The sequence below is a fragment of the Podarcis raffonei genome, chromosome 4, assembly GCF_027172205.1.
Source record: "Podarcis raffonei isolate rPodRaf1 chromosome 4, rPodRaf1.pri, whole genome shotgun sequence".
Lineage (NCBI taxonomy): Eukaryota > Metazoa > Chordata > Lepidosauria > Squamata > Lacertidae > Podarcis > Podarcis raffonei.
This window is the reverse complement of record NC_070605.1, coordinates 101321571-101609928: the sequence shown is the minus strand read 5'-3', so window position 1 is coordinate 101609928 and position 288358 is coordinate 101321571. Positions and strand designations below refer to the sequence as shown.

Genomic DNA, 288358 nt, shown 5'->3' with positions numbered 1-288358 from the left:
CAGGAGTGGGAAGGTGGGCTTGGGAGAGCACAATTTTGTTTGGAATTCTGTCCTACCATTTGATACCCAAAATCCTCCTAATGCAGCGCATGTGGAAGGTGTTGAGTTATCCATGCAGTATTTACTGGTGGGGTAGCTATATAATAACTAAAGCAGGCGTATGTGATATAAGTTACTATGAAACAACTGGGTAAACAAATATCATAGACTTGTGGTAGTTGGAAGGGTCATCAAGCCCAAGAAACTGCCCTACAGGATTCCCAACTAAAGCACCCATATTTAAGGCTGCTACCTTAAATGCATTTTAACAAGCCCCACTAAACAGGTGGAGTTTATTTCTGAGTAAGTAAGCGTAGGATTGCACTGTAAATTCAATATATTGAATTCATTAATTTTTAATCAAACGTGTAATTTTAATTCATGTCAACACAGTGGCTTGGCTCCTAACAGCCCCATAGCCAGGCTGTGGCACAAGCATATACTTTGCCTCCACAGCTGTTGCCCTCCCCCATGGGATTCCCCCCCCCTTTCTGGAAATTTGGGGAAATTTGAGCATAAATTGTGTCTTGACCGACAATGGCAACTTCCGTTTCAAGAATGACAGCTTGTTTTCATAACAGGAGCAACTTGTATTCTTAAGTGCCTCCAAAAAAATTGAGCGAAAAAAGGCAAAAGTCTCATCTGGTAGAATTCCCATGAAGTCTGCTTACTGAAGACTTTCCTGACCAAGGGTTGGTTTTCATGATCACAAACACCCTGTAGTTACATATGTGACCCTGAAAAGAATCACTTGCTTAGCAGCATGACTATTGAAGAGTTACCTATTAGAACTTTGTATCCATGGAAAACCTGTTTGCTCCTTGTTCTGATTCAGTGCTAAACAGTGGGTTTTCCCAGGGGAAAATGGTGGAGTGGCTGGAGGTGTAGGTGAGCCCTCAGACTCCATTTCTTGGCATTTCCTTGGCTCTTCCTTTTTGTGTCTGTTGTGTTCTCTACACAACCAACAATAAATAAGCCTATTTGTTTGCCCTGCTGTAAGAGGTAAGAGTTTGTTTATCCTGCAGTCATTACAATTAGTAGATAAGTACTGGGTGCTTATTGTTGAAAAGGTATTTTGTGAGCCTACCATTCAGAACGCTTTCTTGTATGTTTATCAAACATTTCATAAGTTTAAGAAAAGTCTATTGTGCAGTAAATGTTTCACAAATTTAATAACACAATTTCATTGATTTCAACAAGATAGTTGTTTTTCTCCGCTCCTGAAATGCTTGACTGTTGTTGTACTGTAATGTGCTTTGACACTGTTTCTAAACCTGTTTTTGTTTTGTTTTTTTCTACAGTGGTACCTCGGGTTACATATGTTTCAGGTTACAGACTCCGCTAACCCAGAAATAGTGCTATAGTTAAGAACAGAAATCGGGCTCCAGCAGTGCAGCAGCAGCAGGAGGCCCCATTAGCTAAAGTTAAGAACAGTTTCTTCAGGTTAAGAACAGTTTCAGGTTAAGAACGGACCTCCAGAACGAATTAAGTACTTAACCTGAGGTACCACTGTACAGTGGTGCCTCGCAAGACGAAATTAATTCGTTCTGCGAGTTTCTTCGTCATGCGGATTTTTCGTCTTGCGAAGCACGGCTATTAACGGTACTTAGCGGCTTTAAGAAAAAGGAAACAAACTCGCAAGAACTCGCAAGAAGTTTTCATCTTGTGAAGCAAGCCCATAGGGAAATTCGTCTTGCAAAGCGACTCAAAAAATGGAAAACTCTTTCGTCTTGTGAGTTTTTCGTCTTGCGAGGCATTCGTCTTGCGAGGTACCACTGTACTGTTCTCGCAATACAAGAGTAAAATGGAATTTTTGAGAAAAGAATCTCAAATTTTAATTTCTTCGTTACAGCATAAACTATTTTGTTTGCTTTAAATCTTTTTGTATTCCATGGTTCACTGTATGCTTAATACCATTTTTTCCCTTATGGGAAAAAGCCCCAGTTTCCACTCACTCAGTTCCTGGTGTTCTTATTAATTTTTCTGTTAACTTGACCTTTACACAACCTGTAAGTTAGCACACGCTGTGAATGGAAGAGTGAGCGGGGATGTCACTGTATTCTCCTTTTTAAAGGTAAAGGTAAAGGGACCCCTGGCCATTAGGTCCAGTTGTGACTGACTCTGGGGTTGCGGCACTCATCTTGCTTTATTGGCCAAAGGAGCTGGCGTATAGCTTCTGGGTCATGTGGTCAGCATGACTAAGCCGCTTCTGGCGAACCAGAGCAGCGCACGGAAACGCCGTTTACCTTCCCGCTGGAGCGGTACCTATTTATCTACTTGCACTTTGACATGCTTTCGTTTTTTTTTTAATTAAATATTTATTAGCATTTTCAAAAAACAAACAAGAACAAAAAATAAACAGAACAAAAGAAAAATACAAAAATACATAACAAAAATAAACAACAAAAGAAAAATAGAAAAAACACATAAAGTTACTAATACTTATTGTTCTTAACCTTATTTCTCAGACCTCCTCACGCCTCCCCTTCTTGTATTCCAATTTAAATTGTCAGTTCAGCAAATCCTTAACTTATTTCTTTACCTTAACTTATACCTTTATTCTAACATACCATTTTTTACTTTGCTTCTTTTTTCCATTTCCTCCATTTATTTTTAACAATCTTATTTTCAATTAATTTAAAAAAGAAGAAACCAATTTTACCTTATTAAAAACACACATCAATACTTATACCTCATTAATTGTTCTTAAACCTTTTTCCTAAAGTCGACCAAAATTTCCCTTCCACGATTTACCCAATTTCCTTACCACTAATTAAAAATAAAAAAAAGAAAACAAATTATCCTTATGTGCCCTTTGGATTCCCAACCTCCACCCACCCTTTTCCCGGTTCCAGTCCCCAACCAATGTCCATCAGTCTTTATATTATTTATTTAGCCTGGAGACCTCACATCTGAGGCCCTTTTATCTCTCTCAGTTCCTTGCTGCCGGTCTCTTTGATGGTCCTTAATGTTAAACCCCAAATCTCGGAGGGGCTCCGGCCCAGCAGAATCCTTATTGCTTCCAGCCAGTCTTCCATACTTAAAAGCAAAGCCTATGGGGGGCTCCAACTCTTGTTTCAAATTTCTTACAGATCCAGATATCCCCAAGGCTCCAGCTTTCACCTTCCGCAAATTTGTAATCCTCAGGTCTTCAGATCTCCTCCAAGGGAGATCTCTCCATTTTCCAGGCTCCCATTCAGACCAGGCTTTCCACATCCAATTTTTATTGTCCTTTTTTATCATCATGTCAGGCCTCATATTGTAACTCTCCTTTAACTCCTGCACATCTCCTGCTTCTCCTTCATTTTCTTCAAGGACTGCACCTTGCTCCATCATTTCTGCACTTTCAGTTTCATTTATTTGTTCTGTTAAGCAGGCTTCCTGTTTCAAGTCCTTATCAGGCTCAAAACTGTTGTTTACTGACCAGTGTAGTAGTGATACCTTTGTAGACATAACATTGTATTCATCTTTCAAGTTTCCCAAGAGAACGAGTGCTCTGTCCAATTCTGCTTGGATTTTACATACTCCAGTCATTTTTGTAATGTAGTATCCCTATTACCCCTCTAGGGGGATTTTAGTTCCTTAATGTTCCTTTCAGCTCAAAGCCAAAAGTCCAGTTATATTGTATCAGCCCTCGTTGTTTTCAACAAAGTTGTACCAAGTGAACCAGCAAAAACAGCAGAAACAATGTTCTCTTTTTCCAGCTGGCAACTAGCTGACTAGCAGCTCTCTTGACAGCTGTCAAAATCTTCCATGCAACAGACTTTCTCTTGGGGCGTTCCCGGGTCTCGGGGGGGGGGTGAAATTCCAATCCCCAGATTCTTTTTATCCTCCAGTAAATCCTTATAATGTCAAAACCGTGAAATCAAGATCTTTTCACTAAAAAACAGGTTCTCTCGACCTTAGTTGCCCAGTCCTTTGCTTTAAATTGTTTACAAAGAGGGGGGGGTGACTTCCTTTTTAGCCCCTTCCCGCTCGTTCCAGATCCAAAATTAAAATTTTTTAACGTTCCAATCTCCGTATTACTCACGGGTTTATATTTTAGAGTCCAGTCGGTCTTGAAAGAAGTTGGCGCTCTCTGTCAATGGCTTGCGGCTTCACTCCGTAGGCGAGGGAGTACTCTCAGCACCACGCCTCACCCTGCCTCCGTTCCGAAGCCTTTAAAAAGGCTCCGTTGCGGATTGGGGGGGCGCAAATGGTGCCCGCCGAGTCTCTGTGTTCACAGGCATCCGCGCCTGTGATTTTAAGGGTCTCCGCTTCGCCGCAGCGGCCAGACCCAGACGCTACGGAGCCGATTCCCTCCGGAGCTCGGAGGGAATCCGCCATTAAACAATGGCGCCAACCCGGAAGTCCCACTTTGACATGCTTTCGAACTGCTAGGTTGGCGGAAGCAGGGACCGAGCAATGGGAGCTCACCCCGTCGCGGGGATTCGAACCGCTGACCTTCTGATCGGCAAGACCTAGGCTCTGTGGTTTAACCCACAGCACCACCCGCGTCCCATTCTCCTTTTTAGGCCCCACCTAACAAGGAAAGATTAGTGCTGTGCCTCTGTCAATGGAAGGGCTTCTCTCATTTGCAGATGGACCAGGTTTTGGCAGAGGATCCTGCTGGCAGGATTCCTGCTTAGGTAAGAAATTGGATTAAGAGGTACAGGAGAGGAGAGTGGACTGCCTCACCTTTTCTGTCTATTTCTTGTGTAGAAAACTTGAATTGGGATTTCTGTTTGTGGGAAATTTCCTTACACCATATTATATCACATCCTTCATCCCAATACAGTGGATTGAGACACACATTGATCTTCCAAGGGCCATTGTCGCTTGTCTATGGAGTGTAACACGAAGTGTCTATGAGGCATCATACAAAAAAAAAGGTAAATTTGATTCCCTCCCTTCCCCATAATAATAATAATAATAATGATAATAATGATGATAATAATAATAATAATAATAATAATAATAATAATAATAATAATAATAAATTTATTACTTATACCCCGCCCATCTGACCGGGCCTCCCCAGCCACTCTGGGCGGCTTCCAAGAAAATATTAAAATACAGTAGTGCATCAAACATTAAAAGCTTCCCTAAAAATTTCTCATGAGATCTTTCCTTTATTTCTGCCTTAGTTTATTACTGGAGATTTTTTTGTGATGTTAGCATATTCATTTTCTTCATGGGAATAATTTTCTGTTTATTTATTTATTTTTAATGTGGGAGGAAAGAGGAAAATAAAAATCCAAATGGGGAAGACACACTGTTTTTCCTATGACTTCGACCACCTTTCAAAAATTTATCAGTGATTTTCTGGGAATTTTTCAGGGGTAACTATTTGGTTGGTAAAGCCAGTAAATGTCCAACTTTCAATACATATGGGGAAAGAAAGCCCACTTGAAATGGATCCAATCCTTTGTGACATGCCCCAGAACTGGCCGTCCTCAAGCCTGCTTTCTCTTACACAGTGAGCTGCCGTAGAAGACATCTGAGCAAACTTAGGAATCCTGCAATGTTTTAAAAGTCGTTTCCCGTGCCCTTTCATCAGCTGATAGCCTTAAACGCTCTGCGGCATCCCTCAGACACTTGCTCCCACTGATTTTCAACAGTACATTTGATCGGACATTTCATTCTGTAACAGGTCACCTGCAGAGCACCTCCTTCCTTAGAGAAAGGACAGGGGGAAAATCTGTTCCTAAGGTGCGCACTTAAGAGCTTACACCAAATGTCTGCTGTGTGTTCTCAGTATGTGTTCCTTAATGGCTCTCAACACTTCAAAGCTATTCGTGCCAGGAAGGGCATCGTTTGTCAGGGAGGGTCATTTTCTTGCCACATTTCTCCACTGCTTTAGCAGACTTCCACAGGCTGTTGTAATTTAATGAAATAGTATATCCTGTGTCTTTGTCTTGCTAATGTAAAAACCCCAATAACGAGATTGTGTTTTTCTCAGACTTTTCTCCCCCGAGGTATCAGCCAATCCTGAGGAAATAAACTGTTAAATAAATAAATAAAAATCTTGGAAGCAGCGAAGAGCTATAAAAAGGATGGATAATCTAAAACAAACAAATGTAATCACAATATAACTCTGAAGTGTAATAGGATATTGTGATTGCCACGGTCTACCAGAGAACAGTTCATTGCTTCTTGATGGTATCTGTTTTTTGCTAAGTATGATGAAACAGACACACAGACTACAGCGCAGAGTTAAACGGAATTAACAATTATTGTTCCCAGCAAGGAACATGCAATTCTATGATGCTGGCTTAGGGGCAATACAACAAATAATTTTCAACACCTTCTCCAAACGACAATTCCCCAAATTGGGGGGGGGGGGCATTGCACTTAAACTGGTACATTCCACATGGGTCTTCAAAAACTTTTGTTTAGATTCAAGAAAACACTGAAAGTTTTGTTAAGCTGAAGCCTTAATTAGAGTTTAAAAACCTTGCATTGGGTAAAAATTCTTAAGTTAATACCTAGTGCTTTTGGGGGAGGGGGAAGGTTGAGGTGCCCGTAGTCATATATAAAGTACCATGGGTGCCAGCACAAAAAATAGGTGCTGATAATCTGTACTAGTAGGCACTGCCACAAACACACAAAAAGCCTGCACTTTTTTTTTTTAAGTAGTCTGCACTACTTTTCATTAGAAATCAGAATGTTTCATTTAGGGGTGCAGTGAAATAACTGTGCACTGCTCCCTTAAGGACAATCCAGAATTATCTCCTTCCTCTTCCTTTAAGACTAGCAGGGCTAGGGAAGGCGACTTTCAGGGAGCTGTATATAATATAGTGTTGCCCCCCGCCCTTGCCGCTCCAATCTGCTCTCTGGAGAATCCCTCAACCCACTGGGGCAGACAGTGGCGTAGCGTGGGTTGTCAGCACCCGGGGCAAGGCAAGTAATTTGCGCCCCCTAACCCGTGGATTTGTGCCCCCTAACCCGTGGATTTGCATCCCCTAACCCTAACCTCCAGATGTTGCACCCCGTGTGGCCGGGCCCCCCTGCACCCCCCATGCTACGCCACTGGGGGCAGATTTTGAGGGTGTGGTGGAAGTTGTCAGGGAGAGGGAAAATGGAAGTTCTGTAGACTGAGTGGAAGACTGTTGTGTGAGCAGAACAGTAGTAGTAAGAGTAGTAGTAGTAGTAGTAGTAGTAGTAGTAGTAGTAACTTTTATTTATACCCCGCCCTCCCCAGCCAAAACTGGGCTCAGAGCGGCTAACATCAATTATATAAAGCATTAATTATATAACACATCAAGATAAAATCAAGCAATCAATTAAAATACATCCTAATGGCACCTGTGCAAAATATGAGAGTGCAAAATATGGCCTGAAGCTCAACATCAAAAAAACAAAGATCATGGCCACTGGTCCCATCACCTCCTGGCAAATAGAAGGGGAAGAAATGGAGGCAGTGAGAGATTTTACTTTCTTGGGCTCCATGATCACCGCAGATGGTGACAGCAGTCACAATATTAAAAGATTCCTGCTTCTTGGGAGAAAAGCGATGACAAACCTAGGCAGCATCTTAAAAAACAGAGACATCACCTTGCCGACAATGGTCCGTATAGTTAAAGCTATGGTTTTCCCAGTAGTGATGTATGGAAGTGAGAGCTGGACCATAAAGAAGGCTGGTCACCGAAGAATTGATGCTTTTGAATTATGGTGCTGGAGGAGACTCTTGAGAGTCCCATGGACTGCAAGAAGATCAAACGTATCCATTCTGAAGGAAATCAGCCCTGAGTGCTCACTGCAAGGACAGATCCTGAAGCTGAGGCTCCAAGACTTTGGCCACCTCATGAGAAGAGAAGACTCCCCGGAAAAGACCCTGATGTTGGGAAAGATGGAGGGCACAAGGAGAAGGGGACAACGGAGGACAAGATGGTTGGATAGTGTTCTCGAAGCTACCAGCATGAGTTTAACCAAGCTGCGGGAGGCAGTGGAAGACAGGAGTGCCTGGCGTGCTCTGGTCCAGGGGGTCACGAAGAGTCGGACACGACTAAACGACTAAACAACAACAACAAGTGGCACCTGCCCTGTGGAATGCCCTCCCACCAGATGTCAAAGAGAACAAGAACTACCAGACTTTTAGAAAACATCTGAAGGCAGCCCTGTTTAGGGAAGCTTTTAATGTTTGATGGACTACTATATTTTAATATTTTGTTGGAAGCTGCCCACAGTGGCTGGGGAAACCCAGCCCGATGGGCAGGGTATAAATTATTATTACCGTATTTTTCGCCCTATAGGGCACATCGGCCCATAGGGCGCACTTATTACTTTTTGGGGGGGTGGATAAAGAAAACAAATTTCCCTGACCCCAGCCCCCAGAACAGGTCCGGGAGCGATGGCGAGGTTGCGCTCAACCTCGCCATCGCTCCCGGAGCTTGCGGGGCTGGGGGCGGGGAAAGCCCGAGCTTCCCCAGCCCTCAGAACGGGTCCGGGAGCGATGGCAAGGTTGCGCTCAACCTCGCCATCGCTCCTGGAGCTTGCAGGCTGCTATCCGCAAGCACCGACCCCTCTCACACTCCAGGCTTCAGCGAAAGCCTGCATTTGCCCCATAGGACGCACACACATTTCCGCTTCATTTTTGGAGGGGGGAAAGTGTGTCCTATAGGGCAAAAAATATGGTATTCTTCTTCTTATTATTATTATTTTAGAACCAAATCAGAATCAGAGTAAAATCTAATCAGATGGCAACCCGCAGATTAGGATTGGGGACCTTAAATGCTCACCAGGCCCAACTGTTTATGCTGATCTTATATGAGCCTGTGAGAACAAGTTGGGAGACCACTTTCATACAAGTTCTTATGGGGGAAAGGGGAGTCAGACTGAACCCCGACCAAAGGCCTGGCGGAACAGCTCCGTCTTGCAGGCACTGTGGAAAGATGTCAAATCCCGCAGGGCCCTGATCACTTGTGACAGTACTGGATGTAACCCACAGCATTCCTGTTTTGGGAAGACCACTGATTGGGCTGTAGTTTCTGACCACTTTTAAACAACAACAAGGACTTTCACACTAGGTTTCCACTTTGTCCTGTAAAAAAGGTGTCGGAAGACTGATGAAGCAATGATAAGGGGTGCGACTGTTGAAGTGTTATAGCTTACAGTGGGTGGCTATTGCATGAAAATTCTCAGTCTGGAAGCATTCAAATGTGTGGAGGAAAGCTGAGCTTGGTTCTCATTTGGAATCATGTATGACATGCAAGGGCTGTAAAGAGTATGAACCACCAGGCCAGAATGGATCCCTAAACATGGGGCACACAGTTTGCCAATGGATCTTCAAATATCTTAAGGGCTGCCACATCGAAGAGGGAACATGCTTGTTTTCCCCTGCTCTGGAGGGTAGGACTCGAACCAATGGTTTCAAGTTACAAGAAAGAAGATTCCAACTAAACATTTGGAAAAACTTTCTGACAGAAAGAGCTGTTTGGCAGTGGAACAGTCTCCCTTGGGACTCTCCTTCATTGGAGATTTTTAAGCAGAAGTTGGAAGGCCATCTGTCATGGATGTTTTAGCTGAGATTCCTGCATTGCATGGGGTTGGAATAGATGAGTCTTGGGCTCCCTTCCAACTCTAAGTTTCTATGAATCTTCTGTTTTTGCTGTCTGCTTCTGGAACTGTAGGTTGCTTCTAACTGGCGAGCTACAATATATGGCTGATGTGTTGCATTGCACTGTGTGTGTCACAAGTTGTACAGAGCTGAAATTTGAAGAAATGTGTTGGCAGATCCATGCTGAAGGTGTGTTTCTCTAGGCTGGAGTCAACCACTGCCACCTGTTCCTTCCACCCGAAGAATGACCAGACTTCCCCATGACCAGACTTTCCTTGCTTTAACATTTGGACAGGCATATAGAGATATATTTTTTTTAATTGCAGTTTAAAGTTTGAAACCCTGTAGAATTACAAAATGGATAACAGGTTAGAATATAATACTGAGGATGGCAAGAGTGAAAAAGGCAGGAGGAAATAGCAAGAACATCCAAAAGCACGCAGGCTAAGTTCAGTAAGTGGAGGGGGGGAGAAGAGACAATATGCTCTTGCAGACAGTAAAGAAGTACTTAGGATCAATAGACTCAAATAGTGCAAATAGATCAAGTAAACTTTAAACCATCGGAGAACCAAAGGCAGCAAGGAGGAATAACTCATTACAAGCCCTATTTAGCACAGTCTTGGTGCAGTGACCACGCACACAAAAACAGACTGGAAATTTTCATCTAGCTAGTTATGGCAGTAGTGGGACAGCAGCTGTACGCTAATGATCCTTTATGGATTCACTGCCAGGGAAAAAAAGGCTCACTATAAAATGCTAATTGGAAAAGGCTTTGATGGTTTATTATTTAAATAATATAGTAATCACTGCAAGGCCGCATAAAGTATCCTAGATCTTTAGACGCTGGTAGGAATACGTGCCAGAAAGGGCCTGCTAGGTAGATTTCTCCCCAGGGATTTTGTGGGCCTTGGATCATTGTACCTGATAGTTGCCAGCTTCTGAAAATCCACAAGACATTTAGCTCCTGCCTGTCACTTGAAGTTATGGCCCCACACCTCCCACCTATTTCAGACGTATTAATTCAAATAAATTCACTTGAGCTTTATTCAGACATTAAAATCTGCCTACAAATGTAATAATTAATGTGCAGCAATGATCAGTGTCACATTCAATGGCACCCCACACAACTGTAATGTGCAGAAGTCCACCCATGTTGTTCTAACAGTTTTAACATACCAGAACCTAGAGCAGCTCTAACTGAGGCTTTACTTAGGACTCACTTTTTCTCTGTGGACAAATGAGACCGGGTCAGACATCTATGAAATATTCTGGCAGCCTCACTCTAAGTACTTGTTGATACCAAAGTTGTTTTAGTAAAACCATACCCTATCTGGATCTGTTCTCTGCATTTTCTGGGGTCCACAAGGAATCCTATAACAGCCCCATCACATTTCCAAGGGCATCATAGTGAAAGTAAAAAGGTAAAGGTACCCCTGCCCGTACGGGCCAGTCTTGCCAGACTCTAGGGTTGTGCGCTCATCTCACTCTATAGGCCGGGAGCCAGCGCTGTCCGCAGACACTTCCGGGTCACATGGCCAGCGTGATGAAGCTGCTCCGGCGAACCGGCACCAGAGCAGCACACGGAAACGCCGTTTACCTTCCCGCTGGTAAGCGATCCCTATTTATCTACTTGCATCCGGGGTGCTTTCGAACTGCTAGGTTGGCAGGCGCTGGGACCAAACGACGGGAGCGCACCCTGCTGCGAGGATTCGAACCGCCGACCATGCGATCAGCAAGTCCTAGGCGCTGAGGTTTTACCCACAGCGCCACCCACGTCCCTCATAGTGAAAGTTGACATGATGTTAAGCGCGTGAATGCAAAGGAAAATAAACAGCAGCTGCAGGGGTGGTGAAAAGGGTTAAACTCTTCAATAATCTTAAATTCTGCAGCTGTTCAGCCCTTTTTCACAGCTACAGTTATTATTTTTAAACAAACTTGCATGTTAATTACATTTACATTGTTATTTAACATCATACCTAGTTTGGTCCTCATTTGCATTGAACATATGTGCATATGCACAATCTGGATTTCCTCCCTGCAAAAGTGCACCACTTTTTCTCATAGGAACGAATTACAACCCTTCCTCTATACAAGTCCAGTGTTGAAGTTGCTGGCCATATTTGCTTCAGGCCTCTAGTGACCCCAGTCACTGAGAATTAATCATGTTCCTGATTTCTAGATTTTTGCCATGTGAGGAGAGGAGGATCTCAGTCCCAAGGGCTGAATGTTCCCCTCCAGACCACCCAATCTGGCCCCCAGACCAAGTCCTCCATCCTCAGGCCTCCTCACCAACCCCACTCTGTGCAGCCTTCTTGAGTGCTTCTGCCTGGAGTGCTGGAATAGCTCAGTTGGTAGAGCAGGAGACTCTTAATCTCAGGGTCATGGATTCAGGCCCTGTGTTGAGCCAAGGATTCCTGCATTGCATGGGGTTGGCCTAGATGACCCTTGTGCTCCCTTCCAACTCAACACTTCTCTGGTTCTATGTATCCTTCAACTGTGATGTTGACTTGCTTGCCTGGATGAGGGATGGAGAGATGTGCAGTGAGGGTGTAGAAAGCTCTGGTTTTTACCTGTTTCAAATGTATCCTACTGTGCATGTATACAGATGTGAGTCCCACATCTGTTGCCCTGCCCATTTGTGCTTCTGCCCCCTCCCCACAGCAGACAAACCCCAGAAGCTTGCATATAAATGGAGATATCTATCTGCTTATTTTTTCTCACACTTTGGTGTTGTGCTGAGTTACTTCCTGGTGGTTCATCTATCAAGCAGTGTATCTCTGTAAGAGACACCCCCCAAAAGATGCCTCTGGAAAGCAAACAAAATTCCTATACAGTGGTACCTCAGGTTACAAACGCTTCGGGTTACAGATGCTTCAGGTTACAGACTCCGCTAACCCGGAAGTAGTACCTCAGGTTAAGAACTTCAGGATGAGAACAGAAATCGCACGGCGGCAATGGGAGGCCCCATTAGATAAAGTGGTACCTCAGGTTAAGAACAGTTTCAGGTTAAGAACGGACCTCCGGAATGAATTAACCAGAGGTACCACTGTACTGGAATACAGTTAGATGGCAACTCTTGAGGTCTATTTTTAAAGAATTGGCAAGTTCTCCCAGCTTGAGCTCCCAGTCTATGCTCCTTAACTCTTAGGATCTAAATCTTAAGTAAAAAAGTGAAAGATTTATATGTTCTGAAGAGAAACCACAGTCTGCGGTGGGTTTTTGAGACCCACTGAAACATTTCAAGAGTAGGGAAGGGACGTCATCTTGTGAACTGAGGTATCATTGATTTCTGCTGGGTACAAGAACTGATAAAATGGTATTTGGGTAGAGTGGTTTTGAGGAAGGTTTAGAATTTGATTGCTGAGAGCAATTTTTATTTTATTTTTTGGCAAGTGTCTCCACACTCTCAAGGTATCTCTTATTATGGAGCTCTGCTTTCCTGTGTATGCAGCTGCAATATTCTCATTCACACAGTTGAGCAGTAGAGCAAGTTACAGTAAATGCTATATCGAACCTCAGACAGAGAAAGCTCCTCTCATTCTTTCACACAGTGATGCCTCTTGTACTCTTTCTCCCTGTCAGAAGAGCTTTATACCTGAAACATACTCCATATTATTTCAAAAAACTGTGTCCTAGCCCCCAAACTGCACCATACTTTCTGTCTCTGTATAGCAGAAACAGTTCCTATATTGTGGTACCTAGTCCTAGTAAATTACTGCTTCAGCTTTGTCAGTCTTTTGCCTCTCTTGGAGATTTGGCGAATGACTTTTAAAAAATGTTGTTCGTATACCTAATTCCCTTTCCAGAAAATATGGCTCAGAATGTATACAATTTGCTGATTTTCTGCAATAAGGGCAACCACAACCAATGTGTGTTTGAACACTGCAGTAAAAATGTGATTGTCAATTTTAACAGGCCAGTGCAAGGACAAAGGACAAAGAGGAACACTGAGCAAAATTAGCAGCAGTGCTGGGCACAGTGACTACCGTCAGTCTAGAGCTGTGGGCAAATGGCCTCTCTAGCATCACCAACCTCTTTGTGGGAGGAGAAATTCCACATGGATGTGAAACTAGTGTCTTCCTTGTGTTGTTGCTGTTGTTGTTCAGTCGTTTAGTCGTGTCCGACTCTTCGTTACCCCATGGACCAAAGCACGCCAGGCACTCCTGTCTTCCAATGCCTCCCGCAGTTTGGTCAAACTCATTTTAGTAGCTTCCTTGTGTGGCTATTACTAAAGAAAAGAAAATAAGGTGACTTATTATTTGTGCTTTTGGTGGTGGAATTATGGTTGACTTGGAAGAGGACCTTCTTAGTGGGGGCATCCCACCTTTTGGGAACTCCCCCCCCCAACCTTGAGATCTGGCAAGCTGCTACTCTGAGTAGGTTCCAGCAGGCCTTTAGATGGAGCAAGAGGAACACAGGTTGTTTACTTTCAGATATGTGAGGTATTTTGAAATGGGTGAAGCGTTGATTATACAAAGATTTATTTTCGCATTGTGTACTTTGTATTGTGTTATAAGCTGCCTGTGGCCTTGTGAGGAAGAGCAGAATACAAAAGGTTGCATCCAGTGTTGTCGTCCTGCTTCCACAACAGACTCTCCGTTGCACAATGAAACTTCTCCCTCTTCTTCTCTTCCTTGTGTGGGGAACCTCCAGAGGACATTCGGGGGGCATGTGAAGAAAGCTGAGGAAGGGGAAGTCATATTGCATGAGTGGAACTATGTCCACACATGGGGTACAACCTCAATGCAATGAATAAGTTCACTCATTTTCTAGCAGGGTGAGAAAAAAGAAAATAAAAATGAGAATTTTTTTTTTTTTTAGAAGAATGACATGTGAATTTTTGAACCAAGACTGTTTATTACGGTGTGAGGAAATAAATAGCCCTGTTTTCTTCAGTGTTAGGAGGCATGTAACACTAGCACTGTTTTGAAATCTCTTTCGATGCTGTGATGTGGAGAAGGGAGAAAAAGGCTGGAAAGAGTAAACACCATTTTGCCTCACTCTGAGGAAGGCCTGAAGAGGTCCTTCTTCTGGACCAGGCATTCTTGGGCACTGGACGCTTCCACATATTGAGTCCATCTAGCTCCCCATAGTCTACATTGACAGGCAGAGACTCTCCAAGATTGTAGACAGGAGTCTCTCCCATCCCGACTAAGAAGATGTCGGGGACTGAACCCAAGACTTTCTGCATGAAAATCACCTGCTCTACAACAGAGCCAGAGCTGTTCCCCAGGATAATGCCTAAACACCAACTGCAAGTTGCTGGAAAGGTTTTTAAAACTTATATTTTTTTTAAAATCTGATTTCTAAAAGCCTTTCTACCTGCCGCAGCAAGATAGGACAGCAGGAGTGGGATTTTACTGGCCATTTGTCCAGAATGCCTAGATCTGCAGGACTACTAGGGCTCTTTCACAGTGCAAGGCAGAGAGGAGGAGGAGGAGGAGGTGAAGCTATAGCACTGCCACCACCAATGCAGCAGCAAATATTTTTTTGATTTTTTAGAAAGGGCAGGGGGGTGGCAGAGCTGCCACAGATTTCTGGTAGCACAATATTCTGAACTGGACCTGGTGCCCTGCCTCCTCTGCCTGTCATCTTGAGTGGACCCTTCCTTGCCCAATGGACCTCTTTCTTTTTCCTGTTTCCCAGCACCAAGCATGGGGTGGTTGGTTCTCATCTCCAAATTCTGCACCTTCATTTAGCAGCGTATCTAAAGCAGAGGAAAGCAATCTCCGCCCCATCCCCCACCCCCTTGTCCAGGGCTGCATTCTCTCAAGGAAAATCTGGCAGAGGAGACGTGCTGGAGTTAGGTGAGGCCAGAAATAGTAATAATAAAGGTAAGTGAGGTCACACGCCCTTTTGCCACCCAGTTGAAATGTGGGGAAGGACCTTGTTAAATTAATTGGGGGGGGGCTGCAGGTGATCTACCCATTTCCCAGCATCATACACTGTTTTCAGACTACAGGAGACCTGTGGAAATGAGTCACTGTTGTGCCCTACAAGGACCTAGCACCAGCTGATTTCCTGCATAGTTTCTAGCCAAAGTAAATCTTTCTTTTAAAAAAATTGAATTCTAGAAACAGAAGGCTTTGAAAAATATATGTGTGGACGATTGGTTCTTTGAGAAATTACAGATTTTCTGACAGGGTGCTGGAGACTTGTTACTTCACAAATTCATAAAGTAAAGAAGGGAACCTACTGTGGAGAGAAAAGAAAAAAAAATTTATTGTTCATCTGAAAGTCTCAGATTACTCTGAAAGCATTAGTTAATTAAACTTAAAAAAAGACCCCTATAAAATAAATACAGTCCTTTCCAGGTAGATTGAGGCAAATTGCAGTACTTAAACTACATGTGCATTTTAATTTGCTGAAAGGCTTGCCAGAGGTCAGAAAGCAAATTGACCTAGAAACAGAATCCAGGAGCCAGCCTGTATCAGTATAATGCCATTAACTTCCAACAGAGATTTCTTAACTTAAGACATCTGATGATATGGCCCCAGGAGTCCAGACTCATATTTCTAGCCACTGTTAGAAGCTTCTGCATTTAATTCTGCATTACGAAAGAGGATCCAATCGGTAGTTAATATAAACTAAACAAATTCCATGGCAATTGATGAGTGCGAATGGCCTCCACCACCCCAGTTTAGTATTGGAGAACACATCTGCAATGTAGATGTAAACAAGTGGACCCCATTGCATTGCAATGTTGACACTGCCATGCCAGCCAGCCCTGCTTTCTTCCAGGATATTCCATTCCCTTCCACTCCCCACTGGTTTTCCGCTCCTTTCCAGCAGATACTTGACATTCTGTGCCTACTGGGCATGCTCAGTCCTCTTTGTGCTCTTGTTGTTCCCCTCCTTTGTCCTTCCTGAATATTTTTCTATATCTGCAAACTTGGAATTCTCCCAGGGAAGCTAAAAACTCTTGTTTCTCAGTAGCCCCCATTTCATCTGCATAGCCATCACCGGAGTGCAAGTATATGTCTGTATGTGTGCACACACAAACACACTGCTATTTTTCTAGAAAAGGATGTGCTGGAACTCAACATGAAATAATAATAATAATAATAATAATAATAATAATAATAATAATAATAATAAATTTTATTTACCGTATATCCCACCCTCCCCAGCCAAGACCAGGCTCAGGGCGGCTAACAACCAATAATAAAAACAAGTTGATTGAAATACAACTTAAAAAACAAGATTAAAATACAACATTAAAACAATTAAAACATTAAAATGCAGCCTCGTCAAAGGAGGAGAAAGGAAAAAAGAAAGGGGGGAGGGATTCAAATTGACTCCAAGCCAAAGGCCAGGTGGAACAACTCTGTCTTGCAGGCCCTGCGGAAAGAGATCAGATCCCGCAGGGCCCTGGTCTCATGAGACAGAGCATTCCATCAGGCCGGGGGCCAGTGTTGAGAAGGCCCTGGCTCTGGTTGAGGCTAATCTAACTTTCTAAGGGCCCGGGACCTCTTTGAAGGCCTCCTTTGTTCTGTTCTCTTCCAATGGCAATGTTGCCTACCTGAGAGGTGCCAGAACTGAGTTCCAGCGAGTTCCAGCTGAAAAAAGCACACACACACACACACAGTTATTTTTTTCTAAAAAATGTTTAGGGGTAAAGAAAGAGAGGGAGGGAGGGAGGGAGCCTTCCTCAGAATTGAGAATTCTGCTATTGTAATGTTTGAGAAGTTCCTGATTTGGGATTCGTCCAAACCTTTTACACAGTCCTAATTGTTGCTCTAAGGATTTAACCAGATGTCTAGTGTCTGCCCTGGTGTCCTATTACAGCCATACCTCATGTTACGTTTGCTTAAGGTTGTGCATTTTCAGGTTACAAAAACGATGATAGCAATAAAAGGCCCTGTTGTCATATACCAGTTTTGAGTGGCTAGCATACAGCTAGTTGAAAAAGGGACAAGAGAATTTGCATGCAACTCTTTGATAAACTTACCTGTGCTTGTGAAATGTGCTACTTTTCCTGGGTGACCTGCTATGTAGTAATTGCCCCTTCCCAAAAAGGAGGGGAAATTGTTATTGTATTCCACTCTTTCCATGCAAAGAAGGTGTAGCTGTAGCAACAGACAGGGGACTTGTAACTCTTGTAACCAATATAATTTCAGGGTCACCGGGGCAAGTAGTGCCTGGTGCTGAATATTTATTTCTGATAGTTATATGTCAGCCAATATTGAAACTTTTCTAGGTGACTTACAACTAAAAATATGACAATTTTCAAAAGTATTCAATTAAAATTATAGTGCCAGGAGTGTGCTTCTTAAATATATTTATCCCAATACATAAAAGGTTAGTCAAGCTTATGCCCCAATGAACTCAATGGGACAAGTTACCCATGACAAACTGAGGTCCATGGGAAGGTGACTGAGTGGCCCCTGGATACAGAGGAAGTGGCCCCCCATCAGCAAAGTGGTGCTCCAATGTTGTGACAGAAAGCTCTTCTGCTGTTGTTCTCCTACTGCCTGTATCCCACTCATTTTGTTGTTTAGTCATTTAGTCGTGTCTGACTCTTTGTGACCCCATGGACCAGAGCACGCCAGGCACTCCTGTCTTCCACTGTCTCCCGCAGTTTGGTCAAACTCATGCTGGTAGCTTTGAGAACACTGTCCAACCACCTCGTCCTCTGTCGTCCCCTTCTCCTTGTGCCCTCCATCTTCCCCAACATCAGGGTCTTTTCCAGGGAGTCTTCTCTTCTCATGAGGTGGCCAAAGTATTGGAGCCTCAGCTTCACGATCTGTCCTTCCAGTGAGCACTCAGGGCTGATTTCCTTCAGAATGGAGAGGTTTGATCTTCTTGCAGTCCATGGGACTCTCAAGAGTCTCCTCCACCACCATCATTCAAAAGCATCAATTCTTTGGCGATCGGCCTTCTTTATGGTCCAGCTCTCACTTCCATACACAGGGACTTTCTGAGACATGTCAGGAGAGGCTGTGAATCTGCAAGATCTATATGCCCTCATTAACTCATAACACCCCCCCCCAAAAAAAACAGGCTAGGAATTATCTAGAGCAGGAGGGGAAGGGAGAAAAGGCCCCCCAAGATATACACACCAGCCACATCGAGCTGATAGACTGACGTAGGGGTGGGAGCTCAATCATGCATTCTTTCCCCACACTTCGCACACACCTCCAAAAGACTGGAGTGACGGGCATGAAGAACCTGCCCTGTATTTTGGTCAATAGCTATGCACGGCTCAGAAAATAAGTATACTTTCTTTTTGTAAACCAGACCAATCTGCCAACTGGAAATTTGAGGCTTTGAGAATCCTCCTAAAACAAATTCATGCGTGCAGCTGGCATAACAGGTCATTAATCAGGGGGAATGGATTTTTTTTTAAAAAAAAGATAATTAAAGACACTCAAGAATTATATTGGGCTTTTGATTTGACCTAAAAATATCTAGTTTTCTGGGTCATGTTATTCTGTATTGCAAATGAACCTGACCTTCTTGAAACTCACCAAATGACAGTGGAAAGTACGTTTTCAGATACACTAATTACATGGAAAGAAAGGTTTGCCATATGATGGTATGCAGGGCGGCTGTTAAATGTGAAAGTGCCAGGCATAAACCTGACACTATCACTTCCTAAATCCAATTTTTACATTATCAGAATGGCGTTGGTGACCCATTTAGAGCACAACACACTGGAAAATAGTCTAGAGCCACTTCCATTCGCTTCCAGTGAGCTTCTTAGTTCAGGCAGCCCTTCGTTTACTTCTCATTTTTCTCATTTAAAAAATTCCTACAACATACCCTCCAACATTCCTCAGATGAAAATAGGGACATTTCTTACACACACTCACCCAACTCACCCTCCTCCACCCACCATTTTGTGTGTGTCCCACCCTGAGCATTTCCTGTCTGAAGAAAGTTGACTGCCACCACCACCACAACAAGAATGGGACACAGCATGAACACCCTCCACTCTTCTGAGAAAACCCCTTAATCCCAATTTTATTTTATTCTTTGGTAAATTCATCAGATCCAGAAAAAGAAAAACACACATAAAGAAACAAATTTTAGAAAGGGGCAAGCGATGGATGCCCAGATCAAGACTCCTTGTGCTCTGCTCCGCTCCTCCCACCCAGATTGGCCCCACCCTCAGAGCTGGCGCGTCACATGGGGCTGGGCTTTGGGGGCAGCAGTCTTTTCTCTTTGCCCACTCTCCAGCAGTTGCTATGAACTGCCCAAGGGAGAAGGCTGGTACTGGTGGCCATGGAGAGGCTGCGAGATGCTCCCCTGCAGCTGCCTGTTGTGGAAACGTGGAAGATGGTCAAGGAGGCGTAGATGGCCTTGCACAATTAACCCTTCATTTAAGGTCTCCTTAAGTCAGGCTTCCTCAGCCTCGGCCCTCCAGATGTTTTTGGCCTACAACTCCCGTGATCCCTAGCTAGCAGGACCAGTGGTCAGGGATGATGGGAATTGTAGTCTCAAAACATCTGGAGGGCCAAGGTTGAGGAAGCCTGCCTTCAGTCCTCGCAGGAGCACTTTTACCCCTGGGGATGGCCCAGCCGGGGCTTGATTACCCAGATCATGGGACTGGGAGGAGGTAAAAGTGACACGTATCCCTACAGGGTGAGGCATTAAGCCTTGCCCACCTGGGCTGTGTATGAATAGCAGGGCTGGAGCCTAAATACACAGAGCATGGATGTGGGTGATGTTGCCGCATTGCAAACCAGACAGAAGGTCCACTCCGTTGCTGTTTCTTAGGCTCCTTGCAGCTGTGAGGAGGGATTTAGGTTAGTGATCTGGTATTATATGTTTGTTATTTGGGCAAATGTTTGTGGGGGCTTGTCTGTTTGTGTGCGTGTGTGTTAAATGAGAGGGAGGTTCATTGATTGTGTCATTTGGGGGAGGTTTTGCACTGTCTTTTTTTTTTTTTTTACAAATCGTTCACCTGGTGGTATTGCAACCAACCAGTGAGTAAGTTTTTTATTTCTTCATACGGTCTAAGTTTAATACCTTGTTCTGTTTTACTTATAAGGTCTTCATAGGTGGTATTTTTCTCTTCCATATTAGTTTTCTTGATAGTTAACACCTCTATTGGTGAGATCCACCAGGGGGTCTTCCTTTCCAATAAATTTTTATTTCTCTCCCATACCTGAAATATTGGTCCCCTGAAAATGTGATTTAGAAAGCCCCTGTGCACCTTCACCTTTTCATACCATAGGTACGAGTGCCACCCTCCAAATCAAAGCCCTCCAAATCCAATATATCTCTATTTTCCAATCTAATCCAATCTCTTAGCCACAGTAAACATGCCGCTTCATAATATATGCTCAAATCCGGTAGGGAAAAGCCCCCTCTTTCCTTTCTATCTACCAATATTTTCATTTTTATTCGCGGTCTTTTTCCCTGCCAAACATATTTCCCCAGGGCTCTCTGCCATTCTTTACATTGTCTTAAACCTTTGAGTACAGGTATAGTTTGAAATAAAAACAGCATTCTGGGCAGAACATTCATTTTCACCACCGCTATCCTCCCCAAGAAGGATAGTCTCATTCTCCCCCAGATTTCCAGATCTTTCTTAATATTCCTCCAAGTGACCTCGTAATTATCTTTGTATAGATTAATATTCTTTGCCGTAATCCACACTCCAAGGTATTTCACTTTCTTAGCTGTCATAAGTCCCGCCCTTTGCTCTAAATCTAACGTTTCTTCCTTTGTCAAATTTTTAACCAGCATTTTAGTTTTGTTCTTATTGATCTTGAGTCCTGACACTGCACCAAACTCTTCAAATTTTTTTAAAGCTTCTTTTACACTATGTTTTGGATCTTCTAGTGTTAGTACAATATCATCGGCAAAAGCTTTAATTTTATGTTCCTTCTTTCCTACTCTGACTCCTTTAACCTCTGTTGTTTCCCTCAATCTCTTATTAAATATTTCCAATACTGTTATAAATAGTAAGGGAGACAGAGGACAGCCTTGCCTAGTCCCTTTAAATATATCAAAGGATTCTGATGTAGTGTTATTTATTATGAGTTTTGCCTTTTGTTCATGGTAGAGTGCTTCAATACCTTTTCTAAATTTTTCTCCCATCCCCATCATTTTCAAACTTTTCATCATGAACCCCCATGCACTGTCGTATGAAAGTATAGAAGCCCATTTTGTTCAATAAAGTTCAGTCTTCTCCCTTGCTAAGTGGTTTGATGTTTATCAAAGATCAATTGAAAAGAGAACCTGTTTGCATTTGGCAAAACACTGCCTCAGCCATCACCGTTGTCACTCGGGACAAGCGCTGGCTCATTCTCCTCCCTGAGCTCAGCGGTGCTGGTGAGGGAAATAGGGACATTCCAGGATCAAATCAGAAGCCCAGAAAATCGGGACACTTGGAGGGTATGTGTGATGTTAACATATGAGAGTGCTGGAGGTGAAATAGTTAAACAGGTTACCCAATCAGAACCCGGGGGGTGGAGTCAGAGGGATTATAAAACCAGCTCTGGGAGGGGCGAAGGGGAAGAAGTTTGTTGGGAGTTGGGTGGTTGGTTGGAATGGGAGTGAATTGGGATAGAGTCTGTGGGGAGGTTGAGTTAGTGTAGAGAAATAAGTTGAGTCAGAAACAGTTAGGAGCTAGGAAGACGAGTAAATATCTGCGAGATGGTTTAGTGAGTGAGAGCAGGTAGCGGAAGTTATAGGTCTGTATAGGCACCCTATGATTGTAATTGACCGATACCGTTTATGAAACCACACACTTGTTAAACTGCAATAAATAAACAGAAGTTTATGATCCAATTTAACCCTGACTGGACTCAGTATTGTACCAGGTAGGGCCTGGGTGGTGGCAGCGAGAAATAAAGTGGTGGCACAGGGTTCAATAGATGGTGAAACGCCTGGGGACCCTGTGTGATCGCCACAGTATGCTACAATGGTTTATATGTTGGTGTCTGCAATCCACAACAATTCTAGTATGTGCTGGAATGGGCATATGGGCAACCTTTTTATTGAGCGTTCATCCTGATTTGCTTGCACAAACTTTGTGTGCAGATGATGAGACCTTCATGCTCATTTGTTTGCAGGGTGTTTATGTATGTGATGCTGTGCCAAGGAATTCCCACACTTTACAACACATTTCTTGTCACTTTGCTTAAGAAACGAAAAAAATAAAAATCAGGGGGCTTTGTGTTTGGGGCAGAGGGGTCTGGTTTGTTGTGCAAGTTTAATTTGCCATAATGTATCAAATCACACCCATTAAATAGTAACAGTCTGGAAGTTGCCATAGTTTAAAATCTCCATAGAACTCTGCATCTAAAAGTCCTGTGTTGGTTGAAATGGGCTTTCTATGGTACTGAAAAGACATAACGCTTGCTATCAGGTGATGTATTCTAAAAATAAAATAAAATACTGTCCTAACATGAGTTTATGTGCATGTGGAGGGGGAGAAGTATGTGAAAGAATTAGCAACTTAAGTAAGTGGGACTTGGGTTTGATTCTTAAGATAAGCAGAGATGTATTTATTGTAGGGGGAAGTTGAGCACTCCGGGGAAGGAGAAGAGAGTGATATTTTAGAAAGGTATGAGGCGAGTGCCACTGGCTTAAGAGATTTTTCTGCTTCTCTCAAAGCAGCCTATATAGCCCAGGAAGGTTAACATGGGTTAGGTGTAATGTTCCTTGTTCTTTATAGAACAATATTTATGAGCACAGGTATGAGTCATTTCCTGCTCTTATTGCAGATTTTTATTTGTCAGGAGAAATGGAGAGTATTTGTCAAGTGAGTTCTTGCCTATAAAAAGATCAAGAGAGTCAGAGGTACCATTGCTAGGAGGAAACCTGAGGTGAGTGAGTTTCAGTAATTCTTCGCTATTGCCAGAATCTCTTTTACAATGTCATTAATATTTGTGTGCCCTTTAGAAAGACCAGGCTTGGAAGAGAAGCAAGAGGGGATTTCAGAACATTGCCATGTAATCGATTTTTGAACAGAAATACAAAGGTTTTTTATTATTATTGGAAAGGGTTTCAACATTCTCAGGGACAGTATAATAGTGACAAAAACAAAAACAACCACAATGTATTTTCTGTGCTGCAAATTAGGCCTGTCACTCACTGATATAGGTTTAGCAGTGCATTTCTCCATTTAAGGCCAGGATGGTAGAGAGTGACAGCTGTGAACGAAATGCTTTTATTAATTCTTCTTAATATGCAGTTATTCAAGACAAGAGAGGTACATCTTAAACACATTGTGAAGGAATCCAAAAGGATATTGGCAAATTAAATTCAGAATGTTCAAAGGTATATAGAAATGATTATCTCAGATTTGCATTTAGAATTAGTTAAATCTACTAGCAGTTCTGTTCATGGGATTTTATTGTATTATATTTTATTTTATTTGTGGTACTTATAACAGACAGGCAATAGTAAAAGGGGTTGCACCGGCTGGTGTACACTATAAGCATGAGGAAGTTTCTCTGTTATAGAGATAAAATGAAGATAATGAACTTTTTGCATCTATATGTGTATGCATATAAATCCTGGTCATGTGATCTGTCCATAGCAAAATATATTAAAGGCGTGAATCAGTCACACAATGAGGGTGTAGTATTATTACACTGTGTAATGCTTTGTGGTGTATTCTCTGTTTTGTTGAATTTCTAAGTGGTCATATTACTGCATTTTCAATAGTATTTTTTATATTAAAACAACAACAACCAATGAGAGTGTTGTAGAAGCCAGCATATTTAAGGACAGCCACACTCTAATCCAGTCCTCAAGGATCATCAGAATCAACAATGAGGTGGATGTTGAGAGATTGTGCTTTAAAAAAAAACCTCAAAAGGTTAGGGATGCTGTGGAATAGAGTCAGAGGTGTTTTCAGGTTTCCAGAAAGAACAGACACTGCCATTTAGTAATGGAACGTCATTGTTTATTTTAATAAAAAGCACAGTTGAGTCTTACAGCCTCTAAGAAGAGCCAGCCATTGAATCAGTAAAATAAACAACCACCACTGGGCCTTCCTTCCATGATGCCAAACCATCAGTGATTAACTGTTCACATTCACGGTGTTATAAGAATTTTAAGTTCATATATAAAATAAATGTATAAACCACATGCCTGAAACCCCACAGAAAAAAGTCTTGAAACAATTTGTCTCTTCCAAATTGAACTCAAATATTTCTCTGTAAGGTCAAAGGAAATGGGGAGCCTCCCCATTTTCTCTTTGCTCACAAATCCTGTCTCGAGGGACATTTAAGCTATGAATAGGGTGCGCCTGTGACCTGTGACCTGGACTCAGAGACTGAGTAGTTATCATAACAAAAGAGTGCCCAGGTAATCCAATCAGGTAACCTGGCAGACAGGATAAAAACAACGCACTCAGATTTCTGTTGTAGTCCGCCCCTTCTCTGGTGTATGTATGATGTATTGGGGAGGGTCTTGGGCTACACCCCTTCTGTGATGTATGTATGAAGTATGGAGAGGCAGTCTTAGGCTCCAGGGTGGCAGTTCAAAAGTCTATATAAGGGCTTGCACACCTTTGTCCTGGGTCCTCCTCTTCTCTCCTGCGTGTGGGGGAGCACCCTGTTGCAACAGCTTTAAGAAAGATCAGGCTTACTAGCTGCTTTGCTTCTCAATATTCTCTGGTTTGCCTCTGTTATTCTCTCCTACCAATAGAGCAGGGGTCAGCAACCTTTTTCACCTGTGGGCCGGTCCACCGTCCCTCAGACCTTGTGGTGGGCCAGACTATATTTTGAAAAAAAACAACCGAACGAATTCCTATGCCCCACAAATAACCCAGAGATGCATTTTAAATGAAAGCACACATTCTACTCATGTAAAAACATGCTGATTCCCGGACCATCCGCGGGCCAGATTGAGAGGGTGATTGGGCCGCATCTGGCCCCCAGGCAAAATGCAAATTGCAGAAAACATGGTAATTGTTTTTAAATTAATACAGTGGCGTTGTGAGTGCCCACAGTGTCTGGGGTGGGTGCGTTCAAACGCTGGGGGGGGGGGCATGGAGGGAGAAGGAGCTCACTGCTGCAGCCCCATGCTCCCAACACGCTGAGGGACAAGCAAACTCCATTGAACCTGCATGGCACTGATGGGCGGTCACAGGGGATCACAGCATTGGGCGGGGGCAGCGCTGCTGCGTCTCCGATTCTTCCACCCCTGCATCAGCCTGACCGCAGCTACCCGTGTCTCAGCCCTGAAGGCCAGCCCAGGAACAGCTTCCCTCAATGAGGGGACTATAGTGGGAGGCGCTTGGTTGTGCCCCTTCAAAAAATGTGCCCGGGGCAATGCCCTCTCCATGCTATGCCACTGAATTAATAGTGTGCCAGTAATTTGAGGATCATGCATACTTCTGGGCCAGTTGAAGGGCCAGTTCACAGTCTGATAATTCATGGTTGTGGTTTTGTAACTTCTTCAGGGTAGGGGACTGATAAGAATGACCTGGAGCCAGGAAGCTGGCAGCTGATAGAGCCAGGCCAGAAACAGCAACTTCATGGGATCAGATGAAGCCACGTGTCACCTGCCTCCTCCTGATACCCTCTGGCCATCTGCAGTAGTGTAGTAGTTAACATCTTTTCTGGCAAACGGACACAGTGACTCACCGTAAAATGCCTTGTTTTTCTGTTGCTCGGATCCACAATATGATCCCACTGGTGCTTTATAAGAGGTGGAGAAAGAGAATTGTGAGGGAATTATTCTTTGGTGCAGAACAATGTCCTGACATTGCTACACAGGTTGTTGCATTTGCTGCCCAGCCTAATGTGACTTCCAAAGATTACTTATTTACACAATTGAAACTGGCCCAGACATGGCCCCATAAGGACAATCCCAGCTGAGGGACTGATTTTATCATGGTATACCTATTTAGCAATGCCTAAGAAAATCAATACACCCAATACAATTTTATACAACAGCACACCCACCAGCAAGTTGAATGAACCACAGAGTCTGGCTTTGAGATTCATTAGCAAGCATCAGAAATTTTAACCTCCCTCCCCCTTACAAGTAAAGCAAGGTTTCCTAAATATCACAAATGCTGACACTTAGCAGCAAGGATGAAAATGCTTTTGGGCTTTTACTGGTTGCAACGTTCTTTAGCAAAATTTCAGGGCTGGGTTTTTTGTTTTGTTTTTTGCTGAGAGGAATAATTATCACTGTACAGTAAACTGGGGGTGGGGAGGAATCACGCTTAGAAATAAAAAATGCAAATTGCTGGAATTTGTTTGTTGAAATGTGATTAAAAATACAGTATCTGAAAGTCTGCATTTTCAGCCTGTGAGCTGGGAACAATTAATCTTATTTGTGAACATTTTTTTATAGCGAAAACAGACGTGTTTGGGCTTCTAATTTTTCTTCTCTAAAAGAGCGTGAAAAGGAATGCAGCAGAGCAATGGAACATCCTCCTGACAAACACAAAGAATGTGATCCACAGACTTCGGAATACAGCACATTTGCCATTAAATTGCCTTAGAACCAGTTCTAAAGTAACACCATCCACTGCTTTATATTCCAGATGTGAGAATTTACATGTGCATGCACACTCTAATTGCCTGGATTATTTGGATTTTTTATCAGGCATGGCCCATGGCTTCAGTTGTGCGCAGAGTGGCTTCCATTATAGATTGTTTCCATACGCTACTGGGAGGGCACTTGGAATTCCAAATTCACATCAATGTCAGTTGACGTCAGAGAACTAACTCAGACATTTGATCTGCACCTCAAATGGGTAATGTTTTCCACTGGAAGTTAGGGATGCGTCTGAGTGTTTTGCAAATTCCACTGGCAGGATCCTATACAGTACAAACAACAATAGCAAGGCTGGCATTGTTGTGTGGCAGCTTCCCTAGAAATAAAAGAAGATACATTTAGGAGTGCATCCTGGCTTTGAAATAGCACACCTGTATATTGAATTTTCTAGGTGGTTCTACTTTGGATGCCGTCGCACAAATAGTATCCAGCTGGCATAGACTGATGAGCATCAAGAACAAGGCAAATTCATTGTGTTGAGATCATCCAAAAATGCTCTTTTGCAAGTGCTCCTATCACGAAATACAGTGAAGGCACCCTAGGTATAGAAACCTCTGCCTGCTGGTTTTCTAGTGGCAAGTGGATGTATGTTTATTTCGAAGGGCTTTTAATCAATTGAGGTGTTCTAACTTGAAGTCTTCTGTCATTTATTCCTTGCCTTTGAGTTTAATTTTAATTTTATATAAGCTGTTTTATCATTAAATGTTCAGAGAGCATTGCAGTCCCGTACAAGACTTCTCAGAAATATAATGCATTGAGCCACCTTGGCTGCCATTGAGCCAAGCTGCCCACGTCAGGATCCTGACATCACATGACAAAAGATGATTCACTTTTGAACCTCTGACATGCAAATAATAATAATAATAATAATAATAATAATAATAATAATAATAACAATATAAATAAATAAATAAATAAATAAATAAATAAATATTATTATTATTTATATCCCGCCCATCTGGCTGTTTCCCCAGCCACTCTGGGTGGGTCCCAATTGATTGTTAAAAACAATACAGCATTAAATATTAAAAACTTCCCAGCATTAAATATTAAAAACAGGGCTGCCTTCAGGTGTCTTTTAAAAATAAGATAGCTGCTTATTTCCTTGACATCTGATGGGAGGACGTTCCACAGGGCGGGTGCCACTAAGGAGAAGGCCCTCTGTCTGGTTCCCTGTAACCTCACTTCTCACAATGAGGGAACCGCCAGAAGGCCCTCAGCGCTGGATCTCAGTGTCCGGGCTGAACAATGGGGGTGGAGATGCTCCTTCAGGTATACAGGACCGAGGCTATTTAGGGCTTTGAAGGTCAGCACCAACACTTTGAATTGTGCTCGGAAATGTACTGGGAGCCAGTGTAGGTCTTTCAAGACCGGTGTTATGTGGTCTCGGCGGCCGCCCCCAGTCACCAGTCTAGCTGCCGCATTCTGGATTAGTTGTCGTTTCCGGGTCACCTTCAAAGGTAGCCCCACGTAGAGTGCATTGCAGTAGTCTAAGCGGGAGATAACTAGAGCATGCACCACTCTGGCGAGACAGTCTGAGGGCAGGTAGGGTCTCAGCCTGCATACCAGATGGAGCTGGTAGACAGCTGCCCTGGATACAGAATTAACCTGGGCCTCCATGGACAGCTGTGAGTCCAGAATGACTCCCAGGCTGCACACCTGGTCCTTCAGGGGCACAGTTACCCCATTCAGGACCAGGGAGTCCTCCACACCTGTCCCCCCAAAACAGTACTTCTGTCTTGTCAGGATTCAACCTCAATCTGTTAGCCACCATCTATCCTCTAACTGCCTCCAGGCACTCACACAGGACCTTCACTGCCTTCACTGGTTCTGATTTAAAAAAGAGGTAGAGCTGGGTGCCATCTGCATACTGATGAACACCCAGCCCAAACCTCCTGATGATCTCTCCCAGCGGCTTCATATAGATATTAAAAAGCATGGGGGAGAGGACGGAACCCTGAGGCACCCCACAAATGAGAGCCCAGGGGTCTGAACACTCATCCCCCAACACGACTTTCTGGACATGGCCCAGGTGAAAGGAGCGGAACTACTGTATAACAGTGCCCCCAGCTCCCAGCCCCTCTAGACGGTCCAAGAGGATGTTATGGTCAATGGTGTCAAAGGAAGAATCTCTGGAGCATACTCTTTCTTCCTTGAAGACACAGCTTTAATTCAAGCCACACGTGCACAGGAATATTCTTGAATTGAAGCCATGTGTGAATAGAAGGACTTCTCATCTCCTGTTATGAGTTGTATTCAAGTTGCACCTGCAAAGGAAGAACCTTCCTTTGCTGCCATGGCTTGAATTCAAGAGCCCTTCAAAACAGAGGACTGATTTCTGATAAATAGGATTATGTAAGCACTAGTCGGTCAACTCTGTTTTCGTTTCTTTTCAAAAGCAAACCTAATTGCCATCTTCTTACAGCTTAATAAATATATATGTAATTGGATCTGTGCCTTGAGTGTTTTAACAGAGATTCTGTGTCCCCCACTCCCATTTGCTTGATCCTGCCAGTTATGTCGTAACTCATGTGAGAGGAAATGTATGTATGTGGATCACAGGATTAGGTCTAGCTGGCAGAGTCCAGCCCTACTTGCAATGCATTTTCAAAGCTCTGCAAAGATAATCTGACCTGGTGGCAGATGCTTCTCTTAGCCTGTTCTTCCCCCTGGGAAGGTGCATGTCTGATCCATCACAAGTAACTGGAGATATGCTGGAAATCTTCCTCTTCACTTCTATATAGACTTTACTCATGTGCTCAGTGTTTCTGTCCAGATAAAATTGTGAGTGTTTATCTACATTTAACCCAATCAACTGGATGTGCAAGTATGTGCAGAAGATCTCACTGGCTTCGTGCTATAACATATTCACCATTAGAAAGATGTATATAGTGACATGATTGGATATGATCATCTGAAATTGATTTAAAGCTTTATAAGCAAGTTCAGTATTTGAAGCACATTCCTAAGAAATGTAAGATTAACTTCATTCTGGGTCATGGGTTTGTGTGTGTCCTGAAAATGACAAAGTTGCATTGCATTCCCCATTGGGAGGCAAACAGTTTATGATAGGAAGCACAGAGTAACCTTCTCAGAGTAACAGTTTCGCACTGTTATGCAAGTGTTTACACATCCACGTACCCTTCAATTGTCCCAATTTCCACCGCAAGTGCTGCCGCTGCTGTAGAAGCGGCAGTTGCGAAGAAGCACCCCATTGCCTCTCCACGGCCTCTCTATGATGGCTGCTGCCACCAGCCTCCCCCCTTGGGCAGTTCATAGCGGCTGCTAGACAGCAGGTGAGGAGGAGGAGGAGGAGAGGCTGTGGCCACCGAGGCCCCGCTCCACCCCATGTGACGCGTTGGCTCAGGAGCAGCCAGAGGGCAGGGCTACCCTAGGTGGGAAGAAAGGAGAAGCAGAGCAGAGCACAGAGTCTTGCCTTTTTTATTTTAAAAAATGCTTTGCGTATCCACGTCTAATCTTTCTAAAATTTATTGATTGATGTGTTTTTCTTTTTGTAGATCTACCAAAGACTACACTAAAATAAAATCTGAACTAATAGGTTTTCTCAGGATGGTGGAAGGTGTGTGTGTTGTGTCCCTTTGTTGCACTGGTGGTGCCATTTGCCCTTCTTCTAATAGGCAAAACTCTGCAGGGGGCGGGGAAATGAAAAGGGGGTTGAGGAGGGTCTGTTGTGGGATGGGGTGTGAGAAATGTCCCTATTTTCATCCAAGGAATGTTGGAAGGTATGTATCCAGTTTCCACCAGAAATCGTGTCCTCCCTCAAAGAGGGAGTTGTGGTGAGACCTGGAGACTGACTTCCTGGTTGGGGGTGGGTATATTGGATAGCCACAACACCCGATTGGTAGGTCCCTCGTTGCTGGGTGTAATCTGGCCAATGGGTGCAGTGTAAAAAGATCGTGGGACCTATATAAACCCATGCATGTGTCCCAGAACTTCCTCTTTTGGCTCATGCATCAGAACACTCGCCCACCTCTCCCTAACTTTAGGGCATTTTGCAATTGACCTTGATATGCCGTCGTGTGTCGTCTGTTGTTGGGACAGGGGCATGGCAGGAATTTCCCCCACTTGCCTGATTGGCTGGTGCCATTTGGGTTTTGCCTGCCACCTAGCAAATCATCACAACTTGTAAGGTTCGAGATAGGCACTGGTTCATGTGATAGGGATGGGAGAACGGTCTTGCCATCCCTATGTGAAGGGTATTCCGTTAAAGGAATCCAGGGACTCAACTTGGTTTGGTCAACCCTTGAGAGGGGGTTGTGCCCGTCCCTGAGTCCCAGGGAGCATATGGGTAGTGAACGTAGTCTGTTCCCAGGCTTTTCACCTGCCTCAGGTGTTCACCCTTGGCTGAGCTCTGGGTCAGCGCTACCTGCAAGGGTGTAGGGAGCTAGTTGAACCAGAGCCTGCGCAACCACTCACTTTTCTGTAATCAATAAAGTTGTGGCCTAAATTCTACCAAAAACCAAAACTAAAATTTGAGTCGAATGTATCTTTATTTAAGGGGGAGGTCTCTGGGTCTGAACACACAAATAAAAACTTCTAATATTCCTTAACCTGCCACTTATGTGAAATACTTTTCTGTAAAAGTGAGTGTGAGATTCACCTGGAATCTTCCTTTGATGGGGATTTATTTATAGGCAGTTCTATAAACCACATAGATTTTGGAGGGCAGGTGTTTTGCCTTTGAAGGGTTAAGAGCAGTACTGAAATCAAGGCCATCTCAGTCTGTCCCTTAGTAGAAGAGATGATCAGATACTGAGTCATTTATTGCTTTGAAAGCACTCTGCAAAGAGCAGACAATGTCTTTAATTATTTACTTCACTGTTGATTAGAGAATGTGGAGTAAAAACTTGTAATTGAGGCACTTAAGTCTTTTCAGCTCCCCCCCCCCCACATTGTATCACAGTGATTTGTACTGTTAAAACATCATCTATGGAAAGAAGAAATGGTTTGGTACAGAGAAATATTTTGAATGCAAAATGCTTGTATATTGAATGTGAATATCAGAGTGAGAAACACTTTGACTAATATTAATGCACTATCCTTTGTTCCGTAACAGTAATTACCAAAGAGTGTTGTCCCTTTTTATTGAAACTAGCCAATTCAATTGTAGAATTTAGTTGTTATATATTAATAGACATTGCTCGGGCTGGCTAGGAATTGCAAAACAAAACAAAACAAAACAAAAAAACAGGAAACAACCTTGAATAGAATGCACAACTCCTGTGGAATAAACTCATTAACTGCATTAATTGGAGAGCAAAGGCAACACAATGCATTTGTCATTAGGGGGAAGTCAGAACAATTGTATTGTGCTGAGGGCCTGCTGTCTGTTGTATAATTGGCAAACGAAGCTTGCATTGTATCTGAACGCATAGATACATCTCTCTGGCTGCTGTTGGGATTCCCCTCTCTCCAAATCTAACCTGATTCACATGTTTGAAGAAACAAGAGGACTCCTACAGGTTAATAGTTCATCGGTGTGGTAAAATGTTGTCTTCTGTGTAATTCTGTGTCTTCAGTTTGTTTCATAAGAGACTGCTGGATCAGGCCAATGGCCCATCTAGTCCAGCATCCTGTTTTCACAATGACCAGCTAGATTCCTGTGCGAAACCAGTGAGCAGAACATGAGCACCAGAGCCCTCTCCCCTCCTCTGGTTTCCAGCACTGCTGCCTCTAACTGCAATTTGTGGTACATTTTACATTTCTGTAATTGTGTAAATGTAACCAGGCTAGCTAGAGCTGGTATGTGTACCAAATTTCAAGTTTCTACGTGGACGTGTCTCATTTTGTATACTTTTTTATGAGAGAGATGGCATTTTTTAAAAGGGCATTTATAGAATCATAGTATTGTAGGGTTGGAAAGGACCCCAAGGCTCATTGAGTCCAACCCCCTGTAATGCAGGAATCCAAGAATTTCAGAAGGTGTGGTTTGTCACGGCTAGAGTGTTGAATTGGGAGCATTGAAATAGGGTTCAAATCCCCACTCAGCCATGAAGTTCACTGGGTGACTGGGAGAACATAGCATTCCACGTTATAGGAAGCCAGCATAATCTACACTGGTGTGATTTCCCCCTATTCCAGGAGCAAGGCTGCTGCCGGCTGAGCTGGCACCAGGCTGGGTAGAGGAAAAACAAGCCTTTAAAATAATTTATCTACAAATTTCTATATTTATTACATTTATATCCCATCATTCCTCTCAACGGAGCCTGGGGTGGATAAAACAGAGTTTGACATATACTACTCCTTTTGTCAGTGTGACTTCCACTGGATGGCTAGGTCATGTGATTCCTAGATTATGTTTTATGTAATCTTTCACAGGACGCAAAAGCTAGTGGAATCCGATGGATGCTTAGCACTCATTTCTATGCTAATAGTTTCCAGAAGAAAACCGTTTGTAACCCTGGTAATGCGCAAAAACATTGGAGTTTTGTGTTGTCATTCCATATTATGATATTTGGGGCGGTATCCTAGCATGTCGTTCTTTCCTGCTGCTGAAAATTTCCTGAGACCTGAAAGTATATCGATCAAAACGCCACCATTTTGTAATGCAGCAGGTAATGCCGTGTAAAAGGAATGTCAAAATCCAGGATAGGAGCAGTCACACATTAATGTAACAAAACCGTGGTTAAATGCTGCCTTTATTTTGCTCCCACCCAATGCCTGAATCATTGAATGGTACCAGGGTGAACCATTTAAATAACTGTCATTCCCAGTTTTGAAAAAATAATGAACTGTGGATACTTTTCCTCCTCATGACCAAGAAAGAAGGAGAGAACAGGTTTGTGCATGTAATGAACATGGGTCCTAAACAATTTTTTTATGTGTTTATTTAAATATAGCAGATTAAATTAGGCTTTTTCAGAGTCATACATGAAACAATGACACTGCAAGAAGTGAGGTTACAGGGAACCAGGCAGAAGGCCTTCTCGGTAGTGGCGCCTGCCCTGTGGAACGCCCTCCCATCAGATGTCAAGGAAATAAACAACCATCTGACTTTTAGAAGACATCTGAAGGCAGCCCTGTTTAGGGAAGTTTTTAATGTTTGATGTTTTATTGTGTTTTTAATATCCTATTGTTGGAAGCCACCCTGAGTGGCTGGGGAGGCCCAGCCAGATGGGCGGGTTATAAGTAATAAATAATAATAATTACTCTTAAAAAGAAAATTTACCTGTCCCATGTGAAAAAGCACCTTGCTAGCTAGATGCTGCTTGGAAGATATCTATGAGCAAAGGACCACCAACCCTAAAACTCCTTCTGTTCCATTAATTGGTATAATTTATGTAATTTGATAAACATTGAAAAATTATGTCACACATTTTGGACACATTCCCACTTTTTCACACACCACATGTGTGAACTAGCTAAGTGAAAATTAAGTGGGAGAAAAAAGCTATAGAAAAATATGTGATGATAAACTGGAGTTGGATTAATCTTAATTTTTTTAACAACCAAACAAAACACCTGTTAATATTCCCAGTCTCATATTTAAAATATAAATAAAGTAATCACAGAGATGGAACAAGAAATATTCATTCTCAGCAAGACCCAATACTCTTCAGATAGATACATGATTTTAAAAGAATTACATGCATACTGTATTGTTGTAATTACAACATTTCTGAAAACTGTTCAACAAGATTTTATGGAGAGCAGACACCAAGTAGACACAGATGAATGTGTGTGTGTGTGTGTGTGTGTGTGTGTGTGTAATGATGTTGATCCAAAGTTGAAAAAGATTAAGTTGAAAATGTGTTGGAATGATGGATGGACTCAGAATGATTGACAGGTGGAGTATTATGGTTGAGAAGCAGAAGAATTAGAAGAGATAGCTGAGGGGAGTCATGGAGACTGGGTGAGGGGCTGGGATTAAGACAGCTCTTAAAGGCTGGAAACAATTGTTTAGGTTTGTATATTAAGCAGAACCATTATTTATTATTATTTATTAAAATTAGGTACTTGTTCTGGTGGTTATTTTCCATAGATAAATGTACATACTGATTTTAAGTCATGAATATGTTCTGAATTACTCCTATCCTGCAAATTTGTAGAAAACAACTTATTCAACAGTGGGCAACACTAGGGCTATGCAACCCTTTCATTACAATCTTGAACTGAATTGGGATGATTTGTACCAATTTGTGCCGAATCTGGATTGGATTAAGGCAGCCCAAGTTGAGCAAAAGATTCCTGCATTACAGGGGGTTGGACTAAATGACCCTCATGGTCCCTTCCAACTGTACAATTTTATGAGTCTATGAGCTATAAATAGCTACAGAGCAAAGCAGGTGGACCCAAATTGATTTGTAGGAATTTGTGCTGATCCAAAACTAACAAACAGTCTGTCTGTCTATCTATCTATATCTATCTATCTATCTATCTATCTATCTATATCTATCTATCTATCTATCTATCTATCTATCTATCTATCTATCTATCATCTATCCATCTATCTATCTATCTAAAGCCAGACAGACTGTCTACAAAGTGTTGCAATTATTAATTACAACACCCTCTAAGGAGAACACTAGGAGGGGGAAGAGGGGAGTTGGACTTTACTCACTGAAAGCTCTAGCTTCCAATCCAAGACTAGAAACTTACTCAACCCTCTCCAATCACAGCACTTGTTGGTGGTGGGTCTGTCTGATCTGTTCATCCCCAACTTGATGCACCAGAAACAGTTGCACATTTGGGCTTTAAAATTTCAGCAGTGCAATGCCAAAATTCAGCACCACCCTGTCTCTTGCCTTCTGCTGTTGGTCATTGTTGCAGCATCTCTGCTGTGGCCCCTCGGCTGGATGTCCAGTGCAGGTGAATTGGTCATGCTTCCCTAAATCTGCCTCTGCTGGAAATTTGGGCTATACTGGGAGGATGAGTCTAGAGCAACCTTGGGACACCCCCAATACTGTCTAAATCATGGCCCACAAGATTCTAGGATTGGTGTGGGTAGCCTCTGACCCTCCCAATGTTGCTGAACTACCACTCCCATAACCTCTGTCCATTGACCACACTTGCTGGGACTGATGGGAGTTGTAGTTCAGCAACATGAACAGGCAGAGGTTCGCTAAGAGCACTATTGAAGCTGGAATCTATTCTGGCAATTTGGAAGAGTGAATAGATCCATTTGGCTATGTGCTGCCCCCCTCCCAAGTTGGAAACAAGTGGTTTCACCCATCCTTCTGGTGCACATATGACAGTTAAGCTGTTTAAACCTCACCCAAGCCTTTGGTGTTGAAGAAGCCTGATTTGTGCTCAGAATTTCAGCCCTAGAACAGTTCCACATAAGTTTCACAAAGCACCAAGGATGCAGGTGAATTCCAGTTTCATATGATAGACATTTTTTTAGATTCATGATAGCATCTTCATATTCATATTATAAAGAGCATAATCTGCATATGATTATATTACTCTAAAAAAGAAAGTAAAGGTACATAAAATTCCCACTGAGAGTTTAAACACAAATGCAGAAAACTAGAAGTATTTTGCAATGTTGGCAAGGTGATCACTCCCCACTCCTCACCATCTCAGAATCTGCCGTCTGAATCAACACTAAAGGAATTTTTAAAATGTGATTTTCCTATCTGGGGTCTGAAATTATATGGCCAGTTCTTCCGCCTCATTCTGCTGCGCATGTAGATAAGGCTTGTTTTGTTTTAAAAACACACAACTCACCCAGCCTTCCTCAGACTAAGACATCGCATTTCATACTGGGACAGAGAGGGCTGAGGTGGTGGGAAGTTTGCCATGCTGCGGATTTGCCAGCAGAGTCAGTCCAGGACTTCTGCAAGTACGACTGCAGCACACCAGCCTTGCTGCTACTTCGCCCTGCTCCATTCCAGTAGTCACTCAGCCATCATGGGGGACAGTCAGGTGAGCAGCACAGTCTCACTGCGCCATCTGCAACTGCACTAAACCAGCTGTGGGGAGGAACAGCAAACTGGAATGAAAAGGCTAAGCATTTGGGGAATGATGAAGAAACATTTTGGACCCTCACCAGCCCCCTTTATATGCCAAAAACGTATGCCTGTGAAATTCTGCCCTCATTAGAATCTGGTTTCACAATTAAAAGCAGCTCAATTAATTTCCCTCTCATTCCCTTTTTTTGAGCTGGGAAAGGAGAATCTCACTCTCAGATTTGTTTTCAAGACACCGAGCTGTATGATTCACCATCATGCGCCTTTAGTGCCCATATGGTTCTATGTAGCCCCTTCTTTTCCAGCATAAATAAGATATCACACAAAGTGCTTCTGGCACCAAAGGACTGGTTTGCCTTGAGGGGCAGAGTGGCAATTTACAGAAAAACCAAAGGGCAAACTTAATGCTCTCTGTTACATCTGTATTTTTGCCCAGATCGAAGGAGATGTCGTCGTTTGATGCTCCCACGCATTCTGTCTCTCTAATTTGTTTTGCTGCATGGGATGACTGCCACTTCCTAATGAACCTGTTTATATTTTAAAACTGTTTTAAACCATTACCCGCATTCTTCTCAGGTCTGAAGAGTCTTCTTGGCATGTTGCTGTGCAGAAGTTTCCTTTGAAAGCCTTTTTCAAAATGCAGTGTGTATTTACATGCCTAGGTTGCTTCAAAACTGCCATGTATCTGAGATTAAGGCTCTGATTTACAATGTGCTCCGACAATGCAAAACCCAAACACTGGGCTATAAAATATTGTTTGTAGTCAGGAACTCATGCTGGATGACATCCTGATTCCTCTGATGTCTTTAAAAATCTGTGAGAGCTTCCCATAACTTGAGTAGATAAGATAGGGCTAGAAAATGAATGAACCTATTTATATATATATATAAACCCAACCTATTTATGCAAAAATTGAACTAGAAAATGAGAGGTTGCTTTTGGGCAGATACAGTTTAGGGAGGCTGGGGTTTCATCCCAATGTTTCAGACTGCAAGACAATATTCCTTAGGAGCTCCTATATGTCTTTCTTTTTTCTTTGTAAAAAATTCCCGTATTTCTGATCAACTTATTGACCCTATTGTGTCTAAGGGCCCTCTTCCTGACAGGTTTGCTGCCAGTCAGAACAGACAATACCAGGTAGATAGACAAATAAGGTTTATTCACAAAGCTGGTCTCCTCTTCTACAGCTACCTGAGCGTCTTCTCTTTCAGCCAACTAGATTATCATGTTGTCAATATTATATTGCACTCTTGCCAAGTATCAGCCACAGCTAGCTTGACAAGTAGAGATCTTAAACAGCAATTTCTCCAAGCCAGGACACAGCCCAAATGGTGAAATGGCAAAGAAAACATCAAAGCAGGCCCAATGGTGTTCACTTTTTGACACCTTTTAATTCAGACAGCTTGATATATTTTCTTTTTAGGAGGTGGGTGAAAGGATGATGGTCAGGTCAGGTGCCAAGACCAGTGTCAAGCATCATAATTTTTTAGACAGAAAGATAGTAGTTCATAGCTTCAACCGGAGTCTGAAGCTGTTATTAATGGCAAAATTGTCCAGCATCTCGTCAAAGAAAGCATATATTTTACAGTTAAATGGTGTATGTGGGGCATTTCTAGAAAAGCAAACAAGGGGGTTTGGCTTGTCAAGATGAAAGAGTATACTATCTTCTGGAAGACAAAATATAAACATATATTCCTGAAAAGGTCGACCACTGTGAACTTCTTCATTTCCACAGATTTAGGATATTTCCTTAGTCTTAAAGGTGTTGCTTTCCCATCCTCACCACCCATAATTAGAGCACCGACAACTTGTTGGATATCTGTTATCTGGGAGAGTCATGTCCTTCCTCAAAACAAAAGGTTGGTTCACATAGCAGCATTGCATCTTAATGGAATCATAGGTATTTTCAGCCTGCAAATTTCCCAGAACTCATCAGGGCTGATCTTGTTCATGACCAGGAGAGAGTAGGCAAAATAGCTGCCACCACACAGGGGGGGGAAAGATGTTTGCCCATTTTCTCCCTCTTACCCACACACATGGAAAAACTGAGTCTCAACTAGTGGAAAAGTGAAGCAAGGAGTTGGCTGGAAGAGGCTTAGCAATACTTCTAGTGGCATTTTGGGGTTGAGATGGGGAGCATGTGTACATAGGATGTTTCATTAAGACTCCCCTATGCACACTTACCTTGGAGTAGTTCCACTGAGCTCAACTATAAATACATGTGGTTTTCTTTGTTGTTGTTGTTTAGTCATTGAGTCGTGTCCGACTCTTCATGAACCCATGGACCAGAGCACGCCAGGCACTCCTGTCTTCCACTGCCTCCCGCAGCTTGGTCAAACTCATGTTAGTAGCTTTGAGAACACTGTCCAGCCATCTTGTCCTCTGTCATCCCCTTCTCCTTGTGCCCTCGATCTTTCCCAACATCAGGGTCTTTTCCAGGGAGTCTTCTCTTCTCATGAGGTGGCCAAAGTATTGGAGCCTCAGCTTCAGGATCTGTCCTTCCAGTGAGCACTCATTCCTTCAGAATGGATAGGTTTGATCTTCTTGCAGTCCATGGGACTCTCAAGAGTCTCCTCCAGCACCATAATTCAAAAGCATCAATTCTTCGGCGATCAGCCTTCTTTATGGTCCAGCTCTCACTTCCATACATCACTACTGGGAAAACCATAGCTTTAACTATACGGACCTTTGTCGGCAAGGTGATGTCTAAACTTTTTAAGATGATGTCTAGGTTTGTCATCGCTTTTCTCCCAAGAAGAAGGTGTCTTTTAATTTCATGACCGCTGTCTGCCTCCATTTCTTCCCCTTCTGTTTGCCAGGAAGTGATGGGACCAGTGGCCATGATCTTACTTTTTTTTGATGTTGAGCTTCAGACCATATTTTGTGCTCTCCTCTTTCACTCTCATTAAGAGGTTCTTTAATTCCTCTTCACTTTCTGCCATCAAAGTTGTGTCATCTGCATATTTTCTTATAGGATGCAATTTGAATTGCCAGAAAAAGTTGTTAACCTAGAATAGAGTTTTGAAAGAAATGTGTATATCCTATTGTAGAAACAAAAAGGTGACTTTTAAACAAGAACGGTACAACATGGAGCAGGCAACACTGAATCCACAACTGAAAATAAAGTGATAAGTGTAAAAATAATACCATAAAACAGTAGAAACTAGATTTTTTTCAGGGAAAAGTGTGATTTTTCAGGGGAAGTATATGATTTTTTTATAATAATGATGGCATTAGGTATCTGACTGCTTGTGTTTATTTCAGGCACACATATTTGGACACAGTCAATTGAGTGTTCAGCATTTTTTAAATCTTAATGATTTCAGTGGAAAAGTTCGGCACATGTGTAAACCTTTTCCATTGAAATCCGTGGTTTGGTCAGATAATGCTTTGGGGCTATTTTACAGGTGGACAGTATGCCATAATCATGGAATGGCTCTTTTAATTGGCTCTATCCCCTTTGTTTAATGGTGACCCCTTTGTTGCTAATGAATGGTGAACATTCTTTGGATCTGCGTTGGTTTTCTATAGCTGTGCTGATTTCCCTTGAACTTGTATTTGAACCATACTGTCCTGAGCAAAACCACCCCGAGGAAGACAAATGGCTGGTAGTTTAATTCTTTATTGACAAAGTATGAACTTAGAGTAGCTGCTAAGATGCACTAAACATGTGTGCACGCACACACACACACTTCTGGTGGCTAGGTCATTAGTACCCTTCCCCAGCTTGTGCTCTGGGCTGGATTGTTGGATCAACTATCTGGCCACTCAAACTTAAGTACCCTTGAACCTGCAACTTCTACACTGAAGTTGTTGCTGTTGTCGACTCTTTAAGCAGATCCTGGTCCTGGAGGTCAGCAAGGAGGACGGTAGGGATTCTGCCGACCCCCCTCCCCATCCTTTCAGGAACTACTTCTCCCTCAGTTCCTGGCACGTCCTTCTCCATCTCTTGACTGCTCAGACCCCTCTCCATCCTCCAGATCTGGGTTTTGCATCACAAGAGGCATAAAACACCATAAATCACTACCCCCCCATCAGCCTCTGGCCCTGCTACCTCTTCCAACTACTCTGCTGAGCCCTGCCTGTCCTTGACAGATACCCTTTGTTTTGTTTTTGAAATAAGGCTTTGCAATGCAGTGTCAGTTGGACAATGCGGTCACTCCTATAAGAGTGCTGAGAGGGGAAATTAGTTCATGAGAAGTGGGAAAGGCTGAGCTGGGTTAATGGAAGTGGGGTGCTTAGAAGTGTGCACAAAACAACCGCCTAACAGCAAGAAAAGGTGACTAATGGATGGCAACTCCACGGCTCCTCTACTACAGGAGACGCTAACCTGAAATAGTAACAAGGCAATTGCATTATTATTTTTTAAGGCTTCAAAGAATCATAGCCACAGGTTTCCATATACGCAGTGATTGCCCATCCTTAAAAAATAACTTGAACAAATTATGGGACAGGTATTTCTGTAAAATGAACAGGGGTGGGGAAGAAAAAAAGAGGCAATTCCTTGAAGCCTCACCCTCCCCTATTCCAGATTTATGATCACACAGCAGAATCTCAGCTGCAAATGAGTTAGTGGTACAATGCACTCCACTTACGTTAAATGTGCTTACCACTGTGTGCGCATGATGTTTGCGAAGAAGGCTTCAACTTGAGGCTACTGTGCAGCAGGCAGCAAGAGGAATTTACATAGGGGCCTTTCGCCTAAATATGAATGCAAAGCAATGTAAAAGGGATTCGAGCTGATTTTCAATGGTACAATTGTTTGGGTAGTGAAAGGAAAAGTTTTACCATTGAGGAGGAGAATGAATGAAACAGAGTTGTCACCAGGCATAGCAACACCATGGTGAGTGTTCAGGGCCTAAGAACCTGGACAGTTTCAATGCCTGCTCTGAGCCCATGTTACTTTTTAAAAATCTCTCCCTGCCCCCATACTCTGGTGCTGAGTGGGTTCTGACCAACACCTTCGATTTGCCCTTTCCTCATGCCCTGGAAGTTAAGCTACTCTAGAGGATTGTGAAAGCAAACAAATGAACAAGCACTGGCAGAGGAAGAGGGGGCGGGGGAGCGCACTGCCCCTGGCACCACAATCCCAGTGGGGACCATCGCGGCTGCCCCCCCCATCCGGGGCCCCACGGTCCCACAGGCGGCACGCCCCCAGGACATGCATCGCACCCCTGTGGGTAGCGCACCACGCCCCCAGGACGCGCACCACGCCCCTGCGGGTGGCGCGCCACGCCCCCAGGGTGTGCGCCCACCACACCTCTGCCTGCTCTCCGCCCCCGGTGGTGGAGCATGAAGCTTCGCCACTGTGAAAAAGCAGATCGCATGATTCTTTTTAGCGTTGTGCCATGACTGCTTAAAATGGTACAACACTCTTTGAAATGTATACTGCAGATGGGGCCATAACAAGAATGACATATAATATGAAAAAGTCTTTCTCTTGCATTCTGAAAAGAGAAAATAACTGTTTGTGAAGCTTCAAATGAACTCAGCTGTAATTCATTTACAATAAGATAAATGTAGAAACATAAATTCAAATGTAATTTACTTAACCACTTTTCTAAAACTTATTGTGACGACAATCATAGCCTTTTGTTAAATATTTACACAGGAACTCTTCTTCAAAGGGGTTGCATCCTGATCTTCGAAATGTCCAGAACGATACATACATTTTTTTGAAGCTATGGTGCCTTGTCATTTGGCTTCTCTGTTATGTTGCAAATAACTTGGTTTGGTAAGTTGTTGTTTTGGATCAGAGAAGAAAAGATGAAAGATTGGTGAGGTCATACATTGTGGCCACGCTAGTCAAGACAATTTAGAATGCACATTTGGCATATTAAAAGCTTGTGAATAAACTACAGTTTAATAATTCAGAACATTAATACAAGGGCTTTGAAATCAGTTCTGTAGCAGATGCTGTGTTCAAGAGTGAGCTTGAGGGCAGTTGCTACACCTCAGACTACCAACCAAGAGGGATCTTGTGGGGAGCAAACGCACACAATCTAAGTTCTTAAGGAGAATGGCAGGATACAAATAAGATAAATAAATGCATTTGTTCCATTAATTTCAGGGAGCAAGATCTAGGAGATCTAAGGAATCTGATCCCACTTGAATGGATGATTCTATCTTTTTGGACATAGAATTTTGATTTTTAATAATCTTTGTTATGATCTGAATATGTGCAAGTATGTCCCGCTTTAACAAAATTCACTATGGGAAAATTCACTTATCCAAACAAGAGGATTTAGCAACCAAACCTCGTTATACACACCACAGATATCTGAACAGATAGTTTTTGTTTTTTACTTTTTTTGCTTTTCTTTGGGTGGTTGACTGAGGAACAGAACTCAGCTGTAATAATCTGTACTTTAGTAATGTTTCAGAGAGTTTTTGTTTTTTGCTTTTGGAAGTCAAAATTACATGGTTGGGAACACAGTAGAATTTTCCCCATAGGAATCAATGGAAATTGCTGGCTTGTTATGCGAACACTTGTCTAATGGATGATTTCCAGCGAATGCTATTTCAGATAGCAGGACCTAAACATAAACAAAACATAATTATTATTTTTTTTAAAAAAAATCTTGTTAAGAAGAAGAAGAAGAAGAGTTTGGATTTGATATACCGCCTTTCATTCCCTTTAAGGAGTCTCAAAGCGGCTAACATTCTCCTTTCCCTTCCTCCCCCACAACAAACACTCTGTGAGGTGAGTGGAGCTGAGAGACTTCAAAGAAGTGTGACTAGCCCAAGATCACCCAACAGCTGCATGTGGAGGAGCGGGGAAGCGAACCCGGTTCCCCAGATTACGAGACTACCGCTCTTAACCACTACACCACACTGGCTCTCTTGTTGAAGTTCTTTTAATAAGTTCCTTTAACGGTCAGTTTGAAACTTTGCTACATACTATGATATCAACAACCTCAGATATGCAGATGACACAATGAGATGGTTGGACAGTGTTCTCGAAGCTACTAACATGAGTTTGACCAAACTGTGGGAGGCAGTGGAAGACAGGAGTGCCTGGCGTGCTCTGGTCCATGGGGTCATGAAGAGTCGGACACGAGTAAACGACTAAACAACAACATGGTTTCGTCCAGGACTGCACTGAATGTTATGCATTTCAGCTTTCAGGTCAAAGTAATGCTTTTGGGGAGGGGTAGAAACATTTTCTAATGAAACTCTTAAATGTCCAGGTGTTGGTTTCCACACACACGCTCCGCCGCCATCATTGTTTAAATGGCTCAGCACCTCTCACCCAGGGTAGGGTCCTAGAGATATCCCAACCTATCACATAGTGTGCATGATGTCACAACACCATGTGCTCTATTGAGCTGTGACCTGAGGTCACTGGGGATAAATTAAGACTAGTCAGTGGTGAGATAATGCTTCCTAAGCACATTGGCCCCCTATCTCTGCAATGCTGAAATAAGGAGTCCATTTAGTGATGACAAATATGTTAATGGATTCAGCAAGTCCTAGTTTCTATAATCACAACAGGTTTATCAAACGTCTTGACATGTGCTAGTCTTTGACAGTGCTCTAATCTATTTCTCTAAAACCATATTTGAAATATTAAAAAGTTTCACATTCCACCAGGAGTGTTATTTCTTCAGGATTCTCAGCATTCTGCCACATGCATGTTAAGATGCTGCTAAAAGATCTACCACTTTACAAACATTTTGATTTCAAATGTTTCTTTCTGTCACTTGCTTGATTTGCACAGTTGGCACCAAGAACTGAAGGAAAAGCAATCATACTTTTTTAGAATGTGTTTACTCTATTTTTTGTTGTTTTATTATTTTCTGTACCTATACCACAACCCAATCGTTTTAAACCAGTACCTTGCCCCCCTCTTTTCAAAGTTATCATCTTCCTCTGATGGTGTGGCATGATCTGAAGATACAGTATGTAAATTTTATGAATTAGGCCACACCATTGCCAATTTCATTAATTAGCTAAAAGAACTACTTAATTTATATAATTTCCCGAGCAGAGTTTGGACTGGTTCAAGCAGTTCTTAATTAGTACAAGAGCTGGTATTAAAGTTATATCCATGTTGACAAATGGATGTTGGTAGTGTGTCTCATTAACACATGTAAGTTAATTATAGAGTGACTTCTTAATGAGTGCCTGGTCTTCAGCTACTGCACAACAGGAAATTTGACTTAGCCTTTTTGTAAAGTTTTCACATTCTGCATTTGCCATTTGTTGTGTGGTAGTATTTGCAGAAAATAACTTCCAGGGAGTACCTGATCTCAGATGAACCCACCACAGGAATGATGCGTCTTGGTTGCTAGGGGACAAGGAAGAGAAACTATGGAGATTCAAAGGACTAGAAAAGGAGATAGAAGGCAAAGAATGCAATGGAGGGGAGGGGGAAGCAGCAGTTCTTTAGAACCCCAAGGACTCCATTAGCCTGGTGCCCAGATCCCTCATTCACCAACCACAGCTCTGACAATCACAGCTAAAATGTGGGAGCAGCCACTGAATGATTTCACAGAAATCAATTTAGAATGTTGCCTGCACAGTTTGCTTCATAACTTTCCTTCCAGAGGGGCTAAAGTCTTCTTCTTCTTCTTCTTCTTCTTCTTCTTCTTCTTCTTCTTCCTCTTCCTCTTCCTCTTCCTCTTCCTCTTCCTCTTCCTCTCCCTCTTCTTCTTTGTATTATTTTAAAATGAAAACTCTGAGTTTTGGCTCCCTTACAGCCATGGACCCAGGTGCATTTGCTCCCACTGCACCAATATAATCCCTGAAATGAAGGGGGTTGCTGTGCACATTGCAAGCACATTGTTGAAAAGAACAGATCTAAACATTGCTCCCCATTGTATATCATGTTCACCCATTCAAAAACACAAACAAAATATATATTATTGCAAGCCTGAAACTTTGTTTAGCACTGCATGGGCAATTGGCGCAGTTTGTTCGTCAGCTGCACAGTTATGACAGCACCACATCCAATAATATTATGCAAATATCTGCTACCTGTTAGGGATATTTATTTGCTGCAGCAATTGCACTTTTTTTAAAAAAAAAAAGCTTTGAGAGTAGGAAGTCACTAATAATCACTGCATCCTCTGACAAAACATATTTGAATAGATGAGCAGTGAAAGTAAACTCATTCCCTTCCCTGACCACCTCCATCTTACTGCACTCAGTCAGGGGCCAGCCACAGTCTGTCCTTTAATTAGATTTGAAATGTTCAAAGCAATCAGTTCGGCTGCAGTTCTCCCTGAAGTTACTGAATGTAAAACAATTACTTCTCTTTGTCATTGCCAGCATGCCACTCTAGCCTCCTCGGGTCCCCTGATAGCTAATTGTTAAATTGTGCATGAACAAACTAAGTTGCTTCCGTAGCTAGTGCTTCAAGCGCCTGGCTCAATAACTTATGTGCAATGCACATTAGACTTTGGCATAAACAGATGGATCACACCCTTGCTTTTCTCCCACCCACCCACCCCGCCTCCATGCAACTCACCAGCAGTAAAACAAAGAAGTGTAAATTTCTATAGCGTATTACATATGCAGTGCAAGGCAGTTAGCTAGCTCAGTAGCCATCCATTTTTAGCATTGCTCTGCCCTCTAGATGTTTATGGAATAGTCTCCTGAATCTGCTGAAATTGCTCAATGTGGTTTGAAGAAAAACAAAAGCTCCCAGTTGTGCACAATCACAGACCTCATAAAGATAATATTTTACCCATCTTAGCATAGCAGACAGGCGTGGGTTAAGTGTAAATTTCCCTAGAGAGATATAATGATTTGTAGGTGACCCAAGATACCTTCTTGAGATGCACTAACAGTGTGGGTTAAATCATGGCAGAGGATTTTTATCTTGCTAGGTGTGTTAATTAGCTCTCCAATGCTAAGCTAAGTGTGTTGTAGATGACTGCTTCTGGTGATTGGTTTCCTGCCTCACTACAGTTGTTAATGTAATCATCTCACCAATGTAGAGTAAATTATCACCAATCTGGTCGTGTAAAACGTGTGCACCTCTTTAGAGTACATTTGAGCTTTAATTACCACTGAATGTAGCTTTTGCATCTCATTGCCATTCAACTCCCCTTGTATAATTTTCTCTATTATGCCTGTCAACTGAGATCATGTGCCTATCAAATGATGATAATAATAATAATAATAATAATAATAATAATAATAATAATAATAAACAACTTATGCTGTAATGCATGCATGTATTCATCTCTAAGGTGCCACAAGAAGCTTTGCCATTTTTACACACGATTCATTATACTTGAAACATCCTGGAATTCTCTTTTTGGCCTTGACAATCAGGATAGAAAATCCACAAGACTAATTCACAGTATTTATATAAGTAAACCCTGTTGTGCAAGCAACCCCTGTTTTAGGCACAACCAATATGGGTGCGATTGTGCACATGTACACAACACTGAACCCAAAAGAGACCTGGAAATGTCTTAAAATATGTCACTAAAAGTGTGGACCCCTTCATGGATCACTGCCTTGCCGTGGCGAAGGGGCTTGAATAACTCAGAGAAGCTATGAACTATGCCGAGGAGGGCATCCAAGATGAACAGGTCATAGTGGAGAGTTTTGACCAAACGTGATCCACCTGGAGGAGGAACCGGCAAACCACTCCAGTATCCCTGCCAAGAAAACTCCATGGACAAAGGCAACAGGCATATAAAAGTTATGACACTGGAAAATGAGCCCCTCAGGTCGGAAGGTGTCCAACATGCTGCTGGGGAAGAGCGGAGGACAAGTACAAGTAGATCCAGAGCTGATGAAGCGGCTGGGCCAAAGCCGAAAGGACGCTCAGTTGCGGATATGCATGGAAGCGAAAGGAAAGTCCAATGCTGTAAAGAAAAATATTGCATAGGAACCTGGAATGTAAGAACCATGAACCTGGGTAAGTTGGTTGTGGTCAAAAATGAGATGGCAAGAATAAATATTGACATCCTGGGCATCAGTGAACTAAAATGGACGGGAATGGGTGAATTCAGTTCGGATGACCATCATATCTACTACTGTGGGCAAGAAACCTGTAAAAGAAATGGAGTGGCCCTCATAGTCAACAAAAGAGTGGCGAAAGCTGTACTGGGATACAATCTCAAAAATGATAGAATGATCTTGATACGAATCCAAGGCAGACCTTTTAACATCACAGTAATCCAAGTTTATGCACCAACTACTGGTGCTGAAGAAACTGAAATTGACTAATTCTATGAAGACTTACAAGACCTTATAGAAGTGACACCAAAGAAGGATGTTCTTCTCATTATAGGGGATTGGAATGCTAAAGTAGGGAATCAAGAGATAAAAGGAACAACTGGCAAGTTTGGCCTTGGAGATCAAAACGAAGCAGGGCAAAGGCTAATAGAGTTCTGTCAAGAGAACAAGCTGGTCATCACAAACACGCTTTTCCAACAACACAAGAGACGACTCTATATATGGACATCACCAGATGGGCAACATCGAAATCAGATTGATTATATTCTCTGCAGCCAAAGATGGAGAAGCTCTATACAGTCAGCAAAAACAAGACCTGGAGCTGACTGTGGCTCAGATCATCAGCTTCTTATAGCAAAATTCAAGCTTAAACTGAAGAAAGTAGGAAAAACCACTGGGCCGGTAAGATACAATCTAAACCAAATCCCTTATGAATACACAGTGGAAGTGAGGAACAGGTTTAAGGATTTAGATTTGCTGGACAGAGTGCCTGAAGAACTATGGGTGGAGGCTCGCAACATTATACAGAAGTCAGCAACTAAAACCATCCCAATGAAAAAGAAATGCAAGAAAGCAAAGTGGCTGTCCAATGAGGCCTTACAAATAGCGGGGGAGAGTAGGCAAGCAAAATGCGAGGGAGATAGTGAAAGATACAGGAAATTGCAGATTTCCAAAGAATAGCAAGGAGAGACAAGAAGGCCTTCTTAAACGAGCAATGCAAAGAAATAGAGGAAAACAACAGAATGGGAAGAACCAGAGATCTGTTCAAGAAAATCAGAAATATGAAAGGAACATTTCGTACAAAGATCTCCATAATAAAAGACAAAAGTGGAAAGGACCTAACGGAAGCAGAAGACATCAAAAAGAGATGGCAAGAATACACAGAGGAACTATACCAGAAAGAAATGGATGTCTCGTACACCCCAGGTAGTGTGGTTGCTGACCTTGAGCCAGACATCCTGGAGAGTGAAGTCAAATGGGCCTTAGAAAGCACTGCAAATAACAAGGCCAGTGGAAGTGATGGTATTCCAGCTGAACTATTAAAAATTTTAAAAGATGATGCTGTTAAGGTGCTACACTCAATATGCCAGCAAGTTTGGAAAACTCAGCAGTGGCCAGAGGATTGGAGAAGATCAGTCTACATCCCAATCCCAAAGAAGGGCAGTGCCAAAGAATGCTCCAACTACCGCACAATTTCACTCATTTCACACGCTAGCAAGGTTATGCTTAAAATTCTACAAGGAAGGCTCAAGCAGTATGTGGACCGAGAACTCCCAGAAGTGCAAGCTGGATTTAGAAGAGGCAGAGGAACCAGAGACCAAATTGCAAACATGCGCTGGATTATGGAGAAAGCTAGAGAGTTCCAGAAAGACATCTACTTCTGCTTCATTGACTATGCAAAAGCCTTTGACTGTGTCGACCACAGCAAACTATGGCAAGTTCTTAAAGAAATGGGAGTACCTGATCACCTCATCTGTCTCCTGAGAAATCTCTATGTGTGACAAGAAGCTACAGTTAGAACTGGATATGGAACAACTGATTGGTTCAAAATTGGGAAAGGAGTATACGACAAGGCTGTATATTGTCTCCCTGCTTATTTAACTTATATGCAGAATTCATCATGCCAAAGGCTGGGCTGGATGAATCTGAAGCCGGAATTAAGATTGCCGGAAGAAATATCAACAACCTCAGATATGCAGATGACACAACCTTGATGGCAGAAAGTGACTAGGAATAAAAGAACCTTTTATTGAGGGTGAAAGAGGAGAGTGCAAAATATGGTCTGAAGTTCAACATCAAAAAAACGAAGATCATGGCCACTGGTCCCATCACCTCCTGGCAAATAGAAGGGGAAGAAATGGAGGCAGTAAGAGATTTTACTTTCTTGGGCTCCATGATCACTGCAGATGGTGACAGCAGTCACGAAATTAAAAGACGCCTGCTTCTTGGGAGAAAAGCAATGACAAACCTAGACAGCATCTTAAAAAGTAGAGACATCACCTTGCTAACAAAGGTCCGTATAGTAAAAGCTATGGTTTTCCCAGTAGTGATGTATGGAAGTGAGAGCTGGGCCATAAAGAAGGCTGATCGCCGAAGAATTGATGCTTTTGAATTATGGTGCTGGAGGAGACTCTTGAGAGTCTCATGGACTGCAAGAAGATCAAATGTATCCATTCTTAAGGAAATCAGACCTGAGTGCTCACTGGAAGGACAGATTGTGAAGCTGAGGCTCCAGTACTTTGGCCACCTCATGAGAAGAGAAGACTCCTTGGGAAAGACCCTGATGTTGGGAAAGATGGAGGGCACAAGGAGAAGGGGACGACAGAGGATGAGATGGTTGGATGGTGTTCTTGAAGCTACCAGCATGAGTTTGATCAAACTGCAGGAGGCAGTGGAGGACAGAAGTGCCTGGCGTGCTCTGGTCCATGGGGTCACAAAGAGTCAGACACGACTAAACGACTAAACAACAACAACAAAGTGTGGAACAATGGGGGTGGGGTAGGGCAGGGTGGAATGTGGTATTTCAGTTGCACACAATTCACACAAGCAATGCCTGGGATGCAATGCCTGCACAAATTGTGGGTTGCTTGTAATTCTCCTGCTGCCCCAAATTTGTTCTAAATCTATGCTCGCTCTCTGGGCCCTCAATGAGCAGATTATATAATGAAGAAAGAAAAAAAAAAGGAGTCTCCAAAATGACATCTCCATTAATTCCCTTATTTTATTAGTGTTGGGGACCAAGTCTCTTTTGCCAGTGAAAGGGCCTTGGAAATTGGTTCTGCATAAATGAAGCAATCCGCTCCCTAAAACTCATTTCAATGGTGAAAGGCTCAAAAAATAAATAAGGCGGGGGGACTGGGGCAGTCAGGGAGTATATCCCTGAAAGCCTGTTCTTCTACCTTCCATGATACCTTTGGAGTTCAAGAGGCTATCGTGCAAGAGTCATACATGCTTGCAGTATTGAATCTTTGCAAATCTTGTCCAAACTGAATGAGAACTTCACCATCAGCTTTCACACTTTCTGAATGTTATGTGGCAGCTTCATCTTAAAAAAATAGTATCAAAATCCATTATACACCCACACACACCCACATGCGAAAACTCATACCAAGAACAAACTTAGTTGTTCTCTAAGGTGCCACTGGACAATTTTTAAATTTATATATATATATATTTCTACGCACATGCATGCATGCATGGAGAAAATAGATTTTTTAAAAATATGTATTTTAATGTGGATTAAACAAAATGGTAGAAAACGGGGCAGAATGCATTTGCGTGTGAAGACCCCCAAACCCCCTCCAAAATAAATCACACAGGACACAGAATATTTAAGATTTTTGGCATTAATTTGGCCACAACTTTATTGATTACAGCATGTGAGTGGTTGCTTAGGCATTGGTTCGGACTACCTGAACCTGCACCGGCAGGAAGAGGACTGACAACTGGAATCTCCAGAGGTCAGTAAGGGAAAACATACTGGGGGAGCACAGAGGCAGATTTCCACCTCTTAGTTCACCCCAGATGCTCCCAGGAACTCTGGCATGGCCCTACCCTTGAGAGGGGATCGGACAGAGCAAATCGAGCCCCTGGATTCCTTTAACGGAATTCCCTAGCAGTAGCAATGGAGGGGCAGGCACAGCCAACCACGTCCCCTCCCCAAAACATTGAACCAAATGCCTAACTGCCAACCTTACAAAGTTGTGACGATTTGCTACACGGTAGGCAGAAACCAAGTGGCACCAGCCAATCAGCCAAATGGCTAGGGGCTCCATGTTGCCTTTGTAGAACCCACATGGGAGGATGATGGTGACAAAACTAGAATCAATGGACTCGGCCTGTCACTGGCTCTGGCTACACCTGCTGTTGGTTGCCTTGCCTTCTGCCTAAGTTTCAATATGCACCTGATGATGTGCCCAGGATGGCCTGCGTGCCCTGCACAACATGACCTTGCATCTACCCACCACCAGAAGTTTCACATTCACATAATAGATGTTGAGGGTTGCCTGTTAGTTATCTGCAAAGAAAAGATTGTAGTTTTTTTCCAGGAAAATAAATATAACAACCAGGGTGCTGATCTATTTTGAAACCAGCCCTCTTCCCTTTGTAAATTCTTCAGCTGAGGAAAGGAGGAATGTTATTAACCTTTGCACTTTTGAGGCAATTTAGTCAAGCCCTTGGGTCCACCACTTTCTAATGAGAGCAGCCGCCTTTTCCTTAACTACTGACCTTGTTTAGAATAGGAGGGTCCGATTTCCCTTCTAAAGATGACATATGCTGCAGTGAAATTATATCCTGCGTATGCTCTAATGCAAACAGCTGAGATAAGAGGGCAGGTTAATTTAAACCAGTCTTGGGTATATTTTATGCTTTAACCTTGTGTTTGGCATTTCTTGCCATGCTACACGCCCTCCCTTTCCTTTACCAATGTGTTTAACCCAGCGGCCTTTAGGTAAAACAATGGCAGGGGAGGGAGTGGAGGTATATAAATTCATGACCATTTCGAAAACCTCAATTTGAGTCCTTTGCCAAAGTACCAGAAAGTGGATAATAATCAGCTCAGATAATAATGCATAATAATTATGCATTCAGTAATAATGCCTGCAATTCAAATTCTTATTAATGACACTGTTGCCAATACTTTTTTCTGTGTGTCTTCAGCTGCTTAGGGTGAAACCCACTGATTAATGGGAGCTATTCAAGTTAATTAAATGGACAGGTCAGTAAGGCAAGGGACTTTCCAAATCTGTTTGACTGACTAGCAACAGGGTTATACATGTTAAAATCCAACTTACAGACCACAGCTGTTAGCCTGACCTGGAGAAGTTGAGGTTGGCAAGCACTAAAGCAAAGATTCATCCATCAATATTGGGGTAGTGGAGCCAACAAAATAAATAAATAAGCACCTAATATTCGAACTGACAAATAAAAATTAGTTAGATGCATAAGGAATTTATAACAGCAATAATACAATTAACCATGAAGATTGGAACAGATTGAGGCAGCCCTTATATGTAAATATAACTGTTCTATTAAGTTAGTAGAACATGCACACGTCTTCTCTAAATCAAGGAAATGGGAGCAACAGACACCTTTGCTAAATTTCTTTTATTTACAGAAGCAGAGCATTTATCTCCTGTCTGGATGGTTGGTAAGTGGAGATCTTTGAAGGTGGTGGAGGTTTACTTTATTTTTATGTAATCACATGTCATACCGCTGGGCTAGTGCACTGAATTTGGCTGAAGCAAAGTCAGACCTCTTTGGAAGGATCTGGGCTTCAAAAGAATAAGGTTGAAAGAGGCACCAATCACTGTGGGCCGTGTTGGATGACCAAAAGGGATACAGGGCTCTCATGGGAGCAGGGCCTCAGGCAGGAAGGAGAGGCGTGCACTGGGCTTCCCATGAAAAGGCTGAGATCTCCCTGACTGCCAGCTGTGTCTTCTCAGGAGAGGGTGGAGCCCACTATGACCTGACTCTTCTTCCTGTCTGAGACCATGAAAAAGAGATGATCTTGATCCTGAAAGGTGCAAGGTGCTCCTTTGCAAATGGAAGCTGGTTGTGAAGGAGCAATATGCAGAATTAGTCCCCCTGCTCTCCGTCAGAAGGGGGAAAGAAGATGCAACATCTCCTTCCCCTGCCCCTCTTTTAAAAGCCATATTTTAATTAAGGTTTCCAAAAAATCCCTTCCTTTTGTTCTGCTTTTCTAGGCACAGATCCTGGATTTCCAGCTCCATGTTCGAGGATTTATTTATTTATTGGTCCTAGCACTTTCCCCAGGAAAACCTATGCTTTGTTGCTGAATGGGAGCAAATGGCAACTGGATTTTCTGTGGATTGAAATTTGCTCTATTTCAACAGTGAAACATAGGTTTTCCCGGTCAGACACAACCCACAGACACAGACCTGGAAATCCAGGATCCGTGCCTAGAAATGGAGAACCAAAAGGAAGTGTGGATGAACCCTGATAGACCTTGATGTTTGCTGCCTTCATGCTAGCTCTGCAGTCATCATCATTATATTTAAAAGAGAGAGGGAGAAAGGGAAACAGCTCTTCTTTTTTTGATGAAGGTATTCAACCTTGGATCAGGGAAAGAGCTCCCAAATGGCAATGTTTTAATATGCAAGAGTAAATACATAATTTACTCATGCTGCTGTTTGAAGAAAAATATGTAATGCACAAATGACCCCAAGGAGGCAATATCTTGATTAATTTGGGGTTCAATATATGTTAGAAGATGTGATTGGCTCCTCCTTGATTTGCATATGGGTATTGTATACAAAACCGTATACTTTCGGAAATGCCATCAGTTCATATCTTTTTCCAAAAAAAAGTTCTAAGAATCACCAAGCAGTGTGTGTCTCAGGGGGAAAGCGTGTACAAGTTAATCAAGTTGTCAGATGTTTATTTCATGGAACCAAAGATGAAATATACCAGATATCTGCTGAAACCTTCAACCAATGAGCAGTGGGTAGAATGCTTGAAAAAACAAATTGATTTTGAAAATATTTTGCTCCTTATATATCACAACTATGGGTTTCTAGTTAAGAAAGAGGGCATTTTAAATGAATGATGTCTCTTCTGGAAAGTCACCTTCAAGTTAGTCTTAAATGTAGGGAGTAATATTTAACAGTATAGCGGAGGAATCTAGCTTCCCCTTTTCACTGGCTGGGGTGGGGGTGGGGATTGGACAGAACAGAGGTATCCCTCCACCCAGCCAGCCTTTGCTGCTACCCTACTAGCCATCAGTCATGGAGTGATGCAGAATTCCCCTTCCACATGCTCAGTGTGGAGTCAGCCAGCGAAATGCCCCCCAATGTGGCATTCTGTGGACAGAGAGGGAGAGGGGATGAACTGGCCTGGGATCTATCGGATCGTGAGGTACCCAAGTGGTCCAAGCTGGTATAGAGGTCTAAAGGTAAAGGTACCCCTGCCTGTACGGGCCTGTCGTGTCCAACTCTAGGGTTGTGCGCCCATCTCACTTAAGAGGCCGGGAGCCAGCGCTGTCCAGAGACACTTCCGGGTCACGTGGCTAGCGTGACAAAGCTGCTCTGGCGAACCGGCACCAGAGCAGCACACGGAAACGCCGTTTACCTTCCCGCTATAAAGCGGTACCTATTTATCTACTTGCACTTAGGGGTGCTTTCAAACTGCTAGGTGGGCAGGAGCTGGGACCGAACGACGGGAGCTCACCCCGCCACGGGGATTCGAACTGCCGACCATACTTTCAGCAAGTCCTAGGCGCTGAGGTTTTACCCACAGCGCCACCCGCGTCCCAAGAGGTCTACCTTTCCCCAATTCTGCCCAAGCTACTTTGTCTGACAATGCAGATGTGATGTAGCGGCTAGGGTTGCCATATGCCCTCTTTTCCCAGGACATGTCCTCTTTTTCATGGGTATGTAAAATGAGAGTCGTCACAGCAATCCATAGTTAAAATGTGTCCTCTTTTCCCCCACTTCAAAATACGGCAAAATACGGCAAAATTCCCCCCTAAGGAAAGGCTGTAGCTGAATGTGAAAACGTCAACATTATTGCTATTATTATTTACTAACACAATTTCTATACAGTGGTACCTCGGGTTAAGTACTTAATTCGTTCCGGAGGTCCGTTCTTAACCTGAAACTGTTCTTAACCTGAAGCACCACTTTAGCTAATGGGGCCTCCCGCTGCCGCCACACGATTTCTGTTCTCATCCTGAAGCAAAGTTCTTAACCCGAGGTACTATTTCTGGGTTAGCGGAGTCTGTAACCTGAAGCGTCTGTAACTGGAAGCGTATGTAACCTGAAGCGTATGTAACCCGAGGTACCACTGTACTGCCCTTAATTTTGAGGAGAAATAGCAAGGCAGTTCACAAACATGTAAAAGCAAGCAGCAAAATAACACGTATAAAATCAAATTATATAAATATAGTTACCTAGAATTAGAACAAAAAAACAACAACCTAGTAAAATGATTTCATCAATATAATGGTCAAGAAGTGCCCCTAAACTCAGATCTGTCTTTAAAAGTACTTTTGCCTACCCTCTCTTGTTCATCGTTTAACAGTGTATTCAAAAGTATGAGAGATATCCATGCCTTAATGTTTTGTTTTGTGCACAGTAGCTTGGACGATGCCACCACGGCCCACCCCTCACATATTGCACTGCTGCAAAGCCCATCCTGGTGTTCAGTGGCAATTTTGTAACAGAAGCTGACAGACCGCAATAGTTCATTCTGAGTTGCAGGACCTCCAGCTTTGGTTATCTTCACCCAAGATTACAAAAACTAACATCCCCTGGTACTATATTGTTTGAGGTAGATCATTTTGCATCTATAGTTTACTTGTGACTTGTGTGGTGTCATTAAGTGTGGCTTTGCCTACAGGAGACCAGATTCTCATTCGTGAATGGAAGTACGAATTTTCAAGAAATACATTTATTGAAACATCAAATGGCCTTGCTGGGAACAAACACACAGCCATTAATGTTACAAAAAGACTACTGAACATGGTGTTGCATTTAGTATACAAGTGGGTCAACTTAAGACAGAGAAGCACACAGAGAAGTGATATATTACACAAACCAAAGGCTAATTCAGGCAAAATTATTACTTCCTGTAGAGGCATGGGAGGGGGGAAAGGGAGGGAGGGGAGGGGAGGGGAGGGGAGGGAATGGCTGGAAGTTACATGGTGACAAGTGCTGAATCAAGCAAATTCAGGTGCACATACTTAAATGTTATTTCATTTGGAGATGTGGACTTCAGCAATTCAGCCAAAGCATTCACAGAAGAAAGAGGTGGTTTGGGGACTAGGATTTGTGGAAGAAAGAGGTGGTTCATCATTAGATGAATTTTGATGATTTGCAATGTCATACAAGGGCAGTTGTGAAAATGACCTGGCGATAGTTCCTTCTGTTGGACAGCCTATTTGTATTCCAGCCAAAGCTCTTCCCATGATAGCGGTCTGGGAGGGCTGTTGAATCAGCACCAACATTGGCATGCCTGCTTTTGTTATTTCTGGAACAGTTCTGGCTGGCTCAATGCATGCCGGAGGAAGCCAACAATTTAAGTAGTTTGTCCTCTTGCCATCTCTGCTCCAACCACAGTAGAGCTCAGGTCTTCTTGAACAGAACCTTGGTTACTTCACTATGGTGGGCTCAATTCACCCCTTATGAATGGGTGATCCACAGCTTGGGCTATGGATCTGGCTGAATTGGGTCCGATAGATCGCAGGCCAGTTCATCCCCTCTCCCTCTCTGCCCACAGAATGCCACATTGGGGACATTCAGCCAGATCCATTATGGTCCTTTATTATGGTCAGTGGTCTTAGCAAAGAGGAGATTCAAGTGATGGTTCTTTGAGAAGCTAGCCTAGAGCCCAGTTCTTGAGCCACTGCAGGTTTTTAGGCCTCCTTGAAGCCATGTAGCTTTCAGATCTTTGCCTTGTTCTACCCATATGGTTATCCCTCTGTTTTCCTCGATTCCTAAAAAGTTTCTCCTTTCTGTTACACATTTTATGAATAATAAATGAATAGGTCACATTTCTGAGCAATGAATAAGAATTCAAAGCAAGTAGTAGCAGGCAATATCTGTGTAAGACTGCATCTACTACGTGCATCTCACAGACTCTGCTTCTTGCTCTGTCATAGACTGTTCCCACACTCCTTCCTGACCCTACAAACATTTCTTGTTTCCTTGGTCTTGGCAGCCCCTCTGCTTCTTTCTTCTCTGTACCCACTGGCTGCTTTTGGAAAACAAACCTCAGCTTACCTTTCCAGCCTATGAGCTTGCCCTGCCCTTTCTTGAGACATCCACCTAGGACCATTCATGAAGAGAATAGAAATGGGTGGACCTGTCAGCTTCTCTCAGTTTCTATTTTTTCCACTCTTAATTTCAGGACTCCACATTTCCACATCAGTGAGCATTTTATTGTGAGTTTCTTCTAATTACACATTTTGGTGTACAGCTTTGCCTAATACATTTTCTCAATGCATTTCCCCCTAATCTAATGCATTTTTGTATGTTATTTTAATCAATATATGCATTTTAATGCACATTTTGCCCTAGTAAAGAATTTTTCTTCACATTACTTGCCTGGAGAACCACAGTACAAAATTCAAAGAAGTGTGGATTTCGAAAGATGGCTGTGTTTCAGTTTGGGAAATGTGAATCATGTAGATTTGCCTTTAAACATGAATTGAATCAAATTTCTCCTCACCTCCAGCAGACGTCTTTCTTTTCTCTCTCTTTCTCCCCACCCCAGACTTTGACCCTGCAGGAAGAACAGGGCTCCACCAGGGCATGACATCTCATCTCTAGTTGAGAGCAGTACAAACTGTTTGTTTTCTGCAACCAGAACAGCTCATACCTGCAATAACCTCTGCAGATGGTGGTAATATGTGTAAACATGTGATGATTTACTTGGGTTGCTTTTTCTTTCTTCCTCTTGAAATCCCATGAAGGGTGGTTTAGAGAGGAGCTAGAACTTGAGCTGGTGCTGGATGAAGCTACACCACTTTGTAACTAGTAGGAATCATAGAAGCATAGAATTGTAGAGTTGGGAGGGACCCTGAGGATCATCTAGTCCAAGCTTCCTCAAACTCGGCCCTCCAGATGTTTTTGGCCTACAACTCCCATGATCCCTAGCCAGCAGGACCAGTGGTCAGGGATGATGGGAATTGTAGTCTCAAAACATCTGGAGGGCCAAGTTTGGGGAAGCCTGATCTAGTCCAACCCCATGCAGTACAGGAATTTACATCAGTGCAGGAATATGCAGCTGTCCCATATGGGGATCAGACCTGCAACCTTGGTTTTATCAGAACCACACTCTAACCAACTGAATTATCCAGGCTTTCACATTTAGGAGGATTGCAATAAATTGCCATGGTTTATTTCTGGTGTGGATCCTGTTGTTCCATTGGTGTGGGCAATTATCGTGAAGCTTCTGAACAGTTCAACTCTGGTTTTTATTTTCCACAGGGGGATCGGTGTAGAGGTACAAACTCTTCTACAATCATGTTGCGGAACAGAGGAAAATAGAGGCAGAATAAAATGCAGATGTGTGTAGGTGCCTACCAGTAATGCCTTGCTGTATGTTGGATAAGCCTTTCAACGGTCCTTTGAACACATATTCCATAAGCATAACTGGCAGACATGCATGAGCCTATCCACTGTTCTAATGTGTGTGAGTTGATGCAAGAGCTTTTTCAAGGCACGTGTGTAAAAACTCCACAGACACAGGTTATTTGAACACATGTAGCTTTCAAAGGCACTCCATTGACTTCCTGTGATTTTCTGAAAGCATGGAGAGATGGAATACTGCACAAAAAGAGAAGGAATGTTTTCACATATTCCTAAAGTAGCCCTACTCAGAAACCTTTGATGGTGCTTCACTTTGCAGGGTTTCAATTGTGAGATCCAGAAACATTCTACTTTTTCAGTTTAGACTCAGGGCAGTTTCGCACATTTTAGAAAGAGGAGGTTCATGACTTTGATATTACATTAAACTGCTGTGGGATTAACATGTTTCTTCTTCTCTGTATATTTAAACAACAGGTCTAGCCATTGATGCTCACAGCATTAAGCCCCAGGATGCATATATATGTTTGCTTTTTCTGCTCCAAAACCAAAACACTTTCACACTATTATGGGTATTTGTCTCAAACAGACACTGGCTTTCTAAATAATGTCACATCATTCATTGCTGGGAGTGGGAGAAACAGTGTGTCCCTTTGCCTAAATATAAGTTAATATTGTGTCACTTGGGGCTACAATCTCACCCACGTTCCCTTGCAGTTGATTGTCAGAAAAATCATCGGTCACAAATGGAGAGTTTAGGATCCATTTAGAGAAGGGGCGGGCATTATTTTGCATTTGGTTATTGGGAAACTAATGTCTCAAAGGCTTCTTTTACAACTAAAAATATCTCAAATCGTTATTATTTGGATACTGTGATGCTATTAGTCTGGTTGGCAGCCAAGTGCTGGTCTGAGGCACTACTCATATACAAACACAAAGTTTAATAATTGATTCTATCGAGGTTTCCATTTTTGGATAGCAATGAATGGAAGAAGAAAAAATAAGCCAAGGGGCAAATTCAATGACTTCAAACAAATACCCCATGAAAGAAAGAAATTACCACAATTTAGAAATGATTCTAAAATAATTGGTCAAAGGTTATTTTCCTTGAGGACAAAGTACTTGATGTGCTAGTCTTGTGTGGTTCTACTTATTCATTTATTTTTCCCAGAAGGACTGCTGTGGCTGCTTCGAAAAGACATGTGTTTTATTATTCTAAACTGGGGATTATGAGATGTTCAATATATTATGGATTACGTACTGAGGGAAGGGGCTTCCTTGTGCAAACAACTTCTCATTTTCTTCTCCCCGGGTTGATCGAAAACATGAGTGTGCAGGAATGTGGGTTTTTTTTAAAAAAAAAACAACACAAAAAACCTTGAATGTGAGACGGTCGTCTGTGAAGATCTAACCATTCCGGGGAACATGTTCGCATGTTACACTACTAGAAAATAGCCTGTTATGGCATTTCAACCTTTACTGTGAATATAACTGTGTAGACCCCATTTACTATAACAGTGGGATCAATAGGGTTGAACAAATACAGCTTGGAGCTTGGAGAGGACTAATTCTGCTGGCTGCTGGTTTTCACTAGGCACTTCAACCTCTTGATTTACTCGAAACTAATGCACACATTTCTTGGCCAAATTATGCTACAAAAATTAAGGTGTGCGTTAGATTCGATGGAACATTTACATTCACCAGTAAATACCCTTTTTGGTTTCAAGGTTCTGAAAATTGAGGTGCGCATCCTGCCAGGCAAGGATACTGTTTGTAATTGTTATGCTTTGCAGGCAGAGGGCACTGTCTTGAAATTAGTCTGGAGTAACTAGTTTGTAATTAGTTTCCGAACATCTTGATTCCTTTCCTTTCCTTATTGAATATTTCAAATTTCAAATTTCAAAAATGAGGGCTGCTAAAAAGTTGTAGGGATGCGGGTGGCGCTGTGGGTAAAACCTCAGCGCCTAGGACTTGCTGATCTCATGGTCGGCGGTTCAAATCCCTGTGGCGGAGTGCGCTCCCATCGTTTGGTCCCAGCGCCTGCCAACCTAGCAGTTCAAAAGCACCCCCGGGTGCAAGTAGATAAATAGGGACCACTTACCAGCGGGAAGGTAAACGGCGTTCCGTGTGCTGCGCTGGCTCGCCAGATGCAGCTTGTCATGCTGGCCACGTGACCCGGAAGTGTCTGCGGACAGCGCTGGCTCCCGGCCTATAGAGTGAGATGAGCGCACAACCCTAGAGTCTGTCAAGACTGGCCCGTACGGGCAGGGGTACCTTTACCTTTACCTCAAAAGTTGTAACATGACTTGGGAATTCAAAAGATATTTGGGTTAAATTAATATAATTTAGTTTTGCTTGATAAATAACCATATTAAAATTTTGACTTTTTATGTTTTAATCTTGTCTTATTATTTTGGGGGGTAAAAATGTGGTAACATTGTATAAAAATCATCAAAAATGACTGCCAAGCACTTACAGTTATATGATATATGGCTGAGCATAGCAGACATGTCAAAAAGCAAGAAGACGGGAGAGGAAGCCTTGAGAAGAAGCCTTGAAGGAAAGTAAGCAGAATGCTTCAATGCCAACAAATGAAATAATTTTCTCTGCTGATGAAAATAAAGAACAAATAGCTGATGCCCAAGATTGAACTGATGGAAGTTATGAATTGACATTAGGAAAACCAAGTACGCCTTCCACTTCAAATATATATAAAAGATGTGTAGAACACATTAGAAATACGTAATGTTACTAGGCAAAGCATCAGAGATAGTACTGGCCACAGCTGCCATCACCATTACCTCTGTATTCATGCTGGCTTGATTACTGGAGAAGACGAGACATTTGTAGTAGATCACGATAAAGTCAAGAGGGCCCAAGGAAATGTTATGAAATCCCTAGGTCAGGAATTTGATGATATTTGTCAGAAGGCTGTATTTTAAAAAAACTATTTTTATTAAAGCTTGAAAAACAAAGGAAAACTGATATACATAAGTCAACATCAGAGATCAAACATAAAAGCTTAATTCAATCCTTCCTTTACTTTGCAAATGCAACAAGAAGGAAAAGAAAGAAAAGAAAAGAAAAGAAAAAGAAGGGTGAAATTGACTGCATCTTCTTCGATGGTCATGAAGCTACAACTAAAGTTATGCTGAAAGCAGACAATTCAGATCCGCAGTTCGCCAGCCTCATCACAGAACAGCATTCTTCTGTGTACAGTGAGTCAGTTGGAAGATATGTTTACCACTTCAGTCCAGAGAACGGCTACCCCCCAATACACTCCTCCCATCCACCTACTGGTTGCAAATCTGCAGGTAGGATGGCCTTCCTCCTTCTCTCCATGTTCCTATCATATTATATCAGGCTTTAAAGCACCAGGAAAGAAGATAGCAAGCTGGGTGGGTGGGTGAGAGAGAGACAGCCTTTCTTCCTTACCTGCTGCAGAAACAGTTGGCACTGGTGCTCCTGCAACATCAGTTAAGGAAATCTGGGATATTATGACATGGGAGATCTCACAGGGTGTGACTGGGGGCTCAAGAGGGGCTAGGGGAAAGATTCAGACTATGTCATTAGCAGCTTGAAGGACTGGGCTTGAATTTAACTAGGTTATTTTCCTTTTTAAAAAATAAGTGGTAGTTGAAGCTCAATTAACCATACCTAATTCTAAAGCAGATTACTTGAAGAAGTATTCAGTTGAAGAACATGGTGTTTGTTTTTCTTTCTCTTACTGGGTCAGTTTGGGCCTCTGTCTATTCTCAGCTTGGACTCCAGCCCTCCTACTTGGATAGAAGTGAGGCGTTAACAGGGTCATTATTCAAATTAATTTGGTAGCTAGTTATTTCTTTGCTATAAGTTTTGGTGGCTCTCTCTCCTCCCCCTTCCCTTTAATTCTTCTGCTGCAGTGGAGTTAATTTGTCAGTGCAGAAGGAAGCGGAAGGGAACATAAACTTTTTTAGCTTGCTAGAAGTGCAGAAACATCTGCTGGAGTCATAAGTGGCTTGCTGGCTGAGTTCAGCAGGGGAAAAGCTGGCAATTAATCTGAAGTGTCAGTGTGCGAGATGGAAGTGGTGGTGCTGAGTTTCTGGGGACAAAAAGGTAGCGTCGGCAGCCAAAGGCTGCATATGTTTCTGTAACTTAAAAAAAGAAAGGAAACCTAAAAGGTGCTTTGTTGTAGCAGAACAAACTCTGCCCCAAGAATGCTGCTTAACCTGTGGAGCTGAATCAAACGGACCTGCACTATAAAAGTGGGCATGGAGTAATGTCTTCTACTGGGCTGCATTAACAATCCTTTGAGCTCTGGGTCCAAAGACTGTTCCTATCCTCCTTGCATCCCATGAGGAGTGTTACCAAATTTCACCCCAGCTATATGCCAACTAGGATGAAAACATCTCAGCAGGTTATGGATACATTTTTAAAATGATGAAAAGCCCCTAACATGGAGAGGGGCCAGTGGGAACACCAGCTCCACGCAGCACTGAAGGTTTGATATGTGCATGACCATGAGCAGTCTGGAATTACAGGTATCTAAAATGTGTTATATGGTGCTGCTCAAATAGAACCATCTCAAGTGTGGTGGAAGGGTTTTCACTGATTTCTTCAGCATCAGAAGGGCTTGAATGTGCCTGATTGTGCAATCCACTCAAGGTTCCACAATCTGCTCCAGTGTTCTGGCCAAAGTGGAACCATTCTACTCTCCAAGGTTTTTTCTTTTCTTCCAGAGGTGAACAACTTGGTACAAATCATCCCTACAGTCCATTCTCACCAGTCCTGATTTGTACTAAAGTTCCAGAACTGCCGAGCAGATCGGACAATAGAGAATTTTGTTTTTATTTGTACCAACTTGCATTTCAAAGGCTCAAAACATAGGAGCACTCATCATGTGTTACATAATTACTGTCACATGGAGGAACATCATACTCTGCTGAAAAACTCTATAGATAATCTGGGATAACAAATGACTGGTGGATATAAGATGTCCATACATGTTTCTGTAATCATAGTTTCAGGAAGTAAAGTATCAGATTCTGAGAGATAACTGAAAACAGAGCTTGGCACCTAGAATAAATCAGGGACTTAAGAGTTAAGTAATCCAAGGACCAGAAAAACATACAGAAGAGATGTAAATGGATCAGTGGGAGCAAAGAAGATCAAAGAGTATTTAATCTTGGCACATAGAAAGCAGTAATGTGGAAGAGAGAAGAATGCCTGTCCAGGGGGATAGACGCAGGGAATAGCAAATGCAGTTAGAATAAAAAGCAAGTAACCATAAACAATCTAGAACTAATGAAACAAACAGAGAACAAAAGGTAAGAAACAGCACAAGGGGGAATGCATTAAAAATAGTGTACAAAGGAGAAGAAAATCACAAAGGAATCGCATAACAATAACTTATTTTTAGATTATGTTTGCCTCCCAGAAGATACTTGCAAACACCTTCCCCCATTCCAACCATACTGTATTTGAAAACATTTATTTATCTGGTGTTTTTCTCCCCAATCCAAAGCACATGGAAAAAAACATTTTCCCATGTTTACTGGGGTGAAAGTCCTTTTGATTTAAATCAGAGACTCACCATTAAGGTGGCTAAGCATTGCAATCCTACAGTGCCAGCCCATGTTTACACAGAAGTAAGTCTCACTGAATTATGCTGAATTTATGGCCTAGTAAATGTGTTTGGGGTTGCAGTGTTACAGCTCTTTTAGAAATAACACCTCCCCCCCCCCAAAAAAAGAGAGGAAAGGACCAGATTTCCCTGTGCTTGCGCTTCTTACACAAAATCAGAGGCAAATATAGGGAGTACCGATGCACCAGACCCTCAGGCAATGGGGCCACAGGATTCTAACTTAAGTAGGTGGTCTGGAGTGCAGACTGGAACCCCCATATGACACCTCCCCATATGCCCAAATTACACGTGAAGAGGTCACAGGCCCCCCCAGGCTAGTCCCAGCCTCACACACCATACTCCATGCATTCTTCACATGTGACAAGGGCCTTAATAGACACACTGATGTATAGACAGACATCCCCTTCATGGGTGGCGATCTCTCATATGGAGGGTCCTTTGCCTTCACAGCCTATGGAGTATGCAGACTGTGGGGTGCATGGCCAGCAGTGGGTGGAGCTAACTTGAAATATATATGAGTGTGTGTGTGTGTGTGTGTGAACCTCCTCCTTATAAGTTCCCAGTAAGGGGGGGTATTATAAGAATTTTAAGGTTTTACATAAATGTACCAAGCAAGCACATACATAAATGTATAGACCACATGTCTGAGACCCAAAGAAAAAGTCCTGAAACCATTTGTCTCTTACAAATTGACCTCAAATATTTCTCTGCAAGGTCGAAGGAAATGGGTAGCCTCCCCATTGTCTCTTTGCTCACAAATCCTGTCTCAAGGGCACAGTTAAGATAGGAATAGGGTAAGCTGTGACCTGGATTCAATAACTAAGTAGTTATCATAGCAAAAGAATTGCCAGGTAATCCAATTAGGTAACCTGGCAGACAGGATAAAAACAACGCACTCAGATTTCTGTTGTAGTCCACCCCTTCTCTGGTGTACCATATGTATGATGTATGGATGGGTGGTCTTGGATGGGCAATTCAAAAGTCTATATAAGGGCTTGCACACCTTTGTTCTGGGTCCTCCTCCTCTCTCCTGCGTGTGGGGGAACACCCTGTTGCAACAGCTTTAATAAAGATCAGGCTTACCAGCTGCTTTGCTTCACAATATTCTCTGGTTGGCCTCTGTTATTTTCTCCTACTGATGGAGAACCTACAAAGGACTCTTGTGTACCCCATAAGGGAAAGGGAGCAGTTTTTGTTTACAACAGGGGGCTTTTGCGCATCTTCATGCTAGGGGAAGTACTGTCTACAAAATCAACTCCGAATGAAGTGAAAAGGGCAGGCAGGCAATGGTGAGTGCAAAGCAACTGGGAACTGTTCTTCCATTCCCAATCCCCTTACATCACATCCCAAACAGTGCTTGGCTGGGGCTTATGATTTCATAGAATCATATAATTTTAGAGTTGGAGGGACCACGAAGGTCATCCCAACTGTATAATCCAGGAGTGGACCAGAAGAGAGACATTCCCTCTCTGCTCAACTCCCCAAAGGCCAACCGGCAGAGGCATGGCCGTGCCATGGAGCACTATTCTTGCCCTCCAACCATCTTCCCCACCCATGGGGCACACATTTGTACCTTAACAATTGATGTAAGGCATCTTGTAGAGCATTTTGACATACAGGTGGCCTATGACTGTTTTGTATTTATTGCTTATTTATTATCAGGATTTATATCTCAATCACATTTCTTTGGTGGCTGAATAAATAAAACAAGCATTACCTAAAAGGTATACCACATCCCTCCTCTTCAAGGCACAGACAGTAGTGTATAAATTAATGCCGATCTGAATCATTCTGCCATTGTCTTGAGTGCCCCACAGCTTGTGCATTTCTTGAAACGGTGATTAGGAGTAGGAAATCACAGCTATTCATGGCACCCCTAGTTTCAAAGTGCACCTATCCAATAACTTGGCACAAAAGAAAGTCTGGATTCCCATAACATTTGTGTATGCATTTATGTATGCATTTAAAATACCTGCTGTCTCCTGTGTTGTTACGAAAAGTAATGTGCACAGGGCTGGCTGGCTTCAAGCGTTTAGCATTGCTGGTTAAAAGTAAAGCCTGAAGCGGAACAACTAGTGCCATGACCATGTTTGTTGCCTTTCTGTTTTCTGGTTTTTAAGTACGATACATTTCTTGCCTTTCTTCCTGTGCAGATGTAAAGTGTTTGATCTCAATATATACCCACCAGGCATGATGAAACAGCAGGCACCGATGTTATACTTTGCTGGCTAATCTGAACGGAGACAGCAGCAACAGAGGTGAATCCTTCAACACTACAAACAGCTTCTGAAAAGCAAATCCTGCCTTGCAGAGAGTCTTCAGAGGTCTGGACTCAAAGCAGTCAGATCCTGCTAACCCACTGCAGCTTGCCATGGGGAGCTGTAGTGATTTGTACAGGTCATTTCGGGCTGGCTTGTATTTGCATAAGCCCTGATGGCTCCAGCTGATTTGGACCTTCTCTGGGTCACCCTGAATGTTGAGATGGGGTTGCCCTGAGATTCAAAGATGTGCTGTGAATTGTATTGATTAAGAGTTTATAGAACAACACTCTAAATCTAGGGAGTGCTGTGAAAACTCTGTATATAGGGTTGCTTCCTATACTAATTTGAAGTCAGGCATTGTGTGATTTTTAAAATACTTATTCTGTGATAGTGAGGCCTCTGACATTGCTAAGCTAAAGCACTGTGATGCTAGGGAATTTTCATGAAAATCATAGAATTGTAGAGTTGGAAGGGAGCCCTTCATGCTCTTTATTGCAGCTTGTAAAACAGTGATTGAATTGCCCCCCAAACCTCAGGCTTTTATATACATTATTTACACAATGAGTCCTGTCTGATTGGCTGATTCTGCTTCCCTCCTGGAGCCTGATTGGTCTTTTCCTGCAAGCCAATCAGTTGTTGCATTCTATGATCCTACTTGCCTATTGTTCTAGGATCCAAGCATAGCACATAACAGTATCCATGACAGATGGCCCTCCAACATCTGCTTAAAAACCTCCAGGGAAGGAGAGTCTACAACCTCCTGAGGGAGACCGTTCCCACTGTCAGAAAGTTTTTCCTGATGTTTAGTCGGAATCTCCTTTCTTGTTATTTGAATCCATTGGTTTGAGTCCAACCCTCCAGAGCAGCAGAAAACAAGCTTGCTCCTTCTTCTATGGGACAGCCCTTGAGATATTTGATTCATATCTCCTCTCAGACTCCTTTTTTCCAGGCTAAACATACCCAGCTCCTTCAACTCTTCCTCATAAGGCTTGGTTGCCCTCCTCTGCACACATTGCAGCTTGTCAACATCCTTCTTAAATTTTGTCACCCAGAACTGGACACAGTATTCCAGGTGTGGTCTGAACAGAATAGAGTGGTATTATTACTTCCCTTGATCTAGACACAATATACTTTTGTTGATGCAGACAGTTGGCTGAGATTAAACTGTACAGAAGCCTTAGGAAAGGGGAAGCTATGCAGAGCAGACTACAGATTGGAAAACTGATGTAAGGACATCCCAGGAAGCAAGGTGCAGAGGGGGCAGAAGGGCTCGAGGCAGGAAGGCTGGAGCGAAACTTCACACTGCAGCCAATGTCCCAAGAGAAGCGCCCTGTGCCATTTTCGAAGGATCCTTCCTGAAATACTGGCTGCGTGCTATTGCAAATGAAACACCAAGATCATAGAATCATAGAGTTGGAATAGACCACAAGGGCCTTCGAGTCCAACCCCCTGCCAAGCAGGAAACACCATCAGAGCACTCCTGACATATGGTTGTCAAGCCTCTGCTTAAAGACCTCCAAAGAAGGAGACTCCACCACACTCCTTGGCAGCAAATTCCACTGTCAAACAGCTCTTACTGTCAGGAAGTTCTTCCTAATGTTTAGGTGGAATCTTCTTTCCTGCAGTTTGGATCCATTGCTCCGTGTCCGCTTCTCTGGAGCAGCAGAAAACAACCTTTCTCCCTCCTCTATGTGACATCCTTTTATATATTTGAACATGGCTATCATATCACCCCTTAACCTCCTCTTCTCCAGGCTAAACATGCCCAGCTCCCTTAGCCGTTCCTCATAAGGCATCGTTTCCAGGCCTTTGACCATTTTGGTTGCCCTCCTCTGGACACGTTCCAGTTTGTCAGTGTCCTTCTTGAACTGTGGTGCCCAAAACTGGACACAGTACTCCAGGTGAGGTCTGACCAGAGCAGAATACAGTGGCACTATTACTTCCCTTGATCTAGATGCTATACTCCTATTGATGCAGCCCAGAATTGCATTGGCTTTTTTAGCTGCCGCGTCACACTGTTGGCTCATGTCTAGTTTGTGGTCAACCAAGACTCCTAGATCCTTTTCACATGTACTGCTCTCAAGCCAGGTGTCACCCATCTTGTATTTGTGCCTCTCATTTTTTTTGCCCAAGTGCAATACTTTACATTTCTCCCTGTTAAAATTCATCTTGTTTGTTTTGGCCCAGCTCTCTAATCTGTCAAGGTTGTTTTGAAGTGTGATCCTGTCCTCTGGGGTGTTAGCCTCCCCTCCCAGTTTGGTGTCATCTGCAAATTTGATCAGGATGCCCTTGAGTCAATCATCCAAGTCGTTGATAAAGATGTTGAATAAGACCGGGCCCAAGACAGAACCCTGTGGCACCCCACTAGTCACTCTTCTCCAGGATGAAGAGGAACCATTGATGAGCACCCTTTGGGTTCGGTCAGTCAAGCACCTTTTGATTTAAAGTACAGCTTGTACAAAAACATAGCAAACAACTGTTGGAAGTGTGGGGAAAGTAATGGAGACATGTGGTGGACATGTAGAAAGATTAGAGAATTTTGGTGCCTTGTTTATGATGAGCTGGAAAAAAACTTTGGGTTAACCTTTCTAAAAAAGCCCGAGGCTTTTCTGCTAATCATTCTCGGCAACAATATTCTGAAAAATTTGAGAGAATTTTTTCTGTATGCCACGGCTGCAGCTGGAACATTGATAGCAATGAACTGGAAAGGCGGAAATGTTTCAGCTATAACGGACTAGCAAATAAGTCAAAAGGTACTAACTGTTGTAAGAATGTATTAGAAGGAATATAAAGAATAACTCAATAATGATAGGTATATTCATTACTAGAATAAGGCTATACACCAGGAAATGATAGGCAGTCCAATGACACCTTTTTCTTTTTTTTCTGGTTTTTTCTTTCTTTAACTCATGTTAATAAAAAGATAAGACAACAAAAGATAGTAAAAATACGAATCAGTTTAATTTATGTAAATAAACAGAATACTACTTGTACAGTGGTACCTCGGGTTACATATGCTTCAGGTTACAGACGCTTCAGGTTACAGACTCCGCTAGCCCAGAAATATTACCTCGGGTTAAGAACTTTGCTTCAGGATGAGAACACAAATTGTGCTCCGGCGGCACGGCAGAAGCGGGAGGCTCCATTAGCTAAAGTGGTGCTTCAGGTTAAGAACAGTTTCAGGTTAAGAATGGACCTCCGGAACGAATTAAGTACTTAACCCAAGGTACCACTGTATATGGTTTTTGCTTACATGGATTATTTATATGTTTACTCAAGAAGATGTACAATACATATGTATATGTATGTTATACGAGATATGCTATATGAAATGTGTCATATGATATAAGAGATTGTTAATAAAGCAAAAAAATAAAAAATAAAAAATAAAAAATAAAGTACAGCTTGCACAATCTTGTAGGCCCAGAAAACGGTCTGCTGGTAAGGTCTCTCAAGTCCCGGGAGTGAAAAGTTACTCTGCTATGGTTTGGGATTGCCTGTGGCAGCCTTCCTCTTCTCAGCGCTAAATTTGCAGCTCTCCAATTCTGTGATTCTATGATTCTTAGCCACAGGACAGAGACAGAGGGGGGCCAGTGGCAGGACATCTTGAGTCTTTGCAAGCATGCATATTGAATGTTTTCAAAGCCCTCCATCCTTTGCAAACAGTTGGTTGGAACACCAGTGGAGTTCGGTCCTTTCATCATGGCAAGCAGTGTGATACTTGCATAGCCTGCATCCATCCCACTTCTCATACAGTAGAGCATTGAGAACTGATGGCCCTGAGCAAAACATCAGCTCCCTGAAGGTTACCATCTGGCTCCGAATTGCCAAGCCAGAGTCAAATGGTGTGTATAAATTTCCTTGTGGCTTTGAGTGGATACAAGAAACAGTGGTGAAAATAACCATTCTGCAAGTTTCTTAATAACATAAAAAATGTATCCATTCTCCTCTTTTCTTGGCAGCAAAAAATTTCAGAAACTTAAAGAGGAAAGGAGCTTTAAAATTTGGCTTGAGGAATGGTTTGGGGAGTATTTTATCTTTGGGCACATTAATACAAAAGGTACGTAATAAGCAAGTTCTCAATTTTTTTTGCAATACCTGCAAATTCAAGTTTATTATTCAAAATAATAAGTTTGTTTTTGTACTGAATAATTGCACCTTTTGAGGTTTTAATGATAACTCTGTGCCTACTATCCAAAGTATTCAGAGAGGTTTGATTAACGGTGATAAAATACTTTAAATTAAAATTGAGTGGAGAGTTGCTTACTGAGATGATCAATTCTTACAATGGACATCATATATATGCATATGCAATGGGTAAGCTTTTAATAAAAAAACTATAACATATACATTATGCTGTAAGAATATACAGATTGCATAGTAATTCAATTGCTACATGTTTGAATGATGCATTGAGACTTCCTTCCACATCTGATGGGGCTGTGACGTTACCTAGCAATATGGAAAATATATTTTATTATATGTTAAAGACATTATAGTTAAAGAGATCCCATTGATGCCTATAAATATTTTATGTGAAGCCTTTTGTTAGATCTGAACACAGACAGTTATTGGCTAATCCATTAATTATAGGTAGGATTTTATTACTAAATATTAGGAACAAGACCATTTGCCAAGTCCTGAGATCTGGAAATGAAAGAATTGGAAGATGGTGTTGATTTGTAATAGCACAATCCTAACCATGTCTTCTCAGAAGTAAATCCTACTGAGTGAGGCTTCCTCCTAGGTAGCCTTAGTTGACCTCTTTTAAATATCTTCGGGGTGGAAATATTAATTTAAACCAGGCTTTGTTAACACAATAGAACCCATTTATACAATACTTGAACAAGACTGTACCATGGTGACCTACTCATCTAGTGATACTGGCTATGGTCTGAGATAGATGCTGAATATTTTTCTCATTTTCTTTCTCAGTTTGGGCTGTAGTGCTTTTTGTTCATTTAGTTTCTCTTGTTTGTACAGTAATGACTACAGTGATGATGTACGTGCATTTGTGTGTATGAATATATCAGAGTGGATGTGCTCATGGGACTTGGGCTTAGTTGTCATGTGAGGTGGTAGGTGCATGTTAGAAGTTCCTCCCCCTCCGCTCTTTCCTCAAAGTGCTTCTCCTGTGGGAATTTCAACTCCCAAAGTGATATTTTCCACAGCCCTGTTTTCATGATTTAGCCTCTTTTCTGTAAACAATTTACTGTAATAAAGTGTGAACATCAGGGCTGTGTAGGAAGGTGTTAGTTTTTTGGGTCTAAAATGAGTGGTGTCTCTTCTAATGAGGGGCAGCTGAGTGGTACCATATGCTCCTAAGTTTTGAAATTAGTCGATCCACCCGTTTAAACGACTTGTCATTTTTCTATTTTGTTCATGCTTTCAGTTCCCTGAACTATAAGCTTGATTATTATGGAATGATCTTCGTTCTTTTACCCAGGTCCTTTATTCAAAGCTATTAATGTGATATTCAGCAGGTGCTGACAGACATAAAGACCTCCTTGAAAAGAGCGAAGATCAGAAGCTTGGCTCTCCAGGGGCTTGGCTCATTAGCAATTATCCATGGACTTATACATTATGAGGGAACTCTGGGAACATACAGATCCCTAGCTCAACAAGAAACCTCATTCATCTATCTGTTTGCTAAAAGCCCATTATAAATACCTTTTTCTGCAGCAAAGAGAACTTTAGTAATGGAAAATATAAGTAGCTGATACCTGACTAGTATCCACCAGTAGCACAAATGACAATCTTTCTGTCCTCAGAAAGCCTTCTTTCTAGATGTGGTGGGGAGACATGTTAGTTTATTCATAAGACTGTATAAATTGAGAAGGGGGATTAATTTTTAACCGAGGGGGGGACATACAGGTGAGGGGACATTAATCAATGCTCCAGGTCTCCTACCCCCTGGGGTAGGAGAGCACTTTCAGTCCAGCAGCAGGCATAGTCAGAGCAAGACATGGTTGGGCTATGAATGCAACTCTTACCTGTGTACAATGGGCTTCATTCCAGCTACTAGGTTCCTACAGACAGACATACAGTCATATCTCCATTCTGGCATGAAAGAGACACCATCACTTTTCAAGGACACATTCTGGCAAAAGGAAGGTACAGAGCAAGGCCGGCTAGGGAGAAGCCATGGTGCAGGGAGGACCAGGGAGAGAAACCTGGAGGGCTCCATTTGGCTTCCACACCTGAGGTTCCTTGCCCCTGCTCAAGACAAACTCAGGATTAGGGCAGGTGAAGAGGGGAGAGGTCCATGGCACAAATGGGTATGAAGTTTAGATTAACTACACTTGGTGTCTGATGCAGGAATGGGGCGAACATGTGCAGAACAGTCTTGGCTGTCCCAATCACATCTAGTTTGGTCCTTAAACAATACAATCTGTAACCCACACTGAGATCTTAGGATGAAGGGCAGACAGCAAACAAACTGGTTTCTTTTGCTGCCATTTGTAAAGCTAGTAATATTTAGTAATTATTTCTAAGTACGATGTCTCATTGCAGTAGCCTTTTCTGCCCTTACTAAAATTTCAAGTAAAAAGCCCTTGTTGCACTTGTGCTTGTGTGTAGGAGCTATACACAAGGCTGCTTGCTTTTTGGTTTGGAAGTCCTTTCCTTTGTTGCTTTAGCTAATTTCACTCTGATATGTAGCTATATTTAACACATGGAATTTCTGACCTATCAGCAGAAATGCTCTAGCTATGAAGCAAATGAATCTTAATGTGAGCAGCTAAAGAAGCTTTGATTGTTTTTCCTGCTACTAGGCCAAGTCACTTAAGGAGAGGTTTACAATATGGGGTTACAATTCTCATTAAAATACAAGTTTCTGAAAGATTAAAAGGTATCCTTTACTTTGATCTGCGAAAGGGAAAAGGAAAAGGGTTTATCAGCTTCAAGGGATTTTGGGTTTGCTATGGAGAATTTAACATAACCATAAATTTGTTTCAGTTGAATACCGTGTTTTAATGTACACGAAATCAGACACAGGAAGTGTTGGGAGCAGAAATTTGGAAAGAAGGAAGCAAAGAAGAAAGGATCAACACTTTAACATAAACGCAAAGGACTTTTAACCTTCTATAATAATATTCCACAGTGTCTGTGTGCCTGTTTTCTTGGTGCTAGTGAGGGAGATCCTTCAGAGAACCTCCAAGTTTCCACCTGAGAGACAGATTCCCAAATCCTCCTTTCCCATTAGAAACTGCAGACTGGGACTAAGCCATACCATTGCTTTACAACAGTGCCATGTGAACATCACAAAAGAAGGTAAGAGCCAAGAGGACCAAAAGGAAGAGGAATCAGGGATCCAGAGGAAGGAAGCTGGAGGAAGGAAGCTGGAGCTAGCAGTCAGCCATTCATCTTCAGACCTTATTTGCAACCCTATTTCCAATCACATGCACACCATCTGATATGCATTTTGCAAGTATGTTTTATACCCTCTGTAAAGGACATTGTGGTGCATTTTATATTTAGCTGTCTTTTGGTATTGGAAAGAAGGCAGAAGAAAATCCACATTTCACTGGTGATGGAAATATGATCAACTAGCATTCTGGATTCAAAGATGTGCACTGGGACTTGCAGATCTGATGGTTTATGATGCGCTAAGAACCCAGGAGGGCAGACCTGGCTTGCCCATCTCCTCCACCCATGTTCTGATGATTCACACCATGTTGACCCACTCATCCACATTCAAATAACTGGTCAGCATAGTTTACTCTACATGAGCTGGAGGATGGATTTCTGAAGCAGGGAGCCTTCTGTTCTCCAGGAAGCTCCCTGCACTTTTTACAATTTTGCAAATTCAAATAGCTAAAGTATCTTTAATAAAATAGCAATAGTATTCCGGTTTCTAAAATGTATAGAAAAGATTCACAAAAAAGTGAAGAAAATAAACATTGGCTTTCAAGAGCAAAAAGATTGTGGTCATGGCAAGCTTTTTCTGTTTTTTAAACCTATTAGGTCAGGTTTATACTGAATTAAAGTTTGCCACTCTGCTCCCAAATCAGTGAGGTGCTAGCTTTTGTGACACATGTGCTAAACTGCAATCATGCACTATTATTAGTTCCCTGCTGAGAGCTAAAGATGAAGTTTGCTAGCATTGCTTTATGTATTATGCAGTTGTACATGGAAGGAAGACCAAAAAGCCATACCTGTTTGAACAGAAAGCCTGAAGCCAAGGGCTTTTTGTGACTAAGATTACAATCTGAAACAATTCAGGGCTGCTGACAAGGCAGTATGAGGGTACACACTTACTGGGCCTCAGGCCAACAGGGGACCCAGACTCTTAGCTTTCATTAAAAAAAAGAAGTTTATTGGGAATTTTAAAGAAAGTTATAAAACAACTCCTGGAGATAACTTTAAAGCTTCAGTTTTTGGCAGGCAGCACTATTGCTTAATCACAGTTGCCAAGGAATTAAAGAAAGGAATGTTGACCAGCAGAAAGAAATAGGGGAAGGTGGATGAAGGAACTTACCAGGGTATGTTTGTTTAAACACTTTCCTCTGTGCTGATGTTATTTAATTCATTCATAATGCTGCCTTTACAGAATAAAACACAATTGCTATTAGTATTAGGTAGAAGGAATAATAATGCTGCTCCTCTAAGACCTCAAGGCAGGCTGGGAGATGAAGGCACAGTAATATTCTAGTTTCTATTGGCTCTGCCCAGAGCGGGGAGATACTCCCTCTCTCTTTTGCAACCTAGTTCTGTTTTAGTTCTTGCAAGCCCAGGAAGAGGGGTAAAGTCACTCGTTCTTACAGAACTTCACAAAGAGCTTCCTAACCACATTCATTCAGAGCCATATGAGGAAGTACCTCTACATGTGCCTTGTGAACTTCAATAAAATACACGTTTGAGAGCTTTGTGGAGTTTTGTTTATACTCTCCAGATTGAGAGAAGTCTCAGGACAGAACAGTGTTTTCTTTTGGAAATGAAGCAGAGCGGAGACTGTGGTGTCTTTATGATATATGGTTTATTTACACACACATATATATAACCTGAGCCTGTGATGGAGAGGCTCACAGCATTAACACCCCAAAAGGGTCTTTTTTCTCCCTTAGCCACAGCCTGGAATTCAAGCAGAGAATAAGCATTGCACTCTGATCCTCTGCTAGCTGCTTTTTCTCCAGCTTCTAGTTCGCATAACAGCAAATTCTGCCCTCAAACTCAGGCTTTGTCCTTCTTACTGAGAGCCCAACCATTTTCAGTCTGACACAGAGCTCCCTTTTATTTGTTCTCTTAATGGCCCATCACCCAGACAGTTACTACATCTGGAAACTAGCCTGGTTTGTTTGGTTTTTAACACTTGTTAGAATTAGAGGGTTCTGGCACCCACAAACTCATAAAATTATGTTTTACTCAAAAGTAACACCCTTGAAATAAATGAGGTTTCCTTCCTACTGAGCCAAAACGGTGACTTTGCAGTCCCCTCAGCAATTTTCTATGTCCTTCACAACCACAACTGTTCATTGGTCATCATAGAGCTGTTCTTTATTAGTATACAGTAAGCATAAAATAAAAATATAAAATACAGAATGAATCAGCAAATACAACGATAAAATAATTAAACACCTTATAGCTGCAGCAAGTTAAAATTCCTGCAAACTGCACTTTAACACTTGGGAAACTTTAGTGATGAATGTTGGCGAACCGTTTTTTGTGTGTATATGTGTTTTGCTGACAGTTGTGAAACTGCGCATATCTGCTGCTTGCTGCTGTGTATTTGTATCTTTATTTTCCTCCAAGGTCCTGAAAGCAATGTACACAGTCTTTCCCTTCCCACTTTTATTTTCACAACAGCCCCGTGAAGTAGGCTAGGCTGAGAGTTAGTAGCTGACATGCCAAAGTTGTGAAACTGAGCATGCGTAAGAGTGTTTTTCGCTTACAAAGTAGTAGCATGTTGTTTTTACAATATTCTGTGGTGGTTCCAATGTATGCATGAAGGAGAATTAATATGCTGCTGAGATAGGGCAGGGGTAGAATTGGATAGGTGTTTGGACCCTGAAGAGCGCATCTTCCGCAGAGGTGTGCATTAACAGACGCTACATTAGCTATCTGCAATTTGTGTGTGTGTAACTTTAAAAGGCTGAAGGTGACCTACCATATCAGCAACGAAGAGATTGATTTGACTCCCTTCTGAGAAGGTGTTGAAAAATAGCAAATGCTGTAGTTTGGACTGCTCTGCAGAGGTCTTGGCTATTATATGAGTCAGAGCAGGTATAAGTGTGTCGTCCTCTACTCCCTCCCCCACCCCACCAAAGTTAAAAGGGAAAATGTGATTTTAGCAGGCAGCATTTATTAATATCACAGAAGCTTCGTAATAAGTACTTGAATAGATGCCAAGCCTGCCATTTTTTGTAAGTAGCAGCAGACGAAATGTTCTTTTGAAGCCATGTTCATATAATATATGCCTAGTCCAAAATGGAATTTAAAGCAAATTTGAAAGGTCCCACTGAGGCAAAATATGGGTAGGAATTTCAATAGGACTGTTAAAAGGACTTCAGTAATATTTGTTAGGTCATGGTCTCTTCTCTTCTCTTCTCTTTCAAAACATACCCAAAGGAAAAGTGATCCCTGCAGCAGAAGTGAAGTCAGGGTTAAATGACATGCAATAAAGAAAGGGAACATGGACAGTAGAAAGCAACAGACCAGCACAACCTAATACAAAAGTAAGTAAGAAATAAGCACCATTTGTTTTCAGAGGAGCAATAGCACTTGGTTTCTTGGTTTGTTTGTTAGATACCCCACCTTTTCTCTCAAAGGGAGGCAATAGATATCCAAGGTGTGTCTATGCTATAAATGTCTACCTGGCTCCTCCTCATCCCTTGTGTTGTGTTTCATTGCCCTTCTGTTTTACTTCCCTATTGTGAAAAGGGGCGCGGATAAATTTCAAACAGTGTTTTCTTTTAAAAGCTACAATCAGTTTAGAACTACTTCAGTAAGACAGCAAGAGAGGGATGCTCACCCAAGCCACTAGAGGAGATTGTTTCTAGGTGAATTCCTAGCCAAATTTTGGGGCAGGGGAATGATTTGTGGAAAACTACTGTTTTCTAAGCTAAAGTTGAGCTAGGTGTCATAGGTCTGCCCCCCCCCCCCAAGCCATGCAGTGCTGAGTCTGGGAGTGTTTTTACAAGCAATCTGGACTGCCTAGTGTATGCACATATACACACAGGTTGTGTATGCAAAGGCATATCCCCAGAAAGTCCCTTTGGCTGTTTTCTCATACCTGCCCAACTCACCCTCCGTCCCACCTGCTGCACCTGCCTGGAGTTTTGGCACTTGGGATGGGTGGGGGGAAAAGCCTCCCTGCTTACCATAACATGAGGCCTAGGTTTTGGGGGCTGTGTCTTATCAAGCTGCTTGAAGTGGGAAGCTTTTGGCTCAACCAAAGCTGAACTTAGCTTTCTTAGCTTCCCGCTCTTCTAATCTCCCCTGCAGATATTATGAATAAAAAGTGGCCTTGGTTCACCCCATTGTCTGCGTCTCTTTTCTTACGTCAGGTTGCAACACAAGTGCTGGTCACTGTAGCCACAAGGGCATCAGAATTACCTTGCCAAAGCCCACCTAATCCGACGTTCATTTCTGAAAGTTTGCAGGGGCTGTTATGCCATTCCATGCACACGAAATGTTGTAAGTAGGCTATTGATTTCTGGTTGAATGGTATGTTGTTCTGAAGAGGATAAATGAGTTTGGCATTCTTACACGTTTGTTCTTTCTCAGAAGAGAAATCATTAATTTAGTGTATGTATGATGCAGTCTCAATATCTCAGGAGCAAGATGACAAATCTGAACCAAATTTGGTACAGAGGCCACTTGTAGCACAAGGAAAAACAGATTAGCTTTTGCTACCAGGAAAGGGGTTTATGGGAGTGTGCGTGAATATCTCTGCAACTAATGCTCTGACATGACATTTCATAAGCAAGGTAGTTATTAGATCCTCAAACACTGGTGCAAATTTCGATGGAAATGACCTGCTACAGCCTTCAGGAACCTGGAGCCCTCCAGATGTTTTAGACTACGGTTCTCATCAGCCTCAGCTTCCATGTCTCAGCTTGCAGCGACTAGAAAGCATCACCATTGCCACATTCCTTGAAAACTGCGACTAGATGCAGGGGCATGTTATGAATTTTGTCAGAAGTTTCAATTAGTGTATCGACTGCCATCCCTTTCCTGAATATGGAATATAAATATATATGGATATAAAGATGGCTACGGGGCAAACACCCTAACACACACACCCCAAAATCCTGGGTAGCCTTACAGATGATTTTATTTGCAGTTTTCAATGAGCGCAGAATATGTCACACTACCTTGCTGCTGCAAAAAGCTAGAAACTTACTTACTTACTTACTTACTTGCAAAAAACGAAGAACTGGAGAAGTCCTTGGACCAGCTTATGAAAATGCAGTGTAATTTAGAGTGAACCATGCTTTGGAAAGTTTCATAAACATGCGGTCTAATCCACATGTCTGTGTTATGATCCAAGTGTGGTCCAGGCAGATACAGAATGCGAGGTTCAAACTGAAATCTTCCCCATCTCTACTCAAAATCTTTACCCCAAAGCACTGGGATTGGAGCGCTGGTAAAATAATTATCTCTGATTACACGCAGGATCTGTCAGTCATTAAGGCGCTCCCCCTCCCGCCTCCTGGTCCTGGCATTATTCTTAATTGTAGAGACAGAATTTTTGCTTTTGCAAAGCTTCCTATTCTCTCCCTTCTCACCACACCCTGGTCTTTTTCCTTAAGGGGTAAGCTTAAAGGCAGAATATCACTTCTTTGCAGACACTACTCTGCATTTTTTTTTGGGGGGGTGTCTGTGTCTGAGTCCTGGAGGTGCTTTGAGGCACTTTAGGGGATCACTGCTTCAACCTGCCTCATATAGGCCCCATTTCAAAGAAGCCAAAAAATCTCCCAGAGGTACCCTGCTCCAGTCTGGGGTTCATGCAAAGCCATTGCACACCCCTAAAAGATACCATATGCTTCTGTTTCTCTATTTAGATATCACAGCAAATAGACCTCAATTTCTATTGAAAGCCTTCACTAAATCTTATAGTAGGGAGTTCCATTAACTGATTAAGTTGGGAAAATAGAAAGTTGCAATATACCAAGACAGGTCATTGTTCCATCTAAGTATTGTCTACACAGAGGGCTTATCCAAACCTCCCTTTGCCCACCACTTTCCCCCATCGAAACCCAATGTTCAGCACTGAATTGGAACAAATGGCAATTGTGTTTTCTGCGGATTGCCATTTGTTCCAATTTAGCACTAAAGAGCGGGTTTTCCAGGGTGAAGTGGCAGGGTAAAGGCAAAACCGCTCAGACTCATGCCTAGAAAGCACAGGTCAAGCAGAAAACTGCTCAGAAACATGCCTCCTAGACACAGGACAAGCAGAAGTGTAGACAAGCCGTCTCCAGATTTTAAGACAGGGCCTTTCCAGATTTGCCTGGAGATGCCAGGGATTAAATTTGGGACCTTTTGTATGCAAAGCATGTATTCTACTACTGACCTATGGCTACAATCTTTTGTCATCTGTGAAGCTCTTTTTAACCAGCTTCATCGATTGACCCTAAGCTCTAGTCCACACAATGTCCAGGTAAGCAGGTCTTTCAAAGAATCTCTTGCTAGTGGCAGTCCTCTGTAGCACCAGCTGGTCTCTTAAGCCTCTCTTTCCAAATGTAACTGCAAGATACAGTGCTATTTCATTGACCTCACTGAACTGACACAAATTTCCTATTAGTGAAAGCTTTTAGAAACATACAGAAGAACGAGATGACTGTCAAAATCAGACTTTGGTCTGAAGAGTTTTTTCTGAGAATGCCTTTCATCCCATGCACACCTTGTATTTTCCTAGAAATGTTTTTGAGGCTTTTTATTAGTTCATCTTGGGTGAACACTAAACTAGAAGAAAAGTTGGCCTGTGAGTAATGAAAGGTGATGGAATCTGTATGCATTGTGAAATGCATTTTTCCTGGGGTTTATAGAGCAATTGAAGCTCATGTTGTTGCAAATCTGGTGCAAGCACAGCACTAAATAAGATCTTCTCTGAAACAGCCTCCTGTGTCAATAGATGAGCACATAAAAGAATGAGAATAAGAATTTTCGAACTGAATGGAAATCAAGCCATCCTTTTTCTAAACATGAAAGGTGGGGAAAGGAATATTGTGGCCTCCCTGCCCTATATTGTAACAGGCCAAGTAATAGATTGGCAACAAACCATGATGTTTTGTGTATGCCATGTTCTTGATCAACCACATGTGGCTTCTGGGCTGCCTTGAAATTATGGGGTGGAGCAGCCTATACTTCTTGCAACCTATAATACTCTGTAGGAAACCCCCCCCCAAAAAACCCCACATAATTATTAATCCATATTCCCACCATAGCAAAAAGTAGACGTGAGGAGGGGATTGTGTTTCCTTGAGAACTTGTCCAATTGCAGCCATATTCCCCTGTGAGTGGAAGGAGACACTTTAGAATTTTCCGAGCATGACTGAAATGGCACGCTAGCCACAGAACATACATGCTGCTTCCCGGAGAATTCACACTATGGGTTCTACCATTGTGGGTCGCATGGGTCTACAACCTAATCAGAGATTCAGACATCTAAAATAGCAGTGCCCACAGTGGTGGTGGTGCTTATAGTTCTCCCAAAATGTCCTTGCCTGAATGATTCCATTTCTGTATACTATCTACCAGAATCTGCTGATAGCAGCAGCAGTCAGTGGAAACTGTGAAGAGTGTTCAAGTTGTTCTCTGTGGAATCTGCACTGTCAGCTCCACTGTCTATCTGACTGAATGAATGTGTAAACCGATGAACCCATTTGTTTCTATGGCACAGGGCAACTTTTCTGGATATGCTGATTTGTGGTACTTAACTAGCCAGCCAAAGTCATTATCCTGACAAAGGAGCTGGTTTGGCTGGCTTCAGTCAAGATACAGTCTACCCTCACAGATACAGGATTGCAGGCATGGAAGAGGTTCCAGGGTTTCGTCCAGACTGACCCCCCCAAATTTATAACATGGCAATAGCCAGGCCTCTCTCCATCTTACTCTACATGCTGCCTTTCTGGAGAAGCATGGAAAAGATGCATAATGTGGTGTTGGGCACAAACGTTACTTTCCTGAGAACCTCAGATAGCTAGCTAAATAGCAAATTTCTCACCTTTGGGGCTATCAAATTATATCTGAAAATTTGTATGAGCAATGCCTGCAGAAATTTCCAAAACCAGAGGGGTGGCTGAATAAGTTGTCGATTGGGTCGGGGAGTGCTTCATGGTCCTTGCTCTCCTATGATGAACAATCCAGAATAAAATATGTACAACAACAAAAACTGCTGAATAAATTATGCAAATTAGATATATTTTACAAATGTGTTCAATTGGCATTTAGACAAGGTACAAAATTTAGCTTTTCTTGATACAGAATTTAGACTGCCTTGGGGAAGAATTTTATTTCTATTTGTTTTAGCGTAGCCTACAAAGCTTGATGAATGGTTCCTGAAAAGATTCCAGTTTGCAAATGCATTTATAGCTTTTTGTGTGACTCCTTTTAAATAGGTTTCCAGCTAATAAAGTCTTAGTGCTGCTATCATTACACTTTGGAGATGGAAATGCTGGAAAGGAAATGAAGAGTTGGGTAAATTATTAAAGACAACCTTAAAATCCATTGTCTTTCACACATGGTAAAGTGTGTCTGGATACAGCATCTAAGATTTTGCATATCAAATCCTTTAAATAACAAGATGCTGCTAGAGGAAGTGCAAATCTTTACAGCTCAAGATTTTTGCTGTAAATTTGTCAAATTCCAAAGCATCATCATAAATATAATTGAACAGGAACGACAGTCTGTGTTTCTATTTATTTTTTACATTTAGCACATCAAGCTGTTTTAACTTAAACAATAGAGGCAGGGCTGTATAGTTTAAAGCAGAATCTTAAAGAAATGCAGTGACTTCCTCTTGCTGGATTGTGTGGATCCCTCCTTCATGTTTTTTCTGCATTTTCAAAGCATTTTCAATTTGTTTCCTTATCTTCTGACAGTTCTTCTGTGATATATTATGTAACCTCATCCATAGATAGATGATAGATGATAGATAGATAGATGATAGATAGATGATAGATAGATAGATAGATGATAGATAGATAGATATAGATAGATGATAGATAGATAGATAGATAGATAGATAGATAGATAGATAGATGATAGATAGATAGACAGATATATCCATATTTGCATGAGGTTACATAATGTCAGACCCTAGTTCTGTACTGCCAACAAAGACACACTGAAATGGATTAATTCTATTTCATGCTGGAGCTCTTACTTTGTGCAACTCGAAAGAAAAAGGAGTGATATTTTCATCTACTGCAGCTCTTTAGGGATGCTAGACACAATGTTTTTAGAGCCATAGGATCAATGCAGAAGCATTGCTGGCACACATAGTATTGTTATGCATTTGTGGGTGCCAGGCATGTAATCCTTGTACCCGGCAAGTGTTAAGAGCTAATTAAGCCAGACTAGCTTCCAATGTTCAGGTAATCACCTAGGTGATAGGTCGTTAAGAGAACAAATGAAAGGGCGCTCTGTGCCAGAGGACAAATGGGTGGGGCCCCTTTTCCATCTCTCAGTTCATTTTCTCTTTCATGCAAAAAGTCCAAAATGAATTTCCAATCCTTAATAAATGCAAAGCAAGGAACATTTCAATCAACAGTTCACCTTATCAAAGTTTGTTTAACTGGCCCCAAGTTTTGTGGCACTTTTTTCAGCATGCAGAAAGTTAATCTGGTCCACCTTCAAGAATTCAGACAGTAGACTGTTTTTTGGATGTCCAGTTTGTTAATGGAGATTGCAATTTGCTCTACAATGTCCTGGCAGGCCTTGATGTTTCTAGCAGCCTGCCTCCTAGTGTAGCGAAAGAACCAACATGGGCTACTCCCAAGCCTACTATGGATTCAGTGATTCTTCCATCCCCCCTGAGTTCCTTGGTTATATTTATTCCCCATAAACAGATCCCCAAATCCATAACTGCTGATATCAGTATTTCCAGAATGCTACAAATTTAAAGGTATCCTGAATGTATAAAGTGTGATGGTAACAAGCATAATTGCAAATGCGCAAATGATTTGGTGCAGATCCGTTCGCCTTGTGTAATATTTGAAATGGCCTTTAGCTATTTGAAACTAGTCCTAGTTGTGACCTATTTCTTCTAGCACTGAATAAGCTTTCAATATGTTAATGATCACACCAATGCCCTATCCTGTTTTGTCCTTTAATTTGCTCTCTTCTGCTGCTTTTTCTTTCTTCATTGCTACCTCCTCTAGCCTTTTGATGGCCCATCTTTCTTCCCTCCCCTTCTTTCCCTTTCTTTTCCTTCCCCACCCCATGTCTTATCCTCTCCCCTCTAATCTCCCTTCTCATTCTCTCCTTTAGATATTTCCAAGTAGCATCAGTGCTCACCCTTTAAGCACAATGTAAGTACCACATTAAAAGTCTATTACTGGTAATGGAGTTAATGTAAAAGTGCAGATTACCTATAATTAATGGCAAAGTAATTCCATGTCTGATCCGATGTAATGAAACACTATTTTAATTTAAATATATTGGACATCCACTAAGCCATCAAAAGAGATGCTGCGTCTCAAGTCACTTAGAAACATATTCAGTCAGTATGAAGTCTTCAGATCTTTGGCCGAGATCACCTTTGAAACTTGGCAGTAACTGCAGGACACTCTTGTATCTTGGCTGCCCGCTGACCCTCAGGTGCGTAAAGGCTATGGCAGATTGTAACTTAGATTTATTTCAGCTATTGTGATAGAAATCCTGGAAGCCATCACTGCAGCAGGCAATTTTATTTTCATTCTTGAGTTACGAGTCTGAGAGGGGATCAAGGCATAATTATGCTAGACACACAGAATATCAATCTGTACTGTAGTATACATGCCCGGGTTGATGCTTTCACCCAAAAGCATAAATTATGAGTACTGGGAATGTATCTAAGTTGTGTGGTCCACATGACCTCTGCATGCGAACACCTTCTGGGTGTTCAAAAATATATATATAAAAAATCACCGCAGCTTATCTCCTTCTAGTCAGCTTTCTCTCAACCAACCTGACTGTCCCAGGATGGCTCCCTTTCTCTCTTGATCTTTCATTTCAGATCCCAGAAATAAAAAAAAGGTGAAAGGAATGTAGAATTTCTGCTGCTGCTGGGATACCAGACAGCCATATGAGGAGGCTGGCAGAGAAGTGTTTCAGGCAGAGAGTTCAAGAAAGCTCTTGCAGTCAAAATCTGGCACCCTATCCTCTAAATATTGCTTATTTTCACAATAATTCCTTTTGGAACATTTCACTTTTTAATGGATATTCTCAGTTGTGCATCAAGGCCAAGCGCCCCCCCCCCCATTTTTTTTAAAAAAACCCTCATTGACACAGTATTTTAGTTTAAAGGTTGATGGGCAAAATTTAGGCCACAACTTTATTGATTACAGAAATGTGAGTGGTATTGGCTTAAAAAGGTAAAAGGACCCCTGACCATTAGGTCCAGTCGTGACAGACTCTGGGGTTGCGGCGCTCATTTCGCTTTATTGGCCGAGGGAGCCAGTGTACAGCTTCCAGGTCATGTGGCCAGCATGACTAAGCCACTTCTGGCGAACCAGAGCAGCGCACGGAAACGCCGTTTACCTTCCTGCCGGAGCGGTACCTATTTATCTACTTGCACTTTGACGTGCTTTCGAACTGCTAGGTGGGCAGGAGCTGGGACCGAGCAACGGGAGCTCACCCCGTCGCGGGGATTCGAACCACCGACCTTCTGATCAGCAAGTCCTAGTCTCTGTGGTTTAACCCACAGTGCCACCCGCATCCCCGGTATTGGCTTAGGCATTGGCAAAAACTATATTTGATTCCTGCCCGCCTTGCAGGAAGTCTGTAAGGGTAAACCACCAAAAGAGGCAGCTCCGTCGATGGCAACCAACTGAAGCTCACCTTGGGGTTCCCACTGGGTCCTGGCATGGCCCCAGCCCCCCAAGTGGACTTCGGATGAAATCTAGACCTACGGATTCCTTTAACGGAATACCCTTGTACCTGGAGGGGCAGGTGATGGCCGCACCTCCCCTCCCCTACGCCTCACAAAGCCAATGCCTAACTACCAAACCTTCCAAAGTTGTGACGATTGCTAAGAGGTAGGCGAAAACCAAATGGCAAGTGCCAATCTGCCAAATGGAAAAAATTCCTACCCGGACCCTGTTCCAAAACAGGTGGCCAACAGAAGTCCAGAGCAAGGCCAAAGCAGACACCTAAAAACGAGGGTGGGTGGGCAGGTGTTTGGCGGTGCAAAGCCAGGTGAAAGCCCCAGCGATGCGCCGCCGTCTTTTAAATGCCCCACATTCACACCACCACTCTCTGATTGGCTAATCGGCTGTGCCATGACCGTGGGACCATCACACGGCTTGGGCTCATCCCCCACCCCACAGATGGGAGGGGGGCACCCTGGGTCCACACGCAACGCGGACCCTCAATTAGGAGGATCCAATTAAGTACTTGTATAAATATAGGATGATGATGATGATGATGATGATGATGATTTGTGCCCTGTTGGCTCGGCACCCTGTGTGGGGGAACCACCCACACCACCCTAAATCTGGCAGTAGCCATGGTACATGGCTATGTGGGATTGCTGTATCTTTGGATGTCGGCATTCTCCAAGAGAACTTCCACAATTTGTTGACATGTTGCCTGCTGTTCTTTAACAATGGTAGTAATTGGGGTTGTGCACCAAAACAAGGGATGCGGGTGGCACTATGATCTAAACTACAGACTTGCCGATCATAAGGTCGGCGGTTCGAATCCCCACGACAGGGTGAGCTCCCATTGCTCAGTCCCTGCTCCTGCCAACCTAGCAGTTCGAAAGCACCTCAAAGTGCAAGTAGATAAATAGGTACCGCTCCGGCGGGAAGGTAAATGGCATTTCCGTGCGCTGCTCTGGTTCACCAGAAGCGGCTTAGTCATGCTGGCCACATGACCCGGAAGCTGTACGCCGGCTCCCTCGGCCAATAAAGCGAGATGAGCGCCGCAACCCCAGAGTCGTTCACGACTGGACCTAATAGTCAGTACCTTTACCTTAACAAAAACAAAGATCAATTCAGATCTCACTTTGGACTGGACTGCTGTAGGCACAACCTAGACACCTTACTTTTTGTTGGAACAAGAATCGTAGCCCTTTCTGAGTGGATGAAGCCAGCCTGCCAAAAGTGCAAGGCTTTTGTTTGTTTGTGAGGTGTTTTATTTGCAAATTTAACCACAAAAATAATTGCATATGCAAATTGAAATGGTATGAAATGCTGAAAACAGAGACCTCTGATACTAACCATTGCTAATGTGAAATAATATAAGAAACATGGTTTATCACATGTAAATATGCAAGGCAATAAAATTAAAAGAGCTACATAACAAAACCATAGCTTTAAAACAGATTTAGCTTTCAAAATATTATATACAGTAGCCATGATCTCTGAAAAATCAAAATCTGACTGAAATAACTTCCAAACATTAAGAAATATAATATTTTTGGAATCAACAGGGTGTTTTTTGTGGGTTTTGGTTTTTTTTTACAATACTCAGTAAAGGAGATCTTGGTTGTTATACATTCATTCTGTCTTCATCTATTTTTCCTTGTTCTAATTTAGTTATCAGTGCAAATTCCCAGTTCCTCTGCTCCCTATGTTCTTCTTTATCATTGGTATCATTTGCAATACCCATTTTTCTGCTGACAGAATGGTTTCATTTGACTTCAGTGTCCCTGCCATGTATCAAAACCTGATTGGCCATGTGGTGCTCTGATGTCACCACATCCCCTGCGGGATCCCTGGATGGCTGGAACCAACTGGAGGAGAATAAGGGCTCTGGAAATAAAGAACAGTGTTGGAGCTGCACCAGGGAAGGAATACATGACAGTGTTGCTGAAGTCAAATAAAACTATTCATCTGCCTTCAGTTTTAATTGGTGCCTATGAAGGGAAACGCAAACCCATGATGCTGAAACAATTGTCCTGCATCAGTAAGATTTTCCATTTTGCCACAATGCATCACAGTGGTTTCACTGCAGCACAGCAGCAACTGGCTGGGAGCATCCATTGGATTATACCCCTCATGAATATTTTTCATCCTTTTTTAGGACCCTCCCCCAAATTGCTGAAAAGAAGGGAAGTTTGCCAAACTTTCCATACCTGCTTTTTGGGGGTGGGGGTGGGTGGTGGTAGCTCAGCTCTATTTATAATACTAGTAATTCATTGTGTAAAGCTAGTATGGTTTTTCTCAGGTGATGCTGAGGGAAATAACCTGTCAAGAAGTTCCTCTCCTTAAATGGACACTCCTAAACAGCGTCCATGAAATCTCGCTCACATTTTGAGCTGCAGGGAACTTCAGAAATTTAAATCAGGGTATGTACTTGTCTTGATATTGCATTAGCCTTTACTACCTTGCTCTTCCTATATTTTAGGCTAGTTAGTGACAGCAGAAGAATCACATTTCTCAACAGTTACAAACAGCAAAGGTTTGCATTCTTGGACATGCAATAACAAATCTGAGCACGTGACCTGTGTAGGCACAAAGAAGCTAAATCTGTCCTACACTTAAATTCTTTCCTCATCGTATTCTTCCTCTTTTCTCCCCCAGATTAAATTCTTGAGTTCTTGTTAACTGCACTAGGCTATAAATTATTAATATTAGAATTAATAGAGATCTGTTGCCAAGGGAGGAACAGAATAAAATGGTTTATATTGCACTCATTTGCACTTAGAAATTTCTCTTCTACCCTCATTCTATTTTTAGTCGGCCCTCTTGAATATGCCACCTACTCATGTTGTCAGTGGCTTGATATCCCCCCCACCCCCCCTTCCCATGAGAAGATACTACCATGGTAATAAATTTCCCAGAAACTTTCATGTTTTTCTAACTATTATACCCAATAAGTATGCATTACATGCTATTAGCCTTACCAAGGTATTCTAATCGAACTGTTCTATACCACGTTCACATTAATATGCAAATGAGCCAGGGAATACGAAATTAAATGGAAATGAAAGTTGGAAGTTAATTGACATTTTTGTCACAAAAGCACCGAGAAACACTTTTTTTTATGGTTTAATGGCAAAGAGCTAATGTGTCATCCAAGGGAGGATTCCATCAATCTAAGCTAAGGCGATTTTGCCGAGATGCACTGCACAGAACTGCTTGGTATGCTATTGCCAGCTCTCCCCCAATGCAGGTGGTCCCATCACTGTAAACCTGCATTAAATTGCTGCCATCCATTATACACACTAGCTGCCTGGATTGCTGCCTAGCGCAGGCTTGCATAGGCCATCTATTCCTGTCAGAAATATGATATGTCAATGACAAAAGCTTAATTACACCATTAATTAATAGGACAATTTTCAAACTGCCTTGCAATGCAGTTTGACACTCATTAGTGCAATTTTTGAATAATTTCTCCCAGGGTGTGCTACTCCACAAAGTACATCTTAAAGGAAATGCAGAACTTCAGAATTATTTTTTTTAATAAATCAAGCAAAGCATACATTGCCTTGAATTACCTGTACTTTTTTTTATTAGACAACAGCAACACTGCAACAACATTGCAAAAACATTTACATATGCTTCATCTCTGTCTATATCTGCATGCTATCATATAAATAACGACATAGTGTGTTGACAGAATTTTGCAAGGACTTGGAAATTGATTCAATAATTATGAAGAGAAAAGAGGTTTGGATTGACAGGGCTTCTGGGAGAAAAATTCATTTTTGGATGTTCAATAAGAACCCCCCAAATTTTGGGTTTCATTAATTTCAAAATTTGTATAATAGGTTGGTTGTTTTTTTTAAAGTTACATTATAATTGAAATTTATGATTCTTTAAAAAAAAATCCTAGGTGTGCCATAGTATCATATAACTGTAGAGATCGAAGGGATCCTGAGGGTCATCTAGTCCAGCCCCCTGCAATGCAGGAATCTCAACTAAAGCATCTATGACAGATGGCCATCCAACCTCTGCTTGAAAACCACCAAAGGAGAGTCTATTACCTTCTGAAGGAGTCAGTTCCACTGTTGAACTGCTCTTTGCTGTCAGAAAGTCCTTCCTGATGTTTAGTAGGAATCTCCTTGCTTTTAACTTGAATCCTTTGGTTTGGGTCCTACCCTCCAGAGCAAGAGAGAACAAGCTTCCTCCATCTTCCATGTGACAGCCCTTTATATATTTGAAGATGGTATGTTATCTCCTCTCTGTCTCCTCTCATCCCCAAATCCCTTAACCATTCCTCATAAGGCTTGGTTTCCAGGCCCTTTTATCATATTGGTTGCCCAATATCACATTGGTTGCCAAAGTCAGAGGACAATGTTCATACTCAGCTGATCATTTTTGGACTCAGTAAGTCAACATGCCAATCGGAAGGTTGGCAGTTAAAATCCCCGTGACGGGGTGAGCTCCTGTTGCTCGGTCCCTGCTCCTGCCAACCTAGCAGTTCGAAAGCACATCAAGGTGCAAGTAGATAAATAGGTACCGCTCCAGTGGGAAGGTAAACGGCGTTTCCGTGCGCTGCTCTGGTTCGCCAGAAGCGGCTTAGTCATGCTGGCCACATGACCCGAAAGCTGTCTGCAGACAAACGCCGGCTCCCTCGGCCAGTAAAGCGAGATGAGCGCCGCAACCTCAGAGTCGTCTGCGACTGGACTTAACCGTCAGGGGTCCCTTTACCTTTAAGTCAATATTATTATTATAATATCATCAAGCCTCATTCTCCTGCAAGCAAGCAAGCAAGGCAGGAAGTCTTAAGTTAACTGTAGTTTACTGAAAACAAATCAGGAAACTGTGGTTAATAGCTCCCAAACAACATAAGATTTAAACTTACTTTATGCTATGGTTTTCTATCTTGTGTCTTCAGGAAGCCATTGAACCTATTTTTCCTGTTCAGATGTAATGGAAACTATAGTTATCTGAAGCCTTCCTTGTATTAAGTGTGTCTTGTTTCCTGGCTTGTGCGAAGGGAAGAACAAAGGTGTGGTATGCAAGTACCTAAGGCTTATTTTATATTTCTGCTTATAAGCTCAGATATGATAGTCCAAACATGGCCATATGCCCTAGAGAATTTTGATAAAGAATACGTGTAACCCTGCTCCATCTACTTAGGCTCCCTTTTCAGCCCCTTTATAAACTCTCACTAGTCCTGTGTTTTGCTGTTTATGCCCTGCAGTAACTAGGCATTCCTAATTGCATGAGCTGAGTGTCCAAAGCAACAACAACAACTTTGCTAAAGTATGATGAATAGGCTGAAGACACATTTTGGCACTGGGTTCATCTCTGTCTTCTGAAATGGTAATACAGCAGAAATTGTTTACAGCTGAAATTGCACAATATGACTACTACCAAACACAAATTTAAAGAAGATTCTTGTTGGCATCAGACCAAAGGTTAATCTTGCCCACCATTCTTGGTTTCTTTGCTTTTGTTTGTTTTCAGTGGTGGTCAGCTGGCTTCTTCTGGAGAGCTTATTCACAGGCATGAAAAGAACCACCCTCCATTTTTATTTGCCCACAAATAAAAGGGCCAATGTTTGAGGCACACATGGGTGGAGCCAGAGGCAAAAATGGGGGGGGCAGGTGCAATTTTTACCTTTGGATAGTGGAAGCTTCTGAACAAATTAACACAACCCTCTCTGCCTATCATCCAGAGAAGCCAGAGGCATGATCACTTCTCAAGGACACAGTCCTGCCACACAAAAACATTTAGGGTATGCAAGAGGGCCGGTGAGCTATGTGGCCTGGAGAGTATTCCAAGGGCCAGGTGAGAAGCCTGGAGGGCCACACCTGGTCCCTGGACCTGAAATTTGCCACCCTTCCTGTTGATAAGAGGCTCTATTCAGCTGTCATGGCTAATTCATAAACTCCACAAGTTCCTCTCTTCTTTTGAAAAAGTGACCTAAGTGAGCTGTCATCACCATACCTTGCCATAGGGAATTTACTACATGAATGATTCATTGTATGAAGAGGAATATCCTTTTGTTAGCTGTGGGGATGGAGAGATCAGTCTGTTTCTGATCCATGTCAGTTTTCCATGCATTCATTCATAAATCTGTGGAAACAGGACAGATCGGGGGTTTTTAAAATAAAAAACAACACTAAAATGTGCATTGTTTTTATGTGCATTTTCTACAAAATAAATTTTTTACACTAAGGTACAGATTTATTTGCATGACACTTTATACTAAAGTATATATTTTAAATATGAATTTTGGGGCATGTTCTAATCTGTGTGTCCAGGAAGTATGAATTAGGTAGGTTCAGCTAAAAATGCAGACTGAACAAAATCCTAGTCTGCCTTGAGCCTAGTAGAATGTAGTAACCCCACATTCTAGTAGTAAATAGAATTTGTTTCCTCACACAGATGTCATACATTCTTGCTTACCATTTTAGCTAGACACTTAACCCTAGATGCACATTACTCATGTGTAGGGCAAATGTATATTGAATTGGGAAGAGGGCAGAGCTTTTAGCCCCTTGCCAAACATAGTGTCTGATTCTTGCAACAGTCAAGTATTGTGCGTGCTTTTGTGTAAAGCAACAACGTGTGAGATTCTGCAGAAAACTCCACACAAGGCGTGGTTATTGAAAGAAGCAGAGAAGATGTCAGGGAGGGGTTAAAAGCACAACTTTACTCCTGACTCAGCACGCCATGCTCTACATGTGAGTAACCCGCGCGTAGACCTATTGTTTTGTGGCTCACATGTGCACCACACATTTGGTGGTTTCTGCAACAGCTTGGCCTGCCTTGTCGAGATATTTGCCTCGGGTATCAAGTACCAGTGAGATCCTGAGTGGGTCAAATTCACCAGGCTCAAGTTGAGTCATCTTCTTTTTTTATGAGAATTTGGTTCATCCCTGCAAATTACTCCCTGCAGGAGACTTGGCTTCAGACTGTCAAATTACTTCCCCCAGTGAGACACTGAGCACTTGAGTTTAGCATAAGCTCCTCACAGGGCATGCTTTAATCATTTAACACAAGGAAAATTAGCATAGACTTCAGCCTGAAAAACTATAATCCCCATTTATCCCATAGGGACCTACCAGGACCTTTTCAGGTGAGTCGGTATTTCTAGGGGCCTTCCTTCACTCTTTCTCTGGAAGTGTCATTTTCTAGACAAATTGTTTTCTAATCCTCCTTCGCTTAGATTTTCTGCTCAGCCTTTTTCCCCAGCCTGCAGTGACCCCAATCTGCCTGCGCAGTCACTGGCAAGGTGATAAAGATAGCCATCAAGCCAGCTCACCACATGACCTTTACACATGTCCTCTGGAAGTAGACGTTTTAAGTACTGGCTAATAAAATTGCAGGAACATAAAACATATTGAAACTTTCTGCTTTAATCATGCTAGGAGGAAAAAGAATAACAGTGTATTATGACTTATCTGTAGAGCTGAATACCAACGGGCAAAGTTGCTCCTACTACTGCCATAGCCTCATGATAGAAGAAACATGAGGATGGACGCTTAAGAAGCTGCTGGTTTCTCTCTCCCCTTCCTGGAGACACCCAGGGATTTGAAGGGGGAAATTTTTCCAGCTGTGAAATGCATTAGAAGAACTAGGAGAAACGTTTAAAAAATGTAGTGTTACCAGTGGCAGAACACAAGTACAGAGCAACAGAAGAAGGTTTAGTGGTTATACGGGACTCCATCATCGGTGTATCACCAATGGAAGATGGAAATTTTACCCACCCGCAGGGCAGGGAAGACGAGCAGCAATGCTGTGCGCAGCAACATCAATCTCTCAAACTCAACAGGGGCTGGGACACTTTGCAAGGCATCGTGGCTCAACTTCTCCACTCTAGGGTAGCGATGGATGGGACAGGTGGGACAGGTGAGGCGCTGCTTCTTGCGCTTCTGCTGCTTGAGGCAGGTGCTTCCAGGGGTGGAGGAAGGGGTTGGTGAGGGCGTTCTGCCCCGGGTGTCATTACTGAGGGGGGTGACATTACCAAGGGGGGTGACATTCGGCACGCTGCCCACCCGCGCCTCCCAAGCCTACTCCAAGCCATAGGGGGAAGGGGCGGGGCTGTGCCACATTGTAGGCGGCCTTCCTCCCTCCCCCCTTTGTTATGACAGCTTGGGGGAGGCTTGGGAGTCATGGGTGGGTGGCAGGCCATTGTCCCCCGCTCCCGGGCTGCTTCCTGGAGGGGGGAGCCTCCGCCGAGCTGTCAAAAGGAAAAGGGAAGGGAGGAAGGCTGCTCGCAAAGCAGCACAGCTCCCTCCCTCCCCCACCCAGGAAGCAGCCCGCCATGAGCAACTCGCTTCACCCCCCATGGGCATCTCACTCCCTGGGACGCTCACCGTGGGCGGCGCCCCCCCAGATGTTTGCCCCGCCCCCATGGCCCCACCCCTGGGTGCACAGCATGTGCGCTGCTCCGGGTGCCGGAACAGCTAGCTCTGCCTCTGGGTGCTTCACCCCGTTTCAAAGGCAGGCCGGCTCTGTGGGTAGCCTGCCAGGCACTTGACTTCCCCAGCTTCCTTGCAGAACTGTTGCAGAACTGAGTCTTCCTCTCCCATCATATCTTGACAAGGAGATCCCAGTGATCCCAGCTCTTCTTCATACGCTCTGCTGCAGTCGTCTCCCCCTCAGGCTCTTCTCTGCCTGAGGTGATCCTGGCCCCCTTCAGGACTTATAGTCTATAACCACAACCCTCTTTTAATAACTCGTTAGCTCCAGTCCATTGGCCTGTATTTATGAGCCAATTAGAATATGCTCTGACTGGCCTACCACAACCTGACCTTTTTTTTATTCTCATGTCTGGTACATAAACTTCTGAACCTAACTGTAAACCTTCTGAGGCCTATAAATGTCTCCTTGGTGAAAGTTTTAGCTTTGTTGACAGTAAGCAAGCTGCCAAAGCTCATTTACAAAGTCATGATCGGGCTTCATTTACACGTAGCCTTCTTATCTCTCACAGTTCACTACTTACAGTTATTAAGATAGTAGCAATTTCATATCACGCAGCACACTTATTTATAGATTTTACACAATGTTGGAAATACCTTTTCCCTAAAGAAAGGCAATTTTGATTCACCATCAAGAAGAACTTTCTGGATGGTAACAGCTGTTTGACAGTGGGACGGACTCTGACGGAAGCTGGTGGGCTCTCCTTCATTGTAGGTTTCTAAGCCTAGGCTGGATGGCCATCTGCCATGAATGATCTAGTTGAGATTCCTGCATTGCAGGGGGCTAGACTAGATAACCCTGGGTGTCATTTCCAGCTCCACAGTTTTATGTTTCTCCACAGCAGCTCACAAATTCTTTGGGTCTGGTTTAGCTCATATGTTTCTTGGAGCAACCTGGCTGTGGCCACATTACCACCAATACTGAGAGAGTGCATGGGGTTGCCACACCTTCAGGGCTGCTTTGAAGTTTCAGAGACTGGCAGATGGCCGCAGGAGGGCTTGAGAGAGAGAAAGTCCTTGGTAAGTGTGTTTAGAATTGTGTTCAGGGGCTTCAGTCTGGGCTCTGGACTGTGAGTGTCCCCATCTAAAAACATCACATCTCCACCCAGGCTCCCTAAGCAGGTGAGAAGGTCCCCATACTTCAGCTGGACCTAGGAACGCCCCTTTAGCTAAGGTTTCTGTCTTGATTCCAACCAGTGTGGTATTTGCTGACTTCTTAGACTTCATGTTCTTTATTTGAAGACATGGCCCCAGCAACTGTGGTTATTGTATCATGTATCATGCTTAATGACATCCCCAGGGGCTGCCCCTATGTCGCAGGTTTGGGCCCTGTAATCTCAGGAATGGACTGAGAGGTTTCACTTTTGCTTACACTCAGCCACAGGTCCGTTCCACGTCATGTTGTGTAGAATTGTGAAAGGAGATATGGGAAGTCCAATTTTAAATTTTGTATGCACTTTTAATGCAAAATTATATTTTTGTGTGTGCCCGTTTTGTGTACCAAAGCTGCATTGCAAAATCCAAATAAGTGTGCCATCAGATTGGGAGTTGTGGGCCAATCCACAGTTCAGGAGTATCAACACAGGTTTGTCCACTGTGGAAAGCAGAGGCCAGGCTGCTTCTAAGAGTGGGGGACAGTCCTGAGACATCTCACCTTCCCCAACTCTTAGGAGTATTGCATTTCAAATGCTGTAAAGACATTCTCAGCTACCAGATGAACATCTCCAGTAATGAAGAATAATTAAAGCTCTTTTGTTAATGTTTCCCAAGCCACTCTTCAGTTAGCTATTCACAGTGATCAATGCAACCAAACTTGCAACAAGAATTAGCATTACATAGAGAAATAATAGTCGGCCTGTATAACAAGTCCTCATTGGCATGACCTAATACAATCAGCACAAGCATAACTATTAGAGGGGTTTTGGAGGGGTGGGGTTGGCAATAACATTCTGGTGAAATATATTTATAATAGTCCATCAGTGGTAATAACTTCAAGTGAGGGAAAACAACCTCTCGTTCCTTTTTTGAATGTGCAACTCTGGTATAATCAAAAGGCGGGGTAGTTAGAGAAAAATGTGGATTACCTTGCAATTGAGTAATGATTATAAATGCTAATCCTATCTGTTGATTGAAAGGTGTATAGCTCTGATTGGCAGGGTAGAGAAAATTCCACTTATATTCCATCTATTGGTAGTATTATAGATATCAAAAACTAGAGATTAATGGATAAGCAATTAAGAACATGAGAAGGAATGAGAGGTTTTTGTAAGAAAACTGTCATTCATTATATCAAATAAAGAAATCATCCTTTCTACAGCGAGAAGTACTTGAGTTTGCAATCGTTCTGTGACATCTACAAATTAGGCAACCAATTAGTCTGATAAAAGAGGGAAACGGTATTGAGAAGTCAAATAATGACAGAACACATTGCTTCTTATCTATAACCCCAAGCATGCTTGGAGATCATGCTTTTGAATTTATTCCTATCTATTAAGTTGCAAAATGGCAGCCCTCAATTATATGGGAGAAAGTAGAGGGGTCTGCTTAGGGCCATCATTACAGTAGGGGCTAAAACTGCTTCACAACTTTGCCATTTTTGTCAGGATTCTGCTCGGTTTAGATACCTGGGGATAGCTCCCCTGAGTAGGAGGCCTGGGGCCTTTCAGCAAAACCCAGTACAACTGAGAAGATAGGGAAGAAATTGCAAAAGTCCCTGCGAAGCTCTGAAGTACCACTTCTCAGAAATGTCACACCTCAGTTCTTCAAAACCCCTTTGACCACATCCTAAGCACTGGCTTGGTCACCAATTCCTCACATTCACACCCTGGATCTCAAGAGTGAGGCAGTCTACTTCTGGATATGCAGAACTGGTGGAGACAAACAGAAGACTAGCTTAATAAATCTCCCCCCTCACTCCAAAAACACCTTGCATTTCAACAAAAACCAGAATTCTCTCTCCCACTCTCATGATCGACAAACAGGAATTCTAGCATAAGTTGATGGCATTCAATGCTAGTAGACCCGTTGAGTTTATAAACATGATTCATTAATTTCAATGGGTTTACTCCGAGTCTAGGAGAAGGAAAACTCTGGTCCTAAACCTTTGCTGCCTTGCGAGATATCTCCAGGAGAAGAAAATGCTAAGGAATAAACCGTACACAAATCTGGCATGGAGTCCTTAAGATGGTTGGATGTCATCTTGTACGTCGTCTCCTGGCAACTCCTATAGCCAACCCAAACATATTGCTCTGCTTTCCTTTGGACCACATCAGTGAAGCCGAGAGTGGGGGTCTTGTTGTGTGGCCAGCCCAGGACCTCCACACACACTGCCCAGTCTTGCACTCTGGGGAGGTCACTTTGGTGCTGGTAACACAGCAGTTTGACTTCACCCCTGAAAGTGCACTCCATTGTCTCCAGAGACAGACAGATGCGGACAATATTACTTTCAGTGGGTTTACTCTGTGTAGAACTTAGCTGAATACAACACAGAGTCAACAGGGCTGTAAGTGATCTTAGTCATATAGGATTGTTCATGCATTTCAACAGAACCTTCCAGAATTTTCTCTTCTTCCAACCGTCCCTCAATGTGAATTACAAAAAGTTCTCAAGAGGCCCTTTGTCTCACAACCAACCTTACCAAGGAGAAAAGATGTGCTACTGAATTGTCCTGTACAAAGAAAAGCTGTGGTTCTGTCCTCTACCATGTGCTCAAAAAATGAAATAAAAAGATATGAGAGAGAGAGAGAGAGAGAGAGAGAGAGAGAGAGAGAGAGAGAGAGAGAGAGATGCAATCTAACTAGGGGAGTATTCATGAGGTTTGCAGATTTCGAAGAGCAGTCTCATTAAGAATTTGTGGTTCTAATTGGCTCAGGTAAGGTGCCTGGAGGCTTGCTTGGCCTCCTAGGGATAGAAAAAAATATGACAAAAGGACCTTTAAATAAAGGCTGTCCTGATGGTTTAATTATTTGTTTTAAAAAAGGAAGGATTTAACTGGAGACACAACAGCAATCCCATGGTGGGCATGAACAAGAGGGGAGAATCCAATGGAAACCATTAGCACTGCGAAATTCCTTCCCCCCACCCACTCCTGGCCAACCACTGGCTGCCTCTCCTGTGTCTTACTGGAGACACCAAATGCTGAAGTCATTTCCACATTTAAAAAAAACCTATTTATTTAGCAACTGGACAGAACCTTCACAATTCATATTTTCCTTCACACTCAGAGCCCTGTACAGTGGAACCTCAGTTTTTGAACATAATCCGTTCCAGAAGTCCATTCGACCTCCAAAATGTTCGAAAACCAAGGATCAAAGGGCTATCAGCAAGTTCAATGGAAGAAAAATGAAAAACACGCCGTTTTTGGCGTTCGGCTTCCCAATCATTCGGCAGCTGAGACGTTTGAAAACTGAGGTTTGAATGTACAAACTTCTCCTGTCTATGTAAGAAGATCCTCTTTCTCCCAGTTTTTAGAGCACTTTTGCCTGCAAAACAGGAACAGCCTCATGCAACTGCACATTATATTCATGATCTATCCTACGCATTTTTGCCATTTGAGTGATTTCTTTCATTTCTTTCCTGTTCTCCTTAGTTGATATTTAAAAAGAAAGAAACAACATTTTGAAAACTTCTTTGCAGGTTAGATGCTGATTGTCAATGGCAGCTGATTAAGTCTCTAAAACTCATTGCAGTACAACTGAAATGTGCCCACAAATTCCCACCCCCATACACTTCATATCACATTTGCTTCACAGAATAACAAAACCTTATTTTCTTCTTATGTTTCAAGCCTCTTTGATCCATTGTCAAACTGTGTTGATTCTAATTCTTCATGTAACTGGATCGGCAATCACACTTTCTCATTATGGTTGTATTGATTATCCTTTTCTCATATTTGTATCATCACTTGTTACAATGAATATATTTAAAGAAGCCTATTATTGAAAATTTATCCAGGCAGTTATGACAACCAATATTCTTCTCTGTCTTATTTCATGCAGAAGGAAGATTCACATTCACTTCTTCACCATAGCTCGTTTTTGTTCATTTTCATAGAATTTGTGGCTTATTGTTGCTGTTATGTAATTAGGAAAAGAACGCTAATTTAAGTTAATTGAGCTCTGGAAATGCTCCAGGATCCTAGAGGAAACTGAAGTTTTGATAGGTGATATTGAACATTTTACTATCTTGATTCTTGTTCACGTACCCCTAAAGCAAACAAACCTGAAATGCCACACTGAAAGCAGATCATTAGACCCGAGTCAAATGACATTTCATACACCCCAATCCACGTACCAAAGCCAAATGGACTAGCAACTGAATCTTAATTCAGCACTGGTGAAAATGTCCCCCACCCTGCTTAAGGGGTAAAAGACTTAGGGGATGCAGAGTAGGCCATATGGCACAGATGCAAATAATTTTGTTCTTCAAAAAGGCAGTGTTGGCCCAAGCCAGTTTAACTCCTGAGGTGAAGGGCAAGTTGGTACACCATCCATAGTCCTTGTACAGAAGCTAAGTGGGCTGACAGCTGAATCTGACTTCAGCACTAGCGGTGTGACTGTATCCTTCATCACACCAGAGGCAGTAAGTTAGTTTAGGGGCCCCAGGAGACTGTGTGATATACACAACTCTGCCCTCCAACAGATAGTAAAGCCAGAGGAGCTCAAGAGGACCAGCTAGGGGACTGTCTCTGCTGCCTGTCAGTATCTTCATCCTCTGGTGATTCCCCCTTCCTGTCTAATGGTAGGGTTGGCCCTACCAACATCTAACCACTGCTTTGCACCCCTATCACCCACTTCACTCTGCCTAATGGTAAGATCATGCCTCATACAATCAGCCTAGTCCATTCGTTTAGAGCAGTGGTGGCCAAACTTGACCCTGTTAGCTAGGGATGATGGGAGTTATGGTCCAAAAACAGCTGGAGGGCCAAGTTTGGCCACCACTGATTTACAGCCAAGATGGGGAACCTCCAACCTGTAGGCCAACCCTGACCTTCCAGGAGTTCAAATTTGGCCTGTGAGGCCATTTCCCTCAAACTATGCTCATCTGCCCTACACCTGATGTCATATGTGATGTCAGGTGTGGAAGACATAGAGATGCAGTTGCCAGTGAACAATTTGGAGCCTTAGACTGTGTGCTCCTGATTTTGGACTAGCAAGGGAAAGCTGGCTTCTGTAAAGCCAACACCTGCTGGGCAAGCAACTTCATTAGAAAGCAGAATTCAGTGTGTTCGCTGTACCTGTGGGGAACTGGCTCATCCAGTCAATGTCTGGCTCTACTGCCCATCAGCTGAGCAGTAAACCAAAAGCCTCAGGCATAGAGCTCTTTACAATCTCTGCATGGTGCTTTGAAGTCCTTACTTCAGGATGTCAAAGCACCCAATCACCAGCCATCCTTGTGATGTCCGATGATTGACAGGTGGGCAGCCTCACCCACTAGTCAAATTCAGCCTGTGAGACTAGGATCTGATAAAGAACAGAAGAGCTTCTCAACCCTTGGGTTGGAGGCTTTCACATCCTTCATATGTACCATGTTTATCATCGTGAGAGGAAAGTAATCTGAAAATTACCCGGAAGAAGAAGAAGAAGAAGGTTTGGGGAGGGGGAGGGAAGAAATATATTTAGGTTCAAATTGTAAATAATGGAATGACTTTGAAGAGTTTCCTTTTAGCCCCAGCTGAGTTTTAGACACTATAAATTCAAATAATCTGATCTAAATAACTGCATTTCAGTGTTTCATACATTTCCACTCACCCGAGAACTAGAAAATATGGATGTGAAATGTCATAAACATATTCCTTGAAATACCAATAGATTAAGAAAAAAGTTTGTGGGAATTCAGAAGTGACCTTGATGATTAGCTGAAGGCTTAACAATATGGTCATCCCAAAAGAGGTAAACTGAAATAATCTCACTGGTTGAAAATATGTTCTTTTCCTTTTTTTATTTAATGTTATGAACCACACTGTAACGGTGTATTATTTTTCTCATTTTCCAAGCATGCGTTCAGATCATTTAATATAATTGTATGTTTTATGTGCACTGAGGTGTTATAAAGCACTAAAAGATGAAGAAAATGGATGGTCTTATTATAGCACAGATCTACAGCACAGCCCAACAATTATAGGGAAGCTTCTTGTTAGCTCTCTCTTTCCAGCGGTATACATATAAGCAACAATGACAAACAGCAGTGCTTACCTTATTAATACTTCACTACTAATACATCAGCTTTAACTAAGTCTCAGGTGACCTAAAACACTCTCAACTGAGGCAGGGCCTTTGCCTTAACTTGCACGCTTCAACAGTTTTATTATGTTAGCTTTCTTTCGACACACATAATGCACAAATAAACTGATCCGTTGGGTATCTAGGCCCTCGTTGATATTCCACAGATTAACTGAAGTTTTATTCAGAGTGAAATAAAAAAGAAGAAGCTAACAATGGCAGGAAAGTACACAAGCTTGTAAATTGCAGCAGTGCTAATCAAATGTGGGTTTAGCAGTTGATCATTTCCTCAAGGCTTAAATGTTATAAATGAATGTTTGATGAAGAACAGCCCTTCTTCCACCCCACCATATCCCACTTCTCTGAGAGCAAACTATATTTTAGCCCTATGGAAGATGCTGAGAAATACACAGCCATTTCTAATAACCTGACGTTCATAATAATATGATTGCAAGCTAAATGGCCTGGGGTGGTGGTTAGGTCGTCAGATCTAGCAGCTGATGGGTCAGATCTGCCTCCAAAGTAGCTCCATCTGCCCCTTGTTGATCTGAGAATGTTTTGGGTTCACCCTCTGCCTACTCAAAACCAATACTGACTATACAATCTGGTATCAAGGTCAAATGCACCCCAAGAAAGCTAGTGGAAGTTATTAAATATGACACAATTTGCGGGTAAAAAACAAATGCATTTTCAAGAGTTTCCTTTTCCCAATAAAACTATATAGTCACAAAAGACCCTCCCATTAGTGCATGTATAACAGTACGTACAGTGGTACCTCAGGTTACATACGCTTCAAGTTACAGACTCCACTAACCCAGAAATAGTACCTCGGGTTAAGAACTTTGCTTCAGGATGAGAACAGAAACCATGCGGCGGTAGCACAGCAGCAGGAGGAGGCCCCATTAGCTAATGTGGTGCTTCAGGTTAAGAACAGTTTCAGGTTAAGAACGGACCTCTGGAACGAATTAAGTTCTTAACCCAAGGTACCACTGTATAATGTAACAATAGTGCAATAATAATTAATCATAAAATACCAGTCACAACAACCAATTTGATAGACCTTCCAACTATAGCATAGCTGCTCTGACTCTACTGCTGTAGCTGTACAGCAACTACATTCCACAACTTCATGGGGTGGAGAGACAAAACTGGTTCATATTGCAATTTTCTGCCATTGCACTGATCAAAGAGATGATTCCTTTCCCTTTTCTTGGTGTCAGCAGTGGCAGGTCCTACCAATTTTGAGAATGGCTCTTCTGGTGGCTTTGGCAACCTGGTCTAGATCCATCCTACATCAGTTTGATTAACTAGGGCTACAAGAAAGAGACTTTTTAAGGATGTTCAGACTATATTGGATTATTAACCTTCCAAAATAAAAATAGAGAGAGAGAACGTCCACCATATTTCTTTGGGGGGGGGGACGCACCCACCAACATCCACCATTTGATTATCAATGTATATAGGGTGTAGATTACAGAAAGGTAGCCGTGTTGGTCTGCCATAGTCAAAACAAAAAAATTTTTCCCTTCCAGTAGCACCTTAAAGACCAACTAAGTTAGTTCTTGGTATGAGCTTTCGTGTGCATGCACACTTCTTCAGATACTATATTCTATATTCTATATTCTTCAGATATAGGATGTAGAGGTGTTGAGAGAAGTGAATGATTTGTATTGTATGAAAATAGGTGTGTGTGTGTGTGTGTGTGTGTGTGTGTTTAACCCAATTGAAACAGCATTTGGTGGGGTCACTTGAACCCCTAGTGCCTTATAAGCACACATCCCGCCCCCATTCATTCCAGAAGGAGAAGAATTAACTCTAAAAGCCGTAAGGGTAAAAACTTGAATTTTTATCTACATTAAGGAAGGATGGGTCCCTAAAACAGCACATAGCAATTAGCCCCTTGTCTAAGTTAAGGGCCATCTGAATCACAGGTTTATGGCAGACTGACATTAAAGCAGTATGGATTCCCCAAACCCCAGTTTTGTCGAGGTGTGTTTGACCCCATCTCTCACTACTTGGTGTTAAAATGTTCCTCACACTCTTGCTAATTAAAAAGACGTCATGAGCTGTTTTATAAATTGTAGTCTGGAAAGACCAAATAAAAACTACTCTCTGCCTCATAAGAGGACCTCTGAAAGAAAACACATTTGTACCTCAGCACATTTGACTGATGCGGGTGGCTCTGTGGTCTAAACCACTGAGCCTCTTGGGCTTGTCGATCAGAAGGTCGGCGGTTCGAATCCCTGCAACAGGGTGAGCGCCCGTTGCTCGGTCCCAGCTCCTGCCAACCTAGCAATTCGAAAGCATGCCAAAATTGCAAGTAGATAAATGGTACCATTCCGGTGGGAGGGTAAACGGTGTTTCCGTGCGCTGCTCTGGTTTCACCAGAAGCGGCTTAGTCATTCTGGCCACATGACCTGGAAAAACTGTCTGCGGACAAACGTTGGCTCCCTCGGCCAGTAAAGTGAGATGAGCACCGCAACCTCAGACTCGTTCGCGACTGGACTTAACTATCAGGGGTCCTTTACCTTTACCTTTCTACCTTTGACTGAAGCCCTCACACCACACAGATTCATGAGATGCACTCTTTTAAATGCCTTGCGGTTAAAGTTTTGCCAAACATAGAGGTTGACTACCTAGGAGGAGGTTAAAATGCTCTAGCTCCTGATTGGCATTTTCAAAAAGCATGGTGGTTTAGGAAATACCCAGGTATGCCATCCCTGAGGTGGATGCAGTTTCCATGTCACCTTGCCAGCAACAACGCCTTCTTAGATTTTCATGTTGGGCATGCGTTGTTCTTGCAGCTTCTTGCCCAGTTAAGAATCAGTCATAAGAGAGAAAATGAAAGAAAAAGATGGCAAAGTCACAGACCACCTTGGATTAACCCTCTGCTTCCCATGCACATGGAAGTTCTTATGCCCTTCTACTTTGTTAATATCTGAGTGCCTGAAGAAGAAAATCAAAGTGGTGTGTTCCCCCTACCAATCCACATCCATACTACCCAGCTAGTAAAAATGTAATAATAAAGATCAACATTATCATTTTGCTGCTGGGTTTTAGAGCTCTTGATGGAGGTGTCTGTTGGAGAACTTGGAGGTGTTAAAGGAGCAGCTGTGGAAAAAGGGGAAATCATCTTCCTAGACCTTTTGTTGCTTTAGGTGCCTTGTCAGGCCTGTGGCCACAATGAAATACGGTAGCTCAATTTATGCAAGATGTTAATAGCCAAGGAAGGAGGAGAGCTTTCTTCACCTGGACAGAAGGTACCAGTGCCGTCTGGCTTTGGGATAATAAATACAGACCTTGTGTTTTTATGTTGCGCACCACCTTGCTATATTTTCTGTGAAAGTGCAGTTTAAAAATTCCAAAATTATAAATAAATAAAGTTCTAAGGCCCTCGTCCACAGGAAAGATTTGAAGCATATAATGCTTGTAAGGAAGATGCGTTGCTGTATTTTCCCCTATTTTCATGGAATACCCTCCAAGTGCCGTGTGTTAATTGAGTTAAAAATTGACACCTCTCCCTTTATTTTAACTTTCAGTGTTTTCTCGTTTTAGAATGTATGATTAAAATATAAGTGGCAGCCACCGAGGAAAAAAATTGTGGGTTTTAAAAAATAGTAATAATAATGCCGCTTTAACAAACTCTGTAGTTCCTGCAGTCTTTCACTGAGGTTATACAAAGACTCTAGTGCTAAACACAGAGAAGCTACACAAAGACACTGGTAAATACCTTACTTGGAAGAAAATTCCATCAGTTTCCCTCCCTCGCAGCGATTATTTCCTCATTGACAGTGATTTCATAACTCCATAAAGCTATTAATTCAGATTCTGAAGATACTATCAAGTTGTATGGTATGCATTGGGTCTAATCAATTTCTTTCAGACAAAATGGATGTATAGGGCATGTAACTTTTTAAGAATAATAAAAATAAATGGGTCACATCCTTTATTTAGCCCTATAATCAAACACACAGATCCAGCAAAATCAAATTCTACCCAGCCAGCTGCATTTTTATTTCTCAGGTCTGTATTCACATTGAATGAGGAGGGATTGTTAATCCTCCTTGAAAAGGATGGAATTGCTAATGCAGTTAAGTACTACTTGACATGTTAAGTACTTTCTTTCTGAATGCAGAAATTAAGCAGAATATGATAAAGGGGGTTCTCTTTTTTTCCAGTATGGTGCAAAATCTTCGGAAGAGTTCTCCTTATTTGTAGCCCAGAAATAAAATCTAAGTGTTTTTTCATGTTTCCTCCAGAAGTCTGCTGCTTTCTTTGTCTTTTGTTTTATGGCATCATTTTCTGATTGCCAGTTTATCACCATAGTCTTTACCGTGTACCAGTTCAAACCCTCATTTTATTACGAAAAAAGAAAGAGGCAAATTATTCCTCTACTTAAATGTTTTGAATTCTTATGTAAAAATCACCAGCTTGTGAACTATAATTCATTCTTAAGTGAAAGAGAAAGTTACCAATGTTTTCCTCAAACCACGCAAAGCCCAGCGTGAATATGGTGTGTTGGAAGAAAGGCAGGAGACCGGGAGACATTCATTGATTAACTAGGACCCATTTACTAATTACAACGTTCTCTGGAGGGAACTGGCTCAAAATTTATAGCTGTACAAGCAACACAAGACTGAGCCTGCAAGGAGAAATTTCTGATAGCTGTTGCGCAATGGACTGACAACCTCATTGCACTGTCTGCATTTGAATGTGTAGCATATCAGAGTCAGTCACTTCTGGATAAATGTCTGTATATACTAAGCTGCATGCCTAGAAATGGTAATATTCTGTGGCACCACTTGTACTGTTGTAAATATTAAGATTTTTGCTTTTGAAGCATTTCTGGAAATTGATGTATTTATATGGTTCCTCTTCTTCATCCCGCCCCCTTCCCTTGTTCTTATTGTCTGTTGCACAAAAGGAAGAAACTGAGTAAAAACAAAAACATAGAGCCCCTAATGGATCTAATTACATAGGCCTATATAACTCACCATCCTGATTTGTACATTGGCCAGTTAGATGCCTGCCTGAGAAATTAGTGGCTACTACCATATCACGGGTGGTGCTGTGGTCTAAACCACTGAGCCTCTTGGGCTTGCCAATCAAAAGATCAGCGGTTCGAATTCCCTTGATGGAGTGAGCTCCCATTGCTTTGTCCCAGCTCCTGCCAACCTAGCAGTTCGAAAGCATACCAGTGCAAGTAGATAAATAGGTACCGCTCCAGCAGGAAGGTAAACTGCGTTTCCGTGTGCTGCTCTGGTGTCGGTGTTCCATTGCGCCAGAAGCGGCTTAGTCATGCTGGCCACATGGCCCGGAAAAACTGTCTACGGAGCGGACAATTGCCGGCTCCCTCGGCCTGTAAAGCGAGATGAGCTCCGCAACCCCAGAGTCATTCACGACTGGACTTAACTGTTAGGGGTCCCTTTATCTTTTCCATATCTTGTGGTAGTAAGTTCTGAAAATTGATGATGCCCTGCTTAGAGAAGTGTTTTCTTTTATCCATACTGAATCTTCTGCCATTTAGATCCATTAGAAGGTCACGTGCACACAATTTGGTGCACACACCGCGTGCCTCTCATCTTCCATTCTACATCACTGTTGTGCCCCCCCCCCGTGCTACCCTCTCAGCTTGGCATCCAGTGCGGGCAAACTGGTCATGCTAGCCTAAATCTGCCTCTGTTTAGAGATTTGTGGGCAGGGCTGGATAAACCAACTTAAGTCCATTCCAAGTCAGGTTCAAGTACTCAATCACAGTTCTGTTCTGTCCTATTCTGTTCTGGTTTTTTGTGGACTTTCTGAAAGGACACACACGCAACAAAAACATTGTTATTAGTACGCATTTTGTACATGTTCCTCCCATAAAACACACATTTTTCAATGTCATTTTTCTGTAAAATGCCTACTGTAAAATGTATACATTTCACATGTTAAATACATATTTTTCTTTTGTGGACCCAAAGTGCACAAATTCAGAGAAGTGTGTAATCTGACTGATAGCTGCATTCACCAGCATTAATTTTGAATTGGGTTGGTGTGCTACACAAAGGGGAACAAATAGAACCCCCTTCCAACCCTACTTGTAGGGAACGGGGGAGGGGGAGAATAATAATAATAATTGGTCCTTTCAACAACTCACATTGAATTCTTGTAATTCTCTAAAAAGTATAATTTTGGAAGCAAAGCATGGGTGGATTGCACATCTCTGCCAGGAACATATCAACTAGACCCACAGATCATTAGCACCCTATGTTTGTGGGCCAAAATGGAACACTAATAGCATGATCTTACACGGCAGTAAGTCCCATTTAGTTCAATGGATTTACTCACAAGGAAGTGTCCAAAGGATTTCAGCCTTAGACAGCTCAGTACTTTGTGGCACATTTTCTGCCAAAGCCACAGCAGAATATAAGCATCTAAGTGCTATCTGCATCATCCTTAATTTCAACTCATGTTACTCACCACTTAAAATATGAATGCTTAGGCTGATGAAAGTTCTTAAAGTAATCCTGCTTCACTGCACTTAAGAAGTTTTGCTGTTCAAAATAGTAATTCAAATGAAAATTGCTGGAAAGGAAAAATTAATGTTAATGTACTGAAGATCACCGAGTACTTTGTGTTGACGTGGCATGGAAAATATTTCGCTTCAGAAAAGCTTTGCACTGGTGTGCATTTCCTCTGTACTCTGAAAAACTGCTAGTCAAACTATAATGTTGATAACACAAAGTCGGTTGTCACAGGCTGGTTTACCACACCTCTCAATTACTTGGATGTAAATCTCACGGCTCCGTAAATAAAAGGTTTCAACGACAAAAGTGACATTCACTTTAATAGAAACTTTCTGCAGGCAGGCTTGAAGTGGCAGTTTTATCTGCATCATAATATTTAAAATATTACACATGTATGATGCGCACATAATACACATTGATGATGATGTACATATGCAATGTTGTATTGCCACAAAATCAGCAGCTGAAGTACTCCATGGAGATAGACTTTCTGATAACCACACCACTCAGAGGTGGGACTTGTATTCCAAAGGTCCTTTTAGATATAAAAATGAAGTTCAATAAAAAATCAAGAGATAATGCCCAGATCTAATTACCAACTATCTAAGTGAGGCAATGGTACTTTAAAATAAACCTAATTCTACAAGCATCGGTTGGCAACTGGGATTTTTAACAACTTAACCTTTGTACTGCAGCTAAAGGCAGATGTGAAGCTCCTAAATAATGCCAGTCATAAGATGAATAATTTAATACAATTTAGCATAATGTTAAAAAGCAACAATTAAAAGTCATGGGCAAAGTTCCTGGCCTTCCTGAAGCTTTAAAAATGATGTACACTTTGTAGCAAGATATGTAAAAGCATAATCACATAAAGGCTTGCCTTTTACAAATTTCTTAACCTATTTCTGTGTTCGTTCTCTGTGGAACTACTGTGAAGAAATAGGCAACTTCTGCTTTGATCCAGTACAGGTGATTATTATTATCCATTCGTGTGGGGAGATCTCCTGGTGAAACATTGCATGCACAGAATGGTGTGACATGTGTCATTCTTATACCCTCCAACACATTGCTGTGGAAAACCAGGATGGTCATGAAAATATATATAAAGTGGTAGATTCATGTGAAGTTTTTCCTGATCTGTAACTGGCAGGTATACCCTGTATATACATGGGCAGGTGTTTATGTGCTCTTGTTTTCAGAAATGCCCTCCAAGACATGAATCCTCATGGAGAAGGATTCAGCATAGCTTTCCTCCTATCATGTGATGCAACAGGCTTTTATGGGAAGATTAAGTTTTAACCCCCAACATTTACTGCTCCCCCATACATAAACGTGATATTAAAATAATTCAGTCCAGAAAAGACTTTACCACTTGATTCTGCTGTTTGAACAAACTGATCCCAAGACCAGCTGCAGACTACGATCAAGAATAATGTTTCATTTCCCATTCTTTGCCACTACTGCATATTTTATTTATCCCACTGTGATACACATTATAATGTAAGTTCCAAAAGACAGCTTTCATTATATTCATATGATGCCTTTAGTGGTAAAATAATGTCTCTCCTAACCTGAGATCACTGACATCTATCTAGCTATCTAGCTAGCTATCTCTATCATCTATCTATCTATCATCTATCTATCATCTATCTATCTATCTATCTATCTATCTATCTATCTATCATCATCATCATCATCATCATCTATATCTGTAAACAAGTTTCTCCCACAACAAAAACTGGAAGTTTAAGAGTTACTGTTATATAACTTCCTCCTGCAAGGTTCTTCCAGGACAGCAAAGCCCTTCCAGAACATCACGATTCATTCCTTTATTTTTCACCATTAGCTGAAATAAAACTGAATGCCCCTACCCCGCTAAATAAATTAGAGTCTTATGAAATATAAAAAGCACTAGGAGCCAGAAACCTGAACTAAATGTATCAACCAGAATTAGAAAATGACCCCCGAATCCTGAATATGACATCGTTCCTACCCCCCCAACCCCACAAACAAGCAAACAAACCTATCAGCAGCCTTTACATCCCAGTCATCAAAGCACTTGGAACAGTGTCCGAGAGCTTGTAACATTAGGTTTTCTGATAACAAACTGATGGGCTCATCAGCGAAGGGTTGCACAGCTGCTTGGCTATTGCTAGTGTTTAATAGTGGACTGGGATGCTATGAATATTTGTGATTTTCTGTTCCCAAAGCAAAAACTACACATTCATTGTTGTGGATGAAGAATTCATAGAAGCAGCAAGTTTGCAAATTGCTTCACTGTATTCACAAGCAAAAAACAGCTCATGGGCAATAGCCTAGTATGGCAACTTTCATTCTTTCATTTCATTGACCTTCCTTCCAAAGAGGTCAAGGTGCACACATAGTTTTTGCTCCATGCCTACAACCCTCTAATCCTCACAAGAAATAACCCTGTGTGGTAGGCTAAGAAAGAGAATACACCCAGGCCAAGGTCCCTCAGGAAGCATCATATTTTGACACATTTGCCGACAGAGCCTAGGGCTTGCCGATCAGAAGGTCGGCGGTTCGAATCCCCGCGATAGGGTGAGCTCCTGTTGCTCGGTCCCTGCTACTGCCAACCTAGCAGTTCAAAAGCATGCCAAAATTGCAAGTAGATCAATAGGTACCGCTCCGGCGGGAAGGTAAGCAGTGTTTCTGTGAGCTGCTCTGGTTCGCCAGAAGCGACTTAGTCATGCTGGCCACCTGAGCTGTATGCCGGCTCCCTTGGCCAGTAAAGTGAGATGAGTGTCGCAACCTCAGAGTGGTCCGCAACTGGACCTAATGGTCAGGGGTCCCTTTACCCTTACCTTTTACTTTTAACTATGGATCTCTACGACGACTCTTATAATGAAAAAAAGGGGGGGTGACCTAGAAAAAGAGGACGTATGGCAACTCTCCCCAGGTCTAGTCCAGCACTCTAACCATTAAATTGGGAATCCAATGTGAGAGGTGGAAAGCAGGAACTGTACACAAGGACTAAGCAATGGCAGCAGCTCTCCAGTTTTCAGAAGGGACATTCCAATCCCCTGGGGAGTGAACCTTGGACCTTCAACATGCAAAACAGGTCCTCTCCCGCTGAGCCATGGCCCTTCCCCTAAAATGGCAGGAGCTAACAGATAATGCACACGGAGTTCATGCACATGCTCTAAAATCATCTGTGTAGAGCTGCCCAGTGGACAGACGCACACACATACGGAGGATACAAGCCAGTCATCACTGCTCATACATTGACAGTGATTCTTGAGAGTATGATAGCGCAGCTTGTGTGAATGACTGCTGTGAAGCAGCATCTGCCAATGTGGTTATAACAGCTCATATATTACTTCCCCCACACTTCTGTGCCTAACAGGCCACTGTAAACGGAGGGGTGTTTTTTTTTTATCTAGACGGCATGAACTGGCCCACGAGCAACAGCAATTTCCTTGATTGTCGCAGCAATTTTTTCCTGCTGCTTCAATCACAGAAATATTGTTGATTAATATGTCTATCGGAGCATTCTGTTTCAACATCTGGCTACTTCTATAAAATATTATAGATATATATGTTCCATTTGGAGATTGATCAGTGGACCAGCCAACCCTAAAGACTTAAAACATGCAATATTGGGGCAGCGCAACAGAATTTGGAGGTGAAGAGTTCTTGGGGAAGTCACATCTTTTAGGGAGTGGGAATTGTGCTTTCCTTGTTCTTGTGCTGTGATCCTTAAATATGGAGATAAGGATGGGTGAAGCTGTCATCTTACGTTTGGTCCTCCACTATATTCACAACACATTGCACTTTTTTAAATAAATCCACATGAAAAGCAAACAACTTTATAGAGTGAATTTCTCCTAATACACACTTCTGAATGTGCAAACTTAATTTAATTTCTCCACCAACCCTGTATGGAGATGTTGATATTTCATTCCCTATGGATATGGCACCCAACATTTGATTGTGTGATGTATTTTTTAATCTTATTTATAACACCCCCTTCCAAGCCAACTTCAGCCCCCCATCACAATTGTATAATTTGCTTAGAGGCCTCATTCCAGTTTTGCCCAGTGCCTTGCCTGTGTGATGGGCTCATGGGGAAAAGCTGTCTCATAAGCCCTTGCAAAGGAGAGGGGGGAAACTTCCCCTGCAGCTTAGGGCCACTTGGACTTGAAAGCTTTCCACCCACCCTCAGGTTAGAGCCTTCACTGAGCAATTCGGGGTCACTGGTTAACCGGGCTGTTAAGAATTGGTTTTCCCCTCTCAACCTGATAGACACTTGGTTGGGTTTTTTTCCCCCCCCACCTTTCCCTCAGTGAAATTATGGCCTTGCTTTGTTAGGTGAAGAACATTGTATGAGGGCGTAATGGCATTGGGAAGGATCAACATAGTATAGGGGGCCCCTCGTAAGAGGTCAGAGGGCCGTATTGACCATGACATCTCCAAGCTTGGGTTGGGGTATCTGTCTGGTTGGAATCTGCACCCTGGTCACCCAGTGACAACTTGCTTGCTTGGCTTGCACCACAGCAAGGTTCAGCACTGGCCAACTCCCATGAAACAGGTTTGGGGCAGTTCAAACCCAATGGATCCACTTGGGACTTCTGAAATGATGAACTGAACCTGGCCCTAATGCCATGCCAATCCTTACCCTGCCTGCTGCTGTCAATAAAGACTTGGCTTGATTTTATCCCACCACCGTTGTACAGTCTGGTTATTTTGCTGCTCTCATGTTCCTACCTGGGCAACTGCTTCCTAGAAGTGATCTGCAACTTTCTTCAGATATGTGAGCGTTCAGAAAGGCTGCGACTGTATATAATGAATTGTGTCAAAAGAAATTCATTTTGTGACTAGGTCCCCCCCCCCTCCGGACAAATATATAGTCAAATAGCTTAGTGAACTTAACTTATGCTTTTCACAATGCCTTGATTTTTTGGCTGCAGGATTTTAGTGCAGAATCCATGTGCTTAGAGCATGAAGTGGGTAGAAGTGGCTTAAGTGGACCAACAGCTTTTTTTATTTCTCATCCATCATGTTTTCTTCCCGTGCCATATCTTCCTGTGTAGTGTCCAGGATATTCTTGAAGATGTGAGCTAACGAGCCTTCATTACTTTCCCTAAGGAGATTATAGTAAAAGCTAATAGATATAATTGTCAGGAAGCTTTCCCTGATATTAATACTACCTGTTACCTTTATGTAATTCATCCTATTACCCTTCATTATTAGCCCTCTTTCAGTCTGCTACATAAGCTCCAAGATTTCGTACGTTTTTATCATGCACATGTGTCACAGGTAGTTAAGTTGCCTCTACTGCACTACTTTTTGAAAGCTTGTGCACATCTTGGCATGAATCAGACCTTTGTGTTCGTATCAGATGAAGATTAAGTTGGTGCTGAAATGACTGGGGCAGGTCCTGCTCACAGAAAACTCTGTGTGTGTGTGTGTGTGTGTGTGTATGTGTAAGAGATTCACAGAGTTTGATCCACAGTACAGATGGCAATGGCCTCTCTGAGGATTTTATTTTTTTTGCAATTCTTATCAAAACTCTTTGGACTTTCCTCAAAATCCCTATAGGTGGTTTCCCCAGAGAAGCCATTGCAAATTCTTCTTGACTTTCACCTTAGGTGAAAATTTGCAGCAGTGACAATATGTCCTTATTACATTTTAGCCAAAGGCTACTGTAGCAAGAAATAACTGGTGCATCACCCCTAGGTAGCTTGAAGACAACCTATAAGCTAGGCAGTTCCTAGAGGCCACCAGAAGCTTTTATCAGGGGATAACTCTAGCCCGCTTGTAGCATAAAAGGGGACACAGATCTCTGTGACAATCTGGAGAGAGGACATCGTGTTTAACTGCTATTGATATCAGTGGATCAATTTATGTCAAACCCTGTATTACACATCTACCATTTGAGGGGACCAAAATGTCTTTGAGAACATCTGCATTGTTCATTGCCCCATTCCCCCTGATCTGTTATTGCTTAAGCCATTCTAAAAAGCTGCACTTTTTTAAAGCTGCACAAGCTACTTTGCTGCCTTAAATGGAGTCCAAATTACCCTCTTCCTAGCTACAGCCAAAGCCTTGCTCTGTCACTCAGATATTGATTCCTTCAATATCTGCCTTCCCACGGTGCCTCCTTAAGTATATCCCATTCACCTTCCTGTTTGTGGCAGGGCTCATGGTCCTGTGATCATGTGGGAGCTTCAACCAAAACAGAGGTAGGCAATCTAAGGCCCAGGAGCCGGATGCGGCCCAATCGCCTTCTCAATCCGGCCTGCGGACGGTCCGGGAATCAGCATGTTTTTACATGAGTAGAATGTGTCCTTTTATTTAAAATGCATCTCTGGGTTATTTGTGGGACATAGGAATTGATTCATTCCCCTAACCCTCCAAATATAGTCTGGCCCACCACATAGCTGCAATTCCGTGCTTCTACACATGCGCAAAGCATGATTTAGTGCTTCTGCGCATGTGTGACTGCCGAAACCTGGAAGTAACGCGTTCCGGTACTTCCGGGTTTCGTCACGTCTGTAACCCGAAGAAACGCAACATGGAGCATCTGTAACGCGAGTTTTGACTGTATTCCCTTCTTGAAAGGGAGGGGTGATTGTCTGTATTTCTGCAAATTTTGACGTTCCCCTGATACCTCCCTCTTCTGCATGGATGCAGCTGTTTTAGCTTCACAAGAATCAGCACACAAGTAATTAGTTCTCTCTAGATACCATTTCAGCCCCACATTGCCAGTGGCACAGAGGGCAAATGGGGCCTATTGCATTACCTTCACTTAGAATGAATGGAGAAAGAGAGAGAGAAATACCCCTGTTGCTAAGGCAACCAGACCAGTGCCCCCTCCCTGTGGTTGTTTAATTTCCACCTTGGCTGTCACAGTTGTAGCACAGTGCAGCAAAGCAGGAAGTGATAGCCCAGCCGTCTTGGCAAAGCAGGGACCTGGCTTCCTCATACCTGTTCAAATCAAAGCCTGTCCCCACAGAATGCTTGTTTGAATACTTCTATATCCTTAGGAACTCTCCCTCCAAATTATCTGAAAGAGGTGCTTTTCTCAGGGGATGAAACCGTTTATAAAATGCACAAACCTTTTCATTTCAGCCATAACTGCAACGAACTTTTGCCCCATTGATTTAAATGGAAATTAAGAAAGATTAAAATTCTCCAGATTGGAGCCAAAGGTATTATACTATAAGGTTAAAAACAAAACGTTTGTAAAAGTCTGGTTTTCCAATTAAGATACCTCAAGAATGACCATATTTAAAATGGGTCAACATCGGAGCTGGGCAAACTATATTTCAGATATGAAATAAAAGAAATACTTTGACTGGGAAGCACTCAAGTACGAAATGCAAATGTATTTTACATAAATCCCTAGTGAATTTTCAGAGTAAAATATGTTAATTCAATAATGTCTTTCGGTAATACTGAACAACTTGTAAATGTGTGATTTAAATCATGGTACTTAACAGTTACAGAATGGCATATTTATTTTTTAAAAAATTAGTTGTGGGGAAAAGAAGCACCTTACAGAAACCACCCAGTGTCTGAATGTGACCATTTCATAAAGAAAATGGTACCAAGCCATTGTTTTAGCTGATAAATCAGTGGGATATGAAAAGCTATTTTTTACGTGTGGAAGTAAGGAAGTGGAATTGTGCCCTGACTGCTCATACAGGGCTGATCTGAATACTGTTTCCACTATCTGGAATGGTGAGAAACATTCTGGTCCCATTAACCCCATCTTTTGAGCATACACCTAACTTCCTACAGCAATGTTTTCCCACTAACTTTTTCCTGTATTTAAAGCATTCTACTGGCATTAGCCCATTAAACCTTACAACTCTGTAAGGTCTGATAGTATTATTACCCTTATGCATCAGATGGGTGGCTGAGAGAGAGCAGCAGGGCCATTCACGGCTGCAGTAAAATTCAAACCAAATGATTTCTTGGCTCACGTCCCATACTCTTAAAACCAGTAGCAGATTGTGGGGTAGGGTCAGGGTGGCAGCTCTTACTTGACCTCTCGGATGCTGAGTCGCTGCTTCTTGATGAGAGGGGGAAGCATGAGGCAGCAGGGAGGTTGTCAGGGAGGAAACACACCAGCAGAGCCAATCTGGTGCTCTTGCCACTGATTGGGTACCACCCTGCCACCGTGCCCCTCCCCTCGCCTTCCCACTAGGCAGAAGGGCATCTCCAAGGAGGGGGGTAATTGGGATGGTGGCGTATGCGGAAATGAGCTTACTGTTTCCTCCCCTGCCATAATCCCAGGGGGAAAAATAACTTTATTGGTGATTGACTCGAGAAGGCAAGTTCATGTAAGCTTCATAGGTATTATTTCTCTATTTCTTTATAGCTTGTATTTGGCCTGGATTTTCTATCCTCTACAAAACTTGCAGTTTATTTGGAGGAGACAGTTTTCCCATTCCAAGCTTATGCTACGTAAGATAAAATTAATCTTAGCTACTTGGAATGGACAATCCTTTAAGATAAATGCCAACAACTTGCTCTCTGGGAAGTAAGCTTTCTCTCTCTCTCTCTCTCTCTCTCTCTCTCTCTCTCTCTCCCTCCTCTGGTTGAAATTCAGTCTCTTAGGCTTGTTGACCATGAGAGGCTGATTTATATTGCTATGGTAGAATGATTTGTGCTGCGGTTTATTCCAGACAAAAGTAACAGCGACAAAAGGACAGCATGCTTGCAATATGCAGCAGATATATATCCTTGAAGCAGAGATGACAGTAGTCAGTCTTGAAGAAATTCAGCGGTTCCAGCTAAAGCAATACATCTGTAGCTCAACAAGAAATAACATCATGGCGGTTCACACGAGCCTCCCCCCTCTATGCACTGAAAGATGGTGGGCTGGTCTTTGCACGTGGTTGCTGCCTGCAGTTCTGAACAAACCACAGCATCCGTTAAAAACCCAACAGAAGAAAGCCAGGTAGAATTCAAGTCTTTGTGAAGCCAGTAAAGATTAGTTTAACAGCTAACAAATATATTTTGGCTGCTGAGACAGCAGATGGGGAAAATGGCTGGCCAGAGACGAATGCAAAATTGTTGGTGGAGTGGGAATCATCAAGTTATTTCTATAGAGCGGGACAGGGCTCTGGAGCCACCAGCCAGGAAAGGGATCTGATGGTTGGGGTATGTGAAGTGCAGGATTAGGAGAAATTTTTCTGGAACCACCAATGTGATAGAGGCCCATAACCCAGGTTTGTGAGGTGGGGGAGGGATAGGAAGCAGGCAGAGGTATAATTTCAAGGGACGAGCTTGGCATCCTGCAGTTCTACCTTCTGAAATTCTGCCCTTTAATCTTGACATTTGAGGATTTACCAGAGCAAGATTCAAAGAGCCCTCAAACTATACAGTCCTTGCTAATCCTGTAGTGCTCTGATACAACTCAGCCCTACAAAAGGGAAGGGAATGTCTGGACAGCAGCCTATTCTGTAGGAGAAATTATGTGTAACAAGCATTGTAGAAGTTAAAAGGAAGTTGGCATAAATGGCATTTATGCTTTGGATAAACATATGAGAGAGATGAGTTGCCAATCTACCCTGGTGTACTTTGCATTACTGAATTTACATAGAAGTTGAGGAAGTCACACACACACACACACACACACACACACACACACATATTGAAGTGTGAGCAAGCAAAGAAAAATGTTTTAAATCTATGTGCATGCAAATAAGTCCCATCTGGTGGTGGGCAAAAAACTGTATATTGCTTGTTTTTTTGTTTGTTTCTTTGTTTTGAAAATATGTAATGAAACAAATGTTTTTTATTGTTGTTAACAAATTCTCTAATAAAATTTTAATCATTGTCCTCATGCAACAAATTTAAATAGGGATTATTACTGAAAAGATACTGACATATCTTTTCTACCCAGGTGCAGCAGACACCATAAACACACATCTGTGGTGACCAGTTTTAAATTTAGAAATTGCCCATCTCGATTTTGAGATAACGGTGATGATAGACTGTTCTATATCATTAGTAGATTCCTTAGCCTTTTGATAAGATTGCAAATCTCCTTTCCATCTGCTGGCCTAATCCTGAATTGTTGGACTTCCCAAGTTCCTCGGCAGCCACCTGAAAGAGATGTCAAGCATAAATCCTCTTCTTTCTGTTGTACCTGTATATTCAAATTTCCCTTAATTAGAACGAATAATGGAAAAGCAAATTAGCAAAAGCTTTCATAAGTGGCTGATTGGATTTTCATAAGCCCTGCCTCTTTCAGTCCTGGGAGGTATTTACTGCATCAGAGGCTATAGAGGTGAGCAGCCATTTATTCCATCTCATGGGCAGGAGGAGGAAATTTTTACTTTGCTCCCACTTCCTATTCTCCCATTACAGTGGTACCTTGGGTTAAGTACTTAATTCATTCCGGAGGTCCGTTCTTAACCTGAAACTGTTCTTAACCTGAAGCACCACTTTAGCTAATGGGGCCTCCTGCTGCTGCTGCGCCGCCGGAGCACGATTTCTGTTCTCATCCTGAAGCAAAGTTCTTAACCTGAGGAACTATTTCTGGGTTAGCAGAGTCTGTGACATGAAGCGTATGTAACCTGAAGCATATGTAACCCGAGGTACCACTGTACCTCTCTGCTGTTGCCTGCTGTAGCTGATGCATGCCAAGGATGGCCTGTCAAACACATGGCTGCAGCTATTTTGCAGTGGCCTCGGCAAAGGATTTTGGAAAGAGTGCAACTATTGTATGAATGCTTCAATTTGTTACAAGTGCAGAATGAGTATTTCATTTCTACTGTAACAGTAACAGATTGAACTGGTATTCAGTGTAAGGTGATCCTACAAGTGACAATGAGATTATATCTGCCATGCTGAAGGAAGAGGCGGTAGCTTTGTTAAATAAGAACTGTTTTGTAGCAAAACCATTCAGTTGATATTTCAGCAATATTGGCAAATGTTTGTGATTGTCTTCCTCTGAACAAGCCGATAAAGTTGATCATTTTCAGATTAAGAGTGAAATATGCACAGAGCTTTCATATATTAAGCTATCTCGTCTGATTGTTTCTTCCTCAGTTGAGAAATGTTTCCTGTAGTCTGGAATGTTATAGGGTATCCACAGCCCTCTCTACTCATGGTCTACCAAGCCATATACTCCGTATATGAATAGATAATTGAGATGTATCAGGTCTATATTAAGAAAAAAGTTTCCAAGCAAAAATGTTTTAAGCAGGGGCCAAAAAGAATACAGTGGAATTCCAAAATGTAGGTGCTGCAACACTAAAAGATTGAATTCCTACAAGTGTAGAATGGGTATTTTTGTGGGACCTCTAACCATGCCAGTTTTGCAGACTGAAGCGACCAAGTGGGCTTATATGGAGCAAAAGGTGTTCTACAAGTAAAATGGTCTCAGGCTGTTCGGGACTTTACTAACATTAACACCTTGAACTTGGTCCAGTAGCAAATGGGCAACCAGAGCAGATCTTTGGGGAGAAGTTGACCATGCAGACAGGAATTCATTTTGTGCTACATTTCTAGGCACAGGTTTGAAAGCTCCCTGTCAAAATGTTGGACCTCTGGCCTATAACTCTGAGAAGAAGTCATAGAATCATAGAGTCATAGAATCATAGAGTTGGAATAGACCACAAGGGCCATCGAGTCCAACCCCCTGCCAAGCAGGAAACACCACCAGAGCACTCCTGACATATGGTTGTCAAGCCTCTGCTTAAAGACCTCCAAAGAAGGAGACTCCACCACACTCCTTGGCAGCAAATTCCACTGTCGAACAGCTCTTACTGTCAGGAAGTTCTTCCTAATGTTTAGGTGGAATCTTCTTTCTTGTAGTTTGGATCCATTGCTCCGTGTCCGCTTCTCTGGAGCAGCAGAAAACAACCTTTCTCCCTCCTCTATATGACATCCTTTTATATATTTGAACATGGCTATCATATCACCCCTTAACCTCCTCTTCTCCAGGCTAAACATGCCCAGCTCCCTTAGCCGTTCCTCATAAGGCATCGTTTCCAGGCCTTTGACCATTTTGGTTGCCCTCCTCTGGACACGTTCCAGTTTGTCAGTGTCCTTCTTGAACTGTGGTGCCCAGAACTGGACACAGTACTCCAGGTGAGATCTGACCAGAGCAGAATACAGTGGCACTATTACTTCCCTTGATCTAGATGCTATACTCCTATTGATGCAGCCCAGAATTGCATTGGCTTTTTTAGCTGCCGCGTCACACTGTTGGCTCATGTCAAGTTTGTGGTCAACCAAGACTCCTAGATCCTTTTCACATGTACTGCTCTCAAGCCAGGTGTCACCCATCTTGTATTTGTGCCTCTCATTCCCCCCCCCCCAAGTGCAATACTTTACATTTCTCTCTGTTAAAGTTCATCTTGTTTGTTTTGGCCCAGTTCTCTAATCTGTCAAGGTCGTTTTGAAGTGTGATCCTGTCCTCTGGGGTGTTAGCCACCCCTCCCAGTTTGGTGTCATCTGCAAATTTGATCAGGATGCCCTTGAGTCCATCATCCAAGTCGTTGATAAAGATGTTGAATAAGACCGGGCCCAAGACAGAACCCTGTGGCACCCCACTAGTCACTCTTCTCCAGGATGAAGAGGAACCATTGATGAGCACCCTTTGGGTTCGGTCAGTCAGCCAGTTACAAATCCACTGAGTGGTAGCATAGTCAAGACCGCATTTTACCAGCTTCTTTACAAGAATATCATGGGGCACCTTGTCGAATGCCTTGCTGAAATCAAGGTAGGCTACACCCAGTGCGTTCCCTTCATCTACCAGGCTTCTAATTCTGTCAAAAAACGAGATCAGGTTAGTCTGATGAGGTTTCTCCTGGCAGATGGGGAGAAAGATATCACTGCTTTAGTAGCTTCCTTCTTAGCCACAATTTTACCCAAAAGGGTTCCCAACAAACCATCCTTTACGGGGAAGAGACAGGATGTGGAAGAATATCTAAGTTTACATGATCACAGTGTGATCTTATGACTCTCAACAGCTTCACCCTCGTCCTTTTAATTATCCCAGTGACCTGAAATGTTTTATACTGTGATGGCAACAAAGGTATTTGATTTGATTTGATTTAAAGCTCCATGTCTGAGCATTTCCCCCCACTTTTTTTGGGTTCTTTTGCCAGGAAAATATGTGTTTTACTGCTGAATTGAAGCAAATGACAGTCACACTTTCTGCAGATTGCTGTTTGCTCTGATTGCAGTTTTTAATGGAGAAAGCACTGGGACAAAATAAAACCCACTGGGAAAGCCCAGACCTGTGCCTAGAAAGTGTGGAACTCCAGAAAATCTTTAATTAAAAACAATAACAAAAGGAAGTCTAGATGAAGGCCACAGCCTCACTTCTGTCAGCAATTGTGCTGCAGCATTCTGCATTAAGTGCAGCTTGCAGATCAAGTGAAAGGGAAGCCCCAGATAGAATGCATTGCAGTCTTGCAGTCTTGAATTCACTACTGTGCTCAAGCTCTCCTGCTGCAGGAAGGGTCATAACTACTATACCAGGTGTCGCTAGTAAAGGGTCTTCTGGCCACCTGGGGCTACCTGAATCCAGAAGCCCCTCCCCCCCAAAAAAGCTGTGTACCTGCTCCCTCAGGGAGAGTGCATCTCCATCCAAGGAAGCAGTTGGCTAACTTCTGTTTATCGCTATTGAGAAAGCTGAAAACGCACAACCCAACGTCAAGGGACGCAGAAAGAAAAAGTGTGCCGCAAACTTCACGTGAACTTAAAAAACATTAATAGAATCCATCCATCATTTACTTTGCTAAACACATTTTAAAAGATCAGCAAGAAGAACAAACATGTCTGAACAGACCAAATACAAGATAAGAAAGAAGGAAATAGTACTGTTAGCCGAGTGTAACAGATTATACCTCTTCTCAAGACAATCAGTTAGAGGTTTATCCCACAAGTCAAAATACAATAAACAAGATAATAAGTACTTTACATTTCTATAGTACATTTTATACAGGAAGCATAAAAACCTGTGTACAGTATTTACTATCATAAAGCTTTGCTTCCTCACCGCCCACCCCCATAAAAAAACCCCATCATGTAATTTGTTGGGAGTGTTTGCTTTGTGGGAGGAGGGGTGGTCCTCATATTTCTTTCTTTTGGGGTGGGGGCGTGTGTGTGTCTTGTAATGCAAACATAGAAAATAAGGAGAGAGAGAAAATGGACAAATTTTACCTCACAGGGCATCTTTCCCCAACCTGGTGCCCTTCAGATGATTTTGGCTTCTAATTGCCACCAGCCCCAGCCAGCATGGCCAATGGTTTAGAGAGCTTGTGAGCTGTGATCAAAAACACCGGGAGGATATCAACTGGAGGGCACTGCTAGGGAGATTCTTGCAAAATTTTCTTCTTTTTGAAAACAATCAAACAAGCAATGATGACCTGCAAACTTCTTGGATATATTCCACAGTCTGTTCGACCATTTGTAGAATATATGACACAATGAAAAGGAATGAGGATGATGGAAGATTTGGCCTTTAAAAATCTCTAGAAAGTATGGCTAAGTAGGGAATCAATAAATCTGTCAAATTTTTCGCAGTTTCATGCTTCCCATCTTAAATTAATTTACGTATCAACTTATAAGGAAAGTGTGGAGGAAACTTCATTAGCATTAAACATTTTAATGTGTATTTTATGCCCCTAATATATGCTTTTTTGCAAAAATTCTTTTAGGCAGGAGAACTGTATTGCAAAATTTAGAGAAGTGCACATTTTGAAGGATTGCTACATTTCCATTTGCATATTGCTTTGGGAAGTGCAAATTAGATAGGTTCCTATCAATTTCTTAAATTTTTAAAACCTCTCTATGCTAAGGAAGAAATGCCAACTGAACAGATTTCGTCTCCACCCCTGTCCCTAAGCCAATGCGGTCATTTTCTTTTTCTGAATGTGTGTGAGAGAACCAATCGTTATAAGATCTAAAAATAAAGATACAAATAACAAATAATATAAATATAAATAACAAATAATATTAACAACAGCAACAAAAGCCTCTAAACAATACCCCAAGTCTGTTCAGCAGCCTCAGCTTTTGTAGCTGGAGTCAGTCAACCCTCCCAGGACTCACAACCAAGATGGCCTCATGGATCTCATGGCTTTATCAGCTTCCGTTGCCAATTTGATAAAGGGAGGGAGGGAGGAATCATTGCCTGTGGATTACAATGGCTTTGTTTATTTCTTATAGGTTTGCTTTCATTTTCTTTAGATTTTTTAAAACAGAGTAACACTAAACTCCTGTGCATGTCTACTCAGAAGTAAGTCTCCTTGTGTTCAATGAGGCTTACTACCAGGTAAATGAGAATAGGCCTGGAGTCTTAAACAGCATTCCATACTCCATTACCTGGACGTAAGCCCCATTAAACTCAATGGGACTTCCGTGTGGAGATATATAGGCTCGCACTGTCATTTATTTGCTTAGACTGTCAGTTTTTAATGCCGTAAAGCACACTGGGCCATTTTGAGGGCCAAAAGGTAGCATATAAATGAGTTTTCATATTTCAAGATTTGAGTATTGAATGTCATTTTGGAGACCTTTTAGATGGCGGGGAAAGAATGAAATGGGATGGGAATAAAACTTAGACATTCTGACTAAAACTGTCCTTCTTCTTTTCAAAGAAGCTTCCAAACATTTCCTTCTATACTGACTTTTTTTGTTTTCTTAGAGGAGGGTGAAGTTTTCTCCTGCAGCCTTATAAATACAACTTGCTGCTAAGCTTTGAAGAAGAAATGCTGACAACCCTTTAAAATGGAATCCAACACTGTGTGGCACTAGCATAATTGAACAATATCAATAATTTCCACACCAAATCTCCCACGGAGGCCAGTCAAGAATTTAGCAATTATATCTCCCCAGGCTACTTTTTACACTCAAAATTATTTTTCCTCTCTTTACTGACAGGTAAATAACCAGCTTCCCTTAATTAGGCTCGATTATGGGAAATGAGCATGTTATTGAACAACAGCCATAGGGTGGAAGGCTACCTTTCATCAAGAGCACCATGTAAATGTCTTAAACTTGTCTAGTTGCCGTGATAAATAGGCTATGGTACATGCTTATTTTAATTGCTACCAGCAAAATCTGCTGAAGTTTAAGCACTGCTCTTGGTAAAAGCATCTAATGTTGAAATGACCCACTTACTAGTGACCTGTGCTATCCGGTTATGGATTTAAATTGGTAATTAATAAAAGTCAATTTCAGAAAATGCTAACACAAGGAGCTCAATAAAAATGCTAACTAGGCCTCAAATACTGCAGACAGTTTATTGACACTTTAATACATATTACTTATGCTAAAGACTTTTGTAGACTTAAAACTGAGGATGAAGAGATGACAATTGTCTTGTTTCTCAGCTAGGCAGTTGGAAGATCAGGAGTAAACGCAGTGGACTAGCTCATTTTTTGCGGTTCTTAATCCTGCTTATAATGGAGAAACAGACTGTGATTTCTTTTTGAAGCTGCATTATACCCAATGAACTCTCCTCTTTTTAAATCTGAGACTTCAGAGGACAAGAATTCAGGCAGAACAAAAAGAAAAGTTAGTCTCGCAGGGAAAGAATTTAACGTCCAATATGTAACGTGGACAAGGATGGGGTTGTCTTTGTGTAAAGGGAAGTGGTATAGATAATCCAGCAGACTGCTTTAGGAGCTGCTTGAAAAGGGCCCCCTACGTCTCCCTGCTCTGAAATGCTGAGCAAGTACAACCACAATAGATGTTTGAGCTGAGTTGTGATGTTCAATCCGGATATGTGCAAAATGTCTATAGTACAAGGAAATAGCCTATTGGTTCAACTGGGCCCCTCTTCACCTTCAGAGTACATGGTGTTAGAGCTTGTAAGGTATAAAGACCACAGCAGGTGTCGGGGGCAGGCAGCAAAGACCCCTCCCCATGATTATCATCCTGAGTGAATATTATTTGCATGCCTTTCTTACCATGCATATTATTGTATACAATGCACAGGATACATATGTTTGTATGTGTGTGTGTCTAAATAGATGTGCATGTTTGGGGTGCCATGATGCCTAAACCTTACCAAGGCAGACCCCCAAAATTAAACTGACAGGTGCATTTCTAGGCGGGGGCAGGAATAGTGTAGTGTGTACCTAATAGCAACATCCAAACCTTGTTGACTCACAATTAAGTTTAACTCTTTCTCTCCCTGCCATGGCCTCAATGAAAATCTCCTCTCTCAAGCTCCTATTGTCATTTCAAGCGAGGCCTCTACTGGTGCTGGTTTGGACCCTTTAAATCATGGGTAGGCAAACTAAGGCCCGGGGGCCGAATCCGGCCCAATCGCCTTCTAAATCCGGCCCACGGACGGTCCGAGAATCAGCGTGTTTTTACATGAGTAGAATGTGTTCTTTTATTTAAAATGCATCTCTGGGTTATTTGTGGGGCCTGCCTGGTGTTTTTACATGAGTAGAATGTGTGCTTTTATACAAAATGCATCTTTGGCTTATTTGTGGGGCAAAGGAATTAGTTCATTTTTATTTTTTCCCCAAAATATAGTCCACCCGCCACAAGGTCTGAGGGACAGTGGACTGCCCCCCTGCTGATCCTTGCTTTAAATCTTCAAAGAGCTTCAAAATGGGAAATGATGTTGGGACTATAGCAGGGTGTGAAACAGCTAAAAACAGTTTCCTACCTCTCCCCCAGATGTACTCTTGGCTTCTATTGACATGAATTTACACAACCAACACACCTAATTTAGCCCTGAGGGCTTAGTCTATAATATTGGGGGGGGGATTACCGTCTAGATCTCAACAAAGAGGACTAGTGCTGCATAGAACTTTTTCTGAAGTTTGAATTTTAGCGAGTATTAAAAGGTATGTGTAAGTGAAAGTTTCCTGAATTCTCCCCATTTTTCCTTTTTATGCCACTTCCCTTCTGCTTGTAGCGCAACGGGTAGCTATTTCTGCACCCCACTGTTTTAAACAAATGCCTTCATCTTTCTAGAAACTGTAGTCATCTCTAGGGATGTTTATGGGATCTGAAGACACTCTGAAAACCAGTGGTGTGCTATATATGGTGGCTGGCATGCAAAAGAATTTAATACTGCAAAGTATTTGATAGTTACGTCATGGTATGTGCATTTTTTGTCATACAGCATAGGGAAGACAACATGCTATAGTAATTAATATTTGACAGCTGACAGCTTGTGAGATTTCACAATGGTTGCTTGCCAAGATTGAAACACTCGAGGGACGCCAAGAAATCTAAAACATTCACACTTTGAATTAAACCTGTCACATTCAAAGTGTGATTTTGAAGGTTTCCCATATGAATATGTTCAGGCCAAAATCTGAAAATTCCCAAATATTGAACATTTGAGAATTTCCATTTCAGCTTTACCTAAAGCCCATCTATACAGCAGCATTTATATAAACATGAACTTGTCATTTTAGTGGGAAACGCATTAGTCTTACAATATTGCTTGTTCTCTAGCTGCTATTTTGATACAGATATTTCATAATCACTTGCTCGGTTTCTTATCTGCTGTGCTCCCACGTAACTGTGGTTTACCATGACCTTGCTTGTGTTTTAAATGTGTTGACTCTCATTTGGTATCATTATTTACCCACACTTGGCTCCCACCTCTGTTCTTCCATTTGTGAGTGAAGAGTGATCAGCAGTGTTTATACAAATATGTGCTATGTGCCATCCATTATTTGCTGAGCTTTCCTATCAAGGGCTGCTTCCTGGAGCCATGGAATGACTAATAATAAACTCAGCACTACTGTGACATTCTACTAGCCAAAAGGAGGGTGCGCTGCACTTCAACAGGAATAAATCAAACAGAAGCATTTCAGATGGTTCCTGAGTGAAATTCATTGTGAACTATAGAGACAGGATGAAGAACCAGATATTGCTTGACTCCAGCTCCCATCAGCCAGCATGGCCAATGGTCAATGGTGATGGGAGTTGTAGCCTAGCAAGATTTGCAGGGCTATGATCTCTCCATCCCTGATAGGAATGAGAGAGAGAGGGAAGGATGTTCATATTTTCAACAGGTTAGGTGATAGTGGTAGTTACTGGGCACTCCACCAGTGCAAAACTCCCAATTCTTCTCACTTAGTTGACCTTTCTGTTCTGAAGTTGTTGTAATCCTCTTGGTTTTAGATTTTGAGGCTGCCCCATGAAAATTTAAACTTCTGCTGGCCTATCTTAAATATCTATAATGTTTTAGCTCTTGACTGCCTGCTTCTGGATTTTATCTGCTGTTTGCCACTTTGATATGATTATTACTGTTGCCCTGTTTTTCAGGTTTCAGATGCTATTAGTCACTTTGGACATTTTATAGATAAAACGGTTTTAATACATACTAAAAAGGTAGAGAGGAGAGGTGTACCTTGCCTGCTGTTGTACAAATGAGAGATCGTGTATTAATTTGAAATAATCAGCCAAATCTTTGACCGAAAGCCTACAGCTAGGAGATACATTGTGAGAGGGAACTGTCTAAGAAATGTTGAGAGAAAAGAAAGTAAACTAACTGCAATGCTCAGTTCCCTAAAACACAATGCTTCAGTGCAGAATAGTTGATTGCAGAAGTTAACACTCAATAGGTTCATCTGTAATATATCTGTAACATATATAGCTATTCTGTGGCAGATACTTTCGAGTGGTCTTTGGGCTGCATTGCCTTCAGCACTATAAAAAAATCTACATCAGCAGTGCCTCAGAATTTCATGTTCCTTCCTGTCAAGGTGACAGGAATTTTGAGGAAAGCCAACTAAATTTGATCAGATCATAAGAGCTAATTCCTAGAGGCCAAGCTACCTTCACACACACCCCATATTTGAGAGGATCACCCCCCAATTATTTTTTTATGAGCATTGCCATTCAAATGGTGTGTGCACCACATTTTGTGATCAATTACGCGGGGGGGCTTACCTGCCCCCCCAATATTTTATTCAAGTTGGCAGCCCTAGATCAGATTAGTGAAACATCTTGGTGGGAGGGACAAGTTGCACAATCTACGTTAGCACCAAACTGCCTAGAGTGAAATTCAAGATGAATCTGAAGATTGCTTCACGGAAAATGGCCAATGAAAATTGCAGTATGTCAATCAGATACAACATTCAACACACCCATTTTATTATTCATTGTCTCCCATCTCCAAAGAGCATTGCAAATACAGAGGCCTGGCTGCCAAGGGGCTGCCAAGAGAATGCAGGTCATCCACAGGTCAGGGAAAAGGACTTGAGATGTGAAATGCAATGAACTTTTATTCACAGAAGTAAAAACACAACAGCGTTCCTCTAGGCTCGTCTCCCTTACTTGAAGACATTGCAGTAACTGGCGTCTGGCCCCTCCTTCCCCTCTCTGGCACCCTCACTGACGGCAAACTGTGGCGAGTGGGAGGGCTTCCCCTCTTGGCCTGTCTGGCCCTTTGCTCAGCAATGTGCAGGACTCTTCTCATTCTGGGGGTTAGTGGATGAGGAGAGCTAGTTGGAAGAGGACTATCCAGTTGCTGAGCAATAGAAACAGCTTCTGCCTCTCTGTCACTCACACTGAGACTCTCAGCATCCAGTCCTGTCCTGGAACAGCTTTCTTCTTCTCCACCCACCCCCATGCTCCCTCAACCCCCCTGCTTCTAGCATCTCCCAGCTTGTTCCTTCCACAGACTGGTCCCCCATATCCCACCACCACTGTCCTGGATCTAATTCTTCTTCCTCTGTGTCATCCATGGGGCATTCTTGGGTAGGCAGCAACACACCCCTCCTCAGTCGCTGACACCTGCAGACTCTGAGACCAAGCTCGCCCTCATTGAATTCTCATTTTTCTTTGTTTCCCACCGCAATTCCAGTGATATGGCTATGTCATTTCACAGCATCCACTGCCTGCAAACCCTAAGGAAATTGTGTAGTGCTGTCGTTAAGATCATAACAGGTTTAATGAATAGCCAACATTCAATTCTTGGCTGCATTCAGAGGGCACTTCATTCCGTCTTCCTGATGTTTTCTTACCTGTTAATTATTATGTTTATGTGATCTTTGACACATGGTAAAAGCCTCTTCAGGAAACAGAATGGAATCTAGGAGAAGATTAGCACTCATTCCCATCTTAATTTGTTTCGGGCAGGGGGATGTTGAGAACCCCACAAACTTGAAAAAGCACTTTTGTGTTTTGCCATTTTTATTATCACGCCACTGATGCTCACATGACAAAATCAGGAGCTGTATCCTGGCATACAACTCTTTTCCACTGTTTAGCACGATGAGGCAGTATATCAACGAAAAGGCCACAGTTACATATCACAACAGATACTGCAGTGTAAAAGGAACAATAGAAAGATTGGAAGAGAAGCACGAGCATATAAGCAGTAAAACTACCACAATAGGCCCCACATCTGAAGGCAGCCCTTATCTCATAGAACAAAAGCCTTGAGTTTTCAGGGTGAGCAGAGAAGAGGGAGCACCTGGGAGCTCCACCAACTTTTTATCAAATTATGGTAAAAATGTTGCTTCCAATTTAAGTTGCTATTGCAGTTTTTTATCATATCAGGCAATAAAAACAAACCAATCTAAGTTAAAATAAAAATTAAAAACAAAGAAAAAAGCAAGAAGAAAAGAAAAAGAGGGGAGAAATTAGAAAGCCCTCTCTCAAAGGCAGATCTCAAGCCATGTCTCACACAGAAGGGGGTGGAACCTTCTCTCACCTTTCTTCTCCCACCCTCCCATCCTGGGAGATCTTCGCATCCCTGCCTCTCACACAGGGTCTTTCACAGCCATCCATCACTTTCCTGTGCGCACCCTCATTAACCCAGAGTAGAAGTCCCAATTTAATTTGTATAGAGAAGATAAAAAGTTTAATGAAAACATTCTTCATGTAACTCCTTCTAGGACTAGCGTTGCTCAGTGCATACATATACCATGCTGTTTAGCAAACAAGTTTCACAAAAAGAGAAATAGCTTATTTATTTACGGGTAGACTGCCAAATTTTACCTTGTTTGCCTGTTAACTTTTAGCATTTTGCTCCAAATTTGCTTGCAATTTGATATCGCCGCATTACCTTCATTGTGTGTCTGTATGATTTCATCAGTCACAGTCTTTGCTTTTTTGACATCACGAATGCTTTTTCTTCAGAAATCTTTGCCCGCCCTTTTCCAATGTAAAACTGTTCAAGTCAAGAACTGATATTTCTTCTCCTGATGGCCATTGTGTCTCATGTTCATGAGTGTAACTATCCAGCTTGTCTTTTTAACTGCAACCCAAAACAGAGGACTGATGGTTTCGGGGATTTCTATGCAATAATGTCAAATCATTTCTATATGTTGGCTGTCAAATACCTTCAGTACCACATTTTTCATAGTTCCTTTTTTATTAGCTGTCTTAAAACTACACGTACTACCCAAGATGATACATACACAATGTGAAAGGGGGAGCTCACAACACTTTCTTCACTAGCGGGCCAGCAAATCAAAAACTGATATGTTATTTTTGCTCCTCCCTGCTTGCTCACTGCTACGGTAACCATTTGCTTCTTTAACCAGAAAACGGACTTGAAGCTGGTAAGCAGGTGACTCATGGCATTGCCAAGCAGAAGAAATGAAGGGTGAAAGTTGCCTTTAGTCTCTTCCTTCACTGGCAGACTAAGGGCGCATTCAGATGTGAGGAATATTGCACACTTCTGTCCCGTTTTCTACTGTTAACACTGTTGTGTTAGGAACTGTGGCTTTTTGACCAACATACTGGGATGCTGCACTAAATTTCATTCACCCCAGTGGGTGCGTGTGAAACATAGCCGTTAACATCATTGGAAGTGGAATAGGATACAAATGCAATAAATTGTGGAAAGTTGTGTGTGTGTGCACGGGCATCTCCATTTCCGATTCCCAAAACTTCCCTTGCCAAACTGAATGGAGATACATAGTGCTTCTGAGCACTGAAATATACGTAAGTATCATTCCTACCCACGAAGAGCAACCTGGATCAGACTGAATGAGACTTTGAACATTTCCACATGCAACACTTTGGAGCAAGAGCCATTTTATCAGGTATGTAATTCAGACATAAAACCTACATTTGCCAAAACGTTCCTTTTCATTAGAAATGCCTCTCATCCATTTTTTTCTCATGAACAATAACCGGACAAATGACATGAGGAGAACTCAAAAGGTTAACATAGCATAAGAATACAGTGGTACCTTGGTTCACAAACAACTTGGTACCCAAACACCTTGGAAGGCAAACACTGAAAACCCGGAAGTAAGTGTTTCGGTTTGCGAACCTTTTTCAGAAGCTGAACGTGCTTCGTTTTGAATGTTACACTTCTGCTTTGAGTGTTACGCTTAGGTCTGTCTGTTTTTGCTATTTATTTTGCATTTTTGTTTTTGTGGCTCTTTTTCGTTTTGTTTTTGTGACTGTGGGCTACTGTCAGCTACTGATCGATCGATTTGTGTGACTACAGTACATTGTTTATTGCTTTCATTTTATGGGTCAACGGTCTCCTTAGATAGTAAAATTCATGTTAAATTGCTGTTTTAGGGGTTGTTTTTAAAAGTCTGGAACAGATTAATCCATTTTGCATTACTTTCTATGTGAAAGCTCACCTTGGTTTTGGAATGCTTTGGTTTTGAAACGGACTTCCAGAATGGATTAAGTTTGAGAACCAAGGTACCACTGTACCAGATGCTGCATCAGTCTACCATCCTGTTACCACAGTGGCCAACCAGATGATGTTGAAGAAGAGTTTGAATTTGATATCCCGCTTTATCACTACCCGAAGCAGTCTCAAAGCGGCTAACATTCTCCTTTCCCTTCCTCCCCCACAACAAACACTCTGTGAGGTGAGTGAGGCTGAGAGACTTCAGAGAAGTGTGACTAGCCCAAGGTCACCCAGCAGCTGCATGTGGAGGAGCGGGGAAGCGAACCCGGTTCACCAGATTACGAGTCCACCGCTCTTAACCACTACACCACACTGGCTCCCTGTAGGATGCCTGTAGGAAGCATCTGTAGGATGTAGGAACATACAAGTTAAGCCTCAGGTGTGAAAATGCTCTAGGTTGGCCTCTATACTTTAGACTGAATTGCTTGTGAATTACTCTGTCCATCAGTTGAAGGTGGGCAGCAGTGCAAATCCCCCCTCAAAAGAAAATCTGAACCTCAGATTTGGTGTTGGATGGAGACTTAAGTGCAAATCCCAAACACTTGACAAGAATGGCTTTGGAAATGATGTTGTTGCTGCACAAAGTGCTGTCTTACTGTAGGCTAGAAGGCCCAACAGTGCAAGAAATAAGCATGCCCCACTGATATGCAGAGCACAAATGCAAGCAACAGCCAGTCAACATTCATTATAGCTCAGTCAGCAGAGCGTGAGACTCTTCATCCCAGGGTCATGGGTTTGAGCCCCATGTTGGACCAAAGATTCCTGCATTGCAGACTGAATGAATCTTATGGTCCCTTCCAATTCTACAGTTCTATTATTCTACCCAGTCCTAGTGGGTGTAATAACCTAGCAAGAAGTTGGCCAAGTAAGTTGAACAGTGTGCAAAAACACACAAAGAGGGTCAGATACTTTCAGTTGTGGTCTAGTCATTCCAGTCCCAGCCCAACAATGTCAAATCTGAATATGAATTTCAACTTGACAACTTTCCACTGGAGTCTATTAAATGGGCAGCAGATGTTGCTTTAGCCACAGATCCTTTGATTTTGGGGTTCTTCTGGAAGCGTTAAAATGAGTTAACAAGGCCAAAAGGTTTTTGTTGTTTATTTTCTGATACCCCACAGTTCCTGTTGTAACAGCTTAGGCCAGCTAATAAAAAAGTACAACAATTTAAAAACAAAGTGAAAACAATACCAAAAATGAAATGTTTCATACAATCTGATGGTCAGTACCAAAGCAGCAACAAATGCTTAAAATGTAGAAATATTGGGGAAAGGAGTGCAATTTTTGAGCTGCATTGTTTCTTCCTTCTTATCATTATTGTTGGAACTTTCAATGTTGAAACCCATTAGCACCTTCCTTAAGCACTAATATATTCAGTGGTTTAGTGACCTTTTCAAATGTGACCTTTTGGATTCCTTTCTTGAGGCTATGGGGTAAAATGATTTCACCACCTGCTTCTGGTTGCAATATGATATAATTGTATGAAGGGTCCTTGAACGAGAATAGAACAAGCTTTTGCTCTTTAGCAAATGGATTGATGCGTCTCGAAAGGGACCTGCTTAACCCCCATTGTTTCACACATGTGCTTTTTTTTCTTCTTAAGTTGACAAATGATTTTCTAATAACAACCATAAATCAATCGGGCCTTAAAATAAGGTTGTCATATAAAGATAAAAACAATTATTTCCCCACCAAATGGTTTTCCCATCCTAGTTTTCTAACATGTGCCCTAGAGGTGAAAAGTAAAAATATTTCCCTTGTGGCTGATCTTTGAAAGAATGGAAAATTCTGTGTAAAAATTCCATTACAGTAGATCAAGAATAAGGATGAACTAGGGGGTAGGACTGTACAATAGACGTTTTCTTTTTTTTTCTTTTTTAAAGATATTTATTAAAAGTTTCAATTTTTTATGCAAACAAAAAACAAACAAAAAAATTAAAAAGACATATAGTTCATAATACTTAATTTTCAATAACATATTTCTCTGACCTCCTCATACCTCCCCTTCTTGTATTCCAATTCAAATTATTTGTTCAGCAAATCCTTAACTCAAAGCATTACAGCTTATAAAAACACCTTATTTTCTATCCAACATCTTAAGTTATTATAACCTTAAATTTTTACTTATAAAGAACCATTTTTTTGTATTCCTTTATACCATTACAGCTAGAAACCACTCAATTTCAATCCAGCATCATTCAACATTCCTTAATTTTACAATATTTCTGTAAGTAGTCTTTAAATTTTTTCCAATCTTCTTCTGCCGACTCTTCTCCCTGGTCACGGATTCTGCCAGTCATTTCTGCCAATCCCATACAGTCAATCAGTTTCCAATGAGAGGGTTCCTGATTCAACAGAATGCAATAAAGAAGAGAAGCCGAAATGAGAAAAAGGATAAAATTTTGGAAAAAATAAAAGGAGAGAAAAAACTGAGAGTAAAGCCAAAGTCACAGGAGATATATTTCAAGTACAATATATGGAATTGATGAATCAGGAAATAGAATGGAAAATTAAACAAATGAAACAGAAGACATTTGAATCAGCGAATAAATGTGGGAAACTATTAGCCTGGCAACTGAACAAAAGACAAAAATTAAACACTATTACAAATCTAGAAGTAGAAGGAAAAGATATACATAACCCAATTGAGATTAGAAATTGTATTTTAAACAATTATATGCACAAGGGCCACAGAACAAAATGGACATAGACCGATTTTTGAAGATAAATGGATTACAAAAAATTTCACAAGAAAGTAAATTAATGTTGAATTGCAAAATATCTGACCAGGAGATAGAAGGTGCCATTCAAAATATGCAAGTAGGCAAGTCTCCAGGACCGGATGGGTTGACTTCCAGTTATTACAGATCTTTGAAAGAGTGGCTATTACAACCATTGAAGGAAGTCTGCAATGAAATCTTGGAAGGGAAAAGGGCACCAGAATCGTGGAAAGAGGCCTATATTACACTAATACCAAAAACAGAGACTGAAAAGACTCAATTTAGGAACTACCGTCCCATATCCTTATTAAATGTGGATTACAAAATCTTTGCTGATATTTTGGCTAAGAGACTGAAAAAAGTATTGATTGAAGAGATTCATAAGGACCAAGCGGGCTTTCTTCCGGGAAGACATCTTTCTGATAACCTGAGGGATATAATTGACATTTTGGAAAAGCTAGAAGTGAACATAAACACTAAAGCAGTTTTGATATTTGTGGATGCGGAGAAAGCCTTTGACAATATTTCTTGGAGTTTTATGAAAAAGAACCTACAGGGTATGGGGGTAGGCCATGGTTTTGAGAATGGTATAGGTGCAATATATTCTGAACAAAAGGCCAAATTAATTGTAAATAATGTGGTTAAGGAACAATTTAAGATAGAAAAAGGGACACGACAGGGATGCCCAATCTCCCCATTGCTTTTTATATCGGTCCTAGAGGTCTTGCTGAATATGATCAGAAGGGACCGGATGGTTAAAGGTATACAGGTCGGAGCTAAACAGTATAAATTGAGAGCATTTGCAGATGACCTAGTTTTGACACTACAGGAGCCAGAATCTAGTACTAAAAGAGTTCTAGAATTAATTCAAGAATTTGGTCAGGTTGCAGGGTTTAAATTGAACAAGTTAAAAACTAAGGTTCTTGAGAAAAACTTAACACCGATTGAAAGAGAGAAGTTCCAGAATGAAACAGGATTGACTGTGGTTAAGAAAGTGAAATACCTGGGGATTAATATGACAGCTAAAAATGGGAATTTGTTTAAAGATAATTATGAAAAATGTTGGGCTGAAGTGAAAAAAGATTTAGAAATTTGGTCAAATTTGAAGCTTTCCTTGTTGGGTCGAATTGCAGCTATAAAGATGAATGTATTGCCTAGAATGTTGTTTTTCTTTCAAACACTGCAATTTTTGGACAAAATGGACTGTTTCAAGAAGTGGCAGAAAGACATTTCTAAATTTGTCTGGCAGGGCAAGAAGCCTAGAATAAAATTTAAGATATTAACTGATGTAAAGGAAAGAGGTGGATTTGCCCTGCCAGACTTTAAACTTTATTATGAATCAGCAGCATTCTGCTGGTTGAAAGACTGGCTGCTTCTTGAGAATACAGACATTTTGGATTTAGAAGGTTTTAACAATGTTTTTGGGTGGCATGCATATTTGTGGTACGACAAGGTCAAAGCACATAAAGCTTTTAAAAACCATATTGTCAGGAAAGCATTGTTTAATGTTTGGACTAGATATAAGGATCTATTGGAAAATAAAACCCCAAGGTGGTTGTCACCAATGGAGGCTAAGACTCAGAAAAAACTTAACATGGAGGCCAAATGGCCAAAATATTGGGAAATTTTGGAGCGAGAAGGGGACAGATTGAAATTGCAGAGTTTTGAGAAATTAAAAGACAAAGTGTGAGATTGGCTTCATTATTATCAGATAATGGAGGCTTACAATTTGGATAAGAAAGTTGGTTTCCAGGTGGAAAAATCTAAATTGGAAAAAGAATTGTTAGAACCCAAAATTAAGACTTTGTCAAAAATGTATAATTTGCTGTTGAAACGGAATACTCAGGATGAGACGGTTAAATCTGTAATGATTAAATGGGCACAAGACGTTGGACATAATATTATGTTTGCTGACTGGGAACAGTTGTGGACCACTGGGATTAAATTTACGGCATGCAATGCCTTAAGAGAGAATATTATGAAAATGATGTATAGGTGGTACATGACCCCAGTCAAGCTCACAAAAATCTATCATTTGCCCGATAATAAATGTTGGAAATGTAAAGAAAATGAAGGTACATTCTTTCACCTTTGGTGGACGTGCCCTAGGATTAAGGCTTTCTGGGAAATGATATATAATGAGTTGAAAAAGGTATTTAAATATACCTTCTTAAAGAAACCAGAGGCCTTTCTCCTGGGCATGGTCGGCCAATTGGTGCCAAAGAAGGATAGAACTTTCTTTATGTATGCTACAACAGCAGCAAGAATACTCATCGCAAAATACTGGAAGACACAGGATCTACCCACTCTGGAAGAATGGTACAATAGACGTTTTCAAGGAAACTGTACAAAAAAGCTGGTGTTAATGTTATTTATGAAAGGGAAATAAGTGCCTATTCATTTTAGCTTTACATACAACTGTTAACATGTACTTGCTCTTTTAATGTTTCAGTGATTTTTAAATCCATCACATTCTTATCTGATCAGATATGAGTTGCTTTGATGATTGGATTCCTTCCCACAATTTTCTAAGTGTCTTCCTGTTACTCTGGGTGTTGAAAGACATAAAACTTTATTTGCTGGAAAGCCACATCTTTAAAGACAGAAATGATTAATTGTGAACCTATTACCAGCTTTGTGGGGGAAAGAAAAACGTCCCAGGATTTTATTTGTGTCTTTAACTTCAGCACTCTGGGATTTTCAAATTCACAACTATCAAATAGTGAATTAGGTGGCCCCTTGTATCATTGCAGGACTGGCTGTTGTCATGGATTTCGAGCTGAAAACAGTATGTGGATCTGACAGTAGTCTGTCAGATTCTCATTTTTCCAATCTCATGCTCAGTTCTTCACAATTCCACATCAGTTTGTTATGAAAATTCACTGGCATTTCAGTGTAAATATCTAACACACATTTTTGTCTGTAATTTTGCCTAACACACACATGTGTATGTTTTGTGAAGCAATTTCCCCTAATATAATACACTTTTGTGCTATTTTAACTAATGTGGGTCACTTTAGGCCCATTTTCCTTAATACACCCTTTGAAAAATTGTTTGGTTGGAGAACTGCATCACAAAATTCAGATAAGTGCACATTTCAAAGGATGGCTGTGTTTCTGGGGAACAGGGGGCGGGCGGTTGTGGGGGACTCCCTGGTCCTGAATGGGGTAACTGTGCTTCTAAAAGGCCAGGTGTGCAGCCTAGGAGTCATTTTGGGCTCGCAGCTGTCCATGGAGGCGCAGGTCAGTTCTGTGTCCAGGGCGGCTGTTGACCAGCTCCACTTGGTATGCAGGCTGAAACCCTACCTGCCCATGCTCTGTCTCGCCAGAGTAGTGCATGCTCTGGTTATCTCCCGCTTGGACTACTGCAATGTGGGGCTACCTTTGAAGGAAACTACATCTAATCCAGAATGCAGCTGCCAGACTGGTGACGGGAGCAGCCACTGGAACCATATAACACCACTCCTAAAAGATTTACGTTGGCTCCCAATAGATTTCCAAGCACAATTCAAAGTGTTGGCGCTGACCTTTAAAGTCCAAAATGGCTTTGTCCCTGTATACCTGAAGGAGCATCTCCACCCCCATCGTTCAGCCTGGATACTGAGATCCAGCTCTGAGGGCCTTCTGGCAGTTCCCCTACTGTGAGAAGTGAGGTTACAGTGAACCAGGCAGAGGGCCTTCTCAGTAGTGGTGCCCATCCTGTGGAACGCCCTCTCATCAGGTGTCAAATAGATAAACAACTACACAACCTTGTCAGTGGTGGTTAGATGCATAAGCAAAATTCTCTAGCAAACCATGCAGCCAGGGTTTCCCCATCCCATAATTTTGTGAACCCTACATATGATAAGCGAAGAGAATGACCTTCTTCTCCATCATACTCATCTGGAACCTAAAAAATATCCCTAATAACCTCTCTATCCTTGCATGCATGAACAGTCTATTTGTAATGACACATGATTAAACAAAAGGAAGTGTCTCAGTCATAGCAGACAAGTCATATATCTGACACTAAGATGCAGAGTTAATTTTACAAGAAAGCAAAGATGTATTGCAAATCAGTGTGCAAGGACTTTTTCTACCCCTTTGCTAATGTTTTCCGAGTCAATCATTGGCACTAATGCCTCATAATGCTGCACGCTACTGCGGGTCTTCACTCAAAACTTGAAGCTGATAGATCAAGACAAGGTCAGGGTAGTGCCGCTTCTGTGTTTGCATGACTACAATCCCATCCTTCACAGAATGCCTTTCCATTGGCTCGATGTGTCACAGAGTTGATGGAAGGCAAGGAAGTCTCTTTACTTTCCTGTAGCAGAAGTTTGCCAAGATTTCTCTGAGCATAACACCATGCCTTGTTTGGAAGCCATGTGTTCTAATTTAATTCTCAGATCTGTCTGTCACAACAACAGGAGCACACGGTTCTTGGAAATGCTTTGATGCTGGTGACTCACAATGTTGTGCCTTTGAGCGCATGCACATCGGGATCTTTCTCTTGCCCTTGCCTGCCCCTGCATTTTATTCAGATCTGCAATGCATGATCCTGCGTGGACTGATGATCTGTATTGCAGTCCAGAAAGACTGAAGCTATTTTGTCATCTCTGAAGATTTAGCATGGCAATTCCAAAATGCACTAAGCTCTAAATATATTGTCATCCAATTTGTCATGACCATTCCCAAGAGTGAGGAGTGGGTTTTTGTCTATGTTTAGATACTATTGGAGGCCATTTTTTAAAAGATGGTGGACTGACCTTTCAAAACTGCATGGATTTTAACCAAATTTTGCATGATGGTTCCTCAGATCAGGATTGTATCTATTTTCAGATGCAGTTGGATGCCATTTTGTAACAAGATGTTGGACTGACCTTTCAAAACTGTGCTGATTTAAACTACTGATTGCAAAACTGCACTGATTTTTTGGTTCCTTAAAATTCTCAAGCAAATCCAGATACAAGGCTGCTAGTATTCTATACTTTACTAGCAATGTGCTAGTTACTACGACAGATGGATGACAGACTTATTTCTGGCAAACATCCCACAGTAGCATTTCAATAATGTCTGTAAACAGGCGACAGGACCTGCAATAAAGGTTTTGCCCTCAGGTGAACCACTTTATCCTCCCCCCCAGGAGTGTAAATATCCACTAACTTGAGGGAAAGAAGAAGGGTACACTCAAGGACAGCACTGAGATGTGGGCTGGTGACACCCAGCCACCGAGAGTCAAATTTCCTCTTCATATGCACATTCATATTTGGGTTTTATTTAATAATAAGTCATGTTTGATAAATAGGTGAAGGGTAAAGGGACCCCTGACCGTTAGGTCTAGTCGCGGACTCTGGGGTTGCGCGCTCATCTCGCTCTATAGGCTGAGGGAGCCGGCGTTTGTCCTCAGACAGCTTCTGGGTCATGTGGCCAGCATGACTAAGCCGCTTCTGGCAAACCAGAGCAGCACACGGAAACACCATTTACCTTCCCACTGGAGCGGTACCTACTTATCTACTTGCACTTTGACGTGCTTTCAAACTGCTAGGTTGGCAGAAGCAGGGACTGAGCAACAGGAGCTCACCTCGTTGCAGGGATTCAAACCACTGACCTTCTGATCAGCAAGCCCTAGGCTCAGTGGTTTAACCCACAGCACCACCTGCGATAAATAGGAGCACAGCTGTCAACTTTTCCCTTTTTTTAAAGGAAAATCCCTTATTCCGAATAGGATTCCTTGCAAGAAAAGGGAAAGCTATGAATAGGAGCAACCTAATCAGAGAAGCTGGCTGGACCTTGACCCTTGTCCTACCAACTCTCATAATTCACCTCCTTGTGGTTGTCCTTTCACCCATCCGCCAAATGTGCATCCATGCTTCAGGATTTTACCATGAGGGCAGGGGAGGCAAGGCTGGCTTTTACAAACATGGATGTGTTTCCCATTACCAAAAGCTAATTATGATCTCAAGGGACTGAGGGAGAGCAGGCTTGTGGAGACACCCTCCCCCCCCCCAATCTTTGATTCTGTTTCTTGGTTTTACTTGATGGTGATTAAATGCTAGGAACTAACTTTTACAGATAGATAGATGATAGATTGATAGATAGATAGATGATAGATAGATAGATGATAGATAGATAGATAGATGATAGATAGATAGATGATATAAACACAGTGGTTATAATCAAATCGAGTCCCCTACCACCCCCCAGAATTTTCTTTCTTTCCATATTTTAGTTTTTCTTTAGGAAAGCCCCAATTATACAAGTGCGCAATTTCACCTTGAAAAAAGTCAGATTTGGCTTGTTCCTTCCATGGCATCGTTTGCCCTTGGAAATGATTTCCAAAAAGATAGCCAGTCAAAAGATTAATAGAATTAAAATCTTTGTAGAATAAGCTTGTTCTTGCTGACAGCTAACTTGATTCCCCCCCTTCCTTTCAAAAGACAGTAAACAGAAACAAAGCCTGCAGCAATACAAAGGAAGCGAGCACATTAAAGAGGGATTAGCTTCAGGAGGCTATGACAGATGTAAAGTGCTTTGCACACGTTGCTATGTGATGTTGAACATATGTTGTCAATTAAAAATTGCTTAAGAAATATTTAACAAGGCAAATCTTACATAGCTCTGGTTTGTAAGCATATACTGCCTTTCTCTTTCACCACCTTTCATTTCATTTAATGCTTTATTGTGAGCAAAAGAAGAAGAAGAAGAAGAAACCACCTTTTGCACCATAGTTACTACTCAAATATACTTCCCAGGGTGGTGTTTTAATTGTATGTCTTGGAATCCTAACATTAATCTGCCTCTTTAGGAAAGGATGAGGCAGCTTGCATTCAAGCATTGATTCCCATACTCCAGTGTTGTCTCTGATAATTGCCTCTCTAGGGTCTCAAAACAGGGGGGCTTCCCTGTCCTGCTGCGCCATTAAGCCTGTTGGGTCACTGCCCTGCCAAGTGGAATTTCATGCATTGTTTAAAAAACTTCCCCCGCAAATCTCAAAGTCATACACTCCCCTGTGCTACACACCCTGATATCCTTCCATCTGAATTTAGAAAGTATCCTTCAGAGATCTCTGTCAATTTGTAATGAAAACAGATGAACGACAAAACAGCATCCATTTAAAACCAAAATACAGCAATTGTTTTCTTTTTTCCTTTTTTTCTTGGAAGAAGAAGAAGAGGAGGAGGAGGAGGAGTTTGGATTTGATATCCGGCTTTATCACTACCCGAAGGAGTCTCAAAGCGGCTAACATTCTCCTTTCCCTTCCTCCCCCACAACAAACACTCTGTGAGGTGAGTGGGGCTGAGAGACTTCAGAGAAGTGTGACTAGCCCAAGGTCACCCAGCAGCTGCATGTGGAGGAGTGGAGATGCGAATCCAGTTCCCCAGATTACGAGTCTACCGCTCTTAAGCACTACACCACACTGGATCTCTTGGAAATTTTATAGGTGTTTGATTGCTCATGTTGCCCTATCTTATCTCTGGTTTGCATTCAAACCAAGATGCCTTCTTCAATTGTTCTGCTTTCTGTTTATAAACCCTTTTGATGTAGGCCGTATATTTCTCTGTTTTGTACAGTCTTGAACACTGCTGGTGCAAAAAATGTAGTAATCATACTGCAGGAAAACTGAATTCTGAATCAAGGGAAATGAAAGGTGTAAGTGGCTAATGTATGGTGGTGATAAAATCCTTTAAAAAATCAAACAGAGTTGGATGCTACCTTAATGAGCTGCCACAATCTGAATTCACTCATGTGTCAGAGCACCCTTTTAGTCACAGAAGGGAATAGGAATGTGTCTAGCCTAAGTCTGTGTGATTGGCAGGAAGGGAAAAAGGAGGGCTCAGTATTGGACAGTCATGATATAAATACCAAGCAATTTCCAACCTTCCGTTTGTGGCCTATCCAGCTCCAGCTTCCAGTTAAATTTTCTGACCAGGGATGCAGAGGTGGAGAACTTGGGATCAAGCCATCTGTAGTCACAGGTTGACCTAGGTTTTGAACTGGGGAAAGTAAGAGGAAACTTGACAATCAAGTTATGGTTGCGTCAGTTTACTGTGAATTTGCCAACCTTCAACCTTTATGCCATTATTGAAATTCCATGGCACAGGTACCGCTTGTTTCTGTCTATTGAATCTTCCAGCAGAAAATAATCCACAAAAGTCTATGGAAACTCAAAACAGGATATCGTTTCCATTCTGTAACTTTTGCTTTGTTTTGTTTTGATAAATTGTGACAGAAATTGTTAGAAGCACCAATGCACACCTACCTCTAACCTGTTTTACTAGAATAGACAGATTAATGTATTGATTGTGAGCTGGAAGCTTCCTTAACTTCCATCTCCGTGTAGACCTGTGACAAATCCATCTCGCAGAATCATTTTCCACCTACCCATAGAGTCAATCTAGCTTCTGTTTGTCACAAGTTATACTTTTTGACTTTTAGGAATGAGTTTATAATACCCCTGAAATCTTCCTACATATATAGCATGCAATCTTTTTTTTTATTAAAAAAAGAATGAATTGGAAACAGAATTTCCTCAGCCACAACTTTTTAGAGCAAATGCTACAAGCAGCAAGTCTGACATTTGGAAACTGTCCTCGACAAGCATTCATATTCCTTCATGTGTTGCGTTTCACGTGCTTTAGGTTCAATAATGAGGCCTAAAACAGTCTCTAATTTCGAGGTGCATTTATGATTCACGAATCAATTCAGTCAGAAGATCTATATTGGGAGAAATTTGGATCTTCTTATCCACTGTCCCTGCTCCACATATTAACAGAAAGGTCTGAACAGAACTTTTGCATGTATATGTTGTACGTATAGTCTTTGCACAACTGTGAAGCCTGCAAAAGACAGAAACTTAAATGGGTGTTCAGAACCTGTGTGTGTCAGGGATCTGTGTATGGTAGCTCTGTGTGGTCAGTGACTGAACTGCATGTAGCAGCTTTCTGACTCTGCCCATCCAGTTAATCCATAGAACTTTCTGGGCATCAAAACTGAGTCCTCCTTGAGCACCATGGTGTTCCTGAGCTGTGGCATGTTAATGAGTCCTTGATTTCTTCCACCTTCTGCCTTGGTCCAAGCTCCTGCCTCTTTGGGTCCTAAAAACTGGCTTGCCCCATGGCTTCTGATTCCTGCTCCTTGCTTACCTCAGACTTTTGCCCATGACCCAGCCCTAGCAATGAGTACAGCTGCATGTGCCAATGCTACATTCCAACCTATGGATGGATTCATGGAGATTTGGAAGAGAGTCAGCAGATGAGGTCTTACTTCCCTGCTCCCACATTTCACTGAACAGGTGAAAAGTGCTGCTGAGTGAGACAGAGGAAGTGGACTGGATGGAGAACGTCTGACTGCATAAATATCCAGTTGAAGAACGTTAGGGCACTACAAATTCTAGGTTTGCCAAAAATGTCCTTGTTCACATAATCTGTCCCGTCTACCATGATATCCTGCTTGTTGAAAACTGCAGAATGTTTTGCTTTGCAAAAAGCAAACCTGAGAAAAGAAAGAAATTGACAAGATATGTTTCTTCCTCCCATTTCACATAGCATAGATTACTTCATCCACATTCTTTGTGCAGTAGAGGCTGTCATCTGAAACTAATCTTGATGGGCAACAGGCCTTCTTTTAAATGTTTGTGTTACTTTATTCTACTGAAGAATCAGAATTAGATGGTTAATAAAATGAGTTTATAGAAGCACAAGAGTAATGGGGCAGCCACAATTGCTTTGCTTAATTAGGAATTTGGTACTGTTGGAGATATATTTCTAAAGCTGGTGACCATTTTGCCATTTTGAAGCCTTGTTCAAAAGTGTGGTATAGTGGTTAAGAGTGGTAGACTCATAATCTGGTGAACCGGGTTCGCTTCCCCGCTCCTCCACATGCAGCTGCTGGCTGACCTTGGGCTAGTCACACTTCTTTGAAGTCTCTCAACCCCACTCACCTCACAGAGTGTTTGTTGTGGGGGAGGAAGGGAAAGGAGATTGTTAGCCGCTTTGAGACTCCTTTGGGTAGTGATAAAGTGGGATATCAAATCCAAATTCTCCTTCTTCTTCTTCCTGTTTGCAATCCTGCGCACCCTGACTTGGTGACAAATTCCACTGAACATGGTATTACTTACATCTGAATAAATATGTCTAAAATAATTCTGGTGCCTCAACCCCCATCTCTAAAGAAAATATCCTTATGAGTTTGTGGGTGCCAGACTCCCCTAAATTCCTGGGTCCCGTAAGTGTTAGAATCCAATCAAGGCTTGTGTTAAATGGGACACCAAACTCCTAATCCCTGTACCCAGCTTCCCGTGTTCAGGAGATTGCCTGGGAGATGAGCCATTAAGAAAATAATGGAAATGTGATGAGCCATTGAGAACAAAGGGAAGGTGTCTCTGTCTTCACCCAAAAGGAAAGAAGTACCCAACCTGGTGCAAGGAAGAAGCTGCAGCTCAAGATATGAAAAGAGGTCCTAAGGGTAGACTGAAGAAATTATGGGCCTTGACGATGTTTTTATTCCAAAGGGACTCATTTTTATGGATCTGGTCACTTCAAACTGCACAGTATTAATACCTGCAATATTATATATGTGTAAAGTAAACCCCTGAGTAAAGGGACCCCTGACCGTTAGGTCCAGTCACGGATGACTCTGGGGTTGCGGCGCTCATCTCACTTTACTGACCGAGCGAGCCGGCGTACAGCTTCCAGGTCATGTGGCCAGCATGACTAAGCCGCTTCTTGCGAACCAGAGCAGCACACGGAAACGCCGTTTACCTTCCCGCCGGAGCGGTACCTATTTATCTACTTGCATTTTGACGTGCTTTCGAACTGCTAGGTGGGCAGGAGCAGGGACCGAGCAACAGGAGCTCACCCCGTCGTGGGGATTCGAACCACCGACCTTCTGATCGGCAAGTCCTAGGCTCTGTGGTTTAGACCACAGAGCCACCCAAGTCCCTTATATATGTGTAGATAAACTATATATCATAAAGACACCAGTCTTTATGCTGTGCCTTATTTCCACCCTGGGCACCTGGAACCCCTGGAATCTAGCACTGCTCAGAGATTGGCATGCAATAAGATGAAAAAAGCAGCTAACAAAACCACAAGTTGCTACCACACAGAGCTTCTTGCTGCCATGCTCTTTGGACAGAGTAGATCAAGTCTCCCTGAGAGTGAAAGCACTCAATGACATTCCATTACTCTCAAGAGAGAATTCATAGAATTGTGGGGTTGGAAGGGACCACGAGGGTCATCTAGTCCAACCCACTTCAATGCAGGACTCTTTTGCCCAACATGGGGCTCAAACCCACGACCCTGACATTAAGAGTCTCATGCTTTACTGCCTGAGCTATGCCACCTCAAGCATCAAAAGAATTGTATGGAAAAGACACGGTTCCCCCCATATAAACACTGGTGAAGGCAGAAATCGGTGTCTGAATGATTCAACAAGCCTTTTTAAAGGTTGGCCCTAGCAGAATAAGGGAATGCCATTTGGTGTTCCATTTGAGACACCAAAATGTCTTGGGACAGGCTTTTTAAGTTTAACACCAACTTTTCTGCTATATAGAACTGTGCATGCAAAGTGACACGAGTTTTGGAAAAATGGAAGTGATATGAACTAACAGTTTTCTTCACTGCTTCACAGTCATCAGAATCAAGTAGTGTACATATATTATTGGCTTAGATGCTGTGGCCAATATTGAATACCTTTTTTACAAGAAATAATTCCAATGAATATCCATTAATATCTACATTTAAAAACTTGTCTAAGCAATTACTTGTGTGAAACTGACCACTTAAATGCCCCAATTGTACTGTTTTCAGCATTAAAAGAAAGCCTGCTGAGGTTAATGAAAGCCTGCCATTATTTGTTATATGTTTCTGGTCTATTTTAGTCATATGGATTTGCAAGCTTGAATACGCATGTGTTGCTAAGAAACATATTTTACACATTCTTTTCCAGGGCTAAATCCTATAAAACCACATTATATAATGTTGATTCACAGTATCTGAAGTACAGTAAATTGATTACTGCCAGTTCAAATCCAGTTATTGTGATATCCCAAGGAGAGAGGGAAAACGGAAGACAAAACTTAAATAATACTAGGACTGTATTTACTTATTCTGAGAAATTTCAGTGGGAGATACAAGGCCCAAATTAGACATGATGAATCTTTGCATGAAACATACAGGCTTTTAAATATGCAAATTACATCAGCTGGGGTGCTAATAATTAAGAGGATTAGAGCCAGTATGAAGAGCAAATGTAACCCTTTCCTCCTTTGCTGTGGTGCAGAGGAAACACCCCTTGCCTTATTTGAAGCTTATTTGCTCTTTGTTTTGGAAATTCCCCATTCATACCAACACATGATTTCCTTCCTATGCAAACCCTTGTTTCAGGAAGGGGCTTTCTTTATGACTACAAGAAGAGGATAAGGTTAACTTCCACTTACATTTCTGTTCTCATCCCATTAATTATCAGTCTCTACATCTGATGGGGGATGTGGGTGGCGCTGCGGTCTAAACCAATGAGCCTAGGGCTTGCTGATCGGAAGGTCGGCGGTTCGAATCCCCGCGACGGGGTGAGCTCCCATTGCTCGGTCCCTGCTCCTACCAATCTAGCATTTCAAAAGCACCTCAAAGTGCAAGTAGATAAATAGGTACCACTCTGGCGGGCAGGTAAACGGCATTTCGGTGCACTGCTCTGGTTCGCCAGATGACCTGGAAAAAATGTCTGCGGACAAATGCGGGCTCCCTCAGCCAGTAAAGCGAGATGAGTGCCGCGGCCCCAGAATTGTTCACAACTGGACTTAACTGTCAGGGGTCCTTTACCTTTACCTTTTTACATCTGATGGAACTTGTATTTTTCAAATCCTGCACACAACATCTGGAGGGCAAATTGGGACACGACCTGCCTGCACCATCTCACGGTCACTGCCCCCCCCCACCGCCACTCCCTACCATCCTGCCACTGACCGCCTTTACGCACCACCCCGGCTGCCTCACCATGCCACTGCCCTTACGTGCCACCACTATCTCTCTCCCCCCCCGCCACACACCATTACGGCCAAGAAGGCCGAGGTCGTTGTGGCAGAGCCCAAATGGGAGTTCACCGGTTGGCATCAGAAGCTGAGGTGGCTTCTGTCAATCTGGAATGCTTGGCTCAAAACAGGGCAGTTACGCTATATGACATAAAAGGCTGACACACATTTCAGCTCATGTCTGTTTTGGTCCTCATTTTCTAGGTTGGCTTTGAGATGCAAATGGTTTGAGTTTGCATTTCTGGATAATGATACTGCAGTCCACAAAAGTGGCAGAGGTGGTCATGAAATAGTTTGCTACTGAACAGGGTTTGCAATTTTACATCAGCTGAACCAATGCTGCTTGCTTTACGGCAGCTACTTGTGCCTAGGGTTGCTCCCACAATGCATTTGAATGGGGGTCCCCTAAGTCCTTGGTTTAGCCAGGATTCATGTTTTGGGGGGCAGAACCAACATGATTTGTCAGTTAGTTGAGTATTTCATGCTATTTTTCTGGAGGTACGCGAGAGTGCACATACCCCTAAACATTTTGTGAATCTAAGTTTGGCCTCATTGAGGAGCAATATTTCAATATGAGTAGGAAAATGAAAGTACCCCTAAACATTTTTTTAGAAAAAAAGCACTGAGTATTTCTATTGTTTTACTTGACCTAAAGGGGCAGCTCCCCCCTGCTCCCCCCTTGGCTATGTCCATGTCCCCACATATTTCTGATTCTCCCTTTCTGTAAAGGGATGTGCATCCCACCAGATTTAAGCACTTTTGGGGCCCTTTGCGTTCACTGTGATTATTGGAGCACATGCTTAATTCTTCCCATTGAAACTAATGTGGTGTCAAAGTACTTAACTTTGGCTGGCTATTGTGTACATGCTAATTTTGCAGTGCAGCAAAAAAAAAAAAAGGGGGGGGGAGAAGTCCCAATTTGATGACTCAAAAATATTCATACCCATTGTAATGAATTCTGGCTGTAGTTGCTTAACAGCAGGATTAATGAAAAATGACAGTGTTAAAGACGATTCTTTATTACTGGTGGTGTCACATCAAAATATCCAACAAAACGTTTAAAGTGAGAAGCTGAGCCATCTGGAAATAAACCTGATTTAAAACAAAATGTGTTGATATTACACTGTGCTTTTTATGCTCTCATTTGGGACTGCTGGTGACAGTGGCAAAATTAACAAACAAATAAATACAGGGTTGCTCTACATAATGCCAAGCACTTGGGGCTGCTGCTATTAGTTCAACCCCATGTGAAGAATATTTATAATATAAAGGTACAGTTAATTTATTCCTGGGCTCCTAAAGACAAAGGACTTAAAGACTTTTATAGAAAATGCCTTAGCAAGAACTAAAGAAAGCAAACTACTGGAATCCTCTTCCAATTAAAAATCAAGAACATCCTTGTACTGTGGAAAATACAATGTAATTTAACCAGTGTTAGAAACTCAGATATATAAGCTAGGTGCCAAATGGCTCCTCAAACCAGGGTTAGCGTAATCAAAACAGAATGCCTGGTTGCCATTCTTGGGCCAGATGGCTTAAAAGTCATATTTTTCAATATAACTTTTTGGTTCCTGAAATTCATTCTGATTGTGCAGATAAAATATAACAGGTAGAATTCTACAGAATGTGTTGCTCGTGTGTGAAAACAGTCAAGATCCAAGGATCTCCAGGCAACATCTCCAGATGGTGGAGAAGTCAGGCACCATCCTGGCATCTTCACTTGGTTTCAATTGGCCGATAGCCAGATGCATAATGCGCCAGGCAAATTTCAAACACTGAATTTAACCCCTTCCCCTTAAGCATGTGGCCACGAATGGGGGGACAGGAGGCGATACGATTCTCTCTCCACTCCACAACCACATGTTTAATTAGGGTTGAAAATCCGAATTAAACACTGCTTGAGACCCCTAAATCAGTTTGGGACTGTGATCCAGGACAGGATAGCTCCAGCTTCTCCTGAGTCACACCACAGCTACTTCAAAGCATTGGAATGAGTCCTGAACTGAACTGGGAGACTCAAGCACAGACTGTCAGCTACAGCCACAAACCATGATCAAACAATTGTTCATTTGTTTCAGTACCTTATAAGCTGCTTTTGATATTGTTTGAATAGAGAAGGAGTGAGGAAATGATCAAAATAAATAATGCATCTGTTTGTTTGTTTACAGCATTTCATTACAGTTGGATGGCCATCTGTCATGGATGCTTTATCTGAGATTCCTGCATTGCAGGGGGTTGGCGTAGATGACCCTTGAGATCCCTTCCAACCATAGCTGTCAACATTTCCCTTTTTAAAAGGGGAATTCCCTTATTCCGAATAGGATTCCTCGCAAGGAAAGGGAAAAGTTGACAGCTATTCTTCCAACTCTACGGTTCTATGATTTTAGCCAAAAAGGCTCCGCAATAGTTTACATAAAATCAAAACAAGTCACTCCCTACCCACAGGTTTACAGTCTAAAACACACAACACAAGGGAAAGAGGACATGGAGAGAGGAAGAAAAACAATGTCAAAACTCAGGCACCAGCTGGTACAGTTCAGAGGCAGGACATGCCTGGTGGATCTGGACCTCCAGCTCAGCCAATTTCACCAGCTCTGGCAATTCCCTGTCACCTTCTCAACATCACTACAGGAGTGGTGTTGGAGGCAGTTGGAGGATGGACTGCAGCTAACGGATTGAGGTTGAATCCTGACAAGACAGAAGTACTGTTTTGGGGGGACGGGGTGGGTGGGTGTGAAGGACTCCCTGGTCCTGAATGGGGTAACTGTGCCCCTGAAGGACCAGGTGCCCAGCCTGGGAGTCATTTTGGACTCACAGCTGTGCATGGAGGCGCAGGTCAATGCTGTGTCCAGGGCAGCTCTCTACCAGCTCCATCTGGTACGCAGGATGAGACCCTACCTGCCCGCAGACTGTCTCGCCAGAGTGGTACATGCTTCTAGTTATCTCTCGCTTGGACTACTGCAATGCGCTCTATGTGGGGCTACCTTTGAAGGTGACCTGGAAACTGCAATTAATCTGGGAGTGGCCGCTGAGACCACATAACACCGGTCTTGAAAGACCTACATTGGCTCACAGTACGTTTCCGAGCACAATTCAAAGTGTTGGTGCTGACCTTTAAAGCCCTAAACGGCCTCAGCCCAGTATACCTGAAGGAGTGTCTCCACCCCCATCGTTCTGCCCGGACACTGAGGTCCAGCGCCGAGGGCCTTATGGCAGTTCCCTCACTACGAGAAGCGAACTTACAGGGAACCAGGCAGAGGGCCTTGTCAGTAGTGGTGCCCGCCTTGTGCAACGCCCTCCCACCAGATGTCAAAGAAATTAACAACTATCTGAACTTTAGAAGACATCTGAAGGCAGCCCTGTTTAGGGAAGCTTTTAATACCTGATGAATTATTGTATTTTAATGTTTTGTTGGAAGCCGCCCAGAGTGGGAGGGGTATAAATGATTTATTATTATTATTATTATTATTATTATTATTATTATTATTAGGGCAAAGTTAACTGAGGGGCATCACATTCATTTGAATCAGGGCTCGCCCTACCATTAGGCATTGTGAGTTGGCCTCTTCAGGCAGCAGATTCAGGCTGTCATGTGTGGACAGCAAAATGTTAGTTATTTTGCCATTGTTCCATTGTTTACTACCTGGTGGTGTGTTTGTGGGAAGTTCTGTGCCAGGTGCCAGAATAGGTTGACAGGCCTCAGGCACCCCACCCTTTGACTTGCAAGCCAAACATCTTTGGCAGGCCCTGATTTCAATGCAGTATTTTCCTGGCAAACAACAATATCATGCAATATGTCTCAACAAATGCTCAGATATGTCACTTTAACCCCCCCCCCCATATCAACAACTAACAACACACTCCTGTGTATGTTGATTCCAAAGTAAACCTCTCTGAACCAAATGGGATTTGCTCCCTGGTAAGTGTGTTTAGAATTGCAGCTTAAGAGGCAACCAAATTTAATCAAGAAAGCAAATATTTTGATCAGGAAAGTGTTCATAAAATAACCCACAACACTTTCTAATGATTTTTATTTTCAGCTTGAAAAGGTAGAAGCTGGCATCTTGCATTTTTGCAAAACAAAACACAGCCTTAATCTGTGCCAATGATGAAAAAGAAAGGTACCTGATGCCATATTGAGAAATGTTCTGTCATCCAACAGATTATGTGTCCGTTAAATATTCAGTGTGTTACCTGTATTGACTTGGGGGGGGGGAGAGAAGGGTGGAATCTCATTTCTCCACTTGTTGTTAAAGATTGATATGCAGTTATCACAGTTCTTTTTAAAAAGGAAAACACGATCAGTGAATAGCAACAACACAGAAGCTGACATTAACAGCTGTCTCTGAGCTTTTAACGTAATGACAACTGTCATTAAAACCACATTTTCATTAAAATCTAAAATACTACCTAAAAATAAAAATTGTTTCTGCCACATGGAACTTAGAAATAGGCAACAGCAGTAGTTAGTGAATTAGAAGAAAACTTCGGTAAGGCTTTCTTTACTGCCACTCTGATCTTCATGGGGGAAGGTTATATCTTAGTTTACAGTGATACCTTGTGCTGCCTAACCTCCAGGTTACGGAATCTTCGGGTTATGGCCGCGGCAAACCCAGAAGTGTATACATCCGGGTTTTGCAGCTTGCAAATGCGCATAAGCACTCTGTGTACCGTGCACAGAAGTGATGCCTCTAGTTACAGATTTTTCGGGGTGCACATGGCACCCCAACATGCTACCCTTGAAATGCAGCATGCATCGGCTTTCCCAATTTATCCTCCCAACAACCCTGTGAGGGGGGCAGAAATTTGAATCCAGGTCTCCTCAATCCACATTCATCATTCTATCCACTAGTGCAAACAAGCTCTGGATTTACATACCCCCTGGGCTTCTGAAGTCAAAAATATTGCTAATATCAGTAATCCAGTGGCCATTCCAGGCCCAGATCTTGTGACATTCGCCAAGTACATGCACAACTTTGCTGCATGGACTCTGTTCACAAGCTCTGGAATCCAAGAAGGACACCTAGTGAAGAGGCAGGTGATACCCACAACACACATTGACTAATAACCTGCACTGATGTTTTCCCTGGGTTTCAGGTACAGCCTGTGAGAATGGAGCCAGGGATCCCATAATAGTTGGTAGTAATGGCCATAGGTATGGGGGGTGGGTTGGAGGTTATTGATACAATTCACAGAGTTCATAGAATCATAGAATTGTTTCCTACAAGGCAAACCCCATGCTTGCTAGCTGGCACGTGCACCAAGAAATGAGGGGGGGGGGGCAAGAACCAGGGAAACCTACAAACTACTTCATAAAACCAAAACCCAAACCCAATGCTTGGAATGGTTTGCAGTCACAGTGCTGGATTTACGTACAGTCATACCTCGGGTTGAATGTGCTTCAGGATGAGCGCGTTCGAGTTGCGCTCTGCGGCAACCCGTTACTTCCGGAGCGCGTTACTTCAGGGTTTCGCCACTTGCACATGCGCAGATGCTCAAAATGACGTCACGTGCATGCGCAGAAGTGGTGAAAAGCGACGCGTGCGTGCGCAGACGTGCCGTCGCTGGTTACTGTTATGTACTGAAGTTCTCACCCTGGGCCAGCAGGGGGATACTGTAGATAGTTTTCACTCAGGTCCACGTCAGTTATTTTAGGCGGGAAACCCTGGGTTGTTGTTGCTACAATGTTGACAGCCGGTTGCCTATAAAAGCAGGCCGGCTGAGCTGTTTGCTGTTCAGTTCTGTCCAGCTTACAAGTAAAGAGCTGCTCTGGAGAAATCGCTGTGTCGTCTGCTATGTTCGCCCACAACCAAACAGTTACGTTTGCTTCTAGATGCGAACGGGGCTCCGGAACAGATCCCATTCGCATCTAGAGGTGCTTAGGTCCTACTCTCTTGGGGGCCCCCCAAAAAATAAAGAAAAAAACCCTGGATGTACATTTCCAAAATATAAGATTTAAAAAAACCCTACATACAGCAACAGTGTTTTGTGTTGTGTAGGCTCCTATGATTTAAGTAATCGGCCCTGCCTGCTAGCCTGCTCCCTAAAATATCACTGGTTTCCTCATTTCTATATATAGGGTGAAGACAGGAGTGCCTGGTGTGCTCTGGTCCATGGGGTCACAGAGAGTTGGACACAACTAAACGACTAAACAACAACAACCACAATAATATACAGTATAGGGTGCCTACATTCTGCATGTGCAAATGGCTTTAGATACCTATTAGGTCCATAAATGACCATATAGCATATATTCAACACAAAAAACAGTGAAAATTTGTTGTTGACAAAGGACAGCTGGACATATAAAGGGCCCCATTACCTTCAGTAGCTTAGGGCCTCATCAAACCTAAATCTGCCCATGTTTCAAAACATGCAGTCTAATCTACATGTCTACAATCTGATCTGAGAATGTTCCATTAGATGCCAACCATGGAAATCCTTTCCAAATTGTGGAGCAAACTGCACTCCTTGCCCATATTATACTGGAGGGCACTTAAACTCACCATAAGCATCCATATCTAGTGAGTTTTCTTTGTAACCATCTTGAACATTTATAATCCTTATTCATTCCACAAATTGGGATATTTCTCTCTTTTCAAAGTATCTGCAGGAAAACTTTGTGGACCAATTAGAAGTCTTGTCTCTTGACTATAAGATCACACCAGGATTTCAGGAAAATTAAAGCTGTCAAAAATGTACACAATTAAAATTTGTAAAATTAATGGACTGCGAAGAGTAAAGGGTTTGCAGTAGGCAGACCAGATGATCTGGTCAACAGGAGATGCTATTAAAGTGATCATGATAAATGGTGACAGGTAGAGATTTTCTAGGCTGAAATTCTTATCTATTGGAAATACCAAGGGCAGCCTTGAAAGAGCTTTGTAGCTGAAAAGTGATATGATTTAAATTCCCTGCTGGTTTACAGCCAACAATCTGAAGGGAAAGTGAACTACCTATATTGGTGACTCAGTGAAGCATCATGGATTTTCTGGTTTGGAGCAAGAGCTGAACCTGGGATTTAGCTTAGTGAGCTACCCAGGACTGTGGCTGCTTGGACCTCAATGTCCCCTTCAGGCTCTCGTACTATTTGGACCACATCTGCGAGGCTGAGAAGGGGGTCCAGTCATCTGGCAGCCCAGGACTTCCATCCACACTGTCCAGGCTTATGCTCAAGAGAGAGATTAAGTCCTCTTCTAAACACCATAGAAATGGAATTTCAGTCACAGAACAGGAAGAAGTAATATTAGTCCTAATAATTGGAAAGTAATACAAAACCTGTGGATTAGTCAAATTTGTTTAAGTATCAGAATCCTGTTGTACTGCCCTTGCCAGGTCAATAGAACATCATCTTTTGCCTATTTCACCTCCAGTCCTAGGATAAGTTTCCAATTTCAGAACTGCAGTCTAGTACTGTTGTCTAGTAATAGACAGCAGGGCTCTGGGAGTGAGACAGTGGCAAATTCTGAAGTGCAGGAGCTCTTAGTCACATCTCTAAAGAGAGTCCATGGTCTGCCCTCAAGAATCCAGCACTGCTGGCAGATATATAGATCCATTATATGAATATATATCAAGTTGTGTATCCATAGCAGCAGGAAAAACAACAACAGGCACCTTAATCTGCCCCAGCTGCAACAAAACATGTCTCTATAGCCACAGCAGGTGCTGCAACCTTCCAACAGTTTGACCTCACCCCCAAAAGCGCACTCCTCTATTGTCTCCCGAGACAGATATTTGCCAACTAGATCCCAAATTGCAGTAATACATAGCAGAATACTCATTTCATTTGTATCAGCTGACGGTCAGTCATAGAATAATGTGTTGGCAAAGGGTGGCCAAGTGGCGAGCATGTTGTAAAATCAGAGGCATCCTGTTCCTTCCCTCCAGCCCAGGCTTGCAACATTGTCAAGTACCAACGCAGCAGCAGATGGTGTCACCATTCCTACTGGAAAAATAGTACTGGAGCTACTTGGCCCCATATTCCAGCTCCACTGCACCACTGTGCTAGCCATCTTCAGAGTGTGAGGACTGTGGGATTATCCATTGTGTTTGAGTAGGGATTAGCAAGACTGGCAGAAATGGCCTAAACGCAGCTGTTGCTCAGTGTCTCCTTTATCTAGATCAGCCCTGGCTGGTGTAAGGCCACGGATAAATGCAACCCGCCAAGAGGCTTGAATTAGAAGAAACAAAACAATGGAGACATTGTCTCTTTTTTCTAGTTTGACTCTTGAAGACTTAATGCTTTATGCAGAAGAATGTTAGCACAAATATATGACAAATTAATTAGCATGTGCCTGCGATTCATTTATCTTTTATGGCTGGAGATCTGTTTTGGCAGAAGAAGCTCACCAGGGGCCGCACACTAAACAACACATTTACCCTAAAATTAAGAGTTATTTCCCACTTAGGCTATACCAACTGCCCAAAGCTACTGCAGGACACTAAGAGGAAGCGCTTCAGCTACCTGTTAATGTATCCTGGATTTACCTTTGATTTATATGAATTCACTTTTGCTTGTATTAAACTACTTCTAAGAATGCAATTAATTGTCAAATATATCCTTATTTTGGACAGTCAAAATTAGATGCCGCTGCAACAAGTTCAGCAAATGAATGGCTCTAATTATCCAGGAGTCAACACCAGTGTGTAGACTGGGAGCAGCTTGTGATTCTTTATGTCTCAAAAAGAATGGGACAATACCATGCAAATAGTGTGCCATTTTTAAATATATATGTTTCCTTATTTCCTCATTAAAAATATATTGCCCCCCCCCCGTTATACAGCAGCAGAATTTCTGAGGTCACAAACATTCATTCAGGTGAAGGTGCATTGCCACTTGTGATTATTATTAATTATAATTTTATCCCATACTCTCTTCCAAGGCCTCGTACACCAAACCAGCCCCTGAGATAGTCATTGTTCCAATGCCATCCAGTGAGCTTCACGGCTGAGTAGAGGTTTGAACCTTGGCCTCGCAAGTCCAACTCTGATGTGCACACAGGGTCTCCTCTAGAGTAGAAAATGCATCTACAGTGGTACCTCGAGTTACAACACCTCGGGTTACAGACTCCGCTAACCCGGAGGTAGTACCTCTGGTTAAGAACTTTACCTCAGGATGAGAACAGAAATCGCACGGCGGCAGCGGGAGGCCCCATTAGCTAAAGTGGTACCTCAGGTAAAGAACAGTTTGAGGTTAAGAACAGACCTCCGGAACGAATTAAATACTTAACCCGAGGTACCACTGTATTAAAACAAGACCAAGATGTGTTAGAGGGCTGCATTGCTGTCTGTTTCCATCTGCTGGTTTGTTGGTTTTATTACTGCCAATATGAGATATCCGTTTTGCATTTTTGGATTTGGTAGAATGCTTTTGGAGAATGGCTTTTGGGGCTTTTACCTGTGTATCAGGGCACCTGCCAGATAAAGTTAAGCCCCACTGCTTTCAGTGGAAAAGGTAAGCATGTGCTTATCTTGAAGTATACTTGGTTGAATCTTGTTTGCAGATTGCCTCAAGTTATGGGAAAGGTCAGATGGAAATGTATGTAATAAATATACAGCATATTAGTCAGAACAAAAAAATTGCAGGTGTTGAGTCAGAGTCAGGCCATTCTCTGTTTATTTCTGACACAAATAAAAACGGAGGCACTGGACATGTAGCTAGTACATTAATAACTAATCTGTTGTTAATTTCTACATATATACACTATTACAGAACATTCAAAGTCACTGTACATTTTTAATTAAAAATAATTATAATTAAAAATGGAACTGCACTCAGAATGTAGCATAGACTGAACTTATGAACTCTGACAAATTGGAAAAAATGGGGAACAAAGAGCTTGAACTTGGGAATTTGTGGGGCTGGCTGAGTCTGGGACTCGGGGACCTAGCCCTGGGGTCATCACTGTGGTGCCCCTGGGTGCAATGGCACTCTGGAGGACTCTGGGTATGCCACCAGAATAGGTGCTGCCCATGACATTCTCTTCCATTTTCACTTGTGCCCACGAGTCCCAAAGAGTTGGCAACACTGATCTAGCATATAATGTTTTTCTTCATCTGCATCCCCAAATTTCTACCTCGCCACTGTAGCTTTGATAGTGGAATGGTTTGTTCCTAGTATGAGTTGCCTCCATTTTAACAACTGCAAACCCTCCAAGTGTCCCAATTTTCCAAGGACATCCCTGATTTAGAGAAGCCATCCTGGTTTCTGATTTGATCCCGGAATGCCCTGCGTTTCCTTAGGACGTCCCTATTTTTATCAGAAAAATGGTGGAGGGTATGGAGTTATCTGACCCCCGAGTCATCTGAAGGCAATCTTGTATAGGGAAGGGTTTTTTAATGTTTAATGTTTTATTATGCTTGTTGGTAGCTGCCCAGAGTGACTGGGGCAACCCAGTAAGATGTGTGGGGTACAAATAGCAAAATTATCATTATGGAATGGGACGTCCCTATTGACATCGGAGAAAAGTTGGAGGGTATGCAGCTATCAAGAGAAACAGAAACAACGCAATCAGAACAGCTCTGGGACACACACACTGCCCCTAAGCTCTGCCTGTTAAAGATCAATGCACATTGAGCCAAGGTCTATGTGCAACACACTGTTCAGCAAGCATTTATTCCCAGGTGCACATTTGAGGCACTGAGAACTTTGTATATTTTACAGTTAAGCAAAATTTGCATGCTTTCATTTGTGTTTATGTTTAAATTTGCCACATTTGAGAGGGTTATCTGAGTTCTCTTAATTCAACACAAAATCACAATGGTAGTGATGATATGGTAATAGGTTAAATTCACCTTTTAATAAGCACTTTCATCAAAAACACTTGTGTTCATTCTTCAACGTTTGCCGTGGTGCATCCACTATATGGCTGTTGTCAGTTCCTTCCAAAATTATAGTGTAACGTCATAGTTAATGGCACAGAGAAGACACTTTTACATCAATGCTATATTATTTAGTTGGAGGCTACCTACAGATTCAGGTTGTCCCTATTTACCAAGGACAGGCCTGGTTTTCTGCGAGGACGAATGATCCTGTCATTTTCAGTTTCTCATCTCCCCCCCCCCCCAATCTTTGGTTCACATTTCTGTATCAGTTTGTGGTTTTTATTAGTGCATGTCTCTCACGAAGTACACATTTTAAAAGGCAATTCCTCCTAATATAATGTATTTTTGTATGTAATTCTTACTATTATTTGGGTACAGCCTTATTTCATGCACTCACGTTTTTCCCCAATATAAGCATTTTGTTTTGGTTCACAGGAAGTGTGAATTAGGTAGATCCACATTAAAATGTGAGCCAAACCAAATTCTCCTTCATTCCTACTGTTTTTGATACTCATGCCTGAAAAATCACCACCATATATATAGCCTTTTTTGTTTTTACTGGAAATAGGAAACAGCATTACCAGGTTAGATTATTTGTCTGTTTTGACTGGCAGCAGATATCCAGTGCTTCAGGCAAGAAGGCCTTTTGCATCAACTGATCCTTTTAACAGGAGATGCCAAAGATTGTGCTTGTCACCTTCACATGAAAAGCGGATGTTTTACCTCTGAGCCATGACTCCTTTCTTTTGAAAAGCCAATTGCTTAAAAAAAAGGACGCAGGTCCCTATAGTTGCTATTCATCCGGTTTTAATGCCCCCTGACCCTTGCGCTACAGAAATTCAGTTTCTGAAAATGAGGAGGTGCATGCATGTAAATTCATATGCACACAACTAATGCACCATATAGTGTACATTCTATTCTTTCATATCCTGGTCTTAAGCTCAACATCAAAAAAACTAAGATCATGGCCACTGGTCCCATCACTTCCTGGCAAATAGAAGAGGAAAAAATGGAGGCAGTGAGAGATTTTACTTTCTTGGGCTCCATGATCACTGCACATGGTGACAGCAGCCACGAAATTAAAAGATGCCTGCTCATGATCCAAAATGCTTGTTGGCTCTTGCTTTGCGAATGGAGGTGGGAAATAGATCAAATAGATCAAACAGTAGTTGGAGTAAACTAGGGTCATTTTTATTAATAATCAGATCTGGCTGGAATGTGCAGGGAATCTGCTCTTCTAAAAACCTACAAAGTATGATATCCTGGTTAAATCACCCTTATAACGTCAAAGAAGAAAAGTGCTGCTAGAATGACTGCTTCCTGGTTTCTTGTTTACTTTTGGCTGGTGAATGAAGGGATGGAGAAGGAGTTTGGGTGCTCATCACTGGGCTTAACATGATTTTTTTTCACCAGCTGAAGGATGATGTGCTCCTGTTGGGCATGAGCTAGATGGCTAGTCTGACTAGGTCAACTCAGGCTGGATCTATAGGTAAAGGTAAAGGTACCCCTGCCCGTACGGGCCAGTCTTGCCAGACTCTAGGGTTGTGCGCTCATCTCACTCTATAGGCCGGGAGCCAGTGCTGTCCGCAGACACTTCCGGGTCACGTGGCCAGCATGACAAGCTGCATCTGGCGAGCCAGAGCCGCACACGGAAACGCTGTTTACCTTCCCGCTAGTAAGCGGTCCTATTTATCTACTTGCACCCGGGGGTGCTTTCGAACTGCTAGGTTGGCAGGCGCTGGGACCAAACGACGGGAGCGCACCCCGCTGCAGGGATTCGAACCGCTGACCATGTGATCGGCAAGTCCTAGGCACTGAGGTTTTACCGACAGTGCCACCCGCGTCCGGCTGGATCTATACTCACTCTTTAAACATCCTTAGAACGACGTTTTTGATATCATTCTAAAACGTAAAGGCATTTGGTTTCTCTTTTGCTTCCTTTCCTACAATGCCTACCCACTTATTTAACAGAGAGAGAGAGCTCTGCAGCGCCCTTTGGTCTGGTGTCACTTTTTAATAACGCATTAAGAACATTTTTAAAGAATGTCACATGGCTATGATTATCATAACTCTTTTGAAAACTCATTTTTTAGAGTTTAAAAGCACAAGTGTAGATGAAGAAGAAGAGGAGGAGGAGTTTGGACTTGATACCCCACCTTTCACTCCCTTTAAGGAGTCTCAAAGCGGCTAACATTCTCCTTTCGCTTCCCCCCCCACAGCAAACACTCTGTGAGGTGAGTGAGGCTGAGAGACTTCAGAGAAGTGTGACTGGCCCAAGGACACCCAGCAACTGCATGTGGAGGAGCGGGGAAGTGAACCCAGTTCACCAGATTACGAGTCCACCGCTCTTAACCACTACACCACACTGGCTCTTAGATGAGTCCTAAGTGCACCCCTCCATTTGTCACCCTTTAAACTGATGCCAAAACCAGAGGAGCAAAAAGTTCAAAACAGAAAGTCCTCTTCAACAAAAAGAGGACGGGGCGTCATAAGCCACCTGCTCATCCCTGACCACTACCATGTTAGGCCATGGTGGACCAAATAACATGGTTGATCTGAATCTCCTCACAAACTGACTGCCACATATTTTAAAACAAGCTGCAAACCAGGAGAAGGAGACTAAGGGAGAAGTTACCTGAATGACTGACTACTCTTTCCTTTTGCAACATGCATTCCTTCTGCGAGGAAACAAAAGCTTCAGCTATGTATACGTATCTGACCTCCCAAAACAATTCCTACAATATTTCAGCATTCCAATTATGTAAAGAATAGGTGAGATTTCTTGTTTCATGACTTGGGAATAGATTAAATAATTAGAAGGAACTGTGTGCAATGTTCCTTTGTCAGCAAGTTAATAATGTTCCTGACACACTAAACAAGTGTAAAATAGGGTTATTCACAACTATTACTAAGTTAAAATATAGAAAGACAACATTACACATAAGTTAAAAGTCAACAGAAAATGCATCTGAGATCGTCGGGTGGAGTTGCTATGTGCGTGTTCTTATTTATAAAGTGATAATTATGCTTGTACGTTTTTTCACTTCATTATTCTTGTATGCATTTGTATTGAAACAAACTGACTGTCTCCATTTTATGACACCATATGTTTGTTGTGGCATGTGTGACATCCCCTCACTGGATGTAGCTTCCTCTTTAGATAACTGGGAGCTAGCTGGATCCTTACTCTTGCCCAGAGAACAATTCCTGTCTGCTATTCTGACTTGCTAAAACTGACAGCATTTAAACACTGGGTGTTTCTTAGGCTCACAATACTGTCTGAAATCTTTTAAGGCTTCTGGCAAGGGTTTTTTGTTTGTTGGTTGGAACTGCACACACATTTTGCATGCTGTTGTGGGTATCTAGTGCCTTCTCACCAATGTAGTACAAAATAATTGCAACCCTCTAATCTTCTGGATAAGGGATGCGGGTGGTGCTGTGGCCTAAACCACAGAGCCTAGGGCTTGCCGATCAGAAGGTTGGTGGTTTGAATCCCCACGACAGGGTGAGCTCCCGTTGCTCGGTCCCTGCTCCTGCCCACCTAGCAGTTCGAAAGCATGTCAAGTGCAAGTAGATAAATAGCGGGAAGATAAACGGTGTTTCCGTGCGCTGCTCTGGTTTAGTCATGCTGGCCACATGACGCGGAAGCTGTCTGTGGACGAACGCCGGCTCCCTCGGCCTATAGAGCGAGATGAGCACGCAACACCAGAGTCGTCCACGACTGGACCTAATGGTGAGGGTTACCTTTACCTTTAATCTTCTGGATACAGAAGATTGTTGTTTGCTCTGGATACAGTGAAGTACAGAAGAAGCTTTTGCTCCCACTCCCTCCAGCCCTCTCCCAAATCTCCTGTCACCCTCATCTCAGAAGGCTTGAAGACATTCATTTTGCAGCTTCCAGGAAACACTTTGCTAGAAATACTTTTGGCTCACTGAAGCTGCAGGTCCACTTCGGACACCATATAGCATCCCATGGGTTCAGGAAACGTGCAAGTGTGCTGATGCCATTGGATGGCACCTTTTGTCCCCCAGAACCATTGAAATGTATGGACTCTACCTGTGAACTCACTTTGAGCCCTATTCCTGGACCCAGAAATCTCTGCATGTCCTGCCCAGTTAACAGATTTCAAAAAAATAAAATAAAAATGGGCAACTAATTGACTGATGAAGCAGAAAATAATTGCCAGATTTAATGAGGACCTTTCTCAGTTCAAATATTCCATTGCATGGATCAAGTCCTGCAAAATTTAAAGGAGGCGAATGAGCTCCTGGCCATCAGCATTCTGAATTATAGGCAACGTAGAATTACTTGGCTTACTGCCCCATGCTCACATAGAAACAGAGGGGCAGGTAACAATATCAGGTGCCCTTTTACAACAGCCAACCTCTTCAGATGTTCTCTAATTTGTTTGTTTGTTTAAAAAGAGACTTGGGTCAATTTGCTCTAGCAGCAACTGATCTTACCTGAGCAGGCAAAAGCAGCTGACGTGAGAGCAAATGGTTTGTAAGAGACCATCAGAATTTAGGGGTGCCCAGATGAAAAAGACAACAGGGCTCCTGCCCCTTTAATGGTTGTGCAGAAGATGGAACTTGAGCAGGTGTAGCTTGCATAAGAGTTGCACCTGCCGAATTTCCATTTGGTGTACAACTATTAGGGACAGAAGCATCTGGCTGCCCTAGAGAATGGATAGGAGCAGAAGGATTTCTCTTCTCATTCTAACATCTTGAAGAAGGGTGGGGTGAAGCTTCATACTGTTTTTATAAACAGATTTTACTTCCCTGCAAATATTCAAATGGCTGATGAGCTAAATCATCTGAATTAGTTAAATCAACTTATTTCACAGCTGTCTTGCGGTTGCAAATGTCTGGGTAATTTACTTAAAATTTCAGCTAATCATATTATTGCCTTAAGTTTATGTAACTGTAACTTCAGTCATTAAAATTAAATTGATTACAGAATAACTGATATTAAAAAGTTATGAAGAACACTGAGCTCCATTATTACTTAACCTGGGTCAAATGTATTTCCTTGTAAAAGGATCCCTAATGCTATCATGAAGAACATTAAAGAAAGAAAGAAATTAACAAGCAGAAAAGATTAAAAGGAACAAAATGCAGAAGGTTCCAAATGAGAAAATGCATTTGTTTATATATACTGAACCCATTTTAATTGCATTCCAAGGACGCAATTCTATATGTGTCTACTCAGATGTAAGTCCCATAGACCTGTGACCTAAATGAAAAGTAGAGAGATATTTGGGGCCTTCTCCCGATCCTTTATAGAGTGCAGGTAAAGTATAATCTCTAATGCTGGAATGTGACAGGAGATTCACCTCCACGGGGATTAACATTACAAAATAACGTAAGAAGAGGCTGCTGGATCAGATCAATGACCCATCTGATCCAGCACCCTGTTCTCACAGTGGCCTGTGGCAAACCCTCAAGCAGAAAAAAAGCTACAAGTTGGAAAGTCTTAAAGAGAGCCATAGCTGATTTCTGTTTGAATCCAAGGCTGTGGCTGTGGGAGAAACAAGACCCTCCATGATAGACTCAGGTTGTATATATGTGGAAATAAACCACAGTCTCTGCTGTGCCTCATTTCTAAAAGGAAACACGAACCCTGGGTAAGAGCTTGGAACTCCAGGAATCTCACACCACTCGGGGTTTGGGGTGCTGGACTACACTATTGTAGTGTCACACTGCAGAAAATAATTGTTATCACAAGGATGGAGGGTGATGTTGCCACTTTTCCCTTTATGCCTCTGTTCTGCTACAGTTTGGTTTCCACTAAAAGCTAGGTTATTTGTCTTACTATCTGCCATGGCTGAATTAATTATGTAATGAATAGTGTAATGTATTTCCATGGAAGGGAAACATCAAAAACAAAGCAGAAAATAACACAATTATTAATACAACATTTGTGGACTAAAAAAGACCAACAATAGTGAATTCTGCTCGCATCCATGTTTCTGTTCCTGACAAAGACTGGAGCAATTTCTGGACCCATTTCCATTTCCAGTAGAATTTTCAACAGACCTTAGCATATTACATTGGGGAGATGGCTACGTTAAGCCACCTAAAAAGGTAAAGGTAAAGGACCCCTGACAGATAACGCCAGTTGCGAACAACTCTGGGGTTGCAGCGCTCATCTTGCTTTACTGGCCAAGGGAGCCGACGTTTGTCCGCAGACAGTTTTTCCGGGTCATGTGGCCAGCATGACTAAGCCGCTTCTGGCGCAACAGAACACCGAAACCAGAGCAGCACACGGAAGCGCCGTTTACCTTCCCGCCAGAGCAGTACCTATTTATCTACTTGCACTTTTTGGCGTGCTTTCGAACTGCTAGGTTGGCAGGAGCAGGGACGGACTAATCTTGTGTGCTAGTTTGTCACACAGAGAGTGTTTAAGAGAGCAATTCTATAGCAGGATCTTCTGGGATGAGGAGGTTGGGATATTGTGAGTGCCTGGATAATCTAGCAGGCTCCTCGTGAAAGTGGCCTATGTCACCTTCAGATGGAGATATGCCCATGTATCTGCCCCTTCTTGGCTCACTGAACCCAGGGATTTTAATCCAGAGTAAGACCAGATAAAGGAACATACTGGAGTTGGCGGGGGGGCAGAGAAGGGGCAAATTAAGATTGATCCTAAGACTGTTCAACCTAGTCATGTGACCAGCCCAGCAAAAAGGGCTGCGTAGATGAAACACTATTTTAGAAACTTTCTCCCCACTCAACACTCTTCCAGGCTTAGGCCAGCTCAGTGCTGCTGAACAGAGTTTGGATCTGGTGTACGTTATGGCAGCTTAAGTCACACCGGCTTGCTTGTATAGGATTGCTCCCTAAAACAAAGCAAGGCTTGGGGAGCATTCAACAATAAGACAATCTAAAGTAGTACAGCCGAGACTTGTCACACCAGCCTGATTGCTGTACCTGCTCATTCTGTGTAATGTTTACAGCAGTTCTAATCTCCTTTTGTCAGAGGAGAAGGAGGAAGGGGACTAGCATGAAAGCAGTACTTCTGAGGGCGAAGAGATAAAGAAAATGAGAGAAAACAGAAATCTGAAATGAAAAAATAGGGAGTGGGAAGATCGAAAGGGATATGCAAAGCACTGATTTTATGGGTTCATGTATCTAAGTCTAAATATATTATATACAGAAGGAAATGAAGCACATGCAAGAATAAGGGGAAATGTTTATACGATGTATTAGAAAATATAGCAGTTGTGAAGGATGGGTGGAGGCAGGTGGCAAGGGACACAGTTAAATGCTTATAAAGGGTTACAGAATACCCCTGAACACAACCTGGTTTCCCATAAAGAGTGCTGACCTCTGTTCACTCTCCAAATAGTCCGTTTTGCCAGGTATAAATGGCTCCCTGTGCATTCCTGAGGCTGCTGACAAAGGTTATAATCGGAGACATAGAAGTTCATAGTCTGCCAAGCGTGAGTTATTGGTGCCTAGGGCTGCCCTAACTTGCAGTGTTTTAATAGGTTATGCTGGTTTTACAGGCCGTCACATAGAGCATTTATTGATTTTCCTGACACCTCTCACCTTCTTACAAACCACCTTCTCTCTTGGTTGTTCTCCATGCAGTCGTGCATAATAACGTGGTCTGGGCTGAGACACCACCTGCCCCATGCCAGGGTGTGTAAATCCTAAGGAGTCTTTCAGGCATGCTGTTTAAAAGCTCCACGGTTGTCCTTTAGGTGTGCTAATCATGGAGGACACATGGCTTGGGAGCACACCTGCAGTTAGTTTTATCTATTCCTTTTTCTTTTAAGAGTAGGTGGAGAATATGAGGGGAAATAAATCATGGCAGAAGGAGGGAGGGGGAAAAAGAGGGGCAATCACTTCATAAAAGATGGGAAAATATTCATCTGAACGTACATAATTTTTAGTTGCACACAGGCTGCATCTACACAGTTATAAAAACACTGTGAAAATGCTCTGGAAAAAAAACATTTTAAAGCTCACAATGGAAAATTTCATAGAGCTCCGATTTCAGCTCTACATCGCCATCTGGTGTCACAGTGTTATAACACATTCATAACGTTTTATTTTTACTAATGTAGCTGAGTTCACAGTCATGGGATTGCTGAATGATACTCAGCCTTTTGGAAATATTCTGTTACAACTACCTATCATTTTCCTTCTTGTACATGTGTGCCATATATCTCACCAAAGCTACTCAAGCTATACTTTGCAGTTACAAACCAACATCCCACAACATCAGCATAAGATGGGACACATTTAATTATTTCTATCCTGTTTTTCTACTAAGTCTAATTGATCCAGTATTGCTCTTAGGAATACATCTATCCTCAGCTTTAGATATCAATGCAATTATTATTGTTACATAAAGCACCGAGGTGACTGCTAGTGGTACGAGGATCAGGTATACCTTGTTCCAAATCGTACTCAGCCCTGAATCTCACTGTGTGGTTTTGGGCCAGTGACATTCACAGTATTTCTCACAGTAAAGACTGTTCCACTGGAACACAGCCTTTCCACTGAAAACCTCAAGCATATTTTTTTTGGGGGGGGGAAGATCTTCCCCCAAATCTCAAAGCCATACACTCTTTCACACCAAACATTTTATAGTTCCTTTGAATTAAAGAGACATTTATATCAATCTCCTGTTCTCTGACCAATCAGCTCTCTGTGCCACTCTGCCAATCCAAATCCAAAAATGCAGCTAAGCAGAAAAGCAGCTTTCCCCCTGTCCATAGATGTACAGAGAATAACTGACTTTATTTTTCCTTTTTGAGAAAGGGACAATGGCACCCCTGCACATGTGTAATGACGCAGTTTCCTAAACAAGTGCTCTACAAGTGACGAAAACAGCAAGGTTAAAAATTGCAGCCCTGCCAAGTCAAAATGTTATGAGCTGCCACTGATCTCTTGGCAAAACCTGCTTATTATTGTGAAGGTGAAGGGCAGAGGAGAGAGTAGTGTGTGCTTTTCTGGCCACTTTAGAGAAAACTACTGAATAAAAATACAATAAATACAATAAATACATTTAGAGCATTCATTATTGTTATGAAACTCCATACTTCAAAATGCTTTAAAAGTGGCATGCAGTCCAATTCATATTCCTTCAGATCAAAAGTGTGTTCTACTGTATTCAGTGTGGAGTGGGTAAGAGTGGAAAGGAACCATTATCTTTATATTATGCGGTATGTTTCTACCGTATTCTTGTTTTAGATGATTGGCAGATCGGCCTTTGAACTGCGGTGTATAAATTTCATATCAAGAAAAAGAGCCGTATATTTAATATATAGATAAAGATAGTGAGAGAAAGAACATGTGCCCCCCCCCCCCACGATTCTAGTGCTCCAAACCAATTCAGGGCTTCCTGTGCATGCTTTTAGAAGAAATTCAGGCTACAGTCCTAGACACCTGGGGGGAGGGGACCTGTGGTTTTACAGATGTTGTTGGGCTCCATCTCCCTAGACCCCTAACCATTGGCCTTGCTGGCTGGGGCTGGTAGGAACGGAGTCCAAAAGCATCTGAAGGGTTACAGGTTCCCTGTCCCTGCTATACACATTCACCTGGGGGGGGGGGAGCTCCATAGAATACAATGAGGCTTGTGGAAGACCTGTACATTTGTGCTGTGAAAGAGATGGGAGATGTATTGAAACTGTAGATGTTTATAAAGGAGCACATCTACAGTTTCAATACACATGGTGTTAAATCAATTCCAAATCAGAGCCTCCTTGGAATAGCCCCGAGTTTGTCTTAATCTTTGTGAAATTACTCAATGACTCTTTAGAAGGAAGAAATTGAAGCTTGCAGCAAGCTTCTGGGTATCTTGCATATCCGAGATGCCACTTAGAAAAAGTGGGGGTGGAGATTGTGCTGCCACCTTTATAGACCATACAGTGTATGATTATTACTTAGGAACACCCATAACTCTGTTTAACTCACTTGTTCTACACTGTGTAACTCTGAACAATTAATTCAATGGATCTATAAATTGGTTTAGGCATACCAAAGGCACAGATCTACTTACTTTCTAAAAAGAGAAAAACAAGGATGACTATTGACCTCTGTTGATAACATTTTCCAGACTTTGTTCTGGGCAAAACCTCGGGCTCCTTGAAAACTTACGAAAACTTCAGTAATGGTAGGGTAATGTCCCTGAAACAAAGCTTGCCCATCACTACCAATCTTCCTTTCCAATGCAACACCACAGTGTAGGTATGTCTGTATGTTTTTGCATATGCACAGTAATATATCTGTATCATCCTCATTAAAGTTCCTGGACTCTCAGAACTAGAGTGAGAAACTTAAGCATGGGGTGCTTGGTTGTAACCCACTGGGTTGAATGCCTCCTGCAGAACACGTATGAAGTGTCACCCAACCAAAGACCTTGGAGAGGTCAAGGCAAGAAGATAGCTTGGCAAAGGGATAACATGAGAAGAAGAAATAATCTATCAATGTTGTATGTTCATCTTTGGAGGACACCAGTACTACTGAACCAAATAAAAGTAAAGCAAAACAGGGTTTTGCTTTCTATCTTTTGTACTTACTCTCTCTCTCTCTCTCTCTCTCTCTCTCTGTGTGTGTGTGTGTGTGTGAATGATAGTACAGATGGCTTTAGAGTAGCACAGATTCATTGCAGAAATGGTCTGATTATACTTTTCTTTCACATAAAAGGTGGTTAACTTGATTTCCCATTATTTTCCCTTTTTCTCCCTGTAGTGCATTTAGACATTTTCCCCCATCTGAACTGATAAATATGTTGTTCTAACATTGGTGTTTTATTAAATAAAAATTCCACTCAGCATCTTGGGACTTCTTCCAGTATTTCAGGCATACCCTTTCCCTCCTTTTATGGCCATTTTTCTCACACCTTTTTTTTCTTGAGCTGCTATTTGTCAAAGATGTAAGTTATAAAGAAGGAGCAGATATTGTCTCCCCCCCCCTCGCTGTGTATCTAAAATAAATATCCTCTCACTATTGTTCCTGAGTACAGAAGCAAAATGTTTTGCTAGAAGCCAGAAACTGTTCTTTCTATATGCCATTCATTCATAATCAGTCTTCTTGCTTTCACTGGCACCAAATATAATGTGATCATTTTGTTTTCCATGTGTAATATGTGATCTTAGTTTGACCATGCTGGAGAGGGCTACTAGCCTATTGCTTAGGCCAGCAGCAAAAGAGAGAGCTCACGTCACCCACAGTTCAGATCACACTACATGGGAAGTGCAGTTGGAGATCTGGCCAACTGGTTGTTTTCAGGCTTGGCTGGAAGCGACAACATGCCATTGACAAAGGGGCATCCTTAATCAGCCCAGGAGTCTTATAACAAGCCTCGTGTTCAGTTAGTCAAAAGTTCTCTCTGAGACTGGTTGGGAGCCGGCCAAATACATTTATTCGTTACCCCACTTATAAAGGGCTTCCTATATGTCAATCAGTGTGGTCACAGCTATAATACAAGACAGACCAGTTGATGATGAAGTAGCTCTGCTTCCCCAGAACAACCAAGTTAGTATTAGGGAAGTGACTTCAGGACCTGATCAGAATAAGATTGTGAGGCGAAGTGAGCCAAAGTTACTACCAGAATATATGTATTTTCTTCCACACTGTTGTTACCATTTCATTTCCCCCAACTTCTGTGTTCTATTCATTCACAACAACTCGGGAACAGGCTCCTCAGGCTGGAAAGCACAAACTAAGCCATAGAAGATTTCGCAATTAACTTTTGTGAGAAGAGCATTCCTAGCAGAAATTTGAAACATTTAGTCCCAGAATGGAACACTCCTATAGAGACCTATTCTATGGAACAACATTTCCAAAGGTGTCTCAGTGAATTCAAAGTCTCCTGATTGCTCATAATGTTCCAAACTTTAAGCCTTTTGGAAAATCCTCCTAATGCAGATGTGCATATGAAATTGTAATCCTCTCTGGATTTTTTTATTATTATTTAAGGCGACCACCACCTGGAAAACTACGCTAAAGGCTTAAAACAGGTATAAAAGCAAATCCTTACAAAATCAATATATATTAAATGAGATTGAAATTAGTTGTTTCATTTGTACACTGTTTGTGCTGCTCCTCTGAGACTTTATTAAGGCTCTTAATGTAAAAAAAAAATCTTTTCGAAAAATGCAGTACTTAATGGCTATTGCTATTTATATACTTCCATTAAGAAGGAAATGAGTGGAAATGTTTTCAATTGAAATGCTAATAGAAAGGGGAAAAAACTTAATTTTCCATGAAGGAAAAGTCATTTCTGCTTATATTAAGTATCTCTTTGAAACATTATTCTTCACATCCAGAGATTTTTTTTCTAATTAAATAAATCCATATTTGCCTCTTTTAGTTACAAGGATGATTTTCATAGACACTGTCAACTGTCAAGAATACTTGTAACTTCTTTTGAATTTCATCCATAGAAGCATGCGTATAATGTATCTGACTAGGATTGAAGTTAGAAATAATAGTGGCGATGTACTTTCTCAAAGCTTCCCCAAATGGACTGAAAGCTGTGCATTTTGCAAAGGGTAATAGAACTGTCTCGCTTCAAGGCTCATTAAGGCTGTTATTATTAGCCTTTTCATAAGACTGCCCAGCAACTATTGTGGGGTGCACTAGCCATTGCTTAGCTCTTACTGAGACTGCCTTTGAATATGAAGTTGCATCAAACCATTTGCCCCTCTAACTACCTATTTTCCCCAGCCAGGAAGGAGGAGAGTGGTTGCTTCAGCAGCGAAGCAGCTCAAACTGACCGTTTACACAGGGGCTGGAGCCTCACTCCCTAGCTCTCCGTCAGGCCCTGATCTGGACCAGCGTTTCCATGGACTTCCCCTGACTCATAGCCTCACGTGCAGCTAGCTGGGCACTTTGGCCTGGCTTGCCATCTCCTTTGCTTCTGTGGCCCTGGAGAAGACAGGGCAGTCTGAGAGCTGACTAGGAAGCCAGGTATCTGGTGTGGGAACCTGAAGACCTATGGCAGAGATAGCAAGGTTTGGTTGTTCTTCAGTCATTGGCACTGTGGAAATCTGCTGGAGAGCTCTGCTCCCCTTCCTCTTCATCTGAGTAGACTTCAAGTTCTGGATAAGGCAGAATCCTGAGACTTCTCAAGTACTGCCTGCTCTAAGAGCAGATTATTTGGTAGCTGAAATTGTTTTCAGTTGCCTGTGAGAAAAGGAGAGTGCTGGAGGGGTGGGGAGGAAGGGCTTGCAGTTTCCGTGCAATGACAGCTTCCTACCAGGGAATGAATTTACAAGGGTTCTCCAGTCATAGGACTTTGGGAGCAATGTTGAAGTAAGATATCAATAGCTGCTGTTTTTAGTACTCTGTTGCAAGCTGCAAGTTGATTTTCTTAGGGACAGTAGCACTAAAAGAATTCTGAAGCCAGTGCTGGCTGCTTTCCCTGTGTGGTCTTATTCTCCCCCTTTCCCTCCCCCACATCCCCCCCAAATCTGTTCAGGGGGTTCCCTCAACCCTCTGGAGCACAATTGGGGAGGGTGTGGGGAGGGAAGTCTTGTTGAACAAGCAGAAATCCTTGCACTGATGGGAGGGGTTAGTAGATCACAGCCCACATTCTTTCATAAAAGTCAATCCCTTGTGTCTGTTCTGAATAAACTGTTAGGTAACTGACTTTTCTTCACACACACACACACACACACACACACACACACACACGTTCTGGCTCTGCTTGCATTTTATTTAAGTTAAATATTTGTATGCCTGTGTGCCTCGGAGTAATTGTATAATATCAGTTTGATTCTTTGCTTGTGTTCCTTGTTTAGTGTATCTCTCTCTCGATTGCATGTGCACAAAAACACAGCCATGGTATTATAGCGTGCACAGGCACCACATTAGTATATACTTTTATTTTTCAATAAAGTGCCATTCATCATTTGCCTGGCAAAGCTTCTGTTGTCCCCAAGGCAGTTTATGTGTAAAGATAAGCGTAACAAGGTAAGTTCGCTCCCTCAAATCAACTTGAAATGCACCTATCACTCCTAAATTTGACATGCTTCATTTCCTCCAAAGGGTCTGCTATACTTGCAAATGTAATCCAGTTCAACAAAAAAGATTTTTTAAAAAAGTTATAGGCTATTCCCTAAACAAATAAAAAGCCTTAACATTTGAAATCTCTTTTCAGAAAAGAAATCTGTACTTACTTTTCTGAAATTGGATTGGCTTCACCCACTCAGAAAGGACTACTATGTCTGCAATTTCCCCCCGTTTCCACTAAAAAGTAAACAAGTTATCGGCATCTCCTTAAAAATAGTTTAAACTTTAAAGATTATTTACAGACACTCTCAAACCATACTGCCTTATGTCTAATTTTGGGTCCATTCTAACCCCCTCAGCGAATTAAGCCATTTAAAGAAAGATTATAGCCAGTTCCCAATCACTATCAACTGGGAGACACCCAAAGATTCAAAAACTGAATCAAATTGAGGTTTAACCTTGGATCTGAAGCAAACAGCGTCTTTTCTGAAATGAAGCAGCCCCCTATCCAAATCAACAACGTGACTTCTGGTGCATTTTTCCATCTGTAAACACCTGTAGTAGAAAGTTCATCAAAGATGATCTCAAAAGGCAGGCTTGGGGGAAGTTGCATTCTGTACATATGTCCCATAGACATTCAGACTGAAGGACATGGCACCATGCCAGACATGGAGATTGGCTTTCTCCTCTAAAATATCTTATTTAATGTTAGCAGATATTTTGCATCTTGGTGTGAAACCATTATCATGTTCCTGTTAGCTCACATAGCCACAAGTATCCAAAATGGTCAGCGCTCAGCTGAAATAAAGATCAGTATGTTTTCAATACACAATGTTCAGTAAAATTACCGCACATCTTCTGCTACTTATGTTTTGCCCTTTTGTAGACAACAAGCAAAGCAGAGAAATCTGTGAACAGTTATCTAGAATTAGCAGTGGTCTGGATGAGTGCTGATTGTAGGTGGGCCAATCAGTTTCGGAGTAAATTAATGTGCTGCTCCAGGTGGGATCACACATCCCTAAAGGAGCAGGTTTGCTGCCTAGGAGTGCTGATAAACTTGGCTTATTGTTTGGTATGCAAATGGTGCAGAGAAGCTTTTTCCCAGTTACACCTGTTGTAACCGGTTAGTGTCTGGGTACAATTCAAAATACTGACTATGGCTTTAAAATCTCAATATGATCTAGGCTTTGGTTATCTGAAGGAATGCCTTCACCATGTTTCTCTCCCCATCCACTCCTTTGTGATCTAAGATAATTTCAGAGGGTTGGCTGAGGGTTCTGGTTCCATATGAAAGCAGAGTCTTCTTAATGGTGACTCCATACCTTTAGGACTCTGTTCAGATAGGCTCATCTTGTTAGCTTGCGGTTGTTATTTCAAAGGAAGGTAAAACTTTCATTTGACATGATACTGAGACGCTAATAATCAAGGCTTGTAGTGTTATGATTCTGTGCTGTTTATTATGGTTAGATGAACCATCACCTTAATAATGCTCTGATTATAAATTAATTTTGTTATATTTTATATTGGTTTATATGCTTCTTAAAAAGCATTGTTGAGAAGTTGGGTAAATCTCAAAACAATCAACCTAATAAACAAATAAACTGAACTTATTCATTCTGAAGCACAGAATTAGGCTGCATGAACTAATGATCTAAGTACATTACATTTTTTTCCACAAAATGTGACCAAGTCTTAGCCTAATATTTGTGAATATCCTTTCTGAACTGAGAAAATTAGGATAGGCATGAGAGATGCCCTTTTTGAGGGGTTTAGAGAAACAATCCACCATGATTCTCTGGTGGATTACAATAAAATCTGGAGGACTGCAAAGTAATCCTATAAATCTCAATCACATACCATGTTGCTATAAAAGATTTGGCAGGGACTAAAAAGTGCTATATTGTTAGGTCTGTAAAGCTTCCTCTAGGAACAATAAGAGATATGAGTTTGTCCCTGTAGAAATTTATTTCAGCACTGGTAGCAGAAATCTGGGAAGTGTGTGTGTGTGATGTGAAGCAGAATTCATTTATGCTGGTACATTATTTTTTTTACCTGTACTGCTGAGGGTTGAATTAGTTGTGTGAAAGGTTTTGTTGCCCGTAGCGGCTGGTGAGGTTGTGTGAGTTGAGCACTGATCTTCTGTTGGCTTCCCAGCACACTGAGTTGCAAGCACCTACAGTCATACCTCGGGTTAACTATGCTTTGGGTTGGGCATTTTCGGGTTGCGCTCTGCGGTGACCCGGAAGTAACGGAATGCATTACTTCCGGGTTTCGCCGCTCGCGCATGCGCAGACACTCAAAATGACGTCACGCGCATGCGTGGAAGCGGCAAATCGCGACCCACGCAGACGCAGGTTGCGTTTGCTTCAGGATGTGAACGGGGCTCCAGAACGGATCCCATTCGCATCCAGAGGTACCACTGTACTGAGAGGAAAAGGGGAGCTGCAAGGTGCAGTGAGCTTGGCACAGTGTAGGCAAGTCAGCAGGAGTGTCAGCTTGGCTCCACCTCCATACATTGCACCAAGCTCCCAAGCACATTAGACAGGTGAACCGCGTATGGCTTATAAAGAGCTATCCTAGGGTGCATTGGGATCCCATGGCTGCAAATTAGACAATTTTTGCTCTGATCTTCTGCACATCTGCAACACAAATAATTCCAGTAAGCTTCCCTCTGTGGTAGACTGTTAACATTCCATCCTGTTGGTCCCAAAAGCGTGTCAATGCTTTGAAAATGCTTGTAATATTTACAGATCCCAATACAGTGGAACCTTGGCTCTTTACTGCCTTAGTACTCAAACATTTTGGTTCCTGAACGCTGAAAACCCAGAAGTGTTCCGGTTTTTGAACGTTTTTCAGAAGCCAAACATCCAATGTGGTTGTCGACTATTGTTTCTGAGGCGCTGGCGCCAATCGGAAGCTGTGCCTTGGTTTTCGAATGTTTTGGAAGTTGAACGGACTTCCAGAAAGGATTACCGTACGTTCGAGTACCAAGGTACCACTGTACTTTAACACAGATTTCTGTCTCATACTAGGCTGTTGGCACCAATGGATTTCATACTGACAACAAGGTCAGAAGATACTTTGAACAAGAGGTTCTGGGGCAACTCTTTAGCAGTGCCTTGCCACCTCTCAAATGGGCATCACAATCTCTGATCAAGAACACCTCTTGGGCATTTTTCACTGATCAAAAATCCCTCGGCACAGTTCCCTGTTTTCCCTTAGAACTTTATTGGCAGTTTCCTTCCATCTGAGAAACAGATCACACACCTGGCCTCTTTCTGCTCGAATCACTTGCTTGCTTGTCTCCTGGTTTTATGTGCCTTTCTCAACCTGCCTTTTGCATTAATTCTCCTGCCCAGAGTCCCACTGCTTCAGCCCTTGACTTCACTGGCCTGCTCTTGTCAAATGCTTTCCAGTGAACACAACTGTGAACTTTTTGGAGGGCAAACACTTGAGGACATCTTTCTACTGGCATTACAGGTGTGGGGTGCTTATCTGTAAAAATCAGACACACAATTTTTCCAATGCACACCTGAATCACTGTTGTGGATTATCCCTTGCACTGGCCTAATTGCACATCATGCTCCCAGTTTAAAAAGAAGAAGCATAGACAGCAATAGAAGCAGCAGATCTAAATATCTGCCGTGCAATACATGCCAAATTGGCATAGTTACACAACCCTGCTACTGTGCTTGCTCAGATTGCATGTCTCTATACACGTCTGCAAGCTATTATTTGGGGAATAAGACCTTCTGGAACATAAATGACTTCGCTCAAATGTGCCAAGAAAATTGCTTCCCACTGTGATCCTGGGTCTGTTCTGCTGGAGGATAGACTGTTGTCTGTGCAACAGACCTGGCCCAGAAATAGGCGTGCTTATCAAATGCACTCGAGCTCGAATCATTCAGATCATTTTATATTTGTGGAGAATGCTCACAAAAGGTACTTGGAGAAGCAACAAAGAAGAGATCAGAGGCTCCCCCATCCACAAAACTGAATTTTACAAAGAAAATATAGCAAGATGGCACATCAATTGCTAACTCTGAAGACTATTCCAGAGACTGGATGGTGAACCTATGGTGAGGCTATGCTGTGGATTCATTCAGTTCTACAAATTGCTGTAGAAACTAAGGAGCTGGCAGTAGAGAGGGATAAATAGAGAGGGTGGGTTGGGGTCAAAATTTCATGTCCTTCCTTATGTCCTGTCCAGAACACAGGGTTGGTGGAATGGGGTCCACAGATGCAAGGGCATCTCAAAAAGAAACTCAAGAAGCTGTGGAGGAATCAGGGAGAGGAATACTTGAAGGGTTTCTTAAGAGTCCAAGAAACCTGTGGAGGACTCAGGGCTCTCTGTGAACTGCCCTGAGATCTTGTGATGAAGGGTGGTACATAAATATGATAGACAGACAGACAGACAGACAGATAGAAAGATAATCCTGGAGTTCTTAAATCCTGGGTTATTCTGAACCAGAACATGAGATTTTGCTCTCCTCATTCTGGACATCTTATGTCACCAGCACAAAGCACAAAGGCACCCCCTCTCCAATGTCTTTGTTCAGTTCTCCCACTCTTTCTCCTGCTTCTTTGGCTTATATGCACCTCCCTGCCCTCCTCCCCAGTCCTGATCAACAGCACAGACTGCAATTTACCCTTGGTGCCAGCTGCATTGAAAGTCATCCTCACAGCTCAAATTATGGAGGAAAGGGTAGGGCAAGGTTAGGGAACCTGTGACTTCCCAGATGTTGCTGTTGACGCTTATTAAGTTTCAATCCCACCATTCCTTCCAAAGGAGTTTTGGGTGGCAAACAGGACATTGGTAAAACAATACAACTAAAAATAAAACCTTCATTAGTCTGGAATGCGTATGTTAAATATTCTGAATAACTGCTGTTAAAGATAAATGTCAGACAGGGAGGTGGGACTTTCCTTTCCTTTTTACCTATTTTTAATTTTTTTATATTAAGATTATTTTGACTCAAGGAAGACACACACAGGAAGGGCACAGTTGGAGCTGAGAGGTACCTGAAAGAAAGGCAGGGCAGGAAGGATCTCTCAAGGTGGGAGACTGGGAGAAGTGGAAGGCACCCAGGTGAGAGATGGGGAATCTGCCTATGTGTGGATAGATGATATGATGTGAACAATATAAATGTGATAAAAGGCCTTTTTAGTTATTCTTTCTCTATTCTTTTTTCCTCTTTCACTTTTCTATGCAATTGTGTTTTGTGAGGATTTTTTTTATGTTTAGATATTGTTTCTTGTTATTTTCTTATAAATGAGTTTGAATTTTAATATTTAATATGTTTAAAAACTTTCAATAAAATTGTTATTAAAAAAAAATAAAATCATCCAAAAAAATTGAGCGTACCAATAGTGGGTCCAATGGTCAAGAAGGCAGTTTCAGCAAGTGCTGTATGGGCAAGTGAGGGGCAGATGGGGCTCGTCAACCTGGGATGGTAGCCCATCTAGGAGAAGGAAAGCTCTGTTCCTAAACCTCTGTTGCCTTATAGGATATTTTTGGGAGAAGAAAAGGCTAAGGAGTAAAAACCCTACACAAATACGGAGTAGAGTCCCTAAGGTAGTTGGATGGTGCCTTGTAGGCCTCCTTCCAGCAACTCCTTCAGCCAACCTGCTCCCAGACGTCTTGCTCTGCTTTCCGCGAGGCCAAGAGGGGGGTCTTGTTGTCTGGGCAGCCCAGGACCCCCATACAAACTGCCCTGGCTTGCACCCCAGAATAGTCACGTCAGATGCACACTCCATTATCTCTCGAGACAGACAAATGCCAACAAAATACATAAGACTTGGACATAGCGTATTAGAATAGTGTATCCAGTATGCATTCAGGGATATGAGAGTTTGCTCCATAGGCTGATGTGGCTGCCCTTCTTATGTACAGAAAACTTAGCTGAAAGCTTTTTTTAAATGTTTGGAATTTTAAATTAATGGCTAAAAAGGATAAAATAAACAAAAGGGAGCTGAAAATGTGGCTTATGTAAGCCTTGAAGTTAATTGCTAAGAAGGAAATGACAAGTAAGGTTCATCGGGGACACTGCATGTCCTTTAAAATGATGGAAGTCTTAAACATTATTATTGTTCATTTTCTGATTGCCAACATTGTGTAATGCCGCTCACTGCATAGGAGAAGACACTGTTGCCTCGAGGAACTTCCAATCTATTGTGAGACCTTCATTTACATTTTGAATGCATATGGGAACAGTGGAATATCAGCAACGAAAAAGTGGAACAATCAACTAATTTTAAGCCCCCCTGCTTAGAATGGTCTTCAGCTGAGTTTGAGAAACAAATAACAGTATGCTTTTTAAAGCTGTCAGAACACTGAGCTTATTGGAATAAGGAGTATCTCTGATTCCCCAGTGGTGCAGCCGAATTGTCCATATTATTTAACAAATAATAAAACAAAGTGAATTGCCTTGAAAACAGTTTTATCTTCATGCCCTAGTTCTGAACGCTTTCTATAGGAGTTGGGATACAGCAACAGAATTTTAAGTGAGAGGGGCTTTGAGGGTTTTTCATGTGTGTGCTAAACCTCTTCGTTTCTGTACAAATTTGAGTGGAAGACATTACGGCAAAGCACACTTTAAAATAGTGACATAGCTTGCATGACCTCTCCTTTTTGGCAACGATCCCAGAGGATAATTTATGATGAAGGGAGAGAGGGTCATGCATCCTTTAACTGCATTCTAATTGGCACCCCAGGAAGTTCATATTGCAAACTAGAAACTGAACTTGCTTTAACGAGATATTCATAGTGAAATAATACAGAAATAACAAACAACAACAAAAACCAGAACACTTTTGTGTGATGTGTGGGCAAGCTCAATGGATGGCCCATCACTGAATGCTACCTCCTACCCTTGCACTGTAACCTGCCAGATGCTGTTATATTGGTGCGCAGCATTTTGCCAAGTGAGTAGTAAGTTGTGGCTGCCTGCCGTGTTTGTGGCTTTAGTGTAACTTCTGAACAGAGCAGAGCCACATATGTAAAAACTGGGTGGTGATCCCATGCTAGTTCTATTACCACTTATTTCTGTCATAGGTGTGGAGGAAAAACTTAAAACACCATAGCAGAGTTCAGCAGAGTTCCCCAAAATAGATCAGAGACAATATTTCATCCAGCAGAGCTTTGACTTGTGCTTAAGGCAAATGTAGTTTAATGGTTTATCAAATCCATGGCTCAGTCTATACAAAATCCAGTTGCAGCCTTTATAAACTTAACTCATAATAAGGCTTAAAGGGGGAAAAGGTAAAGGGCCCCTGGCAGTTAAGTCCAGTTGCATACAACTCTGGGGTTGCGGTGCTCATCTCTCTCTATAGGCAGAGGGAGCCAGCATTTATCTACATACAGTTTTCCCGGGTCACATGGCCAGCATGACTAAGCCGCTTCTGGCGAACCAGAGCAGTGCACGGAAATACCGTTTACCTTCTCGCCAGAGCAGTACCTATTAATCTACTTGCACTTTCTGGTGTGCTTTCAAACTGCTAGGTTGGCAGGAGCTGGGACCGAGCAATGGGAGCTCACCCCGTTGCTGGGGTTTGAACCGCCGACCTTCTGATCGGCAAGCTCAAGAGGCTCAGTGGTTTAGACCACAGTGCCACCTGTGTCCCTAATAAGACTAAACCTTAGCACTAAGCATCCTATATACAGAATCACCACACCAGAAGGAAGAAAGAGAAAGAGAAAGTAAAACTCAGGCTCCTTCTGGCCTATATTTATCATCAGCAGGACTCTGCAGAATAGAGATAAGAAAACTAGTTTACACCAGCTTCCCAGAAGGTATAACCCAAACAATCATTAATCCTTCTGCCTCTGTTTCTCTCTCACAGAGAAGCTTCTAGTAGCTTCCTGAAACCCTCTTGAATGAATTAGAACAGGAAAGATATCTATACATTAGATCAATACTTTCTGCACTAAGAAATGCAAACTGACAGTTTCAGACCTGTGCATATACTGTATATAGGAAACTTATACTTGGGGATATTTGGGTAACTGTTTTATGTATTCATTTATGGCATTTCTATAATGTCCAACCAACAATCTCCTCCGGGGAGGTTCACAATTTAAACTTTAATTCCAAAATTAAAACAGTAATTACAGAAATAGACTGGTACCGAAACCACCATAACCCCATTAAGAGGCTGCATGAAAACACAGCCGAAAGGCACAGGGAAATAGTTCAACTTCAAAAGCAGTAAAATCATGGTTGATAAAATGTCTGGGAAGGTAAGAAAAACTTGGCCTCCAAAAGATTCTCACATAGGGAATGACCACTGGGGTTCCAAGGTGCTGCACACAGCTTTTTGCAAGCATTGATGATCAGCTGCTTGCAACCACCTTTTGTTTTTTTTTATAAAATATTTATTAAAGTTTTACAAAAAAGCATATGAATACATACATCATAAAAAGAAAAAAGAAAAATAAAAAGTTACACAAAGAATAAACAAAGAATACACAATAAAACAATACAAAAAAAGATAATGAAAAAACATAAACAAGAAAGAAAGAAAAAACCAATTTTTAACTCTATATTTGTTTAGCCCTGGTTCTTGACTTCCTCACACCTCCCTTTTTTGTGTTCCCATTTATTCAATCAAATTCAGCAAATCCCTACCCTCTTTCAATTCTCATTATTAATTATATAGCTTAACATAATATATCTCCAATCTTTCATCCCTTTTTAGTTCATTGTTACATATTCCATAACTTAATCACTAATGCCATATTATTTTTAAATCCAACATCATCTTAGCATTCATAAATTTTGCAATATTTTTGAAGGTAATCTTTAAATTTCTTCCAATCCTCTTCCACCTACTCTTCTCCCTGGTCCCGGATTCTGCCAGTCATTTCTGCCATCTCCATGTAATCGATTACAACCACCTTTTGAGCCCAAATTTGTCTTTATCTGCATGGCATTTGATGTTATATATGATGCCAGGTCTAGGACAGGTGAGTGTGCCTTGGTCAGCTGAAGCTGCCTGGCAGGCCTAAAGTCCCCCAACACTGCCTTGAAGGTAAATGTCCAGAGCTGGCCCACCAATGAGGTGTGTTGAAGCACCTGCTTCAGGTGGCAGAAGCGCAAGACCCCAGCCCACCACTTTCACCACCTTGCAGGATGCTCCCATCTCTCGCCAATTTCGGCCAGAGGAGAGTGGATGTGGGAAGCGCTACAAATAGCTGAGAAGAGACCTAGAGAAGTTACTGCTAAGAGAAGCAACTCATTATCTTTCTTTCATTTATCGTTTTAATTATATTTTTATTATTTATTTTATTTTATTATTTATTATTAATTTATTTTATTATTTTTATTTTTATTAAAGGTATTCCAAAACATTTAATGTCCTATACAAAAAAATCAACATAAATTTCTTTTCGACTTCCCACCCCTCCTTTCCCGGTTTGTTTTTTACTTCTTTTTATTAGCTGTTTTACAATACATGTGTTCTTATAATATAAACTTCACTATCATGAGTTATTTCAGTAATCCATTGCTTATATTTCAGCCTATTATGGATGGCAGTGCTTCGGCCACCAAGCACTGCTAGATGATGATGATGATGATGATGATGATGATGATGATGATTACATTGATGCATAACCTGCTTTCCCCCCTGACTGGACTTTAGGCAACTTACAGATAAAAAACAAGACGCACTAAAAACATAGAAAAAACAACCATTAAGAAACAATTAAACATGGAGAGAACTAAAACTATACTTATATAAATTCGCTTAAAAACTTACATATAATTACAATCAAACAGCAAGAGACCAGCCCTTTATTTCAAAGAGGTCAATTCACCAAAGCCAGTTGGAACAAGAAAGTCTTCTCCTACCGACAGAAGAACAGCAAGGAGGGAGCCAGTCTGGCTTCTCTAGCAAGGGAGTTCCAAAGTCTGGGAGCAGCAGCCCCATCAAGCATGTCTGTGAGGGAGGCGGAACTGAGAGAAGGGCCTCCCCAAAGAGCTCAAAACCCAGGCAGGTTGGTAGGAGGGAATACGGCTTCCAGGCAGCTTGCACCTGAGCCGTTTAGACTGTTGAATAGTGGAAGAGATGGACAAAGGACACAGCTCTGTTGGATTCACAGCTCTTTATTGCAGCAGTTAGAACTGCTCCTGGAATCAGACTGTCTGCAACCTAGCTGGCTGCTTTATATAATACTAAGTAACTTGAAACAGTAGCAACTCACAACTAGCTAACCAATCAGGAGCGACAGTTTTCAATCCTTCATTAGCATACTGGTGGCCCTGAGTGAAAACTGAAGCTAATCTTAATACATATCTCTCTCTCTCTCTCTCTCTCTCTCTCTCTCTCTCTCTCTCTCTCTCTCTCTCACACACACACACACACACACACACACACACAACCTTTTAGTCTTTAGGGAAACCAATAGAGGGGATAAAGGGTGTACGTCAACCACAAAATTTGGTTTGGACCTCATTTTTCTGCTTTTTTCTGTCCTAAGCACTTGGGGGTTGGGGGGGGGGGAGAGCTGTCTCCCTCTGGATTCAAAGTCAAACCCACTGTGTGCCTTCCCCAGTCACCATTATGGGAAAATAAAAATAAAATGACAAGTACGTACCCCCTCCTTTTTGATTTCTAATCCTCCCTGTGGCTGGGACCCTGATCCTGCAGGGTGCTGGCGCCTGGGTGACCATGTCCTCTCCACAGATACAAATTACAAACACTTGATGGGGCTTGTTCCATGTAGTGAGCAACTAAAGCTACAGGTTGAACCATTTCCTGGGTCCTCAGGTGTTCCGAGGCTCAAGAATAACTCCGGCCACACAGGTTTGGCATGAACGCTTTGTGACCTGGATTGACAATATGGCTGCCAGGGTAGACTCGGAATTCCCTGGGTTTGTTTTCTAAGCAGTAGTCTTGCAGTTTCACTTTACATGACATTTAATAGCACCTTCAGGCTTGCCTGCCTGAGCCACAGACTCTCAATAGGAAGTGCAATGTTGGTTGTGTGGGGGTAGATGGCCCTGAGTGAGAACTGCAACTTAATCTTAATACATAACATAGACTGCAGCCTAAAAGAACCCTGTTGGCTCAGGCATGTCCAAAGTGCGTTTCGGGGGTCTAATCTGGCCCGCCAGTCGGTTTAATTCGGCACCTGTGGCAGTTTATTTCCTGGGGTAAAGTCCTACAAAAAAGCTCAACAACTTCAACCCTAAAAACAGCTCAACAACTTTGGGGTAAAATCATAAAAAAAGCTCAAGAACTTCAATCCTAAAAAAAAGGTTGGCCCTTTGGTCGGCCCTCACGGCTCTTCACTTCATCAAATCTGGCCCTCTTTGAAAAAAGTTTGGACACCACTGTGATAATCCAATCTGGTCCACCATTACGTTCTCGCTGTGGCCAACCTATGAGTAGCCTGCAAGCAGGACCCGGGTGCAACAGCCCTCTTCCCAATTGCAAACTCCTGAGGGCAGCCAGTTCCTGCCGAAAACAAGGCTTACAATCGGCACCAATCGGCTGATCCATGCCAACTGCAAAGCCTGCTAGGATCTGCTGTACTATTGCCCAGCTCTGTTCTCTAGATCACTTATGTGCTCAGATGCCTGATTGTCCACTGGACACTTTGCAGAGTGGGCCTGGAAGGGGCAGGCTGAAGGGTTTTGACATCCCTGCGTGGTTGCAGTGATTCCCTTGAGTAACTCACATATTCCTTGGTCTTCTTCAGGAGGTCGGAAAGATCTCGTAGAGCTTCTTACCCTTTTTTCCCACAACAACAGCTGTCAGTTGATGCTTCCGTCGGTCCTCACTGGATCCTTTGGGTGTGCTGCCAGCGGTATGTGACACTGTAGAACATGTTGAGATGCTGAGGGGAGAAGAGGAATTATGGGGGTATTTGTGTAAATAGCAGCTTCTCTTCTCTGTAAGAAAGGTTTGAAATGTCACATGGACCAGGCAGTGACAGCCCAGTCCCCCAGGGATCATAAGGAAGACATCTGAAGGCAGCCCTGTTTAGGGAAGCTTTTAATGTTTGATGTATTATAGTATTTTAATATTTCTTTGGAAGCCGCCCAGAGTGGCTGGGGAGGCCCAGCCAGATGGGTGGGGTATAAATAAATTATTATTATTATTATTATTATTATTATTATTATTATTATTATTATGAAGGAATAAAGCTCTGACAACATTATATGGAATTAAAATTAGACATTTTTATTAAACTTCCGAATGTAGGAAGACCTTGTCTTTGGCCTTGGGCGTGTATCCCTCCCAGCCCCACAGCCGGGGGGAACTGGGGCTCATCAGGGTAAATGGGATATGGGGGTGCTCTGCGAGATGTAAGTGTAGCAGGCAGCCCAGCCCATATCCCCACACACAGGGTAGTTCACTGACAACCCTTCAATGTATGGCCAGTGACACCCATATATATAACCCCTTTAAGAGGGGGATCCTGGAATCACTGCCGCAGGGGGTGAGTCACCACTTCATGCCCACGCCCCCATATAGGGGGAAAAATGACTAAAGGATTCCACCCAAGGCCATAGCCGTCAAAGTTGTGACGAATTGCTACGGGGAAGACAAAACCTGCCGATGCAGGAAAATCTCTTCCCGGTACTTTGACAGCAACCAGTCAAAGACCATAGCAGAGCCCGCTAAAGAGGAAGAAAAAGTTAACCTGCAAACAAGAAGCATTTAAAAAAGGGAAGGTGAATCTCCAGAGCCGACTGTCTGGCTATTGTCAGCTCCACCCCCTATTTATAAATGGGACTGGCCCCACCTCCCAGCAAGAAACCTGATTACTGAGGCTGGGCATGAACCTCCAAAAATTAACACTGTCAGACCCTGTTTGCCAGTAAGCTCCGTGGGAACTGTAGCACCACGCGCGATCCCGCAAAGGGCACCCACAGTGTAAAGTGGGAGTGTTCATTGTTTTAAGGGTTTTATAGCATACTATTAATTTGTCCATTAACAGTATTTATTGTCTTCTCCTCACTGAATAGAACAGAGAAAACAACCAAAAACAGAAACACAAAGGAATATAAATAAAGAAAAATGGCAGAACCTTGGTAGCCATAAATTAATCATTCTGTCCTAAGACAAGCAAGCAAAACTACAAGAGGGGGAAACAAAAACTCCCAACTGAATTTTGGTAGAATCTGAACTTCCATAGAACTGAAACAGGGCTGCTTGTGACAAATATAGGTCAGAAGGGAAATGGCTGCCTTCTCACACCCACAGAGTGCATTTCTCCTAAGACATCCATTTTGTGTGCTATTAAGCCTAAGCTTCACATTTTTGAAAGCAGGTGTCTTATGATGTATTTCTAAATATGGTAACATGCACATGGCGTAGGGTGGAGTGGAGAACCTATTTGCAATATAGGGACATGTGAGCATCTCAAAGCAAATTTCTGTTTGTGTGTTGATCTGGGAAGCACAGATGAGGCAGGTCTGCATTAAAATGGAAACAAACTGATGGTCTCCACAGAGAGCTGATTCATTCATTCTTGTACCCCAAAAGGGCTCCCAAAGCGGCTTACGTGAAATCAAAACCAAGACACTCCCTACTTGCAGACTTACATTCTAATAAACAAACCAACAAACAGAAATACATCACACAAGGAAAAGGGGCAAGGAGGGCAAAGGAAAAAGAAACTGAAAAAAATGGGCCCCAATGTCTAGAAGTGCTGATCCTATCTCCCCCACGGTGGTAGCCTGATGAAATGCCTGCCCCCAGATGACAGTTGAGGGAGAGGAGGCCTGATGGGGCTGGCCTGTCTTAGCGGATGTTAGAGCTCCGCCAGGCCTCCTGTCTCCCCCTCGTCTGCACTTGGGAGAAGCCCTTCCATCAGACTGACTCCACGGGAGAAGTGCGTAGCAGGGATCCCTGCAACAGCTCTGCGGAAAGACCAGCTCCACCCGCCACCTCCTACCCTCCCCTGGGCCAGCTGCTCATGCGATCTTTTCTTCTCTGTTTTTCTCTTTCCCTTTCAAACTATAGTAAACTAAAGTTAATAATTTATTATTTATACCCCGCCCATCTGGCTGGGTTTCCTTAAACAGGGCGGCTTTCAGATGTCTTCTAAAAGTCTGGTAATTGTTTTTCTCTTTGACATCTGGTGGGAGGGCGTTCCACAGGGCGGGTGCCACTACCAAGAAGGCCCTCTGCCTGGTTCCCTGTAACTTGGCTTCTCACAGCGAGGCGAGGCAACCGCCAGAAGGCCCTTAGCGCTGGACCTCAGTGTCCGGGCTGAATGATGGGGGTGGAGACGCTCCTTTAGGTATACAGTGGTACCTCGGGTTAAGAACTTAATTCGTTCTGGAGGTCTGTTCTTAACCTGAAACTGTTCTTAACCTGAGGTACCACTTTAGCTAATGGGGCCTCCTGCTGCCGCCGCGTGATTTCTGTTCTCATCCTGAAGCACAGTTCTTAACCCAAGGTACTATTTCTGGGTTAGCAGAGTCTGTAACCTGAAGCGTATGTAAACCTGAAGCGTATGTAACCCGAGGTACCACTGTACTGGACCGAGGCCATTTATTTAGAAATTTAAGTTAACCTTCTCCTGGATTCACACACACACATATATATACACACAGAATAAAGAATGCTCTGTTTAAAATAATATTCAACTGACTACAATATGAAGACTAAGTTTTCCTTTACAGCATTCGTTCTCCCCTTCCATAAACTTGCCCAAAGCTCAGCACTTTCTCTGACCTCTGATAGCTCTTTGCCGAACTTGGTGATGCCATTATTTTTGTTCTAGAGTTCAAGTCCATTGGAAATGCCAACATTCACTTACCTCCAGGAGTCTTTCAGGTGCCATATTCTAATCCAAGTGAAGCAAGGGTCACTAAAGCAAACCTCTGCAAACGTTTACACACTGAGGATGCAAGAATCTGAGTTCAAACGGTCACAGGCTCCGTTGCTGAGCAACAGCCCTTGGAGAAATGGAACGCACCTGCCAAGATTCTAGGATAGTCAGTGTGCCATAGTGGTCAGAACAAATTTAATTCCATGCACTTCAAGGGTGGTATAAAGGTAAAGATAAAGGTACCCCTGACCGTTAGGTCAAGTCACAGATGACTCTGGTGTTGCACACTCATCTCGCTTTATTGGCCGAGGGAGCTGGCGTTTGTCCGCAGTTTTCTGGATCATGTGGCCAGCATGACTAAGCCACTTCTGGTGAACCAGAGCAGTGCACAGAAACACCGTTTACCTTCCCTCCAGAGCGGTACCTATTTATCTACTTGCACTTTGACGTGCTTTTGAACTGCTAGGTTGGCGGGAGCTGGGACCGAGCAACGGGAGCTCACCCCGTCGCAGGGATTCGAACCGCCAACCTTCTAATCAGCAAGCCCTAGGCTCTGTGGTTTAGACCACAGTGCCACCCGTATATATTCTTGTAAATGTACAGTAGCAGCAGCAGCAATAATAAGTTTAATTTAAATTTTAATTCTTTTAAAAAAATTCCCTGCTTTTCAGACAGATGTCTCCTAAAGCAGTTGACACTGATTTTTTTTTTAAAAAGGTGATACAAGTCCTGTCCTCAGGTTTGGAAACTAAAAAATACAAGAAACCCAAATGGAAGGGATGTGGAGGACCAAGGCAGAGGAAGAACACATGTCACAAGGCCCAAGGAAAGCTTGACCTGCTGGGGCCAAGCTGATCACGGTGAGGGTTTGCCAAGTGTGCCTTCCTATTAGCTCAGGCATAGGACAACTTGGCCCTCCAGATGTTTTGGGACTACAACTCCCATCACCCCTAGCTAACAAGACCAGTGGTCAGGGATGATGGGAATTGTAGTCCCAAAACATCTGGAGGGCCGAGTTTGCCTATGCCTGTATTAGCTCGTTTCTTCTGGCAGAAGTGTTGGGGGGCAGTGGCAGGGCATAAGGGGCAGTGGCTGGCACATTCCTATTTGGGCTCAGGTGGCAAAAAGGGATGGGGCACCCCTATAAATGCTGGAATTTTGAATGGGGTCCAGAAACTGACTGGAAGCCAGTTCCCCTAAACAATAGAGACATTCATTAGAGGGCTTCCATAGTAACCAGTTACAAGTGATCTTTCGGAAGCAGGTTTCTGATGTGGAAGGAATTATATCTAGTCTGAATCAGGTTGTAGTCTTGGACTTCTTTTCAGTTGGATTTGTTTTTTAAGGGCTATATTGATTTAAGGGCAACTGAAATACTTATACAACTGTAAAAAAATTATTGTAGAAAGAGAAGGGGAAAGTGGTGTGTGTGTTTTAAGGCAGTGCCACAGATCTGGTACGCTTGCTGTGGTTGAGGCAGAAAAGACCTTAGTTCAGACATGAGGAATAAACTTATTGCCTGACCTCAGTCAGGATGTTTTCTCTGAAACTCAGTGTCCCTCGTGGGTTAATAATATTGGCTTGATTTAGCATATTGTAGTAAGGGTCGCTGAGAAAATACACATAATGCAAAGCAATTTGAGTACCTAGGACAAGTGCTATAAAAGCAAGTGATGATATTAAATCTGTCAGAATCTCTGCATTAAAACTTATGAATTATTGGATGATTTTATCTCACAAACGCCAGTCAAAAATGCAGAGGTAGACTTAGTTCTGGCCTCAGATCCACATGACTGGATTTGCATTATAGCATTGCTGTGGTGCTCTCGCTACAGACAGGCAGGCAGACAGTGGGTCAAATACTAATGTGACCCTAAGCCCCTGCCCCAAAGAGCTGCCAATCTGAAAAGACAGCATGCAAATGAAGGATGGCATACAGAATACTACAAAAGATCAGTGAAGCAGGAAGTGATGGTTGGATTATATTTTGCATAAAACTGTTTGTTTGTTAAATAATCAGATAAAATGAAGTTAACTCTTAACTGACAGTAGAGCCTAATTAGAACAGTTGTAAATCACACTTTTCTCCCAAGAAACATTTCTAGTAAGCCAGAATTTGGTTTCATGGCCATTGCAGTTGAATATAAAAAAACCTGCTTTCAACAACAGCCTGAAGACATAAGGTAATGTAAGGTAAAGAATGTCTGATGAACACAGGAAAAAGTGGCTAATGACTTATAGGAGGTGGGGACGAAAAGAAGGGTCACTGTCCAGCTCAGAGTCAGGAATGCTTAAACCCATGCAAATAAAGCAAGCTCTGTCTTAGAAACATAAAAGGTAAAGGTAAAGGTACCCCTGCCCGTACGGGCCAGTCTTGCCAGACTCTAGGGTTGTGCGCCCATCTCACTCAAGAGGCCGGGGGCCAGCGCTGTCCGGAGACACTTCCGGGTCACGTGGCCAGCGTGACGGAGCTGCTCTGGCGAGCCAGCGCAGCACACGGAAACGCCGTTTACCTTCCCGCCAGTAAGCGGTCCCTATTTATCTACTTGCACCTGGGGGTGCTTTCGAACTGCTAGGTTGGCAGGCGCTGGGACCGAGCAACGGGAGCGCACCCCACCGCGGGGATTCGAACCGCCGACCTTTCGATCGGCAAGCCCTAGGCGCTGAGGCTTTTACCCACAGCGCCACATAGTATCATAGAAAAGAGTTGGAAGGGACCCCGAGGGTCATCTAGTCCAACCCCCCGCAATGCAGGAATCTCAGCTAAAGCATCCATGACAGGTGGCCACCCAACCTCTGCTTAAAAACCTCCAAGGAAGAAGAGTCCACAGTCTCCCGAGGGAGTCAGATCCACTGTCAAACAAAGCGTGTTCTCCTTCACGGAGAGCGCGTGTTGCGGTGGGGGCCGCCAGGACACTCCAAAGTTGGGGGCAGGCTAATTGATCGTTGGCCAGTGATGCAATTGGGGCTTCCCTTGTTGTCGGGAAGAAGTTAATGTTGCCATTTGTTGATTGACAGCCAGAAATGCTAAAACTCCTTGCACAAGGCTAGGGCTTCCTCTTTTCGCCCGTGCATCGGATTGCCCGTCCCTCCCTCCCTATATTTAGGGTTGTTCACTTTGACCTTGCTATGCCTGTCATAGGGCCGTCTGCTCTTGGGGCAGGGGCCCGGTAGGAATTTTGTCCATCTGGTTGATTGGCTGGGGCCATTTGGTTTTTGCCTACTGCGTAGCAAATCGTCACAACTTGTAAGGTTGTGGTTAGGCATTGGTTTATGGTTTGGTTGGTTGAGGGGCATGGATTGGCTGTGCCTGGCCCTCTAATGCTGCTGCTGCAAGGGATTCCGTTAAAGGAACTGGGGGCTAACTATTGCTTGTCCACTCTGTCAAGGGGGCTCAGGCCATAGCAATGAGCTCCTGGTTGCATTTGGGGGCAGCTGAGGGCAGCTTCCCTGCTCCGTCGCTACCCCCAAGTGTATTCCCCTTTTCTGACTTTCGCATCGTGCGAAATGTTAGTCTGTCCCCCATGGTGGGGGCAGATAGTCGCAACCAATGCCTAAGCAACCACTCACATTTTTGTATTTTAATAAAGTTGTGGCCAAAATTATGCCAAAAACCTTAAACAAAAATTCTATGTGATGTGTGAGTTATTGGGGTGGCCCTGGGGACCTCGACACGCAACTCTTACCATCAGAAACTTTTTTCTGATGTTTAGTTGGAATCTCCTCTCTCGTAACTTGAAGCGACTAGTTTGGGTCTTACCCTCCAGAGCAGGAGAAAACAAGCTTGCTCCCTCTTCCACGTGACAGTCCTTGAGATATTTGAAGATGGTTTTCATATTTCCTCTCACCAACCTAGTGATAACAGAATAAATGATGTAAGGAGGGAGCTGTGGCCCAGGAAAAAGAGATAGTAAGGGAACACCTAGCTACTTCAAATAAATTCAGATCTCCAGGGCCTGATGAGCTGCATCCTAGTGTCCTAAAGGACCTCGTGGAAGCAATCTCAGAGCCTTTGTCTATGATCTTTGAGAATTCTTAGAGAACAAATGAGGACCCTGCAGACCAGAGGTGGGCAAATGTTGCCCCCATCTTCAAAAAGGAAGACCCAGGTAACTACCAACCAGTGAGCTTGATATTGATACCAGGAAAGGTCCTAGAACAGATAATTCAACAGTAGGTCTGTGAGCATTTAGAAAAGGATACTGTGATTACTAAAACCCAGCATGCGTTTCTCAAAAATAAGACATGCCAGACCAATATGGTATTTTTTTTTAATGGAATTGCAAACTTGGTGGATCAGAGAAATGCTGTGGACAGAGCGTATCTTGATTTAAGCAAGGCTTTTGACAAAGTCCCCCATGATATTTTTGCAAGGAAGCTGGTAAAATGTGGGTTGAATGAGGTAACTGTTAGGTGGATTTGTAGCTGGTTGATAGACCAAACCCAAATAGTATTCATTAATGGTTCCTCACCATCCTGGGAATAAGTGACAAGTGGGGTGCTGCAGGGTTCTGTCCTGGGCCCGTTGTTGTTCAACGTCTTCAAAAACAGCTTGGATGAAGGAACTGAGGGGATGCTCATCAAATTTGCAGGTGACACCAAACTGGGAAGGGTAACTAATGCTGTAGAATACATTTTCAGAATTCAAAATGACCTGTTGCATCACACTGTTGACTCATGTTAAGCTTGTGGTCCACCAAGACCCCTAGATCCTTTTCACATGTACTGCTAGCAAGCCAAGTGTCCCCCATCTTATATTTGTGCATCTGGTTCTTCCTGCCTAAGTGCAAAACTTTACATTTGTCCCTATTGAAATTCATCTTGTTAGCTTGGACCCAGTTCCCCAATCTGTTACGCTCACTTTGAATTCTGATTCTCTCTCCTGTATTATTAGCTATGACTTCCAGTTTGATGTCATCTGCAAATTTGATGAGTGTCCACTCAATTCCTTCATCCAGTAAAGATACTGAACAACAACAGGCCCAGGACAGAACCCTGCGGCACCCCACTCGTCACTATTTCCCAGGATGACGAGGCTTGACTATGGCTAGGGAAATGTAGCTTGCAGGTGTTAGCCTGGAGTTTAAAAGAAATGTTAAAACAACTACTATTTTTTTAAAATGACAATGGAACACCTCGTAAGTTTTTTTAAAATATAGAAAATCAAATTTAATGGCAGTAATATCTTTGAAATGTCTATGATATCGCAAACAAGCTATGCTGTATGTATGCTTGAAACTTTAGAAGAAGAAAACTAGAAATACCCCCCTTTTCTAGTTTCAAAAGATAGAGGAGAATCTTAACAACAGCATTTTCACAACGGCAGAGGGTACAGCAGCAAAAAGGAGGAAACGCTTTGTTTAGAAATGCTTCTTTTCCCAGGCAGCTGCTGAGCAGAGCTAGAAAAGACCAAAGGCACTTAATCATTTCAATGACAGTAAGTTCTTTGTTGCTTTATTTATTTACAAGTTTCAATTATTAATAGTGTGTGTTCCACAACTCTGTTTCTTCTCAAGCACATAGCAAAGTCTCTTTTGCTCTTCTTTTGCTTTGTGTTTTGCTTTTTGTTTTTTTTGCATATGTGCAGGGTTGAAGGATGGATTGATGCTTGTGTTTCCTTGAACATTTCCCTGCAAAAGTGTTCCACTTTAGGGTGAGAACATTAAATGCTGTGCACTGTTTGGTGAAGCTAGCTTCTGAGGAAGACATGGTTGGAACTCCACTATACTGATAATTCCCAAAAGACACCCAATGAGCATCTTATGTTGAACACGCTGTCAGAGTGAGGATCTTTTTGTAGTCCAAATAGGACCATTGGCCCACAAGAGAGGAAGCCCCAAAGTATGTAGAACTACACAGTTACACAGCATCTCCTGACTGAAGGGAAAAACTCTAATAGCTGGTGAGAGGGATCTCCACTCAAAACAACCCAATGTGGACTGAGCTTGTTCAGTGGGTTGGAGAGGCAATGGGAACTGAGGCAGGGGGGTGAAATTGGGTTCCTTGGAATATCCATATTCAGCAGGAGGAAACATTGTTTGGTACACCATGGGTCTCCAGAAAATCCATTTTAAACTTATCTTGATTATAGAATTGTAGTCAGAGGTGTTTCAAGGCTGCACTCGGACTACTGTAACGCACTCTATGTGGGGCTACCTTTGAAGGTGACCCGGAAAATGCAACTAATCCAGAATGCGGCAGCTAGACTGGTGACTGGGAGTAGCAGCCGGGACCACATAACACCAGTCCTGAGAGATCTGCATTGGCTCCCAGTACGTTTCCGAGCGCAATTCAAAGTGTTGGTGCTGACCTTTAAAGCCCTAAACGGCCTCGGTCCAGTATACCTGAAGCAGCAGCTCCATCCCCATCGTTCAGCCTGGACACTGAGATCTAGTGCCGAGGGCCTTCTGGCGGTTCCCTCATTTCAAGAAGTGAGGTTACAGGGAACCAGGCAGAGGGCCTTCTCCGTAGTGGCGCCCGCCCTGTGGAACACCCTCCCATCGGTTGTCAAGGAAATAAACAACTATCTGACTTTTAGAAGACATCTGAAGGCAGCCCTGTTTAGGGAAGTTTTTAATGTGGAAGTTTTACAGTGGTACCTCGGGTTAAGTACTTAATTCGTTCCGGAGGTCCGTTCTTAATCTGAAACTGTTCTTAACCTGAAGCCACTTTAGGTAATGGGGCTTCCTGCTGCTGTCGCGCCGCTGGAGCACGATTTCTGTTCTCATCCTGAAGCAAAGTTCTTAACCTGAAGCACTATTTCTGGGTTAGCGGAGTCTGTAACCTGAAGCGTATGTAACCCGAGGTACCACTGTATTGCCATAGAGTTGGAGTACCAGAGCCTGTTAGTGAATACTGTGCCCTGATTTTCCCAATGGAAATGAAACCCTGGGTAAATGCTTGGAAGAGGGATATTCCAGGATAAAATCAGGTACCACTGTATTCTGTTTGTAATGTTCTGTTGAAAGCCACCCAGAGTGGCTGGGGAAACCCAGCCAGATGGGCAGGGTAGAAATAATAATATATAATAAATAATAATAATAACAACAACAACAACAACTTAAAAGCTTCGTTCCACTCCTGTGCCAGGAATGTGTGGGAATAGTTAATGGAGCATGGCCGTGGAGTTTATAAGCCCACATCATGTTCTATTTGGTCACTTTTGGTCTTCCCACTTTAGTTTTCAATCCAGGATTTCCAGACACCTAAAGGATGAGGAGCATTTTGTTTGTTTGTCCACAGATTGATCGAGTTGAACAGGTTATTTACCTACTCTTTACTGCAGGCCAGAAACAGTGAGGATTTCAGCGCAGGTGTCGCATTAACTGGTCACATTTTGAGCATGAATTTGCAGGAAAAGTTAGTATGGGAGTAGTGAGCAAGTGACCTCCCAATGGGACCTCTGAAGCTAAGGGGCCTTTCTGGAAGCCAGCTTTGTTGGCTTGGAGGACGTATCCTGGATATAGAACATTCTTGAGGCTAACCTATCTCATTTGGCAGGAGGTGTGGGGCCCAGAGAGGCAGTGGGGAAAGGTCTCCCTACCAACTGGTTGAGGGGATCCAGCCTAGTAGCTTTGCCTTCTCATTCCCCTGGACGTGGACAGGATTTGGCATACACAAGGGAGTCATTCGAGAATAGCTTCCCACTCTGCTTTCATTTTGCCTGCAGATGTTATGCCAATAAATGTGTCGCTAATTCAAACTCCTTTTATGTGTCTCATTTCTACTTATGTTAGCTTGATAGTTTTTTTGTTTATCCCGGCTTCTCATTTCTCTAGCCTTATCTTCAGTCCATCTCATTTGCTCATGAGCTTGTGGTTTTGTTTTAAAAAGCAATTATTAATGTTCACACACAATTCCAGGCACAATCTGTGAATATACGCCATTTTGCCAGTGGTGGGCTTTGGGCTCTCAAATTTCAAGTGTCCGGTGTGACACTAAAATTTGGCACACCCACCCGTGTTTATGCCCCATTCTACAGCATTTTTGTGGCGCCCCCTGCAGCTGATCCAGTTGTGCTACACTGAAACCTTCTTTGACTTTGCCTAATATACACCTTTTCCAGCTGTTTTCCCCAATACATTACATTTTTTGCAGATTGTTTCCTCTAATATGCACATTTTTGCACACTCTTTCCCCTCAGCAGAGCATGAGAATTATGTGTTTGAGCCCCACGTTGGGCCAAGCAATTCCTGCATTGCAGAGGGTTGTACTAGATTATCACCTGGTTCCCTTCCAACTCTACAATTCTCTGATTCTAATGTGCACATTTTTGTATTTTGGGGGGGGGGGTAAGACAACTGCATTACAGAATTTGGAGAAGTGTGAATTTTGAGTGAAAGGTGGGTTTTGGTTTGTATATTGGTTCAGAAAGTGTGTGTTAGGTAGCTTTGAATTAAAAAGTGAACCCCCTTTCTAATTTACATGCAAGAATCAAGAGCTGTAGTTTTACCGTCCCACAGAGTTCCATGCTTTCTTCTATTATTGAGGAAAAAACTATGCAATCTGTTTATCTGAAGAAAGCAAGTCTAAATGCAGTTGCAGAGCTGCATTTATCTGATCTCTGTGTTTGTTATGCAACCTTGAAGCTGAAATTTAACAATTAGTTTTTACTCTTGTTTCTAGGTTTGGGGGCCAGTTATTGATCTTTGACAGTACTTTAGCTCCTGACCCTTAGATATGTAGGTTTTGTTTTTTGTTTGACTTGGGAACAGCATCTTGTAAAAGACCTTGCCGAAGGCTTTTCAAACTTTAAATACATTTTAATCAGCCAGTGCTTCTGTATCCAATACTTTATTGACACATTCAAACTATACTGCTGAAACTATTTTAAGCTCCATTATGATGGTAATTTGAAAATATTGACTCTGTTGTATCTTTGTGTGTCTCCCTACCCCACCCCCACGCTTTAAAGGTCTTTAATTTACTCTTTCTTTCTTAATCTTCCCTTTCTTGGACTGTGGAGAATTCCTTGAAAGATAATACAAGCAACCCACAAACCTCCCCTGACATTACAGAATACAGTGGTACCTCGGGTTAAGTACTTAATTCATTCTGGAGGTCCGTTCTTAACCTGAAACTGTTCTTAACCTGAAGTACCACTTTAGATAATGGGGCCTCCCCCTGCCGCCGCATGATTTCTGTTCTCATCCTGAAGCAAAGTTCTTAACCAGAGGTACTATTACTGGGTTAGCGGAGTCTGTAACCTGAAGCGTATGTAACCTGAAGCATCTGTAACCCGAGGTACCACTGTACACAGAATAGAGGTACTGGCTGCAATAGATACTGGCATACCCATTTAAATGAATCAGTTCTAGCATCAGAACTCAACCACCAATTTTATGGTAGGGGACCTAAGGAAGAGGCAAGAAAGTCAGTGTATGCCCTTTTACATTGAGTATGGTTTCTATGGAAAAGGGACTAACATATGGTTACCATATTTCTTTCAAAGAATCTGGGGACACTTTTTTTTTTTTTTTAAGCTGAGTAGCAACAGGGAGTCAGTAGTGGGGATGGTGAGGCAAAAGACCCTGGGCCCAAGCACACATGCACATTGTATAAAGGTGCAAAGCCCTTTTTTCGCACCCTGTGAAACGTAAATGCGCAGAGTTAAAAAAAACCTGGGCAATGGCCGCCTCCCCACAACTCCCGAGCCTCCCCCGATCAGTCAAAACAAAAGGGGAAGGGGGCAGGAGATCGCACAAGACACATCTTATGCGCACAAGACACATCATATGGGGACTTCTGGCGAGGAAAAATGGCGGGTGCCACGGCAGAGAGCAGCTCCTGAAGCCGGCCAGAGCCAACTGCACTACCAGGCTGGCTCTGAGCTGGTGAGGCTGCTGCTGCTGCCACATTTCCCAGGGACAGATTTGCAAATCCAGGGACTGTACCCGGGAACTGGGGATGTTTGTTAACCCTAAATTAAAGGTTAAACAGCAATAAAATAAAATGATATGCAGGGCAGACCCTCCAAGTGTCCCTATTTTCCAGGGATGGCCCTGATTTAGAGAAGCCATCCCAATTTCTGATTTATCCTGGAATGTCCCACTTCCAGGCATTTACCCAGGGTTGCATTTCCACTGGGAAAATCGGGGCACAGTATTAACTAACAGGCTCTGGTACTCCTAATCAATGGCAATACAGTGGTACCTCGGGTTACATACGCTTCAGGTTACAGACTCCACTAACCCAGAAATAGTACCTCGGATTAAGAACTTTGCTTCAGGATGAGAACAGAAATCGCGCAGCGGCGGCACGGCAGCAGCGGGAGGCCCCATTAGCTAAAGTGGTACCTCTGGTTAAGAACAGTTTCAGGTTAAGAACAGACCTCTGGAACGAATTAAGTACGTAACCTGAGGTACCACTGTATTATATTAAGTGTTAATAAAATTAAATGCAGGTGCCAGGTCCTTCTCTGTCATTCCAATGGCTTCACACTCAATGTCCAGAATAATGTCTAGGGTTTTGCTTCTTTGTGAGAAGTGGAATAGAATTCTCCCTGCATTGCTTTCCTGATGTTGCCATTCATCAGTAGACCTAGGGCAAGAGTTCCATTTTGGAAGGCCTTCTTGGAAGATTGCTGTGGTTGGGATCAGAAACAGCCTTTCGTGTCGTCACCCAGTCGTGTGGAACACCCTGCTGATAGAGATTCAGTGGGTGCCTTCTGTGCCAACTTTTAAACCCCTGCTGAAAACTTTTCTATTCCATCAGGCCAAGTACACCCCCCACAATGGTCTGTGGGTGTTTGTTTTTAACTAATTTTTGCTTTTAACTTGTTTTTAACTTTGTCTGATTCTGTGTTTTCATATTGTTGTAAACTGCTGTAATGTCTATTTTTTTTATAAATAAATAAAGTGAAAGAAATGGGGAATTGTCACAAGGGAGAAGGATTTCTCCATATTTGGGGGGTGGGGTCTTATCAGTACAAACAGTGGTATTTGCCTCTGTCTCCTTCCTTTTAAAATGTGGCTTGGCCACAGATGCAAACACCAGACATGTATATCGCCATATTGTGGACGATGATTGGTATCTTGACGAAACAGGGTTGTGCCCGCAATAGCCTCTCAAACGTCCAGATAGTGCCTAGAAATTCTGAGGGCCTGGCCCTTAAAATGGTTAATTCTGTTTATTCCATAAATTGGTAGTTTCGCATTCCTGTTACTGCGAGATACAAATGTTTGGGAATTGTAAGCTTCTAGATAGCTTCCTAGGCAAGCTGATAACTCCCTACTGCAAGTGTCAATGTGTGAGATTGGCAGAAGCTTATCTGTGTTGATTTCCTGCCAAGTCTCTGTTAGCCTTTCACTGTTTGGTGGAAAATCCAAACGGCAGAAGTGAACTGCATTGGTGGGAAACGGATGGGAAGCCCAAATACCGGATGGTGTTTTGACTTTGGTGGGAAACTGGTGTGTTGCCTAAACACCAAATTTGGCTTGTGTAACCTGAATAACAGCAGGTGCTTTACTGAAGAGTATATAAGCCCTCATAGCACACCTGCTTAACGGGAAGCCCACTTAGCCTTTGGCCAACATTAGGGCCACACTTTGTCCGTCAGGAGTCCTTATACATTGTTACACAAAGGGAGCTCTCCGGCCAACGCAGAGGGGGGAAAAATTGTCAGTTTGGGCTTTTATTCTCTCTATCTTCATCCTATGAATTAATTTGTTAAAGAGCAAAGGTATTCTTTATTTTCTATCTGAATCCAAAAGAGCCATTTCCCTTCTGTAAATGCAACGTGATCCTGCTTTTAGAAGCAGAGTAGTCTCCCATGATGCTCCAGAATGCACTTCATTATTCATAATGCTTTGAATAAGGCCCTGTTGAGGGAACTAGGTGGTGGCCATGTTCTCAAAAATATGTAGAACTCCTCCCGCTCCTTGTAAAACTCAGCGAAATTGCGACCCCACTTTCCTGGCCTGCATATAGGTCCATAGAAGTGAGTTGGCATTTTGGGTGCAGTAGAAATTATCAGGGCTAGGAACTATTGGCACAGCCTGTCCTCTCCTTTGGAGCACAAGTAGTCTCTGTGAGTGCCCTGAAATGGGTGTACATTTCAGCAAATGACATCAGCATGTTGTGCTGTGCATGTGAGCTTCACCGGGGATGAATTAAACAGTCTATCACAGTTCCTGAGGTAAGGCCAGGAGAGGGACAGAAAATGAGTCAACTGAGCCAGATTGGGAATTCCTTTGAATTCACATGGGAAAAGGCTTATCATTTAGGGATAAGATCATGGCCACTGGTCCCATCACCTCCTGCCAAATAGAAGGGGAAGAAATGGAGGCAGTGAGAGATTTTACTTTCTTGGGCTCCATGATCACTGCAGATGGTGACAGCAGTCACGAAATTAAAAGACACCTGCTTCTTGGGAGAAAAGCGATGACAAACCTAGACAGCATCTTAAAAAGCAGAGACATCACCTTGCCGACAAAGTTAAAGCTATGGTTTTCCCAGTAGTGATGTATGAAACTGAGAACTGGACCATAAAGAAGGCTGATCGCTGAAGAATTGATGCTTTTGAATTATGGTGCTGGAGGACACTCTTGAGAGTCCCATGGACTGCAAGAAGATCAAACCTATCCATTCTTAAGGAAATCAACCCTGAGTGATTACTGGAAGGACAGATCCTGAAGCTGAGGCTCCAATCCTTTGGTCACCTCATGAGAACAGAAGACTCCCTGGAAAAGACCCTGATGTTGGGAAAGATGGAGGGCACAAGGAGAAGGGGCGACAGAGGACGGGGAGCTGCGCAGCTTTACCGGTGGCCTCCCCTTTCTCTGCAGGCCCTTGCATGGACTGCAAGAAGATCAAACCTATCCATTCTGAAGGAAATCAGCCCTGAGTGCTCACTGGAAGGACAGATCCTGAACACAGCTGTCTTTCCCATACGGCTTACTGGTTCGTTGCGCCAGGGTGCGAGCCTCTCAGGGGCACCCCAGCAAGTGGGGGACCTGCACGGCTTTGCCGGCGGCCTCCCCTTTCCCTGCACGCACGCCAACTGCGCCCCATCAAACATATGGCTGGCAGGCATGTAGCTTCCTTCCCAAGCCGTGGGAGGAGAGTGATCCCCGCAGAGGCTTACGATGGAAGCTGCGCCCCGCTAACTATATGGCTGGTGGGTGCGCAGCTTCCCTCCCAAGCCTCTGCAGGGATTGCTCTCCCTCAGCAGCATGGGGGAGAGTTGCGCACACACACCCCATGGCTGGCAGTGTGCAGCTTCCACCCCCCCATCCATGGTAATTTGGGGGCACTGAGCGGATATTTACACCCCGGCGCTGCATCTGCTAAAGACGGCCCAGATCCTGAAGCTGAGGCTCCAATACTTTGGCCACCTCATAAGAAGACTCCCTGGAAGAGACTCTGAAGATGGAGGGCACAAGCAGAAGGGGACGACAGAAGACGAAGTGGTTGGACAGTGTTCTCGAAGCTACCAGCATGAGTTTGACCAAACTGTGGGAGGCAGTGGAAGATAGGAGTGCCTGGCGTGCTCTGGTCCATGGGGTCACGAAGAGTCGGACACTGCTAAACGATAAACAACAATATTTTGAAGAGCAAAAAAGAGGACACTTTTGCCGACTACTACTTTTAACAATGGATCGCTATTATGACTCTACCCATGAAAAAGCGGACATATGGCAACCCTTTTTAAATGACAATTAAAAGTTCAGGAAAGGGTTTTAGATTCTTTACAGTTGGGGTCCCAACATAACTCCCAAGTCTACAGTCTTACTTTGCATATCTTTCATGGTGATGCTTCTTTAAACTAAGGAACGACTTCAATAAAAGGTAAAGGACCCCTGACTGTTAGGTCCAGTCGCGGACGATTCTGGGATTGTGGCACTCATCTCGCTTTATTGGCCGAGGGAGCCGGCGTACAGCTTCTGGGTCATGTGGCCAGCATGACTAAGCCGCTTCTGGCAAACCAGAGCAGCGTATGGAAACGCCGTTTGCTTTCCCACCGGAGCAGTACCTATTTATCTACTTGCACTTTGACGTGCTTTCGAACTGCTAGGTTGGCAGGAGTTGGGACCGAGCAACGGGAGCTCACCACATCGCGGGGATTCGAACCTTGACCTTCTGATCGGCAAGACCTAGGCTCTGTGGTTTAACCCACAGTGCCACCCGAGTCCTAACTTCAATGGTGATGCTGTAAGTCCCTACCAAACTCAAATATTTGATTAGAGGACAAAATCTATATTTGTTTCCCCCCCAAAGCCAGTGCTACTTTATGTGCTGTTTACACCATGAGGAGTGAAGGGAAAGGATAGCAGCGGGGGGGGAACTTCCTTGAAAGTTTCTAGTCAGATCAACATAAGTATGCCAGCATCTCGCCTGCCACAAATTCAGTTTGGATCAATCTCTTTTGAGTACATATCTACAGTGGCACAGATGGAAAGACAGAAAGAGTGCAACATTCTTTTGTAGTTATATACCCATGCAAATCGTTAGTTGTTACTGAACTCCAACAGTGAACTCCCAAGGACACAACAGCCAGCTCTAAAAGCTGTTGATGTTGGGGAGCTTCTTGTTTCTATAGTTGATCCCCTTTAAGTGTTGCTGAAGTATTTTTTTTTTCCTGCAATTTGCTGCAAGAAGAATTATCACCGAAATTCTTAATATAAGCACTTGATATAAAACTACAGTACTCAGCCACAACCTTAGCCATGGCCAAGATCTTCCTATAAAGTTTATTCATGAATGAGCCCCATTTAGCAAAGGTTCTCAGCCATGCTAATTAAGATTTGCTGTATATAGGTTCCGCCCACTTCATTGCCTTTTGATTGGGACATAGCCTCTCTTAAGTGCCCTGGTGTCAATTTTTGTTCCCGCAAAGGGAGGGGGGTTACTTAGGATTTGACTCCATTTTTAAAAATTTTTTTAAAAGATATTTATTGAGTTTTTCCACCTTTATACATTAAAAATTCAAAAAGAAAAAACAAAAAAGTTAAAAACACATAAGGTTTACAATCCTTATTTTCAATAACATATTTCCCTGACTTCCCCACACCTCCCCTTCTTATATTCCAATTCAAATTGTTAATTCAACAAGTTCTTGTCCCCAATTTTTGACCTTTTTATATTTAATTCATTTAAAAAAACAAACCAATTTTAACTTATAAACATCAGTATTTAAACATCAGTGCTCATTCTTAAAACTTTTATCTAAAGTCGACCCAAATTCCCTTCCACGAATTCCCCAATTTTCATACTAATAACAAAACAAAATAAAAAAACAGATTATTATTCTGCACCCTTTGGATTCCCAAACCCCACCCCACCCCTTTCCCAGTTTCAATCCCCAACAAATGTCCATCAGTCTTAGTCTACTATCAGCCTGGAGACCTCACGTCCGAGGCTCTTAATTCTCTCTCAATTCCTCTCTGCCGGTTTTTTTGGTAGTCCTTAATATTAAACACCAGATCTCGGAGAAGCTCTATCCCGATAGGGTCCATATTTCTTCCAGCCAGACCTCCATACTTAAAAGTGGAGCCTGAATCTTGTTTCTTACTCCTTTTAAGTCCAAATGTCCCAAAAGCTCCAGCTTTCACCTTAATCAAATTTGTAATCTGTAGGTCTTCAGATCTCCACATAAGGAGATCTCTCCATTCTTCAATCTTCAATTCAAAACAGATTTTCATCATCCAGTACTTATTTTCCTTTATAGCCATCATGTCAGGCCTCTGGCTCTCCTTTGTCATCTGCAACATTACATCTCCTCCTTCCTTTTCCTCAGAAACAACATATATCTCTTTCTCCACACTCTCAAATCTTTCAAATTTCTCTTCTTGTCCAGCTGCATGGACTTCATGAGTCAAGTCCTTATCAAATTCAATGGATTTGTTTACTGTTAAGTCCAGAGTTGCAACAGGATTTGACTCCATTTTTAAATGGGATGAATATTAGAGTAAAATTGTTCTCTTTTTTGCTATAAAAGTGAGAAGAAAACTTAAGAATGGGGAAAAGCCAATAGTTCGAATCACACTGGGTCGGTTATTTGTCACTCTTACATCACAGCATTGCTATAATTAGTCAGGGCTGGCTCAAGACATTTTGTTGCCCAAAATGAAGGACAATATGGCACCCTTCTCCAGGGCCCATACTGGGAAAATATCTTTCACTGCCCTTGAGGGCAGCAGGCTAGCAAAGTGGCACAGGGCAGGCCACAGGGCACTCACAGCTCTGTCCCCTCCCCACCCCTCAACTTCTGCCGCCTAAGGCAGCTGCTTCACTCTGCCTCATCATAGGGCTGGGCCTGCTTGCCATGTTTTTCTCAAAGGATACTCAAGGCAGCTATTACAACAAGAACTATATGTTAACCACTCTGGACGCTTGAAATCACAGCACAAGTGCTATATTATTTATTCACCATAATGTAAAGCTGATCGACTGAAGGTCATGTTTAAAAAAAGAAAAGAACCACTACAGAGTCAACAAATACATTGCAATAAATGCAAAATCCTGCTGATGTGAGCAATCTCTGAAAAGGGTATTTATATGCAATCTTGACTCTTATGTGAGTAGGAAAATCAAAATGGCAGGGGCAGGGAACAGCAACTTAAACTCCAGTTTCTTCCACATCAATGCTCACATTCTTGCCACAGTGTGGCTTAAGTTTCCCTCACAACCCCTTGATCACCTTCCATGAAGAAAGGGAACGCAATGAGGGCTGGGTGCATTGTTTGGGGCAGAAGGGAAAGCCAAGTAGGTGGGTGGGTGCCCCAAGAAACGCAGGCAGGGAAAGAGGAAGCAGACCTGGAATGATTCAGTGTGTGTCTTCACAGAGGTTCAGAGGAGGACAAAGGATACAAATGAATGAACTATAGATTCAGGGTGATGATGGATGAATCAGGGAACCAGGCAGAGGGCCTTCTCGGTAGTGGCACCTGCCCTATGGAATGCCCTTCCATCAGATGTCAAGGAAATAAACAACTACAGTGGTACCTTGGGTTACAGACACTTCAGGTTACAGATGCTTCACGTTACAGACTCCGCTAACCCGGAAGTAGTACCTCAGGTTAAGAACTTCAGGATGAGAACAGAAATCATGCAGCGGTGGCAGCGGGAAGCCCCATTAGCTAAAGTGGTACCTCAGGTTAAGAACAGTTTCAGATTTAGAACGGACCTCTAGAACGAATTAAGTTCTTAAGCCAAGGTACCACTGTACCTGACTTTTAGAAAACATCTGAAGGTTTCAAGAAGTTTTTAATGTTCGATGTTTTATCATGTTTTTAACATTCTATTGGGAGCCGCCCAGAGTGGCAGGGTATAAATAAATTGTTCTTGTTTCTCCTCTTCCTCAACAGTTTGCTCTATGTATAGATATAGACATAGATCTGCATGGAAATTCTAAGCATTTTTGTGCTTATTTTTATACATTTTAAAGCGGGGGAATGGACAGAGAAGTGTGAATTTCAAAGGCTATCTATGTTTTGATTTGTGTATTGGTTTGGGGAATGTAAATTAGACCCTATCTGCAATATACATTCAAATCCCAATGGCCATCTGTCATGGATGCTTTAGTTGTGATTCCTGCATTGCAGGGGATTGGACTACATGCCCTTTGAGGTCTACAGTTCTGTATGATTCTATCATACCACTGCTGCTGTTCAAGTGAACCAGCATGTGTGAACTAGCCGTACAGCTAAGTGTACAAATTATTATTATTATTATTAAAATGTATTTATTAACTGCTTATTTAATGATCTATTTTGATGTATACTTTCAAGTCCCTTTAGGAATTCTGGCTACAGTCATAAGTAAACTAACTTGGAAGCATATCTCACTAAATTAGTGGGGTTTATTTCTAAGTACACATGGTTAGTATCAGTTTGTTCCTCTTATATACTAAGCCTGTGAGTTAGGTATGCATTGCATGCTAATAAAATTATGAAATTATAGTGATACTGAAACTGTGTTCATAAAATTAATGCAAATGTTCGTTGGTTTAGTTTAATTGTTGTCAAATATTTGGCTTAATCATACTCCTGCCTATTGGGAGTCTTAAAACAAAAAGATGTTCATATCTTGAACAGATCACATTTCTTCTTTGGGCAGGGGGAGATAATTGGCAGTAAAACAATTAAATATTATTTACAGTATGACTGGAAGAATGTCAATAGTAGTATCACCTGCAAGAGGCTGGGGTGATATGCTCTTCCTTGCTTTGTCCTAATGAAAATACCCATGCTCATCTCATACAGTGTTCATTTGCTTTTGTATGAGTAAGGTAGTCATTAATATTCATTATCTAACACATATTAATAAGGGTGCTTACACATGAATATTTATAAACTTAGCTTGTACTAAACCATTAAAAGGCATTATTCAACCATGCAATTTTGATGGAGACATGTTGGAGATAATGCGGTATTAAGACATGCATAATACGTTAAGATACTGTACTTCATTTTTATTTAGTCTTGGTAAAACATGAAGATGTACCCCATAGTAAAAATAATAACAAGAACAACAGATGCTAGTAAGTTAAAAGGAGAAGATGGAGGGAACTTAAGAGGCCGTATTTGCCTTTTAAAAATTATTATAATTTGTTACTCAGTTGGAGTGAGTGAGTGAGAGCTGTCTTGGATGCATGTTCAAGTAGAAAACTATATCTCCCCAACACAGACCTTGCTGTCTGTGGTCATGTCTACCCTGTAGACTGATTACTGCATTGCACAAAAATGTATTTATTTAAGGAATTTCTATGCTGCCATTCAAGGCAAAGCTCTCCCAAGGAGGCTTACAAATGTAGACTCTGAGAACTGGAAAGTCATCTAGTGGTCTTCTAGTCCAACACAGTGTGCTAAGTGCAGGATCTGTAATGTGGGGTGCAGCTAGAGCAGTCCCGCCTCTGCTTGAAGACCTCTAGTGAGAGAGATCTTATCACCTTCCAAGACAATCTGTTCCAATGTCAGCTAGCTCTTACTGTTATGAAGTTTCTAGGAACGTTACATGAAATCTGCTTCCTGCAACTTCCATTCATTAGTTACAGAGGGGAAGGGCCACAGCTTAGTGGTAGAGCATCTGTCTTGAATGTAGAAGGTCCCAGGTTCAACCCACGGCATCTTCAGGTAGGGCTGGGAGAGATGCCCTGCCAGAAATGCTTGGATAGCCACTGCCCATACATGTAGACAATACTGAGCTAGAGCGACCAGTTGTGATTCAGTATAAGGCAGCTTCTTCCTGTGCGCCTAGTTCTAATCCTGCTTGCTGGAGCAACAGAGAATGTCTACTCAGAAGAGCCTTCTGGATCAAGCCAATGGCCTGTTTCCAGCAACTGGCATTCAGAAACATATTTTATCTTCTATGCGAAAGGCCATCATATTTGAAGACGGCAATCATGCCTCCCCTTAATCTTCTCTTCTCCAAGCTAAGGGTACCTGACTCTTTCAAGCATTCCCCATAGGATGTGGTTTCTGAACCTGATTGCCCTCCGGACACATTTTTTTACAATACACACAAAGCAATCCAATCACCAAACTAAAAATGGCTGCAGTTTAAGAGCTTAGCACAGAACTCCTCGTAAAATACAGATTGAAACAAGTTTCCAAGGTCCAATTAAAGTTAACAAACTGGGGGCGTTTGAGAGAGAATCCCAGAGATAAAGGAAAAGCACCTGTCTCTAGTGCCCACCAATCTCATGGACCTTGACAGTGGGCCAGCAAGCAGAATCCTCAGTCCCAGGAAGGTTCATATGAGTGCAGGCCCTTTTGTAAAAGCTAGATGCCTATCAGCATCTATCAGCAGGTAAAGAGGAACCTTCCTTGTTAGCCTCCCACCCTGCTTAGACACCAATCGCTGTTATTAAGGCTTTAGCATTTTAACAAAAGCTGGACATGCTTAGGTTGGATTAGAGATGGATAATTCTACATGTAGCACCTGTTTTCTGTTCCAGCTATGGCATATTCCTCCAATATTCCTCAGATGAAAATAGGGACCTTCTATTCTACATCAGTTTACACACACACCCCTGCGCCCCATATACATGCACTGTTGATGGAATATGGAAAAAAGACGGGGCTGGCTGAGCTGCCCTAACCATGAGGCTTCCATCAGCCTGCCTTGGGTCTCAGAGAAAGCACCCGCTCCGGGTGTTTACAAGGCAGCACTTCCATGCCAGCAACAGAGTCGATGAGCTCAGCAGCAGCAGCAGCTGATGCACCTTGCCCTCCTCTTCCTGCAAGTCCCTATGTGCCACCAGACTTTGATAATCTTTTGTAGTATTGCACCTTGAGCACGGCCAAAGTTTGGTGTCCCCAAATGAATCTTCTCAGTGATGGCTCTTTTCAATTTTGCCCCCCTCAACTTGGCCCCCTATGCTGGGGAACTACCTGAACCTAAATCCAGCACTGTATGCAAGGAGAGTGCCCCCCGCTTTTCCATTTGGGAACTGTTGGAAGATATGAAATCCAAAGTGTGCTTAAGCACTGTCTTGAACTGGTTGCAAACTAAATCCATGCTTAAAGCTTTTCTTGAAATGAAACCTGACTGAACATCCTTGCCAAATTACTCTGCATGATAAGAGGGCTCTGAAGGAAGAACCAATAACATCCAAAATACATCATTACTGAAACACCTGCTACTTTTGCTGAAAAGGCAACGCCACTTCTTTCAAATAAACAGCTCGATATATATTTGCGAAATTATACTGTATGAACCACAATGTAATAGGACTCATAATTTGTATCTTTCTAGAATGAACCATAAAATGCTATGTTTTACTAACTACGAGACCCAATAATTTCTCCTCCTGATTGTACTTTGCTGTATTACAGGGACTTCTGGAATAAACATAACATGTTACACATTTTTCCCCTGGTTATCAGTTAGATTTATTAGAAATGAACACACCGAATGAATATTTAGAATGTTCCTGTTATGAGTATGCTAATGTTCCCAAAGTGAGAACTTCTATAAAGCTATGCTTCTCAAAAGAGAACTTAAAGAGGAGAAAAGCCCCTCATCCTAGCTTTTCTACTGTAAGATTAATAACACAGCAATCTGGCTTTTGATCTGCAATTGTATTATCTGTTGTTAATTTAACTCTAATTCACATCATTTATTCTCATTATCTTAGATACTTTTAATGCCACTCTAAGCATTTCCATTGTTAACATTGTGTTTTAACAGTATTAGGATTTGAATTTCAATCATGATTTCTGCTATAATGTAACTTGTACCCTAAATGAGAATAATTTTGCAAGACTGACTAGAGTTAAAAAAAAAAGCCCCACAAAAAACCCTTAGGGTCTGTTTCACTAAATACATATTCATGCTCATGCATAATTAAAAATAACTTTTTCCATTGTGAACTGCAACTCCATTTTATATCTGCTAAATGCACAAACATGTATCAAAAAATCCACCCTATGTCAGCCTGTTATAGAGTCTCCCAAAGCCAGTTTTGTGAAATTTAATAAAGTCAAGACAGTGGGCAGCTGGCAGCATTCTATACTGAAATAGAGACTCATATTTCAAGTTGGTTCTTTTACTCCTTAAAATACGCGTGCCTCCCATATATATCCCATTGTTCCTCCAAGGGGCTCAAGGCAGTGCTCATGCTCCCCACCCACTGTCCTGCCACACCCTCCATTTTATCCTCATGACCACTCTGTGAAGAAACATATGCTAAGTATGAGTGATTTCTTGTCAGGGACTGGCTGGATGGTGGGAGGCACCAGCTGAGGAACCCCCAAGGAAAACCCCACAGGAGGAAGGCTCAGAGCCAGAGCGTTTGTGGTGGGACACCAAGGAGAGGTCAGAGGAAGAAGATTAGGAGGAGGGGCTGGATGCTGAAGGGCTAACAAGGTTTCGTGAGCAGGGCGAACCTGTGACAGGGAGCAGTTCAGACTCTGAGGCTGAAGCAGAGCGGGGAAGGTCAAGAGACTGCTGAAGCATCCCAGGAGTCGTCTTCTCCAGCTGCAAGAAGCTCTCCTCCCCACCTGGTCTCCAAGACCATGAAGAGCAGAACAGAGACCAGAGCAGTTTGAGGCTGCTTGGGAAACATCTGAGAGAGGATGAGTCTTAGAAAGAGAAGGCAGGGAGCTCCAGTCCTAGGAACTGCTCTATGGGGCAAAACCTACTGAGAAGTGTTGCTGAGTTGTATGCCATTTCCTTGAATAAAGAGTTGACTTCATTGACAGCTGACTCTGACTCTTCGTGCTGACCTGCATCTGATTCCAGCCCTGACATTTGTTCACAATCACCCGGTGAGCTTCATGACGGATCAGATATTAGAACCAGGTCTCCCCTTCACTAGTCCACTACACTACTCCAGCCCAATGGCTATCATAAATATCCCGAGCTTTAGGTATACAGTCGTACCTTGAAAGTCGAACAGAATCAGTTCCAGAAGTCTGTTTGACTTCCAAAACATTTGGAAACCAAAGCACAGCCTCTGACTGGCTGCAGGAAGCTCCTGCAGCCAATAGGAAGCCACGGAAGCCCCATCGGACATTCGGCTTCCAAAGAACGTTCACAAACAGGAACACTCACTTCCGGGTTTGTGGCATTTGGGAACCAAAACGTCCAACTACCAAGGCGTTTGGGATCTAAGGCACAACTGTACTTGGCAAAGCGTATCTTCACAGGATATCAGTACTCACCTCTCAAGTGATTTGCCCAAGGGTGTGTCCTGTGTGTCTCAGCAGCTGGCTCTGCCATCTGTACCTCTTGTGGAGTCACTTTTCAGAGTTCTGCTTCCGGGTTTTGTTGCTGGGAAGTGACCATGTCATTAAAGAGATACTTCCCTCATAATGTTCCTCAAAATGTTTGTAGAGCCATCACAAGGAACAGAGCTGTGGGGGATAAGGAAGAATGAGGAACAGAATCCTTTGTATCAGGGATGGGGAGCTTGTGGCCCTCCAGATGTTGGTGGACTCTAACCTTCATCAGCATGGTCAAAGATAATGGATCTGTAAAAGTCCAGCAACATCCGCATTTCCCCCATTCCTGCCTTATATGCTATTCTATGGAGATGTGGAAGAAAAGGAGCTTGCTGTCCCTTCATATTCTGGCAGCATTTCTTCAACAGGTGTCAATCTCAAAAAATAAAGCTGGGTATCACTCACCCCCCCCCCCAAAATGACAAAGATTTGAGTTATCCTGAACCATGCAGGAATCAACAGCTTGAAAGTCTCACTATTGAAAAAACTTGAGAGCCCCCTAATCAAAATACGATATAAATTACTGGAAAATGTTTCAGACATAAACATATCTCCTTTAAGCGAGAAAAAATGTTTTAAAAGAACATACAGAGCTCTAACCCTTTAGAGAAATTAATAAATCAATCTCTTTTAGCCTCTGACTGTTAAATTAATATCTACTAATTATCTCTTGCTAGGGAATCTTTGATCTTCTTTGGGTCAAGCTTAAGTTAAGGAGGGTCACAGCAGTGAATAATTCCTTTAACTGATGACAAATATCCATCAGAGTCATTGGAAAATTAGATTTTCCCCTCTGCCAGCTGGACTACTTTTCTTTTCTCACCAGGTAAGCACTCCTCTCCATTCTGAAAGCTTACAAAATGAGATACTGTCAGGTTGTGTCAAAATATATTATATCCTTACCACCCTGTTGTAATGATGTACTCAGTGCATGGACCGTTTGATGAGCAGGCCTGTCAGGGTCTGCATGACAGAAGCAGCTCAGGTGGCAGGTGGGTCGCTGTTGCTGACAGGCATGGTGACAAGAGGCAAGGCAACTGGGAAGTTGGCATGGTGCAAACACACTGTCAGGACCCCCTAACTGGCTCCGCTGGTGTGTTTGCCCTCCACCAACTTCCTTGCCACCTCACCTCTCGCCCTGCTGCTAAGCAACAGCAGCCCTCCTGCCACAGAGGTACCATAAGTGGCTCCACCCCGCTCAGCAAGCCACTTTGGTAGGAGGACGTACATGTTAATATCGTACACCAGTCTATTTTGAGACAGGGGTGGGTTGCTAATGAATACGATGATAATGAATAAATATATATTCATTTAGGTGCACCTAGGCTGCCTTTTGGGTGCTGCCCACAGGGTACCACATATGAGGAATGGCCCAAACTGTACAGTTGCTTACACATAACAAACCTATCCATTTCTTTTTCTTCATAGAATCATAGAATCATAGAGTTGGAAGAGCCCACAAGGGCCATCGAGTCCAACCCCCTGCCAAGCAGGAAACACCATCAGAGCACTCCTGACATATGGTTGTCAAGCCTCTGCTTAAAGACCTCCAAAGAAGGAGACTCCACCACACTCCTTGGCAGCAAATTCCACTGTCGAACAGCTCTTACTGTCAGGAAGTTCTTCCTAATGTTTAGGTGGAATCTTCTTTCTTGTAGTTTGGATCCATTGCTCCGTGTCCGCTTCTCTGGAGCAGCAGAAAACAACCTTTCTCCCTCCTCTATGTGACATCCTTTTATATATTTGAACATGGCTATCATATCACCCCTTAGCCTCCTCTTCTCCAGGCTAAACATGCCCAGCTCCCTTAGCCGTTCCTCATAAGGAACCAGTGATTTAAGGGACAGAAACAATTTCCATGGATTCCTGAAAAACATTAATAAATAGATATTTGATCTTCTGTCTTCCTTTGTCTCATTATCATCTGATGCACAGAAATACCAAGAGTTTTGTCACTGCAAGCTTCTGAAATGTTGGCTTAATGTAAACAGGATTCTGTAATGTTACTTTCAGGATGACCAAATTTTGATTAGATTATTTACTCCTGACTTGCTAACTGGATAAAATGTAGACAAGTCATTTCTACAATCACAGATTTACTTTTGGCTAGCCTGATTTCCACTACTTTCAACTTTTGCTTCTCTGTTATTAAACAGGGAAGCGGGAGCCATGAACCAACATTGACATAGCTGTAAAAATGTTTGGGGAGGTTGCAGAAAGAAATGGTTTTATATTTCTGACACCTTCTGAGACACTTTTTTTCTTTTTCTTTTTTTTAAGAATGATGAAGAAGAGAGTGGTAGCGATAAGATTTATTAGATCATTTTCACTCCACTGACAATGCCTTATATGTGGTTAAAATACAGATAAAGGAACCCTATGCATAATGTAAAGCAGAAGTCCAATAAATAAAACAAAAGCTCCACCAAGAGTATGAATGCAGCAATTTGAAATTTTAGGGAAAAGCTCTGTTAACAAAAGGAAGTTGATTAAGGTTCATTAAAGTGATGTCACGCAGTAATAAGTCTCAGAGACACAGACCAGCATGTAGGTAAATGTGGTGAGAGGGTAGACGGTGTTATTTGCTTCCGTGTAGGAGTTCTGTACGAGAGATCTTCCTGTAGTAAATGAGGTGGCAAATGATATCCAGAATAATGACTTTGGAATAGCTCTGAGCTGCTATCCCAATAAAAGATAACATAGACAACTGTATCTGCAATATAGGCTGGAGATTTCTGCATGTTCATTCTGTGCAAATGCTATGAATATTCTTGTATTTTTTTATATACTGCAGATGCTACCATACACATGGTTGAGACAGGGCAGCGACAGAGCAAAAACAGGTCGCCCGATTGCTCAGAACAGAGATAAAGTTTGATCCAGAAAGCTTTCTAAGGATCCAAGGAAATGATATCATCTGATTTGATCTGGTATTTTGGTGGAAGACCCCAGCAGGGGTGCCAACTTGAATGAATAATTGGGGGGGGGGCATGTAAGCCCTGCTCCACATAACCAATCACATGACACAACACACACCATTTGAATGTCAATGGCCATCAACTGGGGGGCACTCATTTTTGGGGGGAGGGGGCTAAGAAAGTTGGCTCCTATGGACCCCAACAACTAAATTTGGGATCATTGATGCTTGAAACCATCACGTGTAATGTACTTAGAGTGGGGAAGCCTCTGGAAACCAGAGCCCTATGGAGATAGGCCTAGAATTTCAACTTTAACAATTGCCTGAGCTGTTGACGGGATTGAAAGAGTTTGGATTGATTCAAACCATTTATTGAAAATACGTTTAGTCTTTAGGATGGAAATCACCTCCAAAAAACAAGCAGTGTTGAAAACTTCAGGACTGAATTGCTTCTAATTAGTACATAATTATTTTAGCTATTCTTTTCCCAGCCCCTTCAGATAGTGATCCTGCAACCTCATCCCTTTTATTTGTTCTAAGATTTGTTATATGCAAAGGAACCTTTTGTTACTAAGGCTGAATCAAATACTATTTGCTTCCTAAGATATATTACTAACTGCTATTAAAGATCTCCTTTCCAGCTGCACAGTAGCTTACCAAACAATGCATAAGGATCTACATACAAATATTATAAAACCATAAATCTGTAGGTCTCATGGCTTCATGACTCGAGTGGGCTCTTAATACATTTATAATATACAGTACTGACATATTCATAATATAATCTTAGACTGAAAATTATAACAAACAAGACTTTGACCTTATAAACTACAGATAGTTGACTGTAGGAAATGGGTCCCCACTATTTTCTTTCACAAATAGTGAAAGAATGTAGGCACACTTATAAACATTACCACTGCAGTCCCCCTATATCTTTTTAAGGAAGAAAACAGTGGGATATTTTTCTTTTAAAGGGCAATGGGAATGTGGCAGGGAGCACAGTCCAAATGCCTCATTGTGGAGAGTTCCTAGAAATCTCATGTATTCTGGCTTGAGTTGTATGATGGAAGAAAGGTGGACTGGAAACACACCAAATAAGCAAGAGAGGTCAGCCATTGTGTGCATCCACCCAGAGTTGATGCTCGAAGTCTAAATGCAAACGGCCATGCCCAATGCTGTCTCCTAGCCTTTGCAAGCCTTTGCACCAGCAGTAGAGTTTAAAGTCCATGTGACAAAAGCATCAAACACAACAGTTGCACTAGCAGAAGCTGGCCGCACAACAGCTGATTCCTGAGCTGTTGCAGCCCTAGTACTCAAACATGTGTGGGTTTATGTGTTTGTCTATACAGACCTTCAAGCTGTGTTGAGAGCCCAGCAAGGAACTTCGCCTGTTCAAAAGCTTTGGCTGAAAATCTCATCCATCATGCACACTTTGAGCTAGGCTCTAAGGCTAGACAAGTACATCAAGGGGCTGAAAGCTCTCAGGCAATGTAGTCATCAGAGATAGTAGTCTGCACAGCCAGACACATACATCAAAGGCTTGTGATGACATCATAATAACAGCAACAACAGAGCTGGAAATTCTAGCCATACCTGAAGCATTTGCTCCCATTGGTTTCATTTATTCTATCACTGGGCATATAGCGGGGCCACTTTTCTTTAAATTAATAATTCTGTTCCTTTGACCAAGAAGAATGAAATTCTAACACGAATATTAGATCAACATGAGCAACTGGGTTTCATGATGACATGGAATAAAATTTGGCTTTGGTTTAACTGCATAAAATACATTGTGGGATTTCACTTCTCTAATGCATAATGGCTGGGAATGAAATAATCCCTTCCTGAGCATGCAAGTTTTCTACTGATTCCTGATTCAGTTTTTGTAAATTCCTCTATGAAATTACTTGATCCACACCTTTTGAACTAACGCATGGAACTCAGCTTGCCACTGGATTTTGCCCTATGCCAAGTGTTGTAAAGCAGTTTGTGGCAGTTAAAGGCTACAATCCACACACAATGGGCTGTGCCCAACCTTTTTGTGTGTGACATAATGCGGTAGGAGGAGGCCTGACAGAGCCTGCTGCAGTTACGGGTAGTCCCCACAAGGTCCTCTGGGGTGGCAGGAATGCTCGCCAAGGCGCACTGCGGCATATTGAGGGGGCCTGGCCCCTTTCTTGAAAATTGGAGGCAGATGGCATCCCTGCTGCAATCCTATACTCACTGAACTCAGTGAGGCTTGCTTCTGAGTAGCTATGTACAGGACTGAATTTCACATATGTCAAAAGACACATTTAAGATTACACAGAGAGAGAGAGAGAGAGAGAGAGAGAGAGAGAGAGAGAGAGATAGGTAAAGGACCCCTGACCGTTCGGGGTTGCGGCGCTCATCTCGCTTTACTGGCTGAGGGAGCTGGTATACAGCATACGGTGTATGTGCCAGCATGACTAAGCAGCTTCTGGTGAAACCAGAGCAGCGCACGGAAACACAGTTTACCTTCCCGCCGGAGTGGTACCTATTAATCTACTTGCACTTTGACGTGCTTCAAACTGCTAGGTTGGCAGGAGCCGCGACTGAGCAACGGGAGCTCACCCCATCAATACATATTCTAAGAAATAATATATGTTTAAATACATTTTGATTTTGTGAAATATATATTTTAAATTCATAGGTGAATGAGAAAACAGGATGGGATTACATGTAGAAATGATTACATGTACTAATCTTTCCCAAATGACTTGAGTCAAATCCATCCGCCCCTATTTAATTTTCCAGGTTTTATCCAAATACTTGGCCTTTTGTGGTTTATTTTATTTTAAAGAAGGTATGATAATAGCTGGTATTCTAAAGTTTGCGGTTGTTCAGGTGTCTTGCAAAATACAAATTTGTCCACTGAACTCATCACACAGAGAGATGATGTTAGAGACCTCACAGCAAGGAGGAATTTTGCACAATTATGGCAGGAGAGCAGGAAGAAGGGGAGGGGAGCAGAGAAGAGAATTCTCACAAAAGCTGGTGCTGCAACCCTGCTATTTATTGCAAGGCAGCATCCAGAGCTATCCTAAGTGCATGCAGTTTGGATTCAGGCTACATCTTCCCCTTTGAATTAAACTGAATCGCCAATAAAACTCTGCTTCGTTGGATTGTGCTTAATTGTGCAAATTTAAGGAAAACGTTACATTTCGATACGCACCATCTAAATCTACTTAATTTACTGACTACAAGCTCCTTGGTGGCTTACCAAGGATAGTAGTTTAATAACTGTAAACGAGAAACCTAATTGGATTTTTTTTTTGGGGGGGGGTGAAGGAAGAATCTCAGGAAACTGGAAGTATTTTGATGTATTTGCATAATGGGTGAACTCCTGTGGGACAGCTAAAGGTCAATTCTGATGTTATTGCCCAGGAAATAGGTAACAAACAGAAAATTTGAAGTCATCTTGAGAAGTGTTCTTTGTCAGTAGTTATCTACCCATGCCCACACTCACTATTAACCAATTTAACTTGTCTCTCTCAAGAGCCACACATAGTCAACACAGACATTGCTCTGTAAAAACTCAGATTTTACAAACATACGCACATGATAATACTTTGAGGGCTCCCCTCCACAAATTGGTCCTGACCTGCTTCATTCATGTCCGACCCCACTGCCCTCTCCAGCAAACCCTTGTATATGAGTGTCCTTTTGTCAATCTACATATTCACAAGATCCAGGTGTATTACTCTCCTTTGCATCTGAAGTAGTGGTCTCTGAGCTTTAATCCACAAATGATTATGCCAAAACAAATTTCCTCTGCCCAGCATCCTTGTCACTGCCTCCTTCAGATGAGGTGCTTGGGTATCAGGGGTCAGCAAACTTTTTCAGCAGGGGGCCGGTCCACTGTCCCTCAGACCTTGTGGGGGGCCGGACTATATTGAGGGGGCGAGAACAAATTCCTATGGCCCATAAATAACTCAGAGATGCATTTTAAATAAAAGCACACATTCTACTATTGTAAAAACACGCTGATTCCTGGACCGTCCGCGGGCTGGATTTAGAAGGTGATTGGGCCGGATCCGGCCCCCAGCCTTAGTTTGTCTACCCATGGGTTATCCGTTTCCATCACCTGAATGTATTAAATGAGAGTCAACAGCCCAGTTTGGGAAAGACAACCATTGGTCATTCCTGGGGGCAGCACTGCCAAAGGTTTGGTCTCATTTGGAGGAGAGAGCATTGGACTCCTATGACATTTTAATATTTATTTTATTCACAAATATATGTATAGCCACTAAGAGGAGGCAAATGTAAACACTAAGCCCACAACGTTATGGAGATCGTGCCTAAAGCCAAAATTGCATATAGTCAAAACACACTGGGTGCAATGGCAGGTGGGATTGCCAAAGTTTCCCCCCCCAGTTGTCCACATTTTCCACACACAATTAAAAAAAATATTGCTTTGCCAAGCACCTAAAGCTGAATGCACACATCTTAAACGTACGTAAGTTGTGGGCTTACTGTATGCACTCCTGCCAAGCTTCTAATGCGCTGTGTCATATCAGATATCCTGAGATGGGCAGTCCAAAATGCTTCTAACTCTCAGCTTTCTTTGTGCTTCTGACTCTCACTGTCTTTGTTCTAAAACTGCTCCTTTTGTTCCAGGTAGGCTGCCCACACATAACAGCTCCTCTCCCCTTTGCTGGGTCTGTCTTACAGTTCCATGCTGTGATAGCTTTCCCATTCAAAACACTCAGTGAGCTTGCCCACTATCAAGAGACATCAACTGCCCATTATGTGTCATTAAGAAACATGAACATTCTTTTGTTAAATCCTAGACTCTGACCAAGCTAGACCTATTCAGTCAGCTGGCAGACAAAAAACCCACAACAATATTGTTGCCAACTCGCTGATTGCTGCCTTCAAAGAGCTTCTGCCATACCTGGCACCTCTGGGTTCATAAAGGCGTTGTGCTTGTTATGTGAGTTTTCTTCTTGCTTCATTTACTCTGCTCTTTCCCCAAAACACAGAAAATTTGCAAGGGCAGAATCTGCGGCAGTGTCCCATCTTGTCAGTACAAGTGGTGTGACTTTATTGTTACACTGCTGCCAATGAAACGTCATAGAATTGTTCAAGCAGTCCCAGCTTGGAAGATGACTCATATGCTTTATGATCTGAGCCCCTGTATTTGATTCCAAGAAAAGGACTGACCTGTTCTCTGCTGTGCTCAAGCCCTCTGCTGCATAGGAATAAAAACAGAGCCCAGCCAGATCAGACCAAATGTCTATTTAGTTGAGCATCCTTGCTTCCACAGTGGCCAATCAGATGCTTTCAGGAGCTCCACAAGCAAGACATGCATGAAGTCCACAGTCCTCTCCCACTGTTGCTTCCCAACAGCTAGTATTCAGAGGCAGACTGCCTCTGGATCTGGAGATTTCATATAGCTCTCGTGACTAAACATGGTAAGTTTGGGTATGTCAAAATCTGTGGCTATTAGCATATCTTGTGGAATCTCTTGTCAATTGATTTTACTGAGGAGGGGAGAAAAGGGTGTCTCCCTGTTCATTTTTTTCCTACTCCAAGGACAATTCAAACTAAGCTTGACTCCTGCGTTGGTCAATGGTCTGCCTAAGACAGAGTTCCATTCCTTCTGAGCTGGTTCATAGTCTGGGGCTGCTTTTGGATTCAGCTTTGATGGCCGGTATTAGGGACGTGGCTGAATCAAACGCTTGGCAAGAGTCAGATTCAGGAGAAGAGGGATTGCCAGTACAAAGAGAGACAGAGTCCAACTCTGGTGACGAAAGATCGCAGAAAGAGCAGGAGGCGGTGGGATCGGGCCCCCTTCACCAAGAGTTTTCCTGAATCAGCTAGAGCAGTAGACACGGACAGCTCACAAGAAGGGGGAGGGGGAGAGAAAGGCGGTAGTGAGAGGGTTGCTATGCAACCAGCAGAGAAACAGAGTGCTGAGAGTTCTTCTTTTGAGGTGGGGGGAATTCCACCCTCCTTCTTCCTGAACCCAGAGTTGAAAGGGTTAAAATGCAATGGAAGTACAAGAGACGAAGGACTGGAATTTGGTGCCCTTCGTGCTGTGAGAGGGGCAAAGACTCAGAGGAACCTCATTTCAAAGAGCGGTAGGCTGGGAGCTCTGGATGTAATTTATAAATAAACGTACCATCAAACTGCCAGAGAGTCATTGATTCGTATCGAGGTTTGCTTGCCTGTCTGAGATCATTACAGCCAGGTAGCTTCAGTGGCTAGAAGAGACGTTTACCAGTTGCAACTGGTGTGATAGCTGAGACCATTCCTGGACCAGGAAAGCTTGGCCACAATAGTTCATGCATTGAGTTATTTCAGGACTGGATTATTGCAATGTGCTCTTTGTGGGGCTTGCTTTGTGCCTGATCCAGAAGCTGCAGTTAGTGCAGAATGCTGCGGCACCATCACTGACGGGAGTGAGGCCCTATCAGCAGATAACACTTCTGCTCAGAGACCTACACTGGTTACTGATTTCTACGGGGCCAAGTTCAAGGTATATAAAACCCTTGGCAGCTTGGGACCATTCTACTTGCCAGGTTGCATTACACTTTATGTGCCCCCTTGACCACTTCAATCTGTAGAATGGGCACTCCTACAGGTGCCACACAATACCAGTTTGTCACCTGAAAGAAATTGATCTTTTAGTGTATCAGCCCCCACCCTTCGGAACTCTCTGCCCTTGGCATCAGGCAGGAGTATTCCATATACTCTTTTCAGTGCGTCATAAAAATGTTTCTGTTTAGGCAAGCCTGTCCAGACATGAAGAAGGTTGATGCGTTTTTTAAGCTGGTTTTTAGCTTAGCACTGATTTTAATAATTTTTGACAATTATAAATAGGTTTTTTAAAAAAAAACAAAAAACACCCGATACATTTTTTTCATAAATAGCTTTGAGGTTCAATTACAATCAAGCGGCATATATATCTTGTGAAATAAATAACTTTTATAAAGCTTTATCATGCCCATTCCCACAGTAAACTCCTCCCTGCATTTTCTAAATGAAAAAAAGAAAAACTCCAAATGCTTTAGCCTTTCCTTTCGGGGAAAGCATTCCAAACCTCTTGGTTTTGATTGCCCTTTTCTGCAGATCACCAGCAGGTGGTATTGCAGCTAACAGCTCAATAGTGGTTAGATGATATAAGGGACTGATAGTGTTTTGCCTGATCCCATAAAGCTGCCAGTTCTAACCTAGCAAGTTTTGCCTGCACAGCTTTATTGCTTAGAGGAACTCATGACAGCACTTCCTGTACTGATAACATCATGGCTTGATATTCCTTAGGCACCCAATCAACGACTTTATCAGCGCCCAGAATACCCAAACAGCTTCCAGGGCATGCACATGTAGCAGGGACAAGTTTATTCTTGCTTATTTTTGTACTTCATTTCTACTCTAGTATATTAAAAAGTATGTAAAAATATATCTAAGTAGTATATAGAAAACTAAAGCAGTGCCAAGATAATGCCAGTCACCTTCACCTGTTTTTCCCCAGGTAGGGAGTTTTTGAAATAAAAAAACAACCAATGAATATTCAAAGGAAAGGTAAAGGTAAAGGACCCCTGACAGTTAAGTCCAGTCGCAGTCGACTCTGGGGTTGCGGTGCTCATCTCACTTTACAGGCCAAGGGAGCCAGCGTTTGCCCGCAGACAGTTTTTCCAGCTCATGTGGCCAGCATGACTAAGCCGCTTCTGGCGAAGCCAGAGCAGCGCACGGAACGCCATCTACCTTCCCGCTGGAGCGGTACCTATATATTTACTTGCACTTTTTGGCGTGCTCTTGAACTGCTAGGTTGGCAGGAGCTGGGACTGAGCAACGGGAGCTCAATCCGTCGTGGGGATTTGAACCGCCAACCTAGCAAGCCCAAGAGGCTCAGTGGTTTAGACCACAGCGCCACCAAAAGAGGCACCCTTCTTCATTTATGCTGTGCAGCAGGAAACACCTTGGGAGAAAACCCCCCAAAAAGGAAATTGTTAAGTTGCTTTTCTGCAACTAGCAAATAATTAACCAAAATAAGGGACTATGTGGCCTTCCGGGTTAGCGCCTCCGGTAATGGCGGAATTCCTCTGATCGGGAGGAATTTGCCTCATGGAAATTCGGGTCTGGCCGCCATCGCGAAGGCGGAGACCCACTAAAAACCACAGGCGGGTTAAGCCTGTGAACCTGGGATTCGGCTGGCACCTTTTGCGCCTCCCCTACTCGCGGGGAAACCCTGTTTTGGGGATCCGGAGCGACGTGGGGTGAGCGGCGCGGTGCTTCGAATTGACTGCTTCTTCCACGGAGCGAAGCCGCATAGCTGTTGCCGGAGAGTGCTGACGTTTTCCTGTGGACAATTTGATCTTAAAGCAACTACCCACGAGTAGAGTGGAGAATTGGATTTTTAAACATCCTAATTTGGTGTTGAACGGAGGAGGTCCAAAACAGGAAGTCCACCTTCCCCTTTTGTAAATAGACTGAAGCAATGAGGATGCAACCTGAAGTCGCGGAAAGCCCATTGTAAAGGACTAAATTTCCATCGGCAAAAAATACTTAACCCCCCTTGGTGGCAGGAGAAGAGGGGGGAAAGTTTTGGACTGAATATACCTGCAGGAGAGAGCGAATAGAATCAAAATACCACCGCTCCGATCCTGGAAACGGGCTGCCAGCAGGACTGACGTGCTTTAGAATGCTCATTGACCGTGATTAGAATGTTCACTGACAGCTAGTTAAATAAGAGAAATATATTGTTTCCATTGTCTCTGTTTGCGCTTAAAAAGGAGTTAAAGTAACTGAAAATTGAAACTAAACTTATTGTTTGAACTGTGTTTAAAAGGACCAATACAAATAGAAACTGTTTCCCTCTAGAGGAAGCCTTTGAAACTGTTACAAGAATTGAGCTGGGGGAATTTCCAGCTGCAAGATAAAAAGCTGTGAGATTCTGGGACTGACCTTGAATCTAAGAATGTCGACAGAAGAAGCCTTAGTGGTTGCATTATGTAAGATAAATGACTCACTGGAACAGCTTCACAAGAAGATGGAGGTGACAACTACCAAAATCGATAATTTGGGACAAAAAGGGAACAATTTGGGACAAAAAGGGAACATTAATACAGAAACTAATCAGGAATCGATACAGGAATTTACTTTGACATGGCAAACTGTGGAGAAGGCTAGGGAGAAAGTCGTTGTTGTTGAACCTAAAGTAACACAAGTGGAGAGGGAGAGAGCCCCAGCCTTACAGATGCAATTTGATGACCATAAGTTGATGCCTTCTATGATTGAATTTAGAGAAAGTCAGATTTTGAGGATTGGAGCCCTGTCTGGACTGGAGGATTCCCCCACGCAGGGATTTGCTGATTTTTGGGAACTGGACTTGGGTCAGGAGGAGATTGGAGTTGTGGGGGCCTTCAGATTTGGAGGAATCCTGAAACACGTCCTGAAATATCTTTTGGATTTTAGTTTTAACTACGGAGATTTGGTTGCCCTGTCGAGAAGGAATAAAAGCATCGCTAGGTGGGAGTTTCCCCGAGACCTACTCTTCAGCATCGAAGGAAGGAAAATAAGAATAAGATCAGTAGAAGACAAAGTAAAGTGCATGTATAAATACGGAGAAGACCTGCAAAAGGGACTTGGAAAAGAGTTAAGAGCCTCGGACAGAAGATCACCAGGTTGATGGACTATATGGAATTGGCAGAAACGACTGGCAGAATCCAAGACCAGGGAGAAGAGACAGTGGAAGAAGATTGGAAAAAGTTTAAAGACTATTTATAGAAATATTGTAAAATTAATGAGTGTCAGAAAGAGGTTGGAATGAAGTTACACGGCTTTCGTAGAAATGTTCGAAGGAATTAAGTACAAATAGATTATTGGAGTATTAAAGGGAAAATAAGGTTAAAATATGTTAAGATAATTATTATGACAGAAAATAAAGGAAGATGGAAAGGAATTGCTGAAACATTTAATAGAAGTGGAATACAAAAAGGGAGGTGTGAGGAAGTCGTTGAAACAAGGGAATGTAAGATATGATATTGAAATGGTATAATGTGTGTTTTAAATTGTTTTTGCTTTGTTTTGTTTAGTTTATTGTGTTAAGGTTGTGTTGTGTATTGTTTATATATTGTACTGTATTGTTTTTTCTTTCTTTTTTTCTTTTCTCTTTTCTTTCCTCTTTTCTTTTTTGTAAGGTTTAAAAGTAATAAATATTATTTAAAAAAAACAAAAACAAAATAAGGGACTATGTGGTCATCTATTCCAAACCTCTGCAATGCAGGAATCTTTTGCTACAGGTCAAGCTGACAGAACAGGTCAATAATAACAAACAGAAGCTCCAAGAAGTGAGGTTACAGGGAACCAGACAGAGGGCCTTCTTGGTAGTGGCGCCCACCCTGTGGAACGCCCTCCCTTCAGATGTGAAGGAAATAAGCAGCTATCTTCTCTTTAAAAGACATCTGAAGGCAGCCCTGTTTAGGGAAGTTTTTAATATTTAATGCTGAATTGCTTTTAACACTTGATTGGAAGCCGCCCAGAGTGGCTGGAGAAAGCCAGATAGGCGGGGTATAAATAATAAATTATTTATTATTTATTATTATTATTATTATTTATTATTATTATTATTATTTATTATTATTATTATTATTATTATTATTATTATTATTATTATTATCAAACTTTGGTAAATTAATCAAAAAGGTGTGTCCCCCCCCCCCCAGCATGTAAATCAATAGCAAAACTTTCCATCATTCTATCTCTGCATTTGGGTAAGAGAGCCTGAATGAGTTATTTCCATATTTTATTACAGGCCTAGGGTCCTAAAGGTTTGGGTTGCAAAGGCATTTCCTTCACAGCAACAACAGGAGACTTAAGCAACAACAAATGTTACGAAAATAAAGAATAACATATTGAAAAGTTACATTGATTTCAATGTTACTAATGCTAATTATTAATTACTAAGCCTTCCTGACACAATCAACTGGCAGCAGCACTGAGAAGAGAACAGCACTGTGAGGTCCATTGGCAACCTTATGCCAAAGACTGACTCTAAACTGGTGCCGTCCCATCATGCAATCTTTTCCATTTTGGTTCTGCAATAAGAACACCTTTATTTTTCAACAGCTTTCTTTGCCAATGACTTAATTAAGAGGTGTTCATTCTTCTAACACCTTGTTTTGTTTGTTCATTAATTAAAGGTTAACCCTGGGGTTCAGTGCTTTTTCCCAAAGGGCAGAAGCAGAAATAAGAAAGGAAAGGAATTGGTAGAGTCCTTCTCTCAATTCACGGGCTTGGCTCCCCACAGGAAACTAACTGGCAGTGGAAAAGAAAGGACCTATTCATACCACAAATAGTATTAATTTGTGGAATTCACTGCCACAATATATGGTGATGACCACTAGCTCAGGCTAATTTAAAGAAACAATAGCCAAATTCATGAAGTAAAGCTATTAGGAATGTTATACAGGTAAAGCCTCAGTTTTAAGAAGCATAAATTCTGGATACCACATGTTGTGGATAGACAGAAGTGTGGGGCAGATAGCACATGAGAAGAGCCCTGCTCAGTTAGGTTAATCGGATGCCTATGGGAGCCTGCAAGCAGGACCTGGGTGCTCCAGTGCTCTCCGCACTCTCTGCCTCTTCCATTTGTCAGTTACTTCCCACCATACACAACCCTTTACCACTATCACATACCATTCTATGTAATGGAAATGGAAGCAGCTAATTAGCTCTCATAGTATCCTGAGATTCAGAGAAACAGCTAGAACCGAAAGACCAAGGGTGGATCTACACACAGGAAAAAACCCTGCTATAAATAAGTCATAAATTAAATAATTGTTATAACAAAAGAAAGAAAAAACTCTATGTAAAACCACATAGAAAGGTTTTGTGCTCTACAGCACCATCTAGTGTTGCATGTTTATAACACATTTAAAACACTGGTGTTTTTTCACTAATGTAGCTAAGTCCCCATAGAACATGGGCATGCACTGGAACTAAGCAATCACAATATGTGAGACTGCAGAATGTATTTGCAGACGTTAAGCCAGGGGGTGTTAATTGGTAATTTCTCTGTGTTTTTGACTCACAAGCAAATCTGTAAGCACATCTTCTCTTTAAACCCGCCTTTTAAAATCCCAGGACAAACTTGGATACAGTTGCATTAGGATTATCGATAACAAGTTAAGCCGATTCTTCCCACAAAAGCAATTGCATTAAACTATGCAGTAGTTTTAAGCAGTAAGATGTAAGATTAAACGGCATCAAAAATATTATTTTGATCCATGGGCTTTAATTTCATACAGAACGTTCGCTTAAAACGAAAAATGAGTAAAAATAAATCCTCAAATCAGAATGCATAGTCAAGAGCTATCTTGAATATAAGCAATATTCCAAAATGGTAGATTTTGAGGGTAAAAGTGGATCACATCTGAACATTAATACTGTATTTGGGTCAATTTGTTTCACACTGGATCATTGTACTGTTTTTAAATACTAGAAACTGCAGTCTTCAAGCTTGGGTTATGAAAACAAAATTATACCTTGAACTACAGGCAGGCAGATGGCTACTTGCTTGCGGAGGTTTACTGGCCACTACTATTGGCATGGAAACAGCTTTTGCTGAATGCAAACATAACATTCTGATGTCATGCATGATGTCACCAACAGTCTAAGCTCTAAGTCCTGCCAATGTGAGAGACAGTTAACAGACCATCTCTGAACATGGTCAAGAGGGATGTTGATAGGAGGTGATGAAAGGGTTTATTTGGAGCCTATATCAAGCTTTGGTGCAGGAAAAGCATTTTGGACTCTGTCAATTGATCTGCCAACCTGTCCCAGTAGTGATGTTTGGAAGTGAGAGCTGGACCATAAAAAAGGCTGATTGCAAAAGAATTAATGCTTTTGAATTATGGTGCTGGAGGAGACTCTTGAGAGGCCCATGGACTGCAAGAAGATCAAACCTATCCATTCTTAAGGAAATCAGCCCTGAGTGCTCACTGGAAGGACAGATCCTGAAGCTGAGGCTCCAAGACTTTGGCCACCTCAGGAGAAGAGAAGACTCCCTGGAAAAGACCCTGATGTTGGGAAAGATGGAGGGCACAAGAAGAAGGGGACAACAGAGGACGAGATGGTTGGACAGTGTTCTCAAAGCTGCTAACATGACTTTGACCAAACTGCGGGAAGCAGTGGAAGAAAGGAGCGTCTGGCGTGCTCTGGTCCACGGGGTCACAAAGAGTCGGACATGACTAAACGACAACAACAACAAACCCATCCAAAGGCCTTTCCACTGACTTGCCACTTTCCCACAGCAAAGTCTATTCAGGAAGGCTTCTTCTCAAAGGAAACAAAAGTAGAAACACCCTCAGCTGCTTTCTATTTATGAAAGGTAAGAGGTCTGTCTTAATGTTGTTGGTACTGAAAAAAGGGCTCACTGGGTATAAATCGGAAGGGAGTGGGGTAACACGGTTGCTAGAGGACAGGGAGTGTCTCGTGTCACCACCCCAAGCTCCTAATCCTCGTGCTCACCCACCGGTGGCCCCATCCAGATTGGACCATGGTGGCTGCACCCTTTTGGACATATTTTATTTTCGTGCCCCTTCCCCAATAATAAGCACCTCATTTGAGGTGGGAGAAAGCGAGGAAGACGTATTATGGAAAAGGGCAGCCGTGAACAACACATGGATAACCCTAGCAGAGGAGATGGCTATAAAAAGGGAGAATGTTTGGTCTGTTCCCCGGGTCCCTATGGTTCCTCAGGTGGCATGCACCTTTTGGCCAACCCCCTTAATTCCACAGGGTTGGTATCAGATATGGGCTACTCCAGGGGAAACCACACTACATGGCTTTGGAAAGATACAATCTGGTTTAATTGTACAAATTGTGTTAATTGGCCCCCGCCCAGGGGTGCAGCTAGCTGTTCCAGCACCCGGAGCAGTGGGGGTGGGGCAAGCCTCCTACAGGCACTGCGGTGATCTGTGCACGGGGGCATCGCACAGGGGTGCTGCGCCGATCTGCGCACATTCTAAACCTGGTAATGCCAATTGCCAGCAAGGAAAGTTTTGCACCCATTATGGATTCAGTTGCTCAGCCCTGCTGCCCTGCCTAAGAGGACAATTATTCAGTCCCACCCTTGCTTTAATATTCTAGCACAGGCTTGTTCAGAAGTGTTCCGCTCAATCCTAGGGGGCACCATTATTTTGGATTTCAGATCTCGCTTCCTTTTTATTTTTAAGCGTTTTGATTTTACCTAGGAAGCCCTTCATTGTTAAACAAATAGAATAGACCCCATTTCTGCTATGGGAGGCTTGCTGTATTCACAGACTAAAAGAAGATTTACAGGTGCAAAATGAAGGTTAACTCACAGAGCCTGACCTGCTCCAGCATTGTGTTATCACACTGACCAGTCAGAAGCCCACAAGCAGGACATGAGTGCAATAGCTGTATCTCTCACTTGTGACACCCATCACCTGATATTCAGTGGTATACTGTTGAGTATTCTGATTGTAAGCTTTCGAAAAGCACCTGGCCAGCTCCTGGTGGCACAGAACACTCCTTGTGTGGTGATGCAACATGATTGGTAAACCCCTGCACATCTGCATGAAGTCTGAAGGAGGGGGGGGAAGCACACCATAAAACATAAAAATATGTACCATGGAATAGTAAATGTCTGAAGAGTTCTAGATGGTGCCAGGCTCATATAATAATATTTTTAAACGACTGGCTAATATGGGGAAAAGTCTGACCATTCAAGAGGTTTACTGCTGTGTTTAGGCAGGTGGCAATTAATATGGGGAATGGACTGCAAGCCCCGAAATGAAATCTCCTATTGCGATTATGTTTATAAAAGTGCAAGATAAGCACTTACCGGGAAAGAGAAATTATATGGTAGGACTGGCATATTGATGTAGATTACATCATTACCTAGAAATAAATGAAGCACGTGGCCTTCTTGAAGACGGCAATGTAGTGTAGCAAGGTGAAGCATTTTCCCACTGCATCTAAATTAGCCCACTGCTATATAATTTATTTCCAAGCAAGCTTCTCAGAAAGTAACATTACGTTAAGGCTTCAGTTGCCATAGTGTTGATGGGAGAAAGTCCTAACTGGTGTGTGTATGTGTGTTTGTGTTTGTGTTTGTCTGTGTGTGTGAAATCTCTCCCCCATTCTCAGCATCCCTGGGTAGGACAGAAATAACTAAATAAAGCATGCTAACATCCAGCCATTGGTGACCTCTGACCAGTGATGTTGGCAAGCTTCAGAGGTGGGTTGGTGGAAAGAAGCTCAGCAAGTGTTTCATGGTTTTGAATTCAGAATCCCTTTGAATTTTGGCTAGGTGTGCAGAAATGCTTGCGGCGTTCCAAGCTACTTCTGTTCCTCCACTTTCCCCAAAATGAATGGGAGTGGGAATGATGATTTTAGGCCTTAATGAGGCTCAAAGCCTTATGAACAGGGTATTTCCATGGCAAAGGCCCCTTTGTAAGGACCCAGAAGCCCTAGCCAAACATCTATCTTTCATTGGGAACTTTCTTTGGGCTCAGTCGTTTAGCTTCCCTTCTTCCACTCAAACTGCTGCTGGAAGGTAAGTTTCTGGGGAAAGGAGGGGGCTCACAAGGAAGGGGGCAAATGAGCAACTGGGAAAACTGGGAACAGTGGAGGGCTGGCTGGAAGGCATTTGGAGCAAGACAGGCCTTTCTGAAATATCAGTAAAGAGCTAGAAAAAACATTTTCCCACAAATTCTCAGTGCCGCAGGGCAAACTCAGAGGGAATGAACATATTATGAATCGAGATGGAGAAAGTTCAATGATTTATATTTGGGACCTAGGGAATCTGCAGACTGGTGTGTTACCGCAGGTGTATGCAGCAGCAAGCATTTTGTAATGGATTTTGTGTGGATTTGTAATGGATTTATTATTATTATTATTTATTGAATTTCTATACCGCCCTTCATCTGAAGATCACAAGGCAATTTGCAAAATGAAAACACAAAAATACATAACATAATTTGCACTGGCCTATCTTTTCCTCCCCCTGCTCACATATTATTGACTCCACACTGACCTCCTTTGACACCTCCCAGGCTATTGTCCCCTCTTCCTTTTTTCCACAATGGAAGACACTTGCATTGTGATGTCATGCAAATTTGCCCTACTGGGCCAAGAACACAAATTTAATGAAATGGAAACTGCAACAGACTGAGTTTGAGTGAAGATAATGTGATCAAAAGACAAGCAGGTACAGAACAGCAAACTCTGCTTTTGAGTACTTATTTTTCTCTACTTTCCTTGTTGTTCTGGACGGTTACTTTCAAGTCGCTTAATTGTGTTATATGTATCTGTTTCTGACAGAGTCTAACCAGCTAATTATCCAAACAACCTCAGGTTTCTTTGTTTGCTAATTGAGTCAATCACTTGAAATCCTTGGTATAAGATTGTTGCATAGAAACAAAGAGGTATAGGATGTTTGTGCATGACATATTCAAAGAAAATCCCTATTCTTTTGGAGTTTGGCCTAATATTCCACAGCTACTTGAAATCTAATTAATCATTCTGATTTTTGTAGAGGAGTCCATTGTTCCAGGTTGTTTTGAAAGTTAATTGGGAAAGGATCTGAAGCTTCTATGATATGTTTGTGCTTTTAATTAATTTATTTTTTTAAAAAAACAGGACTTTGTCTCACTTTTCTGCATTTGTACTTTATACATTTCACCCTTCTGGAAAAGCAAAAGCAAAAAAGCCCCAAATGACAACATGAATGATAAGCACCAAACATTCTGCCAGCTCTTGATTTTGGGAGGCTTTTTAATGGAGGAATATTTCATAGTGTTCTGAGCTGCAAAGCGCAGCTCACCAAACTATGTAAGATAAATGACTCACTGGAACAGCTTCACAAGAAGATGGAGGTGACAACTACCAAAATCGATAATTTGGGACAAAAAGGGAACAATTTGGGACAAAAAGGGAACATTAATACAGAAACTAATCAGGAATCGATACAGGAATTTACTTTGACATGGCAAACTGTGGAGAAGGCTAGGGAGAAAGTCGTTGTTGTTGAACCTAAAGTAACACAAGTGGAGAGGGAGAGAGCCCCAGCCTTACAGATGCAATTTGATGACCATAAGTTGATGCCTTCTATGATTGAATTTAGAGAAAGTCAGATTTTGAGGATTGGAGCCCTGTCTGGACTGGAGGATTCCCCCACGCAGGGATTTGCTGATTTTTGGGAACTGGACTTGGGTCAGGAGGAGATTGGAGTTGTGGGGGCCTTCAGATTTGGAGGAATCCTGAAACACGTCCTGAAATATCTTTTGGATTTTAGTTTTAACTACGGAGATTTGGTTGCCCTGTCGAGAAGGAATAAAAGCATCGCTAGGTGGGAGTTTCCCCGAGATCTACTCTTCAGCATCGAAGGAAGGAAAATAAGAATAAGATCAGTAGAAGACAAAGTAAAGTGCATGTATAAATACGGAGAAGACCTGCAAAAGGGACTTGGAAAAGAGTTAAGAGCCTCGGACAGAAGATCACCAGGTTGATGGACTATATGGAATTGGCAGAAACGACTGGCAGAATCCAAGACCAGGGAGAAGAGACAGTGGAAGAAGATTGGAAAAAGTTTAAAGACTATTTATAGAAATATTGTAAAATTAATGAGTGTCAGAAAGAGGTTGGAATGAAGTTACACGGCTTTCGTAGAAATGTTCGAAGGAATTAAGTACAAATAGATTATTGGAGTATTAAAGGGAAAATAAGGTTAAAATATGTTAAGATAATTATTATGACAGAAAATAAAGGAAGATGGAAAGGAATTGCTGAAACATTTAATAGAAGTGGAATACAAAAAGGGAGGTGTGAGGAAGTCGTTGAAACAAGGGAATGTAAGATATGATATTGAAATGGTATAATGTGTGTTTTAAATTGTTTTTGCTTTGTTTTGTTTAGTTTATTGTGTTAAGGTTGTGTTGTGTATTGTTTATATATTGTACTGTATTGTTTTTTCTTTCTTTTTTTCTTTTCTCTTTTCTTTCCTCTTTTCTTTTTTGTAAGGTTTAAAAGTAATAAATATTATTTAAAAAAAACAAAAACAAAATAAGGGACTATGTGGTCATCTATTCCAAACCTCTGCAATGCAGGAATCTTTTGCTACAGGTCAAGCTGACAGAACAGGTCAATAATAACAAACAGAAGCTCCAAGAAGTGAGGTTACAGGGAACCAGACAGAGGGCCTTCTTGGTAGTGGCGCCCACCCTGTGGAACGCCCTCCCTTCAGATGTGAAGGAAATAAGCAGCTATCTTCTCTTTAAAAGACATCTGAAGGCAGCCCTGTTTAGGGAAGTTTTTAATATTTAATGCTGAATTGCTTTTAACACTTGATTGGAAGCCGCCCAGAGTGGCTGGAGAAAGCCAGATAGGCGGGGTATAAATAATAAATTATTTATTATTTATTATTATTATTATTATTTATTATTATTATTATTTATTATTATTATTATTATTATTATTATTATTATTATTATTATTATTATTATCAAACTTTGGTAAATTAATCAAAAAGGTGTGTCCCCACCCCCCCCAGCATGTAAATCAATAGCAAAACTTTCCATCATTCTATCTCTGCATTTGGGTAAGAGAGCCTGAATGAGTTATTTCCATATTTTATTACAGGCCTAGGGTCCTAAAGGTTTGGGTTGCAAAGGCATTTCCTTCACAGCAACAACAGGAGACTTAAGCAACAACAAATGTTACGAAAATAAAGAATAACATATTGAAAAGTTACATTGATTTCAATGTTACTAATGCTAATTATTAATTACTAAGCCTTCCTGACACAATCAACTGGCAGCAGCACTGAGAAGAGAACAGCACTGTGAGGTCCATTGGCAACCTTATGCCAAAGACTGACTCTAAACTGGTGCCGTCCCATCATGCAATCTTTTCCATTTTGGTTCTGCAATAAGAACACCTTTATTTTTCAACAGCTTTCTTTGCCAATGACTTAATTAAGAGGTGTTCATTCTTCTAACACCTTGTTTTGTTTGTTCATTAATTAAAGGTTAACCCTGGGGTTCAGTGCTTTTTCCCAAAGGGCAGAAGCAGAAATAAGAAAGGAAAGGAATTGGTAGAGTCCTTCTCTCAATTCACGGGCTTGGCTCCCCACAGGAAACTAACTGGCAGTGGAAAAGAAAGGACCTATTCATACCACAAATAGTATTAATTTGTGGAATTCACTGCCACAATATATGGTGATGACCACTAGCTCAGGCTAATTTAAAGAAACAATAGCCAAATTCATGAAGTAAAGCTATTAGGAATGTTATACAGGTAAAGCCTCAGTTTTAAGAAGCATAAATTCTGGATACCACATGTTGTGGATAGACAGAAGTGTGGGGCAGATAGCACATGAGAAGAGCCCTGCTCAGTTAGGTTAATCGGATGCCTATGGGAGCCTGCAAGCAGGACCTGGGTGCTCCAGTGCTCTCCGCACTCTCTGCCTCTTCCATTTGTCAGTTACTTCCCACCATACACAACCCTTTACCACTATCACATACCATTCTATGTAATGGAAATGGAAGCAGCTAATTAGCTCTCATAGTATCCTGAGATTCAGAGAAACAGCTAGAACCGAAAGACCAAGGGTGGATCTACACACAGGAAAAAACCCTGCTATAAATAAGTCATAAATTAAATAATTGTTATAACAAAAGAAAGAAAAAACTCTATGTAAAACCACATAGAAAGGTTTTGTGCTCTACAGCACCATCTAGTGTTGCATGTTTATAACACATTTAAAACACTGGTGTTTTTTCACTAATGTAGCTAAGTCCCCATAGAACATGGGCATGCACTGGAACTAAGCAATCACAATATGTGAGACTGCAGAATGTATTTGCAGACGTTAAGCCAGGGGGTGTTAATTGGTAATTTCTCTGTGTTTTTGACTCACAAGCAAATCTGTAAGCACATCTTCTCTTTAAACCCGCCTTTTAAAATCCCAGGACAAACTTGGATACAGTTGCATTAGGATTATCGATAACAAGTTAAGCCGATTCTTCCCACAAAAGCAATTGCATTAAACTATGCAGTAGTTTTAAGCAGTAAGATGTAAGATTAAACGGCATCAAAAATATTATTTTGATCCATGGGCTTTAATTTCATACAGAACGTTCGCTTAAAACGAAAAATGAGTAAAAATAAATCCTCAAATCAGAATGCATAGTCAAGAGCTATCTTGAATATAAGCAATATTCCAAAATGGTAGATTTTGAGGGTAAAAGTGGATCACATCTGAACATTAATACTGTATTTGGGTCAATTTGTTTCACACTGGATCATTGTACTGTTTTTAAATACTAGAAACTGCAGTCTTCAAGCTTGGGTTATGAAAACAAAATTATACCTTGAACTACAGGCAGGCAGATGGCTACTTGCTTGCGGAGGTTTACTGGCCACTACTATTGGCATGGAAACAGCTTTTGCTGAATGCAAACATAACATTCTGATGTCATGCATGATGTCACCAACAGTCTAAGCTCTAAGTCCTGCCAATGTGAGAGACAGTTAACAGACCATCTCTGAACATGGTCAAGAGGGATGTTGATAGGAGGTGATGAAAGGGTTTATTTGGAGCCTATATCAAGCTTTGGTGCAGGAAAAGCATTTTGGACTCTGTCAATTGATCTGCCAACCTGTCCCAGTAGTGATGTTTGGAAGTGAGAGCTGGACCATAAAAAAGGCTGATTGCAAAAGAATTAATGCTTTTGAATTATGGTGCTGGAGGAGACTCTTGAGAGGCCCATGGACTGCAAGAAGATCAAACCTATCCATTCTTAAGGAAATCAGCCCTGAGTGCTCACTGGAAGGACAGATCCTGAAGCTGAGGCTCCAAGACTTTGGCCACCTCAGGAGAAGAGACGACTCCCTGGAAAAGACCCTGATGTTGGGAAAGATGGAGGGCACAAGAAGAAGGGGACAACAGAGGACGAGATGGTTGGACAGTGTTCTCAAAGCTGCTAACATGACTTTGACCAAACTGCGGGAAGCAGTGGAAGAAAGGAGCGTCTGGCGTGCTCTGGTCCACGGGGTCACAAAGAGTCGGACATGACTAAACGACAACAACAACAAACCCATCCAAAGGCCTTTCCACTGACTTGCCACTTTCCCACAGCAAAGTCTATTCAGGAAGGCTTCTTCTCAAAGGAAACAAAAGTAGAAACACCCTCAGCTGCTTTCTATTTATGAAAGGTAAGAGGTCTGTCTTAATGTTGTTGGTACTGAAAAAAGGGCTCACTGGGTATAAATCGGAAGGGAGTGGGGTAACACGGTTGCTAGAGGACAGGGAGTGTCTCGTGTCACCACCCCAAGCTCCTAATCCTCGTGCTCACCCACCGGTGGCCCCATCCAGATTGGACCATGGTGGCTGCACCCTTTTGGACATATTTTATTTTCGTGCCCCTTCCCCAATAATAAGCACCTCATTTGAGGTGGGAGAAAGCGAGGAAGACGTATTATGGAAAAGGGCAGCCGTGAACAACACATGGATAACCCTAGCAGAGGAGATGGCTATAAAAAGGGAGAATGTTTGGTCTGTTCCCCGGGTCCCTATGGTTCCTCAGGTGGCATGCACCTTTTGGCCAACCCCCTTAATTCCACAGGGTTGGTATCAGATATGGGCTACTCCAGGGGAAACCACACTACATGGCTTTGGAAAGATACAATCTGGTTTAATTGTACAAATTGTGTTAATTGGCCCCCGCCCAGGGGTGCAGCTAGCTGTTCCAGCACCCGGAGCAGTGGGGGTGGGGCAAGCCTCCTACAGGCACTGCAGTGATCTGTGCACGGGGGCATCGCACAGGGGTGCTGCGCCGATCTGCGCACATTCTAAACCTGGTAATGCCAATTGCCAGCAAGGAAAGTTTTGCACCCATTATGGATTCAGTTGCTCAGCCCTGCTGCCCTGCCTAAGAGGACAATTATTCAGTCCCACCCTTGCTTTAATATTCTAGCACAGGCTTGTTCAGAAGTGTTCCGCTCAATCCTAGGGGGCACCATTATTTTGGATTTCAGATCTCGCTTCCTTTTTATTTTTAAGCGTTTTGATTTTACCTAGGAAGCCCTTCATTGTTAAACAAATAGAATAGACCCCATTTCTGCTATGGGAGGCTTGCTGTATTCACAGACTAAAAGAAGATTTACAGGTGCAAAATGAAGGTTAACTCACAGAGCCTGACCTGCTCCAGCATTGTGTTATCACACTGACCAGTCAGAAGCCCACAAGCAGGACATGAGTGCAATAGCTGTATCTCTCACTTGTGACACCCATCACCTGATATTCAGTGGTATACTGTTGAGTATTCTGATTGTAAGCTTTCGAAAAGCACCTGGCCAGCTCCTGGTGGCACAGAACACTCCTTGTGTGGTGATGCAACATGATTGGTAAACCCCTGCACATCTGCATGAAGTCTGAAGGAGGGGGGGGAAGCACACCATAAAACATAAAAATATGTACCATGGAATAGTAAATGTCTGAAGAGTTCTAGATGGTGCCAGGCTCATATAATAATATTTTTAAACGACTGGCTAATATGGGGAAAAGTCTGACCATTCAAGAGGTTTACTGCTGTGTTTAGGCAGGTGGCAATTAATATGGGGAATGGACTGCAAGCCCCGAAATGAAATCTCCTATTGCGATTATGTTTATAAAAGTGCAAGATAAGCACTTACCGGGAAAGAGAAATTATATGGTAGGACTGGCATATTGATGTAGATTACATCATTACCTAGAAATAAATGAAGCACGTGGCCTTCTTGAAGACGGCAATGTAGTGTAGCAAGGTGAAGCATTTTCCCACTGCATCTAAATTAGCCCACTGCTATATAATTTATTTCCAAGCAAGCTTCTCAGAAAGTAACATTACGTTAAGGCTTCAGTTGCCATAGTGTTGATGGGAGAAAGTCCTAACTGGTGTGTGTATGTGTGTTTGTGTTTGTGTTTGTCTGTGTGTGTGAAATCTCTCCCCCATTCTCAGCATCCCTGGGTAGGACAGAAATAACTAAATAAAGCATGCTAACATCCAGCCATTGGTGACCTCTGACCAGTGATGTTGGCAAGCTTCAGAGGTGGGTTGGTGGAAAGAAGCTCAGCAAGTGTTTCATGGTTTTGAATTCAGAATCCCTTTGAATTTTGGCTAGGTGTGCAGAAATGCTTGCGGCGTTCCAAGCTACTTCTGTTCCTCCACTTTCCCCAAAATGAATGGGAGTGGGAATGATGATTTTAGGCCTTAATGAGGCTCAAAGCCTTATGAACAGGGTATTTCCATGGCAAAGGCCCCTTTGTAAGGACCCAGAAGCCCTAGCCAAACATCTATCTTTCATTGGGAACTTTCTTTGGGCTCAGTCGTTTAGCTTCCCTTCTTCCACTCAAACTGCTGCTGGAAGGTAAGTTTCTGGGGAAAGGAGGGGGCTCACAAGGAAGGGGGCAAATGAGCAACTGGGAAAACTGGGAACAGTGGAGGGCTGGCTGGAAGGCATTTGGAGCAAGACAGGCCTTTCTGAAATATCAGTAAAGAGCTAGAAAAAACATTTTCCCACAAATTCTCAGTGCCGCAGGGCAAACTCAGAGGGAATGAACATATTATGAATCGAGATGGAGAAAGTTCAATGATTTATATTTGGGACCTAGGGAATCTGCAGACTGGTGTGTTACCGCAGGTGTATGCAGCAGCAAGCATTTTGTAATGGATTTTGTGTGGATTTGTAATGGATTTATTATTATTATTATTTATTGAATTTCTATACCGCCCTTCATCTGAAGATCACAAGGCAATTTGCAAAATGAAAACACAAAAATACATAACATAATTTGCACTGGCCTATCTTTTCCTCCCCCTGCTCACATATTATTGACTCCACACTGACCTCCTTTGACACCTCCCAGGCTATTGTCCCCTCTTCCTTTTTTCCACAATGGAAGACACTTGCATTGTGATGTCATGCAAATTTGCCCTACTGGGCCAAGAACACAAATTTAATGAAATGGAAACTGCAACAGACTGAGTTTGAGTGAAGATAATGTGATCAAAAGACAAGCAGGTACAGAACAGCAAACTCTGCTTTTGAGTACTTATTTTTCTCTACTTTCCTTGTTGTTCTGGACGGTTACTTTCAAGTCGCTTAATTGTGTTATATGTATCTGTTTCTGACAGAGTCTAACCAGCTAATTATCCAAACAACCTCAGGTTTCTTTGTTTGCTAATTGAGTCAATCACTTGAAATCCTTGGTATAAGATTGTTGCATAGAAACAAAGAGGTATAGGATGTTTGTGCATGACATATTCAAAGAAAATCCCTATTCTTTTGGAGTTTGGCCTAATATTCCACAGCTACTTGAAATCTAATTAATCATTCTGATTTTTGTAGAGGAGTCCATTGTTCCAGGTTGTTTTGAAAGTTAATTGGGAAAGGATCTGAAGCTTCTATGATATGTTTGTGCTTTTAATTAATTTATTTTTTTAAAAAAACAGGACTTTGTCTCACTTTTCTGCATTTGTACTTTATACATTTCACCCTTCTGGAAAAGCAAAAGCAAAAAAGCCCCAAATGACAACATGAATGATAAGCACCAAACATTCTGCCAGCTCTTGATTTTGGGAGGCTTTTTAATGGAGGAATATTTCATAGTGTTCTGAGCTGCAAAGCGCAGCTCACCAAACTCTCCAATGCATGATTGGGGTAAGCAGATTTCTGACAACCATCTGTTTTGGCATTACTACTTCCTCCTAATCAGACCAGTGCAAATTAAAATACTGAGGTAAACAGAAGAGTTAAGAAGCTCATTGTGGAGCTGTTAAGTATGGAGTAATGTTTTCAGTGATACTTTGGTGGTAGTTCAGAGAATTGTAGCTGAGTTAGTTCCAAAGAATGACTGGTGCAGAAAGGTAAGGTGCTTAACTTCTTTTATATTTTCCTGTTACCACTGGTGCTATTGTTATCTGCTGATATTGCAGGTGGTGGTATCAGAAGGTGCTATTGCTGGAAAAGCGTTGCACATATCTTGGTATAAATAACTAATATATAACTGCAGTATGCAATCAAAGTGTACATCCTTATATCCAGTTTTAGTCTTAAACCAACCATGGATATTACAGCATCAGTGAAGCAACAGAGAGAAATCACTCACTACAGATTTACTGTTGACATTTTCTGAACCATGCTTAAGATGCTAGACTAGAATGACTGCATGCTATGGTCTGCTTAAGTGGGGGTATTGAACAGTGTTTGCAAACCCGGTTAGAGTCAACTGTGGTTTATGTAATGCTAAACCATGGCTAAGAAAGTCAATGGCAGAATTTATGTTAGAATAGGGAGGAGGGAATGAGCAAAGTCCTGGGTCCTGACCTTTTTACCATAGCTAAAAGTAAGTACCACTCCTCTCAAAGTTTATGCTTGTGGTTACAACAATTATACTATACAATTGTTGGTTACAACAATTATACTAATTTTAAATCAGGTTTGGCCGTTTGCTTACTTTCTTTAGTTTTGGGTTTTTAAACAGATGTGTGCCATGAAGGCATTTAGCAAGTGGAGCTCTTCCCCATAATTTCATCACCATACCTGAAGCAGCTTCACTTGCAAGAGAAAACGTCTGCAATCCTAGTTTAAAAACTAGTTGAAGTCTATAGCCCCAATTTTAAATTCCCAACTTACAGTTAACAAATCTCATTTTATTTTATCATTTCCTTTGTTATATATGTGATACTACAACAATTTATTCAGCTGGGTTTGGTTTTTTGAGATAATTGATCAATTTTAAACTTAGTACAAAAACTCGAACATTTTGTCTTGAGTTGAGATTCCTGCATTGCAGTGGCTGGGCTAGATGGTGCTCTGGGTCCCTTCCAACTCTACAATTCTGTGATTCTATCATTCTGTGCTACTGAGGAGATCCACATACAGTATTGGCCTAGTTCAGACATAACGCTCTGCCATGGTTTAGTCACTAAACTTTAGTGTTACCAAAATGAGGTGTGGCGAATGTTGGATTCACACGCTGCTTCTTAGCCTTTGCAATTCCTATGTGCATGTGGGGAGGAGATTGAAAGCTTTCACTTTATTTATTTTTTTTTTTTTTATAATATTTTTTATTACGTTTCTTTCCAAATTTTATACATTACAAACAAATAAGGAGTTTACAAGAAACCATTTTTTTTTTTTTTAACAAAAATCCCAACTTGGACTTCCCCACCCCTTCCGATTCTGCGTTCTTTATATTAACAATGTCAGCAATTTGTTACCTTATGTCATACCTTATTGTAACTTTTACATGTTATGTATCTATATTCAATGTATTATGTCACAATTTTTATACCTTTAAAATAAACGTAACATGTTCAATTTCATATTATCTCCTTTTCTCTTTTATCACTTAGTTTACTATTTACTTAATCATAATTGCTAAAGCGTATCATTTCCAAATCATGCACCGTCTTAAGATTCATACAGTTTGTAATACTTTTGCAAGTAGTCTTTAAACTTTTTCCAGTCCACCTCAATTGTTTCTACATCCAAATCTCGGATTCTGCCGGTCAGTTCAGCTATCTCCATGTAGTCCATCAACTGCATCTGCCATTCCTCCAGCGTGGGTAAATCTTGTGTCTTCCAGTTCTTTGCGATGAGTATTCTTGCTGCTGTACTAGCATACATAAACAAAGTTCTGTCCTTCTTTAACACTTTCTGGTCTACCATGCCCAACAGGAAGGCCTCTGGTTTCTTGGGAAAGGTATACCTAAATACCTTTTTCAACTCATTGTAAATCATTTCCCAGAAAGCCTTAACCTTTGGGCATGTCCACCAGAGGTGAAAGAAAGTCCCCTCTGCTTCCTTACACTTCCAACATTTATTGTCAGACAGGTGATGTATCTTAGCTAACTTGACTGGGGTCATGTACCACCGGTATATCATTTTCATAATGTTTTCCTTCAAGGCCGTACTGGCCGTGAATTTCATTCCGGTGTTCCATAACCTTTCCCAGTCTTCAAACATAATGTTGTGTCCAACATCCTGTGCCCATTTAATCATAGCAGATTTAACTGTCTCATCCTGTAAATTCCACATAAGCAGCAAGTTATACATTCTAGATAACAGCTTTGTCTTTGGTTCTAACAATTCTGTCTCTAGTTTCGACTTTTCCACCTGGAAACCAACTTTTTTGTCCATTTTGAAAACCTCTTGAATTTGAGCATAATGTAGCCAATCTCGCACCTTATTTTTTAGTTTGTCCTGGCTCTGCAACTTCCAATTGTCTCCAATTTTTTCAGTCAATTCCCAATATTTCGGCCAATAGGCCTCCATATTGGGTCTTTTTCGGGCCTTGGCCTCCACTGGTGATAGCCACCTCGGAGTTTTACTCTCTAGTAAGTCTTTATATTTCATCCAGACTGCAAAAATTGCTTTTCTGACAATGTGGCTTTTAAACAATTTATGTGCTTTAACCTTGTCGTACCATAGGTATGCGTGCCATCCAAAAGCATTATTAAAACCTTCCAGATCTAGGACATCGGTGTTTTCCAACAAAAACCAATCTTTCAGCCAGCAGAAGGCTGCAGCTTCATAATACAACCTCAAGTCCGGCAGGGCAAACCCCCCTCTTTCTTTCGAATCTGTTAATATTTTAAACTTTATTCGGGGCTTTTTGCCCTGCCAGATAAATCTAGATATATCCTTCTGCCATTTTCCAAAGCAATCCACTCTGTCCACGATCTGTAAGGTTTGAAACAAAAATAACATTTTCGGCAACACATTCATTTTTATAGCTGCAATTCTTCCCAACAAGGAAAGTTTCAATCTTGACCAAATTTCTAAATCCTTTTTAACTTCCAACCAACATTTCTCATAATTATCCTTAAATAAATTCAAATTCTTGGAGGACAAATAGATCCCAAGGTATTTCACTTTTTTAACCACATTCAGTTCTGTTTCTCTCTGAAACCCCTCTATTTCTGTAATTGTTAAATTTTTGGTCAGAACCTTAGTTTTTTGTTTATTCAACCTAAATCCCGCCACCCGACCAAATTCAGATATAAGTTCGAGAACTCTTTTTGTACTGGATTCTGGCTCCTGCAGTGTCAAAACTAGGTCATCTGCAAAAGCTTTCAGTTTATATTGTTTCACTCCGACCTCTATCCCTTGTACCAACCGGTCCTCTCTGATCATATTCAATAGCACCTCCAGGACTGAAATAAATAACAGAGGGGATAGAGGGCACCCTTGTCGTGTCCCTTTTTCAATTTTAAATTCCTCCGTCACCACATTGTTCACTATTAATTTAGCTTTTTGTTCTGAATAGATTGCATGTAATCCATTCTCAAACCCCCGTCCCACTCCCATCCCTTCCAAGTTCTTCTTCATAAACATCCAAGATATGTTGTCAAATGCTTTCTCCGCATCAATAAAGATTAACACCGCCCTTGTGTTCCTGTTAGTCTGCAAAAGTTCTAAAATGTCAATGATGTTTCTAGTGTTCTCATATAAATGTCTACCAGGGAGAAAGCCAGCTTGGTCTTTATGAATTACTTCATTTAAGACTTTTTTAAGTCTATTTGCCAAAATGTCTGCAAATATTTTGTAATCCACATTTAGGAGTGAGATGGGACGGTAGTTTTTAAGCTGAGTCTTTTCAGATTCTGACTTAGGTATCAATGTGATGAAGGCTTCTTTCCACGTTTCTGGTGCCCTCTTCCCATCCATAATCTGGTTACATACCTCCAACAAAGGTTGTATCAAATAGTCCTTCAGAACCTTGTAATATTTGGAGGTAAGTCCATCCGGGCCTGGAGATTTGCCTAGTTGCATATTCTGAATGGCACCTTCAATTTCCTGTAAGGTTATTGTAGAGTTCAAGATTGATCTTTTATCTTGAGTTATTTTTGATAGTCCATTTATCTTTAAAAATTGATCTATCTCTGATTCTTTCTGGGGCCCCTGTGCATACAGTTCTTTGAAGTATCTGTGGAAGCACCTCCTAATTTCTTCTGGTTTCTGTACGATCCTTCCATCAATCTCTAGATTTGTTATCGTGTTTAGCTTTTGTCTTTTTTTCAGCTGCCAAGCTAGCAGCTTTCCACATTTATTTGCTGATTCAAAAGATCTTTGCTTCATCTGTTTTATTTTCCATTCAATCTCCTGATTAATCAATTTTGAGTATTCTGCTTGGTAGAATTTAATTTCTCTCAGCACCTCCTTGGACTTTGGTTTGGTTCTCAGTTTTTTTTCTCCTTGGTGTATTTTCTCCAATATTTTGTCCTTCTTTCCGTTCCAGAGTTTTTTCTTGATTGAATTCTGTTGTATCAGAAACCCTCTCATAAGAGCTTTGCTTGCGTCCCAGATCGTTCTTTTTTCAACTGTAGTATTCAGATTTATCTCAAAATAGTCCTTTAATGTTTTTTGGGCCTTTTTCACAATCTCTTGATCTCTTAGTAGTGTGTCATTCATTCTCCATCTGAAGGAACCGGGTTGAGTTAATCTAAGTTCTATTTTCAAGGCGTTGTGGTCGGAGCATGTTTTTGGGCAGATTTCCACCTTTTTAGTCTTGGGTGCCAGCCCCCTGGAGGTCCAGATTTGGTCGATCCTTGACCAAGACAGGTGGGCCTCAGAGAAAAAAGTTCCTTCTTTACCTAGGGGGTTCTTTGTCCTCCATATGTCGATCAAATCCAGATTGTCAGTCAGTTCGAAAAAAGTTTTGGGCAGTCTGCCGTCTGATGTTAAGTTTTGGTTGTAAGACTTATCCATATGTGTAGACACCACTCCATTCATATCTCCCATCATTATGATGTTAGCATAATCCAGATAGTCCAGCAACGTCTCATGCAGCTTCTTGAAAAATTCTGATTTCCCGTCATTTGGGGCATAAATTCCTAATATCAATATTTTTTCTCCTTGGGTTTGAATTTCAATTGCCAAAATTCTTCCTTGTTCATCCTTAAATAGAAATATTTGGGTATCAGGCTCTCCTTAGCGTAGATCACCACTCCTCTTTTCTTTACTTTGTCAGACGAAATAAATTCTTGGCCTAATCTTTTATTTACCAAAACCTTCCTGTGGAGCCTGGTCACATGGGTTTCTTGTAGGCAAATAATGTCCAATTGTTCTTTCTTCAATATGTGAAATAACCTCCTTCTTTTCTCCGGGGAATTTCCGCCATTTATATTCCAACTGAGTAGCCGCAGAGACATCCTGAACTATTCTGCTACACCTAGAGCGGTGTATCTTCTTTCTCCTCTGGTTCCGAAGGTGCAGGTATTGCTCCACCTGGGTTGGGTATAGGCCAATTAGCTGCTGCTTCTTTTTGGAGGTCTTCTCCGTGATCGTGCTGGAACTTTTGTAAGTCCTCTGGTGATCTTATTTTAACCTTCTTCTGTTTGTAAGTGAATGATAGCCCTTGTGGGAACTCCCACCTGTAAGGAATTGTGTTGAGTCTCAGCAACTTAGCCAAATCTGAGTAGGTGGCTCTCAAGTCCAATAACTGTTTAGGAATATCTCGGTAAATTTCCACCCTTTTCTCTTGTATCACAATTGAGTTTTTGAAGTGTAGGCCTAGTATTTTGTCTCTCTCCTCCCTTGATCTCAAAGCTATTAAGCAGTCTCTGGATCTATCTTTTCTTACTAATCTTCCCAACCGAAAAGCCGATACAATTTTGAAATCAATTTCTTCTTTTAAGTCCCAGAACTTTGTAAACTCTGTTGTCAAAAGTCCTTTCAAATCTTCTTGTTCAATTTCTGGGACTGCCCTTAGTCTGAGGTTGGTCTCGCGATTTTTCAATTCCACCAACGAGAGATAGGTTTGTTGGTCCCCTATCTGTTTATGAAGAGGCTTGACTTCCGCTTTAACTTCCTCGACTTCTTTTTTAGCTGATGTTGCAATTTGAACGGCTTCCCCTGCCAGTTTACGATTCTCTTCTGTTGCTCCTTGCAATTTTTCAATTGCTTGGGTATGTTGGGAAACCTGATCTGTCAATTTCTGGATCGAGGATGTTGCTTGGTCAATTTTTGTTGATTGGTTATCAATTTTTTGATTTATTGCTGACAATTGTTCCAAAACTTGTTTCAGTACTGCCTCAGCTCCTCCTGCTGCCATATCTTCCTCTTCAGATTTTTCAGGCTTTTCGGTTTCTACTTTTTGTGTCGCAAGCACAGCTGGAACTGATAATCTACGTCCCTGAGTTAAAGTTGTTTGCAAAAGCTGTGCTTGCTTTTTTGCTTTCTCTTTCTCCTTAGCTTCCTTAGCTTTGGCTGCTCTTGTCTTTCCTGTGCCACTCATCAGTCAACGTTCAAGGTCAAGTGTTGTAATCCCATGGGAAAGGCAAGTCCAGAATTAAAAACAGTCTATTGAGAGAAGGTAAACAGAGAAACTTTCCCAGGCCTCTATATTCCCAATGTCCTCTAGGGGGAGTGCCACCAAAGTTTTAGTAAGAAGAAGGTAACTTTCCGCAATTAAAGTCTCTTTGTTCCAACTTTAAAAACAATTTTAAAAGCAAATTAGTTCCAGCACGCTAAAAGAAAGGTCCTGCAGAGCCCTTTTAAACATATAACAAAGTTCCAGCAAGGTGCCTGCAATTGTATCCACTTCAGCTAAGTGAGCTCAAAATTACACTATCCAGTTACAAAAGTATCTGGAAGCTTGCAACAGTTCCGCAGTTTAAACAACTTTACCCGGCCACCCGGGAATTTGGGGTTAGAGTCTTCCCTTGCCCTTGGGGTGTCCGCTCCAGGTCAATTTTATGCTGTATTTATTCTTTAAAAGTAAAATTCAAATGTGCACGAAAGTCCCGATTTAAAGCTTCAAAGCTTCCCTGTTCACAGCGCTTTCCGCTCTTTAGACCGTCTGCTTTGATCTTGAAAGCAGTGTCGGAAGACGGACTTCCTCTTTCTCGTCTCCCGTTTTTAGCCAAATTTTCCGATTTGATTTGTAGAATCTTAGGTCCTTACTCACGGGTTTGATGTTTCAGCCCGATGTTTCTTGGAAGAAAGGTCAGCGCTCATCCGTGACAGCCGCGCGGCTTCGCCTCCGCAGAAAGAGCGATGAACCCACAGCACCGCTCCCCCTCCTTCACTCCGGAGCCCCTTACGGGGTTCCTTTTGTGATTTCGGGGTCGCTCCAGGTGCCCGCCGGGTCCCACGGCCACGGACTCACTCTGCCCGTGGTTTATCTTGATGGGTTGCCGCTGCGCCGTCGCGAGCAACCCTTTTCTGCGGTGCCCCTCTTCAGAGCTCGAAGAGGTCCGCCATCACGGTTTTGCGCCGCCTCCGGAAGTCCTCCTGAAAGCTTTCACTTTAAATTTTGAACAAACTGCAGTTTCTGATTATATCCAACCTCAGAAACCTGTGGTTTATGATGCGGTTAGTTATCAAAGCAGGATCTGAACGCAAGATTTGATCCTAGTTCATTTGAACAAATCACATTTAAAATAAACCATAGTTCCCCAAATTTTTTATATGAGAGGAGATTGTGACTTGTTCAAAAGAGGAAGTAGATGCTTTCCATTTTGTGCTCTCATGCACAAAGGAGGAGGAGAGCGGAGTGGGGAATGAATAAGCCTGAAACTAGCCATAGCTTGTTCTCGGAATGCCAAACCATGGTTTACCATTACAGTGGTATCTCGGGTTAAGTACTTAATGCGTTCCGGAAGTCCGTTCTTAACCTGAAACTGTTCTTAACCTGAAGCACCACTTTAGCTAATGGGGCCTCCTGCTACCGCCACACCGCCGGAGCACGATTTCTGTTCTTATCCTGAAGCAAAGTTCTTAACCTTCTCCTCCTGTGAAGAGGCTGCATCCTAATGTTTTAGTGTTGTATCTTAATCTTTTAAATTGTATTTTAATCAACTTGTTTTTATTATTGGTTGTTAGCCGTCCTGAGCCTGGTCTTGGCTGGGGAGGGCGGGGTATAAAAAATATTATTATTATTATTATTATTATTATTATTATTATTCTGATGTACTATTTCTGGGTTAGCGGAGTCTGTAACCTGAAGCGTCTGTAACCTGAAGCATATGTAACCCGAGGTACCACTGTGTGTCTGAATCAAGCCATTATTTGCAGAAGCTAACCTTAAGGGTGTTTTCAATAGAAGAAAGATAAAGCTTGCCTGTTTTGTCAGTTAATGTTGGAGCACGTTGCTCAAATTTAGAGAATTACATGGGCTTTGACAGTGCTGCTTAGTATATTCATTTACACTGTGTATTTCCACCTGACATCATTTGTCCATCAGCCTGCACAGCTCAGTTACACACAGTTGCCATCCCAGAATGAGCGCAAGGGTCTCTTACCTGGGTTGCTCCTCATGCTTCTAGTTATGTGCTCTAGCCCCAGATTCATTGTGCATGATGCTGCCAAATCAGATGTGCCCTCCTTATTATTAAATGAAGACCCTCATTTTGTAACATTCTGTGCATCTTTGGACTAACCGGCCAGAAGCAGCATGCAAAAGAGATGAACTGTCAAAGCAAACGAGCTCTTAAACGAATGGATATAGTTTTTATGAACCTGTGTCAATGAATAAAAACACAGCACAAGAGAGAGACAAAAATATATTTTTTAGGCAGTATCAGCAGAATGGCCTAAAAGGAGTGGGTTGTTTTTGTTTTCCCCCCCATTTCATCAAAGTTTTTAATGCCATGTCAGCAAATGTTGAGTCTTACAGAAGTTATGCCAAAAACTGCTACAGCATGAAAAATTAATGGGCTGTTTGTAAAACTGGCCAGTAAAGTGAGAGGGGAAAAACTCTTACCATATGCCAATGGAGATAGTACACAGGTTACTCCCTGTGGCGCTGTAGCATACCAATTCGGATGATCCGCAGTGGATTTGAAAGTAAATGGAAAAGCATTTCCAGTCCATAATTAACGGAAGTCAAATGACCATAAGTGCTGATTTGCACAAGTTCAAAATATATTTTTTTAATGTTGGTTATTACAGCCTCGAAAAGTAGGCATGGTAGCTACCTCCTGAGAAACCCTAATGCCTCCTCCAAGACTCGTGTAGCAAACTCATGCAGGAAGCAAGAGTAGCTAAATATGCATATTTTCAAATCTTCCTATGACATGCTGTGCATCATGCTGTTATATACTGCAAGTTAGCAAGAAGACTTATCACACCGGTGGATGGGTGGAGGGGGGAAGAAAATTAAAGCGTGGCACTTCTAGAAGCTAAGGAAAAAGAGTTTTAATAATCAATATGCATACATTTTGTGTGTAAAGAAATGGCTTCAGGACACCTCTCTAACAATTTAGAATGCTGAATTCTCTTTCCACAAGTGCTCACCTAACTGTGCCATCAGGAGAAGACTTGAAATGTGGCCTCTGGCTATCAGAACCAGGATGCTGATCATTGCAGCTCTTACAGTTGTACCTCAGGTTACATACACTTCAGGTTACATACACTTCAAGTTACAGACTCCGCTAACCCAGAAATAGTGCTTCAGGTTAAGAACTTTGCTTCAGGATGAGAACAGAAATCGTGCGGGGGCCACTAGGGGGCGCATCGGAGGATGGCTGACAATAACATCTCTCCGACCCACATGAGGTAATTTGGAGGCTGTGATGGGAGTAAATAGCCTCCCTACCCCCCCAGGATTGTGGGGGAGGACTGCCCTTGCCTGCTGTGCCCTATACCACCCCCGAATTTGTGGGGATGGGGGCACTAGGCACAATGCCCTCCTGTGGGATTTTGGCGCTCCTGGACGCCGTCTCTGATCCGCGCCACTAGCTGCAAGAACTTCAAAAGAAACAATTTGGATGAAGCGAATGCACATATTTCAAGGAAGGAGGGGGAGTAAAGACTGCTAACAGAAGAGATCTCTGATAAAACAAGACAAGAATAAAACATGAGAAGATACACCAAGATACGGTATGGCAAATGACTGATGGGGGAGGGGGAAAAACCTTCCTTTCTTTCCTTTATGTGATTAAACAAGAATCCCCTCCCCTCACGAGTCAGAAATGTCGTTTTAATGACTTAAGCTGTGGATTTACGTCTGTGTGGAGATAAACTTTCTAACCAAAGCATGTTTTAAGAAGAGCGTGGAATGTATAAGAGCTTTGGAATGACACAGTTAAAAATGCTGTTGCCATATTGGGAAGTTCTGTTGGAGGACTTAAGTCTGGGAGGAGAAAGAGAGAAATAGAGCTGTTTATATATTGTGGGTGAAACTCCTCAGAGGGACTTAAGAGCGACAGTTTTGCGAGATTAATGATGGAAAGAGCGATGTTATCTATGAAGGCGACGATATATGGAAACCATCTCGATTTGAGGATTGGAAGAACGGAAAAATTCACACAGGATTATTATTGGTGTTTATCAGCTTAAGGAGACTATCAGAAGAGATCATAAAGAAAAAAGAGAAAATATATGAATAAGATGTGATGTGGAAACAGCAAGACAAGACTGGATAGAATTATGAACTCTGTTTGGACTGATTTGGACTGATTTGGACATTAACGCAGTAGCAAGAAGATGATCAGAATCCCCCTTCGGATCTTGAAATATGGGTCCCCCCAACAAAATTTAAAATTCGGCTTTGTAATTCGGAATTTATGTGATGTGATTTAATTTGATTTGTTTGGCTGGTTAATAATTTTTTTTAAAAAAGAGAGAACAGAAATCGTGCTTCGGCGGCGCATCAGCAGCAGGAGGCCCCATTAGCTAAAGTGGTGCTTCAGGTTAAGAACAGTTTCAGGTTAAGTATGGACTTCCGGAACAAATTAAGTACTTAAAGTACAGTAGTACCTCAGGTTATCTCCTGCAAAGGGAGCTCTATGAAGATAACTGTCGATTCAAGTTTTTAGAAGGCAGAGTTACGATACTCCCTTACAGGAACGTTTTTATTAGTTGTTCTGATATAACCACAGAAGATGCTTTCATTAGCATTGGCCGGGTTCTTTCTTTCCTTGCTGTTTAAGCTGTTATTTTTGATCAAATGTTTATCCTTAACTGGATTGTAAGCTTTCATCAGTGCAAGTTTTAACCCAGAAAGCAGGTTGGTTTCAAAGCTAGGAAATAGAGCCGTGTACAATTGACCCTTTGTAATTTTTTTGCTCTATTTTGCAATGAGAGAAGCGAGGTAGGGGAATTAACCTGAAATTCTGCATTAGTTTCTTAGGGGTGGGACTTACCATTAGTAGTGCCAATACTACAGCTTCTGTCATTTTCCTTAAGGGGTGTGGTGTTGTTGCTGCTGCTGCAAGTGGAAACAGGAGAAGCTATGTTGGTTGTGTGGTTACCATTTGCTGTGCAATTTTAAGTACAAAAAGATGGCTGCCCTCTACTGATAGTCTTCTTTGTATTCTTAGGAGCCCATTGTGGGTAACCAGTGTTAGAAACTGAGATCTGAAAGCTAGGAGCTAAACGGCACCTTAAACCAAGGGAATGTCCAGGTGCACTTTTTTAATAACAAGAATACAAAGCTGAAAAGGAATGAACTGCAGCTTAAATCTTATGTTCATTTTCCACATGGTCTATTCCCCCCCCCCCACAATAGTCTTAAGAGGGTCTCTTACGCAGTCTTCAGAGCGTAACTGGAAGAGGGGAGGCAGAAAAAGGCCCTCCTTTCCTTCCACTCTGCAAAATGCACCACTCTGCAAAATGCACCTACAACAGTGGGAGTTTTGAACGCTGGTGGTAACCCAGTGAGAAAGTTCTGGTGCCTTGGCGTTATGTGACGCACAGGTTAATTCAGGGGTCAGCAACCTTTTTCAGCCGTGGGCCAGACCATGTGGTGGGCTGGACTATATACCGTATTTTTTTGCACCATAACACTCACTTTTTTCCTCCTGGAAAGTAAGGGGAAATGTCTGTGCGTGTTATGGAGCGAATGCCGGCGGGGGGGGGGATCTGCTGCAGTCGTGAGCAGAGGATCCATGGTTCCCCTTCCTTCCCTCCTCCGTGGTTACAAAGCATGGATCCACATGGATCCTCAGGATTTTTGCATTGAGCTACTCCAAACTCACTGTCAGATCACATGTCTGTGGCCACAGCATGAACCACAAAAATCATATATCCACTATTTCGTTTAGAATATTTTTTTCTTGTTTTCCTCCTCTAAAAACTACGTGTGTGTTATGGTCTGGTGCGTGTTATAGAGCGAAAAATACAGTATATATATATATTTTTTTTTTGGGGGGGGGGGGATGAACAAATTCCTATGCCCCACAAATAACCCAGAGATGCATTTCAAATAAAAGGACACATTCTACTCATGTAAAAACACCAGGCAGGCCACACAAAAAACCTAGAGATGCATTTTGAATAAAAGGACACATTCCACTCATGTAAAAACACGCCGATTCCCAGACCGTCTGCAGGCCGGATTGAGAAGGTGACTGGGCTGCATCCGGCCCCCGGGCCTTAGTTTGCCTACCCCTGGGTTAAATTTATAACAGAGTCTTCTTCAGTAAAAGAATAAAAGCTTTACTGTGTTAAAATAAATTTGTTTGCAAATAACAACATAGTGAACAGAAGATTAAACTAGCTTCAGAGCATACAGAGAGTTACTGAGTCACACAGTCTCCATTGAGCACAAGCTCCACCACAAACACACACTCACTGAGTCTTCCTGCAAACAGATACAATATTTATAAAGAGAATGTCACAGTGATTCAGCATGCTAAATGATTCTGCAGCTTTTCAGCCTTTCACAACATTTCTAGACTCCTTTGCTGCTTCCCTTACAGCTTCTGCTCCCTAATACCTTTGTCACATGACAGTGTGAGCTGGGACCCAGGTAGACATTGGGGCCAGGAAGTATGTCAGAGCCCACAGCACCCACAAACCTAGCTTTTTATCCTCCATCTCTTTTCTTGTTTTTCATTTAAGAGCTTGAACTGCCAGCTTGCTAATTAAACCTTGAATAGAACTGAAGGCTGAAGCCTTATCCTTGCCAGGGAATCGTTTGCCTGCGTCCCCAGGACCGAAGAGAGAGCAAAAAGCACCAGGAAAGATTCTTCTTTGGAGAAAAAAGTTTTATTGAAATCTGTGCACAGAGGTAGCCAGTGGGATCGTTCCCAAAAGACTGGCCCATAGATACAAATAAACAAGCATCTTTATACCTGAGAGTCTGCCCATCTCTTCCCACCTCTTCAAATTCTCCAATCAGCTGGCAAGGTTAAGCTTATTTCCTTATATGGCATATGGCTAGCTAAGCCCACCTCCTTCCCTTGTTCGTGTGCTCCTCTCTTGCGTTACTGCAGCAGAGAGCATGTGCAGAGAGCAGCTCCTGGTTTGCAGAGCTCAAGCAATTGCAAAGAGGAAGTAGCTCCCAGCTTGCAATTGCGGTTTTTTGCTAGCTGCTTAACCACAACTGCAGAAGTTAGCTTAGGTGCAGATAGTATTGAGATTAACCCTTTCAATTCCCTCCTCTTCTTTTGGACAACCTATCTCCTAGGTTCGTCCTGGTCTCTTGGGTTTATAATCCTGGGGGAGAACAATAAGGGCCATGATATTTTTATTTTTTTTGCATCACACCTTGTAAGCATTGCACCAAGCAGGGTATACAGAGGCAAAGAAGCAAAAGGATTAATAGCGGCCTTGCTAATAATACCACAATATGCCTGAGCCAACTGCCATGAGGCAGCCAGGAATATAACCAACCCCATAGATCACCTCCTGTAGTTTTTAGCGGGTTCCTAGCTATCATTGTTTCCATGTGATCAATGGTGGCTGAAATGCTGACATTATTATCTGGGACATATCTATTTTATTGCTGAAGGGCCCACTGATACTCGTGCTCTATCAGCTGCCTTGCTTCTTGGGAGGTTGTGTCCCACCTCTCTGAGGAGGAGCCTATTATCTTAACCAATTTTCCCACCTGTCCTTGTGGATGCTTAATACTCTCATGATTTCTTCCCAACACACTGTATCCGAAAGGGGATTCTCCCTCTACATATATTAACATGCACCCACAGGAATATATATCTACCCTTGCAGAGGCCTGACACACGGAGTGACTATATCAAAGAGTTCTGGCCCCAATATCAAAAGTCCTGGCGGTGCCTCAGAATTTGCTGGAAAAAAAGTCTCTACGTTGGGGACGCTGCCCGCGGGCGTCCCTCCCATCCACTTGTCCAGCCGTGCATAGAAGTGTCAGCGTCCGGAGTGACACTAGCAGGGCGGTTGTCTGGCGCTCTTCTGGAGATGGTTAGCTTCAGAGGATCATCAGGATTTGGTGTAACTGTCCAATCTAAAATAGCCTTCTTCACTTAAGTGTGGTGGACCCAAGGGGTGAGGTCAGCAACTTTAACAGCAGTGGGCCTGGGTCCACCTGTTAAGAAAGAGAGAAAATCTCGGGAGAGTGACTGCACATAATTATCAAACTGCACATTTTGACTAGCATGGGGGGGTTATTGCAAAACTGAGTGGGCAAAGGCTGGTCCATTGTCAGATCCTATTGACCTAGGTAGTCCATAGCGGGGAATGATCTTCTATAACAGGCACCTGGTTACCTCGGACGCCCTTTCAGTTCTGGTAGGCCAGGCTTCAACCCATCCTGTATACGTGCAGATCGCCACGAACAGGTAGCGGTATAGTCCACAGCGGGGCAATTCAGTGAAATCCACAACAAGGTCTTCCATGGGTGCAGTTCCACTATGCTGAATCCCCGGGGGAGCCAAGGGTCCGGTTCTGGGATTATTCTTTTGACATAGCGGGCACTTCCTGAAAATCTGGGCTGCCAGTTGATAAAGGTGGGCTATGTAGAAGCACTGCTTCAGCTGTCTGGTTGTGGCATCTGGTCCCATGTGGGTGGACTCATGGTATCTCTGAGTAATCTGCCGAGAAAGGGACTCTGGAATCCATATTCTGTCATCATGAGTAAGGTACCATCCTTCTTTGGACATAGTCAGCCCCTGGGCATCTGCAGTGTCCCTTTCCTTTTTGGTGTATATTGGCTTATCAGCGGTGTTCAAGATCCTTCCAGGGACCAGTGCTCCAATAACTGACGCGGGAGCTGGTTCCCGGGCTGCTTCCTTGGCCACTCTGTCTGCTAGTCGGTTTCCTCTGGCCACTTCTCCTAGTCCAGTTTTGTGTCCATAACAATGGATAACTGCCACTGCCTCGGGCTCCCATACAGCATCCAGAAGGTTCAATAAGGCTTGTGGGTGGGCCACCTGGTTTCCTCTGGAGGTAAGCAAACCTCTTTCCTTCCATAAGGCTCCATGGGCATGTAAAGTCAAAAATGCATACTTGGAATCAGTATAAATGTTTATCCTTTCTCCCTTTGCTAGGGTCAGGGCTCTGGTGAACGCTGTTATTTATGCCAGCCGGGCCGACGTTCCAGGCGGGAGTGGCTGCGCTTCGATCACTTGGTCTTCCAAGGCTACCACTGCATAGCCTGCTTTTCGCTGTCCAGCCTTAACAAAGCTGCTTCCATCCACAAACCATGAAGGCCAATGGGGGTTTGCTTCATCTTTGAGGTCAGGCCTGCCAAAATATTCTTCATCCATTACTTCAATGCAACCGTGCGTTGGCTCCTCACCTTCTCCTACCGGCAACAGGGTAGCTGGGTTGAGGGCGGTGGTGACCTGAAACTTCAAACGCGGATGCAACAATAACATCTGACACTTTCTCATCTTTGCTTGGGAGAGGAAATAGGTACCCTTCATGTCAAGCAGAGCTGGGACTGCATGCGGGGTCACACAAACAGTGTCTTGGCCAAAAGTAAATTTGTCTGCTTTGTTCAGTAGGGTGGCTACTGCCACAACTGCTCTCATGCACGGCGGTAAGCCTTGTTCTGTAGGCGTCAGGCGCTCAGATAGGTATGCCACTGGCTGTTGCCAGCTTCCCAATTTTTGGCACAAAACCCCTTTCGCTGTCCCTTGGTCCTCATCCACGAATAGAGTAAAGGGTTTCTCAGGATTTGGGATGCCAAGCGCTGGGGCTTGCTGTAGTGCCTTCTTCAAATCCACGAAGGCTTGCTGTTGTTCTGTGCCCCAAACAAAGGGGTCTCTCTCAGTTCCTCTGGTTGACTCATGTAGAGGCTTGGCAATGATGCTGTAATTAGGTATCCATATCCTACAAAATCCTGCAGACCCCAGAAAGCCACGGAGTTCTCTGCGGTTCTTTGGCTCTGGTATCAGGATAATAGCCTGCTTCCTTTCTTCACTGGTAACAAAGGGGTGTTCCACTGTGATTGGCATTGCCTCAAGATCCTATGTTGGAGCAGTCGCTCTAGATGCACCTACACTCCTTCAGCCGCCCTTCGTGGGATGGGATACTTATTTACTGCAACAGGATTGGCAAATGGCTTGGGCTTCACAATTATTGGTGGGATATTCTTTGCCATTCCTGGGGGGTTACCTTCAGCCCATACCGCGGGGTTCACTTGTTCCAGAATACTGGCGGGGATGGGTCCCTCCTCTTCTTTTACCATCATGAGGCGCCAGTACTCCCTCAGGGGTGCCTCCACAACCAATTCCCAAAGTGGCATAGTGGACATTGTGGCTTCTCCCGATGGCTTAAAGGTAATTTGGGCTTGCAACTTTGCCAACAAATCTCTTCCTAATAATGGAATAGGGCATTCAGGGATATACAAAAGGTTGTGTTACACCACTTGGCCTCCCAACTTGTAGGTAACTGGTTGCAGAAACGATGCCCGCTGGGATTTTCCGGTGGCTCCTATTATGGTAATGGATTCAGGGGTTGGTTTAGCAACGGGGGTGGGGACGACCGAGTTGGCCGCTCCCGTGTCCTTTCTGTCGGCAGATGGTGCACTGATTCCGTTCAAGACGGCTTCGCCCTCCTCCCCGGGCATTTCCTCCTTTCTGAGGGACGGGGGTGGCTGCCTGTAATGCCATCAGCTTCTTTGTTTGATACTTCTCCTTTTTTCTCTGGGCCTCCTCATCTCTCTGATTGTAAGTGGTTTGAGCTATTTCCAACATCCATTCCAGCCCATGGCCGATGAACCCCTTATGCTTCTGGATTTTTCAGCGAACATCGGGCGCTGCCTGAGCTACAAAGGCAGCCTTTATAATGGGGGCGTTGGCAATATTATCTGTGTTCTCCTCAAAGGTAGGGTTCTGATTTCTCCAATTGCACACATCAGCACTTGAAAAAGGCACATGTTGGACTGTATAAGTGCGTGGTGGTGCTTCCCCACCCTGTCCTGGGGGGCCTGGTGGGTCATACACTCTGCGTAGAGGCATCATTGCAGTCCCACCCTTTTTCTGTGCCTTATGGGACTTATGGAGGGACGCCCTGGTTGCTGCTTCTATCCATTCCTTCTGCCATTTCTTCCCTTGTGTTGGGGAACATCCTGCTGCTGCCAACAAATGGGAACTAACATCCACTTCTTTCGCATAGGGTTGTACATACTGTTGCAATCTCAATGTCTGATACTGTGTCCACATTTTTTCCTTTCTTTGCTAACTCAATTAGTCCCTTCATAAACTCCTCATCATCCTCTTCCTCTTCGCTCTCTAATTCATCAACCTTGGAGGGTTCAGGCTGAGGGCCGGCTCCTCCCTGGTCCTGGGGCCCTGGGCCTGGGGGATTCGCTAGAGGGGCAGCTGGTGGAGCATAGGGTGGCGGCGGTTTAATGACTTCCCCCTCTTCTCCTTCCGGCTCTGGTATCACCGGGGGCTTTTCTGACTTCCCTGCCGGTCGGACTGCACAAATTGTATTTTGTGGGGCGTCGCCTCGGCAGGCTTTCAGCCACCGTGGATTCTTTTCTACATTGATTTTCTAGGTAGAAATATAAGGGATCTGGTCTGGGTGGACGTTCAAGATATTTTGATATAGTGGGTTGATTAGTTGCAAATTAAATCTGCCCTCCGAGGGCCAATTAGTTCCTTGGGTGGGCCAATCAACCTCACATAATGTCCTCATCCTCTCTCTTCTCAATTTGAACCCAATCATCATGCTTCGTAGCTGCTTTCCAGTTGGTTAAAAAGCATTTCAGAGGACTACGTTGGCTTGCCCCAGACCCCATTTTTCTCAGATACTCCGCTCCTAACCGGGCTTAAGATCCTTTCACACTCCACACACTACAGACTGTGACTTGGCGAACTCGCGTTGCCAAGAAATGCACAGCCCTGCAATCGCTCGGCCAAGGGGACGCTAAGCCCCGGCCCACACTTGACAATTCAGCCACTGGAGTATCTGACATGCAACATACAAAACACACCCCAATATAATTCCAACATGCAACACACAAAACACACCAAAATAATTTTCCCTCTGTTTCCCCTTTCCCCAACCTTACTGGCGGCACTCTACTGCCACCTCTGTTTCCCCTTTTCCCTTTTCCCGTCCCTGTCTGGCGGGGCGGCACCTTATTGCCACGGCCAGTTCCTTTGTTCCTTTTCTGGCGGCACTCTACTGCTCACAGCCAGACCCTTTCCTGGCGGCACTCTACTGCTCACGGCCAGGTGAAGCTGATCGGGCTTCCTACCACGCCCTTTCCCTTAGGGTTACCTGTTCCGCTGCGGACCCCTCCTTCGGCCGTCCTCTTTTCTCCCTCGACCAGGTGTCTCCACTCCGGAGCGGTGTGGCCGGCTCCCCCCACGAACAGGCAGGGGTGCGCACTTGGAGCCGCGAACGCCGGTCCGGGGCTGTTCACCGAGGTCGGGCCTGGCCCTCCCCGGCCCCCTGGGGTGGGGCGATTCCCGGCCAACGCACCAAAATGAAGGCTGAAGCCTTATCCTTGCCAGGGAATCGTTTGCCTGCATCCCCAGGACCGAAGAGAGAGCAAAAAGCACCAGGAAAGATTCTTCTTTGGAGAAAAAAGTTTTATTGAAATCTGTGCACAGAGGTAGCCAGTGGGATCGTTCCCAAAAGACTGGCCCATAGATACAAATAAACAAGCATCTTTATACCTGAGAGTCTGCCCATCTCTTCCCACCTCTTCAAATTCTCCAATCAGCTGGCAAGGTTAAGCTTATTTCCTTATATGGCATATGGCTAGCTAAGCCCACCTCCTTCCCTTGTTCGTGTGCTCCTCTCTTGCGTTACTGCAGCAGAGAGCATGTGCAGAGAGCAGCTCCTGGTTTGCAGAGCTCAAGCAATTGCAAAGAGGAAGTAGCTCCCAGCTTGCAATTGCGGTTTTTTGCTAGCTGCTTAACCACAACTGCAGAAGTTAGCTTAGGTGCAGATAGTATTGAGATTAACCCTTTCAGAACCAGATGCAGGTGTGTTAGTCGGGAAATGTTTATATATTTGTTTTACACACTTAGTGTAATGCTCGTTAGATCCCACAGCCTCCCTGCACCCCCCACCTTTGAGATGAATATGCATTTTTTGTCTTTTTTGCTGACAAGTTGGCCCCACATAGCAGAAGCGCAACTGGCCTTCACAACTTCAGAGTTGTGCATTCTCCTGATGCAGACAAGTCTTCATGCAGCAGATAGCGGAAAAGCAAGGTTTGGCATGAGGCGGAAGAATCAAGAATTTATGCTTTGCTCAAATACACCTGTTGCGGTAGTAATTTAGGAGCAGGCTGTTCTGACCAATTAAATTAGTTTTAGGGGCTCACAAGCTGCCCACACATTCAGTTATCCAATCCTATTGCTGAAAGGGAGTGTTCATGAGCTAATCACATAAAGAGGATATTACAAAAGTGCCTTGCATTTTGTATTTGGGGTCTGGGATTTGGAAAATTCCTCTGGATCATCCATTCTTACTGCAATTGGCAATAATTTTGAACTCTTTCCACAACGCCGCTGCCTTTATTTGGCTAAAGGGGACTGGGATATTTCCAGACCCCCTTAATAATAATAATAATAATAATAATAATAATAATTTATTATTTATACCCCGCCCATCTGGTTGAGTTTCCCCAGCCACTCTGGGCGGCTCCCAATCGAGGGTTAGAAACGATACAGCATAAAATATTAAAAACTTCCCAAAAAAGGGCTGCCTTCAGATGTCTTTTAAAAATAGGATAGCTGCTTATTTCCTTGACATCTGATGGGAGGGTGTTCCACAGGGTGGGCACCACTACCGAGAAGGCCCTCTGTCTGGTTCCCGGTGACCTCACTTCTCGCAATGAGGGAACTGCCAGAAGGCCCTCGGAGCTGGACCTCAGTGTCCGGGCTGAACGATGGGGGTGGAGACACTCCTTCAGGTATACAGGACCGAGGCCGTTTAGGGCTTTCAAGGTCAGCACCAACACTTTGAATTGTGCTCGGAAGCGAACTGGGAGCCAATGCAGATCTCTCAGGACCGGTGTTATGTGGTCCTGGCAGCCACTCCCAGTCACCAGTCTAGCTGCCGCATTCTGTTTGTTTTTTTTTTAATTATGTTTATTAAAATTTTCAAAAAAGAATACAAAGGAAAACAGAAAAGAAAAAAAGCAAAAAAGAAAAAAGAAAAGAAAAAGAAAAGCAGCAATTTAAAAGTTTACCATAATTATATTCCATACCCAATTTCCTTGACTTCCCCACACCTACCCTTCTTGTATTCCAATTCCAACTTTTAGCTCAGCAATTTTTATCCCCCCCACTTTACCTTATTTCCTCTACGTCAATTATCTTAAACAAATTTTAACTTCTAAACCTCTATCTTTATATTTCAAAACTTATTCTTAGCATACTTTCCCTAAATTCCTCCATCAATTTAATTAACCTATTTAAACTTAAAAATCCCAATCTTTATACACGAAACACTTATTTTTGATAATCTTTTGCTAAGGTCGGCCCCAAATCTCTCCCCAAATTCCCCATTTTTATGTTAGTGGCAAAAGCCAACTTAATTAAAACAGAATCATATTTTTACACCCTTTAAATTCCCGAAGCCCTCCCACCCCCTTTCCCGGTTTCGATCCCCAACCAAAGTCCAACAGTCCATCCAAAATCAGCCTGGCGATCTCACATCCGAGGCACTTAACCCTTTCTCAATTTCTCTCTGCCGGTTTTCTTGATAGTCCTTTATTTTAAATTCCGAATCTCGAAGAGGCTCTGTTCCAGTAAAGTCCATATTTCTTCCAGCCAGACCTCCATATTTAACAATGGAGCCAAAATCTTGTTTCTTGCTTCTCATAAGTTCAAATGTCCCAAAGACTCCAAACTCTGTACTGTCCATATTTATATTCCATATGTCTTCCGATCCCCATAAGAGGAGATCTCTCCAGATTCCATTCTTCACTTCCAGCCAAACATCCATTGTCATGATCTTATTTTCAGTTGTTTCCAACTTAATAGGCCTCTGGCTCTCTTTAGCCATCTGCAACATCCCAGCGCCTCCTTCTTTCTCATATTCTTTAAATGGCATCTCAAATGACTCAGACTCTTTCTCCTGTTTGGCTATAAGGATTTTTATGTCAGCAGCAACACTTCCCTGTTCATCTGCAGGAGCTTGAATCATATCCTTTCCAGGTTCAGCAATTTTGTTTACTGTTCCCTTCATTGTTATTACACTTATAGTCAAAGCATCTGTCTGCTTCTGTAGATTTCCCAAAAGACGAAAGGTCTTTTCCAGTTCAGCCAGTATTTTTCCACTTACAGCCATTTTTGTAATGTCCTGAACCCCCTCTAGAGGGATTCTAGTTACTTAATGACAAATTAACCTTTTCTTCTTTGTTTTTAACAATTTGTTACCAAATTGTATCAAATGTAACCAGCAAAGACACAGTTCTCCTTTTTTTTTTCCAGCTTTGACAGCTAATTTGACAGCTGTCAAAGTCTATAAACCTCTTCCACAGGCTCTCTGCCCGATCGCTCCCGGGTTTTGGGGGAGGGGTGAATTCCGTTCTCTTATCCTCCAGCACAGTCACTTAAATTGGCCCAATATAAAGTTAATTGCGCTTTTCCACAAAAAACAAAAGACATTCACACAACCTTAGTAATAAAATCCTTGCTTTACAATGCTTACAAGGCGGGCAGGTTGACTTCCTTTTTAGCACCTTACCCGATCTTGCCGAATTCCCAGAAATAATTTTCCCTTTTAAGTCCAATTACCGTGTTACTCACGGGTCGTTACTTTGATCCAAAAGTTCAAAAGAAGAAGTTAACGCTCTCCGCCCATGGCATGCGGCTTCACTCAGCAGGGGAAGCAGTCGAACTCTCAGCACCACACCTCCCTCCGTCCCCCGTTCCGAAGCCTTTAAAAAGGCTTCTTTGCGGGTCGGGGGGGCGCGCAAATGGTGCCCACCGAGTCACCAGGTCCACAGGCTTCAGCGCCTGTGGTTTCTAAGGGTCCCCGCGTCGCCGCCGCGGCAGAACCCGACCCCTGTTGAGCAGATTCCCTCCGGAGCTCGGAGGGAATCCGCCATTAGACGATGGCGCCAACCCGGAAGTCCTAGCTGCCGCATTCTGGATTAATTGCAGTTCCCGGGTCACCTTCAAAGGTAGCCCCACATAGAGCGCATTGCAGTAGCCCAAGCGGGAGATAACCAGAGCATGCACCACTCTGGCAAGACAGTCTGCGGGCAGGTAGGGTCTTAGCCTGCGTATCAAATGGAGCTGGTAGACAGCTGCCCTGGACACAGCATTGACCTGTGCCTCCATGGACACATGTGATGTGAGTCCAAAATGACTCCCAGGCTGCGCGCCTGGTCCTTTAGGGGCACAGTTACCCCATTTAGGACCAGGGAGTCCCCCACACCCACCCGCCCCCTGTCCCCCAAGAACAGTACTTCTGTCTTGTCAGGATTCAACCTCAATCTGTTAGCTGCCATCCATCCTCCAACCGCCTCCAGGCTCTCACACAGGACCTTCACCGCCTTCACTTTGTAGGGTAACCGTTGGGCGAGAGGGGCGGAGCGGGAAAATCCTTGGTGCCGACTGGTACATTCCTGAGGGGGGTCTGAGGAGGGGCTTGGTCCCTATTTAAAGGACGAGCTGACTTCCCTTCAGCCACACCAGGGGGCTCAGCCCTATATCTCAGCTAGTGAAGGGACTGCAGTGCTGGCCTCAGGAATGGCTGTATGTTTCTCGCTTTTCTTCCCTGCAATAACAAAACATCTCTACTTCTGATCTTAATCTTGTTTAGCCTTCTCCGTCTCCATGTGCGCACTATTTTCAGGAAAGGCAGGCTTAGTTCCTTTGGGAATGGGCAATTAAGAAAAGGGCAGGAATGTGGACCGAGATTCATTGCTTGGATGCTTGTTTATTGCCCGGAGCACCAAATTCGGCTGTTAAAATTTGCCTGCCTGGGTGATTATACCAGGTGGCACTTACTTACTGGCGGGGCTTATTCACCCACACCATGGGGCGCATGTGACTAGGAACTGAGGGCAGACTTGGCTGTATGGCCATCATTTTTGAAGAATTTTCATGGCACCTCTTTCTGGAGAACCAAACTTTTGTTGGAAGCAGAGCCACAGACATGTTCCGAGGCCGTTGGGTCATATGGCTTTGGCATCATATTTGAGGATAGTTGGTGCACGCAACTTGGTTCAATCAGATTTGAACCAAAGAGGACATGCGAGTGCAACTCAGCAATGCTTTGGATGTGCAGTGCAGAAAGAGCTCCCTGGTTTTCCTTTTAAATTTTGAAACGAGATTGTCTTGTGTACTACGCTCTGTGGTTTGTAAAATAAACGGCATTTGTAAAAAAACAGAACTCCTCTTCTTAGGCTTGATAGGATGCAGCCATATGTCTCGTTTGCCTGGGGAATTTTCTCCTTGAGATTCCCCCTCTCCCCTTTAATTTGGTAGGAAGCAGAACATCATAAAGAAGAAATATAAACATGCTGTAATTAAGACATGTGAAACATCCTTGGCTACTTAGCAGTCTACATTCTCATGGCACTCTTAATCTGACTAACTCACAAGTGGAATTAAGCAAAATCACAGCAGATTCTACTCAGTGATTTTTTTCTCTGAATTCTTTGCAGGAAGCAATAGTGGTAGAGGAGATTTAGAAGTTGGCTCTGTACCTCAGTTTCTCGGATCCCCCCCTCCCGCCATTCTGGTTAGATTTATCTCCACTGCTCCAAAAAGGAGGATCTTTCTAAACTTTAGCTAAGGTGATTGTTGCTGCTATTGATCAGATTTCAGGCTATTTTGGAGTCCCTGGTTCAGGGGAAATATGCCCATTTTGAGAAATGCAAAAATCGGATTGATCAGAGTAGCAGAATTTCATGGAGTCGGCACATGGCCCAAGTATGGAGAGGTGGGAAAAGGCTTTATTTGGCCTTTGGAGATCCAGATGTTCCTAGCTGAGGCTGCAACTCCACAGTCATGAGGAAAAATATAGAAGATCATATAGAAGAAAAATATAGAAGAATATTGAAGATCATTATAGAAGAATATTGAAGATCATTCTGGGCAATATTTTTTCACCTATAGTTCAGATCTTGTGAGAGTTGCTGGAGCCAATAAAAAAATATAGCAGCATTAAAGCAGAACAGGCAATATTCTGAATAGTTAACTGCTGCCCCTAGAACTCTTTATGTGTCTGTCTGTGTGGTTAATATAGGACATATAGTTTGACAAACATAGGGATTATGTGACATGTTCCCTCCAAAAATAAGTCAAGAATTATTTGTGTATGGGCAGGAAAGAGGGACAGTTGGTGGGAGGGGCAAAACACCATAGTAATCTCAGAGCCTGGTCCCAGGGACAGCAGGAGCAAGTGCTGCTGGTAGGATTTTTAGACCCAAAATATATGTACATAAATATAACGACTATAATGACTACTTCACAAGTACCCTAGAGAACTTTCTGTAAATTTTCCTTCTGATTTTTTTTTTTTTGCATTTTCAAAATTACATATCCATATGCATAAATCTTCTTCCACTCCCTGTTAATTATATATACTATATTCTTACTTACATACATTGAATTTTCCCTTTCAAAGTACAATGACAGTCACCAAAGAACATTTCCCACCATAAATTTCTTTTTCTCCAAGTTGACTTCCTCCCCGCCTCCTTACGGCCTCTTCATACTCCCTTTTCTCCAAACTGTGTTATTTTACACTTTATTTATTGTCATTAAAAAGAATGATTCTTCCCTGACTACTTTCTCCCTTTGTGAAATTTATTTTCAGCACCTCTTAATATTTTCCCTCCCCATTAGACAACATTCTTGTGTAAATATCTTTCAAAACAATCCCATTCCTTTTTATATCTTTGGCTCGATTGATCCCTTATTGCCTCTGTCATCATATATTAACACACTTTGTTTTCCCACTCTTCCTTAGTTGGCATTATCTCTCCTTTCCAGTTTTTTGCTATTAATATTCTGGCTGCTGTCGTCATGTAAAGGAACACCCTTTTTTTATCCGTTGAGATATTTATAGTCATAATGCCCAATAGGAAAGCTTCTGGTTTTTTACTAAATGTTTGCCCAATAATTTTTTATTAATTTCCCAAACATTTTTTTAATTTCCCGAACATCACAGCGACTGATACCAAGAGGCGTCAGCACACTTCAGGATTCTGCAGAGTGTTGGCAGTTCGCGTGACTGACTCAGTAGCGCAGCATTTCGCTAAACTACTTTATTTACACATATAATACACTCAGAGCGTTCTGACTTGGCTCCTTCCCCTTTCTCATCAAACAGCAAAGAGAAAGAAACAAAGGACAATAGTCCTACATCACGGAAACACAGTAATAAAAACATCCTGTCTCCATCACTTCCCATTATGTGGAATGGAAACATACACTGTCATGTGATAAAAACAATCCCATGACTGCAAACACTGGGCAAGAATCCTAACATCCACCACATATGGAATAGGGTTCCCTCCCCTTGGTTGCATCTCCAACATGTGTTTGTATTTGTCTTACAATTTTTTGCCAATTTATTAGGTGTCACATACCACCTATAAACCATTTTCAAGCAATTTTCCTTTAATGAATAGTATGCTGTGAATACTATTCACAGGTGGCGCTGTGACGCGGGTGGCGCTGTGGGTAAAAGCCTCAGCGCCTAGGGCTTGCCGATCGAAAGGTCGGCGGTTCGAATCCCCGCGGCGGGGTGCGCTCCCGTTGCTCGGTCCCAGCGCCTGCCAACCTAGCAGTTCGAAAGCACCTCCGGGTGCAAGTAGATAAATAGGGACCGCTTACTAGCGGGAAGGTAAATGGAGTTTCCGTGTGCGGCTCTGGCTCGCCAGAGCAGCTTCGTCACGCTGGCCACGTGACCCGGAAGTGTCTCCGGACAGCGCTGGCCCCCGGCCTCTTGAGTGGGATGGGCGCACAACCCTAGAGTCTGTCAAGACTAGCCTGTACGGGCAGGGGTACCTTTACCTTTATGCTGTGAATTGTAAATCTTTTTTCCATAATCTTTCCCAGTCTTCCATTTGAATAGGGTGTCACCCTTCCTTCTGAAATGTTTTAGAAAAGATGATGAGCTACTTCCACTTATTGTATTACCGGTAAATGATGGACTGTGGCGGAAATACAAGGTGATTTAAGCAGTGTAGCACTTCTCCAAAACCGCAAGCATTCTGTTATGGGGAGAGAATGGTTGAGCCTCGTAGATATTCTCCTTTCAAATGTCAATTTGAAAGAAAACAAATTCTTTGGGGAGAGAATTCAATATTTTTCAATGGAATAGGACAGAAAATTGAAGCTTTAAAGCAAATATCTCTATTTATAAAACAAAGGATTGCATTTAATAGTTGTGCAAGTGGAAGGAAACTCAACCAACCATCCTCTGGAGACCACCATACTTACCCAAAACCCTTTCAAGGGGGTTAAAGGGTCCCCTGACTCACTTCTGTGTTGTATGGTGCTGCAGTGGGATCAGAGCCAACCTGCCCATGAAGTGGGGTGAAGCAGCCACCTTGAATGATGGAAGACCCCAAGGCAGTCCCCCTGTGGGTACTCTACAACCCTCCACCACCCACAGAGAAGCGCTGCTGGCACTGGTACCAGTTTCTGATGAGATCTCACCCAAATTGTGCAAGGTCTCACTGAAATCTCACAAGATCTCATGAAGCATGCAAGATATTGTGAGATTTTGGTGAGATCTCACCAGAACTGATCGCTGCTTTGCACTCCTGCCACACAACCTAGTTAAGGGATTCTGTGGTGTGGGTGGCACAGCAGTGTTTACTGTTTCCTCTCAAACAGCAAAATGGGACACGCCACCCTTGAGTGTGATTGTCCAAAACGAGGAAGAGCAAACTTATGCTATAATAGTAATATAATAATTTTTTTTATTTCTACCCCAGTCATCTGACTGGGTTTCCCCAGCCACTCTGGGCGGCTTCCAACAAAAGATTAAAAATACATTGAAATATTAATCATTTAAAACTTCCCTAAACAGGACTGCCTTCAGATGTCTTCTAAATGTCATATACAGTCATACCTCATGTTAAGGACGCTTCAGGTTACATGTTTTCAGGTTGCAGACCCCAGGAAACCCAGACGTACTGGAATGGGTTTCTTCCTGGTTTCACCGCTCACACATGCGCAGAAGCACCAAATCGCGCCGGCACAGACTTCAGGATGCGAACGCTGCAGGTTGTGGTCGTGCCTCCATCACGGATTACATCCACAACCCGAGGTTCCACTGTAGTTGTTTATGTACTTGACATCTGAAGGGAGGGCGTTCCACAGGATGGGTGCCACCACCAAGAAGGCTCTCTGCCTGGTTCCCTGTAACCTCACTTCTCGCAGTGAGCGAACCACCAGAAGGCCATTGGAGCTGGACCTCGGTGTCCGGGCTGAACGTGGGGGTAGAGACACTCCTTCAGGTATACTAGGCCGAGGCCGTTTAGGGCTTTAAAGGTCAGCACCAACACTTTGAATTGTGCTCGGAAACGTACTGGTAATGCTAGCAGAATTTCCATTTGTACAAGAACCCTCCACCTCTCTTTCACTGTATCTCTGTTCAGCAGTTCCCACTGCTCCAGATGGTCCCCTAAAGAAGAAAAGACTTTGCCTTATGCTCTTGCTACCATTGGATCTAATGTCTGAAGCTCCACTGGTCCATCAGGATTTTTTTTAAAAAAATCAAAATATCATTGGAATAATGCCTTTATTAGGACCAACCCGAAAATGACAAAATAATTAGCAATCTTTGTAGGACTTTTCTTCAGACATTAAACAATGACTGTGTGTGTGTTTGTGTGTGTGTGTGTGAGAGAGAGAGAGAGAGAGAGAGAGAGAATATGTCACACCCTCATTCTTTTAACAATGTCATCTCTATACCAAATCAAAAGCAATTTATGCACCCTTACATTTACATCCAGAAATAATTCAAAAACAATAGCCGCTTTAAGTGTGACTAATGAAAAAAAGCCATGATAAAATAAGTGATTCTCTGACTGACTTAACCCAGTCATAGTTGAAGTGCAAATTGCATATGAGCACTGAATTGTTCAGAGGTGGAATGCCTTCAGACATCAGATGCTGGGACAAAGATCAGGGAGAGTTCATTGCCACCTCTGGGAAAAGAAGGCTGGACTAGATGAAACATTTGTTTAATCCATCAGGGCTCCCGTGTTCTTAGTCTGGCGTGCATCCAGAATATGGATTCCTTAACATCACATCATAACCTCTGCAAGTAGGCCGAGAAATAGTATGATGAAATGAAGAACAGTTTTGCTGGGTATTCAGCACTGACCATATTCCCACTATGGCACCTCTTGACATTCTTCAGGACAGCAAGACCATGAATTGTTGATTTCAGGTCAGAAATAGTTGGGATTTCCCACAGCTCGCTTTTTTTGCATTTCAGCTAGAAACAATATAGATATTGATGCTAATTTATTCCTTTGATCTTCAGAACAATACTTTGTAGACTAACCCCGGAGGGAAATTGGTCATATATGCAAATTCCCTGAAGAATTGTTATTCATTTGCATTTCATTCTTTTACTTGCTAATTAGTTAACATCTTTGTCCTATAACATAGTTTTGATCTATATTTGACATTGCAGATGTATGATATTTGGATTTTAATTAAACAATGCCATTTATATTGTCTCTCAAACTATCTTCCATGAGTTACCAATAGAAACAATGAATCTTGGACATTGTCATACTATCTATCATCTATCTATCCATCCATCCACCCACCCACATACGCCTTTTTTGCAATCCTCGGAATGAAACATCTTCTTATAAGTTATGTCCAGCAACTTATGTGAATTTGCTAAATAAGGCTTGAACAACTTGTGATCCATGCTAAATTTTGGCCATCTGCCCATTTATCGTTTCCTGCCAAGTTCTTTATACCAACCACCACAATACACACACGTTGTTCTTGCAGTTCTAGAAAGGCAGTCAAAATGTTAAGGTTTATCAGTTCTAACCCTGATTACCACACTCTAATAATCCTAAAAAGGGCGTTTGGAAACGCTCTGCTGTGTTTACTTTTTGGTGTTAGCTTTTATGTTGTACACATCTCTCCTATTTCTTTGTGGAAACTTGTTTTTGGTTGTTGTTGTTTTTAAATAAAAAGACAACAACCCCACAATGTCCCTCCATCTCTCCTTACTCAAACTTTTGCTGTTGTTTAAAATTGCCATTTTCCTCTCACTGTCTCCCCACCCCTGCTTTACTCAAACTTCTGCCATTGTTTGGAACAGCCAATTAGGCTGCCCCACAGTTAAAGGATGTGAAGTCGATTTGAGTGAGACCTTGGATGACATTGTTTGGAATAAAAATTGGTACACTAAGCTGCGTTTCTCTGTATTGGTCAATATATGAGATAATTCCACTGAAATCATCCATACATGGTAGTATACAGTGGTACCTCTGGTTAAGAACTTAATTTGTTCTGGAGGTCCGTTCTTAACCTGAGGTACCACTTTAGCTAATGGGGTCTCCTGCTGCCGCCGCGCGATTTCTGTTCTCATCCTGAAGCAAAGTTCTTAACCCGAGGTACTACCTCCGGGTTAGCGGAGTCTGTAACCTGAAGCGTCCGTAACCCGAGGTACCACATGTGTGAATAGCATATGTTCATAATACCATTAATCAGACTTGTTGGAGAATATGTGATGCTGTTGGCACATATTACCCACATGAGGTGGGTTTCCCCCCATGTGGCTACCGGTACTTTCTGAGCACAAAATCTTAAGGAAATTGGAATCATTATTGGCTGTTCAGCAGTCCTAGACATCAAATTGTTTCTTCTTTCTTGTAGCACGGCCCTCCTCTGTCAAAATACTATTTCTGTGTGCATCTTCTGTTGCTTCCTGGAACTTCTGTATGCATCTTTTAAGAATGCAAGTAAAGAAAAGATTAGTAAAATGTATATTTGTTCCTAGATCAGTCTATACCAAAGTTTTATCTCCATGGAATTGCTCTGAATCATGCTTCCTTTCTACATTGACATGTTCAGATCCTCCTTGTAGTTGTCTATAGACAATATGTTCAGCATCATGTTCAGCAGCATCATTGGCTACAAGCAGATATTTTGTAATCCTTTCAACAGCAGAGGTGCAAACCTCCTACTAGCCAGCATTTCAAAACACTTTGAATGGTGGTATTGAAGGTATAATCAGTGCAATTCACATTATCTCCAGCCCCTGTTTTTTTGTCACCTATAATAATACTTCTTCACAAGCGAATTCAAAATATTTGGTTTGATCTTCCCTACCAGCTTGCTATCAGGAACACCATGAAATGTTTTAGAAGCTAAACAAAACCTTCATTCAAAGCTTAGTAAGTTTAATGATCTAGAAACAGGAAAAGAGGAACAGTGATGAAGGCAAAGAGAATCGTACAACTCATATCCGTGAGGACAGAATCAAGGCTTTCATTATTATTTTTGTTGGATATACATAATTTGCCTAATTTGGTGTGCTTCTATAGGGTAGGCTTCTACATCTGTCTAGTCCTCCAATGTTACTTGGACAGGGTGGGAGGGAGATGTACCACCAGAAAGCTAAGTGCAGGCTTCCTCAGCCTCAGCCCTCCAGATGTTTTTGGCCTACAACTCCCATGATCCCTGGCTAGCAGGACCAGTGGTAAGGGATTATGGGAATTGTAGTCTCAAAACATCTGGAGGGCCGAGTTTGAGGAAGGCTGGCTTAGTGTGAAGTGAATGTAATGGGCTGTGTTTGGAAAGTTTGTGAACTTTGCTGTGATGGTTGGCTTGGAAGCTCCACAAGCTGAGGATCAGGCTGTCCATGCTCTTTTTGACAGACATTGTGATCTTTGAATTTTAGCCTAGCTCAAAGAGAGGACTACTGCAAGAGATGTTGTAGGCTGGATCGGAAGGAGATGTGGGCCTGATCTGGCCAGGGAGCCACTGGTTCTCCATCTGATTCCCTAGGGAATGAAGCATTCAGCTCTGGAAGGCAGAACAAGATCGACCCTCTTGAGCCTTCCTGGTCTGGACAGAGAAGCCTCTGTCCCCTTGCTGTTCTGCTGGTGACTGTGGCAAAAGGGGGCCAGTTGGGGGAAGCTTTGGAACATGGGAAAAGGTATTGCAGTCCTGAAGCTGGCATGTAGCATTATTTCCCTCCAGCTGCTTTTTGAAATATGGCAACCCTTGAATTCTCCGCCTTGAATTCTCCCCTTATGGAGTAACTGACACAACTTTGGCTGGATCATGTCTATTCTGCTTCTTTCTGTGGCTTGTAAAACCATGTTTCCCATTTCTAAAGGGGACTCCTTGCTTGCTTGCTTTCTGAAAGCTTCTCAAAACTGGATCTCTCACCCATTGCTGATAGCTATGGTGGCCTCATCCATACTGCTTGGTGAAGATGTACAGTGGTACCTTGGTTCTCAAACGCTTGGTATTCAAACGCCTTGGTTCCCAAGCGCCAAAAACCCAGAAGTGTGTGTTCCGGTTTTTGAACGTTTTTCAGAAGCTGAACGTCCAATGCGGTTGTCAGCTATTGTTTCCAAGGCACCTGCACCAATCAGAAGCTGTGCCTTGGTTTTCAAGCATTTCGGAAGCCAAACAGACTTCTGGCATGGATTAAGCTTGCCACGTTTGTTTTTGCTATTTATTTTGCGTTTTTGAGGCTTTTTTGGTTCATTTGTTTTTGTGACTGTGTGGAACCCAGTTCAGCTACTGATAGATTGATTGTGTGACTGCGGAAATGGATAAAAGCCCCCCCATCCAAACAATGACTATCATCAGTGCAGGTAAGTACATTGATTATTGCTTTCATTTTATGGATCAACGGTCTTGTTAGATAGTAAAATAGATGTTAAATTGCTGTTTTAGGGGTTGGTTTTAAAAGTCTGGAACAGATTAATCCGTTTTGCATTACTTTCTATGGGAAAGCACGTCTTGGTTTTGGAACACTTTGGTTTTAGAATGGACTTCCGGAAAAGGTTAAATTTGAGAACCAAGGTACCACTGTATTTGTTTTAAGGATGTTTATTGTGTCATTGTATCTTTATATCTGTATCATTTTGTATTTTTATTTTGCAAACTGCTCTGTGGTCTTTGGATGGAGGGTGGCATATAAATTTAAATAATACTTACTATTCTTGTTCTCCATTTTATGTTTTTTTCTGGTTGTATTAAAATGTTTTTAAATTAAAAAATGTGGTGAGAGATGCTTTAGTTTAGGATAAAAATCATCACAAAGCACCAGTGTCCTACTGGGAAACTGAGAACCCCAGTCTGAGTCACAAATTTAATTAATTTATAGTGCCTAAATAGAACATTTGATTTCTTTCCTTTAAAAAGTTAAATCCATTGTGAGATGAAATTGCTGGGTCAACTCCAACATACAGGTGATAGAAAACAAGATATAGTAATTTTCACATTAAATAGTGGTAAGATTAATTCATTGTTAGTAGCACATCTATTAGGCAGAGGACATAAAAGGAGCTAACAAACACTCCAAAGGAAATAGGTTTTCTTCTCTTCTTCACACTCTGCAAGTCTCTGTGGGGAAAGAAGTGTTCATATTTGGTATGAACCGCCCTCCCGTTACATGAGAGAATATCATGAAAAATTGAACTAGCAAAGGAAAGGAATGGAATGAGAAGGAAATAATGGGAAAGAAAACAGGGTCAGTGGTTATGATTACTCTTATAATGTGGGAAATGCGTGGGAAACATTCAAAAAGTACCTTAAAAGTTTTAAAAATAAAAAGATGCATTTGTTGCAGGATCAATTCACAGTTAAATTTATTGTTTTTGAGTGAGAAATCTGGGTCAGCAGGTCCCATATCTTCTCCAAATGAAAGGAAGGGTGTTGTATAAAGCACTGTAACGTAATATATTGTTATAAGATGGACTTTTCTAAAATTAAATTTAAAAAACCTTAATGTATGAGAACAGTTAAGCTTTGTGCAAATTCACTCATGTAAGTGACTCCCTCTCCTCAGGGCCGTCTTAAGCATATCCGGCGCTGTGGTGCAAAGCTCCCTCTGCCCCCCCCCCATTTACCAGAGTTGTCTACCTTTTTTTAGGGAGGACAGCACTGCCATGGTGGGGCTGGAGGATGTGGGCAGCAGCTGGACGGAGGCTGGACTCCCGGCTCAGCTGGACGCTTTGTGCCGCGGTGGCCACAGCAGACGGAGGCTCTGGGCATGGCACTGCTTCGACGCAACGTGGCGAGGGCGGCGAGCTGATGCCAGGAGGTGCCGCATCCAGTCTCCGCCTCTTCCCTGGCGCCCTCCAGAACTTGTTGCCCTGGTGCCCCGCGCCACTAGCCTCTATGGGTAAGACGCTCCTGCATCTCCTATAAGTCCCAGTGACTATGGTGAGAGACGGAGCCCAGAAATATCTGGATGACCAAAGTTTCCCTTTCCCTTTTCGACAGTCTTTAAGCCTAGTCTTTGTGCACCTACATTATCATTTGGCTAAGCCTCAGCCCTCTTCTTGCCCAGTTTGAAGGTCACACAGAATGCCAGGACATTATGAGGGAGAGGCTTCTCTTGTCTCTCCCCCCACCCCTCCTTTAGCAAGACAAATCTCAGAAGGCTGCAGGACAATCAATAGGACACTAACAGATCTTATTGACCCGGTCAATATTGTTGTTGTTTAGTCGTGTCCGACTCTTCGTGACCCCATGGACCAGAGCACGCCAGGCACTCCTGTCTTCCACTGCCTCCCGCAGTTTGGTCAAACTCATTTTAGTCACTTCGAGAACACTGTCCATCCATCTCGTCCTCTGTCGCCCTCTTCTCCTTGTGCCCTCCATCTTTCCCAACATCAGAGTCTTTGCCAGGGAGTCTTCTCTTCTCATGAGGTGGCCAAAGTATTGGAGCCTCAGCTTCAGGATCTGTCCTTCCAGTGAGCTGATCTCCCCAAGAATGGATAGGTTTGATCTTCTTGCAGTCCATGGGACTCTCAAGAGTCTCCTCCAGCACCATAATTCAAAAGCATCAATTCTTCGGCAATTAGCCTTCTTTATGGTCCAGCTTTCACTTCCATACATCACTACCGTATAGCTTTTACTATACGGACCTTTGTTGGCAAGGTGATGTCTCTACTTTTTAAGATGCTTTTTAAGGCCAATATTAGGTATCTAATATTTCAGGTTGCCTAGCCTGTATGCTTCATTTTGCACAAGTGACAGCTTATGGACCCAGTAGGACTTCTTTCTTCTGTATCCTTCCATGTATTTCACTGTAGAATCACTCGCCCCTCCCCAACATCCCACACAAAAAGTGCACTGGGTATTCCTACCATCACCTCTTGGCTGCCACAGAAAGTGTTGGCATGTGATTTGGACTATGTCCTGCTATGACATGCTAAGCTATTGAAATGTTTAAAGTTTGAGCACCCACAGTTGAACTTATTTTCAGTGGTGGCTGAAGCTATATGGGAAGTTTCAAAATTCAGGAGACTAGCATGCAGGGGGAATATGCACACACTTGTGAATTGATGGAAATACTTTATACAGAGAGGCTGATATTTTTGTAACCTAGATACTTTCTGCAAGGTTCTGTACACTTAAAGATATATGGTTATATACTTCTATATATTCAAGGACTATATTTGGTTTGAGACATATTTTTTTATTCTTAATAGGCAATTTTTGCATACTGATTTAGTACGCCTACATATTTTGAAGTCTCTTCTCGAGCTCCAGCAATTTCATATGTGTAAATCAGTATGCAGAAACAACCAATGTTATTCACAGTTCCTTTCCAGGATAATGCAAGTGCCATACTTAGAGTGAACCCAATTACCACTAGTAGTTTATCACAGTTTCCATATGACACACTAGCACCTGGGTACCATTTACTACTGCAGAAGGAGATCTAAAATCAGGCAGTATATTGTGCCACTTCATATAAATGTATAAAGAAGTGCATCTCAGTGTTTCAAAAGAAAACTGCAATTCAGAGTTTAAACTAACCCATGTCCATGATGCTAAAACATGGCAGACAATGTCCTCAACTGTGACTTGCAGCCTGAGCCTAACCATGTTTGATCAGAATTATTCCCTGTTGATTTAGAGCCTGGTTACATATTCCATTTCTCATGTGGCAAACAGAAGAGCCCTTTCTGTCTAGTATGGATGGACAGTACAGTCCATCATCGGTCTGAGATGCTTTCCAATCTGTTCATTCATAATTTTGTTTGGGTTTTTATGGTGCATTTCGCATGTCTGCCACTTAGCATTTTTTCCTCTCGGTAGTTTTTAGGCTAGTTTTACATTATGCTATCATATTCCATTACTGTTTATTTCCGAGGGCAGCCTTCATCAAACAGATCCTGTGGTGGCGTATTAGAATAAATGTTGCTTTCGTGCTGCTTATATGGGTTTCATGCTTTCTGCTGATTTTATGTGAGAGCTAACTAGCAGCTGGGAGGAGTTGCAAAAGGCAGGAAATGCTCAGCAGCAGCATTTCCTGCTGAGGACCATGGAAATGACACATAGGGAAAGGAAATAATGTTTCATTGACTAGTAGGGATGTGGACAAATTGGTCAATTTCTCAGTTTCTCATTTTTCCAATTTTACATTCAGTGTGCTGCACATTTCCACCTCACTTTGCAATAAAAAATATTATCATGAATATTGAGCAGTATCTTAGTGTAAATTTCTCCTAATATTACACATTTTTCTCTGAAGAATAGTATATGTGTTTTCTGCAACTCTGTTTTCCCGAATATAATGACTTTTTGTATGTTATTTCCACTAATATATTCATTTTCATGCACATCCATCCCAGTATATGTACTTTTCTACACGTTACTCGGCTTGAGAACTACTTGCTTAAATTCAGAGAAGTGTGAATTCTGAAGGATGGCTGTGTTTCGCTTCACATATTTAGATAGGTTTGCTTTTAAATGCATATGCACCATTGAGACCACCCTGCTGCTTGACTACCTCCTCCAAAAGTTGACTTTTTCCTATTTGGCAAAGGTTATAGTGGATTGTACCTTCCTTGTTCCATGCTAGTTGAAGAGAAGGAAGTGGGAGCAGAGCTGGCTTAGCAGGCTAGCTGAGCTTCCCCGTGCATCATGCAATCATACAAGATCACACAGTCTCCGACTGAGATAGTAATGTATCATTTCCAATTATCACTGAATCTTTAGCAAGGCACTTTATGCAGAAAGGTGTCATACGGCTTGAACTTTCCCATAGCTGCAGTATGAAATTCATGTTTTCCTATAAGGACTGGAGTTCTCTTGGTTTTGTCTCCTGTCTAAAGCTGTTTGGCACAACAGAGAGACGCCCTGGGATACTGAAGACAGAAATACAAATGTCGTGGTTATTCAAGGGATGTTTATTTATAAGCCTGGATCCACCAAAGCAGTTGAAGGACACTCGAAAGGGGGAGACTGATGTTCGGTAATGCACTTGTGAGAATTATATCATTTGCTCTGCTTCCTAGGAGTGGAAGGCCTCGTGCTGTACCAACATACCACACCGAATCAAAGCCATGCTGTTCCTCTGAAGTGCATGTAGTGCTGAAAACATCACAGCGGTTTTTCAGTGGCAAGACCATACACCAGGTACTGAGTCTTTCTTTCTTTTGTTATTTGAGATCCCGAATTTCAATCAGACCTACAGCTACCTGCTAAGTCTGGAAACATATCTAATTTCATGTTGAGCCACCTGACTGCCTGTTCTGTAAGAAACATTTCCCCACTGTTATTTGCCACCAACCTAGCAAAGGTTAGCCATAAATCTTTCCCAGCAAGGGTGCTGATAGTTCAGGAGCCTTACTGATAAGCAGTGCTCTGTTTCAGAGCTCATATAACCAAAGCGCCTGAATTGGCATATCTTTCTCAACAGTATTTATATAGGTTTGTGGAAATTCAACAAGTTGCTTCGCACACCTAGGCAATTTCAGGGCTAGCTGTGCTGAAATATTTGTTCTCTCCAATTACATAGAGCCACACACTCTTGGTTTGGCATTTATTAGCATAATCTGTTTATGATCACTGCCTGGATTCTATTAGTTAACACCTTGGGCTAATTTATATGAGAAGGAAAAAATACATTAGTTTTATTAACCCCCCGAGCCATCCCCTATATATGTGGCATTTCTACTCCCATGAACTATGGGCTGGAAAGAAGCCATGCTTCTGTGTGTAGGCTGAACATAAGAGGATTGCCACATAGGTTAAACACTTTTTAAATGAGGGAGAACCTTCCCTGGTTAACTGCTATTCATGTATGCCACTTTCGATATAAAGCCGCCACTTTCTGCAGTAAGTTGATGAGCCAAAATCTGATAGAGAAAACATTGCACATATACCTTCCCTTTTAATAGTTATTTTCAATACCAGTGGCAGACTCCGGGAACTGGAATCTGCCATATTTCTTTACCCAAAACATCTGGATATTTTGTGGTGGGGATTCACTATACTGAAATGTTCACCATTTGAGGAATAAATAAGAGTAATGGTTTTGTTACAAAGTGCTCATCATAATTAATTTACCTTTAATGATTTCTAGAGATTACTCTGCATCTTGATTGTTCTGCTCCTGTCCTTGGCAGAGGTGAGTTTGCTCCCTCCCCTCCTAGGGGAAAGGGTCGTAATGTCGTATCTTCCTCTGGGAGGTGGCTGTAAGCCGTATGGGGGCATCTGTCTAATCAGAGAGGTCAGACTAGCTGCTCCATCCTCCTTTCTCCCTCTGTGCCCATTTTCAGCACCCTCCCTCTCTCTATAGTCTGGGCTTTGGCCATTTGCTTTTTATGAGACTGAGTAGTAATTTGGGGGGAACCCCGGATGGACATGTAGAGAATTCCTCCACACTGTAGAAAATTCAATGTTGACTTAGTATTATTTGGCTGTTTCACACTCAGTGTGGGCAGGTAAGGAAAGGTAAGGCCTTAATTCACTGCCACCCTGAGGTATTGTCTGACAGATTTAATGTCCGGATGCCTAATCACTCAGCCGCCAAGACACAGAATCACGTTGCAGATAGCTCTCTTGATTTTTACAATGAAAAGATCTTACTCTGTTTTCACCTGGTTACGAACCAGGGACCATTTGCATGTTAGTCGAATGTGATAACCACTACACTACGGAAAATGCTCTGATCCTCTGGGGCCAAGTGCGCTCCTGCCACTGGCTCAGGCCCCCTTTAAAGATTAGGAGTGGAGTGGAGCCTATTCCCCTCCGATCCACTCTCCTGAACCTGCCCCCCCCGGCTGCCGCAGATTGGCCCGTTCAAATTTGGGTTTGGCGGGAACCCAGGGTGCTCCACAGTGACTGTGGGTGGGCAGTGCCCAGCCCAAGGGTATGGCACAGCAAGGCTCCACAAGGGCAGCGGGGCCCCACGCCAGGCCACAAACTCCACTCCCCACTGGTGACACTGAGTGGACATTAAATAAATAAAACTTTTTAACTCCAGTGGAACCTTGAGTTATGTTACCCTCGGGTTGCGAAAGCGGCAAACCCCGAAGTGTTTCGCCGCATGCGCAGAAGCGGCCTACTGCCATGTGCGCATGCACAGAAGCGGTCTCTCCGGTTGTGAAAACTTCAGGATATGGCCGGACCTCTGGAACGCATCCCATTCACAACCAGAGGTACCACTGTACTTAATAAGGTGTTCTGAGTCTCCTTTCTGGATGTGGGGGCAATAAGACTACATACAATGGTCAAAATGACTCAATTGCTAGAAACGTCTGCATAATTAGGGCTCTGTAGATTCATTTCATTCAAGAAGCAGAGCTAATTCAATACATCAGTTCTGTGTCTCAGACTAAATATTACAACCTACAGTTCTTTCTTTTTCCATTTGAAAGGGAATTCGCAAATAGCTTTTTGAGCGTGTTCAGAAATAAATCTTTGTTGAACTATATAACTCAGTCTAAATATTTTTAGGAATGTGTGTTATGCTGAACCAATCCATGAAAGGGCTTATGAGTAGGTTGGTGAGAGAGAGAATGCACACAAACAATCCAAGAAGCTAATAGCCTCAACCTATTCCAGATGGGTAGCTATGCCACCCCCCTACAGAAACTGACAGAAACATAATGCACACACCTTCCATTTGAATTATGTGATTTTACATGAATGCAGTATATATTTGACTACAGCAAGAATGTGAGTGGGGATGAATGAATGGCTCACCCCACATAATTGCCCCCCCAGTTGGGGATGATGTTGAAAATCCATTTGGTGGAATGAAGCCAAACAGTTCTAGTTTTGGCAACCACATAGGGTAGCACCACAGAGAAGTGGCTCACAGATGTCTGTGGGTTGGTATGAAGGGTCTCTGTTGAACAAAATCAAGAGTCTCCTGGAATCTGAAAGAGAGGCATTTTGAAAGGTTTCTTGAATGCTGCCAAGCATGTGGTAGAAGTGATAAGTTGCTTTTAAATTGAAAAAAATGGCTTGCTTTTATGTGTGCGTATAATGATCAGCAGATTCAAATAGTCTAGAATTACAGGACCACAAACCTATTATGGCTTAAGCTTTTGTCAGAAGCTAACAAGCTGTGAAGTATACTATACTTAGAGGTATAATATCTTGACTGGCTGGATGCAGAGGACAAGTGGGAGACACCAGCCGGGGAACCCCCTGGAGAAACCCCAGGGGAAGGAAGCTCAGAGCCAGGGGCTTGGTGGTGGGGTGATGATGAGTGGTCAGAGGGACAAGAAGGAGCAGACTGAGAGGAGGCGTCAGAAGTAGAAGAGGGGACGAGGCTTAGTGAACAGGGAGAAGCTACAGCAGAGCACAGTTCAGACTCCGAGGCAGAAGCAGGGGCTGAAAGGCCAGGAGACAGAGAAGCAGGTTGCTGAAGAAGCCAGGGAATCTCCCCCCTCCTGCTGCAACCAGCTCCCCTCGCCCTGGTCTCCTTGAACATGCAGAGAAATGAAATGGGCAGAGCAAAGGGTGGCTGTGCACAGACACAGCATGAAAAACACCGGGGGGAGGAGGATCTCCTAGTGGGCACCAGGAAAGCAGGACCTTTAGTTCTCGCAAGACCTAAGAGTTCCTGAGACCCCTACACCGGAGCTGTGGTTTGTTTCCTTGAAAAAAGAGTTAACTTCAGTGGCCTCGGGTGTTTTGTTGCTGATCTACACCTGACTCCAACCCTGGCATATAATCCTTTTTAGCGTATAATACAGTCATGCTTCCTCCCTAAATCCATTTAAAATTAAACAGCACAAAGTTTAATTTCTACCCCCCAACCTACTAGGCTGCAACAGGCTTTGCCACTTCATTTAATGAGACAGTGGCACTGAAAATGTCAATGGTTTCCCTAGTTTTTCTTTCGTGAATTTTAGTTTTGAGAAAAAAAATAATTGAAATGTGTGCTGAAGCCCAAATAGATTTTCCCAAGCACATGCCCGGCTCCTTAAACATTTCTACTGCTCTGCTTTCTGAGGTTGCTAAGCGTATACAGTGGTATCTCTGGTTATGGATTTAATTCATTCCGGGGTGCCGTACGCACCCTGCTTCTATGCGCAGAGCACTTCTGCGCGTGGCACACAGAGCGCTTCTGTGCATGCGCGAGCGGCGAAACCCGGAAGTATACACTTCTGGGTTTGCTGCGGCCATAACCCGAAGATTCCGTAACCTGGAGGTTACGCAACATGAGGTACCACTGTATTGTCAAGTGGCCATCTTGTGATTCCTGATGGTTTAATACAATGGCCATTGATGTTTGACTGGTTAGCATTTCCTAAATAGGAGTTAGTGGCTGGATGATGTTTCTTTAATGACCAGTCTACCCGTAGGTTTGGGTTTAGTAAGAGTTTTCTTCCTTCCTGTATGTGCATGGCAGAAAAGAGACTGAATTTGGGCAAAGGCTCTAGTTAGGGGTAGAATACAAGGGTTTTATAGTACTTACAGTTAATCACTTAAAATAGTTTTTTTTTTTTAATTATCAAAACATTCTTGCAAAAAAACCCCCCTTTACTTCAACGCAAGATGGTTTTGCCACATCCCCCTACAATCAGTGTCATTTTAAACTGATCCCACTCAAATTGATAATTGTCTTTTCAACCACAGATCTGAGCTGCAAACATTCCAGTCTTTTTTATTATTATTTCAGGACAGTTCATGCTCAGCAGCTCTGCCAATAGATGTTAGAAGCATCCCTGATGCAAGTGCAATCCAATATAGATTTAATTTATAAGAACATAGATCATCTCAAGAGTCTCTCTCTTCAACTTGCCCAAGCTAGCACTGCTATTTTTAAATGGTAATAATCTGATCAACATTTGTATCCTGTGTTCATTCTAGACTCCTCACTTGTTAAGGTAAATGACAAAAGCACAAATGCAATAGAAGTTTATTTTTAAAATCAAGAAAATCTATATCTAATTTGATTACATGTCATCCAGAAAACACATCTTACTAACCACCACAAGTCATGCCCCTTTGCATGAGATGTGCTTTCCGCAAATCTGAGGCCAGCAAAAAGATTTAAACAACCCCAAATGACATTCAAATTTCTCATACTTAAAAAATGGGGAAATCTTAACAGCATAAGCAGCTTTAGCCTTTAAAAGCAGGAGGCTTAAAACTTGAAATCAGTTTGAATTCTCTGAGCCAGTCTTTGTCTCTTAGAAAAAAATATGAACAGAGGCACAAACTAGATAACAGCCTTTTATGGGGTACAGAAATTAAAGTAACAGAATTACCTTTCAAAGAGATCCCCAGGGCTTTAATGTAAAAATAGCTATTATTTTATTAGACAAGGCTCTAATCCACAAGCTGCTCAGTAGTACTCCAGACTTCCAAAAGATAATCAATGCCTTCACTGCAAGACTAGATAGGATGGGGAAACAATGCAACTGAAAGCTGCTGGGGAGCCATCTTGTGGTGAGTGTATTTAATCCTTCAGAAAGGTTGTTAAATGGGCTTCAAAAGAATCCTTCTGTCCACAAGAAACCCAACGCATTAAGCTCAGGTAAAAAAAAAAACGGGCAAAAACTTTATTGAAAAAAACATTTCTCAAAGTTTTGCATTATAAAAATGTGATCCCAATATTGCAGAGTTTGGTCTGAATGCTGGACAACTGTGAACCCAGCCTACTTGTTGGGATAATGTCCAGTCTGCTGGGTCAGTCATGTGAGATGTAAAACTGCAGTCAAGCACAACATTCCTACAGTGGACATGTTAGGGGATGTTTTGTACCACTCAGGAAAAGACTTCTTGTTTCCTCCTGAATTGGGAAAGACTTTCACTACATGTGACTTGAAGAGGGTATGTGGTCTGTTGTACTAGCATGGAGGAGCACACGGCCTCCATGTTCTGATCAGTGTGTATTCTCCATTTTGTATGTTCCTGTGTGTTAGGAGAAGTGACTGCTCAGTCGCAGTCACTTAGGACTAATTCCCTTATGGGACTTCTCATATCAATACAGTGGTACCTCTAGTTACAAACTTAATTCATTCCGGAGGTCTGTTCTTAACCTGAAAATGTTCTTAACTAGAGGCATGCTTTCGCTAATGGGGCCTCTTGCTGCCACTGCACCACTGGCACACAATTTCCGTTCTCATCCTGGGGCAGATTTCTCAACTTGAGGTAACTCTTCCAGGTTAGCGGAGCTTGTAACCTGAAGCATTTGTAACCTGAGGCATTTGTAACTCAAGGTACTATTGTATATAGTTATGAAACCTAAGCCTGCCTTCAGGGATCTATCTGTGTACCTGAATGAATCTGTGAGTAAACTACTTTTATATTAAGTTTAATCAGATTCTCATGTCTATTCTTTTTAAGAGGGATTAGAAGGGATCTTACCGGGAATCTTAAGTAGTGAGGCTCAGATGAGCCAGCAACAAGCTAACCGCTGTGTAATTTAAAAAGGGGGATGTTTGGAACTCTGGTAAGTTATGGAACTTGCTAGTGCAAGTTACGAAGGATATCATTAAATAATATATCCTCTCCTGCCTCCCTAATCATCCCCACAACTCACAATACTACCACCCAAAGGCCTTTTCCCAAGCCTCCCAGGGCTAGCCCACCTGTGAGGCAAGGTGAGGCAACTGCTTCGGGCAGCAGGATCCACAAGGGGCGGTGTTATGTACTGAGTTGAATAGGATCCAAACTGCAGCAGTCTGATTGGTCCTAGAACAGTAGGATTCAGAATGCAGCAGTCTGATTGGTCCTAGAACAATGCAGCAGTATGATTGGTTGGCAGGAACCACCCAATCATGCTCCAGATAGAAGTGAATCCACAACCTGATTGGCTTACAGTAGAATTCTGGAATTACCCAATCATGTGCAGCCCATTGTGTAAATAATGTATATAAAGCAGATACTTTGAGGGGACTTTCATTCATTCCTCCTCACCACTATGAGCTGAATAAAGAGCATGAAATCACTTTGCGACTCTGAGTATATTTCAGGCGGCATAGCCTGCCTCCAAGGAATGCATCATTCACTGCTGCTGCCACTGTGACAACAACAGCTGTGGTGCACTCCTTGGAGGTTTCCGCACGCCCATGTTCAGCCCACGTCTTCAGCGCCTGCATGGGCTGGGCGACGGGAGCACCTTCTCCGAACTTCCGATCACAGGAACGCAGGAACCAGCAGATGAGAAACCTCTTCCTCATGGTTCAGCTTTATATTGTGGCAATATCATAAGCAGAGACGGTAAAATTGGCTTCCCATGCTACCAGTGTCAGTTTCCTAGTTACAATGCGTGTGGAAAAGCTGCCTGATCTATATGCAACCCATGCATGGTCCTTGTATATACATCACCACTGTGGTGTGAAAGGCTTACTAAGTGGACAACATTTAGGGTGACCACTACAATACCTATGTAGTATATTAAATGGTCCTAAGGTTCTTCTCAACTTCTACAATGGGAAATACAGTGGTACCTCGGGTTAAGAACTTAATTCGTTCTGGAAGTCCGTTCTTAACCTGAAACTGTTCTTAACCTGAAGCACCACTTTAGCTAATGGGGCCTCCCGCTGCTGCTGTGCCGCCACACGGTTTCTGTTGTCATCCTGATGTTCTTAACCTGAGGTACTATTTCTGGGTTAGCGGAGTCTGTAAGCTAAAGCATCTGTAACCTGAAGCATATGTAACCCAAGGTACCACTGTACATTTATGGTGTGAAGGAACAATTGTTTCAGAGGGATCTGGTTGCTGCTCTTTTTTACTTTTCCCTCTTAGACTGTGCTGCTGAATATAAGTATGACATGTCAAGAATCATGCTTTCAAACATAATAAAATAATTCTGAACTGATGTAGGAACATTGCTTCTACATAACCCTCATTTATTGCAACTGAATTATATGATGAAACATTTGATGGATTGCCCTTAAATGGCACAATCCTCTAAACCTGTGTACATTGTGTTGAATGGTTTATTTAAATGTAAAGGTTCATCATTGTTGCACCCGATGTGTATGTCTTTAAGGGGCCAGAGCAAGGGCCAGAGTAAGATAACGAGACCCAGCTTTACAGCTGTGAAGCATAGCAGGTGCTGCTGAGTTGTATTTGATTAAGGTGTGTCAGCATTTGGGTGTAGTATATAAGGAGCAGCACCTAGCTCTCCCATTACCCTGGGGGATGGGTTGGTGGTTGGGTCTGGTTTGGTTGTTAATGTACTTAGTGTAAAAGGAGTTTTTGTTTTTCTTATTAAAACCTAGTTTAAGTTATTTTTGAGTCCTTAATTTTTTTAATGCATGGTCTCCCCAGCAAGCTCTCTGCGCTACTAAACTGCAAACAGCCAACATCTTTGGTTATGGGCCCAGCTGCTGAGTGGATGACTGCATATTTTTGGACTCTGAGAAAGGTTTGAAAACTCCTTCTCCTGTTAGCGTAGTTCTGTGGGTCTGGAAGAGTTCCAGAATGGTTGACCGGGTTCCTGAAGCTGAGAAGGCTCTGGTCTTCCCACAGCTAACAGATGAGAACTATAGTTTATGGTCTTTTCGGGTGGAGGCGCTTTTGACCTCTAGAGAAGTATGGACCTATGTAACTGACGACCCTCCTGACCCTGTGGCTAATGCTTGGTCGAAAGGAGATGCAAAAGCCAGGGCGATAATTAATTTGGCAGTCAGCGACCAGCAAGTAGTCTATATAAGAAATAAGAAAACTGCCAAAGAAATGTGGGACAGTCTTGCAGCAGTGCATGTTAGAAAAGAGTCAGCATCTGCATTGACGTTTTTCAAGCAGTTGTACCAGACGAAGTTGCAGCCTGGTGGTGATTTGGCAGCACACTTGAGACGTCTGGAGGCAATACGCTGCGAATTAATTCGAAGGGACATGGAGATACCTGATATTCAGTATGTTTTTATCATTCTTTGTTCCCTTAACGAGGACTTTGATGGCATAGCTAGCCAGATATCTGCCGTTCCACCAGCACAATTAACTGTGGAAGGGGTGACGGCCAGATTAATGGGCGAGTTGGATAGAAGGGAGGCTTGTGCCATAAGCACTCCTATTTCCAGAAAGAATGAGGAACGCTATATGCAAACCTGTGGTGATACAACTGCATTTAAAGCTGCAAAGCGTTGTTGGTTCTGCAATAAACAAGGACATTTTGCAAAGGACTGCAGATCCAAAAGAAAGCAAAGTACTCCCAAGCCTGTTTCTGTTCGTCAGTCACGGTTGTCAGCCCAGCAGCCGACATCGTATAGTAGAGACAGAAACGAGCCGCGAGTTTTCCATGCTAGGACAACAGATCGTAAAAGACTTAAACGTGCCAAGTGGAAGTCTTTTGTTGTGGACTCAGGAGCATCTCAGCATATTTGCAACGATCGAAGCTTGTTTATTTCTTTCGAAGAGGAAATTGGTAATGTACATTTAGCTAATTCACAAGTCTTGCAGTCGCTTGGCAGGGGTACTGTTAAACTTGACTCTTTAAACATTACAATAGCGAACTGCATTTACTGCCCGTCAGTGGACAATTTATTGTCAGTAAGGTGCTTTGCTCGTCAAGGCATAACTGTGCGTTTCTTAAAGTCAATGTGTGAGTTTTTTGATGGGAACAAACGTCTATTATATGCCCGGGAATCTGATGGTTTATATAGACTGTATTTTCGCACCTACTCCCAATCGCCTATAAACTGCAGAGCAGCACAGTCAAGCCAGGGGTTGAGGAATGTAAGGCCTCATTCCGGGTGTGTCCATGAGGCGCACAGAATTCTGGGACACCTGAATTTTGCTGATGTAATTAAGACAAAGAATATTGTTAATGGCCTCAACTTAAAACCATGTAAATTCTTTATGCAATGTTTATCCTGTTGCAAGAATAAGATTAAGGTTGCACGCAAGGGTAGGTGCTCAGATAGGAAAGTAACTGAGCCATTTGAGCGTGTACATTGTGATTTAGTTGGGCCACTCCCACCATCATTAGGAAGTTCTAAGTACTGGCTTACTCTGATAGACCAGTATAGTAGATATTGTTGGACTTATGCAATAGCTGAGAGGTCCCAAGCATTTGAGAAGTACAAAGTTTTTTGCAACTGGGTAAAAACGCACTTTAACAAACCAATTAAGAACCTGTTTTCTGACCGGGGCGGGGAATTTGTTTCTGAGGATTTTGAGAATTTCCTGGAAGCGCAGGGGACTACTCATGAGTTATCTTGCCCCCGAAGTCCCTGGCAAAATGGGCTTGTTGAAGTTGTGCAGCGTGACCTACAGGCAGGGGTTAAAACGTATCTGCATGATGCTAATCTGCCCAAAGACTTTTGGGCTGAAGCGCTTAATGCGTTTTGTTATGTTAGAAATCGCAGTTATCATTCTGGTTTAGATGTCACCCCCTATGAGAAGCTGTTTAAAAAACGCCCTAATCTGAAATACCTACGCATTTGGGGTTCAGATGTAATTATGCATTATCCCGCTAAGCAGAAATTGGGTGAACGTAGTGTCCAGGGAAAATTAATGGGCTACCAGCAGGGGGCGTACAGAATTTACATACCAGCAACTGGCAAATTTCATATTACCAGAAGCATGATACAAACTGTAAATTGGAATGGAGTTGCTGTCTTCCAAGATACTGATGGTATAGATAATACTGAGGAAGAGGAAGAAGCAGCAGCAGCAGGAAATGGTGCTTCTGAATTAATGGAAAAAGACAAAAAGTCTGTTGAATCTGATTTGTTTGATGATTTAAAGTCACAGGCACCCAAGGGGAGGTTAGATTCTCTTGAGTTTTCTGACCGTGAGCTTAGCTTACAGGCATCTCTTCAATCTGACAATGATTTACAACCTGAAACTAGTGGTTCACTTAGTCCCATTAAGTCTGAGGAGTCTGACTCTCCTTCCGGACTGAGACGTTCAGATAGAAAGAGACAGAAGCCACAGCGTTTTGCAGATGAACATTTTAATACTGTGTATGCCAATAAGGCAGTTTTTGAGCCAAAAAGCTACAATGATGTTCAGAAATTACCTAAGCAACAAGCTGCAAATTGGTATAAAGCTATGAACTCTGAGATAGCTTCTTTAAAAGAGCATAACACTTGGTCTCTTGTACCACAAACCCCAGATATGAGACTTATTGATTCAAAATGGGTTTATAGAGTTAAGATGAATGACAAAAGTGAAGTTGTAAGGTACAAGGCTAGATAGTTGCTATGGGTTTTCAACAAATTCCAGGTGAAGATAAGCCATTTCCTAACAAAACTTTGTATCGTTCTGCTATAGGCAAGCTAAATTTCATTCAAAGAATCTCAAGACCAGATATAACTTATGCTTTTCACTTTCTGGCAAAATTTGTGGAAAAGCCTACTACACAATGTTTCTCTGCTCTTAAGAGAGTGGTAATGTACCTTAAACACACCAAACATTATAGGTTGCAGTTTACAACATGTATTGACAAAGGTTTTGAAATTTTCTGCGATGCATCTCATGCAGTGGAACAAAATAATTGCAGGGGTGTGTCTGGTATGGTGTTTTGTTATAACGGTTGTCCATTTGAATGGAAGTCCCAGACACAAACCATTATTTGTCTCTCCACAACAGAGAGTGAATTATGTGCATGCGTTCAGGCCACTCGTGATGTAGAATGGTATCTGCAAGTATTTGCAGACCTACAGATGCAAGTAACACTACCAGTAAAAGTTTACCTTGATTCCCAGAGCGGACTTGCTATCCTGTGTTCAGAGACCAATACGCAGCGCACTAGAGTCTTAAGGTTACGTTTACAGTTTGTAAAGAAACTAATTGCTGACGAAATGATTGTATTTGAATATGTTCCAGGTGACAATCAAATTGCGGACATTTTTACTAAAGCACTTCCAAAGGTTACACATGAAAGACATGTACAAAATATGCTTTATGTTTTTGTTCCACAATGATGAACCGCAGGGGAAATGTTGAATGGTTTATTTAAATGTAAAGGTTCATCATTGTTGCACCCGATGTGTATGTCTTTAAGGGGCCAGAGCAAGGGCCAGAGTAAGATAACGAGACCCAGCTTTACAGCTGTGAAGCATAGCAGGTGCTGCTGAGTTGTATTTGATTAAGGTGTGTCAGCATTTGGGTGTAGTATATAAGGAGCAGCACCTAGCTCTCCCATTACCCTGGGGGATGGGTTGGTGGTTGGGTCTGGTTTGGTTGTTAATGTACTTAGTGTAAAAGGAGTTTTTGTTTTTCTTATTAAAACCTAGTTTAAGTTATTTTTGAGTCCTTAATTTTTTTAATGCATGGTCTCCCCAGCAAGCTCTCTGCGCTACTAAACTGCAAACAGCCAACACATTGATGTTGTTCTTAGGCAGAGCAGTTATATCCTGGTTGGCATAGAAACAAAGGGTAGCATATCTCTGAAAATGGGGCAATTATTCATGCCTTTCCTCAGTAATGCACTACTCTACACAAATATATATGAGGACTTTGTGGTATTTGCAGATGTACTTTACACACACTCTATCTGACATTAAAACTTTATTAAAATGAGATTATTTAATACGTCATCGTGTGCAGTCAGCAAATTCATTATACCTCTAAGGCCAGAAATCTGTGCTACCAATGAATGACAATGGAAAATTAAAAAGAAATACTTGATAGACATGGACTAGTGTTGAGGTCATCTTAGCTAGGTTCAAAAGCTACCATCTGTGTTGTGTTTGCCTATCTCCCTACAGGCAGTGATCCAAAAACTGTGAACTTGCAGATTTCCAATGGCTAGCTAGCTCTTTCATGAGAACAATCAATAATTTTATCTCACTTTTAACTTACACGTGTGTAAATGTCAAGCTACTGAACTGCTAGCCAGTGCTGACTTTCCATTGAGAATTTGTGTTTTGATTTATTTATTTATTTATTATATATTTTAATACTACCCTTCAATTATGTTCCCAGGCTGACTTACAAATAAGAAGCTTAAAAAAAATCTCAATAATAAAAGCAGCATGGAACTGAAACCAAAACTAAAAGTGGAGGTTCTGTGTTTGTTTTCTAAATAGTCCACCCTGAAAATGTCCTGAAAAAAGCCAAACACCCATTGGGGGAAGGCGGTTTGAGCATATTACACCGATCCTGGCTCGATTGCACTGGCTGCCAATCAGTTTTCGGGTCCAATTCAAAGTGCTGTTTTTGACCTATAAAGCCTTAAACATCTCAGGACCACAATACCTAAAGGACTGCCTCTTCCCATATGAACCAACCCAGACTCTGTGACCATCATCTGGGCCCTTCTTTGTGTGCCTCCTCCAAGAGAGGTCCAGAGGGTGGCAACACAAGAACGGGCCTTTTCTGCAGTGGCTCCCCATTTGTGGAATGCTCTTCCCAGGGAGGTTCGGCTGGTGCCTTCATTTTATATCTTTAGGTGCCAGGCAAAACCCTTTCTCTGTAACCAGGTCTTTGGCTGATTAACATTATATGGCCTTTTAAAGATGTTTGTGGGAGAGGGGTCATTTTGTTTTGTTTTTGTTTTACTATATATTTTGTATTCTCATTTCACATGTCTACAAACTGCCCTGTGATCTTCAGATGAAGGGTGGTATACAAATTTAATTAATAAATACATACATCCAACCATCAACCTATTGATTTGTGACTACTGCTGCCCAGTCATAAATATCCCCTCTTTAGGAAAGGTGATGGACGGACTTGTGGTAGAACAATTGCAAGTACAGTGGTACCTTGGGTTACGTACTTAATTCGTTCCAGAGGTCCATTCTTAACCTGAAACTGTTCTTAACCTGAGGTACCACTTTAGCTCATGGGGCCTCCCACTGCTGCTGGCGTGCAATTTCTGTTCTCATCCTGGGACAAAGTTCTTAACCTGAGGTACTATTTCTGGGTTAGTGGAGTTTGTAACCTGAGGTGTTTGTACCCCCGTGGTACCACTGTACCCTTGAAAGAAGCAGATTGATTTGACCCATTTCAATCTGAGTTTAGGGACTGAGTCAGCCTTGGTCACCTGATGGATGACCTTCATCTGAGAAGTACAGGGGCCGTGTGACCCTGTT

At 42.5% G+C, this 288358-nt stretch overlaps 1 long non-coding RNA gene across 9 annotated transcripts; it reads right to left on the bottom strand.

Annotated features, from left to right (window-relative positions):
* Positions 1–77652: 77652 nt before the first annotated feature.
* Positions 77653–249192, bottom strand: LOC128411997 (uncharacterized). Of its 9 annotated transcripts, none has more exons than XR_008330001.1 (5): positions 225315–225377; positions 209826–210017; positions 184163–184269; positions 82291–82415; positions 77653–77702 (listed from the first exon to the last, which is right to left on the bottom strand). It is a non-coding gene; the product is annotated as an uncharacterized LOC128411997 (long non-coding RNA). The 9 variants fall into 9 exon arrangements; XR_008330004.1 differs by lacking the exons at positions 77653–77702; positions 82291–82415 and adding exons at positions 113312–113426; positions 142487–142602; XR_008330003.1 differs by lacking the exons at positions 77653–77702; positions 82291–82415 and adding exons at positions 116955–117207; positions 142487–142602.
* Positions 249193–288358: the final 39166 nt, after the last annotated feature.